Source organism: Pelophylax lessonae (genome assembly GCF_965119305.1).
Source record: "Pelophylax lessonae genome assembly, chromosome: 9".
Lineage (NCBI taxonomy): Eukaryota > Metazoa > Chordata > Amphibia > Anura > Ranidae > Pelophylax > Pelophylax lessonae.
In genome coordinates, this window is record NC_138776.1 from 21,599,029 (window position 1) to 21,887,386 (window position 288,358).

Sequence of the window (288,358 nt, forward strand, 5' to 3'; positions counted from 1 at the left end):
TCTGAGCCTAGCACTTCCTGTTCTCATCTTCAGGGGTGCTTAGCACTTAACTGCAAGAGAAGCCCTCTCGTCAAACTGACCACAGACCAGGTTTGTGACACACAGGCTGTATGCTGCACCTTGGTGGATGAGCAATGACTGGAATATAACTGAATGGATGTAGCTGGCCTGTGTGCAGGAGCCCTATATGTGCATCCAGTTCCATTTTAACCACTTGCCGACCGCGCTATAGCTGAATGACTGCTAGAGCGCGGTCATCCAGTTCTGGGAGGGCATCTCTTGATGTCTTCTCAGAATCACGTGCCCACTGCAGCGCGCAGCTGGCGCGCTCTGTGATCGGGGTAAAGAGCTAGTCACAGCGGCTTTTTACCATGTGATCAGTTGTGTCTCATCACAGCTGATCACAATGTAAACACACTTCACGGTTATTGGCATTCCTTTCCTCATGCTGTCACAGGGCAAGGAACGAAGAGAGCCTGTAACCGACAAGTGTGAAAGGGGACATCTACACTGATCATCCGTGTCCTGATTATCGGTCCCGCATATCCGTGCCGCCTCATCAGCGCCCATCAGTGCAGCCTCATTAGCGCCTATTAGTGCAGCCTCATCAGCGCCCATTAGTGCAGCCTCCTCCACGCACATCAGTGCTGACTCATCAGTGCAGCCTCATCAGCGCCCATTAGTGCAGCCTCCTCCACGCACATCAGTGCTGACTCATCAGTGCAGCCTCATCAGCGCCCATTAGTGCAGCCTCCTCCACGCACATCAGTGCTGACTCATCAGTGCAGCCTCATCAGCGCCCATGAGTGCAGCCCCATTAGTGCAGCCTCATCAGCGCACATCAGTGCTGACTCATGAGTGCAGCCTCATCAGCGCACATCAGTGAAGGAGAAATATTACCCGTTTGCAAAATTTTATAACAGAAACTAAGACTTTTTTATTTCAAATTGTTCGCTCTTTTTTTTTTTTTCATTTATTTAGCAAAAAACAATGGTAATTTAAATGCCACTAAAATAAAGCTGTATTTGTGTGAAAAAAATTATAAAAAATTCACATAGGTACAACATTGCATGACCGGGCAATGGTCATTTAAAGTGTAACGGCACTGAAAGCTGAAAATCGGCCTGGGCAGGAAGGGGGTGAAAGTACCTGGTAGGCAAATGGTTAAGAAAAACTGAAATCCAGTTGGAAAGGGAACTGTATTCCCAGTAAGCGGATTATTGTATTTCGAGTCATTATTGTAAATGTAAAGCCATCCAATATTACTTTCCTGCCCTTTTATATTTCTGTTACCGCACCATATGTGAATATTTGTAGATTTGCCATCACAGGGCATTGCATTTACAAATTCTATGAATAACTGAGGTTGAAAAACCTAGAAAACGCATTGCATTGAATTATTTACAAGAAGCTGAGGTTTAAATACAGGGAATAGCACTGAGCAAAGAGAAATCTCACATTTTTGTACCTACCTTAAATTAATTTCATTATACTCCCAACAAAAATATGTACAGTATCTCACTAAAGTGAGTACACCCCTCACATTTTTGTAAATATTTTATTCTATCTTTTCATGTGACAACACTGAAGAAATGACACTTCGCTGCAATGTAAAGTAGTGAGTGCACAGCTTGTATAACAGTGTAAATTTGCTGTCCCCTCAAAATAACTCAACACACAGCCATTAATGTCTAAACCGCTGGCAACAAAAATGGGTACACCCCTAAGTGAAAATATCCAAATTGGGCCCAATTAGCCACTATCCCCGGTGTCATGTGACTCGTTAGTGTTACATGGTCTCAGGTGTGAATGGGGAGCAGGTGTGTTAAATTTGGTTGTTATCGCTCTCACTCTCTCATACTGGTCACTGTAAATTCAACATGGCACCTCGTGGCAAAGAACTCTCTGAGGATCTGAAAAAAAAACTGTTGCTCCACATAAATATGGCCTAAGCTATAAGAAGATTGCCAAGACCCCGAAACTGAGCTGCAGTACGGTGGCCATGAACAGGACTCGCCATGATCGACCAATGAAGTTGAGTGCACGTGCTCAGCGTCATATCCAGAGGTTGTCTTTGGGAAGTAGACATATGAGTGCTGTCAGCATTGCTGCAGAGGTTGAAGGGGTGGGGGGTCAGCCTGTCAGTGCTCAGACCATACGCCGCACACTGCATCAAATTGGCCTGCATAGCTGTCGTCCCAGAAGGAAGCCTCTTCTAAAGTTAATGCACAAGAAAGCCAGCAAACAGCTTGCTCATGACAAGCAAACTAAGGACTTGGATTACTGGAACCATGTCCTGTGGTCTGAGGAGACCGAGATAAATTTATTTGGCTCAGATAGTGTCAAGCGCTTGTGGCTGCAACCAGGTGAGGAGTACAAAGACAAGTGTGTCTTGCCTACAGTCAAGCATGGTGGTGGGAGTGTCATGGTCTGGGGCTGCATGAGTGCTGCCGGCACTGGGGAGCTACAGTTCATTGAGGGAACCATGAATGCCAACATGTACTGTGACATACTGAAGCAGAGCATGAACCCCTCCTTTTGGAGACTGGGCGGCAGGGCAGTATTCCAACATAACGACCCCAAACACACCTCCAAGACAACCACTGCCTTGCTAAAGAAGCTGAGGGTAAAGGTGATGGACTGGCCAAGCATGTCTCCAGACCTAAACCCTATTGAGCATCTTGAAACAGAAGGTGGAGGAGCGCAAGGTGTCTAACAACCACCAGCTCTGTGATGTCATCATGGAGGAGTGGAAGAGGACTCCAGTGGCAACCTGTGAAGCACTGGTGAACTCCATGCCCAAGAGAGTTAAGGCAGTGCTGGAAAACAATGGTAACCACTCAAAATATTGACACTTTGGGCCCAATTTGGACATTTTCACTTGTTGCCAGCGGTTTAGACATTAATGGCTGTGTGTTGAGTTATTTTGAGGGGACAGCAAATCTACACTGTTATACAAGCTGTACACTCACTACTTTACATAGTAGCAAAGTGTCATTTCTTCAGTGTTGTCACATGAAAAGATAGAATAAAATATTTACAAAAAATGTGAGGGGTGTACTCGCTTTTGTGAAATGTATATTTGGTAATGAAGAACTTCTACACAGCCTCCAACTAAAGATCTCTCCGATCAACCTTTTCCTGTATACCTCAGCGCCCACTGACGGAGAACATGCATTTGTGTGGCTAATCCTGACATGAGTACTTCTTGGTTCCCCAAGCCCTGAGGAAGCAACGTTAAGCGAAATGCATTGGCTTTTGAGGCGTCACTACTATAATACTTGCTATATAACCACAAACTATGCAATTTTATGTAATTGTGGATATGCTATGTGTATGGGAGAAGCATTAGCATCTATAATTTTACGTGAGTATAATCAATTTGGAATTTTATGCAATTTCTTGTATGCTCCTCTCTGGCCTATAAAATCTGAGATAAAAATGTTTTTCTTCTCAAGTAATAGTAAAGTTTATCCTTCACTGATGTGTGCTGATGAGGCTGCACTGATGGGCACTAATAGGCTGTGGTGGAAGGGCAGTGATGGGGTGGCTGGCACTGATGAGGAGGCACCTATATGCAGCACTGATGGGCACTAATAGGCAGCACTGAAGGGCAGTGATGGGGTGGCTGGCACTGATGAGGAGGCACCTATATGTAGCACTGATGGGCATTGATATGTGGCTCTGATATGCAGCACTGATAGGCGGCACTGAATGGCCTAATGGATGGGCACAGACTGGCGTCACCGATGGGCACTGTTGGGGCTGCATTGTAATGAAGAAACTAATTACCTTTACATGTAGTCCCTGTGAGGAGATGCCGCTTATCAGCCCTCCGCACCGTGTGCGAGAGGAAAAGCAGATAAAAGGTACTTCCTTGTTTACATGTGATTGGACACAGCCGATCACATGGGTAAAGAGCCACAGCTCTTTGCCGAGATTAGGGTCACGCCATGGCCCAAGGACACAGCACACCCCCGATCACGGCCTAACTGTGCACTGTCATATGACGACGTCCTAGAACGAAAGCCACATCGCTCTGCCGTTATTTCACAGCAGGCGGGCAGCAAGTGGTTGTAAAGGAACAAGGTTTTTTTTTTTTTTTTTTTTCAACCTTCATGCATTCTTTGAAGAAAGAAATGCTTGAAATAAATCACATATGAATTTCACTTTTTGAGTTGAATTACTGAAAAAAATTAACTTTTTGATGATATTCTAATTTTTTGAGATGCACCTGTACGCAAAGCCACATTCACAGCCGGCAATACAGGCGGTCCCCGGGTTACAAACACCCGACTTACAAACAACTCCTACTTACAAACGGAGGGAGACAACAGGAAGTGAGAAGAAATCTACCCCTAGGAAGGGAAAGTCACTCCTGGAAGAGTTATGGGGGAAAAGGTGTCTCCACTGAAGCTTTACCACCAATCCTTGTTTACACAACAACCCAAAATGTTCAAAATCCAATTGTCATAGGGACAGAAAGTGAGGGGAAATCTTCTGAACAGAGAGGGTACAGACAGCAAAACAAATGTTACAGGGGTGTTAACCCTTCCCTATGCTATCCAAAAAAACGTGAAAATTATTTTTTGGGCTGAAGCTACACTTAAAAAATGTACCTGTTCCTACTTCCAAACAAATTCAGCTTAAAGCGGAGTTCCACCCTAAAAAAAAAAAAAAAAAAAACTTTGCAGCATCAGGTAGAGTAAAAAAACCTGAAAAAGAATTGGATAATATATATTTTTTATTGTTTCACTTACCTGGTATTTAATGAAAATTAACTTCCCTTCCTTCCTCTTCCTCCTTATGAGGCTGCGGCCCCCGATGTCACTTCCTCCTTTGCATTGTGTCTTGGGAGATGTGCGTCATCAATCCCAGGATGCAATGGGAATGGCCGACCGCTACTCTGATTGCCGATCGCAATCTACAGCGCATGCGCGAGATTGCGATCGGCATTCATGGTAGCCAGAAATCCGGAAGAAGGACACAGCAGCTTCAGACGCCCACACCGGAGATGGCTCTGCAATCAATTTTAAAGGTAAGATTTTATCTATATTCATTTTTTCTACACTACTGTAATGTGGGGTTAGTGTTAGTGTAATTGGGGATAGCTTAGGATTAGGGGGTATTTTTAGGTTAAAAAAATGCTTTAAGAACAAACCTACAGTCCCTATCTTGTTTGTAACCCAAGTACCAAAGACAACAGAGGGGTGCAGCGCCAAAGACAAACGACAGTCATTCAATCATGCTGTCCTTAAAAATGCAGATGGTGATATGATCCGATTAAAGAATCCCTTAGAGAGATGGAAAAGTTCCCACGCCAGGCAGGGTGATGGTTTACGGAAAACACTTCACCACTGTGCTCCAGACAGATGAGCAGCTTACCAGAAGCATTTGACCTTCAAACTATAGAGTGGTCAAAAGCGTGTGTGATGTAAAATTCTATCATGAATCGGCAGCTGCAGGGACGATGATTAGGCCGGGTCACCCCCTTCTCCCAATGCCACGATCCAAAGAACATGAATGAATGAGCAAACCTTCAAAGAGAAAAGGCTCCAATCGCGTAGTATATCAAAACTTTTATTGCAGATAAAAACAAAGTGACACTCATATGCTAGTAGATCAAACCAGGCAGGGGTGTACCAAGATGGTCGCGGCGTGGCGTGCGTACTTGCGTCGTATCCTATGCGACTGACGCGTTTCGTCATCAAAAGGACATCAAAGTAACCCAAGGACCGCCTGTATGCCAGGACTTCTGCTTCCATTTGATAGAAAGGAGTTCACTGTCCTCAACCTGTACATAGTTTCTGTGTTTTGGAGTATCCCACTCAATTCCCTCAACCCTATCCAAGTTCACCAACAATAAAAACAACAAAAACTCCCCTTGACTGGTTATTGAGGAGAAGTGTGGCTGAGATCGTGTGCCTGGCTGTTGGGAGGTCCACAGCTGAAGAACCTGGGCAAAATCTCTAGTGGCTCCTACGGGAGTACGCGCTACACAAGGAACCCAGGTTAATCAATAACCAGATATGTTGTGCCATTGTAACGATAGGAGAGGGGACAATCCCCCCACCGGGGGCAGAGACATGATAGGGGGGTGACACCATGGAAGACGCCTCCCAGAATGGAGAAATCTGTTACTATTTAGTGCCACACATTCAGCTCAACGTTCAAAAGAAAATCCAATCTTGAAGATCCTGCGTTCGGTTTCTTACATTTCTGAACATTGATGGTAATAAAGCCCCCCCATTGCATTTAGAGGAGGGAGGGGGGAGCACAGACGATCTGCCAAATTCACAGAAGTCACATTAGAGGAGATGATTGTTGGGGGTGAACATAAACCGATTCTGATGAAGGATTACTTCAATAACAATGAATATTATATGTTATAGTGGGAATGGAGATACAGAAAGGCACAATAAATGTACAATTATATCACTTAACATAAATGAACTGTAATGAGATAATTGCAGAAAATCATGTCTTATTAGTTGGTGTATGGGGGGGGGGGGGGGAATTAGGGGCTCATTAACACCCACATTGCAATACACGGCTTTTCCCAAAATCTACTCATGATAAATAACATCACATTTCTGTTTTTTTCAAAGTAAATTGTTATTGCCTCATTTATTCAATAAAGGATATCTTCACTTATCTTTGTGCCCCCCCCCAACACCACCTTTTAGATGTTTCTTAACTTGATTTGGCAGCTGCCACCTGATCATTTATTGTGTACTGCACAGGAGCTTTCTATAGACCTCTTTAGCACCATCTCCAGCCTTGAGACACAGCCCTTTAGAAGTCTATGAGGAACTGTTCTAAAATTTTCTAAACATTGTAAACAAATGCAGGAGGGCACAGACCCCAAACTGAGAAAAATACACCCCTATGGATGGGGACAGTGGGGTAATATACACCGATCAGCCATAACTTTATGACCACCCACCCACCTTTTTTTTCTCGAAAAACTACTCGGAACCCCAAAACATTATAAATGTTTTTTTTTTTTGAAGAGACCCTAGGTAATAAAATGGCGGTTGTTGCGACTTTTTATGTCACACAGTATTTGGGCAGCAATCATTCAAATGGGGTATTTTGGGGGGGGAAACTGTTTCATGAATATAAAAATAAAAAATAGTTAGCCTGATTTTTTTTATATAATGTGAAAGATGATGTTACGCCGAGCAAATAGATACAGAACATGTCCTGCTTAAAAATTGCGTAAATTATGTAATTTACTGGCCCCTTCATTTTCTGAATGAGACAGTAAGTGAGTGGTACTGATTACTAACTGCGCTCATTTATACTGAAGCTTAGTAAACTGTGTTTGTGAATGAACAGGAAGCTGCTCAGTACAGAGCGCTTCCCGTTCATTCACTGTCCAGTGCAGCTGAGGCTGCAGAGAAAAGGACTGGGGAATCTCTGTCCTCAGTTCCTTTCTCTGTCTCCAAAGTGAGACATAATTTTGCACCAAAGCCCCCCAGCAGGGCTTCTAAAAAAAAAAAAAAAATGTGAAACAAAAACAACATTGAAAAAGCTAATAAAAAAAATAATAAAACTGTAAAAAAAAAAAAAACCTTTGACACTGTCCACTGCTCTATTGGCACCAACCTCTGCCCTAGTGACACCATCTGTTTGTGTGTGTGTGTGTGTGTATACAGTGCATTGCGAAAGTATTCGGCCCCCTTCAACTTTTCCACCTTTTGCCACATTTCAGGCTTCAAACATAAAGATATAAAGCTGTAATTTTTTTTTTTTTGAAGAATCAACAACAAGTGGGACACAATCATGAAGTGGAACGACATTTATTGAATATTTCAAACTTTGTTAACAAATAAAAAACTGAAAAATTGGGCGTGCAAAATTATTCAGCCCCTTTACTTTCAGTGCAGCAAACTCTCTCCAGAAGTTCAGTGAGGATCTCTGAATGATCCAATGTTGACCTAAATGACTAATGATGATAAATAGAATCCACCTGTGTGTAATCAAGTCTCTGTATAAATGCACCTGCACTGTGATAGTCTCAGAGGTCCGTTTAAAGCGCAGAGAGCATCATGAAGAACAAGGAACACACCAGGCAGATCCGAGATACTGTTGTGGAGAAGTTTAACCACTTAAGCCCCGGAGGATTTGGCTGCTAAACGACCAGGGGGTATTTTGCGATTCGGCACTGCGTGACTTTAACGGACAATTGCGCGGTCGTGCGACGCTGTACCTAAACGAATTTGGCGTCCTTTTTTTCCCACAAACAGAGCTTTCTTTTGGTGGTATTTGATCACCTGTGCGATTTTTTGATCACGCGCTATAAACAAAAAAAGAGCGTAAACTTTGCAAAAATAGCAATATTTTTCCCTTTTTTTTATATGAAATTCCCCCCAAAAAAAATGTAAAAATCAAAATTTTTTAACATTTTCGGCCAATTTGTTTTATGCTACCTATGTTTGGTAAAAAAAATCGCAAAAAGCGTATTTTGATTGGTTTGCGCAAAAGTTATTGCGTTTACTAACTAAGGGAAAGATTTTTGTCATTTTTGTTGGTATTTTTTTAACGCGTAATGGCGGCGATCTGCAATTTTTTTTGCGGTACTGTGACATTGTGGCGGACAGATCGGACCCTTGACTGACATTTTTGACACTTTTGGGGTTACCAGTGACATTTCAACAGTAATCAGTGCTATACATATGCACTGTTACTGTAACAATACACTGGTAGTGAAGGGGTTAACTTTATTTGAGAGGGAGGGGCTGTGTGTGTCCCTAGGGGCGTGATTCTAACTGTGATTGGCTGTGGCTTCAGCTGTATGCAGAGTGATCAATGGATCTACATAGTAGATCCATATGATCATCTCTCATACAGAGGGGAGAATGACTTTCTCCCTCTCCCCCGCCGATCGCACGCTGTCCGCCGGTCACACGCGCGGGGGGGTCCGTGACCACGCGGGAGCGGGAGCGTGCCTCCGGCGGCGCGCGCTCGCTCCCTAGACCCTCACAAGCTAGTGACGTAGCCCTACGTCACTTTGCCTGTGAGGGGCTGACCGCCGCCGTAGATAGTCGTGCGGCGGTCGGCAAGTGGTTAAAGCCAGATTTGGATACAAAAATATTTCCCAAGCTTTAAACATCCCAAGGAGCACTGTGCAAGCGATACTATTGAAATGGAAGGAGTATCAGACCACTGCAAATCTACGAAGACCTGGCCGTCCCTCTAAACTTTCAGCTCATACAAGGAGAAGACTGATCAGAGATGCAGCCAAGAGGCCCATGATCACTCTGGATGAACTGCAGAGATCTACAGCTGAGGTGGGAGACTCTGTCCATAGGACAACAATCAGTCGTATACTGCACAAATCTGGCCTTTATGGAAGAGTGGCAAGAAGAAAGCCATTTCTTAAAGATATCCATAAAAAGTGTTGTTTAAAGTTTGCCACAAGCCACCTGGGAGACACCAAACATGTGGAAGAAGGTGCTCCAGATGAAACCAAAATTGAACTTTTTGGCAACAATGCAAAACGTTATGTTTGGCGTAAAAGCAACACAGCTCATCGCCCTGAACACACCATCCCCACTGTCAAACATGGTGGTGGCAGCATCATGGTTTGGGCCTGCTTTTCTTCAGCAGGGACAGGGAAGATGGTTAAAATTGATGGGAAGATGGATGGAGCCAAATACAGGACCATTCTGGAAGAAAACCTGATGGAGTCTGCAAAATACCTGAGACTGGGATGGAGATTTGTCTTCCAACAAGACAATGATCCCAAACATAAAGAAAAATCTACAATGGAATGGTTCACAAATAAACATATCCAGGTGTTAGAATGGCCAAGTCAACGTCCAGACCTGAATCCAATCGAGAATCTGTAGAAAGAACTGAAAACTGCTGTTCACAAACGCTCTCCATCCAACCTCACTGAGCTCGAGCTGTTTTGCAAGGGGAAATGGGCAAAAATTTCAGTCTCTCGATGTGCAAAACTGATAGAGACATACCCCAAGTGACTTACAGCTGTAATCGCAGCAAAAGGTGGTGCTACAAAGTATTAACTTAAGGGGGCTGAATAATTTTCCACGCCCAATTTTTCTGTTTTTTATTTGTTAAAAAAGTTTGAAATATCCAATAAATTTCGTTCCACTTCATGATTGTGTCCCACTTGTTGATTCTTCACAAAAAATTACAGTTTTATATCTTTATGTTTGAAGCCTGAAATGTGGCAAAAGGTTGCAAAGTTCAAGGGGGCCGAATACTTTCTCAAGGCACTGTATGTCCTGGAAGAGGTTCTGATTCATCTCTAGCGTGTATTGTATTTTATAAGTGAAAAAAGGAGCCAAAAAGCTGGTTTTATCCAGTTCTAACAAAAGAATGGCTAGAAGACTATGAGACAATGTGACCATCTGTGAGGTCAGAAGGATCAGTGTATGCAGGAATGGCAGAGCCATTCAATATACAGAAATGTGTGTGTGTGTGTGTAGATAGATATAGATAGATATCGATAGATAGATATAGATAGATAGATAGATAGATAGATAGATAGATAGATAGATAGATAGATAGATAGATAGATAGATAGATAGATAGATAGATAGATAGATAGATAGATAGATAGATAGATAGATAGATAGATAGATAGATAGATAGATAGATAGATAGATAGATAGATAGATAGATAGATAGATAGATAGATAGATAGATAGATAAATACACGGAAGTGATGACCTTATTAACTATCATAGTTAATAACAACTAATACCAAGTTCTTTGTAAATCAAATATGAATACAGATCCGTACTACAGTGGTGAATTATCTAACAGAACTGCAGGGTTGCCATTATTTTTGGCCATGGCTGTATATATATACACACATAATTGTGTTTGAGCTTTGGGGTGCACGCCCTCATGCAATATGCTGAGCACACCTATGATAATAATGTTTTGCTTCAGGCTTGGAATGTGGGACCTTCTCTGTGAAGAGGACTTCTGTGTCATGCTGGCACCTGGTCCTGTTTGGTTATTTCAGGAATGAAGATCATCTCAAACATTTCATGAAATGTTTACATCTTGTCTGGGTCGCTGTGGTTTACCTTCTTCTCCAGTTGGGACTTTTCTGCCAGTAAATTCATTGGCCTTTCCTACGATGTTCTGAGTGAGGTCCTGCCTAAAGCAACATTTCCCCGCACAGCCTCATGGCCAGGAATGTCTTTGCCCATGGTGAATGGAACACATTCATAGGACTCTACGGAAAACACAACTCCACCTTTTACACCTCCAGAAAAAAAAAAAAAAGAAATTAGATGCTTCTCAAATGTTCACAACTTTTATTTGGCTTCATACCACTGCAGGCATCTAAAATGTTATTTCAGGATGTTTCTGCATCCACAGTTTCCCTTTTTCTTCATAATTCTCGGCATGCTCTGCTTTTCTCCTGAGACTGCTGTAAGCTGCACTGGGTGAGATGGAGCAAATTGTAATTCCAGAAACCCATCTTTGTACACCTGGGGCTTGTTTTTCAAAGTTTGGAACAGTGGAGGTTGCAGAAGGATACGCAGGACTGTGTCCACTGTTTCTACAACAGCAATGCTAGTCAGAGGGGTTACGGGAAGATGATATTAAGGCAATGTTTCTCAACCTTTTTTCAGTCAAGGCACCCTTTAACATTATGGATAGTCTCGAGGAACCCCATTCTAAAACGTAAAAAACTATTCTAATAATTTTACATATTGCAGCAACATCCACAAATAGGACACCCAATGTTAGAGGAAATGTATTCTTCCAAGTCCAATACACTTTTGCACATCAGTACTGACTAATATTCCAATGTTTCTCTTCTCCTTCAGTGTTTCTCCATCACTCAGCTTATGTGACCCTAGTGCTGACAGAGAGGGGTAGAGGAGAGTCAATGGTTGCTAGGACGCCCGCGGCTAGAAGGTCGTAATGGTGCACAATGAAAACCTGTGAGTTTGTGTAACTTATAGGCAGGCTTGATTCACTCGCTGGCTTGTATACAATTTGGGGGCAGTTTTTAGACATTTTGCCAAGGCACCCCTAAAGAAGCCTCAAGGCACCCCAGGGTGACTGGGCACCCCGGTTGAAAAAGGCTGTATTAAGGTATATTCATGCATTTTACTTCTTTTGTTACCTATGCTTTCTGTATGGGTTACCATACTTTAAAGCCTAAGTTTAGGGAAAAAAAGTTTTGAAAAAATCACCACAAGGAACATTACAACGAATCCCCTGTGTTCCTTGTGCTGCACTTGTAAGGGCTTTGTGGTTGGCTGGTTTTGGCCCCAAGAGTGTCAGGTCACCTGTGGCCAGGTGACAACTGCACCCTGTTGGAGGCAGGGGTGCACCGCAAGGTAGTGAACCCAATAGCAGACTGCTGAGGATGGACAGAAACGTGAGTCCAAGATTCCCCAGGGCGTGGAGTCTAAGACCCAGCAGGTGTTCACCAGAGCCTCTAGTGGTGAGGATGGACTTGGCTGCAGCTGGGCCCAGGTCGTGGCCCCTGGGGTCCCCCGGGTCACGCTCGGTAGGGAGAGAGGGGAAGCAGCCACTTAGGACACACGGAATGGTAAAGGAGTAAGCCGAGGTCAGGGTAACAGGCAGATGAGGGAAACCAAGGGACAGGCCAAAGATCAGGGTCACAGGCAAACAGGAGTAGTCAGAGACGAGCCAAAGTCGGTACACAGAAAGGTAGATCAAGCACACGGCAGACAGGAACACAACTAACAAACACTGTTGAACAGCATAGCAGACCTGCAGTGCACTGGTTAATATAGACTTCCTGGAATGGCCTGGGGTGGAGCCAAACAGGGAAGAGAGATGATAAAAGCAGCCAGAAGGAACAGTCTGGCCTCTAATGCAGATATGAGGAAAAGGTAAGCTACCAGACACTATTGCATGTCCATGACAAAGAGCACAAGTCCCTCCCCCCTGCTCCAGCCCTGCTAGAACACTGTCCTTCCTGCTGAGGACGAACCCTCCGCCATCTTGAGCCCTGCTCCTTGTCATAGGCCTCCACACGACATTCTCGGCCATAGATCTTTGGGTCTCCAAGGAATAAATGTCCACACAAGAAACTTTTTCGCTGCACTCACTTGGTGCATCTCAAAAATGTAAAATGTCACAAAAAGGTAATTTATTTCAGTGATTCTCATACTGTATATTTTATATAGATGGGTTACACACAGAGTGATATATTTCGAGCATTTCTTACTTTTTATTTTGATGATTATGGCTTACAGCTAGTGACACCCCAAATTTCAGTATCTCTGAAAATTAGAATATCACATAAGACCAATAAAAAAGGATTTTTAATACAGAAATGTTGTCTTAGTGAAAAGTCTGTCCATGTACAGTATAGCATGCACTCAATACTTGGTCGGGGCTCCTTTTGCATGAATTACTGCATCAATGCGGCGTGGCATGGAGGCAATCAGCCTGTGGCACTGCTGAGGTGTTATGGAAGCTCAGGTTGCTTTGATAGTGTGTGATAAAATTACTCGCGCCAAGATGTAAAAAGGTCAGATGTGGGAAAGCTGCAAGTATTCAAAGACACTAACTGAACAGGTAGTGATCTCAAAGTTGATAGGTGAATGGGTGTATATACTGCGCTAACCTTATGAAATTAAACCCAAAAAGTGCACGTGCTATGATGTGATTAACCTTCAGTGATAAATAAATATTAAATATTAAATAAATTATTAAATATAAACATTAGACTCCAAATATGATGTGTCTTCCACTAAATTACAAGTGCAAACTTGAGAAATAGTGCAAACATATGACTTAAAAATGAATGAAAAATAGACATAAAAAATTCCATGAAATTTTCAATAAATATACATCAGAGGATAGTCCGTGGAAAGTTCTTTAAAGTGCAATAAACGTGCTCAAAAACAGTCTCTATTGTGCTGGATGGGATCGTGCGTGCCGGTGATTCTTACAGGTTCTACCACTCTGTGCCGGGTGAAGTAAGGTATCGCATTTACCGGACGGTGTGGATTCCAATGGCGTACGCCTAATGGAATCTAATGCGCTTAATTGCTGCTGCTCCTCTATATGGATACCAAGGTGGACGTTCTCTTTATGGATGAAGGATGAAGGATGGATGCTCAGCATGGAAGAAAGAAAGATATGCAGCTCGCCTAGCCAGCCAATCAGAACATATACGGCAGCGAACTATACAGCGCTGCCGTATATGTTCTGATTGGCTGGCTAGGCGAGCTGCATATCTTTCTTTCTTCCATGCTGAGCATCCATCCTTCATCCATAAAGAGAACGTCCACCTTGGTATCCATATAGAGGAGCAGCAGCAATTAAGCGCATTAGATTCCATTAGGCGTACGCCATTGGAATCCACACCGTCCGGTAAGTGCGATACCTTACTTCACCCGGCACAGAGTGGTAGAACCTGTAAGAATCACCGGCACGCACGATCCCATCCAGCACAATAGAGACTGTTTTTGAGCACGTTTATTGCACTTTAAAGAACTTTCCACGGACTATCCTCTGATGTATATTTATTGAAAATTTCATGGAATTTTTTATGTCTATTTTTCATTCATTTTTAAGTCATATGTTTGCACTATTTCTCAAGTTTGCACTTGCTTTGATAGTGGCCTTCAGCTCATCTGCATTGTTGGGTCTGGTGTCTCATCTTCCTCTTGACAATACCCCACAGATTCTCTATGGGGTGTAGGTCAGGCGAGTTTGCTGTCCAATCAAGCACAGTGATACCATGATCATTAAACCAGGTTTTGGTAATTTTGGCAGTGCGGGCAGGTGCCAAGTCCTGCTGGAAAATAAAATCAGCATCTCCATAAAGCTGGTCAGCTAAGGGAAGCATGAAGTGCTGTAGAATTTCCTGGTAGAGGGCTCGACTTTGGACTTGATAAAACACAGTGGACCAACACCAGCCGATGACATTGTTCCCCAAATCATCACTGACTGTGGAAACTTTGCACTGGATCTCATGCAACTTGGATTCTGTGCCTCTCCACTCTTCCTCCAGACCCTGGGACCTTGATTTTCAAATGAAATGTAAAATTTACTTTCATCCAAAAAAAGGTCTGGACTGTTGCTCAGTGGTCCAAATTCCTCTTTTCAACTTAGCCCAGGTAAGACACTTATGACGTTGTCACTGGTACAGGAATGGCTTGACACAAGGAATGCGACAGTTGTAGCCTATGTCCTAGATACATATGTGTGTGGTGGCTCTTCAAGCACTGACACCAGCCGTAGTCCACTCCTTTGCTTGACAATCCTTTCAAGGCTGTGGTTATCCCTGTTGCTTGTGCACCTTTTTCTACCACACTTTTTCCTTCGACTCAACTTTCCATTTATATGCTTGGATACAGCACTCTGTGAACAGCCAGCTTCTTTAGCATTGACCTTTTGTAACTTACCCTCCTTGTGGAGGGTGTCAATGATTGTCTTCTGGACAACTGTCAAATCAGCAGTCTTTCTCATGATTGTGTAACCTACTGAACCAGACTCAGAGACCATTTATAGGCTCAGGAAACCTTTACAGGTATTTTGAGTTAATTAGCTGAGTAGAGTGTGACACCGTGAGTCTACAATATTGAACTTTTTCACAATATTCAAATTTTCTAAGATACTGAATTTTGGGTTTTCACTAGTTGTAAGTGATAATCATCAAAATTAAAAGAAATAAATGCTTGAATTATATCACTCTGTGTGTAATGAGTCTATATAATATGAACTTCACTTTTTACATTGAATTACTGAAATAAATAAACTTGTTGATGATATTCTCATTTTTTTGAGATGCACCTATAGTCACATCACTAGTATATACAATCCAGAGTCACTTGGATTTTCTGGTAGAGCGCAGAATTATTGGTTCCATCAATTATGGTAAGTCGTCTAATGCCCCGTACACACACGTCGAAAATTGTCAGGGAATTTTCGGCCAATGTCCGATCTGCCGATTTTCGGCTTGTTAGTATGATGCTTCCGACAACCAACTCCGACTTTTCGGCCGAAAAAAAATCTGGTGTGCAGGCTATAAAATTTTTGTTGGCCGTCAACACAACGGCCTTATTTTCGTGCAGTCAGTACAGATTTCGACAGGGAAAAATCTGATGAGCAAGTCTGGGCATGCTCAGAGAAGAAAGAACACAAGGAAAGAAAACCAACACATGACATCACTTCTGAAGTAGAATTTTGTTGGCCGAGAAAATTTGTGTGCAGTCTAGGCACATTCCAACCAACAAAACACAACTTGGACAAAAGTCGGACGATCGGTCGGCCGATAATCATTGCGTGTGTACGAGGCTTAAGTCCTGAAGCTGCAAAACAGCCCCAGACCATCACACTACCAACATCATGTGTGATTGTTGGTATGATGTTCTTTTTATAAAATGCTGTGTTAGTTTTTTTTAGTTTCAATGGTTTTTATTGAAAATTTTTAAGAAGGAACATCAAAGGTACAAAAATATAAACTGTATACATAGGCACATCAGTCCCAATTGTCCGCTGCATGCCAAAAAATAAAGAGAAAAAACAAGCATAATAAATGATCATGGTGCACTAACGTGTTGTGCATTTGGATCTGTTGCCCTGAGAAAATGGACAGTGTAACATTAATCAAGATCAAGTATTGGTTGATACAAGCAACAGGCTACAATGAGCTTTAATAGCGAGAAAGGAAGGGTGTAACAAGGATCCTCAGTATCAGCCATTTATTCAACTTACCCCCGTGTTACAGCTCCGGGGTAGCTAATGCAAGCACACATAGGCCCTGCAATTGGGAGTACCTAATTGGGCGCATGTTAGATAGCGATGACGCCAAAGAGATAGGAGTAAAGAAGAGTAATAGGAGAAAGGAAAGAAGTAGAAAAAAAGAGAAGGACCCGCCCCCTACCCCGCGCCCCACATCCCCGGAACCCAGGCGACTAGAGATCTCTTAATCACCACCAGTAAGGTAGCGGAGCCATGGATCCCACACTTTATCAAACTGTTTCATTCTATCGTTTAGCATAGCTGACATACGTTCATTGAGCATTATCCATGAAAGCTTTTGTCGGAGCTGCTCGAATGGCAGGATAGGGGACCTCCAAGACCGTGTGATCGTAATTTTCGCACCCGTGAAAATAAATGTAATGAGTCTTCTCTGGGCCCTCGTGGCTGTCTCCACCTTCAGGCCCAATAAGGCCTGTTGTGGGGATTTAGTCAGGTCAATTTGCATAAGAGTGTATATAAAATTGTATACCCGTATCCAAAAGCGGCGTACCTTGTGGCATTGCCACCAGATATGGAACATTGTTCCTTCCTGACCGCAGCCCCGGAAGCAGAAAGAAGACGCCCCAGGTACATATTTCGATATCCGCACTGGTACCATATACCAGCGCAGTAGTACTTTGTAGTTTGCTTCTATAATTGAAGTATTAATTAACGATCTGGAGGCATCCTGAGCCATGAGTCGCCAGTCAGCTTCCCACTGAACCATAGAAGACAACTTTACAGAAGAATCGGACAGCATATTATATAATGCGGATATATATCCATGCAGCTTGTCGTATTTCTGACACAAATATTCCATAGGGGTCATGGTTGTGATGTCTGAGAGCTGGGATAAAGTGCGTAGATAATGTGCAATTTTAGTAAATCGATAGTATTCTGACACAGGCAAGGTGTATTTCTCAATCAATTTCTGCTTCGTCAGAATACCCCTATGGTCACAAAAATCTGCTATGCGTATGAGCCCTTTATTTGTCCACCACATGAAAGTTCTGGGGGAGAGACCAGGGGGGTAACCTGCTATTATTGAGCACAGGAGCCAAGGGGGTGTGGAGTGATTTAAAGTTATGAGCTTTAGACAGTCTGTCCCAAATGGCCATTGAATGGGACAGGGCCGGGCATAATATGGGGGGGCGTTCCTTAGGTGGTTGCCACATAATATGAGAAATCGGCTTGTCCGGAACAGAGCGCGCCTCCAGCTGCATCCAGATGGTAGGGGAGCAGGTCGAGTGAAACTTCCCTAGTTGGGCCAGTTGTGCAGCATAATAATACTTCATCAAATCTGGCACCGCCAGGCCGCCTCTGCTTCTAGGAGTAAATAGCGTCCGTCTGTTTACCCTAGGTCTCTTGTTCCCCCAGATAAAGGACAACACTTTACCCTGAAACTTCTGTAAATCAGTTCTATGCAAAGCAATAGGCAATGTGCGAAAAACAAATATAACACTCTTGGTAGGATATTCATCTTTACTGAGTGTAGTCTGCCAAACCACGACGGGGGGGGGGGGGGGGGGGGTGGATCAGCCACCGGCCCATGTCAGCCAGTAGACGAGTAAAGAGGGGTGGATAATTGCTAGCATATAGCGTATGTAAGGAAATGCTGTGTTAGTTTTAAACTGACAGGGCGCATACCTTCCAAAAAGTTTTGTTTGTCTGATCAGTCTCCAGAATATTTGCCCAAAAGTCTTGGGGAAAATCAAGATGTTTTTTGGCAAATGTTAGACGAGTCTGTGTGTTGGTCAGCAATGGCTTTCGCCTTGGAACTCTCCCATGGACGCCATTTTTGCCCAGTCTTTCTTATTGTTGAATCATAAACAGTGACCTTACCTGAGGCAAGTGAGGCCTGCAATTCTTTAGATGCACTTCTGGGTTTTTGATGACCTCCTGAATCAGTTGTTGTGCTCTTGGAGTAATTTTGGCGGCCTGCCACTCCTGGGAAGGTTCATCACTGGTCCAAGTTTTCTGCATTTGCGGATAATGACTCTCACTGTAGTTCACTGGACTCCCGAAGCCTTAGAGCTGGATTTGTAGCCCTTTCCAGACTGATTCCAATGGCAATGCTGCAATTGTTGCCTGACGAATCACTGTAAAATCGCGGGATGCCTGTCGCCCAAAAGAAGTAAAGAACTTACCGGGGACGCCAATATGTGGACGGAGCCTTAGATTGCAGCATTATGTATTACTATTTGAGATCTGTTAGCATGCTTTACTTTGTCAGGCAGCTTCTATTTAAGTGATTTCTTGATTCAACAGGTCTGGCAATAAGCAGGCCTGGGCATGGCAAGTTTTTTAACTCTGCTTTCCAAAAGAAAGTGGTTAATCACAGTTCAATCATGGTCTAGCAAGGAGGGGGGGGGGGGGGTGTCAGCAATTATTTTTTCACACAGGGCTAGGCAGGTTTGGACAGATTTTTTTTTCCCTTAATAAATTAAATCATCATTTAACCACTTACATACCACCCACTGTACAGTCACTGCGGCAGGGCAGCCGCTGTGTGCCAGGTCATGTACCCAGTACATGACCTGACATTTCCGGGTCTGGGGCATGTGTGCATGCCGCCGGGGACCTGCTCCCACTGTGATCACACACAGCAGGAGCCCAGCGGCAGGTACTGTGCACTTGATGTCCGCTGGCACCCTCTGATTACACAGGCAGAACAACAATCTGCCTATGTAAACAAGGCAGATTGTCATTCTGTCAAAAGGGAAGGCATTGATCCTGTGTTTCTTCAAAGCAGGAACACGGATCTTTGCCTTCCCCACAGTAAGTAAGCACAGGCTAGGCACACAATTAACCCTTTGATCGACCCTTATGTTAACCCCTTCCCAGTCATTATCATTAATACAATGACAGTGCATATTTTTAGCAATGATCACTGAATTTGTATCATTGGTCCCCAAAAAGTGTTGAAAGTGTCAGTCAGGTGTACGATATATTCACCGCAATATCGCAGTTCCGCTATGAGTTGCTAATCGCTGCCATTACTAGTAAAAAAAAATGTAACAAATAAAAATATCCCATAGTCTGTAGATGTTATATCCAAAGAGTGAACAAGTACACAGTACATACGGCGCTCCTAGGAAAAGTGCATAGTCCCTTGGTCCACTGGAACTTTCATCTGTATCTTTAGACCAGGGATATGCAAACTGTGGCCCTCCAGCTGTTGTAAAACTACAAGTCCCATCATGCCTCTGCCTCTGGGTGTTATGCTTGTGGCTGTCAGAGTCTTACAATGCCTCATGGGACTTGTAGTTCTGCAACATCTGGAGGGCCACAGTTTGCATATCCCTGCTGTAGACCATCAACAGGGTAGAGGTATGGATGAGGTAACTGGATGGATGGATGAAAAGGAGAAGGGACCAAGACTGGAACCTCTGCAGCTCTCGCAGAAGATCTGGGTAGGATCACCTCATTGTGAAAGAAAACGAATAGCAGGGCGCTGAGGTCAATATCAAAATAAAAACACTTTATTAAAATAAGCAGTACACTTACATAGAAGTTAGCATGGATAGGGAATGCCTGGGACCAAGCAGCTATAATCAGTGTGAGGCTGTAGACATCACTGTGCAAAACAGAGACTGAGGATGACAGTCAGCCAGCTCCAAGTATGGGTATTGGCAGCGGCATTTTGGCTGCACACAAAGATGACAGCTGTCAAAATGCCTGGTGGATGTCGGGAGAGGGGGTGTGCATGACGCATTTCCAGGGACTTGCCCTCTTCTTCAAATGCATGGCTTTGCATTTGAAGAAGAGGGCAAGTCCCTGGAAATGCCTCATGCACATCCCCTCTCCCGACATCCACCAAGCATTTTGACAGCTGTCATCCTCGTTTGCATCCAAGAACGCCGCTGCCAAAACCCATACTTAGAGCTGGCTGACTGCCTGTCATCCTCAGTCTCTGTTTTGCTCAGTGATGTCTACAGCCTCACACTGATTATAGCTGCTTGGTCCCAGGTGTTCCTTATCCATGTTGTTTCATGCTAACTTCTATGTAAGTGTGCTGCTTATTTTAATAAAGTGTTTTTGTAGATGTTATAACTTTTGCGCAAAGCATTCGATTTACGCTTATTGGGATTTTTGTTACCAAAAATATGTAGCAGAATACATATTGGCCTAAATTGATGAAGAAATAAATTTTTTAAAATGTTTTTATTGGGTTTGTTTTTTAGCAGAAAATAAAAAAATATTTATTTTTTTCAAAATTGTCTGTGGTTTTTTTTTTGTTTAGAGCGCAAAAAATAAAAACCGCAGCTGGGATCAAATATCACCAAAAGAAAGCTCTATTTGTGGAGAAAAAAAAAATGACAAACTTTTTTGGGGTACAGCTTTACATGACCGTGCAATTGTTGAGATAAAGGTGATTGAATTCCGGTACGTGCCACATCCCTAAAATTCGACACACAGAAAAAACGAGGGTTCCCCTATTTGTGGGACTTTCAAGGCACTGATTTGGTATCAGGTGAAAACATAATAGTGAATTTCATAAAAACATTGATTTTATCAATACATCACTGAATAAAAAACACAAGAGCAACATGGTATGAACAGCCTTTTGAATACACCAACTGTGAGAGTGATATTGATGCAGTATGACTTCCTCACCCGACGCGTTTCAGAGATTGAATATCTCCTTCATCAGGGGTGCGAGATGTATATTTCATATCCAAACAAAAGGTGCTATAGATGAACATTCCGTGTTTCGATAAAAACACAGTCTTATAGTTCTGCGGGTCCGCTCAATCATCCAGGTAATACATGTCAATGGAAGGCCAAAGGTGGAGCAAGAAAGCGACAGAGAGCACTGTACCCAAAAGAGGCAAATAAGAAGCACTGAGGCCTGAACGACTCGATCCAGATTTTGAATGGCCGAAAAGAGATGCTGTGTCACTTATGGGTGTACAGCAGATTGTCAGTTAAAGTAACGCAGTGCCCTATTGCAAAAAATGGCCTGGTCATGAAGGGGGTAAATCTTCTGGAGGTCAAGTGGTTAAAAACTGCATTGTTTTTATTTACTTGGGTAATCTTTGTGTATAGTTTGATGATCTGAATCATATAAAGTTTTTGTAAAGTCAGAAGGTTTTTTTTTTTTATCTTTAAAGTGGAAGTAAACCCTCCTATGGTTATCAGCCAAGGAAGCTGCCATCCTGGCCTCTGTTTAATCTTTAGCTGCCATGATGCTGCACATGTGATCAGTTTTGAAGCCAGTCATTGGATGGTTTGACAGTTTGGTTGACAGCACTACCAATGTGACAGTTAGCATGTAACTGTTTTTTGAAACTGTTAAATCGATGGGTTCCGATTTAATGAATTCTATGCATTAGGATAAAAAGCCTTCTGTCTGCAGAAGCTCCCCTCAGCGCCCCTAATACTTAGCTGAGGTCCCTCTCGATCCAGCGATGTCCACAAGTGCCTTAGCCGTCTGGTGTTGAGACGCAGCAGCGGCGCAATTGGCTCCCGCTCCTGTCAATCGAAGCCAGTTAGCCAATCAGGAGAGGGAGGGGGCAGGGCCAAACAGCAGCTCAGTGTCTGAATGGACACATGGAGCTGGGGCTCGGCTCGGGTGCCCCCATAGCAAGTCACTTGCTGTGGGGGAAACTCAACAGGAGGGAGGGGCTAGGAGCTCCAGCCAGGAACCCGAGAAGAGGAGGATCCAGGCTGCCCTATGCAAAACCAACTGCACAGAGGAGGTAAGTATAACATGTTTGGTATTTTATTAGGAAAATAATGAGACTTTACAATCACTTTAAGTTTGACAAATATGCAAAATAAATAAATCAGGAAGGGGCCAATACTTTTTCACAACACTGTAGTTAGCAGAAATCTAGAGTCTATGAAGGCTTCACTCAGAGACGTTCACTTTGTCCACCTTTGATAGGAGTCAGACAATGCGTAAAACTAATCCTGAGCCCATTACCAGTTTTCCAATCTTTCCTGTATTCGTAGGTCAGTTTCTCCAAACTGCTTCATTACTTTGGATTCAGCAATCCTACATTCCTGTCGTCTGGCCCAAGGTGTACAGATCCAGAGTTCTGTTTGCTTTGCTTGTTTATATTGAATTACACAGCCAACACCGACCCTGCAGAAGGTAAAATATTCAGACTGTAAACTAACTCTAGAGCTAGTAGGGAAAGGTTTTTATAGTTATTGTGACCACAAATGTACATATCATAAAACTATAAAATGTCAGTTTAGCTTGCGCTTGTTTTTATCTGATGTTATTAAAGGAGAACTCACCTATTTATTGTGCAAACAGCATCATCAATACACCATCTAAACTGCTGCTCTCCTTTTTGTCTGTACACCACCGCAATGCACCTGCTTCAACTTCCTGATCACATGACGTAATACCCTGATCAGGGTAAAAATGCCCAAAAAAAACGCCTGCTGCAAAAACACACCTGGACGTTTTTATAGCTGGCGTTTTTTTGGGCATTTTTTTGGGGTCTTTGGAGGCAGGCAGGCAAAACATCTGAACTTCTGTATAGGGGTATATATACACACACACTTATATGTATTTATACACATACACACATATAGGTGTTATAGGAGCGGAGACATATGCCTGTTAATTATTTCATTAGCGCAAGCATAGTGTTCTGCTATTTTCACACCTATATATGTGTATATATACATATAAGTGTGTGTGTATATATACCCCTACACAGAAGTTCTGATGTTATGCCTGCCTCCAAAGACCCCCAAAAAATGCCCAAAAAAACGCTTGCTACAAAACCGGCAAGGTGTGAAAATAGCGGAGCCATATCCCTGTTCTATATTAATTCTAAGACAAACAATCTTTTTTTTTTCTGGACATGCTACAGAGCTGAAACTTCACAGGTACACTTTTTAGACCCCCCCATACACTAAATCCAAAGAAATCTCTTTTTTTTTTTTTTTTTCAATAATTTTTTCAATAATTGGCTCTCTATCAAAAATGACAATTTTTAAGAACTTTTTTTTGTGTGATTCATAGTTAATGGGGCATGACCCAGAACCCTAGGCACTTTTTAGGGGCATTTATTGGGTTTTAGGACTTCAAAATTGTGTTTTTTGATTCCAGAAGTTCGGGTCCCATTGATTTAATAGGGTTCTGAAATCTGAACCGAACTTTCAGGAAATTCGGGTGTTCTGGTCGAACCGAACTTTTCAAAAGTTCGATCATCCCTAACCATAACCAAGGATTGGGATCAAAGTCTGAGCAACGCCTTAGGAAATGTTTTATGTGACTATACCTTTCCAAGAAAGACAGCTATCCCCTATAAACATCTAAAAAAGTGCAGTGCATGTACAGTATCTCACAAAAGTGAGTACGCCCCTCACATTTTTGTAAATATTTTATTATATCTTTTCATGTGACAACACTGAAGAAATTACACTTTGCTACAATGTAAAGTAGTGAGTGTACAGCTTGTATAACAGTGTAAATTTGCTGTCCCCTCAACATAACTCAACACACAGACATTAATGTCTAAACCGCTGGCAACAAAAGTGAGTACACCCTTAAGTGAAAATGTCCAAATTGGGCCCAAAGTGTCACTATTTTTTGTGGCCACCATTATTTTCCAGCACTGCCTTAACCCTCTTGGGCATGGAGTTCACCAGAGCTTCACAGGTTGCCACTGGAGTCCTCTTCCACTCCTCCATGATGACATCACAGAGCTGGTGGATTTTAGAGACCTTGCGCTCCTCCACCTTCCATTTGAGGATGCCCCACAGATGCTCAATAGGGTTTAGGTCTGGAGACATGCTTGGCCAGTCCATCACCTTTACCCTCAGCTTCTTTAGCAAGGCAATGGTCGTCTTGGAGGTGTGTTTGGGGTCATTATCATGTTAGAATACTGCCCTGAGGCCCAGTCTCCGAAGGGAGGGGATCATGCTCTGCTTCAGTATGTCACAGTAAATGTTGGCATTCATGGTTCCCTCAATGAACTGTAGCTCCCCAGTGCGGACAGCACTCATTCAGTCCCAGAACATGACACTCCCACTGCCATGTTTGACTGTAGGCAAGACACACTTGTCTTTGTACTCCTCACCTGGTTGCCGCCACACACGATTGACACCATCTGAACCAAATACGTTTATCTTGGTCTCATCAGACCACAGGAGATGGTTGCAGTAATTAGTGTCCTTAGTCTGCTTGCCTTCAGCAAACTGTTTGCGGGCTTGTGCATCATCTTTAGAAGAGGCTTCCTTCTGGGCTGACAGCCATGCAGACCAATTTGATGCAGTGTGCAGTGTATAGTCTGAGCACTGACAAGCTGACACCCCAGCTCTTCAACCTCTGCAGCAATGCTGGCAGCACTCATATGTCTAAAGCTCTGGATATGATGCTGAGCATGTTTATTTAACTTCCTTGGTCAACCATGGCGAGGCCTGTTCTGAGTGGAACCTGTCCTGTTAAACTGCTGTATGGTCTTGACCACCGTGCTGCAGCTCAGTTTCAGGGACTTGGCAATATTCTTATAGCCTAGGCCATCTTTATAGAGGAGCAACAATTCTTTTTTTCAGATCCTCAGAGAGTTCTTTGCCATGAGGTGTCATGTTGAACTTCCAGTGACCAGTATGAGAGAGTGAGAGCGATATCACCAATCTTAACACATCTGCTCCCTATTCACACCTGAGACCTTGTAACACTAACAAGTCACATGACACTGGGGAGGGAAAATGGCAAATCGGGCCCAATTTGGACTCTTTCACTTAGGGGTGTACTCACTTTTGTGGCCAGCGGTTTAGACATTAATGGCTGTGTATTGAGTTATTTTGAGGGGACAGCAAATTTACACTGTTATACAAGCTGTACACTCACTACTTTACATTGTAGCAAAGTGTCATTTCTTCAGTGTTGTCACATGAAAAGATATAATAATATATTTATTAAAATGTGAGGGGTGTTCTTACATTTGTGAGATACTGTATACTAAAAGCAGAGTACCACCCAAAAGTGGAAGCTGCGCTTATCTGTCTCCTCCCCCCTCCGATGCCACATTTGGCACCTTTCGGGGGGTGGAGTGGGTACCTGTTTTTGACAGGTACCCGTCCCAATTTCTGAAGGACCTCGCAGCAGTGAGGTCGTCAGAAGTTCAGCCCCCTCTTCCTTCCTCGCTGCTGGGCCATCCAGAAAGCGCAGTGCACTTTGCGCATGCGCAGTAGGGAATTGGCTGTGAGGCCACAAGGCTTAACTGCCGGTCTCCCTTAAAGGCTATGGCGGCGGAAGCACCCAAAGGCCGATGAAAACATCCGCCGGGGTGCCAACGTCTCTGGATTCCAGGACAGGTAAGTGTCCTAATATTAAAAGTCAGCAGCTACAGTATGTGTAGCTGCTGACTTTAACTTTTTCCGTGGGGGGGAAGGAGCATTGCTTCAACTCAGGGGTGGGGAACCTGCGGCCCGCATGATCGTTACGTCCGGCCTGCACAATCGTTGCATTCGCCTCGAGCCCGCCCATTTGTGTGACAATAGCGAATGAAAATTCGCTATTGTCTCACAGATCCTCCTCCTCCTTGGCCAATTTGGCCGAGGAGGAGGCGGGACGCGGGAGGACTTGAAGAGACGCGGGGACTGAAGAGAGGAAGCCACCGCTACAACAGGTAAGTCAAGTGCACTGGTCTGGGGGGCTTGGCATGCTGTTCACTCTGCATTGAAGGGAGCACGATGATCTCTGCATTGTGGTCAGTCTGCATTGAAGGGGGCACGATGATCTCTGCATTGTGGTCAGTCTGCATTGAAGGGGGCACGATGGTCTCTGCATTGTGGTTAGTCTGCATTGTAAGGGGGCACAATGATCTCTGTATTGTGGTCAGTCTGCATTGAAGGGGGCACAATGATCTCTGCATTGTGGTCAGTCTGCCTTGTAAGGGGGCACGCTGTTATCAGTCTGCCTTGTAAGGGGGCACGCTGTGGTCAGTCTGCATTGAAAGGGGGCACGCTGTGGTCTCTGCATTTAAAGGGGGCACGCTGTGGTCAGTGTGCATTTAAAGGGGGCATGCTGTGGTCAGTCTGCATTAAACTGGGGCACGCCGTGGTCAGTCTGCATTGAAAGGGGGCACGCTGTGGTCAGTCTGCATTAAAAGTGGGCACGCTGTGGTCAGTCTGCATTGAAAGGGGGCACACTGTGGTCTCTCTGCAATGAAAGGGGGCACGCTGTGGTCAGTCTGCATTAAAAGGGGGCACGCTGTGGTCAGTCTGCATTGAAAGGGGGCACGCTGTGGTCAGTCTGCATTGAAAGGGGGCACACTGTGGTCTCTCTGCATTGAAAGGGGGCACGCTGTGGTCTCTCTGCATTGAAAGGGGGCACGCTGTGGTCAGTCTGCATTGAAAGGGGGCATGCCGTGGTCAGTCTGCATTAAAATTGGGCACGCTGTGGTCAGTCTGCATTGAAAGGGGGCACGCTGTGGTCAGTCTGCATTGAAAGGGGGCACGCTGTGGTCAGTCTGCATTGAAAGGGGGCATGCCGTGGTCAGTCTGCATTAAAATTGGGCACGCTGTGGTCAGTCTGCATTGAAAGGGGGCACGCTGTGGTCAGTCTGCATTGAAAGGGGGCATGCTGTGGTCAGTCTGCATTGATGGGGGCACGCTGTGGTCACTCTGCATTGAAAGGGGGCACGCTGTGGTCAGTCTGCATTGAAAGGGGGCACGCTGTGGTCACTCTGCATTGAAAAGGGGCACGCTGGGATCAGTCTGCATTGAAAGGGGGGCACGCTGTGGTCAGTCTGTATTGAAAGGGGGCACACTATATCTTGATTACTGAAGGCCCCTTTCACACTTTTGTGACCTCAAAGTCACGCAATTTTTTACAGAGTTTTTTGCTGCAAAGCAATGCCTATTACATTTATGCATACATTTTGTACGGCCCCCGAATGATGTTACAAAAATCCAAATGGCCCTTGGCAGAAAAAGGTTCCCCATCCCTGCTTTAACTGCACCCAGTGGCGTAGCGTGGGGGGTGCAGGGGGGGCCGGCGGCACCGGGCGCAACATTTAGGGGGGCGAAATCTCACGCCCGTGTGTCACTCCTGCCTATTCTCTTAATTTTATTACAGTGTCCCCAGACAGCCATGTTACGTTGCGCCCTGTTATTGGGCGAATAGGGTCATGTGCAGCAGGGGGGGGAGGGGGGGGCTGGCCTGTCAGTGATCAGGTGGCACATGCGCACGGGAGTCCTGCCTCGGCGCCTCTAGCATCTTCTCCCTCTCCTCTCCTCCTCTCCTCCGGGTGGCACATATGGCGCGCATAGGAGTCCCGCTTCCGGCTTACTGTGAACTTCCACCACACAATCTTCTCCTCCTCCTCTGCTGGATCTCAGGTACGTCCCGTTTATAGTCTAGCAGTGTGTCAGAGCCAGAGGCAGCAGCCAGAGAGATAGACAGACAGAGTGAGTTAGGGTCAGAGTTAAGGTGAGTTAGGACAGAGCAGTTGGGGTCACGATGTGTAGTCATTAGTATAGGAATACGGTAGGTAGGACAGTGTAGTGTAGTTGTTAGTGTACTGGACAGTGTATTGGGTAGTGTAGCGTAGTGTGTAGTGTAGTGGGTAGTGTAGTGTAGCGTAGTGGGTAGTGTAGCATAGTGGGTAGTGTAGTGTGGCGTAGTGGGTAGTGTAGTGTAGTGGATAGTGTAGTGAGTAGTGTAGCGTAGTGGGTAGTGTAGTGAGAAGTGTAGTGTAGTGGGTAGTGTAGTGTAGTGAGTAGTGTAATATACTGGGTAGTGTAGTTTAGTGAGTAGTATAGTGTAGTAGGTAGTGTAGTGTAGTGGTTAGTGTAGTGTAGTGACCAGTGTAGTGGTCAGGGTAGTGTAGTGGACAGTGTAGTGTAGTGGGTAGTGTAGTGTAGTGGTCAGTGAAGTGTAGTGTAGTGTAGTGTAGTGGACAGTGTAGTGGTCAGTGTAGTGTAGTACTACACTGACCACTACACTACACTGTCCACTACGCTACACTGACCCCTACACTACACTGATCACTACACTACACTCACCACTACACTACATTGATCACTACACTGTCCACTACACTACACTGACCCCTACACTACACTGATCACTACACTACACTCACCACTACACTACACTGATCACTACACTACACTGATCACTACACTACACCGTCCACTACGCTACACTGATCACTACGCTACACTGACCACTACACTACACTGACCCCTACACTACACTGACCCCTACACTACACTGACCCCTACACTACACTGACCACTACACTACACTGACCACTACACTACACTGATCACTACACTACACTACACCGTCCACTACACTACACTGATCACTACGCTACACTGACCCCTACACTACACTCACCACTGCCCTACACTGACCACTGCACTACACTGACCACTATACTACACTGTCCACTACACTACACTGACCACTACACAACACTGACCAGCCTGGACAGTGTAGTGTAGTGGTCAGTGTAGTGTAGTGGACAGGTAGGTCAGTTTAGAAATCAGGTAGGTTCCTGTTGTGGCCAGTTTAGGAATCAGGTAGGTCAGTGCAGTGGTCAGTGTAGTGGACAGAGTAGGAATCTGGTAGATTAGTGTAGTGGACAGGTTGGTCAGTGCAGTGGACAGGTAGGTCAGTGCAGTGGTCATTGTAGTGGACAGTGTAGAAATCAGGTAGGTCAGTCAGTGTAGAGGTCAGTGCAGTTGCCAGTATAGGAATCCGGTAGGTTAGTGAAGTGGACAGGTAGGTCAGTGTAGGAATCAGGTAGGTTAGTGTAGTGGTCAGTGTAGGAATCAGGTAGGTTAGTGTAGTGGTCAGTGTAGGAATCAGGTAGGTTAGTGTAGTGGTCAGTGTAGGAATCGGGCTGGTCATTACTATTGTAGGAAGCGACTCAGGGAATGCTAAAAGTCCACAGGTTAGGGGGCGCAAATTACTTGCCTTGCCCTGGGCGCTGACAACCCACGCTACGCCACTGACTGCACCTTTAAATAATACACAAAATAAATGAAATAAATTGTGACAAAAAAAAAGTAGTGATGAATACACAATAAATAATGTCCATAAATAGTCCAAAGACAAAAATGTGAAAAATTATTATGAACTTCCAAAATAAAATAGGAAAAATAAAAGTCCCAAAAACTCTGTGATGAGACTGGAAACTCTGTGATTAGACTGGAAAGGAATCCAGGGATAGACAAGATGACACCAAAAGATGCCCTCAGTAGAGGCTTACCAGAATGCCAGTGACCCCCTTACCTTGAGTAGGGTAAGTATGCGCTCAACTAAGCAGTAGAGATGGACCCCATGGCAGGAAAAGAGACATCAGCATAGATCACGATAGATTGTGGAATATGCAAAGTAAAAGGCTCCACATAGTGTCATAATGTAAACATACGTGATATAATAAAACAAATGACACTTACAATTGGGTAGATACTGTAATGAACAACATGTAAAAAACACCATGGACAGGAAACAGGTCTTCCTCCAGTAACAAAGATGACTGACACTCGGCTGAGCATGCGTGGTAGCGTGTGTGCGTGTCTCCTCCCTACGCGTTTCATCAGATGAGTAAATGGAGGAGCACTGAGAAGAGTTTCTGAGTGGATTGATGGACTTTACATACAGTATTTACTTGCTCTGAAGCCACTTAATTAGGTACACCTTTTCAATTGTTTGGTAACATAAATTGTTAATCAGCCAATCACATGGCAGCATCTCCATACATTTAAGCATCTAGACGGGGTGAAGATGACTTTCTGAGGTTCAAACCGAGCATCAGAATGGGGAAGAAAGGAGATTTAAGTGACTTTGAACGTGGCACGGTTGTTGGTGCCAGATGGGCTGGCCTGAGTATTTCAAAAACTTCTGATCTACTGGGATTTTCACGCACAACCATCTCCTGGGTTTACAGAGAATGGTCCGAGAACATTTCCAGTAAGCGACAAGTTGCGTGAACAAAAATGCCTTGTTAATGTCAGGGGAGAATAGACAGACTGGTTCGAGATGATAGAAAGGTGACAGTAACTCAAATAACCACTCCTAACAACTAATATATGCAGAATACCATCTCTGAATGCACGACACATCAAACATTAAAGCAGTTGGGCTACAGCAGCAGAAGACCACACAGGGTGGCACTCCTGTCAGCTAAGAACAGGAAACTAAAGGCTACAATTCACACAGGCTCACCAAAATTGGACAATAGAAGATTGGAAAAACGTTGCCTGGTCTGATGAGTCCCGATTTCAGCTGCGACATTCAAATGGTAGGGTCAGAATTTGGTGTAAACAACATGAAAGCATGGATCCATCCTGCCTTGTATCAACGGTTTAGACTGGTGGTGGTGGTGTAATGGTGTGGAGGATATTTTCTTGGCACACTTTGGGCCCCTTAGTACCAATTGAGCATCGTTCATACGTCACGGCCTACCTGAGTATTGTTGCTGACCATGTCCATCCCTTTATGACTGTGGCAAACACAGCCACTGTATATTGTCCTTTGTGTATGCATTATGTGTATTGCATGTGTATACCTTTAAGAACCAAGTGTTTGTAGTGTGGGTTGTGTGGAGAGAGTGAGAACTCTCTCACTTGGGACTATCATATGTCTGAGCAGTGTCCCTCAGGAGATGAGTAGGGGTTTGTTAGTGTTAAATACCTGCCTCCTATTGTCCTATTGTTTCTGTCTGGCAGAGTAAGGTATTATGGGATGTTCAGCTGTGTGTGTGGAATGTCTCGAAGAGGGAGGGGTTTTGGCTGAGTGTAGATCCCTGTGTTTTTCAATAAAAAAAGCAGTCTAGTTTTGACCTTCAAGCCATGTGTCGTCTGGTTATTGGAGGGTTGGGAATATTATACGCTACCAGGATTATTGTATGCTGTGCATGACTACCAGTGGAGATATCGTGGATCATACTGCTACTCCGCTACAATGACTACAGTGTCCCCATCTTCTGATGGCTCCTTCCAGCAGGATAATGCACCATGTCACAAAGCCCCAATCATCTCACCACTGGTTTCTTCACCATGACAATGAGGTCACTGTCCTCCAATGGCCTACACACTCACCACATCTCATCCAATAGAGCACCTTTGAGGTGTTGTGGAACGGGATCATGGCTGTGCAGCCGACAAATCTGCAGCAACTGTGTGACGCTATCATGTCACTAAGGAGCAAAATCTCTGAGGAATGTTTCCAACACCTTGTTGAATCTATGCCACGAAGAATGAAGGCAGTTCTGAAGGCAAAAGGGGGTAAAACCCGGTACTAGCAAGGTGTATCTAATAAAGTGGCCGGTGAGTGTATAGACTGTGGTTTGTCACATATATGTGGTGAGGGGTTGTAAAGTGTTCAGTGTTACACTGAGAATAATATTTGTTATAGACTGACAGACTGCATATAGGCTGCGGAGATCCTGTAGCAAATCCTGCCCATGCCCGTTCGTCGTGTGCCCGGCCGTTCACACAAGCTTTAGCTGCAATGCCTCTAGAATTCGAGCTGTGTCCTGGCCGCAAGGTGGGGGGAGATGAGCCATGCTTTATCATAGCCGAGATCGGGCAGAATCACCAGGGAGACCTGGAGATCGCCAAGAAGATCATTCGCATGGCAAAGGATTGTGGTGCAGACTGTGCAAAGTTCCAGAAAAGTGAACTAGAGCACAAATTCAACAAAAAAGCCTTGGAAAGGGCATACATGTCTCCACACTCCTGGGGAAAGACATACGGAGAACACAAGCGTCACCTGGAGTTCAGCCATGATCAATATCAGGAACTACAAAAGTTTGCAAAGGAGGTAGGCATTTATTTCACAGCCTCTGGAATGGATGAGATGGCAGTGGAATTTCTACACGAACTGGGAGTTCCATTCTTTAAAGTTGGATCAGGGGACACAAATAATCTGATCTATTTAAAAAAGACAGCCCAGAAAGGTTGACCTATGGTAATTTCAAGTGGCATGCAGTCAATGGATACCATGCGCCGAGTTTATGAACTTGTAAAACCAATCAATCCAAACTTCTGTATACTCCAGTGTACTAGTGCATATCCCCTTCTTCCAGAGGATGTCAATCTACGTGTAATACAGGGGTACCAGAAAGCCTTCCCAGATATCCCTATTGGATACTCCAGTCATGAAACTGATATTGCCATTACAGTTGCAGCTGTTGCCATGGGTGCCAAAGTAGTTGAACGCCATGTAACTCTAGATAAGACCTGGAAAGGAAATGACCATCAGGCTTCATTGGAGCCAAGTGAACTGGCTGAGCTGGTCAGAGCTATTAGGACTGTGGAGAAAGCCATGGGGTCTGTTGACAAACGGCTTTTGCCTTGTGAAATGGCTTGTCAGGACAAGCTTGGTAAATCTGTTGTGGCAAAGACCAAAATTCCCGCAGGGTCTGTGATCACTCTCAACATGTTGACGGTAAAGGTAGCGGATCCACGTGGCTTCCCCCCAGAGGAGATTCTTAACCTTGAAGGCAAGACTGTTCAGAGAGATATAGAGGAAGATGAATCTCTCACAGAAGAGGCAATTGAGAACTACAACACAAGAACTAAATGTTAACTAAACAGAGTGACACCCATCAGAATTTTATTCTCCTGTACTCGCTTACCTTACCAATACATGTTATAAGGATATGTTTTATAACAAAGTTGGAAATATTGGGTTTTTGTTCAAAATTTTTCAGTCTTGTTTATATTGCAAAAAAAAAAAAAAAAAAAAATTAAACCAGTGCTGATCAAAAAAAAAAAATATTTGTTATAAACTAGAATTTGCTATCAGGTGGATCTGATTTGTATTATGATTATTATTAGTATGAATATTGGTGTTATCATCAGTAGTGGGTGCGGTGGGAGTTTAGTTGCGGCCCAGACATTTTTTCTGTTACTGGTATTTCCTGTTAAGTTTTAAAATCTTCATTCACCTACTATCTTATCACACTTGTCTGTTAGCTACCTGTTAACCATCTTCTCACATGCAACCCCTCAGTTTACTTTTTGCTGCAGACATCATCTTAGCTGTACAGGACGCCGGGGTTGGGTCCAGGATGGGAGATCTCTGTCTCCGTTGTTTGCGTTGTGGTCCCTCTAGGAGTGTGGAATACTCAGGGATTCTCAGCTGTGTGGGTATGGGTTTTTGGAGTATTCAGTTGAGAAAGGAGAAGGCTGATTCACAGTCTTCCCAGGAAAGTCCTGCTATGGGTCCCAGAATTCAAAGGCTCAGAGAGATCTTGAGTGGGAAACAGCCTCTGACCCTGGCTACAAGTAATTTGGCCCTGAAAGGGTTAACCCACCCGTGGGAGAGGGCTGGAAAGGGCAGGTAGCAGCCAGCAAGTGTCCATGAGGTTTTGAATGGAACAACAGGATTGTGAGAGGGCTGTGAGTTGTATGCTGCTGGGTTCTTGTGACTTTTGTGGACTCTTGCAGCAGATGGGGACTTTAAACCCCGTAGTGGGGCACGATTATGCTGAAGGTGAGCCAAAGTTTTGTTTTTTATGTACCAAAGTTATGGACTATTTTATTTCATATAGAAAAGAAGCTGTTTTCATTTGCCCTTTTACCTATATGCAGCTGGCTAGTGAGCCAAACCCCCAAATAAATTATCATGCGTAGCCAATTAGTTGTAGCTTGTTCATACCAGCTCATTGTGGTAACTTTCCCTGCCTGTATTAGTGCATTCTGATTCCCTTCTTCAATAACGCATTCCAGTGGCGGCTTGTGCTCGGTAATTTGGGGGGGGGGGGTTGTGGGCGCAAACCAATGCCCACCCCATCCCCCTCCCATTTGGTCGGGTCAGTCAGTCAGGTGACACATTTCCCCCCGTCTGCCTCCTTACCTCCTCCTTACCTCCTGTCCGAGCCGGGGAGTGCTGGATGGCTGAGCCGCTGTCCTCCTCCAGCCGTGTCTCTTCTGCCTGTTCCTGGCCACTGGCCAGTAAGATTGCTGCTCCTTTTCAGCCAATTGGGAAAGGGGACTCACGACCTGCTTCCTGATTGGCTGGGAGGAGAGTCAGTGTGATAATAGCGAATATTCATTTGCTATTGTCACACAACTGGGTGGGCTCAGGGCGCAGTGCTCTGCGCCCCGAGCCCACCCTCTTTTGAAACATATCAGAGTCTCTGGCTCTAATCACGTGTTTTAAAAAAAAAAAATCTCCCATTGGAATCTATGCGTCCAGCACCCTGCATGTAGATTAGGGGGCCGGGCGCATGGATGGGGGGGGGGGGGCGGCGCCCCTGCGCCCCCAATGGACGGGGCTGTGTCTGACGCATTCTATGTGATGCACTACCATGTGCTGCGGCATATTACCAAGAATGCTGAAAGTCCAACTATTACTCCATTGGGATATGGGCTTCACCAACCTTTGCTGCCATTGATTTTGGTGTCGGTGGACAACTTGTTGAAGTCGGTGTAACTGAGATATAACTGGTCATGGAACTCTTTTTTTCTAGTGTGGAATCTTTAGACCGGGGCTGCAGCAGTAATGATAATTGTACACACTGCCCACCCCCAGTCAAGAAACATGAGATTCCTATTTTGTAGTGGATGACTTTTTAAAATAATATTAAAGTATAACCAAAGGAAAAAGCTTTTTTAGTTTTGAATAGAGTGGAGAGGGATTAGACCCCCTATCAAGTTTTTTTGCTGTCCGTGGAAGATTGACCCTCTTGTCCTGTTTGCTATTATCACAAAGAAAGTCCCAAATTTTGTGTTGTTACCATGTAGGCAAGTGCAATCTACTTTCTCCACTGCAGGTGGTCACTTTACTGCTGGGGCATTGCAGAGGGAGAGGAAGTTAAGAGGGAACCTGGTTCCTCTATGGTTTCCTGGGTCACAAGGGGCAGCTAATCGATTAGATGCTGGTTGCCCATGTGACTCTGGAAGCCATCTTGGGCCAGGCAGAGCCTTTTAAGAGGTGTGGCGTGCATTTTGCATGTGAATAGAGTAGGGACAGGTTTCCCGTCTGTCAGGGACAGTGTTTAGCGTCAGGTAAGGGTTCCATCCTTCCTGGAAGCCTCCCCACAGGCCAAACAAGCCGCATTTCGCCCCCTCAAGACAGATGCTGTCGGGACACCCAAGACTTACTGCTAATTCTCTTCACCGTGGCATCCTGTGAGTGTTCTCGGTCGAGTTGCTTTCCTGACAGGTTTGTTGTGTATTTCTGAACTTTAAATTCAATACAGTTCTGCTTCCTGCATCTGGTCTCCAAGTGTTCTCTTCCACCACACCACACTGCACCTCTCCACAACCAGAACAGAGTGGGGTGCCTTGAGACTTCCATAATTTTAAAGGGTGCCTTGAGATTGTCTATAATTTTAAAGGGTGCTCTAACTAAAATAAAGTTGAGAAACACTGGAATAGAACATGGCCAAAAAATTCCCTTTTAAATGGCTTTATTGCTCCACAGTGTCTGCAGCTACAGAGGTAAGTGGGGGCTTCTTTTAAATCGTATTTATTGCTTTTTAAGAATATGTGAATAGGTGAATGAGCACAGCCATTCCTAGAGTTTTAAACTCCAAACATGTCCTCAGATATCAGTCTTGGTGAACTTACTTAATATAGGGGGTCCTCAAGAACAGCTTCTGACCTCACTGAATGGCTACACATATTATTCTATAAATGTGATACTTCCTTGAACTGTCAGACTGCAGTAATGCAATACTAAATATTCAAAGATTACAAACACGCTAAAGAAGTTGTTGGAAACTGGGGACAATATTTAGCAGACAGTCATGGACTGGAGGCCTGTAACATGAGACCGCTAGAGATCACGGCTATTACAGCCCCTGTGGAAGTCCATGCTTACATAATTGTGTTCCCTATTGCCCATTTAAAAATGACTTGTGCTACAGCAAGATCCATTAAAGGGCCTCATGCACACAGAGTGTTTGCCCAGCTCTCCTAAACGCCTTTGCTCCTGGCAGCAGCGTTTTGGTGCGTCAAGTGCTTGGGTGTTTAATTTCATAATAATTTATTCTGAGCATTGAAATTAATTCATGTTCTAGTCAGTGGAGTAACTAGAACCTTTAGGGCCCCAGTGCAAGAAACCTTTAAGTGACCCCTGGCCAGGGCCCTTCCCCATGAGCTCGGTGGCGGAACACCAGGGCCTGTCGCAAGTGTGATCTTTGTGACCCTGGTAGTTCTGCCACTGGTATCAGTAGTTTTTCTATTTTTGTTATTTTATTTTTTTATTATTATTATTATTTTTATTTTGTACAATTATTTCTAGGAGCCCCGTTGGGGGGTTTGGTGAGATATTAGGTTTCTAAACAGACCTCTGATTTTCCACCTTTGAGACTGAGAAAGGAGATTGAGGCCCTCCCTTTGAGTAGCCTCCAGGTCATTCACAAACTGAAGTATAGGAAACACAATTTACAATGTTTCAGTTATGAATGGACAGTCAGTAATCAGTATAGATCACTGACTCTCCATTCAGAAAAGGAAGAGGCTGGTAAATGACACATTTACCGCCTCCTTTCCCGCTCTCCAGTGGCGGCTGGTGCTCACTATTTTTGGGGGAGGGGGGCGGCAGACCAACGACAAACACCTCTCCCCCCACGGGAGACGGACAGGACGACGAAGTTCAGAGGCATCTTTACCTTAGGAGGCTGATGACAAGGATCTGGTGTACGGCTGCTGCTCCGTGCTCCAGATACTCCTTTTCCTGTGGCCGTTGCTTTTCCTCTCTGCCGAATAGGAAATGGTTCCTGAGACCTGATTGACCGAGAGTCCTAAGACTCCCTGGCCAATCAGGTCTCAGGACCCGCTTCCTGATTGGCCAGGAGGAGAATCAGGAAGACAGTAGCGAATATTAATTCGCTATTGTCACACAACTGGGTGGGTTCAGGGCGCAGTGCTCTGCACCCTGAGCCCACCCTTTTTTTAAGCCAATTAGAGCCTCAGGCTCTAATCATGTGCCTAAAAAAAAAAAAAAAACATTAAAATCCATGCGTCCAGCATACTGCATGTAGATTAGGGGCTAGGTGCAGTGATTTAGGGGGCGGTGCCCCTCAAGCCAATATGGACGGGCTGCCAATGCCACTCTCTATCCCGCCAGACCCCCTGCAGCAGTCAGCTGAAGAGGGGAAGGGGGGGGCAGGAGGGAGCACAGGGGGGCTGGGAAAGAGCACAGGGGGCTGGAGAACACACGGGACAGCAGAAAAAAGCTGAATAGGAGGAGCGACAGGGGTGGCTGCATATAGAGGAACTAATCTCTCCATTTTCCTCCTGCAACCGCTGAAAGCCTGTTTCCCCTCTTCCCCCTCCCAAAGACATTCAGTGGCTGCAAGAGAAAAATTGATAGATCAGTTCCTCTATAATATGCTGCCGCTCCTCCTATCCAGGAATACACGCCCCTGGTTCAAGTACTTGACGCACCTAGCCTTAACACACATTTAAACTGGCCAAGTGTTTCTTCTGCCAAAACACTGCTGCTCCTGGACATACTGGCAGTGCATTTTTCTGGCTCTAATTGCCTATGTGTGCATGGAAGCGTAGGCTAACATAGAGCGGCATTTATAGGGCATGCCAGGCACCCCCAAAAGATCAGAGGAAAAAAATATAGAAAAAGAAGAGGGGTGGGCAGTGCAGAAAAAGGTTAGATACTGTGAAAAAACAAATTTAAATGCTGGACCCCAGTCATAGGACCTGGGTTACCTGCTAGTGGCACCGTGGTTTCTGGAGTAGAAGGTTTTAGTTCTGGTGTTCACCAGCAAGTGTCTCCCAGCAGCCAGTAGATCTCAGCAATCAGATGCTGATTGCTGGGAAGGTATTCAGTCCCTTCTCTACTATTGCACGTTGCTTCAGTGTTTTGCCTGATAGCCCGATATTGCGGGCTAACTTATCCTGACTTTCCGTGCTAACTTATAATGATGATGAAATGTCTAACTAACAAATAAACTATATACAATATATATAAAATGGGGAACACAGAAAAGCAGGGAAAAGGGGTGCAAATAACATTTGGGAAGGGGGAACCAAGACTGTGATCAGGAGCAAATGTAAGCAGGTAAGAGGCAGCAGGGTACAGGATGCAGGGCAGAAGCAAGATCAGGAACTAGGTTTAGGATAAGTTAGCACGCAAAATTGGGCTATCAGGCAAAACACTGAAGCAAAGTGTAATAGTAGAGGAGGGACTGAATACCCTTTCCAGCAGTCAGCATCTGATTGCTGAGATCTGCTGGCTGCTGGGAGAGTATTCAGTCCCTCCTCTACTATTACAGTTTGCTTCAGTGTTTTGCCTGATAGCCCAATTTTGCATGCTAACTTATCCTGAACCTAGCTCCTGATCTTGCTTCTGCCCTGCATCCTGTACACTGCTGCCTCTTACCTGCTTCCCCTTGTTCCTGATCACAGTCTTGGTTCCCCCTTCCCAAATGTTCTTTGCACCCCCAGCTTTTCCCTGCTTTTCTGTGTTCCCCATTTTGTATATATTGTATATAGTTTATTTGTTAGTTAGACATTTCGTCATTTGGTTTGGGTTCACTTATATCTTCCCGTTTGCTGTTTGCTGGTGTTGGATGGATGTAAATAAATCCTAATACTTAAAGCATATATAGTCTGGTCCCAGTTTCCTGAATGTAGCCACACAGATCTGGCCATCCCTGCTGCTGATTACTGACACTTGGTCTACAGAACAATTGTCCTTCGCTGAGGGAGCACCTAGGTATGGCTGCCTCCTGTCTGCTACACAATAAGTGCCAAAGGAGCACAAGCTGAGCACCATCTTGTAAAACCAGTTATAACAGAGAAATATGAGACAGCACAGATGACATCATGAAACCGTGTCTTATTCACTTTAACTTAATTATATTTGTAAATATCACTTTCAGAGCAGATTTCCCAATCAAATGTCCAATCCTGTGTGTGGGTGGTTTTCTCCTCCTTTAGAAGAGCTGCCATGTAAACAAAGTCAGTTTATATTCCATGTGTTGGCTGAAGACCTGAGATTGACGTTTTTCCAGTTGTGACTTGTTTGAACCTCATCTGAACCTGGGCTGGAGTCTGGAGCAGTATCTGGCATGAATAAGTCCATGAGATGTCCCGGAAGCACCAGAGGGCTACACCAGGTTGTTGGAGAGTCTTTGCTGATTCTCAAACTCTTCTTCCAGATCTGCGCTGTATGCATCACCTGAGGAGAGACAGAGACTGCCTTAAATGGGGAGACCTTCACTGGGGTGATAATCTCACATTATGTAACATTATGATACAACTTATAAATTGATACGATACATTATTAGTATTAAATGAGACACATATCACTAATTAAAGCAACCTTAAAATGCATCTGAGCACCACAAACTGAAAATGCATTTTTAATTCTCAAAGCAAACTTCTTCATCCATCCATGTCTTCATCCAAGTCCATGTCTCCATGCTTTATTTTGCTGAAAAATCAATTTCAACCCCCCCCCCCCCTCTAGCATTTCTAGCCTTGGCCATCTTGAGTAAGGGCAGATGATTCATGTAGCTCTAGCACCCTCTAGCTAGTGTGCTAGTGTATATAGTTAGCTGTTAGTGTAGGTAAATTGGCCTGGGTTGAATCTGGGTCAGGGTTAAGTGAGTCATGGAGGCTGGATGACTCAGCAAACAGCATCTCTGGTGCCTCCCTCTGTTTGAGAAGTTTCCAGATGTAGTGGGTGGAGTCTAGGAGAAGGAGCTGCTTGGCATATTTATGAGGGCCCCAGCCAATGCCCAGCAAAAAGGGGCTGGAAAAGGGTAAACACCTCATAAATAGGCATGGGTCAGGCCAGCAGGGGCAGACGGGTGGAAGATGGAGTGCTTAGGAGGCTGTCGGTGGCAATTTAGGGCCCCCCTAGTCTGGGGGGGGGGGGTGACTTTGGGCCTGGGGCTCGGGTGCTTGAAGGGCCCTCTACAACACATGAAGGAATCCTTTCCTGGAGGCACAGGAGCAAGGAGAGGACAGCAGAAGCAAGTCAGCATATCCAGGAGATCTCCTGAGAAGTCAGCCAGATGGGCTGGTGAGTGTCAGTCTGGAGGACTGTGGAGAAGTTAACCAGGAGGGCTAGTGAAAGGGACAGCTGCAGCCAGGCGGGTTGGCAGGGCCTGAAGAGGTGGTGCTGGGCTCAATGACCATGGGAGGAAGTGCTGGAAATGTGTTAGCTGTGTCACTCCAACGTTCTACAAGTATAGGGGTTGCGAGTCCCTGCCTGTTATGGGCCATTGCTACAAATCATTTTAGAGTGACACAGCTGGGAGTTCTGCATTGAGTTCTGGAGGAAGCAGAAGAGTGTACTGTACATAGCCTTTACTTTAATGGAATCCATCTGCCCTTAGCTTAGGCACGCAGACAGGAAGGTGTGTGTAGCTGAGTAAGCCCCTCTACCCACAAAGACTGCTGGGATGTACAACATCATTTTAGCCTAGGCCAGAAACCAGGAAAAACGAAAGAAATGAAAAAAAAAAAAAAAAGTGTAAAACACCTTCTTTTCTATTTAACCACTTGCCGACCGTCGCAAGACTATTTACTGCGGCTAGATCTACGTTGCTCGCCCAGGAACCTGTGGGTGGCAAGCGTGCGCCTCCGCCCCCGCTCGTTCATGGACATCCCCGCGCGTGTGATCGGCGGCTCCGATATCCGCCGGTCACTCGCGATCTCCCGCAGGAGAGGGAGAAGGACGGACGGCTGATGTAAACACAGCTGTCTGTCATTCTCCCTGATGTAAGTGCAGAGGCTATGCGATCCTGCTATGTAGGATCGTACGTCTCTGTAGTTACATCACAAGCCACGCCCCCCAGTTAGAATCACGCCCCTAGGGATACATTTAACCCACTGATCACCAATAAAGTTAACCCCTTCCCTGCCAGTGTCATTTTTACTGTAACAGTGCATATTTATAGTACTGATTACTGTAGTAATGTCACTGGTCCCCTCAAAAGTGTCAAAAATGTCAGTCAGGGGTCCGATCTGTCCGCAGCAATGTCACAGTCCCGCAAAAAAAAAAAAAAAAACACAGATCGCCGCCATTACTAGTTAAAAAAAAAACAATAAAAATGACAAAAATCTTTTCCTTAGTTAGTAAACGCGATAACTTTTGCGCAAACGCTTATTGTGATTTTTTTTTTTTTACCTAAAATATGTAGCAGAAAACAAATTGGCCTAAAATGTTAAAAAATTTGGATTTTTACTGTTTTTTTTGAGAATTTCATATAAAAAAAATGTGAAAAATATCTTTTTTTGTTTATAGCGCAAAAAATAAAAATCACACAGGTGATCAAATACCACCAAAAGAAAGCTCTGTTTGTGGGGAAAAAAAGGATGTCAATTTCATTTGGGTACAGCTTTGCACCACCGCGCAATTGTCCGTTAAAGTCATGCAGTGCAGAATCGCAAAATAGAGCCTGGTCTTTGAGCAGCCAAATCCTCTGGGGCTTAAGTGGGTAACAATACTAGCAGCATAAGGATTAAACCTAGTTCATGGTAATTGAGAGAGTTTATTTTGGTTTTGTAGACAGGTAGATAAATCTGGGGCATGCAGTGAGTGTGGAGTTGCACTGAGACCAGAACTTACCTACATACCTACACCCCACCCTTCGTACCCGGGGGGGAAGGGGTCCTGATGGGGATTTTAACAGATACTAGTCCCAAACACAAACACTATAACTTTTGTGCAAACTAATCAATATATATTTATTGGGTGTTTAGGTTGGCAGCACTGGATGTAAGTGTTTTTTTTATGCACTACAAGTTGCACTTTATTGGACCTTTGTTCTTAATCTTATCGCCAGTTTTTTTTCCTGCACAAGGTTTCTGGCATTTGGTGATTGAAACTATGTTTCTTTTATCTCTTTCAATTTTGTTTTTACTTTTAATAAATGCTACACTATGAATATTTTTTTTTTGGCATTTGATGATTTACCCGGGGCGGCTGGCTGAGACATCCCTTTTTTTATCCCCATTTTGATGTTTGAGAGATCCATCACAGTCTGACAGTGGCATTCAGAGAGGAAAGATATCACTGTAAGCCATAATTGCTGTCCTATAATTTGGACAGCAATTCGTTTTGGGGAGTTTGCATTTCAGCTATCCAATGGAGTCTAATATTGCACGACTGATATATGACATTTTCTACACTTGGCAACAGAGCACTTTCCTCCTTTGCACTTGGATTTTTCTGGACACCTTCATATGATCAAGGACACCTTTGTATGACCAAGGCCTCCTGCGCACATGTGTGGGAGTGACGTCACTGAGGCCCCGGCCATTCACACAGCCAGAGCCCGCGAATCCTGAAGGAACTCCTGGTGAAGATGGCAGCGCCGGGGATCCGCTTTAACGTTTTGCGATGCAAACTAGTACATTATGACTTAACCCCTGCAAGGGAGCCCACTTTATTTTTATTTCAATGGCACTTTCCTACAGTTTTAACAACCAATGACAGGGAAATAAGGCAGCAAATATGTTGTTCTGCTACTCTGCATACAGGGACGGGCACTCTGTCTGTCTCTGTACTCCACCTTACACTTTGTCTTAAGCACTTGCCAACCGCCCACCTAAGATATACTCAGTGGCGGCTGGTGCCCATGGGCCGGGGGGGGGGGGGTATAGACGGGCCACACCAGCTTCAGCTCCAGCCCGCACACCATACCCCCCCAGGACCGCACCAGCTCCAGTCCGCACACCATACCAGCCCCCCGGACCACACCAGCTCCAGCCCACACACCATACCCCCCCCCCGGTTGCCGGCGGCTCACTCACCTTGGACTGACATGTGGAGGACAGGCAGTGGCGGCAGCGGCGGCTTCCCCCTCAGTCTCCTCCGTGGGTCGGGCTTCCCCTGCGTATCCTCCCTCCTCCTTCACCAATAGGATGGCTTCTCCTTTCGGCCATTTGGGAAACGGGTCTCAGGACCCGTTTCCTGATTGGCCAGGAGGAGAATCAGTGTGATAAAAGTGAATATTCATTTACTATTGTCACACAACTGGGTGGGCTCAGGGCGTAGTGCTCTGCGCCCCGAGCCCTCCCTTTTTTGAAGCCTATTAGAGCCTTTGGCTCATTTTATTTGGGTACAGCATCACACGGCCGCGCAATTGTCAGTTAAAGTAACGCAGTGCCGAATCGCAAAAAATGGCCTGGTTATTAAGGGGAAAATCTTCCGGTCCAGAAGTGGTTAACTACCTCCAGTTTTGTTATCTATGAACTGGAGGTATTTTATTTTTATTTAATTTGGTGCATTATTAGCAGCATTTAGAAAAAAAAACAAACGGCACTATTAGGAACTATCTGAATCTGCGCCACCAAAACGGGCGATGGGAATTCTTTGTGCCATTTTAAAGGGCCATACCCCCAACAAACTGTTGGTAGTTCTTTATTGAATTCCTTTGATTGTTGGTGCCTCTTGTTCTGAGAGCAGACGCAATCAGCTAAGACACAGGTTGTATCCCTTCCTCTAATAGCAAGTTATCAGGGGGTGGCAGTGCATTGCCATCCATCGAACAAAAGATGAAACACGGCATTGATGATCCGGTATCAAGAGTGTCGCTGTGATGTCAATGTGCCAAAAAGTGATTACAGGGAACCCGCCATGGGAGAAATACTTCAGCTGTCACTGTAAAGCTCCTGGGGTTGGAAAACATTTCCAGTCTATGTACAGCCTATAATTTTCACAAGGGTCGGTACAAAGTGAACGTCACATTTAAAATTGGCTTCAGTTTTATACAGAATAATCTGAAATTACAGCTGAATGCAAGCAAAAAAAATAAATAAATACATAATTGTAAGCTGTTTTACCAGCCAAAGAATTTGTATTTTTGTCTGACTTTGATACAGATCAGGAGAGGAGACCGGATTACTCTCTGCTGCAGTTCAGTAACACTTACAAGTTTGTCCCTCCCCCAGCCTGTGATTGGACAGTGAAAGGAGAAGCAGCAGACTGATGAGCCCATCTCTCTGTTAGTCTATGTTCACACTGAGGCCGCTTTGAATTCCTGCAAGTTCAGCTGAATTCACACGATTTCAAGCCAGCATTTCAGTCCAACTTCTTGGGCGATTTCACAGACATCTGTGTGGGTTCCTGCACACATGTCTATTAAAATCGCCCCCCGAAGTCACCAAAAGTAGAACAGAAACTACTTTTGGGAATGCCGTATCGGACGGTGCAATTGCCGGCAATTGGCTCCGCCAAAGCGCATGTCAAATAGGACCAATGTGAACGTGGACTTACTCTATTTTCTACTCCGATCAGCAGGGGCAGACTGACCGGTCGGGCCCGCCAGTGCCACCTGCTGGAACTCTTGGGGGTCGGTCCAGGGAGTGGGACAAAAAACTTGCGGCCTGCAACAATCTTTTTCGGGCCCGGCTCGGCTAGAAGAAGCCAGCGGAGGAGCACTGGGCCTGCAAACCTTCGGACTCCTCCTGAGCTAGTGGGCTGGCTTCTTCTAGTTCTACCCGAATATCAGTAGGGCAAAGCCTACTGCCCCTCACATTGGGAAACCGTGCAATGGAACGGCGAGGTCGAGGACACAGCCACAGCAGGGCCAGGGACCAGGGTGCCAGCCAGCCACCCACAGCAGGGCCAGGGACCAGGGTGCCAGCCAGCCACCCACAGCAGGACCAGGGTGCCAGCAAGCCAGCCACCCATGATGAGTCAGTGACCCACCTACAGCAAAGCCAGGTTGCCAGCTAATCACAGTGACCCACCCACAGCAGGGCAAGGGTGCCAGCCAGCTACCCACGGTGACCCACCCACAGCAGAGCCAGGATGCTAGCCAGCCAACCATGGTCATCCACCTACAGCAGAGCCAGGATGCTAGCCAGCCACCCATGGTGACCCACCCACAGCAGAGCCAGGGTGCCAGCCAGCCACCCACAGCAGGGCCAGGGTGCCAGCCAGCCACCTACGGTGACCCACCCATAGCAGATCCAAGGTGCCAGCCAGCCACCCACGGTGAGTCAGTGACCCACCCACAGAAGAGCCAGGGTACCAGCCAGCCAGCCACTCATGGTCACCCACCCACAGCAGGGCCAGACACATTTTAACAGATTCTCTATTGTACTTTGTGCAAAATGTAGGGGTGGGGTCAGAGGCAGGTCAAGGGTGGGACCAGGGGTGGGTCATGGGCGGAGCCTTACAGAGGGCCTTTATTTTTTGGTCCGGGGGCCCTGAGTGTTGTCAGTCTGCCCCTGTCAATCAGCATATCTGTTATTAGCACATGAGCACCGCTCATGTTCCAGCTGATTGGCTTCCTGTGCTGCTTTTCTTCTCTCATTCTGAGGTCTGGTGTTGAGAGGATTGCATGAGGCCGATACTAAGTCACATTTAGGTACTTACACTTCTTGCATTTAAAACAGCATACATTTACACCACCAAGTATTAGAAGTTGAACAAGGCCCGCACACTGTTAACCACCATAAGCGAAATCCACACACTGGCTTTAGCTCAATCTCCTTCCTATGAATACACCCCTCTAATGGACTTTTTTTGAAAGGGCTTAGTCATGGACCTCTATGACTAAGCCATTTCAGGTGAATCTCTATGACTAAGCCCTTTCGGGTGTCTCTTGGGGGAAGATTGAGCTGAAGCCAGTCTGTGGCTTTCCCTTACGGTGGTTCCAGTGTCCCTGCCGGTAAGTATCTCCGTTCCAGGCTGGTTGGCCATCAGTTGGAGGATCCTCCACACCCCTTCCCCCTGTGACTTCTGATCTTGTAGTCAGATCTCTGACACAAAGACAGACTCTGCATCATCTCCAGGAGCCCTACAACCTGCTCCTGCGTTTTTTGTTAGTGAATGGATTTGCAGCTGCAGAATTATTGCACTCAGTAGTCATGTAGAGAATGTGTTGAACAACATATCCAACTCTCAGGACTTCATCACTGTGTACAGCCTGTTATGCAAATATACATACACTCAATATGATGATCCTGGAGTGATAGAATGTATATGATATTATAGAGGTGAGAGACAGGCAATAGAATGGTGAGCACTTAGTAGTAGTATTCAGGAGAGTGGTAGGTGATGATAGTATGCAGATAGGTTTTAGCAATCATGTATAGTAACAGGTGGTAGGGGACAGCAGATGAAGTATGCAAGAGAGAGTAACCTAGTGCAATGATAGATGATGGTAGTCCCAAGAGCTGGCAATCTATGCAGATGATAGAAATAGCTTAGATAGTAATAGTCCCTTTAGTATGCACTAATAGATAGTGAAGGTTAGGTTTAGTAAGAAATCCCCTGCGGGGTACTTATCACTAGATGGGTTAGTAGTAGCAAGGTCCAAGACTCAGAGTAATGGAGTAATCCGGTAGCGAGATACGGGATCGGTAGCGAGGTTCCGGTCTTGTTCAGGCAAGGGGAATAGCTTGAAGCTCCGGCAGCATTGGACAAGACAAGGCAACATGCGGTTTGAACGAGCAATGAGTGAGAGAAAGCCGGCGATTGAAATAGCCGCTCATAGCGGCGCCCGGCGATGACGTCATTGCCCTTAAAGGTGTATGCGTTCCATTTGGATAGCAAGATGGGACGCAATATTAAGAGAGAAATGTGGAAATAAGGGTACCAGAGGTACCAGAACATTACACAACTGGACTTTGCTACAAAATTCATCTGGAGGTAGCTCTATTAATAACTATATATATACCCGGATATATGTGCACCATTCCACCAGGACTTCTATCCGGTATTTTGCTGATAATATCTGTTTGAACATTGGATGTATGTTCTGTTATTAATCTCTTCTTATATAAAGCTTGTATTATTTATATACTGGTGTACATCTATATGCTTATGATAATGTTATCTGCTGGTTGTCGTAGATGTTCTGCTCCCAATGACTTTGATTTCATTGATGTCAGTGGGAGGAATAGTAACCCATCATTGGTATTAGTGGGAGAAATAGTACCCCATCATTGGTGTCGATGGGAGGAATAGTTCCCCAGCATTTGTATCAGTGGAAGGAATAGTCCCCCATCATTGGTATTAGTGGTAGGAATAGTGCCCCATCATTCATGTCAGTGGTATGAATAGTGCCCCATCATTGGTATTAGTGGGAGGAATAGTGCCCCATCATTGATGTCAGTGGGAGGATTTGTACCCCATCATTGGTATCAGTGGGAGGAATAGTTCCCCACCATTGGTATCAGTGGGAGGAATAGTGCCCCACCATTGGTGTCATTGGGAGGAATCATACCCTATCATTGGTATCAGTGGGAGGAATAGTACCCCATCATTGGTATTAGTGGGAGGAATAGTGCCCCATCATTGGTGTCAGTGGAAGGAATAGTGCCCCATCATTGGTATTAGTCGGAGGAATAGTGCCCCATCATTGGTATTAGTGGGAGGAATAGTGCCCCATCAACTGTTATTTCTCTTCCAATCACATTCCTAGCTGGGAGTTGTCCTCACCTGTGTGACAGCTGTGCATCCAGATCTTCTTCCCGTCATACTTACACCGACACCTCATCACATTGTTCCTGAAATCCGATTCTGCCACTTCAAATTTTGGGTTCAGAATGACCTATATATATAATATAAGGAATAGATAGGAGAAATACATTATTCATTTTACAACTTCTGAAAGCTGCCAGAACATAAAATTCCAAAAGTCTAATAGACTCTATAGAGCTTTCATTCACACAATCTGCTGGATGCACCGAATGAGCTAATAAGACTGTAAACCTTCGACCCAAGGTCAGCGTGTACAGCATTCCGCTAATGTGGCAGTTATATATCAAACAGCCGCGCCATGAATTGTATCTTTACCCCGGTGACATTGCAGGTAATGACTATAGATTTATGAAGAGTTATGTGCTGCTGGGGACTCGGCCGGTAAAATAAGGTTTTGGTCATATTTATTTGATCTAACTTGCAAACTAACAGAAAAAAAAAACGCTACATCGTCATAAAATTGGATGATTTATCGGTGTATTGGGAAATAGGTAAAATGTTGGATCTGGACTCCGAGTCCAGATGTGCAGAATGGATTTTACAAAATGCGTCCTATATATTAATACTTGACTTGTATTCTCTCTTTTTTTTATATATAATTTATTGCAAAGGTCTCCCAATCGTCCTCCAATAAAATTGTCCTTTTTTTTTTTTAAAGTCAAGTTTGTAAAGCAAACGGCGATTGTGCTGAAAAAGCTTGGACTGTTGTCTGATTATTTGTGCATATGTACAGTATATGAATGGAACACTTCAAACTATGGCCCTCCAGCTCTTCAGGAACTACAATTCCCATTATGCCTAGTCATGTCTGTGAAGGTCAGAGTTTTACAATGCCTCATGGGATGTGTAGTTCCACAACAGCTGGAGGGCCGTAGTTTGAGGATCCCTGCTCTAGATCAAAGATGTCAAACACAATGTCTGGGGGCTAATTCTGGCTTGTCAGGCATTGTCCTGTGGTGCAAGATGCAAGGAAGCTTTGGGAGGGGAAGAAGGGGTTGCACACAGCTCACCCCTGAACCCTGCACTCTGTACACAGCCTACCTCTGGACCCTGCACTCTCTACGAAGAACACCCCTGGACCCAGAACTCTGTATGTAGCACACTCCTGGACCCTGCACTCTGTACGTAGCGTTCCCCTGAACCCTGGACTCTGCAATTTTAACACGGCACACCCCTAAACCCTGCACTCTGTACGTAGCGCACCCCTGGACATTGCCCTTTGTAGATAGCACACCCCTGGGCCCTGCATTCTGTACGTAGCACACCCCTGGATCCAGCACTCCGTACCTAGCGCACACCTGGACCCAGCACTCTGTACATAGCGCACCTCTGGACCCAGCACTCTGTATGTAGCACACTCCTGGACTCTGAACTCTGTATGTAGCACACTCCTGGACCCTGAACTCTGTATGTAGCACACTCCTGGACCCTGCACTCTGTATGTAGCACACTCCTGGACCCAGCACTCTGTACCCAGTGAACCCCTGGACCCAGCACTCTGTATGTAGCGCACCCCTGGACCCAGCACTCTTTACGTAGCACACATCTGGACCTAGCACTCTGTACATAGCACACCCCTGAACCCAGCACTCTGTATGTAGCACACCCCTGGACCCTGCACTCTGTACATAGCACACCCCTGGACCCTCTACTTTGTACGTAGCGCACCCCTTGGCTCTGCACTCTGTACGTAGCACACCCCTGGACCCAGAACTCTGTACGTAGCACACCTCTGGACCCTTGCACTCTGTACATAGCGCACACCTGGACCCAGAACTCTGTACGTAGCACACCTCTGTACCCTGCACTCTGTACATAGCGCACCCCTGGACCCAGCACTCTGTACATAGCGCACCTCTGGACCCAGCACTCTGTATGTAGCACACTCCTGGACCCTGCACTCTGTATGTAGCACACTCCTGGACCCAGCACTCTATAGGTAGCACACTCCTGAACCCTGAACTCTGTACGTAGCACACTCCTGGACCCTGCACTCTGTACCTAGTGAACCCCTGGACCCAGCACTCTGTATGTAGCGCACCCCTGGACCTAGCACTCTTTACTTAGCACACTTTTGGACCTAGCACTCGGTACTTAGCACACCCCTGAACCCAGCACTCTGTACGTAGCGCACCCCTTGGCTCTGCACTGTGTACGTAGCACACCTCTGGACCCTGCACTCTGTATGTAGTGCACCCCTGTACCCTGCACTCTGTACGTAGCGCACCCCTGGACCCTGCACTCTGTATGTAGCACACCCGTGGACCCTGCACTCTGTACGTAGCGCACCCCTGGACCCTGCACTCTGTACGTAGTGCACCCCTGGACCCTGCACTCCGTACGTAGCGCACCCCTAGACCCTGCACTCTGTACGTAGCGTACCCCTGAACCCTTCACTCTGTATGTAGCGCACCCCTTGACTCTGCACTCTGTATGTAGCGCACCTCTTGACTCTGAACTCTGCATGTAGCGCACCCCTGGGCCCTGCACTCTGTACATAGTGTATCCCTGGACCCTGCACTCTGTAGCACACCCCTGAACCCAGCCCTTTGTACGTAGTGCACCCCTGGGCCTGGCTCACAGACTCCCCTTTAATTCATCCCAAAGGTGTTCTATCGGGTTGAGGTCAGGAATGAGTTTGGGGTACACTGTACCCCTACTCGTTTACTAAAATAGTGTTACATTGAAAAAAAACAAAGACAGTTTTTGACAATTCCTTTATTAAAAATAAAAAAGCAATGTCCCCTGATGTAGATCCATTGTCAATCAAGAGGCCCACCACACCACCGGACCCGAAAAATAATTAATAGAAAGCTCTGCACTCGTCGAAAGGCTAACCGCCGTCTGCCCGCTCCTCTGTCTTAAGTTCTTAAGTAGGTAAGGGGCAGGGCCAGCCAGTGGTGACACCTGATGGCCTCCCTCCATGTGACATCACCGACTGGTGCATGCTGGGTCGGTGATGCCACAAGGGGGCGGGGTCACCAAGTGATGTCACTGGTTGGCCCTGCCCCTTACCTATTTAAAAACTGTCAGACAGAGGAGCGGGCAGACGGCGGTTAGCCTTCAATGTCTGCAACAGCTGGAGGGCCACTAGTTTGAGACCTCTGGTCTATGGGAAAGTTTAACCCTTCTTCCACTAGCGCATTTGTGAGGTCAGGCACTGATGTGGACGAGAAGGCCTGCCTTGCAGTCTCTGCTCTCATTCATCCCAAAGGTGTTCTATCGGGTTGAGGTCAGGACTTGAGTTCCTCCACCCCAAAATTGTTCATCCACGTCTTTATGGACCTTGCTTTGTGCGCTGGTCCAAATCATTTGGTGGAGGGGGGATTATGGTGTGGGGTTGTTTTTCAGGGGTTTGGCTTGGCCCCTTAGTTCCAGTGAAGGGAACTCTTAAAGCGGAGTTCCACCCTGTATTCTTTTTTTTTTTTTAATACCCCCGGGACAATCAGGGCTAGTGCATTCCACAATGGCTAGCCTCTGATCTGTCCCGGGTTGCACTTACCTGTTAGGACAAATACTTACCTTGCAAACGTCTTGTCCAGCGCTGCCATCTCAGATGTGGGCAGCTTGAAGCCAGCGAGATCCCCTTCGGCGTCTTCTTCCGCCTTCTTTGGTCCCACGATGCTCTGCGCCGGCCCTGACGTCACTTCCGGGTCGCGCGCGTCATCCCTCTACAGCTTCTGGGCATGCCCAGAAGCTGTTTAGAAGGGGATGACGCGCGCGACCCGGAACTGACGTCGGGGCCGGTGCAGGCGCAATGATTCCTGGGAGCTATGACGTTCAGCTCCCAGGAATCATTGCAGAGCCAGGAAGTGACGATGGGCCGTGGCCGAGGAAGGAGGAAGAAGGAAGTAAGGTAAGTATTTTTTCTTCGCTACGAGGTAAGTAAAAAAAAAAAAATATGCGATTATCCATTTCTTTTTCAGGTGACCCGGAGCGAGAAGATGGAGGTAAGTATTAAATTAGGGTGGAACTCCACTTTAAGGCGTCAGCATACCAAGACATTTTGGACAATATAATGCTCCCATCTTTGTGGGAACAGTTAGGGGATGGCCCTTAGTGCCAGGACAAGGTCATCCAGCACTCAGGGCAAAGATGCCAAACTGCTTTGCCCCTCATTTACGGTTAGGGTCAGGGCGTCCTTATCCCTGCAATAAACAATTGTGCCCAGGGCAGCCGCCCTTCCTGCCCACCCCCGACCCAGGCCTAATGGTCCCTTTCTGTTCCAACATGACTGCTCACCATTGCCTACAGCCCCCCCCCCCCCCCCACACACACACACACACACACACATTCCATGTATCCATGTTCTGCTACAATATTGAAACAAAAGAAAACATTTCTGGGGGCCCAAAACACTTCTAGCCCTGCACATTCACCATAAACTCATGCAGCATTCTCTTTGGTAGAAGTTCTTTAGGCTTTTTCCCACCTGGAAAATATAGTCCCCGGGACCGACGTCTGTGATATCTATCCACTGGCAGTCGATGTCATGGCGGTAGGTGTCCCAGCAGCCAACTGTTATTCCTTGTTCCCCAAAGTTGGCGCACTCATAGCGCTTCTGGATTCCTGCACATTGAACATCGTTACTTGGAAACATAATTTAAAAAGGGTACAATCACTTTTTTAGTTACACTGCATTGTATTATGACATATTGTATACATATGATGACATTTGTTACATCTTTACATTGTATGATGACATATTGACGGGGATTTACTAAAACTGCAGCACATAGAATCTGGTGCAGCTGTGCATAGTAGGAACCAATCAACTTCCAGGTTTTATTGTCAAAGCTTAACCACTTCCGCCTCGGACGATTTACCCCCCTTAATGACCATGCGATACAGCACTGCGTTATTTTAACTGACAATTGCGCCGTCGTGCGACGGTGTACCCATATAAAATATTTGTCTTTTTTACCCTACAAACAGTGCTTTCATTTGGTGGTATTTGATGTACTTTTTTTTTGCGCTATAACCAAAAAAAGACTGACAATGTTGAAAAAACAAAACAAAAAAAAAAAAAAACAATAGTTTTTACTTTCTGCTTTAAAACCACTAAGCCCCCGTTCACACTAAGGCGACCTGTGAGGTGACCTGGTCGCCTCACAGGTCGCTGTAGGTCGCCTCCCATAGGGAAGCTGCGGACCCGTTCTAATAGGAGCGACACAAGTCGCTCCGACTTAAAAAAAGGGTCCGGAGCTTCTTTGGGGCGACCCGGAGCGACCTGCATAGACTTCAATGTTATGAAGTCCATGGCGGCCGCTCCGAGGTCACGGTGCGCTGCTCGCACCGCGACCTCGGAGGTCGCCCCGGCAAGTAGCGTCGCCTGCATGTGAACGGGGGCTTAAGCCTCAGCCCTATTTCGGACACTTTCTGTTTACAAGTTAAAATCAGTATTTTTTTCCTGGAAAACTACTTAGAACCCCCAAACATTATATATATTTTTTTAGCAAAGACTCTGGAGAATAAAATGGCGGTTATTGCAATATCTTTTGTCACGCGGTATTTGTGCAGCGGTCTTTAAAACGCCATTTTTTTGGAAAAATCACATTTCCCTACATTTAAAAATACTAAACAGTAAGGTTAGCCCATTTTTTTGTATATTGTGAAAGATGATGTCATGCCAAGTAAATAGATACCCAACATGTTATGGTTTAAAATCCCCCGTGGGATGGCGACAAACTACGGTCAATAGAGATCTCAATAGGCGACGCTTTAAATTTTTTTAACGGTTACCAGTTTAGAGTTGGAGTGTAGCTCTTTTTCTTAATTATTGATCATGCTCTGGCGATCGCGGCGATACCTCACATGTGTGGTTTTAACAGCGATTTAATTCGCGGCTCGACTTCCGTATACGTATTTTTTTTGTGCGCGAGCTAACGGTGACGGGAATTTTTTTTTTTTTTCCTATTTATTTTATTTTTTTTAACTTTATTACAGGTTTTTAAAAAAAAAATAAAAATCTGATCACTTTTATTGCTGTCACAAGCAATGTAAACATCCCTTGTGACACCAATATGCAGTGACAGGTACTCTTTATGGAGGGATCGAGGGTCTAAAAGACCCCAAACCCCTCTACTGCACTTCCCTGTATGCAAAACGCCGAAAACAACGTTTTTGCATACAGCCGTTTTTTAAATCTGCCGCCTTTTGCAGCACAGTAACCTGGAAGTGACGTCATGGACGCCGCCTCCGGGTTACGTCATCAGAGACCCGATCAAAGCCATTTCCGGCATTCATCGGGACTCCATCCAGCCGACGGGCGTGCCGCATCGGTCATTCCTGATAGAAAGCCGACCTTCGGCTGTAAACCACGGTACCGGGATGGTGCCTCTAGCTAAAGGCATCACCCCGGTATACTACCGCAAAGTTTGCCGACGTACCCCTACATCACTTTGCGGTAAGTGGTTAACCACTTCAGCCCCAGAAGGATTTGCCCCCTTAATGACCAGGCCATTTTTTGCAATTTGGTACTGTGTTATTTTTAACTGACAATTGCGCGGTAGTGCAACGATGTACCCAAACAAAATAAAGCTTTCTTTTGGTGGTATTTGATCACCTCTGCGATTTTTATTTATTGCGCTATAAACAAAAACAGCGACAATTCTGAAAAAAAAAAAAAAAACAATATTTTTCACTTTCTGCTATATAACATTCCCAATATAAAAAAAAAAAAATGTAAAAATCTAATTTTTTCATCCTTTTAGGTCAATTTGTTTTCTGCTACATATTTTTGGTAAAAAAAAAATCACAATAAGCGTATTTTTATTGGCTTGCACAAAAGTTATTGCGTCTACAAACTAGGGGAAATATGTCTTTTTTTTTTTTTACTAGTAACGGCGGAAATCAGCGATTTTTAACGGGATTGCGGCAGACAGATCGGACCCCTAACTGACATTTTTTACACTTTTGGGGGGGACCAGTGACATTACTACAGTAATCATTCATAAACATATGCACTGTTACTGTACTAATGACACTGGCAGGGAAGTGGTTAACCCAGGAGCAATCAAAGGGTTAAGTGTAAGCCTAGGGGGTGTTTTCTAACTGTATGGGACTTGTGGAATCAACACAGAGACCTGTGATCCTAAATAGGAGGATCACAGGCGTTCTGTGTTCATTCCAGAGAGAACAACAGTCTGCTGTGTTTGGGGGGAGGACTCTGTGCAGGCCAGTGAAGTTCCTCCACCCCAAACTCGCTCATCCACATTATCTTGCCAAAGTATTGGGCCACCCCTCCAAATCATTTGGTGGAGGGGGGAGGGGGGGGGGGATTATGGTGTGGGGTTGTTTTTCAGGGTTTAGGTTTGGCCCTTCTTACCAGTGAAGGGAACTCTTAAGGCGTCAGAATACCAAGACATTTTGGACAATTTCATGCTCCCAACTTTGTGGAAACAGTTTGGGGATGGCCCCTTCCTGTTCCAATATGACTGCTAACCAGTGCACAAACCAAGGTCTAGTTAGGGTGGAGGGACTTGGCTGGCTTGCACAGAGTTCTGACCTCAACCCGATGAATTAGAGCAGAGACTGAGAGCCAGGCCTTCTCCTCCAACATCAGTGCCTGACCTCACAAATGGCTCTATTGGAAGAATGGTCAAACATTCCCATAGACACTCCTAAACCTTGTGGACAGCCTTCCCAGAAGAGCTGAAGCTGTTATAGCTGCAAAGGGTGGGCCAACTCAATATTGGCCCTTCCGGACTAAGACTAAGAAGAGTCGAATCACCGCAGAGGTGATCAAATACCACCAAAAGAAAGCTCTATTTGTGGATGAAAACAGGAATTCCCAAATGATCCAATCAGAGAACGGAAGGGCACCGTGGTGACCCTGTATGATCATTCCCTTCCGTTCTCTGATTGATCATTTGGGAATTTTTGGACTTACTATGAAATGGATATATGAATGGTTCACACCCAACGCATATTAATTTATTGAGGACATTATTCTAATATATTTATTAATTCTATCCTTCCTTATATATGAATTGGTTGATTGTAACACTCTAGTATAATTGTATGTAGTTGATTGTTTGTAACATCCCTTGATATATTATCTCAACATATATCTACATCACAATCTATATTGATTATTGCAAGAGCAAAAAACGTGGGAGGTTATATACAGAGTTGTATAAAGTACTCGAAACCCATACTTGAGTAAAAGTACAAGTGCTCGATCAAAAAGTGACTTGAGTAGAAGTGGAAGTGCTCGATCAAAAAGTGACTTGAGTAGAAGTACTGAAGTATTCAACATTTTTTGTATTTAAAGCGGAGTTCCGGGCACAAAAACGAGATTTTGTTTTTGTGCCCCTCCGCTAGGTATGCCTCCCCTGAAAAGGAATTGGATAGTTATTTTTTTTTTGTTTACTTACCTTGCAATTGAAGATCGAAGATACTCACCTCAGAGTACTTCCTCCCTCGGAGCCGCGGCTCACCCCGTCACTTCCTGCCTCGCTATGATTCCTGGGAGCTGAACGTCACAGCTCCCAGGAATCAATGCGACGGCACCGGCCCCGCTCGTCATTTCCGGGCGACGCCGCATTCCCCTGCTAAACAGCTTCTGGGCATGCCCAGAAGCTGTGGAGGAATGCGGCGTCGCGCCGGAAGTGACGAGAGGGGCCGGTGCGGCGCATTCTGGGACAAGAAGACACAGAAGAGGACCGCACCGGCTTCAGCTGCCCACAAGAGAGATGGAAACGCTGTGGAAGAAATTTTATAAGTAAGTATTTCTTCTAAAAGGTAAGTGCGAACCGGGACAGATCAGAGGCTAGCCATTGTGGAATGTGCTAGCCCTGACTGTCCCGGGGGTATGTTTATTAAAAAATGACATCTGTGCCCGGAACTCCGCTTTAAGTATTGCAAGTCGTTTTTTAAAAAATGTTGCTACTCAAGTACTGAAAGTAAAAGTACAAGTACTGTGTTATGTAGTTATTAAAGAAAGAAGTCAAAAGTTTGAACATCATATTGTTTTTTATTATTTCAAATACAGCTTTTATTTATACATACAGTAGCATTTATTTCCGTATGCGCTGATAATACACATGTTTTGAGCTTCATGAAACCTCCCATCTACTGTTCTGGCAGTGGTAATTTTTATAATTGTAACGAGTAACTATGCAGCACAAAAAAAAAATATCGGAGTAGAAGTATTGAAATCATTGAAAAAATGTAGTGAAGTAAAAGTGGAAGTAGGAGAAAAAAATTCTACTCCAGGAAAGTACAGATACCGTCTTTCCGTACTTAACCACTTTACGTCTGCTCACAGTAATACTACTGCGGCAGAGTGGTTCGTTATCGTCTGACGACGTAGTATTAACGTCGTCACACACTCCCCCTTCTGGGCGGCGCTTGCGCGCCGCCGGAGGCTCGCTCCCGCTGTTTTCATTCACAGCGGGAGTCGGGCCAGGGGAGGAGCAGCGGCTATCGCTATCGTCATAGTGACAGGGAGTGACAGATCGGACTGTTCAGCATAGCTGGACATCCGATCTGTCCATGACTCGCTCAGTCACCTCCCCCCCTACACGTCAGTAAGCACCAGGCATACATTAACCCCTCCCTCTCCAATAAAATTAACCCCTTCCCTGCCAGTGTAATTTTTACAGTAACAGTGCATATATATAGCACTGATTACTGCAGTAATGTCACTGGTACCCCCAAAAGTGTCAAAAATGTCAGTCAAGGGTCCGATCTGTCCGCTGCAATGTCGCAGTCCCGCAAAAAAAATTGCGGATCGCCGCCATTACTCGTTAAAAAAAAAAACACCAAAAATGACAGAAATCTTTCCCTTTGTTAGTAAACGCGATAACTTTTGCGCAAACCAATCAAAATACGCTTATTGCGATTTTTTTTTACCAAACATAGGTAGCAGAAAACAAATTGGCCAAAAAATTTTTAAAAAATTGGTTTTTACATCTTTTTTGGGGGGAATTTCATATAAAAAAATGTTAAAAATATTGTTATTTTTTCAAAATAAACGCTCTTTTTTTGTTTATAGCGCAAAAAGTAAAAATCGCACAGGTGATCAAATACCACCAAAAGAAAGCTCTGTTTGTGGGAAAAAAAGGACGTAAATTTCGTTTGGGTATGGCATCGCACGACCGCGCAATTGTCAGTTGAAGTCGCACAGCGCCGAATCGCAAAAAGTGGCCTGGACAGAAGACAGCAAAATCCTCCGGTGGTAAAGTGGTTAAGTACAGTAGTGAAGTAGCTCTACTTAGTTATTATACATCTCTGGTTATATATACCCCCCTCTTTCTTTCTATTTGTGGGAAAAAAAGGACGTCAATTTTATTTGGGTACAGCGTCACACGACTGCGCAATTGTCAGTTAAAATAACGCAGTGCCGTATTGCAAAAAATGGCCTGGTCATTAAGGGGGTAAATCCTTCCCGTCTAGAAGTGGTTAAATCACATTGCTAATTGAATATTGTACTTGTTTTGTAGCCTAAATACTGAAATTTGCACCTAAAACTGTAATTTTCTAACTTTTGGAAATGCCAGCAAAAGCTTGGCTATGCCAGTAAATGTTGGGTGTTGTGTCAGTAAATTCCAATCTGGTAGGTTGGCAACACTGCTTCCTTTACTTCAATTTTCCGTGTAATGGGCATGATGTGCATTGTAAACCTTTTACAGGTTCAGGGACATTCATTTACCTTTTCCGCAACGTGTGTCTTCCAGGCAGAAGCTGGCTTTGTGTCCTTCAGCAACTTTGGAGCCGTTCATATTGAGGAGGTCATAGTGGGTGAAGACTTCAATGCTGTGGTAATGTCTGAGCAGGGAAAGAATAGAACAAAATGATAACTTACAAGGACCATGATGATGGTGGCTTCACGTAGTCATGTATGGAAAGAGACACTGCGGTGAGCCTATAAGAGGGACGAAAAAACACATAATTGAAGCTCTTCTTCTGCAATGTATGTGCTAATTACTGGGCGATTCCAGGATATCACTTTACAAGGATCTGTGCTGGGGGGGGGGTTTAAAGGAACAACCAAGGAAATGTAAAGACACCACCCCATAGCTCTGAAATATTTCATCATGTCTATCTATTCCTACTCTCTATACCAGGGATCCTCAAACTTCGGCCCTCCAGCTGTTGTGGAGCTACACAACCCATGAGGCATTGTAAAACTCTGAACTGACATGACTAAGCATGATGGGAATTGTAGTTCCTGAACAACTGGAGGGCCATAGTTTGAAGACCCCTGTTCTATACATTCATTCCGCTCATGCAAAATACCACAAGAAACCAGCAGCAGTAGAAACGTTAACAACCCTTAAAGTTATACTAAACACAATTTTGATAGGACTTTTTAGGTGCAAAAAAATTTCAAGAAAACATTTTTACAAAAAAATATACAAATAATTTTATTTAACTATTACAAAGTTAGAAATACATTAAAATCATTTGAGATGTTCAAATGCCACTTATATGGGTATCTGCTCTACATGTTTCGCCATTTGTCGTGGCTTCTTCAGGAGGTTATGAATCCTTGTGCCCAGGGGCAGACTGGCAACCTTCGGCCCAGGAGGCAAGTACAAACCAGAGGCCCATGGTGGACTGGCCCCACTCCCACTCTCCCTCTTCCTGTCCTCCTTCTGACCCCCAATCCAGGCTGAAGCCCTGCTCCAAGTACTCTCCACTCACTGGCTGAATCCGGGTTCCCGACCTGGCAAGCAGGGGGCTGTTGGGGGGAGCTGGGACAGCTTGGTTGGGGCTGGCCAGGGAAAGAGTCTCCAGTGGGGCATTAAACTGGCCACTGCTCAGACACAGTTTACTTTACACCATCCATGCTGGGGGGGGGGGTTCATGCGCTCTGTCCTTGTCTTCAACCCGCACTCAGTAGGTCAGTGGTGGAGACTTTTTACTTCTCTTCACCAGGAATCCTTTAGGCATGTCTGTGGCAGAAGCGGTGCAGTCTTTTTATGGGGCATCAGAGCGACCCAGGGGGCAATTGCTCTCCTGCCCCCTAGCCCAGTTCTTCCCTGCTTGTGCCCAAGGGTTTTCTACATAAAGAAAAATACAGTAATGTACATAAATATATATATATGGACATTATGAAAGTACATACAATATTAAAGTGCAACATATGCACAACTATATATGCAGCAAAAAATTGCTTCCACCCATACATGTAGATATTCACAATCCCTCATCATTAATTAATACAAGTAATCACATAAATGGACATAAATGTATTCATACCCATAGAAACCCCCCCTACATTTATGTCCATTTATGTGATTACTTGTATTCATTTATGATGAGGGATTGTGAATATCTACATGTATGGGTGGAAGCAATTTTTTGCTGCATATATAGTTGTGTATATGTGACACTTTAATATTTTATGTACTTTCATAATGTCTATATAATTACTGTATATACATTACTGTCTTTTTCTTTACGTAGAAAACCCTTAGGCACAAGGATTCATAATTCTCCTGAAGAAGCCACGACAAGGGGCGAAACATGTAGAGCAGATACCCATATAAGTGCCATTTGAACATTTCAAATGATTTTAATGTATTTCTAACTTTGTAATAGTTAAATAAAAATTATTGGTATATATATATTTTTTTTTTGAAAATGTTTTCTTGAAATTCTTTTTTTGGACCTAAAAAGTCCCATCAAAATTCTCTATTCAAATATTGTATTTTTTATACAGGATGCGGTGCTATTCAAATTGACCCTCTATCCTCCAGCAAAGCCCCCCTTTTTGTATTATCCTAAACACACACTGTGTCATTTACATTGTCCCTTCTTTAGGGTTTTTTTTTTTTTTTTTAGCGGGAAAAAAGGGGAAGGCAGCTCCGGCAACTCCAGCACTGAATGTATGTAATGGCAAGGGGTGCTGGGGTGTGCTGAAGGGTCTATTGATCACCAGTGCTGCCAGCATTGCTGCAGAGGTTGAAGGGGTGGGGGGTCAGCCTGCCAGTGCTCACACCATACGCCGCACACTGCATCAAATTGGTCTGCATGGCTGTCGTCCCAGAAGGAAGCTTCTTCTAAAGATGATGCACAAGAAAGCCCACAAACAGTTTGCTGAAGACAAGCAGACTAAGGACATGGATTACTGGAACCATGTCCTGTGGTCTGATGAGACCAAGATAAACTTATTTGGTTCAGATGGTGTCAAGCGTGTGTGGCAGCAACCAGGTGAGAAGTGCAAAGACAAGTGTGTCTTGCCTACAGTCAAGCATGGTGGTGGGAGTGTCATGGTCTGGGGGTGCATGAGTGCTGCCGGCACTGGGGAGCTACAGTTCATTGAGGGAACCATGAATGCCAACATGTACTGTGACATACTGAAGCAGAGCATGATCCGCTCCCTTCAGAGACTGGGCCACAGGCCAACATAACGACCCCAAACACTCCTCCAAGAAGACCACTGCCTTGCTAAAGAAGCTGAGGGTAAAGGTGATGGACTGGCCAAGCATGTCTCCAGACCTAAACCCTATTGAGCATCTGTGGGGAGCACAGAAGGTGGAGGAGTGCAAGGTCTCTAACATCCACCAGCTCCATGATGTCGTCATGGAGGAGTGGAAGAGGATTCCAGTGGCAACCTGTGAAGCTCCGGTGAACTCCATGCCCAAGAGGGTTAAGGCAGTGCTGGAAAATAAATGGTGACCATCAAAAATATTGACACTTTTTTTTTTATCAAAGGCATGTAACAGAATTCAAGCAAACAATTCAGCCAATTCAGAGAGCGTGCCGCTCTCCTCAGGCAGGGAACTCCAACATAAGCACATAAAAGGAAAGAAAAGGAGGCGCAAACACCTAATGCATTACCCGTGGTCACCATAAAAAATATTTTATTAAAATGCCAAAAACATACTCACAGACATGAAGAGTAAAATTGCATTACAAGACTCCACCACACATGGAATGGAACATGTCCCTGTAGATAGGACCGCTAACGCATTTCGGGAGTCAAGCTCCCTTCATCAGAGCTTTTTTAATATTTGGTCTTTTTTGGTTTATATTGCAAAAAAAAAAAAAAAAAACGCTTTGTGTGAAAAAAAAAAAATATAAATTGAATTGTCATCTTTCAGGTTGTCAGTAAAAAATGTGTTTTGTCACTAAATTTCCCATGTTTTGCCAGTAAAAAATGCCAGGGGAGCTTGGCAACCCTGCTTTCATGCAAACCAATCAATATACAATGATTGGGAATTTTTTTTTTTTTTTTTTTTTATCATAGGCATGTAACAGAATTATTTAAGCCAAAATGTTTGTTTTTATGTTTTCATTTTTTATTGGATATGTTTTATAGTAGAAAGTAAAAATGATCTAAAATTGAATTGTAATGTTTCAGGTTGTCAGTAAAAAATGTGTTCCTGATAGAACTCCATGGCAGCACACGTATGGGTAGGCTCCGCCTCCTCTCCTACCCTATAGGACCCCACTCCCATAAATTTTTGCTCCAAGCCAGGAGCCGTGTTCCTTTTTTGTCCTCCTTCCGCAAGAGAAGTCTTACCTTATAGGATGCGTTTTCTTACATACCTGGTGGCGTGTGGCTTTCCTGGATGATGCCTTTCTACCTTAGTCCAGCAATCTCAGTACTACTGGGTGGACCCGGGCAATTTGAAATGATGCCGGAAGATGCCATAAATCCTGAATGAGAGGTGGGCTGCATCGCTTGGCCAAACGTCCTTGCTACTAGCGGGAGGCCCTTATGCCCTGACGCACACGCTAGTCTCCGGTTGAGGAGCGTTCCAGGTCCTTCTGTCGGTATTGGTGGTAATGTATTGCTTACTTTATACTTTATATCGTTTTGCTTCCTGGCTAGTATGGCGGCTGGAGCGCTCCTGCGTTCCAGGCCGTCGCTCTCGGCTCCTCCCCCTGCCTCCTGATTCCCAGTTGGGTGTTCATTGCGAGGCTTGGTTCCTAAGTGGTCTGCGCATGTGCGCACGCCACTTCCGGTCCTCCATGACGCGGTGGCGTCGGGGGGGGCGTGGCTTTACGGCTCCCGGGAAATTTAAACAGCTGATGGAGCTGTCATTCTTGGGATGTCTGTGGGCTTTTGCGGCGGCCTCCCCACGCTGTGTCTCTGCCTGTGTTTGGTAAGTCCTGTGCTGGGTCAGTCCTGCTTGAATGGGGGAGGGGAAAGGCGGCTATGGGAAGGTAAGATTGAGTTCTTACATCCTTCCTATTGCAGGTTATCTCGCTGTGATTTGCAATGGATGCCTCACCGCCCCCCGGTGGCCAGTCCCTGCGCAACAGGTGAGCTTTAGCTTTTAACTCTCGCTTGTCTGCCAGCTGGCTTACTGTAGCCTGAGCTTTTCTTTCCTTTGTTTTCAGCCCTTTTAGGTCTGACCAACGTCCTGCATCGGGATCAAAGGATAGATCACCTTCAGGCCATCACCATGCATCATCCAAATCCAGGCACCATAGATCCAGGTCTAGGTCTCGGCGCCATGATGATTGTCCAAGCCGGTCTTCCCGACATGCTGACCGCCCCGCACACAAATCTTGCTGGGGTTGTAGGGCTGTAGTCCCTGAGGATAGATCCTTGTGTGATGCCTGCTATTCTCGGGCAATCAAGGAAAAACAAGTCCCAGATCCACCAGTGGAAACCCTGGTCAGGCGGATCGTGCAAGAATCCTTAAGGGATTGGGATTCCAACCGGCTGTCTGGTCATACAACTGATACTCCAGTTCTCCCTCAGAGGGAAGACGTAGAGCCAGGCACTTCCCAGCCGAGTCGCTTCTCGGATTCCTCTGAAAGTGAGGATGACCTAGAAGACCAAAGTTCAGGTTTTGATTTTGCCATGATCTCTCCGCTAGTAAGAGCGGTAAAAGAGGCGTTAAAATGGGAAGAGCCAGCAGACTCCCCAGCAAAACAGAAGAAATACTTTAAACATCTCAAGAAAGAACGGGATCATTTCCCTTTTCTGAATGAGCTGGGGGAAATCATTACAGACGAATGGCATGGAGTTGAAAGAAAGAATTCCTTATCGTCCAAATTTTCCAGGTTATATCCTTTTAAGACCGACAAAGTGAAGCATCTTGATTCTGCACCTACAATAGACGCAGCCTTGATGAGGCTAGTCAAACACGTTACCCTACCTTTGGAAGATTCCGTCTCATTTAAAGATGGTCTGGATAGACGAATTGATACGGATCTCAAAAAGATCTATCTGTTAGCTGGTATGACCTGCAAGCCAGCCCTAGCCCTTGCAGCCACATCCAAAGCTATGGAGGCTTGGGTAGATAACGTGGAGACCACACTGAAAGGTGTCTCAGAAGAAGCAGCCAGAAGCTCGGCTGTGTATGAACTAAGGTTAGCAACGGCCTTTTTGGGAGAGGCTTCCATTGATATCATTCGCCTGGTGGCGCGGGTCATGCTCTCTTCTGTCACGGCCAAACGTGCTTTATGGTTACGTCCCTGGCTGGCCGATCCTGCTTCCAAACAAGCCTGGTGCAGGATTCCGTTTGAGGGTGCGTCCCTTTTTGGCAACAAGCTGGACAGTGCCATTACCCGTGCCACTGGTGGTAAATCAGGTTTCCTCCCTCAGGATCGCCGTTTGTTTGACCGCAGAAGATTTCAGCACAAACCAAGTTCGGATCGATCCAGAGAAGCTCGATCTTACAGGCCTGGACGTGAGTTCAGAAAGAATTGGAAAAGATCTCAACCTACAGGTCAGAAGTTCAACAAGGGAACACCTTCTAGTGGTCGGGAGACCACAAAGTCTTTTTGATATCAGGCCTGCTCAAGCGTTGCGAGTAGGCGCTCGTCTACGTCAGTTTGCGCACGTTTGGGCAGCCTCGATTACGGACCAGTGGACCGTCAAGACTGTGTCTCATGGTCACGTTTGGTCTTTCGAAGAAACTCCAATTCTGCGGTTCATTCCTACGGCTCTACCTCGCGTGGAAGAAAAGAAGTCAATTCTTCTGTCATACGTAGATTCCCTGATCTCTCAAGGTGCTGTCATCCCAGTTCCGGCCGAAGAAAGGTTTCAAGGCCTTTATTCACCTCTATTCATGGTGCTAAAGAAAAACGGTTCTTGGAGACCGGTCATAGACCTGACTCATCTGAACTCTTTCATAAAGAAAGAGAGGTTCAGGATGGAGACACTCTTCACTATCCGCCAAGTGGTGCAACCAGAAGATTGGATGATCTCCATAGATCTAAAAGATGCCTATTTCCATGTCCCAGTGGCAGCAGAACTACAAAAGTTTCTTCGCTTTGCCGTGGGTCAAGTGCATCTCCAGTTTACCTGTCTCCCTTTCGGGCTTACCACCTCACCTTGAGTCTTTTCAAAGATCTTACTGGCTATTGTAGCTCTGATCAGATCGAAAGGGATCCGACTGTTTCACTACTTAGACGATCTGCTTCTTCTTTCTCAAGACCAAGCACAGATTCTGCAACACAGATCTCAGGTAATCTCCACCCTTCAAGAATTCGGGTGGCTCTTGAATCTGGAGAAAAGCCATCTGGATCCGTCAAAATCCTTGATCTTCCTGGGGGCACTCTTCAACACCTCCAGAGGCACCATCTCTCTTCCAGTGGAGAAGATTCCGGTGATCCGCAGCAGAATACAACCGGCAATGTCAACTCCTTATCTTCGGGCATCACAGTGTCTGAAAATAATAGGGACCATGGTCTCCACGGCCCCCATGGTCAAGTGGGCACAGTGGAGGATGAGGCCCTTTCAAATCGGTTTCCTCCGCCAATGGAGCTCTGGGAATCCAGACACTCCTGTACGGATAACATCCTCTACGAGGGCGAGTCTGTCTTGGTGGCTACAACGGGAAAATCTCCTGAATTGTCATTCGATCGTTCCCGTTCCTTGGATCGTTGTGACATCGGATGCCAGCCAGACGGGCTGGGGTGCGCACTGCCTGTCAGAGGTGGCCCAGGGCAGGTGGGACTTTCCCACCCTCGGGTTGGTCTCAAATGTCCTGGAGCTTCGGGCAGCTTTTCGTGCCATCATGGCTTTCCGTCACTTGGTGAAAGGGTCCTCGGTCCTTCTACGGCTAGACAATACGACGGCAGTCGCATATATCAAGAGGCAAGGGGGCACCCGCAGTTCCTCCCTTCTGGAAGAAGTGAAACCGATCATGGCATGGGCCCAACGGAATCTTGCCAATCTATCAGCTGCTTATCTTCCAGGAGTCCAGAACGTTCAGGCAGATTTTCTGTCAAGAACCAATCTAGACAACAACGAATGGTCTCTTCATCCAGAAACCTTCAAGTGGGTCATCTCTCTGGGGATTCTTCCGGAAGTAGACCTGTTTGCCTCTCCAAACAATGCCAAACTGACGAAATTCTACTCGAGATGGCGTTACCCCCAAGCCTACGGGGTAGATGCTCTGACGGACCACTGGAAGTTCCACAAAGCATATGCTTTTCCCCCGGTCCCAGTGATATTCAAGTTCCTGCAGAGACTCAGGAGAGAGAGGGTAGAAATCATAGCAATTCTTCCGTTTTGGCCAAGGAGGCCCTGGTTTCCTCTGCTGCTCCAACTGAGCTTTCGGGATCCTGTTCCCCTGCCATTCAGGTCGGACCTTCTATCTCAGGGTCCAGTGCTGCATCCATGCCCAGCGCAGTTACATCTCATGGCATGGTCCTTGAGAGGGAAAGACTAAAAGCTCTTGGCTGTCCAAGTGCGGCAATGTCCACAATGATGAGTGCCAGGAGACCGGGCACCAACAAAGTCTACGAGAGGATCTGGTCTAAGTTTGAGGATTACATGTCTAATGAGTCCGATTTCATCACTAATCCTAAGATCCATCACATTCTGGGGTTCCTCCAGACAGGCTTAGACCTATCTCTGGCTGTTGGCTCTCTCAGAGTACAGATCTCAGCAATCTCTGCCTTCACGGGGACCTCATGGGCAAAACATCCTCTGGTCCGGCAGTTTTTCAGAGGTGCGTCAAGAATGAGACCTCCCAGGAAACCCAGGTTCCCCAAATGGGACCTTCCACTAGTCCTTGAGTTTCTCTCAACAACAGTTTTGGAACATGGAGATTCCTTCTTCCTTAAGAATCTGTCTATGAAGACGGCCTTTTTAGTAGCCATCACATCGGCTAAACGTGTCTCTGAAATTAGTGACCTAGGTTGCAAAGAACCTTTTCTGACATTTTTTCCTGATCGGGTTGTCCTGGTCCCTATGCTAGGGTCCAATCCGAAGGTAAATTCAGTTTTTCATGTCAACCAAGAGATTGTTTTACCTACATTCAAGTCTCAAGATGACCAGAGTACCCATCCGTTGGATGTGGGCGAAGTCCTTCAAACATACTTGAAGTTCACAGCTTCCTTTCGCAAGTCAGACTATCTATTTGTTCTCTTTTATGGAAAGAACAGAGGCAAGAGGGCTTCTTCCAGAACAATTTCTAGCTGGATAGTTCAGACCATCCAGTGGGCATATAGAGCCAAGGGACTGGCTCCTCCGGAAGTGGTGACGGCTCATTCCACCAGAGGGATTTCTACGTCTTGGGCGGCTTCCCTTCATGTTGCACCAGATGTCATTTGCAGAGCGGCCTCATGGTCCTCAATTAACACTTTCATGTCACACTATTGTGTTGAACCTGCTTCTTTATCCTCAGTTGATTTTGGTTCAAAAATTTTGTCTGTTGACGGTGCAAATTAAACCTATTTCTGTTTGACCAGCAGTTGCCCACCCGGGTGTGTATGGCTAGTTATTTCCCATACGTGTGCTGCCATGGAGTCTGTCAGGAAAACGGAAAATTTATATCAATACTTACCGTAATTTTCCTTTCCTGATAGAACTCCATGGCAGCAGGAGTTCCCTCCCATCTGCTGGAGTAGTCTATATATGGAACACGGCTCCTGGCTTGGAGCAAAAAATTATGGGAGTGGGGTCCTATAGGGTAGGAGAGGAGGCGGAGCCTACCCATACGTGTGCTGCCATGGAGTTCTATCAGGAAAGGAAAATTACGGTAAGTATTGATATAAATTTTCCGTTTTTTGTCAGTAAATTTCAGTAATATACACTAATTGAGATTTTTTTTTTTTTTTTTTATCAAAGGCATGTAACAGAATGACAGTAAACAGGGCCCTCTAATTCCTCCTGTATTGAATTGTACTGTAACTGTATTGTCTTCCCTCACATTGTAAAGCACTGCACAAACTGTTGGCACTATATAAATCCTGTATAATAATAATAATAATAATAATAACTTTAGCCAAAATTTAATGTGTGATCTGATGGGTGTCGTGGCTTATTTCGTAAATGTTAGAAATCATGATTTTGATGCGTTTCTCTAACTCTAACCCCCAACTCTAACCCTAACTCTAACCCTAACCCCCAACTCAAACCCTAACTCTAACCCCAACTCTAACCCTAACCCCCAACTCTAACTCTAACCCTAACCCCCAACTCTAACCCAAACTCTAAACCTAACCCCCAACTCTAACCCTAACTCTAACCCTAACCCCAACTCTAACCCTAACTCTAACCCCAACTCTAACCCTAACCCCCAACTCTAACCCTAACCCCCAACTCTAACTCTAACCCCCAACTCTAACCCTAGCCCCCAACTCTAACCCTAACCCTAACCCCCATCTCTAACCCCAACTCTAACCCTAACCCCCAACTCTAACCCCAACTCTAACCCTAACCCCCAACTCTAACTCTAACCCCCAACTCTAACCCTAACTCCAACCCTAACCCCCAACTCTAACTCTAACCCTAACCCCTAACTCTAACCCTAACTCTAACCCCCAACTCTAACTCTAACCCCAACTCTAATCCTAACTCTAACTGTAACCCTAACCCCCAACTCTAACCCTAACTCCAACGCTAACCCCCAACTCTAACTCTAACCCTAACCCCTAACTCTAACCCTAACTCTAACCCCCAACTCTAACCCCAACTCTAATCCTAACTCTAACCCTAACCCCCACCTCTAACTCTAACCCTAACCCCCAACTCTAACCCTAACTCTAACCCTAACCCCCGACTCTAACCCTAGCCCCCAACTCTAACTCTAACCCTAGCCCCCAACTCTAACCCTAACTCTAACCCTAACCCCCAACTCTAACCCTAACTCTAACCCTAACCCCCAACTCTAACCCTAACCCCCAACCCTAACTCTAACCCCCAACTCTAACTCTAACCCCAACTCTAATCCTAACTCTAACTGTAACCCTAACCCCCAACTCTAACCTCCAACTCTAACTCTGACCCCCAACTCTAACCCTAACTATAACTCTCAACTCTAACCCTAACTGTAACCCCAACCCCCAACTCTAACCCTAACCCCCAACTCTAACCCCCAACTCCAACCTTAACTCTAACTCCCAACTCTAACCCCAACTCTAACCCTAGCCCCCAACTCTAACCCTAACTCTACCCCCGACTCTAACCCCCCAACTGTAACCCTAACCCCAACACTAACCCTAACCCCCAACTCCAACACTAACCCTAACCCCCAACTCTAACCCTAACTCTAACCCCAACTCTAACCCTAAATCTAACTTTAACCCCAACTCTAACCCTAAATCTAACCCTAACCCCAACTCTAACCCCCAACTCTAACCCCCAACTCTTTCCCTAACACTTACTCTAACTTTAACCTTAACTTTAACCCTAACTCTAACCCTAACTCTGACTCTAACCCTAACAATTACCGCTAACCCTTACTGTAATGCTAACTCTAAACATAACACCTAACCCTAACATGCAACTTTGGACACATGAAGGTTCCTGCACTACTTTGATGCAACTTGAGTGCCAGAGAGTGCAAAGTCCCATTAAAGTTGCACTCCATTAACAGAATTGTCATACTTTCCTATTAGGAAAAAAAATTGAGATGAGTTTTTTTTTTTTTGGCTAATAGGAAAGTATTACAGTTCTGTTCATGAGTGCGACTTTGAGGCAACTTTACACTCTCACTCAACTCATATCAAAGTCAATTTAAAGTTGTCTAAAGTTGCATTTTAGGGTTAGAAAGAAGGGCGAGGGTTAGGGTTAAATGTTAGGGATAAATTCTAAGCCCAACCCTAACTCTAAAATGTAACCATAACCCTAACATTTATCCCTAGCTCTAATCCTAACTCTAACATTTACCCTAACTCTAACATTTAGCCCTAACCCTAACATTTAACCCTAACCCTAACATTTAACCCTAACCCTAACTGTAACTCTAACATTTAACCCTAACCCTAATATGTAACCCTAACTCTAACATTTAACCCTAACCCTAATATGTAACCCTAACCCTAACATTAAACCCTAACTCTAACATTTAACCCTAACGCTAATATTTAACCCTAACGCTAACTCAAACATTTACCCTACCTCTAGCAGGTAACCCTAACTCAAACGTTTAACCCTAACCCTAACATTTACACTAACTCTAACATGCAAAGCTAACCCTAACTCTAACATTTAACCCTAACACTAACTCTAACTCTTACCAAAGATCTAACCCTAACTCTAATCCCAACTCTAACACTAATTCTAACCCTAATTCTAAATCTAACTGTAACCCTAACTCTAACCCTAACATTTAACCATAACCCTAACTCTAACCCTAACCCTTACCCTAACTCTTATCCTACTTTTAACTCTAACCCTAAGTCTAACCCTAACTCTTACCCGAAATCTTACTCTAACCCTAACCTTAACTCTTACTCTAACTCTAACCCTAACTCTAACCTTAACTCTAACCCTAACCTTAACTCTAACCTTAACCTTAACTCAAACCATAACCCTAACCTTAACCCTAACTCTAACCCTAACTCAAACTCTAACTCTAATTCTAACTTTAACCCTTACCCTAACTAACCCTACCTCAAACTCTAACCCTAACTGTAACCCTAACCCTAATTCTAACCCTAACTCTAATCCCATCTCTAACACTAACCCTATCTCTAACTCTAACCCTAACCTTAACTCTGACACTAGCCCTACGTTGACATGTATGACAAGGGTCTTCTGTCTTTGAGAACGCTCCTTGTGGGAGATGTAGATTACGTTTCCTCAGTGACGTCACGTCCGGCTGACTTGGGAACGCAGGTTGGAACGCACGCGGAGAGCGGAAACCACGCCGGTCCCCAGACTAGTTGAACACCCGGGATCCCCACTGGACCAATAACAATGGCTGTGATCACTATAAGAATAGAAGAGCCTTTAGCCTGGTGTTCTGCCAAAAACTCCAACTTGCCGAGAAGTCCAACAACATTACTTCCGGTGACCACTTATTCATAGAATGGCGGCAGCCTTTACACTCCGGTACACGCTATAATGAGTGGATATTGTTAGTCGGAGTTGGAGTTTTCGGCACAACACTGGCTAATGAACACTGTCACCTTCAGGCTGCAATGGCATCTACAACGTGACATGTTTTATCATTGTAATTGTCAGCTGCAATTACAGTACTAATATGTAAAAATAAAAGAAAAAGGAAAACCGTTTTTAAATCAGTTTTTACATTTTTGTGCTTTTGTCAGTCAGTTTTTTTTTTTTTTTCTTTAACAGTGCATTAAATAAAAAGCCGTGTATGTTCTTATAAGGAAAGGGGGAGCGGGGGGAGGGGGGGGGGGCTCAAAGGAATAAGTCAGCGGAATCACACTAGGGAAGAATGTTCATTATTCTCACAGAGAAAAAAAAAACAAGACGAGGACTTCTTTTTATTTCTAAAGCTCAAATTGGAGACATGGAATTATCTGCCGAGGGGCTCGGTCTAATCAGCTTCCTATTCATGATCTATTTTTAAAAGAAAATCGCAGGTATTGTAATAGATCCACAAACATCCTATTGAATGGGTTGTGAATATCTCCGGCCGTACAACCGATGAGACCAGAACCCGACTCTCTGTATTCTTGTCTGTCCAGCAAGGACAGACGGGGGACAATCCAGCAGAGATCCGGAGTTCCCATTTTCCAGCTGTATATGGATGATGTTCATGGAGAACAATGGCGGACATGTTTGACACTGAGCACTTCTACGCGGTGCCGGGAGAAAATCATCCAATGCCCAGGGCTAAGATAGGAACCTGCACACCCCCCCCCCCTGCACCCCCACAACCTCCCGCCGATTGGACACCCCAAACCCCCTTCCACCGATAGGTGGAGGAGGGGCAGGGCCAATTGCAGCGCATGCCAGAATGTTGATGATGTTTGAGGTACACTGCAGCAAACTGAAACATTTAAGATCAGTGCACAAATATTGGGCTACCAGCGGGGAAGGAAAAAAATATCCCTGGGTCTTTGGTGTCAGGAAAAAAAATGCCCCTGCATCGATGGTGTCACAAAAAGGAAAAATGCCCGAGTCAGTGGTGTCACCAGAAGGAAAAATAATCCCTGGGTCTGTGGAATCATAATAAGAAAAAAATGTCCCTGAAAAGGAAAAAAATGCCATATTCAGTGGTGTCGCCAGAAGAAACAATGTCCCTGGGTCTGTGGTGTCACAGACAAAATGTCCCTGCATTGGTTGTGTCACCGGAAGGAAAAAATGCCTGACTTCCTGAGTCAGTGGTATCACCAGAAGAAAAATGTCTATGGGTCTGGTGTCACCGTAGGAAAAATTGTCCCAACATTGGTGATGTCACTGAAAGGAAAAAATGTCTAAGTCAGGGGTGTCACCTAAAGAAACAATGTCCCGGGGTCTGTGGTGTAACTGTTAGACAAAATGTCACTGCATTGGTGGTTTCACAAAAAGGAAAATAATGCCTGAGTCAATGGTGTCACCGGAAGGAAAATAATCCCTGGGTCTGTGGAATCATCATAAGAAAAAAAAAGTCCCTTAAAAATAAAAAATGCCTTAGTCAGTGGTGTCTACTAAAGAAACAATGTCCCTGGGTCTGTGGTGTCACTGTTAGACAAAATGTCCCTGTATCAGTGGTGTCACTGAAAGGAAAAAACACCTAAGTCAGTGGTGTCACCAGAAAGAAAAATATCCCTGGGTCGGTGGTGTCACTAAAAGAAAAAAATGTCCTTGAAAAGAAAAAAAGCCAGAGTTAGTGGTGACACCAGAAGAAACAATGTCCCTGGGTCTGTGGTGTCACTGTAAGACAAAATGCCACTGCATTAGTGGTGTCACAATAAGGAAAAAAATGCCCGAGTCAGTGGTGTCTCCAGAAGGAAAAATATCCCTGGGTCTGTGGAATCATCAGAAGAAAAAAAAAAGTCCCTTAAAAAGAAAAAATGCCTAAGTCAGTGGTGTCACCTAAAGAAACAATGTCCCTGGATCTGTGGTGTCACTGTAAGACAAAATGTCCCTGCATTGATGCTGTCACTGAAAGATCAAAATGTCAGAGTCAGTGGTGTCATAGTAAGAAAATATGTCCCTGTATCAGTGGTGTCACTGAAAGGAAAAAACGCCTACGTCAGTGGTGTCACCAGAAAGAAAAATATCCCTGGGTCGGTGGTGTCACTGAGAGAAAAAAATGTCCTTGAAAAGAAAAAAAGCCAGAGTCAGTGGTGTCACCAGAAGAAACAATGTCCCTGGGTCTGTGGTGTCACCATAGGGAAAATATCCCTAGGTCTGTGGTGTCACTGTAGGACAAAATGTCCCTGCATCAGTGGTGTCACAAAAAGAAAAAAATGCCCGAGTCAGTGGAGTCTCCAGAAGAAAAAATGTCCCTGGGTCTGTGGAATCATCATAAGAAAAAAATGTCCCTAAAAAGAAAAAATGCCCAAGTCAGTGGTGTCACCAGAAGAAACAATGTCCCTGGGTCTGTGGTGTCACCAGAAGAAACAATGTCCCTGGGTCTGTGGTGTCACCAGAAGAAAAAATGTCCCTGGGTCTGTGGTGTCACCAGAAGAAAAAATGTCCCTGGGTCTGTGGTGTCACCAGAAGAAAAAATGTCCCTGGGTCTGTGGAATCATCATAAGAAAAAAATGTCCCTAAAAAGAAAAAATGCCCAAGTCAGTGGTGTCACCAGAAGAAACAATGTCCCTGGGTCTGTGGTGTCACCAGAAGAAACAATGTCCCTGGGTCTGTGGTGTCACCAGAAGAAACAATGTCCCTGGGTCTGTGGTGTCACCAGAAGAAAAAATGTCCCTGGGTCTGTGGTGTCACCAGAAGAAAAAATGTCCCTGGGTCTGTGGTGTCACCAGAAGAAAAAATGTCCCTGGGTCTGTGGTGTCACCATAGGGAAATGTCCCTGCATTGGTGGTGTCACTGTAAGACAAAATGTCCCTGCATCAGTGGTGTCACAAAAAGGAAAAAAATGCCCGAGTCAGTGGTGTCTCCAGAAGAAAAAATGTCCCTGGGTCTGTGGTGTCACCAGAAGAAAAAATGTCCCTGGGTCTGTGGAATCATCACAAGAAAAAAATAACCCTCAAAAGAAAAAATGCCCAAGTCAGTGGTGTCACCAGAAGAAATGTCCCTAGGTCTGTGGTGTCACCAGAAGAAACAATGCCCCTGGGTCTGTGGTGTCACCAGAAGAAACAATGTCCCTGGGTCTGTGGTGTCACCAGAAGAAATGTCCTTGGGTCTGTGGTGTCACCAGAAGAAACAATGTCCCTGGGTCTGTGGTGTCACCAGAAGAAACAATGTCCTTGGGTCTGTGGTGTCACCAGAAGAAACAATGTCCCTGGGTCTGTGGTGTCACCAGAAGAAACAATGCCCCTGGGTCTGTGGTGTCACCAGAAGAAACAATGCCCCTGGGTCTGTGGTGTCACCAGAAGAAACAATGTCCTTGGGTCTGTGGTGTCACCAGAAGAAACAATGTCCTTGGGTCTGTGGTGTCACCAGAAGAAACAATGTCCTTGGGTCTGTGGTGTCACCAGAAGAAATGTCCTTGGGTCTGTGGTGTCACCAGAAGAAACAATGTCCTTGGGTCTGTGGTGTCACCAGAAGAAACAATGTCCCTGGGTCTGTGGTGTCACCATAGGGAAAATGTCCCTAGGTCTGTGGTGTCACTGTAAGACAAAATGTCCCTCTATCAGTGGTGTCACAAAAAGGAAAAAATGCCAGAGTCAGTGGTGTCTCCAGAAGAAAAAATGTCCCTGGGTTTGCGGTGTCACCAAAATAATAAAATGTCCCTGCGTCGGTGGTGTCACTGTCGTGCTCCCCCCTGTGAACAGGCTCTCGGGGTTTACATCCACTTTGCAGCTAAACTTCCAGAGTTGTGCGTTTAGAAGAGATTGGCTTTTGTACAATGAAAATGAAAGAAATAAATAAAATCGAAGTAAAATAAATAAATAAAAAAAATGTTTTCCTTCGCTGCCCTAACTGTACTGAGCCAATCAGGATCCGGCGCTAGGATCAGCGCTGTCTCCCCTAACGCAGATTCCTCCTCGCCGGCAGTTGTGTTTGTTCAGTAATTAGCGCATATTTTATGGCGCCCCTCCGGGAATACGCGATTCTCCCATTCTGTTATTTATGAGATTACGGCTTTATTATATTTTTTAGATTTTTTTTTTTTTTTTGTAGAGAAATATCTCTTGGATTAACCCTTTATAGGTTTATTTGGGTTCAATAGAACATACAAAGAATGAAGATTTATGACTCGCGGATGTCTAATACCAGCAGGGATGAAGGAACCGAATTGGATCCCAATTGTGGGTCAGCAAATCTGAACAAATTGCCGCAATTTCTATACTGCGGCAGGTCGGCTCTGTCCCGCGAAACAGCATAACTGTGTGTCACTTCGCAGGACTGTGAGCGGGGGCGCGTGTGCCCTGTGCCTCCGGAAGCGCACGTGGGCACCCATTCGCCACAGGGATAGCTGATCTGCGGGTCCAGCCGGCACCGGCGATCTCTCCCCGTGGAGACAGAACGGCGATCTACCGTTGTAAACACGGCAGACCGCTGTTCTGTCAGTGCTGAACACAGGGATCCTGTTTTCCTCTTATTTAGGAACACAGGTCCCTGTGTTCATTCCAGAAGCCCATCCCCCCACACAGTTAAAAAACACTCCCCTAGGCTCACATTTAACCCTTTGATAACAACCAATGACTGTGTGGCCTCTAACGTCCTAGCAACCAGTTATGTAATCGGTTGCTAGCCTGCACAGTGTCCTTGGTTGCTAGGTATCTGGTGGCTGCTAGCATCCTAGCAACCCACAAGGAGGGGGGTGAAGTCCCTGAGCAGGAAACTGTCACTGTTACCAGTGGTAGTAATGCTGAATGCATGATGACTTCCTGCACCAACAGAGGTTCGCTTCTGCGGGCGAACAGATTATTTGTTTCAGCAAACAGCGACGATCCAGAGTTCATGGTCATCACAATCTACAACCCATCCCTAGCTGTTAGGAGGAAGCAGTAGTTCCATCCATCATTATGTTGATGGTAGTCTTCCATACATGAAGTATTGCACATCTGTAGCCAGGTCCTACCTGTGACATTCATGCCAGACCCAGGTGTGCCTCCCGTTTCTTGGGGTGAAGTCAGACCTCCCAATATTGTGTATCTCTGATGAGAAGCGGAGCAGTCTCCGATGTCCGTACGGCCACTGCATGTCATCTGCTGATTTGGACAGACACTCCTCTTCATGGGCACATTCCAGCATGTGAAGGGGACGGTCCTCCAGGTAGGCTGACTCCTGAGCAAGCTGTGCATTCAGTATGAGGTCTGGAGCATCTAGAACAGGACAGGACCCAGTTAGGTATGAAATTGGTATTAAAGACATGAGCACGTGTCCACCAATCACCTGTTTTTGCACAATTACACCCTAAATAAAGAGCCATTTATACAAACATGTGTAGCACCCTCCTAGGTAGGTGCTAGGAAAAAGCATCTAATTGCTCCTTCTGCTTATCAGGGGAGCTGATCTGTTAGGTTGCCTGTTACATGTTTCCAGGTGTGATTCACTGGGTCTGAGGGAGTGTCCCCACTGCATCCAATGAGGGAGCTTGTTGGACAGTGGAGGAAACCCGGCCAGTGGCACACCAGGTTTTATGGCAGTCCAAGTGGGAAGGCACCACCTGGGATTGACCATAAGTACTGAGGGGACATATGACAGGGCGTCTTTGGCGGGAAGCAGAGTCCCAGGAGGAGGTGGATGGTTGTCTCTCCTCCTGCAGAGTGTGAGGAAGGTGGTCTTAGGCGGTCGGCCTAGTGAACCAGGTGTGGAGCTGAGCTGCAGAGGATCCAGTGAAGCTGACAGCGGAGCTGCTGGAAGAGTCACTCGGGAAAAACAGTGTCCGTGAGTACCAGAAGATTTGCCAAAGGGTCTGCCCAGGAAGGGGACCACTCCAGTCAGGGCGGTCTTTAATATTGATTGGACCCTGGGCAAACATTTTCTTGGGTTCACTTATAAACTATTTGCAGACAGTGCGGGCTCAAGGGGCAGCTGCTTCTGGCCCCACAACATTGACTGGGCCCGGGGCAGCTGCCCCTTTTGCCCTGTGTTAAAGACAGCCCTGACTCCAGTGAAGTCAGGGGATCAAGGAGCTAGCTCACACAGAGAGTGTTACAGTAAAGGGGGTGCCGTGTAGAGAACCCTGAAGCATAGGAACAAAGGGGGTGCCAGGAAGGGCCCTGAAGAGTGTTCTGCAGTACAGTACAGCTTATCTAAAACAGTTCATTAATTACTTCTTCACTGCTAGTGACAAGGTGAAGCAGCGGCCTTGCCGCACTCAGCAGTATCTAGTCGTCCCAGCAAATTGTGCATAGTACATTCAAGTTGGAGTGTCCCACTTATCCCCTTCTCCTATCCAAGTTCTCAATAAAACCAAAACTCCTAGACTGTTTCCTGACTGAGCCAAAGCACTTTGAAAATGTTGAACTGTCATTTTGTTGCTAAGGGTAACCCAGGGGAACCTGTATCCAGCAGCTCCCAAGGGAGTAGTGCTACACATGGCTACAGCTGTGTCAGCTTCATAGTGAAGGATGAGGAACCCAAACCCCGGCCATGATGGGTTAGGGTTGGTATTCAGGACTTACGGTCTGTACAGCTAACACCTGCCGATCGATGACCCCCTCCTCGAGGACAATGAACAACACTGTGGTGACGACACTGCTGAATCGACAGCTCTGTGCCAGAGCAACGCACGCCACTCATGACCACATCCTCTGCGCCCTGAGTACCCCGCCAATACCACGTCTCCTGCAGAACAGAAATAATGTGATGCAGTTTGGATTCTTTATTGGTAGTCATACAGATTCAGAATATATTATTTAATTAAATAATCAACAACGTAGAAGTAGGGGGCTAATAATTGGCTGATAATTGCTACTAGAACAACAACCCTCCTGCTCAAGGTTTGAACCCTCCGCCATCTTGTGCCCATCTCCATGCCAGAGGCCTCCTCACGACATTTGTGGCCATATCCAGGGAAAGGAATGTCCACACAGAAAGTTAGGATTGCTGCACTTTACTGATATTATTTAAGATGGAATTACGGTCACATCACTTTGACATACTAACGGGGTCACTTAACAACATTTTATCAATCAGATATAGCGGACAAACTGCAGCTGTCACATGTGAAAGCAGCACACGGTACATTTTAGTATGCCATCTTCCCTACTGTCTCTCTCTATTCCCGGGGTCATCAGGTAAAAAAACAAGAAAAGAAGCTTGACTATAGAAAATGAATGCAGCCACCAGACCAAGGACCAGGGAGTACCTACAGGGGTCGCAATTGTGACCCAGCCCCATGCTGCAGGGAGCCGCTGCAGCCCCCCTATACACCCGGACAGGAGGACAATGGGGGCAGCTCTATATAGAGGAACTGATCTCTCTATTTTCCTCCTGCTGAATACCCGCTTCTCCTCCTTTCCCTTCCGCAGGCATTCAGCCTGGAGGAAAATGGAGAGAATGGTTCCTCTATATGCAGCCACCCCCTATGCTCCTCCTATCCAGGTTCTTTCTGCTGCACCCCCTCCCCCCGTCCCCATACTCCGCAGCACTGCCGGGTTCCCCCCTCCCATCTCCCGCCGGCTGCTGCCATACCGATCACTGACTATGTCCATTCATAACTGCAGCGTAATAAACTGTTTCCTATGCTTCAGTTTGTGAATGAACAGGAAGCCTCTGTACAGAACTATTCCTGTACATCCCTTCTGTGCAGCTGAAGCTGCAGAGAAGGAAACCGAGGGCTGTGTCCTCAATCACCTTTAAAAGGTAAGATGTTAGGGGTCTGTTTAGACCCCGATATTTCACCAAAGCCCCCCAACGGAGCTCCTAAAAAAAAAATTGTAAAAAAATAAAATGGTAAATATAATGGTAAAAAATTGAAAAAATAAAATAACAAAAATAAAAAACCACTGACACCAGTAGCGGAACTACCAGGATCATAAAGGTTGCACGTGCTCACAGGGAAGGGCCCTGGCCGGAGGTCAAGGGGGCCCTTCATGGTTTCTTGCGCTGGAGCTCTGAAGGTTCCAGTGACGCCACTGCCAAGGACTAAGTATTCTGCATTACAGGCCGTTTTTGGTTTGGGTTTAGATAAACTTTAATACCTGTATCGCATGATTGGCAAAGCCGAGCCCCAGCTGTCGACAAGCGACCATGGCTTCATTCATACCCCAGAGCTCTCCGCACACCGCTCCCCACTTCTTCACACCTTTAATGACCATCTGTACTTCCACCTTCCCCTCTTCACTTGACCTTCCTCCAACCAGCCGAATCTGAAACAGAAGAAGGACAAAGCCCGTCTTACACAGGAGTTCTCATTTTAGCCAAAAGCTAATTATTCTCTTGTGTGAGCTCTTCTCCTGATCACCGCCAATCATTATCGCATTATTCAAGCAATCAGAGAAGGTTGAGGCCGACCGGCTATCACTTTCTGATTAAATACATTCTCATATACTGTATGCTGTATCGTGTTTCATCATTACTTGCTGAATATCATCATCATCTGTAGAATTCTGCGCCATTACTTTAATTATCAGTGATATATATATATATATACTGTATATATGGAACTGTACTCAATACCTTGGCTTTCTGTGAAATTTGACAGGGGTTATAATTATAACATATAATAATATATTTAAAAAATATAATGTAATAAAATATAATACACTTTATGTTTTTATTTACATATTAACATCATTTCAATTATTACAAGCATTATCGTGGTTATTTGTCTTCCTTTATTACTGTAGAATTAAAAGCAAAGGTTTTTTTTTTTTTGTTTTTTTTTTTTTGTTTTTTTTTTTTTTTTTGGTGTTTTTTGTTAGAGTAAGGAAGAGTTATAAGTATACTATATAAAAAAAAATTATTCCATTTATATAAAAAATATATAATAATAAAATTATAATATACAATATAATATAATATACTATAATATAATACATTTTATGTTTTTATTTACATATTAACTTCATCTCAATTAAAAGCATTATCATAGTCATTTGTCTTCCTTTATTACTGTAGAATTAAAATCAAAGGTTTTTTTTTTTTTTTTTTTTTTTTTTTTTAGAGTAAGGGAGAGTTATAAGTATACCATATAAAAAAAAATAATAATAATTATACAATATTTTAAAATAATATATGTATATTTAAATTATATAATATAATACATTTTATGTTTTTATTTACGTATTAACCTCATTTCAATTGTTAAAAGCATTATTATGGTTATTTTTCTTCCTTTATTACTGTAGAGTTAAAAAGCAAAGGTTTTGCTTTTTTTTTTTTTTTTTTTTTGTTAGAGTAAGGGAGAGTTATAAGTATACCATCTAAAAAAAAAAAATTATACCGCATATAAAAAAAATATAATATTAAAATTATAATATATAATTTCAATTGTTAAAAGCATTATTATGGTTATTTTTCTTCCTTTATTACTGTAGAGTTAAAAAGCAAAGGTTTTGCTTTTTTTTTTTGTTAAGAGTAAGGGAGAGTAATAAGTATACCATCTAAAAAAAAAAAATAATTATACCGCATATAAAAAAAATATAATATTAAAATTATAATATATAATATAATATCATATAATACACTTTATGTTTTTATTTACATATTAACCTAATTTCAATTATTAAAAGAATTATCATGGTCATTTGTCTTCCTTTATTACTGTAGAATTAAAAGCAAAGGTTTTTTTTTTTTTGTTAGAGTAAGAGAGAGTTATAAGTATACCATATAAAAAAAAATATACCATATATAAAAAAAATAATATTAAAATTATAATATATAATATAATATAATATAATATAATATAATATAATATAATACATTTTCCTTTTATATACACAATAACAGCATTTCAATTACTATTATATTGCAGGGGTTAAAATGGCCTATTGTCATCCTTTCCTAAATTTGAACAAAAGACAAAACTTTTTACCATTTTGGATGCATAGAAAAGAGAAGCAAGCAGGTGTTGGGAATAATTGCACTTAGCCACATCCGCATCCCAGTAACAGAGAACACTACTAAAATGAGGGGGGGGGGGGGGGGGATTATTCCAAGAGTCCAACCGGGCTATATGGAAATTAACCCCACTCAATAAAAAGAGGGACTTTTGAGGGTGTGGACTGTGCAATGGTGAGCATAAATTAGAAAAAAGAAGAAAAATAAATTTTAAAATTCAATTTATTGTATATACTACATTAAAACAACATAGAACATCAATTGCATATATATAGCATTGCAATTACATATCCGCCAAAGAGAGGACATCTGGCCAGTAGATGTAAATTGCCTGCTGGTGATCCAAACGAAGATGATATGGGACTAACGCGTTTCGCTGAACTATATCTTTAAAAAGTGCTTCATCAGAGACCCTTACAGTTCTTGGCAGACACATAACATGCACATATGAGACCAGATATGTCTTCAATGGCTAGGGTAGAGGGTGCCCCATAGGTACACCGAGGACATTCGGCAGTGGCAGCTTGAGAGTAGACCCCCAGCAACAAACCGGGCTACCTCTCCTGGGAAGTACTGAGCCCTGCAGCCCCGGGCAAAAAAACAGATGGTTCAAATATAAAGGGAACCGCCAAATCAGGAGGCCAGACGAGGTAAGCATAAAATCTCTGTCTGTTAGTATCGCCAGTAACGCCAGTAGTGGCGGCCGCTCTCCACCCTGGAGACACCACTACTGGCCTAATTTATACTCCCCATTGCGCAACCCACATCCTCAAAAGTCCCTCTTTTTATTGAGTGGGGTTGATTTCCATATAGCCCAGTTGGACTCTTGGAAAAATCTCCCCCCCCCCCCCTTCATTTTAGTAGTGTCCATTTTGGATGCAGTAAGGGAGGGTTATAGCCCTGGTCAGGTGTCCGTTAGGGAGAATTCCCTTCACTTCCAGTCCCATAGCCACAACAGGAAGTGAGAAGAAATCCTTCCAAAGTGAGGGAATCCCTGGTTGCCACCAGAACTAGTGTCCCCTCTATTCTTGTTCTGGTATCAGCTCAATTTTTTTTTTCTTATTCTTTTCAGTGATAAGGGTAATCAGGACAAATAGAGAGGGGGGGATCTCCCTAAGAGGGGGACAGAGAAAGGAATAAAAACCTGACAGTGGTTCTAATCCCTCTCCACTTAATCTGAAACAGAAAAAATAATGTTTGCCTCCCTTGTTTAAGTGAATCTTAAAGTGAAAGTTCCTCCTGCCCACCCCTCCGTTCCTCTGCTACATGTATAGCGTATTTTTTTTTTTTATTGTTTTTTTTTATTTACCCTTTTTATTTTATTTTTTTAAGAAAAAGGGTTTAGAGTCACCCCTTATACACATCATTTGCCTAGGTGTGTCTTGTGCCTCCTGGTAAATTTACATCACATATCCCAGGAGGTCTTACTGTGTAATTCACAGAGTAGGAGAGGGGCGGGCCTAGGGGTGCGTCATCGGGAGGCCCACCGCCTGAACCCAAAAGAGCCAGCAGGCCTCTCAATGACATCAGAGATAAGATGGTGGTGCGGGACCAAGGCAGGGCATGATAGGATCTCAGAGAGACAATGCTGGATCCGCTGAATGGGTGAGTATCTGAAATGTGCAGGTATGTGGTACAAACTGGAATCACCATTGGAGGAGAGCACATACTAAGATCACAGTGGGAGGAGAGTACATACAGGGATCACCATGGGAGGGGAGCACATATTGGGATCACTATGGCAGGGGAGCACATACAAGGATCACCATGGGAGGAGAGCATATACTGGGATCACCATGGGAGAAGAGCACACACAGCACTATTGGAGGAGAGCACATACTGGGATCACTATGGGAGGGGAGCACATATTGGAATCACCATGGGAGGGGAGCACATACTGGGATCACTATGGGAGCAGAGCACATACTGGGAATAATATGGAAAGGGAACACATACTGGGATCACTATGGGAGGGGAGCAGGTACTGGGATCCCTATGGGAGGGGAGCAGATACTGGGATCCCTATGGGAGGGGAGCAGATACTGGGATCACTATGGGAAGGGAACGCATACTGGGATCGCTATGGGAGGCGAGCACATACTGGAATCACCATGCGAGGGGAGCACATATTGGGATCACCATGGGAGGGGAGCGCATACAGGGATCACTATGGGAGGGGAGCATATAATGGAATCACTATGGGAGAGGAGCACATAATGGGATTACTATGGGAGAGGAGCACATAATGCTCCATGGGAGGGGAGCACATATTGGGATCACCATGGGAGGGGAGCGCATACAGGGGTTACTATGGGCGGGGAGCATATAATGGGATCACTATGGGAGAGGAGCACATAATGGGATTACTATGGGAGAGGAGCACATAATGGGATCACTATGGGAAGGGAACACATACTGGGATCACCATGGGAGGGGAGAACATATTGGGACCACCATGGGAGGGGAGCACATAATTGGATCACTATGGGCAGGGAACACATACTGGGATCATCATGAGAGGGAAGCACATATTGGGATCACCATGGGAGGGGAGCGCATACAGGGATCACTATGAGAGGAGAGCAAATATTAGGATTACTATAGGAGGGGAGCACATAATGGGATCACTATGGAAAGGGAACACAAACTGGGATCACCATGGGAGGGGAGCGCATACAGGGATCACTGTGGGAGGGGAGCATATAATGGGATCACTATGGGGGTCATAGTGATCACTCACATAGTAGAGTATCCAGGAGCATGTACTGGGATCACCATGGGAGGGGAGCACATACTGGGATCACCATGGGAGGGGAGCGCATACTGGGATCACCATGGGCAGGGAACACATACTGGGATCACCATGAGAGGGAAGCACATATTGGGATCACCATGGGAGGGGAGCGCATACAGGGATCACTATGGAAAGGGAACACATACTGGGATCACCATGGGAGGGGAGCACATACTGGGACCACCATGGGAGGGGAGCGCATACTGGGATCACTATAGGAGGGGAGCATGTACTGGTATCACCATGGTAGAAGAGCACATACTGGGATCTATGGGTTTATTCCTAGACTCACATTAATATTAACACTGCTTTGCAGATCTCTAACTAGGAAATGTATTCTTGTTTTGGCATTCTGCAGATAAAGCCATTGCTCAGCGTATTTTATGGTCTGTTAAGTTTACAGAAAGATGCGTTCAGCGAACAGCCAATTTATTTAATGTTCTCAATGTATTCGGTTGCTAAATGTCGTTCACTGTCATTCATATCACAAGTTTCTGTGTTTTATAAGAAATCTGCTTCACAAGACGATTCTGTTTCTGCATAAAATCAAAGTGAAAAATAACGACATTGTCTGCAGTAAGAACTGAGACTAGCCCATACATCATTCTAATGTACATCGTACTCGCATTACAGTTCATCAACTGCCAGTGAGGATGGAATGAATGGGACTCCAAGGTGTCTGAACGTTCCTTCATAGGGCAAGTCTAAAATTCCCAGAAGCAAGAGCCTAGGGGGGGGGGGGGGGGGGGGATCCTGTAGTCAGAGAATATAGAGGTCTCTGCGCCTGAAAACACCAATTACTTGGCTGTCATGGGGCTCCCGTGGCTTCAATACTTTCTGAGGCACTGGTCTGGTATATGCATAATCAGATATTTCTGAGCTCACTCCTATCTTTCTAATCTAAATGGTTTACAATGGCAGCCTCCATATAGCCCTTCATTCAGAGAGGAGGAGGGGGGGCATGTCTAGCACCGTGTCATCAGGAGGCATGCCGGCTGAACCTGGAAGAGCCAGCGGGCCTGTCATTGACATCACAAACAACATGGCGACAGAGGACCAAGCGGTGGCAGAGGGCAAGAGGATCTCAGCAGGTCAACGCTGGATCTTCTGGGTGGGTGAGTATCTGAAATGTGCACAACAAACTACCTGATAAGCTGGTAAGGTATGCTGATGCCTTAAGAGTTCCCTTCACTGGATCCAAGGGGCCGACAAAAAAAAAAAAAAAAAAAAAAACACGCAAAAATCCCCCCTCCACCAAATGATTTGGACCAGTGCACAAAGCAAGGTCCATAAAGACATGGATGAGTGAGTTTGGGGTGGAGGAACTTGACTGGACTGCAGAGAATCCTGACCTCAACCAGAAAGAACACACTTTGTCCTGGAAGAATGGTCAAACATTTCCATAGACACACTTCTAAACCTTGTGGACAGCCTTCCCAGAAGAGTTGAAGCTGTTATAGCTGCAGAGGGTGGGCCAACTCAACATTGAACCCTACGGACTAAGACTGGGAAGCCATTAAAGTTCATGTGTGTGTAAAGGCAGGCGTCCCAAAACACCCCTCCTAGCACAAGTCTTCTACCCCTCAAATTTTCCATTGGAGCACAAAATGTCTCTCCCCCGCACTCCAAATCCACCCTCCCAGCATAAATTCCCCCCAATCCCCCCTTCTAGCACAAATTTTCCCCATCCCAAATTTTCTCTCCTAGCACAAATGCCCCCACCCTCCCTATCATCCTTACTAGCACAAATCCCCCCCCCCCCAAAAAAAAAAAGAATGTAAACTGTGTTCAAACCACACATGCGAGGTATCATCGTGATCGCTAGAGAGTGATAATTCTGGTCCTAGACCTCCTCTGTAACTCTAAACTGGTAACCTGTAGACATTTTTAAAGCATTGCCTATGGAGATTTTTAAGCTCCAAAGTTTGTCGCCATTCCATGAGCGTGCGCAATTTTCAAGCATGACATGTTAGGTATCAATTTACTTGGTGTAAGATTCTCTATCACATTCTAGAAACAAATTGGGCTAACTTTAGTTTTCCTTTTTTGAAATTCAAAAAAGTGTATTTTTTTTCCAAAAAAAATTGTGTTTGTAAGGTCACACAAATACGGTGTGAGATAAAGTATTGCAAGAATCTCCATTTTATTCTCTAGGGTCTCTGCTAAAAAATATATATATAATGTTTGGGGGATTCCAAGTCATTTTCTAGCAAAAAATACTGACTTTAATAATTTGTAAACAACATGTGTCAGAAAAAGGCCTGGTCGTTAAGTGGTTAAGGCAGGGGTCTTCAAACTATGGCCCTCCAGTTATTCAGGAACTACAATTCCCATCATGCCTAGTCATGTCTGTGAATGTCAGAGTTTTAAAATGCCTCATGGGACGTGTAGTTCCGCAACAGCTGGAGGGCCGTAGTTTGAGGAACCCTGGGTTAAGGTATCATTCTTTAGATCAGGCAGTGAAAGTGATCTGAGTGACTACAGCCACCTGATCCCTTTTAGGCAGCAGAAGGGAGTACCCCTCCCCCCCACCACTGCAGCTTGTCAGCTTACTGGGCTCTCTTGTCCCACTGGGGAGCCCAGTACTAACTTGAGCGGTCACATTGAATGCCCTAGTGCCCACATTGAATGCCCATTGAATGCCCTAGTGCCCACATTGAATTCCCATTGAAAGCCCTAGTGAGAGAAACTTCTGTTGTTCCTCCCCCCTCAATGTTGAGTGATCTCTTTATATATATTCCTGGCATTACATGTACATATTGTATAGATACACATATACTGTAGATGATAAGTCGGCACATCTCCTCACCTGGCTGTTGTACCCCATTTCCGGGACATGACATCTGACGCCGACATCTTCTTCGTGTTGGCACCCCGCTATACTGGCTTCTTTGAACTTACATTCAATGATGGACTTCTCCTGTCCCGTGCAGAGCACTTCATTCATATGGATTGGACCCATCCCTGGAATGGGAAGAAATCAAGCCTTGGGTGAAACAAATATGTTAGTCTCCCCACCTAAGCCTGAAGATGAACGTTCCACATGTGTCCCGAGGATCACATGAATCATTTAATGTCTGTAGCACCCTCCTAGGATGCCAGGCAAATTTAGTTTTTGGCTTCATTTTTAGTCAAGGGAGCAGTGATTGATTGATTGTTTTGGTCTGGTCAGGGCTTCCTGTGCTGAGAGTTTGATTGCTACCCCCTGCATCTGGAAGATGCTTCCAGAGCATAGGGAGGGAGATTTAAATGATCAGCTGGTCAGGCCCCAGTCAGTCCATGGGAAGATGCATCCAGAAGGTGGCTGAGGAGGTTATAAATGTGCAGGTGGCCTGATCAGCAAACATGTGCAATTCATTTCGTTCCGAATTCGTTTTCGGACGAAATTCAGCATCTTCGCTCATTTGTTGGCATCCAAATGAACAAAAGACTCTTTTGACGAATGCATATGAAAACAAATTGTCAGAAAGAACAAAAATCTGAAAGAACGGAAACCTGAAAGAACAAAAATTTAAAAGATCGAAAAACCGAAAATACAAAAATCGGAAAGAGCGAAAAAAGATTCAACCTCCAAGTTTAACGAATCAATTGCATTCAGATCATTTTCTTTTTCGTAATTTCATTCTTTCCGACTATTTGTTATCGCTGAATGTAAAGAAATAATTGATGAATGCGTATTTCTTTTAGATATATTCGGATTAATTTGATTTTTGGATGAGCGAGCAGTGTAAGGCTTCTTTCACACGGCCGCTCAGTTTATTTCCTCCGTTCAGTTTTTTTTTTTTTTACAGACACGGATGACACTTGTGTCATCCGCTCCGTATGTCCGCATATCATTCCATCCGTTTGCGGATGATATACGGAATGTATGTCTATGGGGATTGTGGATGTCAGCGGATGACACCGCTGACATCCGATTTTGCGTCCTTTCCGTTTTTTAAACGGAAGAAAAATTGGGTTCTGTTCCGTTGTGTATATATATATATATATATATATATATATATATATATATATATATACACACACACAATATATATATATTATTATTTATTTTACCTTTACAATCACTTTAATTGACCAAGCTTAAGTTAGCAGCTGATTGGTTTCTTTGCACAGCGGCACCAGATTTTATTCTCTCCGGTTTTAGGAAATCAACCCTCAAGAGTCCAAATAACTAAAACAGACTTGTGTAGACAGATCTTGTAAGGCAGTAAATAAAATCCCCAACCATATAGAGATGTTCTCAGTGTCAGGATAAGTATGGAGCTGTGCACGATTTTCCAGGACTGACAGCCTAACCAATTGTTTAGGGAGTTAGTTGCAAAATAAGCTTTATTCCAGTCACTTTCATGGGATACGATGACAAAAATTAAAGGCGATCCATTCCGTTGAATAATTTGCTGCTATTTCTAATTCACTCCCGGCTGAAATAAATAGCGGGCCTTTCTTGCAACACGAGGATAATGAGGAAAAATGGCAACCACCAAACAGATAATAAACTCTGTGTTAAGATAAAAGCATTGTGCGTGAGAAAGCATTTCCAAGTAGAAAGAAAAATTAATGGCTAAAATGTGATTTGATAAATAAATAAAAAAATGTGTATCCTCGGGGATCTCAGTGCCCAGAGAAACAAATATTAACAGCGTTACTCCTCCCTAACATTTACATAGCGCAATCTAACAAACGGAGATATTTCTGCATCTCAGCTGCTGCCAAGACTAATAGTTTACTGCTGGCCTAATTACAGGCTCACTAACAAGTATGATGTTGGCGTTGTAATTATATTCTCGTAAAATGTTTATGTTAATTCATAACGTTTTATCGGCCATATTAATAAACTGTGTTTGGAAGTCTGTTATTAGGAGGAATAGTTTTTATTAGGAAGTTGTTTTCTTACCTTGACCCAATTGGGCACCTAAAATGGCTTCTTTGGCAGATCCGTAACCAAGCTCCCGGCAGACCACGCTGGCCGAAACGAGGTTCCACTTGTCGTCACATATGGTTCCCCACTTCCCATTCCTTAACACCTCTACTCTTCCTTCTCCGGCATGGGGGCCAGACCTCAGTCGTACCAGGGGCTCCTGAAAAATACAACGTTTTTCCATATTTCTTTCCTTACAGGAATTCATATACACAAGTCCATAATAGATAATGATATACAATGTGTAGCGCTAACATCAAAACACAATATATAAATGATGTGAGACATGAATCAATAAAATAAATAAGGCAAACATTTGTGACTCTGAAATCAAACAAATAATGTCAATGAAATCACCACAAAATGTAAAATTAAGTGGTGACTAAATTAGTCCATATATCAAACACATGCAACACTTGGTGAAATGAACCACAAGTCCCAGTAGAGATATAATGGATAGGAGGCCTTATCCCAGCGTGGATGGAAATCAGAAAAAACACCCGTGGGTAAGATGTACAAAAAATGGCTGCTTACCAGAAGCAAGGGGCCCCCAAACTAATGGGTAGACCATATGCACAATAGATACACTGATGATGCAATCGGCAATGATCGATCCTCACATCGAACACCAATGGGGGGGGGGGCAGGCCATATGCAGAGTTGTATAAAGTACTCGAAACCCATACTTGAGTAAAAGTACAAGTGCTCGATCAAAAAGTGACTTGAGTAGAAGTGGAAGTGCTTGATCAAAAAGTGACTTGAGTAGAAGTACTAAAGTATTCAACATTTTTTGTACTTAAGTATTGCAAGTTGTTTTTTTAAACATTTTGCTACTCAAGTACTGAAAGTAAAAGTACCAGTAGTTTTTTAAAAAAATTGCTACTCAAGTACTGAAAGTAAAAGTACAAGTACTGTGTTATGTAGTTATTAAAGAAAGAAGTCAAAAGTTTATTAAAGTTAAAGTTATTAAAGTTAAAGTTATTAAAGAAAGAAGTCAAAAGAAGTCAAAAGTACACATGACATTATACACATTTTTTTGAGATTCATGAAACCTGCCATCTACTGTTCTGGCAGTGGTTAATTTTTATAATTGTAACGAGTAACTATGCAGCACCAAAAAAAAAATATCGGAGTAGAAGTATTGAAATCATCGAAAAAATGTAGTGAAGTAAAAGTGGAAGTAGGAGAAAAAAATTCTACTCCAGGAAAGTACAGATACCGCCTTTCGGTACTTAAGTACAGTAGTGAAGTAGTTCTACTTAGTTACTATACATCTCTGGCCATATGTGCAACAGAAGATGAAGGTACAAGGCAACAGGATGCACCAATAATAACTAAAAGTCCGGATGAGATAGGCATGTCATACACAATGAACGAGAAGCAGACCGTGGCGTCCCGCGTTCACAATACAAAGCCGGCGTCCAAGGTGGCGTGGTGACGTCACGTCTGGTATCGCCCGACGCGTTTGGCCAAAAACAGTTCTTTTGTTATTCTGAAGGTATCTCTTTTTTTTCCTCTGTGCCTCTGTTCTGAGTGGGTATTAGATGGTGTCTGCCAGACACTAGGGATCTGCACTTGTAAAGGCTTATCCACTGTTCGGATTGTTTACAAGCAGGGATACAACGTAGCAGTGTGTTTGAAAAACCAAGTGGTGCTGTCTCAGCATCCTATCGCCACGCCCTACCGCCCCGAGAAGAAGTCATAATAGATAATGGTGGGTCTTGCAACCTCTGCGGGTCAAAGATCTGCTCTTCGATAATTTAGGAAGGAATATTTTAGAAGGTTCCATATTCTGAACCGGTTTGGTTTCCCATCGTGAATATGGATATGTGTGGGTGAATTATTAGTTAATTATAGCACCACATCCGTTAGTATTTGAAAAAATGGAAAACAAGGATTCACAGGACTTTTCAGGTGCGACAATAACAAGTAACAAAGATTCATTAAAAATTCTGTACTTATTAGAGAATTCAGTTATAATATCCATTATGTATCCATATAAATCTATATAGAGTGCCTTGAAAACGTATTCACACCCCTTGAAATTTTCCACATTTTGTCGTGTTACAACCAAAAACATAAATCTATTTTATTGGGATTTTATGTGATAGACCGACAGAAATGGCGCTTTTCCACTGCATGGAACCGAATAGTTCGGCTCGCTTTTGCGCTTTTCCACTGCATGGTACCGCATGGTACAGTGTAGGAACGGTTCGGTACGGTACGGCAGCGCTTTTCCACTACATGGAACCGAACGGTACGGCTCGCTTAAACAGTACCACCTCGGTCGTGGTTCCAAGAGGGCCGTACCGGTACCATATCCCACAATCCTTTGCATGCAGCCTTGACTGTTTGTCACTACTAGCCACTGATTGGTCGGAGAATCTTTATCCCACCTACTTACTATTAATGGAAAAGCAAACCGTACCAAACCGTACCGAACCGTCCCAACACCGTACCATGCGGTACCATGCAGTGGAAAACCAAACCGAGCCAAGCAGGGCCGAGTGGAGCCGAGTCGGTACTTGCAGTGGAAAAGTGCCAAAAGTGGCACATAATTGTGAAGCGGGAGGAAAATGATAAATGGTTTTTACATTTTTTACAAATACAAATCTAAAAGGTGTGGCGTGCATTTGTATACATTCCCCTGAGTCAATACTTTGTAGTGTAGATTGGAGTAACACCGCTCAGGTGAGTCTGTGTCCACAATCCAAGGAGGGTGCTGGACCTCGGCTCGCCACCGCAAACAGCATATATGAAGAAATTGGTCACACACCACCAGGAGATTCAGTGAAGAAGAAGATCTTTATTGTACATGCAAAGTACAAGGTACAGCAGGATGGATATTGTAGACGTGTTTCACACGAATTCCACGTGCTTGTTTTCTACCTCACTACCCCAGTGAACAAACACATGGAATATGTGTGAAACACATCTACCATATCCATCCTGCTGTACCTTGTACCTTTGCATGTACAATAAAGATCTTCTTCTTCACTGAATCTCCCGGTGGTGTGCGACCAATTTCTTCATCAATACTTTGTAGAACCTCTTTTCGCTGCAATTACAGCTACAAGTCTTTTTGGGGATGCCTCTACCAGCTTTGCACATCTAGAGAGTGACATTTGTGCCCGTTCTTCTTTGCAAAATCGCTCAAGCTCTGTCAGATGGGATGGAGAGCATCCGTGAACAGCAATTTTCAAGAGTTGCCACAGATTCTCAATTGGATTTAGGGCTGGACTCATTCTAACATATGAATATGCATTGATATTATCCAGTGATGGCGAACCTTGGGACCCCAGATGTTTTGGAACTACATTTCCCATGATGCTCATGCACTGTGCAATGTAGTTCAGCATCATGGGAAATGTAGTTCCAAAACATCTGGGTGCCAAGGTTCACCATTACTAATCTAAACCATTCCATTGTGGCTTTGACTGTATGTTTAGAGTCGTTGTCCTGCTGGAAGGTGAACCTCCGCTCCAGTCTTTTTCAGGTTTTCTGCTAAGATTGCCCTGTATTTGGCTCCATCCATCTTCCATCAACTCTGACCAGCTTCCCTGTCCCTGCTGAAGAAAGGCATCCCCACAACATGATGCTGCCACCACCATGTTTCGAGGTGGGGATGGTGTGTTCAGGGTGATGTGCAGAGTTAGTTTTCCGCCACACATAGCGTTTTGCTTTTGAGCCAAAAGGTTAAATTTTGGTCTCACGTTACCAGAGCACCTTCTTCCACATGTTTGCTGTGTCCCCCACATGGCTTCTCCCAAACAGCAAACAGGACTTCTTATGGCTTTCTTTCAACAATGGCTTTTTTCTTGCCACTCTTCCATAAAGGCCAGATTTGTGAAGTGCTCGACTAAGGGTGGGTTCACACTGGTACGAATTGGTTATGGGTTTGTTTCCCCACATCTAATTCGCATGTCAGGAGACTGTGACCAGCTCTCAATGGAGGCAGTTTACACAGTTCCGGGAAGGCTGTGGCATGGTTTGCAGAAGGATCCTGTGTACCTGAAACAGTGAACAGGGACACACCGGACCCCTTGCTGCAAGTTGCTCTGCACACAATGTAAACCAAGCCTAATAGCTGTCCTGTGGACAGATTCTCCCACCTGAGCTGTGGATCTCTGCAGCTCCTCCAGAGTTCCCATGGGCCTCTTGGCTGCTTCTCTGATGAATGCTCTCCTTGCCCGGCCGGTCAGTTTAGGTGGACAGCCATGTCTTGGTAGGTTTACAGTTGTGCCATACTCTTTCCATTTTCAGATGATGGATTGAACAGCGCTCCCTGAGATGTTCAAAGCTTGGGATATTTTTTGATAACCCAACCCTGCTTTAAACTTCGCCACAACTTTATCCCTGACCTGTCTGGTGTCTTCCTTGGCCTTCATGTTGCTGTTTGTTCACCAAGGTTCTCTAACAAACCTCTGAGGGCTTCACAGAACAGCTGTATTTATACTGAGTATAAATTGCACAGATGGACACTATTTACTACTTACAGTATCTCACAAAAGTGAGTACACCCCTAACATTTTTGTAAATATTTTATTCTATCGTTTCATGTGACAACACTGAAGAAATGACACTTTGCTACAATGTAAAGTAGTGAGTGTACAGCTTGTATAACGGTGTAAATTTGCTGTCCCCTCAAAATAACTCAACACACAGCTATTAATGTCTAAACCACTGGCAACAAAAGTGAGTACATCCCTAAGTGAAATGTCCAAATTGAGCCCAAAGTGTCAATATTTTGTGTGGCCACCATTATTTTCCAGCACTGCCTTAACCCTCTTGTTCATGGAGTTCACCAGAGCTTCACAGGTTGCCACTGGAGTCCTCTTCCACTCCTCCATGACGACATCACAGAGCCAGAGGATGTTAGAGAACTTGGGCTCCTCCACCTTCCGTTTGAGGATGCCCCACAGATGCTCAATAGGGTTTAGGTCTGGAGACATGCTTGGCCAGTCCATCACCTTTACCCTCAGCTTCTTTAGCAAGGCAGTGGTCCTCTTGCAGCTCAGTTTCAGGGTCTTGGCAATCTTTCTATAGCCTAGGCCATCCTTATGTAGAGCAACAATTCTTTTTTCAGATCCTCAGAGAGTTATTTGCCATGAGGTGCCATGTTGAGCTTCCAGTGACCAGTATGAGTGAGAGTGATAACACCAAATTTATCACACCTGCTCCCTGTTGTCTCCTGGGACCTTGTAACACTAACAAGTCACATAACACGGGGAGGGAAAATGGCTAATTGGCCCCAATTTGGACATGTTCACTTAGGGGTGTACTCACTTTTGTTGCCAGCGGTTTAGACATTAATGGCTGTGTGCTGAGTTATTTTGAGGGGACAGCAAATTTACACTGTTATACAAGCTGTACACTCACTACTTTACATTGTAGCCAAGTGTCATTTCTTCAGTGTTGTCACATGAAAAGATAGAATAAAATATTTACAAAAATGTGAGGGGTGTGCTGTACTCACTTTTGTGAAATACTATATTTTTATATATATATATATATATATATATATATATATATATATATATTTCTAGATATAGTGGTCATACCCTCTAATACTATGAGAGAAAGGTCACTTATTGCTAAATAAACAGAGATTAAGGGCATCAATAAGTCAATAAAAGAACATTCCATCAGGAATCTGTGCAGTGGCTAGTTCTTTAGGCCAAATAGTTTATTCAGGTTGCATAGAAAATACTAAATTAAAAAAGTAATAAATATATAAATACACCTAATAATAATTGATATAAAATAAAACAAAATAATAAATAAATATTATTACCATATAAACTAAATAAAATCATAGAATAAAAGAATACAAAAACTAAAAATAAAATAGACAAATTATTCATAACAAATAATAAATAACAGATAATAGCAAAAATAAATAAAAATAAAAAATAGAATCATTTTATAAAATAAATAAACGAATTGAAATAAAAATGTGAAAGAGAAGTAGAAAAATGAGAGAAGCAGGAAGAAAGTAGCCAGGAGATTGGAGTAGAGAGTTCAGGACTGGGAGATGTTATTGAAAAGTACTAGGGGGGAGGGGTTCCACCAGAACAGGAAGGGTCATATCAGATATGCAGTAGAGTGTGATCAAACCCATCAAGTTGAATATATTGTACCCAAGGAGACCATTTTTGTGATTTTTTTCACTTCCCCAAAGTTTCAAGTGAGTTGCTGCCAGGATTTAGCAATTGTCCCTCTCATGGCCAAATGTTTCAATCCTTTCTTCCTAAGATGTGCATCAACAGTTTGCTATGTGTGCATAGCCAGGTGCAGTTAGCTTTCCCACCTGTAGGAGGCTTAGTGCCAATGTTGCAGAGGAAGGGGATTCTCATAAGTATATTGGTCCCTTAGTCATTCCGTCCATTGCCTTGGGAGAAGAAAGTAGTCTGAATGGACAAAAAACTCTCAAGAGGCTTTGGCGGCCATCCTGGGTGAGGGAACCTTTTAAATAGCGGGACCCACTTAATTTTGACATGCTTCTGGTGAGTGAATGATCAAAGACAGGAACTCGCTTTTAAGGGAGAGGTTCCAGGTGGGAAGGGATAGCTCAGGGCCGGCTCCTTTCAATGACCAGTACAGAGGTGAGTACCCAATGCACATTCCAGCAAGGCACGCAAGCTCACTAACTGAAGCCTTCCTCTGGTAACGCATCGGTTTTATATACTGAGACTATATTTCCTCTGTTATGCTGTGTATCAATGCAAAGAACAGTTTGTTACTAGGGATGATCGAACGGTTCGGGTCGACCATGGGTTCGACCCAAACATTGACTGTTCGAGGTTTGGCCGAATTCCGAACTTTTTGCTGAAAAAATTCGGAATTCGGCAACCAGAACCGACCAAAATGCAATGGGACAGGAAATGGGCTTTAAAAGCCCGTGATTGGACCAGAACCATCAGTAAAAGCCAATTGAGGGGGCAGGAGAATGCTAGGAATGTGATTGGAGTCACTAGGGGGTCCAGAGGCCAATCATTAGTGAATACGCCCACCAGTATATAAGATAGCCCCGCCAAATTCCTAGCATTGTAATACAGGGACGTGGAAGAGAGTGGAAGCAGTTCTGTTACTTCTGCTTCAAAGTGTCATTTAGCAATTATTAGTGTGAGGAAAGGGATATCTAGTGTAGTTAGGGTACTATTTTCCACTATAGTTAGATTTAATAATCTAGTTTCTGTAGGGAAAGTGTTAAGTTTAAGGGGACCGTAGTGTAGTGTAGGGTTAACTGACTCTGACTGCTATGGCAGGGTGACAAAACCCTTCCATTTCAGGGTGACCGCTATAGAGAAAAGATTGTTTCTCTTAGAACACTTATAGAACTGGATAGTGGCTTCGCCCCTGTCACCCGGCTTTTTGCTGCAGGCGTTTATTGGGCTTTTTTGAGGACATGTTTGGAGTCAGGCATGACATCTGAACTTCTGTGTAGGGCTATATATATATATATATATATACACACACACATGTATGTATATATACACATACACATATATAGGTGTGAAAGTAGCAGAACCCTATGTTTGCGCTAATGAAATAATTAACAGGCATATGGCTTCTCTGCTATAACATCTATATGTGTGTATGTGTATAAATACATATAAGTGTGTGTGTATATATACCCCTATACAGAATTTCAGATGTTTTGCCTGCCTCCAAAGACCCCAAAAAAATGCCCAAAAAAAACACCTGCTGCAAAAACACACCTGGGCGTTTTTGCAGCTGGTGTTTTTTTGGGCATTTTTTGGGCATCTTCGGAGGCAGGCATAACATCAGAACTTCTGTGTAGGGGTATATATACACACACACACATGTATGTATATATACACATACACATATATAGGTGTGAAAGTAGCAGAACACTATGCTTGCGCTAATGAAATAATTAACACCCATATGGCTTCTCTGCTATAACACCTATATGTGTGTATGTGTATAAATACATACAGTATAAGTGTGTGCGTATATATACCCCTATACAGAAGTTCAGATGTTTTGCCTGCCTCCAAAGACCCCAAAAAAATGCCCCAAAAAAACGCCTGCTGCAAAAACACACCTGGGCGGTTTGCTTTGTAAAAGGGCAACATCTTGTTCTCAAGAGACTTCCACTACTCTATCCATGGCGCCTCAGCTTTCCTCCAATGCAGAAGAATAGCCTTACACGCATAGAACAGAGTAACTGACAACAAAGTTATTCATGCTCTCAGGGGTGCCAGTTCATCCACCAAACCCAACATACATACATTCAGTGTCAACGGCACCCTCAAAGTGGTGACATCTTTGAGAGTCCCGACCACCCCAGCTACTGAGCTGTTTAACCAGAACAACTCCATTACCCATACAAGCACATCACATTTTTACGCCAGCACTTGAACCCCTAATTAATGGAGACTGTTGACTTCCCTGATGCCGGTGTATTTTCGCTCTTACCATAGTCCTAAAAGCTTTTTTGAAGTTATTTCCATTTCCATTTCCATTGGTAGAGGTAGGTGGAGCGACGCATTTCGCTATGGCGTGCATCCCATTCCTGCACGGATGTTTGGGGGTCTTGGGGGAAATCTGCACATTGCAGTTAGCCAGATGGGGTTCAGTTCCTGAGCAGCTCACTTTGTGGATCCAGAACATTTTTTTCTGACTCAGCATTTTCAACCTACAAGACAGATCACACATCCATCATAGTTATATCCAATAACTGATAACCGACAATGAGCTGGAAACTTGTTTATGAAAAACCGAAAAAAAAAAAGACAGGACATTTTCAGAGTCGAGCCAAGTCAAGTCGGGGGGTTCTGCTTTCTCCTTCTAAACGGCATTGAAATATAAAACATAGAGTACAGTATGGACAGAAATCCTCTACATCTCACTAACCACCAAACCATGGATGAACAATGCAGCCTGGTCCCTCTTCCTGTATAATCATTTTTGGTTACATTTAACTTTTGAAAATACAAAAATAATACATTGTCCACTTACCTGGATTTTGGAACTTTCATTTTCATATTCCAAAGTTTTCTGTAATAATACAAATAAAAAAAAAAACATGTTAATGGCCAGAAGTATAAGATAGGAATCAAGTGGGAATATTTATTTTAGAACCAATAACCCAGAGCAGAGGAGGAAATTCTTTCTGGACTCTGCACAGTACCACTTCCGATGGTGTGGATCTGTCCCCTAAGAAAACCCTTCTGGGAGGGAGTGTTTAACGCTAATATGCTAATAATGAAGTGTGTGACTTGACCCTGGGTCTAGACCTAGCAGACCCAGCAGTGCCATTGTTGGGTCTCATTGATGCCATGGAAATGGGTCACCTTTAAAATTATTTGTCTTTTATGCAAACTTTTTCATGCAAAAAGAGAAATTCTTCTAAAATGGAACCTCCAACGTTGTCCACCTGATAAATGTCTACAAACAATGTCTTGTTCCTGGATATCCTTACATACAACATTCTTACAACCTTTTTTTTTCCTTCTTTTGGTTGAACTGGTGATGGGGTACTGTTTATTTCCGTATTATTAAAGTGGCTCACTAATGTATTCTAGGCCTCCAAATCCTGGTCAAGGAGCCATATAAGGACATTAACATAGCTCTACCGTATACCAAAAGAATGGTATTGTTAACTGGTCAAGTCCTTGAGGGGTCATATTGCAAAGAGAGTTGGCTTGGGGGGGTTGTCTTTTCTTTACATTTAAGACCCATATACAACAGCCAAAGGTAATTCTTTGTCTCACATCAGAGCTGCCTCCATGAGGCATACGTCTGTGGTCATCTGTGTGCCATGCCATATAGTGGAGGGACCCATGGCGGAAACAGCATCTTTAGTTAAGTATTCTTGTTATATTTTCTAATATTATCTTTATCTGTCACTACTTTTAATAAATGTTATACTTTTAAGTATTTGCGTGATCTCTCTATGCACATATCGAACACAGCCTTAAAAACGTGACAAAACAACTGGATGGACTTGTGTCTTTTTTCGGCCAGAATAATTATGTAACTATGTAACAAATGAACAACTTTTTTTTTTTTTTTAAATCAAGAAAAAGCTTTATTGAGAAAAATTCACACCATTACATTCAATAAAAGAAACACTGTCGGATGGCAGCATCAAACCATAAACATTACATAGTCCACACCATGCCACAGTCCCCCCAAGTTTATCACGTAAAAGTACAGTTCGATCCACATAAAAGAGAACAAAGTGTATGGAAATGCAGGAAACTCCCCTACCTCATTCATTTGAACCAAAAATTAACAGGAGTGCCACCCAAGGAATTACAATAACAAACGGTCCAGAACGAGATCATCAGGGGCCATGCCCGGACTTTTCAACCATACACCCCATACCTTCGAGAATTTCTGAGGCACCCCCCTATGCTGGTATATAACCTTCTCCATACGTAAAGTAGAAGCCATCTGTTCCAGCCACATCCTATACGTAGGTGCTTCCTGTGCTATCCAGTGTCTCAGGATAATAAACGGGCCTGAAAGAGCGCCCGAGTGGCGGCCTCTCTCAGAAACCTATCTTCAACCATTGACTCCAGTATCCCAAGAATACAGTGTCTGGGATCCCTCTGGATATCCACCCCCAGAGCCCCATTAATGAACAACTTCAAAGGCCGATTCCCTCAGTTCTTTGAATGGACTCTACACCCCCCCCCCCCACCCCCCACTCTTCCCCTACATATATCCACCAAAGGAAACATTTTTTTTCCACAATTTTTTGTATTTTTCCTTTATATAGTAAAAAAAAAAAAAAAAAGGCAACGCTTATTAAATGTCTCAAAATGATGGTATAAAATGTATATAGGTACAGTGTTGCATGGTGGAGTAATTGTCCCTCAAACTTTTAGAGCATTGGAAACTGAAAACATGGCCTGGACAGGAAGGAGAATTACTGGCTGGTACTTAAGTGGTTAAAGATATTTCCAGGAAACAACAGTCACTTTATGACAACTAGTCCGTATGGATGGCAACAAGAAGTTGACATGCTGATGGAGTTTTATATCATTTGGTGTAAATTGTCAAAGTTTGTGACATGCACCTATACAAAATTTTATCAGAACATATTTTTTCCATTTGAGAATCATTGCTGGGCTGGTCCTATGTTATCATACACTGGAGCTGAAAAGCTGATCCATACATGTGTGTTCCCTCAACTCGACTACTGCAATGCTCTACACTCTGGTATACTTAAATCCATTATTATTCAATATGTACAAAATTCTGCAGCCAGAATCCTGACCGGGTCTGGTACAATTGATCATATTTCCCTTATCCTAGAGTCCTTACACTGGCTACCCTTCAGGTTTCCCATATACTTTAATATCCTCTTTCTCACCTATAAGGCTCTTCATGGCTTGGCACCCCATTATCTCCTTTAGTTTTTATCAACTTACTCCTTCCCTCGTAACCTCCGCTCCTCAAATTGTAGTCTTCTGTGTGTCCCCCCCTACTCACCTACATTAGATGGGGGACAGAGCGTTCTCCTGCTACACCCCAAAACTCTGCAATTCACTTCCAAAGAACATCAGAGAGTTGTCTTCTCTAAACTCATTCACATCAAATTGAAAAACATTGTTTTTTAGACAAGATTTCCCGTAATCACCCCCCTTTTTCCTCTGTTTTATCCTGTGTATTTTCTGTGGAAAGCTCTTTGAGAAGCTACCTTTAAAGGTGCTATGTAACATTTTAGTATTATTATTATTATTACGTTATCCTTATACTAACCTCTCCCTAACACTGAGGTGTCAGTGTGATTGGAAGGGGGTAGTCATAAGTGGAAGGTGCTTATTATGCCTAAAAACTCATCTTTTGCTGACATCAGAATTTCAGAATCAGATCCTCCCCTCTGTGATCTGTGTAAGCCCGGCTCTGACATTATAACATTCCATTGACAGATCTCAAACTTCCAGTCCAGCCGTGTCCAACCGCACAGCATAATAAAGGCTCTGATCATTTCACCCTTCCTAAAACCACAAGACAACTTTCTTGACACATTTTCGTTTTTCGAGAGAACGTTCAAATAAAAAAATATATATTTATGCCGTCATCCTTCTGACCTCCCTTCTGATATTCTGAATATTTTAGAGGTGTACCTTTTTGGCCTCACTTCAGACATAGTGTATATTGTAGACTTAAACTCTTCTGGCTTTTCCGTTGACATTGTGTATACTGTAGACATATACCCTTCTGGCCTTTCTTCTGATGCTTTGTATACTGTAGACTTGTACTCTTCTAGCCTCCTTTCAGACATGGAGTATATTGTAGACTTGTACTTTTCTGGCCTCCCTTCAGACATGATGTTTATTGTAGACTTGTACTCTCCTGGCCTCCCTTCAGACACGGTGTATATTGCAGACTTCTACTCTTCTGGCCTCCCTTCAGACACAGTGTTTATTGTAGACTTGTACTCTTCTGGCCTTCCTTCCGACATGGTGTATATTGCAGACTTCTACTCTTCTGGCCTCCCTTCAGACACGGTGTATATTGTAGACATGTACTCTTCTGGCCTTCCTTCAGACATGGTGTATATTGCAGACTTCTACTCTTCTGACCTTTCTTCAGACATGGTGTAAATCATAGACTTGTACTCTTCTGGCCTCCATCAGACACAGTGTTTATTGTAGACTTCTACTCTTCTGGCCTTTCTTCAGACATGGTGTAAATCGTAGACTTGTACTCTTCTGGCCTCCCTTCAGACACAGTGTTTATTGCAGACTTCTACTCTTCTGGCCTTTCTTCAGACATGGTGTAAATCGTAGACTTGTACTCTTCTGGCCTCCATCAGACACTGTGTTTATTGTAGACTTCTACTCATCTGGCCTCCCTTCAGACACGGTGTATATTGTAGACATGTACTCTTCTGGCCTCCCTTCAGACATGGTGTAAATTGTAGACTTGTACTCTTCTGGCCTCCCTACAGACACTGTGTATATTGCAGACTTCTACTCTTCTGGCCTTTCTTCAGACATGGTTTAAATTGTAGACTTGTACTCTTCTGGCCTTTCTTCAGACATGGTGTAAATTGTAGACTTGTACTCTTCTGGCCTCCCTTCAGATATGGTGTATATTGTAGACTTGTACCCTTCTGGCCTCCCTTCAGACACGGTGTATGTTGCAGACTTTTACACTGATGGCCTTTCTTCAGACCCGGTGTATATTGTAGACATGTACTCTTCTGGCCTTCCTTCAGACATGGTGTAAATTGTAGACTTCGCCTGTTCTGGCGTCCTTCAGACACAGTGTATATTGTAGCCTTGTACTCTTCTGGCCTCCCTACAGACACTGTGTATATTGCAGACTTCTACTCTTCTGGCCTTTCTTCAGACATGGTTTAAATTGTAGACTTGTACTCTTCTGGCCTCTCTTCAGACATGGTGTAAATTGTAGACTTGTACTCTTCTGGCCTCCCTTCAGACATGGTGTATATTGAAGATTTCTACTCTTCTTGCTTTTCTTCAGACATGGTGTAAATTATAGACTTGTACTCTTCTGGCCTCCCTTCAGATATGGTGTATATTGTAGACTTGTACCCTTCTGGCCTCCCTTCAGACACGGTGTATATTGTAGACTTGTACTCTTCTGGCCTTTCTTCAGACATGGTGTAAATTGTAGACTTGTACTCTTCTGGCCTCCCTTTAGACACTGTGTTTATTGTAGACTTGTACCCTTCTGGCCTCCCTTCAGACACTGTGTTTATTGTAGACTTGTACTCTTCTGGCCTCCCTTCAGACATGGTGTATATTGCAGACTTCTACTCGTCTGGCCTTTCTTCAGACATGGTGTAAATCATAGACTTGTACTCTTCTGGCCTCCCTTCAGATATGGTGTATATTGTAGACTTGTACCCTTCTGGCCTCCCTTCAGACACGGTGTATATTGTAGACTTGTACTCTTCTGGCCTTTCTTCAGACATGGTGTAAATTGTAGACTTGTACTCTTCTGGCCTCCCTTTAGATACGGTGTATTTTGTAGACTTCTACTCTTCTGGCCTCCCTTCAGACACGGTGTGTATATTGCAGACTTCTACTCTTCTGGCCTCCCTTCAGACAAAGTGTTTATTGTAGACTTGAACTCTTCTAGCCTCCCTGCAGACACAGTGTATGATTCAGACATTTACACTTCTGGCCTCCCTTCAGACATGGTGTAAATTGAAGACTTGTACTCTTCTGGCCTTCCTTCAGACATGGTATATAATGTAGACTTGTACTCTTTTTGCCTCCTTGTTGACACTGTATATTGTAGACTTGTACCCTTCTGGCCTCCCTTCAGACATGGTGTATAATGCAGACTTGTACTCTTCTGGCCTCCCTTCAGACATAGTGTAGATTGGGGACTTCTACTCTTCTGGTCTTTCTTCAGACGTGGTATAAATTGTAGACTTGTACTCTTCTGGCCTCCCTTCAGACATGGTGTAGATTGTAGACTTGTACTCTTCTGACCTCCCCTCAGACATGGTGTATATTGAAGACTTCTACTCTTCTGGCTTTTCTTCAGACATGGTGTAAATTGTAGACTTGTACTCTTCTGGCCTCCCTTCAGACACTGTGTTTATTGCAGACTTCTACTCTTCTGGACTTTCTTCAGACATGGTGTAAATCGTAGACTTGTACTCTTCTGGCCTCCATCAGACACGGTGTTTATTGTAGACTTGTACTCTTCTGGCCTCCCTTCAGACACAGTGTATATTGTAGAACTTTATCCTTCCCGGCTCTCTTCTGATGCTGTACATATTGTAGATGTGTACTCTTCTGCATGCACACTCCATGTTTATTTATTCACTATGTCAACACTTTGTAAGTCTTTGGAGTGAAAATGACAAACCTGGAAATCCATCACTCGTGCAGCATAACCGGATTACTTACAGCCGGAGAACATTCACACCAAGCGGGGAACTATCTGTTAATTAAAGGCGTTGATAAACATTTTGCTGTCCCGAAATTTTAATTAAATGTGTATTAATATTTAAGACATGTAATATTTAATTTACTTTCCATGATGAGCATGTTAAATGTTAATTGTTCCTCAAGAATCCCATCTTGAAAGACACTGGAAGCATGGAAAATTGGAAAGAAGGATTACAGGATTGCTCTTACAAATCTACATGTAATAAAAGGAGGAAATCCCCAACATGTGATCATCAGACAAGATCTGATATTTGTAGATGATGGAAGGTCAGACACCTAGTGGCTTTTGCAAGAAATGACGTACAGGTATGGGATTTCTTGTGATATAGCCACTTTGCCGCAGTAAATGTAAGTTAGGCGGTCGGCAAGTGGTTAAGCACTGTTTGCACCTTAAACGACATAAAATAAAAAATCTCAATCTCCTTTCCATCAATTAGAAGAAGAAGAATAATGAAAGCCTCTTCATGCGATGACTTTGGTCCAGGACGCGATGGAGGCGTTGGGTGTCTTGCTCTTTGCAGCCGGTGATATCAGCTTGATGTAGGGAATGGGGGAGGGGTAAAACTGCAAATTAGCTGTTCTTCCATTGCAAGCAAAGTGCGGAAAAGTGTTAATTGGTTGTATTTAGTGATTTCAACAGCTCCTAGCTTGTTTTTAATTAGTCTGGAGTGTTACATGGTTACCTACATCACTACAAAGTGTTTAGAAGAGTCCAATTAAGTTCAAATTCCGCCACGTGCAGTCAGCGCACTCAGAACTTTCAACTCAGTTTTTGTTTTTATTTTTTTGGTAAACGACGGCATGCTGAACTGTCCAGCTGAATTTTTTTCCTTTCCTTTTTTTATTTTTTATTTTTGGAGACTCTGGTAGATAGACCTGCGCTCCCCTATTGGTGTCCCATTTTTTAAATTTTTCACCTATTTTATTTATGGGAAATTCAGCTGACAGAAGACAATGAAGGTGATTAACCACTTCTGGACCGGAAGGTTTACCCCCCTTAATGACAAGGCCATTTTTTGCGATACGGCACTGCGTTATTTTAACTGACAATTGCGCGGTCGTGCAACGCTGTACCCAAATAAAATATAAGTATATTTTTCCTACAAATAGAATTTTCTTATGGTGGTATTTGATCACCTCTGCGGTTTTTATTTTTTGCACTATACACAAAAAAAGAGCGACAAATTTTGAAAAAAAAAACTATAATTTTTACTTTCTGCTATAAAACATTTCCAATGAAAATAATTAAAAAATTATATTTTTTCCCTCAATTTATGCCAATATGTATTCTAATAAATATTTTTGGTAAAAAAAATCCCAATAAGTGTATATTGGTTTGTACAAAAGTTACCGTATCTACATACGTTGCGAGATTTTTATGAAATTTTTATTTATTAATTTTTTTAACTAGTAATGATGGCAATCAGCGATTTTTAGCAGGACTGCAACATTGTGGCAGGCAAATCGGACACCTAACTGACACTTTTGACACTTTTTGGGGACCAGTGACACTGATACAGTGATCAGTGCTAAAAAAAAAAAATGCACTGTTACTGTACTAATGACACTGGAAAGGAAGGGGTTAACATCAGGGGCAATCAAAGGGTTAAGTGTGTCCCTAGGGGGTGCTTACTATCTGTGGGGGAAGACAGAGAACCGGGTTCCACAAGATCTCCATGTTCTCCCCTTGCAGAATGGCGATCTGCCTTGCTTACATAGGCAGAGCGCCATTCTGCCTCTCCCGGGGATGATTGTGGGTCGCCGGTGGATATCGGGTCCACTGGTCCCGCTGATTGATACCCCTGCTAGCCGCACCTCCGGCGGCACGACGGTGCCATCTAGTGGCTATTGAACGAAAAGACGTACAGGTACGTCGTTTCGCGCAATAGCGCCACACTGCGCAGTAAATACACGGCGGCCGGTCAGCAAGTGGTTAAACTGGTTTTGTTCCACCCAGGGCCGGGATAAGGGGTTGGCAGGAGGGGGCGGCTGCCCTGGACATCGGGGTATCATGTGAAGTGGGGCACCACAAGGAGGTTGGGGAAAGGGATTTGTTTTGGGAGAGGGAGTTTGGGGGGGGGGGGGCGGCAGGGGATAAGAATTATTCTAGGAGGGGACATTTGGGGAGGTGTGCTAGGAGTGGTGATTGTTTGTGGATACGTAATGCTGCTCATACATCTTGAGGGGGGGGGCACAATATGGAATGTTCGCCCTGGGCTCTAGATGACCTTGTCCCGACACTGGTTCCACCTACATGGCCGGCAAGATAGACGCCGGCCTAGAGCGCATATCAGTCGGGGCGCCGCCTAGGGATGCAACCTGTACAGGAATTCCTCCTGAAACCCAGACACAGCAGTATACATCCAGCTCCCGCCAGCACTGCCTTAAAGGATATCTAAATCCAAGAATGTACATATATTGCAGCCATAAGTGTGCACAGCCTACTGCATTAGGGTTTGCGCCCTAAAGCTCAAACACACATGCACAGTAGAGCAGTGGATGGTGTCAGCTGAGCTGTGGACATGTCGGGTAGACAGTAGGGCAGGGGCTAGTGTCAGTAGGACAGTGGATGGTGTCAGTCAATAGTGCAGTGTCACTAGGGCATTGGACTTTGTCAGTAGGGTATAGATTGGTGTCAGTAGGGCAGTGGACGGTGTCAGTAGGACAGTGGATGGTGTCAGTGGGGCATTGGATGGTGTCAGCAGGACAGTAAATGGTGTCAGTAGAGCAGTGGATGGGGTCAGTAGGGCAGAGGATGATGTCAGTAGGGCAGTGGATGGTGTCAGTAGGGCAGTGGATGGTGTCAGTGGGGCATTGGATAGTGTCAGCAGGACAGTAAATGCTGTCAGTAGGGCAGAGGACAGTGTCAGTAGGACAGTAGTAGATGGTGTCAGTAGGGCAGAGGATGGTGTCAGTAGAGCAGGGGATGGTGTCAGTAGGACAGTGGATGGTGTCAGTAGGGCAGAGGATGGTGTCAGTAGGGCACAGGACGGTGTCAGTAGCGCAGTGGATGGGGTCAGTAGGGCAGAGAATGGTGTCAGTAGAGCAGTGGACAGTGTCAGTAGAGCAGGGGATGGTGTCAGTAGGACAGTGGATGGTGTCAGTAGGGCAGAGGATGGTGTCAGTAGGGCACAGGACGGTGTCAGTAGAGCAGTGGATGGGGTCAGTAGGGCAGAGAATGGTGTCAGTAGAGCAGTGGATAGGGTCGGTGGGGCAGTGGATAGTGTCAGTAGGGCAGTGGTTGGTGTCACTAGTAGGGCAGTGGATGGTGTCAGTAGAGCAGTGGATGGGGGTCAGTAGGGCAGTGAATGGTGTCAGTAGGGCAGAGGATGGTGTCAGTAGAGCAGTGGACAGTGTCAGTAGAGCAGGGGATGGTGTCAGTAGGACAGTGGATGGTGTCAGTAGGGCAGAGGATGGTGTCAGTAGGGCACAGGACGGTGTCAGTAGAGCAGTGGATGGGGTCAGTAGGGCAGAGAATGGTGTCAGTAGAGCAGTGGATAGGGTCAGTGGGGCAGTGGATGGTGTCAGTAGGGCAGTGGTTGGTGTCACTAGTAGGGCAGTGGATGGTGTCAGTAGAGCAGTGGATGGGGGTCAGTAGAGCAGTGGATGGGGTCAGTAGGGCAGAGGATGGTGTCAGTAGAGCAGTGGATGGTGTCAGTAGGGCAGTGGGCGGTGTCAGTAGGGCAGTGAATGGTGTCAGTAGGGCAGAGGATGATGTCAGTAGGGCAGTGGATGATGTCAGTAGGGCAGTGGATGGAGTCAGCAGGACAGTAAATGGTGTTAGTAGAGCAGTAGACTGGGTCAGTAGGGTAGAGGACGATGGAAGTAGTTTTTTTTTTTATTATTTTATTTATTTATTTTTTTACAATTTTATTTTAATTACTTTTTACAATGTTTTATTATTTTTTTTCCAAATTTGTTAGGCACCCCATTGGGAGCTTTGATTAAATAGCAGGGATCTAAACATACCCCTGATGTCTCACTTTTAAAACAGAGAATGGGATTGTGGACAGAGATTCCCCTGTCCCTTTCTCTGTAGCCTCAGCTGCCACAGGGGATGGGAAACGGTAGTCAGAAGGGGGAATCTGCATCGCACGGTGATTAGGGTGTGCCCAGGCAAACCTGGCACACCCCATGCTTACGCCTATGATTGCAGCTTACAATCATTAGATGGCTGTATTCCTTTGATACCCATTGATCCTGCCAGAAATGCAACGTCCTTGTCACTTCCTGTCATCTTCCTTCCTAGCTATCATCTGTAAACTACCAACTGCCCTGCCCCCCATGTAAAGGAGAAGAAGAAATATGGATAGGCCTAGGGCAGTGATGGTGAACCTTGGCACCTCAGATTTTTTGGAACTACATTTCCCATGATGCTCAACTACACTGCAGAGTGCATGAGCTTAATGGGAAATGTAGTTCCAAAACATCTGGGGTGCCAAAGTTCGCCCATCACTGGCCTAGGGTGACAACCATGGCTCCCTCCATAGATACAGTGAAGGAGCACCATAGCCACCCAGAGACAGGAAGTGTGTTATTTGCAGCTTTGCCCCAGGACGACGTAAGTGTGTGACGAATCACGTCAGGTGGAGCGACGTGATGACGTTACCGCGCTTTTCCCAGAGGGACGGGCGTTTAGGTATTAGCCGGTTGTCTTGTGTTTTTTGCCAATGCAATTTTTAAAATTACTTTAATGTAAGTGCAACTTTTTATGTTAGATTCCAATTTTTTAAAGTTTTTTGGGAGCTTCTATGAGTGTGATATCCTGAGGGGGGACCCCTGCGTCTAATGAGTTCTTTGGAGGACCTCAGCTGGAATTGAGCCGTGATTGTCGGTGACCTTCTGTAGTGGGAGGTCCGTGCATGGTGGGATTTGCCATTTCCATATTCTTTGAACCCTCTTGGTGAAGCCACAAGCGTCACTAACCTCCCGTAATAGGAGGTCCGTGCAAGCTGGTAAGTGAGCACTCTGTATGGCGGAGGTCACATTTTATTGCAGGATTACCAGGTTAAAAAAAAAGCAAAAGAAGCTTGAAAAGGAGAAAACGAATGCAGCAACCACGCCAATGACTAGTAAGCTGCAATATATTGCATTTTTGGTTTTAGGTTTAGATACACTTTATTGGAAATACCTTACACATGACATTGGGTGACATTCATTATACTAATTTAATAATAAACATTATAAATAACAAAATAAAAAATAAAATACTTTCCATATGTAAATAGTGCACCACATCCCAAATAAGTAGAACTCCAAACACCAATGTGGTCCTATATTTTTCTTTTATTGGTTTATGGAGTTCTAGAAATCAATAAATCTCATAATTGCACCTGATTTAAGGCAAAATATTAAAATTACATAGCGAAAAATTAAAAACACATTTTTGCTGTTAAACAATAATAATTACCTCTAATTATCATGTATTCTGTCACGGATAAACATATTAGTTTCATTCATTAAAAACACATTTATGCTGTGGAAAAAAAAGGATTTTTCACTTTCAACAAGATATTTTCTGTTAGCGTGAGATCATCGAGGAGAGCATGAAGCACGGGTGTTACATTGGATTGGTTCCTCGAGTATTATAGCGGTTCTGTTCCTCCTGTATTACATTAGATTGGTTCCTCTGGTGTTATGTCAGTTCTGTTCCTCTGGTGTTACATTGGATTGGTTCCTCCGGTGTTATGTCGTTTCTGTTCCTCTGGTGTTACATTGGATTGGTTCCTCCTGTATTACATTGGATTGGTTCCTCTGGTGTTTTGTTGGTTCTGTTCCTCTGGTGTTACATTGGCTTAGTTCCTCCGGTTGTTTGTCAGTTCTGTTCCTCTGGTGTTACATTGGATTGGTTCCTCTGGTGTTATGTTGGTTCTGTTCCTCTGGTGTTACATTGGATTGGTTCCTCTGGTGTTATGTTGGTTCTGTTCCTCTGGCGTTACATTGGATTGGTTCCTCCGGTGTTATGTTGGTTCTGTTCCTCTGGTGTTACATTGGATTGGTTCCTCTGGTGTTATGTTGGTTCTGTTCCTCTGGTGTTATACTGGATTGGTTCCTCCAGTGTTATGTTGGTTCTGTTCCTCTGGTGTTACATTGGATTGGTTCCTCTTGTGTTATGTTGGTTCTGTTCCTCTGCTGTTACACTGGATTGGTTTCTCCAGTGTTATGTTGGTTCTGTTCCTCTGGTGTTACATTGGATTGGTTCCTCCTGTACTGTTGGTTCTGTTCCTCTGGCATTACATTGGATTGGTTCCTCTGGTGTTATGTTGGTTCTGTTCCTCTGGCGTTACATTGGATTGGTTCCTCTGGTGTTATGTTGGTTCTGTTCCTCTAGCGTTACATTGGATTGGTTCCTCTGGTGTTATGTTGGTTCTTTTCCTCTGGTGTTACATTGGATTGGTTCCTCCGGTGTTATGTTGGTTCTGTTCCTCTGGCGTTACATTGGATTGATTCCTCTGGTGTTATGTTGGTTCTGTTCCTCTGGCGTTACATTGGATAGGTTCCTCTGGTGTTATGTTGGTTCTGTTCCTCTGGCGTTACATTGGATTGGTTCCTCCGGTGTTATGTTGGTTCTTTTCCTCTGGTGTTACATGGGATTGGTTCTTCTGGTGTTATGTCGGTTCTGTTCCTTCTGTGTTACTTTGGATTGTTCCTCCGGTGTTACATTGGATTGGTTCCTCTGGTGTTATGTCAGTTCTATTCCTCTGATGTTCCGTCGGCTCGGTTCCTCCTGTGTAATGTTGGCTCTCTTCCTCCATTGTTACGTCAGGTCTGTTCCTACTTTGTTACATTAGTTCTGTCCTTCTATGTTACATTAACTCCATTTCTCCAGTAATACAGCAGATCTGTGCCTTTTATGTTACAATGGCTCTATTTCTCCAGTGTTCTATCAGATCTGTTTCTCCGGTCTTATGTTGGTTCTGTTCCTCCGGTGTTACATTGAATCCGTTCCTTCAATGGTATGCAGCCTCTGTTTCTCCAGTGTTACGTCAGGCCTGTTCCTCCTGTGTTACCTTGGGTCTGTTTCTTTAATGTTACGTTGGATTTGTTACTCGTTACAAAGATTACAGGTAAAAATACAAGGGCTGACAGATAGACTCGACTTCTTCCCATATTGTCCATCTGATCTGGTACAAGTCAAGTCTAAAAAATCTGAACTGCTGTTCTGAATGCTTGTCATAGATGTGACCTACTATGTAGTGAAGGCTGAAGATGACAACTCCAATGTTCATTGAAAGCAAGCCAGTGATGACTGTTCATATATTTCAGTCCCGACGGGTTCTTATTATCCAAGCTGTCATGTACTCCTTGGACTATACATCATTAATGCAACCTTGTCAGGAAACGAAAATAAGCCAAAAAGTTCTTCTGTAAAAGTAGAGAGTAAATAATCTCTCCTATTGCCCATGTCACTGGACCACGCTGAAGAGAAAGTTTCCCCTGGTAAGAAACCGACACTTCAGATACTATTGATCTTCTGATGTTCTCCATCCATGGTTCCTTCCCCTGACATATTAATGACATGGTGGTTGGTGGAGGGGACCACTGAGCACAGGGGAGACCAGGAGATTGACACTTTAGGAAGTGTCAGTTTCTCAGTGAAATATATCTTCAATGGAGCAGAATTCGGCACCCCTCAAAGCACCTTTGTAAAGTGCGGTCCCTAGCTAAAACAATTTGTTCCCAATGATAAAACATATATACAGGCTTTTTCTTCTCAGAGGATAGGTACAGGAACTCCCCCTTTCCAAGTCACCCCTTGTCTCTGCCCCTACCCACCTCCGAGCACTGTTCCTTGGTTTCACCCCCTACCCACCTCCTAAGACCACCCCTTTTATGAGAATACAAAAGCATGTAACATTTGTGGTACTAACTAATTTTTGTTTACAAACGTGGTACTAACTAATTTTTATTAAATTTGTTAATGGTAACAAGAAAAGCAGTAAAATAGATCCCCTGCAGCCAGCAAAGATGGACTGCCCACAACAAAATACCCTCCTCCCCAGCAACAATAGATCCCCTGCAGCAACAACAGATCTCCCCCCCGTAGCCAGCATCAATAGACCCCCAGCAACAATGGACCACCTAAAACAAATTACCAACCCCTCCCTCAGCAACAATAGATCACTCAATCCCCTCATCAGTAGATCCCTTTCAGCAACAAATGACTCCCCAGCAACATAAGACCAACCCCTAGCAACAATAGATCCCCTGCCAGCAACAATGGACCTCCCCAGCAACAATAGGCCCCCCCCCTGCAAAAAATAGATCCCTTTCAGTGACAATAGGTCCCCCAGAAGCCAGCATCAACATACCCTGTAGCACACCCCAGCACCTCTAGCCAATACATACATTCAGTCCTGGAAGTGCCGGAACTGAGTTCTCCCACGTTCCTGCTGAAAAAAAAGACCTGCATATATAGCAATGAATATATTGAGAGTAGACTTACCAGGAGGTAGCCCCATTCTCCTTTTGTTTTGTTTAATGTGCTTCCCTGTTGGATTTGGTGCAGACACAGTTTGGGGGTCTTAAGCTACCAAAATAAGGTCAGGGTTTCTGTTATGTTTAAGAAGAATGAGGCTACTTCCAGGTAAGTGCTCCCTCATTGTATGGATATATATATATATATATATATATACATACACAGTGCTAAGCATAAATGAGTACACCCCAACAGATTTGTCAGAAAACCTTTACTTTTCTTTCAGAATCAACATTTTCTATGGGACACAATGCTACAAATGTGGGCCATTGATTGCAACCAAGATTTTTTAAATTGCACACAAAAAAGTATTTTTCCTAACAAATTCATTCAAGACCATGTTGCAAAAATAAATACACCCAAATGAAAGCCTAAAGAACAAAGCTAAATTTTAGACAATGGTCCAGACCATTCACGGAAGTTAACACCGCGACAGGAGTGTCTTCTGATGAGAAGGGTTAAAGAAAATCACCATGCAAGTTCACTGAAGTTGGTTAAAGAAGTAGAAAGCCAAAATATCATGATTGTTTCCTGTGATACAATACAGTGTACACTGCAGAAGAATGGCATGCATGGGTGTCGTCCAAGAAGAAAGCCTCTCCTAAAGCCAATGCACAAAAAATCCCACGTAGAATTTGCCAGGCCCCATGCTACAAAAGAAGACTACTGGGACTCTGTACTCTGGAGAAATAAGACCAAGAAAAATGTTTTTGGAACTGATGGCTTCAAAACTGTATGGTGTTGCAAAGATGAGGAGTACAAAGAAAAATGCATGGCGCCTACTGTGAAACATGATGATGGCAGTGTCCTTCTGTGGGGCTGCATGAGTGTTGCTGTTGTTGTGAAGCTGCATTTCATTGATGCTATCATGAATTTACAGATATCCTGCTCTATATTGAAGGAGAAGATGCAACCATCACTTTGTGCCCTTGGTTGTCGTGCACTTTTCCAACATGACGATGATCAAAAACACACATCTAAGGCCACTGTTGCATTTCTGAAGAAGAAAAGGGTGAAAGTGATTCAGTGGCCAAGTATGTCTTCGGATCTGAACCCAATCGGGGAACACCTTAGGGGAATTCTGAAGAGACGAACATCACTCTCCATCCAGCATCCAGACTCTTAGGCTGCATTCACATGTCAGCTTATAATCGCGGGCAGAACCGCCGCAATACGCTCCAAAAAAGTACAAGAGCTTCTTTGGAGCGTATTGTGTCCCGCGATTTTGTTTGCGCGATGTTGCCGCGATTCGGCGGGCGTAAATCGCGGCAACATCGCTCTGCGTTTGGGGGGCTATTGCAAATCAACGGGCAACGCTAGGCGTCCCGCGATTTGCAATAAATCTCTGAATCGCGGGCGGAACCGCGGCGGTTCTGCCCGCGATTATAAGCTGACATGTGAATGCAGCCTTAGGCTCCGTTCACATCTAGGCGTTTTTGGGGAGTTTTTCTGCTCTAGGATCAGCTCTCAAAACGCCCAACAAGACAAATCCTATTCATTTCATTGGCCCCTGTTCACATCTGAGCGTTTTGACGCTGTTTACAAAACGCCCAACGCTCAAAAAAGTACATGAGCTTCTTTTTGGGCAGATTACAGGCGTTTTCCATTGGTATCTATTCAATCAAAAAACGCCTGCACAAAAAACGCCTGTAAATCGCGGTAAAAATTGCGGTAAAATCACGGTAAAAAACGTGCGAAAACGCTACGCTCGGGTGTGAATGTAGCCTAAAAGAGGTCATTCTTGAAGAATGGAAAAAGATAGATGTTGCAATATGTTGCCATTCATTCCATGCCAAGAAGACTTGGTGTTCTCCTTACAAATCATGGAAGTCATACAAAATAATAGATGGAGTAGTTTTTGTTGTGGTGTGTATTCATTTTTGCATCAACAAATTTGTGTAAAACTGAAGATTTTGTAATCTAAGTTATATTATGAACCCTACTTTCATGGAATGGAGCTAAACAAATGTTCTATAAGCCCCCGTTCACACTGGGGCGACCTGTCAGGCGACCTGGTCGCCTGACAGGTCACCGTAGGTCGCCTTCCATACAGAAGCTATGGACCCGTTCTAATAGGAGCGACACAAGTCGCTCCGACTTAGAAAAAAGGTCCGGAGCTTCTTTGGGGCGACCCGGCGCGACCTGCATAGACTTCAATGTTATGAAGTCCATGCCGGCCGCTCCGAGGTCGCGGTGCGAGCAGCGCGCCGCGACCTCGGTGGTCGCCCCGGGAAGTCGGATCGCCCCAGTGTGAACGGGACCTAAAACTCAGTTTTGTCAATATTTTGGAAATCGTTCTGGTGTTAATTGAGATATTTTAAAAAATCTTACTTTTCAAAATGGGTGTACTTATTTATGCTGAGCAATCAAGCAGGAGTGTGCCTAGGCTATTTTCTGCCTGAGGTGGCTATTTCCACTATCACCCTGGTAACACCAAACCCCTACCCCCCCCAGATTACACCCCATTTTTGCCACACACTTGGGTTGATAAGATACTGGCACACCAACCAATAATGTTTTTGCCCATCCACCAGTGTCCTAGCAATCAATTACATTGTATAGCTGTGTGTCTTAGGTTGCTAGGATGCAGTCAACCGAGTTGTAGAGCGTCAATGGTTGTCATTGTAACAACAAATAACATTGTGTGGCCCAACCATCAATGTCCTAGCAAACAACTTGTGCATACAGTGCAACATTATTGAACTGCAGTGAGAATGGACCACCAGAAGTCCTTCTAATTGTCATATACAAACCACCTGTAAAATCTCAGCACCAAAATCAAAGCACTAGAGTGTTTTTTATTGGAACAGGGAGTTCAGGTGCCTAATAAAGTAGTTATGGTCTTTTGGGAGTTAGTGTTAGCGATTAGGTTATGGTAGAGGCGTAACTAGAACCTTCAGGGTCCCAATGCAAAAAAACATTAAGGGCCCCCTAAGCCAAGCCCGGGGGCCCTTCCCTTCTTTGCCCAGGGACCTTTACTCCCATTGTGGGGCCCTTTATTTCTGTCCTGCAATGGGACCCTTTTGCATGTTCTCCATCGGGCCCATTTCCTGCCCTTACAATAGAATCCCCCCTTACATCTGCGTTCCCAGAGCCACTTTTCTAATCGAGTTCACCTCTACAGTACATCATAGTCCACAGGGTTTGCCTTACAAGGGGAACTCTGTGGACCCTGATGCAAAGGGGAACTCTGCGGACCCTAATGCAAAGGGTAACTCTGCTAACCCTGATGTAAAGGGGAACTCTGCTAACCCTGATGTAAAGGGGAACTCTGCTAACCCTGATGTAAAGGGGAACTCTGCTAGCCCTGATGTAAAAGGGAACTCTGCTGACCCCGATGTAAAAGGGAACTCTGCTGACCCTGATGTAAAGGGCAACACTGCTGACACTGATGTAAAGGGCAACTCTCCAGATCCTGATGTAAGGGGGGATGCGGCGGACTCTGGTGTAAAGTGAAAATCTCATGTAAGAAGTTCTCGGTCACCAGAGCCCCCCCCCCCCCTTATATCAGAGTTTGCAGAGCTTCTCCTTACCTCAGAGCTTTCAAAATTTCCTCTTACACTGTAAAGGTGAACTCTGCTGACTCTGATGTAAGGGGAAATGCTGGGAACTCTGATGTAAGGGGACTCTTATATCAGAGTTCCTCTGTACACCAGAGTCTGCAGAGTAAGGAAAGGGGTTACTGATGTAAGAGGGGAGTGAGGATGCCTATATGAGGGGGGGAGACCTTTATATCAGTGTCCCCCCCTTACCTTAGGGGTGCCTCTGTGATAGATGGGCCTCTGATATGATGGGGGGGGGGCTTTGATGTGAAGAAGGGACTCTAATGTGATGAGGGGATCACTACCATGATAGGGGACCTCTGGTATGATGGGGTCTCTGATTCATGGGGGGTTCTGGCACAATGGGGGCTCTCTGATATGATGGAGGACTTCTGAAGTGACGGGAGAACCTCTGATGTACAGGGAGGCTCTGATTTGATGGGGGAACATTTGATAAGGTGAGAACTCTAATGTAAAGAGGTAGGTATCTGATGTAAAGTTTATTTCATCAAGGTGGTTGTATGCATCATCCCAGACTCAGGTTTTCCATTAATAGGTAACATTTAAGTTTTTAAATAGAGATTGACCGATTTTCGGCAAAGCCGATATATCAAGGGCCGATGTGCACTTTCCCCGATGTATCGGAATCGGCCCCGGAGGTTACTGAAAAAAAATATATAAAAAACAAAACACAGAGCGCTACGAAGACCTCCAGCATATGAAGGGTGGATGAACAGAACTAATAAGCAGCTGAATCCAGGGAGGGGGGGGGGGAGGGGAGGGAAGGGAAAAAAAAAAAAAAAAAAAAAAAAAAAAAAAAAAAGAAAAAAAAAAAAAAACACAGGCAATAAAAAAGGTTGTAGCTGCAAATAGACATAGGCATAAAATGGTACCATACAATAGGGGACAATGGGATAGCATAAATAGGTTGATGATCCTAAAAGGGATAAAGTCCGTGGGCACTGAGCTGCTCTTCCACAGATGAGGAAGAATCTGTATAGACAAAAAGAAGAGGGGAGAAGCGCTCTAAGTGCAGACAATTTATTGCAGATAACAAGGCAGGTGATATACACTCACTAGACATGAAGACTGAAAAGCTGTATGTGTCAAAGCAATCCTGCAGCCATCCTCTGGAGGGTGTCCTCTGGTCACAGGAAGCCGTATGCAGTACTGTCACTGGCGGTGGGAGGGAAGAAAGCCGGCTGTCTCCCACAACATCAGCGGTGAGCGGTCAAGCGGCTCGGATCTGCGGTTCCGTGTTGCGAGTGATGGATGGAGGCACTCTCACCCACAGGGATGGTGGGATCTGTCCGATGTGTTACGGCATGCACGACGCGTTTCTGAGCATGCGCGGGGTCCTCTGCACCCGGCGCGCTCTTTCATCAGGTGCTAGGACCTAGCACCTGATGAAAGAGCGCGCCGGGTGCAGAGGACCCCGCGCATGCTCAGAAACGCGTCGTGCATGCCGTAACACATCGGACAGATCCCACCATCCCTGTGGGTGAGAGTGCCTCCATCCATCACTCGCAACACGGAACCGCAGATCCGAGCCGCTTGACCGCTCACCGCTGATGTTGTGGGAGACAGCCGGCTTTCTTCCCTCCCACCGCCAGTGACAGTACTGCATACGGCTTCCTGTGACCAGAGGACACCCTCCAGAGGATGGCTGCAGGATTGCTTTGACACATACAGCTTTTCAGTCTTCATGTCTAGTGAGTGTATATCACCTGCCTTGTTATCTGCAATAAATTGTCTGCACTTAGAGCGCTTCTCCCCTCTTCTTTTTTTTCTTCCGGAGGTTACTGATATTGCTGATATTTTGGGAAAGTGCTGTACCGGAGTATCCTACCTGCACCGCCGCCGAAGACCTGATCAAACCTGCATTTGGCTATGATCGGGTGTCCATGTAAAAACCCGGAAGGGATGTCATGACATCCCCTCCGGGTACTCGGCGCCAAATTAACTTGGCATTTTGAATGCTTTTAAGTGCAGAGGAGGGGTTTGGGGGTCTTTTAGACCCCCAGATCCCTCCACAAAAGTAAGGGCTCTTTCACACGGGCGATCCGATCAGATCCGCCTGTCAGTTTTTTAGGCGGATCTGATCGGATCCTCCATGCAGCTCTATGGGGCAGCGGGTGTCAGCGGAGACACCTCCGCTGACACCCGCTGCCATCCGTATCCGATCCTGTCTGTGAAATCTGGACGGATGGAAACCCTATTTTTCCATCCGTTCAGTAATCGGATCTGATCTGATGAGTGCGGACAGGCGGTCCGCTCTCATCCAATCCCCCATAGAGGGCAGCGGGGGCTGAGACACCTCCCTCTCCGCTCTGCAAGCGGAGACGGAGTTGTCATCCGCCGGCTCAGTGGGGATCGTGGATTGATCCCCGCTGAGCAACACGGATCCACCTACGGAGGCGGACCGTGTGAAAGAGCCCTACCTGTAAAAAAATAAAATAAAAAATAAAATTTTTTTAAATGTCCGAAAATATCGGCAGATATCGGCCGATACCGATATGCGATGACCAAAATATCGCTATCAGCAATAAAAAAACAACACTTTTTTTAACAATTCAGATTTTGGGGCTTTTGCATGTTTTTAAAGGGTGCCACCACTGAAAAAAAAGGGTAATAAACTCTGTTTCTAAAGAGCCAAACCAAAAAGAATCTCTTAAAAAGTAACCATCTGCATACCAAGATGACTTGGAGGCAATTTTTAGGCGTATAGAAGCCACAAACCTGTGAAAGGAAGTCTTTCAGGTCATTTCAAATCTGGCACAAATCTCAGATACCTCTTACAAAAAAAGTTATCCACAAAAACTCCTGAAGTTTTTCAAACCCATTTAGGAGCATTGTTGTCCTGTCTGTTTGAGGAACATGAAGATTGTGGTGTATCCCGTACATGCTGTTATAGTAAACCATACACTGTACATTGCCTTTGCCAAGTGCACTCCAAATTACATGCTAGTTGTATTTTTCCCTTGCTAATAACATACTTCGGCGTTTGGTCACAAGGCCCATTAACTTACTTATACTATTGAATGTAAAAGGTCATGGAACGTCCACTATGTTCTACACATTCCATTCCATCAACGTGAGGAACAAGGCTAATTGAATGTGATTCCATGCTACGGGAGCCGCATTACTCTCTCATGTTATTATGCATTGATATTTTGTTGCACTTTTATATGTGTTATTAAGTCATCTGAAAATGCCAGAGCTGTTCCTGGTGCTACTGTAAAGGGTATAACATGTCCCATGCCGCTATAAGAGAGTTCTCCGTATCCAAACAATTATTAGCCCTAAAGGGCAATCTAATTTCACATCAATGAGATCAGAACACTTTTCGACTTAAAAGGAATAATAACAGGGCAGAGGGCTGGAAACATTTTGAAAAAAAAAAAAAAAAAGGGTTTCTGTAAAATCTTTTGGTCAAAACATCTATGGACCTCTAAAGGGTAATTGTGTTGAGGTCACGTTGCCCTCTGGAGAAATATTATGTTCCAAAGTATTGGTACAGCTTTTGTGAAGGACACAATGGATTGTACAGCACCCATATTTGAAACAAATGGAACAATTCTGACCCAATTATGTGATATTTGACTATAGGCTCAATTCATAGAGCTGAACATGCTACAATAAGAATACTTATTTTCAAAAAGTGTCCATTGTTTTCAGTGGCTTTTCATTTTTTTTCTCCCCAGGCTGGAACTCAGCTTTAAAGAGAGGTCTACATGTTTTGTGGATGTTCCGCTTCTTTAGGACCCATAAGGATTTGCATATTCAGAAAGCTTATTCACAAATCATTTCTCATGGCTGGCAGGCATGAGAAATCAGTGATTCCCCCTTGTACAACACCATAACTCACCCTGTTTGTTTATGGGGTAAGAGTTTGATACCATTTACCATTTTTGAATGTAAACAATGTCATATATAAGGAGTGTATAACATATATATATATGGATTCAAAACCTGAACCTATGGATTATTTAATGTTTGTTCATTATCAAGACTATTGCTTCATTGTTTATTTTGTTTTCTCTTTTTGTAGAATTGCTTTTATGATTGTGAATAAGCTTTCTGAATATGCAAATCCTTATGGGTCCTGAAGAAGCGGAACATCTGTGAAACGCGTAGACCTCTCTTTAACCACTTTACCGCTAAGTACTGTAATAGTACTGCGGCAAAGTGGCTCGTTCCCATCTGACGACATAGACCTACGTCGCCAGACTCCTCCCCTGTAGGCGGCGCTCGCGCGCCGCCGGAGGCGCGCTCCCGCTGTTTTCATTCACAGCGGGAGTCGGGCCAGGGGAGGAGCAGCGGTGATCGCCGCTGCTCTGCCCCGATCGTCGGGGATCTAGTGTGGAGATCCGCCCGCCTGTGTAAACACAAGCGGGTGGATCTCCTCAGTGACAGGGAGTGACAGATCGGAGTGTTCAGCATAGCTGGACATCCGATCTGTCCCTGTCTCACACAGTCACCTCCCCCCCCACACGTCAGTAAGCACCAGGCATACATTAACCCCTCCCTCTCCAATAAAGTTAACCCCTTCCCTGCCAGTGTCATTTTTACAGTAACAGTGCATATTTATAGCACTGATTACTGCAGTAATGTCACTGGTACCCCCAAAAGTGTCAAAAATGTCAGTCAAGGGTCCGATCTTTCCGCCGCAATGTCGCAGTCCCGCAAAAAAAATCGCAGATCGCCGCCATTACTCGTTAAAAAAAAAAACACCAAAAATGACATAAATCTTTCCCTCTGTTAGTAAACGCAATAACTTTTGCGCAAACCAATCAAAATACGCTTATTGCGATTTTTTTTTTACCAAACATGGGTAGCAGAAAACAAATTGGCCAAAAATTTAAAAAAAAATTGTTTTTTACAGCTTTTTTGGGGGGAATTTCATATAAAAAATGTGAAAAATATTGTTATTTTCTCAAAATAAACGCTATTTTTTTGTTTATAGCGCAAAAAGTAAAAATCGCACAGGTGATCAAATACCACCAAAAGAAAGCTCTGTTTGTGGGAAAAAAAGGACGTCAATTTTGTTTGGGTACGGTGTCGAATGACCGTGCAATTGTCAGTTAAAGTCGCACAGCGCCGAATCGCAAAAAGTGGCCCAGACGTAAGACAGCAAAATGCTCTAGTGGTAAAGTGGTTAAGGATACAGATTGCTTTTTTGTAATGTACTAAACATACATATCATTTTGATGACATTGATGGTTGTAATGTATTTTTTAATATTGTATTAAATAAAACTACAGTCAGTTTCTAAATACAACCTATATTTTTCTTATTGGGTATAACATTAAGTGACATTTAGTGGTATATTTAAAGTCCCAATTCCTTTCCAAACTGCTTTTGCTATTCATATCGGGATGATACCCTGAGTCACTATATTGATTAGTGGGTTTAAAATGTTTATATTCCATCCCATACACATTCTCCCTATAAATATGTTAAATGCTATTGCTGCTGTCATAAAACACTGTGTAAGCAGGCAGCTCTGGGCCCCATAGCAGTCAAATGGTTTGCTATGGCTATAGTTATGCCCTTGATTGGGGTAATTTCTATCGTTCATTGCTGATTGATTTATATTGACTGATGGATGAACCACAATTACTGATGTCAAATTTCAGTAAGTACGTACATAAATTGGTGCAGACTGCTCATTGGGGAGTCCCATAACATGTGCTATCCACTGGATACAAAAGTAAAGATAAAATGATTACTGGAAATTCTTATTATTCTCTTATTTTAATCATAAACCCTCAGGTATTGTTAACTGGCCATACATGTATCGAAATCTGGCCAGTTGAGCAGGGACTGCCTGAATTTCGATCCATGTATGGGTACCTTGCCTGAATTTCGATCCATGTATGGGTACTCTGCCTAAAATTTGATCCATGTATGGGTACCCTGCCTGAATTTCGATCCATGTATGGGTACCCTGCCTGAATTTCGATCCATGTATGGGTACCCTGCTTGAATTTTGATCCATGTATGGGTACCCTGCCTGAATTTCGATCCATGTATGGGCACCTTGCCTGAATTTTGATTCATGTATCGGTACTCTGCCTGATATTTGATACATGTATGGGTACCCTGCCTGAATTTGGATCCATGTATGGGTACCCCACCTGAATTTTGATCCATGTATGGGTACCCTGCCTGATATTTGTTCCATGTATGGGTACCCTTCCTGAAATTTGACCCATGTATGGGTACCCTGGTACCCTGCCTGAATTTTGATCCATGTATGGGTACCCTGCCTGATATTTGATCCATGTATGGGTACCTTGCCTGAATTTTGATCCGTGTATGGGTACCCTGTCTGATATTTGATCCATGTATGGGTACCCTGCCTGATATTTGATCCATGTATGGGTACCCTGCCTGAATTTCGATCCATGTATGGGTACCTTGGTTGTACAGAAGTCAATCTACGTATTGTGACAGCGGGAAAGGTTCCCAGCCATCAAAACACAATAGCACAGTGGGAGAGATTCCCCCATTTACACCGAATGTGTGGATGGAGAAGTCAGATCATTTGTTTTTGTTTAACCCGCTGGTTAAAAAAAAAAAAAAAATGAATGTGCAAGGCTACCTTAGTTGACTGCTACACAAATGTTTGAGGGGAGCAAGATAGAGCTTGTCCATTACTCTTCATGACCCTGATTAGTGGATTTCCTTCATTCTCTTTCCCATTATGGCCACCACAGCTCTACTGGATGAGAACATCTTACACTTATTCCCAAGAGAGAATCCATTAGGAGGCCAATGACATGCAAACCAACCAGCACCCTAGAGGAGTTCCACTTGGTTATGAATCAGGTTATGACTGAAATGCCAAGACTTTTTTTTACAGTTCCTTTACAGCTGCTATTGGGCTGGGCCCGTTTAATTAATAGGAACAGTATAGTTTCCTTTTTTCTATTTTTAACAATCGATGATGGGATCATGTTAAGCTGGTTTTACACAAAATTCAATCCAGGAGCTCCAAAACCTGGAGAAAATTAAAGTAGAACTGTGACGGACCGCCTGGCACCCGTCTGGGTGCCTCCGCCAAGATACAGCTTTATCTATTCTGGAACCAGGTATTATAGCTGAGAATTGCACCCAAAAACTAGACGACACTAGCTTAAGCGCAAACTGGAACTGACCCTTTATTGTAAATTCACACAGAATATATACCACACAAAATTAGATAAGAGCTTAATCACATTATCCTAAACAATGCAAATTCTAAACAGTAATATCATCAGTACATCTAATGAACATCTACCACTAAGTCTCATGAACAGCCAACAGCTAACAGTAATCTAATTAACAGCAAGCTAATCAACAGCCATACATATTTTGATTAATCCAGAAGTGTCCACCCCAGACAATCCAGCACCAAGCCCACAGATACACAAAGTACATTACATAGTCTTTCTGTCAGGTGTTTGGCTTTTACTTGTGTAATCTGTCCACTACAAAAGTGATCATAAGACAAAACTCATACAATGTTCCGGCAGTCTGAAAAAATGGAATTAAATTATCTTCATAGATTTCTTGAGGGATATTGTTGATAAATGTTTCTGTCCCAAGTGGAGGATCTTCCCCAACTCAGTCTTCAGGAGGACCACCATATTTCATCTGAACATTAACCTGTACAAGAATAATAGTACACCTTTCCACCCACTCCAGAAGGGAAGCCTTATTGTCCTTATTCAGAGATTTAATCCAAGCCTTGCTCTCAGTGTTCATCACATTGTTGTCCATCATTAGAGAATGATCTGCTCTCTCCGTGGGATCAGAGGCTGAAGTGAGCTTTATTCCGTGCTCTGAGAAGCAGACAAAATCCCTGGTCTCCTCAATGGGCCAAATTCAGTGAGTATAAGGCTAGCCCATAGTCCCCTCCAAAAGCCCCTGTCCTGGTTGGGTCTGTCACAAGAACTAAAGGCAATTTTTTATTTTTTTTTTTTTATTTTGGCTAGAGCAAGGGAGGGTTATAACCCGTTAGATTTTTTCTTTTTTTCACCATCTGTGTCCCATTGCAGAGATTCTCCTTCATTTCCTGTCCTATAGCCAAACAGGAAGTTAGTGGAAATTCCTGCAAATGAAGGGAATTCATGGGGACCCCTAGATCATCAATACTAGTGTCCCCATTGGAAGATTTCCCCTCTATCACTTTTCTGGAGACAACCCATATTGTAGGGTTTTCTTTTACTTTAACGTTCAATGATAATGGTAAACAGGACACATAGAGGTTGATTTACTAAAACCTCAGGGTGCAAAATCTGGTGCAGCTGTGCATGGGAGCCAATCAGCTTCTAACTTCAACTTCTTCTGTTAAGCTTTAACAATAAAATCTGGAAGCTGATTGGTTTCTATGCAGAGATGCACCTGATTTTGCGCTTTCCAGTTTTAGTAAATCAACCCCATAGAGAGGGTGAATCTCCTTAATGGGGGCACAGACTGTAATAAAAACCAGACAGCTGTTCTAATTAGGGATCGACCGATTATTGGCAAAGCCGATATGCACTTTTCCCGATGTATCGGAATCGGCCCCGGAGGTTACCGATATTACCAATATTTTGGGAAAGTGCTGTACCGGAGTGATGTCTGCAGCTAGAGGCATCACCCTGGTACCGGCGTCCATAGCCGACGGTCGGCTGTCTTGTAATGACAACCAATGTGGCTGAGAAACCGCTCGGCTGTCATTACAAGGAGTGGGAGGGGACGTTCCCTCCCCCTCTCGTCGCCTTCCACAGCTCGCCCGGCTCTCCCATCTCACCAGGAGACCCGGGCAACCAGCCTGCACGGCCGCCGATGACCCGATCAAACCCGCATTCGGCTCTGATCAGGTCTCCATGCAAAAACCCGGAAGTGATGTCATGAGTGACATCACTTCCGGGTACTGTCTGGCACCAGATTAAAAAAAATGACCATTCGAAACAGCCAAACTTGGCGTTTTGAATGCTTTTAAGTGAAGATGAGGGGTTTGGGGTATTTTAGACCCCCAGATCCCTCCACAAAAAGTACCTGTCAATAAAAAAAATAAAAAAAATGTACAAAAATATCGGCCAATATCGGCCGATACCGATATGCATTGGGCAAAATATCGGTATCAGCAACGAAAAACCGATATCGGTCGATCACTAGTTCTAATCCATCCCCACTATCCAAAACCCCCCAAAAAAGTTTTGCCTTTAGCTATACTTTAAAAGCCAATTTTCTCTGCTCAGAACCATTACCCTGGAGCCCATGAACCTGCGTCCATGAGAACCCCGTGTGATATTCAATCCCACTAACATAGTGGCAGGGTCTAACCTTGTCACACCATGTTAATTATTTTAAGGGGTCGTAGAAGGGCCGAGGTTGACATTATTCTTTAGTCAACTCATATTCTCCCCATTCCCAAAATGGCTGAGGTTCACTGTTAATCCACCCTTGACCACAAAACAAGCAGCACTGCAAAGTCTTGAGCGCAAGACTCATTTCTATAAGGAAAACATCATTTCAGAGACGCTAGCGTTGTCAATGTCCCCCCTCTGAACTCCCGCTCATCCAGCCAAGCTCTAAATTACATTATAAGAGAGCAACATAATCAAATAAATCCATTTTTTTCATTGGCAAATATGCCGAGGCCAGCACATATTTTCTTTCAGAATACATCCCCTTGCAACTGATATATTAATGTAGCAAAAAAATATCATGTTGCCTTCTCAGTTTTAATTTCCATGTGCCTCAAAGCTAAAATGATTTGAGTTTTGCGAATGCTGGTAATGTGACTATTTGATAAGCAAGACTAGCTGTGTGCATGTAAAAGGGAAAACTTTTTACAGCATATTCTAGTTTCGTAAAAGAAAAGTTTGTGGTCACAGCGGAGAGAGAAGCGCGGTGCTAAGTTGCAATTATCGGATATTTTTTCTCTTTTTCTTCTTTCGCAAACAAGAAGTCACGCCAACCTATTTCTGAAAGTATACCATCACCAGTGTCCGCTGTAATTGTGCCAGAACTCTGCCTACTGAGAAGTCATTCAATAGAGTGCTAAAAGGCCAATAAACCTTAAAATAAAATAAAAAATGTATTTTTGGGTCAGCTATATGCTCACTACTTGCAAGCATTCGGGAACTGTATGCTGATAATTTACAATTTACAGTATATGTAGCCAGGTGCTGGGCCACAGCAATATGGAGATGGAGACATAGCACTTTATTCTTCTCTCCCCCTACTGACATTCTGATGTTATGCTACACCAGTGGCGGCTGGTACTCCATGAGCCGGGGGGGGGGGGGGGGGCGTCAGAAGGACCGCACCATACCCCCCGGACCACACCAGGCCGCCGCACACCGTACCCCCGCCCCCCCGACCACAGCGAGACAGGAGAGACAGGACAAGAGAGACAGAACAGGACAGGACCCCCCTCTCACTCACTCTGCAGGGGCAGACTGGCAACTTTCAGCCCAGGGGGCAAGTACAATCCAGAGGCCCATGGTGCAGTGACTGGGCCTCCCTCCCTCTTCCCCTCTTCCTGTCCTCCCCCTGCCCCCCATTCCAGGCTGAAGCTCCACTCCAGATACTCTCTACTTACTGCCTGAATCTTGGTACCCAACCTGGCCAGCAGGTGGCAGTTGAGGGGAGCTGGGACAGCTCGGTTGGGACTGCCCGGGGGAATGGAACCGGCCTCTGCTCAGACACAGTTTACACCATCCATGCTGGGGGGGGGGGGGGGTTGAAGGCAGCGCTCTGTCCTTGGCTTCATCCCGCACTCAGTAGGTCAGTGGCAGAGACATTTTACTTCTCTTTACCAGGAATCCTTTAGGCATGTCATGTGTGCAGCCTTTTTATGGGCCATCAGGGTGGCCCAGGGGGCAATTGCCCCCCTGCCTCCTGGCCCAGTCCTCCCCTGCCTGCCTGGATGCAGCAGCAGGCGGCAGCTTCAGCTTTTTCCTCGTCTTCTGCGTCTCCTCCCTCCTCCTCCATGCCCAATGGCATGGCTTCTCCTTTTGGCCAATTGGGAAACGGGTCTCAAAACCTGCTTCCTAATTGGCCAGGAGGAGGATCTGTGTGACAATAGCAAATTTACATTCGCTATTGTCACACAAATGGGTGGGCTTGGGGCTGCTCTGCGCCCCGAGCCCACCCTTTTTTTAGCCTGTGAGAGCTTCTGGCTCTAATCACATGGTTAAAAAAAAAAAAAGCCCCATTGAACTTCATGCGTCCGGCGCCCCGCATGTAGATTAGGGGGCCGGAGGCATGGATAGAGGAGGCGGCGCCCCTGCGCCCCATATACACCAGCTGCCACTGTGCTACACTATCCTCCTCTGGCCAGCAGGGGGAGAGTAAAAGCCAAGCAAGTCGCTAGAATTCTATACAGAGCACTGAGAATCCTGGAAGTTGTAGTTTGAGATGGCAGCCATATAATGGCTACACTAGAATGGTTACGCTACATATCCCAATATGATTTTAATTAAACTGTGAGGGAAAGTTCCTCCTCTTGGCACAGAGCACATCCCTGTCTGGATATTCGCCTACCAGCTGGGGATCATATCAGCAAGCTGGAACCTGGGGTGAAACTGGGGTGAGTTGGTGATTTCCTTTGATACTGTATGTTTCTACACTCAAAATAAGAAAAGAAAATAAGGAGTTTGGGACTTTAGATGAGGCACGTGGGGCACAACTTAATGATAAGTTTCCTTAAACAAATAAATACCATAGCACATTTGTAATTTGTATATATACAGCAATAACATATTGCAACTCATATGTAAATGTAATAAACATCATAGCACACGGCATCATAAGACGATGTAAGCCAGCTATACTCCATGTCATAAAATCAAAGTAAAAATTGTTTAAACCGTATGTTGAAAACATGACTGCATCCAACAATGCTCGACGCGTTTCATGGATTGACTACTTCCTCAGGAGCAGATGCAAAACATATATATTGGCTAGAGTATAACTATGCTGTATTGCAGACTGGGGGCTGCTAATAAATGTCTATCCCGGGAGCTGTGGTGATAGAGACCCGCAGGGAGACCCAACCGCACACAGAGATCCCCAGGGAGATAAGGGTCTCCACAAAGTGGTCTGTGATGATGTAAGGTGGTGACTCCATTTTCTTGTCATTCCCCATAGAACCATAATCTAAGAGGTTGTGTGCAATGTGCACTGAATGTGCTGGTGAAAAGGCACTGATTACTGTAGTAATGTCACTGGTCCCCCCCCCGAAAGTGTCAAAAATGTCAGTTAGGTGTCTGATCTGTCTGCCGCAATGTCGCAGTCCCGCTAAAAATCGCTGATCACCGCCATTACTGGTTTGTGTATCGCAAAAAATGGCCTGGTCATTAAGGGAGTAAATCCTTCCAGTCCAGAAGTGGTTAAATGCTTATTCAAGTCACATTGTGTGTGGCTCTACGTATAAGAGAGAGATATAAATTTGCCCCTGTACAAATCATTAGTAAGACCTCATCTGGAATATGCCGTTCAGTTTTGGGCTCCAGTTCTCAAAAAGGATATGGGGGAACTGGAGAAAGTGCAGAGAAGGGCAACCAAACTGATAAGAGGCATGGAGGAGCTCAGCTATGAGGAAAGATTAGAGGAACTGAATCTATTCTCTCTAGAGAAGAGGAGATTAAGGGGGGATATGATCACCATGTATAACTACATAAGGGGGAATATGATCACCATGTATAAATATATAAGGGGGGATATGATCACCATGAATAACTACATAAGGGGGGATATGATCACCATGTATAAATACATAAGGGGGGATATGATCACCATGTATAAATACATAAGGGGGGATATGATCACCATGTATAAATACATAAGGGGGATATGATCACCATGTATAAATACATAAGGGGGGATATGATCTCCATGTATAAATACATAAGGAGGGATATGATCACCATGTATAAATACATAAGGGGGATATGATCTCCATGTATAAATACATAAGGGGGATATGATCTCCATGTATAAATACATAAGGAGGGATATGATCTTCATGTATAAATACATAAGGGGGATATGATCACCATGTATAAATACATAAGGGGGATATGATCTCCATGTATAAATACATAAGGAGGGATATGATCTCCATGTATAAATATATAAGGGGGGATATTATCACCATGTATACATACATAAGGGGGGATATGATCACCATGTATAAATACATAAGGGGGGATATGATCACCATGTATAAATACATAAGGGATCCATATGGTGAATTTGTTATTAAGCGTAGGTGTGCGCAGTCTATTGCATTAGGTTTGTGCACCCGAAGGTTCAAACACACATGCCTTTCTCTGCAGCCTCAGCTGCACAGGGCAGTAAATAAATAGGAAGTGCTCTGTGCTGAGCGGCTTCCTGTTTATTCACAAACTGAAGCATAGTAAATACAGTTTGCTATGTTTCACTTAAGATTGAACACAGTGAGAGTGTTCACTGTGTTCATTTAGAGAAAAAAGGGGCTGGTAAATGGCATACTGATTAGCCCCTTTCCCCACTCTTCATCCTGAAACATCCCCAGCAGCAGCCAGGGGGAGAGGTGGGAAGCCAACAGCACTGCAGTGGGGGTGGGGGAGGGGGGGCCACAACTGGGGAAGCCCGAGCAATATGGGCAAATCGGCACTGCACAGAGTGATTTGGGTGTGCCCAGGCACAATCGGCGTACCCCCTGCACATGCCTATGGCGTTAATTTATTCACTTTAAGGTCATCACAGAGGACAAGGGGGCACCTTTATGTCTAGAGGAAAAGAGATTTCATCTCCAAATACAGAAAGGTTTCTTCACAGTAAGAGATGTGAAAATGTGGAATACACTCCCTCCAGAGGTGATTCTGGCCAACTTGGTAGATTGCTTTAAAAAGGCCTGGACTCTTTTCTAAATAAACAAAATATAAATGGGTACTAATATTTATAGGTAAAGTTGATCCAGAGAAAATCTGAATATCTCTCGGGGGATCAGGAAGGAATATATTCCCTTGCTGTATAAAATTGTATAATTCTTTGCTGGGGGTTTTTCACTTTCCTCAGAATCAACTGTGGATATAGGATCCTGTATGTAGCATTGTCCCCGTAGGGCCTGCTGTAAGATGACTTCTCGGGCCTCCTCCGATTACCAGCCCACAGTTACTTAAGGAATAGTACATTTATCCCTCCTTATTGCCGATGGCTCGTCAAACAGTAAACAGCCCTGGGGTATTGGTTTTTAGTGTTTATTTTGGAACTTGGATGGGAGAAGGGAATAGTGGGATACTCCAATTGTAACTATTCACAATGGATAAGGACAACTCTCACTTGCTTCAATGGGTTGTTTGTGGAAACAGCAGCGCTGTTTATTCCATACTGCCACATGTATTAAGTCTTCTTGCTCATTTCTCCCCAGCAACAGAGTTGGTGAACATACATTATCTTCGGGACACTCACTTTCATCCCCTTTAATGACACCCGTTCACTGACTCTTCTAGCTGCAGGGGTGCCCCCCCCCCCCTCAGGTCTATACTCACTGTATGCAGAATCAGATCCTCCAGTACCTTCCCTCTCAGTCAGCTTTCCGGGACCTCTGGGTTCAGCTCCTCACTAGCACTCTCTAGGCCCTCTGGTCGACCACCTGGGGCCTCACAATCCCTCTACAGAGGAGGAGGCAGCCGCCCCCCTCCTTCTGGGACTCTGCTATCCATCCGAAACATGTGCTCCTGACTTTTATACAGTATCCCAGCATGCACCGAGGCACTTTCCTCTGTCAAACCACCAATAGCTGTACCAAAAGCCTGTGCATTAATTTGTCAGGTTTCCTCCCACTGTCCAATATCCCTCCCTATTAGACCAGTGTGAAACACTGCAGACAGAATGAGTTGCACCTGAGCACCATGAGCAGACCTCACTAACTGTCACGGTTCTCGCCATGCCTTACAGACAGCCAGGCGTGGCTGTCGTTAAGTGCTTGACATGGGATTTGAACCTGGGTACTTTGATGTTTTGTCCTGTTGTCCTGCCTCTGAGCAACAATTCAGCTCATATGGATCCAGTCTTGTTATCTGGTATTGCCTGCAACACTAGGGGGCTGGACTTCACCTGAGTATACTCCTGTCTCTCATTGTCCACCTGAAGCTAATTGCTCATTTAAGCAAGCTATATAACACTGCCTCTCGCTCAGTTCATTACTGATCTTTGTTCCAGATTGTTCCTGTTAGACAGACTTTGTTCCTGTGTTCCTGTTTCCTGAGCGTGTGTTCCAGACTGACTCCGGCTTCCATCCTTACCTTCGCTCCTTTTTGTTCCTGCGACCTTATCTTCCTCCCATCTCCTGATCCTTATCCGGACTTGTGTCATCCAGTGACTACAGTTATTCCTGGACTTCCCTTCCCATTGTATTCCTGCGGGTCCTGCTTATTGGAACACCTTCCCTGCCAAGCCCCCGTGCACAGATTCACAGCCCAGGTGGCTTTCTTACCTGGTCACCTTGGACTGTGGATATCTGCAAGGGTGAGCGTACATCTCTGCGTTACAGACTCCAACAAGGTAAGCACCGTGACACTAACAGATCCTATTCTCTGATAAGCAGTCCTTCTGGGAGGCAGACAAGACCCAAAACTATACTTTCTCTCTAGCACCTACCTAGGAGGGTGCTACATGTATATGGGATTGTATGGTTGGTTATTTTTTTCTTTTATTGGTTGAACTAGATGGACTTGTGTCTTTTTTTTAACCTAACTATGTAACTATGTATAAGAACAAGTCACTGAGCAGGAACATGCTTGGAGCCAGTAAAGTCCGAACTCTTCACCTTCTTTTTCTCTCCTGATTCCTGACAGCTTTTAAGTGGCTCTTTAATTTTGAACAAAGAATTTTCATAAGGTGTAATAAATGACTGATCGACCTTGCCAATGCCGACATCCAGCATGCAGCTCCCTCTACAAAGATCAATGTAAAGCCATTTCTGCGATTAGGAGAAAACAAGGCAAGGAGACAAACAGAAAATAAAGTATAAAAGGAGGATGCTGTAATGAAGGATATTGGTGTTCCATTTATACCTACACAACACTATTTTACTGCTTTTAGTCTTTGGCTGTGCGCTTTATTGTGGATTCTCTATGCAGATGGCAATGAATCGAAGATGAGAGACCTCTGATGTAGCCAAATCTATTTGTCGAGAGAACAATTCTGAGGTTTGCTCAGATAATTAATGTTCTAGTCTTGCTTAGAGTTATCTCCTGCTAGACAGAAATTGACCTGTCTCCTGCTACAGTATTGAGAATGTACATCCTCTTGGTTCTGCTTACTCAGTCTTTGGCAACTATTTCAACTTCGACTGCAGAAAAATCTGTTTCACTTTTTTCTGTAATTGCACAATGTCTGTTTGCTGTACATGCAAGCAACATATAATTCAGCTCCATACAATGGCACATGTATTGAAAGCCTGGTTTATATAAAGTGAAACTCTGCATTTGTTGGGAATAAACCCCAATCTCTTCCCAGGGAACTCAATACAAGTCAAATGTTTGTGGGAACCCATTTTTTGCAGATCACAACTTTCTCTGGGTCTTTCCTAATTTCTGAATGGGAGGTCTGGGTTTATTATCACCACCTGGTGCAGTCTATATTTGGTTTGCTTTTTTAAATAAATGATTTGGTTTCAAAAGAGATTCCAAAGGGAGTACAAATATCATCTGAACCCACAACCTCTGATGCATCTGATGAAGCATAGTTGAGGAACAAGCCAAAGATCAGTACTGAGTGGTAGTGGAGATAAGGGTATGCAAAGCATGCAAAGGAGCAAGATATTGGCTGGAGACAGCACAATAATCTGGCAAACGGGAAGTGCAGAGACATGGCTTAAACCCGGACGTTCATGGGAGGAGCAAAGTGGTCAAGGCTCACTAGAAACAAGAGACAAGGCCAAAGAATCAGGCAGGGAGCTGTCCAGCATCTCAGGTGGCTCAGCCAGAATAATAACTATCGGATGCATGATTGTGAACACCGATGTAGGTCAGTCGGTCAATAAAATCACCATTATTTTAGCATATTAATGAAAACAATATCAAAACATAAATAGAGGAAAACAGCAATCACCAGCTGGATTCCCTTTGGAATCCAGCACCTGGTTAGTGTGTTAGTGAAGGTGGAGATGGGAGACTGACCTACAGCGGTGTTCACAATCATGCATCCGATAGTAATTATTCTGGCTGAGCCACCTGAAATGCTTGAAAGCTCCCTGTCTGATGCTTTGGCCTTGTCCCTTGTTTCTAGTGAGCCTTGACCACTTTGCTCCTCCCATGAATTTCCTGATTTAAGCCATGTCTCTGCACTTCCTGTTTGCCAGATTATTGTGCTCTCTCCAGCCAATAGCTTGCTCCTTTGCATACTTTACGTACCCTTATCTCCACTACCACTCAGTACTGATCTTTGGCTTGTTCCTCAATTATGCTTCTGCTTCATCTCAACCTGCAACCACTTGTTACAGACATTTGGCTTGTTTACTGACTACGCTTCTGTTTATCTCTACCTGCTATATCTACTACTGGACCCCGTTTGCTCACCTCCTGGTGGGGCAATCCTGAGGGCCAAGACTTAGTACTAACATGCAGCAAAATCCATCTCCACCATCAGGAGCTCTAGTGAATAGTTACTCCGATCCCACACCTCGGATGAGCCCACGTCACCTGCCAGGCTGACCTGCTTGTATACCTACCCTGCTGATTGGCAGGAGCCTCTCTACTGCTATAGCTACTGGTCTTGGAGCCTGAATCCTGACTGTGACAAATAAAATGCTGTGATTGTTTCCAATACATAAAGTAATAATGTATTTTGCCTCTCTTATTTTCATCAGAGGGAACGGTACAACCTTTAAAGTTGCAGTGGGGTGGTAAAAAAGGAAAAAAGATCCTACTTCTAAAGTGCTGTGTTATTCAGTATTTTTACCTTCCTATAACAAAGTATTTACATGTCTTAACTTCCAGCACAAAACCAAGAAATAAAGTCTCAATCTCTGCTTATGAGTAAGTAGGGAATCTTTTTTTAAATTTTATCCCTTTGGCCACCTGTGCATCTAGAACTGCTGGTGTTTAGCACAGACATAGCCATAATTTTACAGTATTAATAACTTCCATACAGCTGTTTCAGTCTTTTTAACCCTCATCAGTGAAAGATATAGCTTTACTGGCTCCATGGCGAAGGGTTTGTGGGGCCCTGGGAGCAAGATTTGACCAGTAAGGCCATATTAATATTATTATACAGGATGTATTCTATATAGTGGCAACAGTTTGTGCAGCACTTTACAATATAAAGATTAACAGTACCTTTACAATTAAATTCAGTACAAGTGGGTAAGGAGGGCCCTGCTCATGAGAGCTTACAATCTAATAGAGAGGGGTAAGTGATACAAAAGGTCATTACTGTAGGGAAAGGAGTTGATGGAGAAAGTAAAAGCATGGAGTTCAATGGGGCTTTTCTTTTTTTTTTTTGCATGTGATTAGAGCCAGAGGCTCTAATAGGCTAAAAAAAAAAGGGTGGGATTGAGGCGCAGAGCACTGCGCACCAAGCCCACCCAGTTGTGTGCCAATAGCTAATGAATATTTGCTATTGTCACACGGATCCTCCTCCTGGCCAATCAGTAAGTAAGTCCTGAGACCCGTTTACCGATTGGCCAAAAGGAGAAGCCATGCCATTGGCCATGGAGGAGGAGTGAGGAGATGCAAAACACAGGGGGAAGAAGCTGAAGCCGCCACCGCCGTGTGCTGCTGCTGCCTGCCCTCCCTCCTTCCACATATCCAGGCAAGGTGAGTGAGCCGGCGGGTATGTTGCGGTCCGTCTAATGCCCCCCCCCCCGTCCCATGGAGCACCAGCCACCACTGTTCAGTTCTTAGGTGGAGGTGTGATGGGTTTCCCTTCAAAAGATGGGTATTTAGGGATCACTCAACAGGAAATTGCTGGATAGATTGGGGAAGGAAATTCCAGAGGATAGGAGAGGCTCTGAGAAGTCCTGGAGGTGAGCATTGGAGGAGGGCTATAGAGAGCAGGAGGTATCTGGAGGAACAGAGAAGGTGGTATGGGTGATATTTTGAGATGAGGTTGGTGATGTAGCTTATGGCAGAGATGTGGATGGTTTTGTATGTTGTAGTTAGTATTTTGAAATACATTTGTTGGGTGAGTGGAACCCAGTAGAGGGATTGGCAGAGATGGGTGGACACTGAATGAAGCCAGTGTAGGGATTGGCAATGAAGGATTGAGGACACTGAATGAAGCCATTGGGGGAATTGACAGAGATGGGTGGAAGACACTGAGTGAACTGAGTGGAGGGATTGGCGGAGAGGGGTGGAGGACACTGAATGAAGCCATTGGGGGGATTGGCAGAGAGGGATGGAGGGCATTGAATGAAGCCAGTGGGGGGATTGGCAGACAGGGGTGGAGGACAGTGAATGAAGCCAGTGGAGAGATTGGTTAAGAGGGGTGAAGGACACTGAATGAAGCTAATTAGAGAGATTGGCAGAGAGGTGGGGAACACCAAATGAAGCCAGTGGAGCAATTGGCTGAGAGGGGTGGAGGACAGTCAATGAAGCCAGTGGATGAATTGGCTGGGAGGGGTGGAGGGCACTGAATGAAGCCAGTTGGGGATTGGTATAGAGGGGTAGAGGACACTGAATGAAGCCAGTAGAGGGATTAGTAGAGAGGGATGGAGGACACTGAGCAGAAGCCTGTGAAGGGATTGGCAGAGAAGGGTGGAGGACAGTAAATGAAGCCAGTAGAGGGATTGGCAGAGAAGTATGGGGAACACTGAATGAAGCCAGTGGGGGGATTGGCTGAGAGGAGTGGAGGACAATGAATGAAGCCAGTGGAAGGATTAGCTGATGAAGACAGCAGACAAATAATGGATGAGTCTAGCAGTAGCATTCATGGTGGACAGAAAGGGAGGGAGAGTTGCAGTAGTCGAGGCGAAATATAACCAGGGAGTGAATTAGTAACTTTGTGGTGTCATTGGTTGGAAAGAGATGTTTTTGGAAATGCTATGGACGTGAAGGCAGCAAGATTTGGACAGTATTTGAATGTGGGGCTGAATTGACAGGTTTAAGTCTAGAATTACGCCTAGTACCCTGGCATGTGGGGTGGGACTGAATGGTGTGCCATTGGTTTCAATGGAGAAGTAAGGGGAGGCGGCATTGGCGAAGGGAATATTACGCGCCCAATTTTAAAAAGATTGAGTTTAAGGAAGTAGTGAGACATCCATACTGATATGTCAGTTAGTGAATTAGTGATGCACATGGAGCAACAGGGTGAGTAGAGGAGTAGAGAGAGAGATTTTGGTGTTATTAGCCTAGAAATAGTATTGGAGGCCATTGAGGTTATCAGTTGACCCAGGAAGGAGAAGTCTTGCACTGCTGAGGGCTAAGAAGGCTGAAATAGCTGAAAACGACTTTGGCGGTGAAGGGGTTAAAGAAAGTTTCCTTTATACATGTAATAAAAGCTGCACATGAATAAAACTCAAAGAAGCAGAAAAAACCAGAGCAAAGTGAAAAGTAGGGTGAAGGAGATGAAAACGGCTCAGGAGGACTCCAAAGGGTTTCTAGAATTCTGCGTTCCTTAACAATGTAAGGTCAGTTCAGGGAATTTTTTTTCTTACTTATGTTTTTGTCATGAGGTTCTCCTTCCACAGGCTGGAGAAATGAGCGTGCTGTGAGCTCCGTCTGGCTGTATTCATATCACAAGACTGTACAAACTGCAGAAAGAAGTTTAATTAACATTACGAGATTAAAGCCTTTGAATCAACCTCCAGCAGATCTCAGAGCTTTGCCATTTCCTGTATTGCCTGTTCCAAGGTACCTCATTATAAATTGATTTCTTTAGATTTGTTTTTTATCTGAAAAACCTTTATAATGTGTAGTAACATTAATATCAGCCCAGCAGAGTTCACACAGATAGGTTCCTACCATAATGGTACAAATCATACCCATTTCAGAGCCAGTTTAATTATGAGCCAGTCAACCTATCTGGTTTGGGTTGCAGAAAGAAATCCCAGAGAAGAACATGCAAACACAGAGAGAATGTATCAACAAGACGCAGAGAGTGTCCCTTTTCAGAATGGAACTGCAGAACTGAATCTGGAAGCTGCAGATCATAGGTCTTATTAGCAGGGGAATATGGATGGCACAGATACAATGATAATGTCTTCCATTGCATTTTCTTAGCAAGTAGACTGAAGTTTGATCACCAGTCACATATTATTTAGCAAGTTACATGTTGCTTTCTTAAAGTGGAACTATACCATTCTCAACTGGAGTTCCATGGATACCTAGGGATCCTCCAGAAATTGTTAGGGGTTCCCTGAGCTGTGGCTGATTGACCTCCTATCTGATGGTGCCTGCATAGTTCCTGATCCAACATCAGGAGAGCTGGCTTTAGACTTCCTGACCCTTATGGAGGGGGGGGGGGGGGGATAGAGCAGGTTGCAAAACGCCTATTAGGCTGGCCAAAAGTTTACACACAAACACAAGCATAGGAAGAAGTCACACCAGCCTAGTGCATTACTGTAAAACCATTATAAATTACAAATATGTAGCACCCTACAGGTAGGTGCTAGGTAAATGCATAGTGGGCCTTGTCTGCCTAACAGCAGGGCTGTGATTTATTTGGCTAGGGTGTCAGGACTTCTAGGTGTGCCTGCTGAGGGGAGAAGTATCCCCACTGGCTCCTGTTAGAGGATTCTCATAGGGCAGTGTGGGAAGCCCAATCAGGGGACACATTAGCTTGTAACTACCCCAGAAGGCAGATTAGGCTGCAAAGGATTCTGGGAGTGGGCATAAGTTTGGGGAAGTGCGTGGCACGGTGTCTTTGGCGGGAGCAGAGTCCCAGGAGGGAGAGTACGGCTGTCTCTCCTCTGTCTGAAGAAGAGGATATCTCGGGGTGTCACCTGAGTATTCAGAGAGTGCTGAGTTGAGCTGAGGGGATCCGGTGTGCTGAGAGCCTGTGGAGAGCGAGAGAGGGGTCCAGTCCCAGGAAAGCCTACACAGGTCGTGAGGACTGAGGATTGCCCCTGGGGGTCTGCCTAGAGTCAGAAGAGTCAGGTACTGGGATCCAGTGTCAGCTAGATGCAAAGGGGGTACCTAGGTTGAGGACCCTGAAGTTACCAAAGGGGGTACATATTCAGTAGACCCTGAAGAGTTACAGTCAAGGAGGCACCTGCATCCGGGCCCTGAATTGTATAGAGTGTGTCAGTTGCAAGTACAGATTTGCAGAGTTCTACTTCATACTACCTCAAGCTGGCCTAAGCGGGGGACAGTATTCAGTGAATTGTACAGCCTAACAGTGTCAGGACTTCTACAGTTTCACAGTCCTGGATCTTCTGGACTTTCATCCAAGGATTCAGCACTTCTATCAAGTTGCAGTGTGTACTCAGTATTAGTGAGCGTTGGCGGGCGCCGGCTGGCGTCAAGGAAGCGCCTACGGGCATTTTTCAGGATCCAAGTCCCAATTGTAATTAGTTCGAGCCTAAAGGAGTATCCCACTCATTCCCTTCTACAATCCCCTTTAACTTATAATAAAAACCACATACGGAGTTGTCGCTGCTTCAGTTGTCACACCCAGGGACTCAGCTGACATGGGCTGGAGAGGATTCCGGTACTAATGGCAGACCCACATCAGGCCGCAGGCCTGGAAACCTTGCTACAAATAAAAATAAAAAAATCTATTATACTCACAAAGGAGATAAAACTCAGGCGTTACAATGCGTAAGACACCACCAAACGCATATTCATCAGGTAGAGCGCCTCTAATTCATTTTGAGGGCTCTGTGTTTTATCTTAGGGGTCTCCTCCTGCAGGACTGGACCCAAGAAAACTGTCCCTTGCTGCTCAGGCCTCGGACTATGTTTATAGGCTGTTTCACCACCTACTGAGCCCACCTCCCCAGGGATTGGCTAGAATCTCATAAATATTTAGGCAGTGGCCTGGGAGACAATGAGAAAGCTTAAATGAATCAACCACTTGCTCCTCTGATTACAGTCAAGCTAGCTAAATTTACCTTTCATCCTACTCTACACTAGGAAGGTGCTACACACAGGTTAGTCAGCAAAGGGATTAGGATGGGGGGGGGGGGGGATTTTAGGACCGCTAAGGCCGGCCCAACACGGTTTTAATCTCAGCCGGTTCCTGCTGAACCGGTAATGGGAAGGCTAAATGTATATTTTTGATTGATCGATCAACTTGGGTACAACCAGCCAACCAGATTCTCTTGTGATTATTGCTAGTGGATAATCACTGTCTTCTCCCAGCGCTATCTGTGTTGAGGGGGGAATCAAGCAAATTTCTTTCTTGCAATCCGTGGTTGCAGGAAAGAAATTTGCTCCATGTATGAACAGCCTTAGGTTTAGGCTGGAATTCTGCGTTAACCTTATCTGTGGGTTTCTGCTTCTTAACCACTTGCCGACCGCCGCAAGTACATATACTGTGGCGGTCAGCCCCTCACAGGCAACGTGATGTACCGGTACATCACTAGCCTGTGAGGCTCTGGGGAGCGAGCGCGCGCCGCCGGAGGCACGCTCCCGCGCAGTCACGGACCCCCCTGCACGTGTGAGCGGCGGACCCGATATCCGCCGGTCACTAGCGATCGTCGGGTGGAGAGGGAGAAAGGCAGGCGGCTGATGTAAACAAGCCGCCTGTCATTCTCCCCTGTGTAGAAACAGTGATCATACGGTTCTACTATGTAGGACCGTTGATTACTGTTCCTACAGCTCAAGCCACAGCCAATCACAGTTAGAATCACACCCCTAGGGACACACATAGCCCCTCCCTCTCAAAAAAAGTTAACCCCTTCACTACCAGTGTCATTTTACAGTAACAGTGCATATGTATAGCACTGATTACTGTAGAAATGTCACTGGTAACCCCAAAAGTGTCAAAAATGTCAGTCAAGGGTCCGATCTGTCCGCCGCAACGTCGCAGTACCGCAAAAAAAATCGCAGATCGCCGCCATTATGCGTTAAAAAAAAAAAACAACAAAAATTACAAAAATCTTTCCCTTTGTTAGTAAACGCGATAACTTTTGCGCAAACCAATCAAAATACACTTTTTGCGATTTTTTTTTAACCAAACATATGTAGCATAAAACAAATTGGCCGAAAATGTTAAAAAATTTTGATTTTTACATTTTTTTGGGGGGGAATTTCATATAAAAAAATGTGAAAAATATTGTTATTTTTGCAAAATTGTCGCTCTTTTTTTGTTTATAGCGCATGATTAAAAAATCGCACAGGTGATCAAATACCACCAAAAGAAAGCTCTGTTTGTGGGAAAAAAAGGACGTCAAATTCGTTTAGGTACAGCGTCGCACGACCGCGCAATTGTCCGTTAAATTAACGCAGTGCCGAATCGCAAAATAGGCCCTGGTCGGAATGGGGGTAAAATCTTCCGGGGCTTAAGTGGTTAACTATCCCAGGTTGGGTGGCCTTTGACCAAGTTTTGATTTCAGGCAGTCTTCATATCTCTCAGTACTTTAAATGAAAACCAAAAGAACTATCAGTGCTATCCTCAGCTAACAACCAGATCCCCCTTCTATGGGATCAGTTCTATCAGTCATGTGCTATGAATGAATCATTCATGAGCCATCATTGGTCTTAAGAGCCTGGTTGGCTAGCTGTAGGTGGTTTACTTTTCATGAGCGAGTTGTAATGTCTACATTCTATTACACAATGGGGCCCTATTTAAAAAAATAAAAGTGTGCGCAAAGGAGCATTTAACCTTCAAGTGACCTCAAAGTCTATGACGGTTCCAGTGATCCTATGTTCATATGGGGCACACAAGAAGGAAACAGAAAAGTCCTCACATACCAGGCATGGGTTTAACTCTACGCACCATTACATTCCATCCTGATGATTGTGCTGTGTTCCACATATTCCATCCTATTACAATTGGAACATTATTTTACCCACGAGATTGCATGAACCAAATACTGTAAATTAAATTAGAAAACTCTGTAACGAGCTGCCAAACTTATTGTGTCTCCCAGTGGCTAAATAAACCCTACAAAGCTGCTGCAAACACATCAAATGACAACATAAATAGTGAATAAATAGAACTCTTTAATTTACCTGATAATCAGCCAAATATATAGAACAAATATAATAAATAAAAAAATATAACAAATTCAAAATTGATAATAATACTCAAATTGTGCAAATAATATTACAGTATTCAAATTTAGTTCAAAATAGTAAATTTCAACGTAACCACTTCTGGACCGGAAGGATTTACCCCCTTAACCACTTAAGCCCCGGAAGATTTTACCCCCTTCCTGACCAGGGTTTTTTTTTGCGATTTTTTTACTGCGTAACTTTAACGGACAATTGCGCGGTCGTGCGACGCTTTATCTAAACAAATTTGACGTCCTTTTTTTCCTACAAACAGAGCTTTCTTTTGGTGGCATTTGATCACCTGTGCGATTTTTTGATCATGCGCTATAAACAAAAAAAGAGCGTAAATTTTGCAAAAATAGCAATATTTTTCACATTTTTTATATGAAATTCCCCCCCAAAAAAATGTAAAAATCTAAATTTTTTAACATTTTCGGCCAATTTGTTTTATGCTACATATGTTTGGTAAAAAAAATCGCAAAAAGCGTATTTTGATTGGTTTGCGCAAAAGTTATCACGTTTACTAACAAAGGGAAAGATTTTTGTCATTTTTGTTGTCTTTTTTTTTAACGCCTAATGGCGGCGATCTGCGATTTCTTTTGCGGTACTGCGACATTGCGGCGGACAGATCGGACCCTTGACTGACATTTTTGACACTTTTGGGGTTACCAGTGACATTTCTACAGTAATCAGTGCTATACATATGCACTGTTACTGTAAAAATACACTGGCAGGGAAGGGGTTAACTTTTTTTGAGAGGGCGGGGCTATGTGTGTCCCTAGGGGCGTGCTTTCTACTGTGATTGGCTGTGGCTACTAGTGTATGAACAGTGATCAACGGTTCTACATAGTAGAACCGTATGATCATCTGTCATACACAGGGGAGAATGACAATCAGCTTGTTTACACTAGCCGCCTGACTTTCTCCCTCTCCCCCGACGATCGCAGAGTGACCGGCGGACATCGGGTCCGCCGGTCACACGCGCGGGGGGGGGGTTCGTGACCGCGTGGGAGCGGGAGTGCGCCTCCGGGGGCGCGCGCTCGCAACCTAAACCCTCACAGGCTAGCGACGTAGACCTACGTCACTTTGCCTGTGAGAGGCTGACTGCCAATGTAGATCGGCGTTAGGCAGTCGGCAAGTGGTTAATCCTCCTAAGATGGCACTGATGGTCTGCTGTGTTTCCAACAGCCGACCACCATTCTCTCTTCACGGGGAGCGATTGCGGGAGCCCAGCGCCAATCCCATCCGCCGGCCCCCGTGAATCGGCTTCCCCGCTGGTAAATGGGGGTGCGGCCCCCAGGATCATTCCTGGGGATCGCCGTACAGGTACGGCGATTCGTGCAGCCGAGCCACCCTGCCGCAGTATATATGCGGCGGGCAGTCAGCAAGCGGTTAATCATGCAATAGTGATCCACACTGCAACTTGATGTGCCAGTATTTTCTTCTCAATCATATGTGCTCTTGCCCGTGATCCACTAATATATTACCCCAGTGCCCCCATCACTGCATAGCATGCTCGCTCACCTCCAAATTGGACCTATATAAATATGCAGGTCTAAATACACTTGTTCCAACGAATCAGGTGTTCTCTCCACAGCTCCAAGCACTCCTATGCCAAATGTGGAAAAAAAGGCTGTGGGCCCTTTTAACTCCCAACAATACAGCTGTCCCTGATCAAAGATGACCTTACTGGACCCCACCAATCTAAACAAACTAAGACCCATCTCCTTACTCCCTTTTATCTCCAAACTCCTTGAACGTCTAGTCAACAACTGGCTGAGCTGCCACCTCATTAAGAATAACCTTCTTGATCCCCTTCAGTCTGGATTTCGCTTGCAACACTCCACAGAAACCGTTCTCCTAAAACTCACAAACGACTTACTAACAGCTAAAACCAACAGTCACTATTCCATACTCCTACTCTAGGAACTATCGGCTTACTTTTATACAGTTGACTACCCCCTTCTCCTCAAGAAACTCTATTTCCTTGGTCTCTGTGACTGTTCTCTCTGTTGATTCGCATCTTACCGATCTCAACGCACCTTCAGTATCACGTAAAACTCTACTTCCTCCTCTCCTATTCCTCTTACTGTCGGGTCCCCCAAGCATCTCCTATTCTCGACTTACACCTATTCCCTGGGTCAGCTGATAGCCCCCCATGGTTTCCAATACCGTTTCTATGCTGATGACACCCAAATCTATCTCTCTACCCCTCAGCTCACTCCATCAGTCTTCCCCTGACTTCTCTGTCAAGATCAATGGCACAACTTTCAGTCCGTCCACGCACATCCCAGGGTGCTGGGGGTAACCCTGGACTCTGAGCTGTCCTTTCAGACCCACTTCCAATCCCTGTCCAAATCATACTGCCTCAACCGCCACAATATCCAGAACACACTCCTTTTTAATCAATGACACCACAAAGCTTCTAATTCGATCCCTGGTTATCTCTTGTTTCGACAACTTCCTCCTCATTGGATTACCTTTACATAGGCTATCCTTCCTTCTGTCCATCATGAATGCTGCTACCAGACTCATTCACCTTACCAACCGCTCAGTGTCTAGTTCCCCTTTCTGCTAATCCCCTTATTAGCTTCTGCTCACCCAACAAAAAAAATCCAAAGTACTAACAACAACTTACAAAGCCATCCACAACTCTGCCCCCAGCTACATCACTAACCTTTACTCTAAATATCATCCAAACCACTCTCTTTGGTCATCCGAAGACCTCCTGCTCTCTAGCTTCCTTGTCACCTCCTCCCATGCTCGCCTCTGGGACTTCTCCCGAGCTTCTCCCATCCTTTGGAACTCCCCACCCCAACCTGTCTAACTGTCTCCTAATCTATCCATCTTTAGGTGATCCCTGAAAACCCTTCTATTAACAGAAGCCTATCCTGCTTCTAACTAATACACTGAGTTTTTACTTTCTCCATCAGCTCATCCCGCACAGTTATTACCTTTTGTATCACTGGACCCTCCCTTTTAGATTGTAAGCTCTAACAAGCAGGGCCCTCTGATTCCTCTTGTACCAAATTGTATTGTAACTGTACTGTCTGCCTTCATTTTGTAAAGCGCTGGGCAGACTGATGGTGCTATATAAATTCTTTATAATAATAATAATAATAGATGGTACTCGAAAGAACTGGACAAAAATTGCAGAAAGAAAAATTCATTAAACTATTAAAATATAATCCCTGAAGAAATCACATGAACAAGTGATGCAACGCGTTTGGCGGAACCAGATGACATCACTTCCCCTTCATTTTGTAAAGTGCTGGGCAAACTGTTGGTGCTATATAAATTCTTTATAATAATAATAATAATAATAATAGATGGTACTCGAAAGAAGAAGACAAAAATCGCAGAAAGAGAAATTCACTAAACTATTAAAATATAATCCCTGATGAAATCACATGAACAAGTGACGCAACGCGTTTAGCAGGACCAGATGACATCACTTCCCCTTCATTTTGTAAAGCACTGGGCAAACTGTTGGTGCTATATAAATTCTTTATAATAATAATAATAAATGGTACTCGAAAGAAAAGGACAAAAATCGCAGAAAGAGAAATTCCCTAAACTATTAAAATATAATCCCTGAAGAAATCACATGAACAAGTGACGCAACGCGTTTGGTGGAACCAGATGACATCACTTCCCCTTCATTTTGTAAAGCGCTGGGCAAACTGTTGGTTCTATATAAATTCTTTATAATAATAACAATAATAATAATAAATGTTACTCGAAAGAAAAGGACAAAAATCGCAGAAAGAGAAATTCACTAAACTATTAAAATATAATCCCTGATGAAATCACATGAACAAGTGACGCAACGCGTTTGGCGGGACCAGATGACATCACTTCCCCTTCATTTTGTAAAGCACTGGGCAAACTGTTGGTTCTATATAAATTCTTTATAATAACAATAATAATAATAAATGGTACTCGAAAGAAAAGGACAAAAATCGCAGAAAGAGAAATTCCCTAAACTATTAAAATATAATCCCTGAAGAAATCACATTAACAAGTGACGCAACGCGTTTGGCAGAAGCAGATGACATCACTTCCAGTAAAGAGCTGAAACTGGAAGTATGGTTCTAGCGGTAAAATTTAACACTCCTTTTTAATGTGTGAGTGCATTTTTTATAATATTTTACTGAATAAATACATGGAGCTAAATGCACTATAGAGCAATTTTCCTCCTGTTCTTTCAAGTACCATCTTTGATTAGGGACAGCTGTATTATTAGAAGTTTAATGGACCTGCAGCCTTTTTTCCTATATCTGGCACAGGAGTTCTGGTTGCTGTGGAGAGAACACCTGATTCGTGGGAACAAGTGTATTTAGAACCTGTATATTCATATAAGTTTAATTTGGAGATGGCCTGAATACAGAGATCATCAATTATAATTGTTCTATAAAGTACAATAGCAGTGCAAAAGAATGAGGAGACAATGAAATGAACTCTTAAATAAGGATAAAAGAAGACAAGGTTGTCCAGAAGTGACTTTAAATTGGCTGAGGACGATTTCTCCTTCACTACAACAGCAAAAAAACATTTTATGAAAACGCGCGCTGTGCTAAATCCCTAATCGGTTAAATAAATCTCACCACTCGCTCTGCAATATTGATTGCTCCAGCGTTACCTATACATGCACAAATGCCGAGGTTCTTGTATTTCTGTGACATAGAGCTCTGGTTACCTAAGTACTTTTCTCATGTCATATATTGCTTGGAATTATTTACTTTGCATACGGTGATGTTAGCTCATTTGTCTGAAAAATGACAAGTTTTCGCGGTTTAAAATCATGATTGAATTACAGTTACCATGACAACAGTCAAGAGTCATTTCAATGAAAAGGCTTTAAAATAGTTAGATCGCATAAGAAGAGTTTATTTCAGTGGAAAGCAAAGATATATGGCGTCTTCATACCTCCAACTGACATCCACACATGAAGGAAACCAAATCTTTATCTGTACAATCTCCTTTAGGTCAACCAACAACCATGTACTACAAGAGCCTGCTTGAATAGATAGTTTAGGTAGATCCCCATAGGACTTAGTTTGGGTAAATCTAAAGTTGATTTGTACAGTTAGATTGCAATGTGTATGGTGAGCCATCAACAATGACATATTGGAGGAGGTCGGCACAGACTCTAACCCTAGGTCAGTGATGGCAAACCTTGGCACCCCAGATGTTTTGAAACTACATTTCCCATGATGCTCAACTATACTGGAGAGTGCATGAGCATCATGGGAAATGTAGTTCCAAAACATCTGGGGTGCCAAGGTTCACCATCACTGCCCTAGGTATTCAATGTTATCCAGATGTTGGCATAAAAAAGGCTAAGTTCTAGACCCTTGGTTCTCAATCATCAGACAGAGGCTCGGTACCGGCCTGCATCCTTCCTTCTCTTGGTCCCTGGGTTCCCGTCTGCTCTGACAGGTAGACTTTAGCCTATGGAGCAGACGGGTGCTCCGACAGTAGTGTGTGCCTTGCAAGCTCATGGTTAAAAAACTAGCATTAATGGTAACTTTTCATGTACATCTTAGAGTTCAAGAAAGGCCCTTCAAACGAATACACTATATGGCCCAACCTACTGTATGTGGATACCTCCCCAGATCATTGAGTTCAGATGTCTCCAGTGAAGGGTCCTGGTAATGCTCCATCATATAAGGACATTGTAGACAATTGTGTTCTTCCAACCTTGTGGTAATAGTTTGGTGAAGACCCTTTTCTGTTCCAGCATGACTGTGCCCCTGTGTACAAAGCCAGCTCCATAAAGACATGGTGTGACCAGTTTGGTGTGGAGGAACTTGAGTGTCGTGCACAGAGCCTTGATCTCAACCCTACTAAACACCTTTAGGAAGAATTGGAACACAAATTGCAAGTTTTTTTTTTTGGCACCCAATGTGCGGCTTAATATGTGAGCCAGATCTTCTCACTCAAGAAGAGCGGAGCCAGCTCCATAAACACATGGTTTGACCAAGTTAATGTGGAGGAACTCAAATGTCCTGCACAGAGCCTTGATCTCAACCTTACTAAACACCTTTAAGAAGAATTGGAACACAAATTACGAGGGGTTTTTTTGGCATCCAATGTGAAGCCCGATATGTGAGCCAGATCTTCTCACCCAAGAAGAGCGGAGCCAGCTCCATAAACACATGGTTTGACCAAGTTAATGTGGAGGAACTCAAATGTCCTGCACAGAGCCTTGATCTCAACCCTACTAAACACCTTTAAGAAGAATTGGAACACAAATTAAGAGGTTTTTTTTTTGGCATCCAATGTGCGGCCCAATATGTGAGCCAGATCTTCTCACCCAAGAAGAGTGGAGCCAGCTCCATAAAAAAATGGTTTGACTAAGTTAGTGTGGAGGAACTCAAGTGTCCTGCACAGAGCCCTGACCTTAACCCTATTGAGCACCTTTAGGATATATTGGAACAGTGTTTGCGAGGCAGTCTTTTTTTTTTTTTTGGCACCCAACATGGGGTATGATGTATCAGCCAGGTTTTCTCATCCAACATTAGTACCTGACCTCACAAATGGGCACAAATTCCCACAGACACCTTCCAAAACCTCTTTAAAGTCTTCCTATAAGAGAAAAGGATGGTATAGCCATAAAGGGGACAACTCTGTATTAATACTAGGGGGGGAAACTATTTTAATGGCCATGGGTAGGAGGCAAGTCCATATTAATTGCCATGGGGGGGGGGGGGACAACTACTGTCCTGTTTTTAATGCACACTTTTCTGTAAATGTATTGGAGTGTACAAAAGTGTGGAGAGGATTACTACCTATAATAATCAGATCTAATTTTTCTGTAGAGATATGTTAAAAAACTGTTGCAGCACTACCCCCATAGGGGTTGCAGATGACAGGGTTTACCATCCCTGCACAGCCAGGCAAACAGCATTTTTCAGCTTTCACCTGGACACAAATGAACAGTCTATGAGTTTGTTTTTTATGTTTTATTAGTGAGTAATAACTTGGATAGGTAAGGGAATTATGGGATGTCCAACCTGGTAGCAACAAACCTAGGGACAACTTCCTCCCTTTGTACAGATTCAACTCCGATTCTTCACTCCTCAGTGCTGGCAGTCTCTTAAAAGATGCAAAAGCCCCCTTACAGGCTAGGAACAGAATATAGAATACAGAATACTTTATTAATTCCAAAGGGAAATTAGGAAGTGGTGCGACGCAGACACACTTAACAAAGACAACACAAGATCACAACAACAAACTGAACAAGATACAAAAGACAACAAAATTAAAAATAACTGCAATTAGCACCAAATAAAACAAATTAAAACAATACTACAATTAAAACATCCATAAAATTAAAATACAACATAAGAATAAATAACACTGACTAAAATAACAGAAAAACTACCAAATGCAAATAATACACTACTTTCTCTAACACCACCCCACATAATAGCCAACACAATACCAACATACTATAAAAACAACACAAAATTCTGATCATAAACTAGAATTAAATCTTCACCCCCAGCCCTCACAGAGAAGAATTATATAACCTAATCGCCACAGGCAAAAATGGTTTCCTGTGTGGCTCTGTGGTGCATCGTGGTTATAACAATCCGTCACTGATGGTACTCCGCAGACTGACCAGCGTATTGTGGAGTGGGTGGGAAGAGTTGTCCAAGATTGAACGTAACTTGAACAACATTCTCTTCTCCAACACTGTGTCAAAAGACTTTGAATTCTAAACCAACAACATCACTGGCCTTGGGAATATGTTTGTTGAGTCTGTTGGTGTCGGACACCCTAAGCCTGCTTCCCCAGCATGCCGCTGCCACCAAAGACTCATAAAACACCTTCAGCATTGTCTGAAATATGTTAAAGGACCTCTGCCTCCTCAAAAAGTAGAGACAGATCTGGCCCTTCCTATAGAGCACCCCAGTGTTCTTATTCCAGTCCAGCTTATTATCTATGTGCACCCCCAGATACTTGTAACTCTCTATTACCTCCACATCCACTCCTCAGATAGAGATTGGGGTCACTAGTGGCTTCCTCTTTCTGAAATCCACAACCAGCTCCTTTGTCTTTGTCACATTTAGATACAGATGATTATCCTCACACCGTGTGACAAAGTTCTCCACCACAGTCCTATACTCAGTCTCTTCCCCATCCCTGATACATCCTATAGTCCCTTGTAGACAAATTTGGTTGTGGACTGCCTCCTGAAGTACCTCCAGCTCCCTTGTAGACACTGATCCTAGCTCTACCTTCTGCAGAAAATGATAGCCCATCTGGCTGCTTCTCTTTACCAGTCTACCCGACTGACCTACTTCACCAGTCTACCTGAATGACCCTCTGGAGATCTCTCAGGGCAAGGTAGTGTAGATTTAAGCACACCACTATCTTCCAGAGAAACCTGCTACCTTTGGCAGTCTCTTCCCTTGTATGTCCCTTGTCCCGTGCTGCAGTATTCACACTGTCCTCTCCTGGTTCCTGCTGCCTCTCAGGAAAGCCTTCTCCTACTTCTCCTGTGGTAGGATCCTTCTGGGCCAACCACCTGAACCCCAGCCTGCGGTAGAGCTCCTTGCCCGGCAGGGGTCCTCGAGGGCCACGACAGTCCCCTTCAGCACTCCATCTCCATCTTGCATTCAACTCCCCTGTTGGCATGACTCAAGCATATTTAAGGGCTTACTTAGTCCCCTGCCAGGCCCACCACCTGGGGATTGGCTAAGCTCCCCTAATTATGCAGGTCAACCCTCCTATCCTCCGCCCTCTAGTTTCTAGAACATTCTCCAACATTCCAGAACCAGGGGGAGGCACCAGTTATCCAGACCTAAACTTTAGTAAACCCTGACCCAGATTCCATGACATGAATCCATGGCTTCGTTTACCTACTCTCACACAATAGCACACTAGAGGGTGCTATAATGTCATCACACCAAAGCCACAGGCAACATAAATGGAAAGACGCTACCTAGAGGTGGCTACAGATAGTTTTTAAGATTTGGCCTGCCCTTTTCTGGTTCCTGCACCATCTATTGTTGAACCCTGCTGCCAATCATGGTCATGCAATGACAGTGAGGGCCAGAAAAGTGGAAAGAAGTCGGCATTTGACTAATAGAGCACCCTGTGTTTCCAAGCTCAAGAGGTGCTTTAAACCAATGTAAAACTACCTTCTTTCACTTACATGCTGCAGTTGCTCATTTTGACCTGATCACAGGTTAATTTGAAAGCTGAACTGAACAAAAATATCCCTTCTGTGGGTTACCCCTACTCTGTAAAGGTTAAATGCTTGTTATTTCTAGGGGCGTAGAGCAAGAGGCTGTATTACTTACCATATTTGCCATCCAAGCAGACTCCAGTACTGTCCTCTGCTCCCTGAAGCTCCAGCCTGGTCTCTTGGTGTCATAATGTAAAATGCAGGGCTAGTAATCTTGCATAGTATGTGAAGGTTGTGAGCATGTAACTGAAGCACCTCAGAGAGGAGGATGCAGTGACCTGGTCCTACAAATAGAGGGAGCCTGTTGGAGCACAGAATAAGGTATGTAATTATTCCCTAGATGTAAAGATCATTTTAACCTTGCAGTTGTAGCCCCCTTGTTCTTAACAGGCACTACTATGTCAATTTAGTTTTTAGCTGGGCTGTAGTTAGCTCAGACTGATTGTATAGTTTTTCAGCTGGTTTTTCCCTCTGTCGCCAGTAGATGTCACTGGTATAACTGGCCATAGTATCAGATTTCACAAAAAAGACAATGTTATGAATACTGTATATACATATTATATATATATATATATATATATTTCCTTCAGCCAATCCAGCAGGAGGTGTATGCCATGGTGCATGCTAAGGGAGGGTATAAATATTTGAGACAGGTCATGTACTCTCTCTCTTCCTCTGGGTGGAGGCCTAGGGAGGAGATGCTGGATGGAGCTCTGCTGTTAGGCCCAATAGCCTATTTTGGGGCCTAATGTGTGCTGAAATGATCCAAGGAGGAGGTTGAGGGGAGGCCCCTTGCTGGAGAGAGCCAGGAAGAAGGCTGGTTTCTCAGAAGGGTCTGGTGACTCAATTGTTTGACACACTGAAAATTTGGGAACCTGCTTAGTGTTGCCAGATTGGCCTTAAAGGTTCTGACACTGTGAAGCTGCACATTGATCTGGATTTGGTCTGTACATAATCTGCTACAGTATCTGGAACCCCTAAACTTCACCTCCTGAATCATTCTTCAATAAAACTTTAAAAAGACAAAAAGTAACTGGCGCCCAATATCCTTTCTCGGCCCCCATATTTTAGCCATGGACTCAGCCCTGGGGAGAAATGCTTGCCCACCCCTAGCCTCTGGAGGTGCTATCCTGCCGTGGAGTGTCAGAGAGATGCTACACAGTTCATGAGGGCCCCACTGTAAGGATAGTGTTTTCAAGCCAAGAGTTCGGCTTTAAAGTGGTTGTAAACCTCCGAAATAAAAAATAAATAAAAAAAAAGAACAAAGCATATCCTTTCATAGTGTGTACTTTCCTCAATCCAAAGCGAGTGAGGTTTATATCTAATCTCTCCTCCCTCTGCTATGTGCATTAATTCACCTGACAGTCTATGCCGACACAAGACAACCCCAGCTTCCCCTCCACACAGCAGGTGATTGACAGCCTTAGCTCTAGATGTTTCCCTATGAGACCGTGTGGGAGATGTGTACATTCCCTCCCCTCAGAACTCAGATTATACTCAGCTCTATGCTGTGATGTGTGTGACATCAGGTTCCCACTCCCTGTCTTATGGCGCTCAGAAAAGCTGTGTAAATTCTGGAGTTTGAATGGCTGTAGAGGTGAGATGGCTGGAGATAAACAGGTACAACTTATGTAGGACAACTTGTTTAATCTCTGTGTATCACCCGAGGATAGTCCCTTCTCTGGGTACTGGAAGTATATACAACCACTATAAGAAAGCCTGGTCCTGTACAGTGCCATCTTAAGAGCATTATAGGCCCCCGGGCAATGCAGTGCACTGGGGCCCCGCCTACACAATCACCCACGATAATAAAAATGCAAATTATCGATAAGGCGATATTTATTGGTACAGCAGTGCCAGGCTAATGACAGCTTCCAAGTTGGGCGGCTGGGTCCGGTGAACACACACATGGACAGGAGCCAGACTCGACTATCCTGTGTGTGCCTATTCCCGTGGAGGCGGACCGGCATTCCTGCAGTTGTGGGCTCCCCCACCACTGCCCAAGTGGCCTGACAACAGTGCAAGGCCAACATGTGCTTGCCACCTGCTAAGTTCGGCAGCGGGATGCACACGGGAATCAAGAGTAATGCTTGACTGGAGCTGCAGCGCTGGGCAGGTGGGGCCTCCCAGGCAAGTGGGGCCCCCCGGGTAACTGCCCGGCGTGCCCATTCGGTAAGATGGCCCTGGTCCTGTATAGAACATGATATCTGCTAAGAGTAGCTCTCAATGTCAGCCGATCTGTCTCCACACATTTGGTTCCCAGTGTTTAGCAGGTGAAAGGAACAGAAAGGCGAGAACGGTGTTCCAACAAAACACGCAGCTTTCCAGAAAAAGGTTTTGTTGTTGAAGTGTTACCAGGAGAAGAGTAAATTACATAGGAGTGCCCATAAGAATAGCACATTGATCTCATCTGAGCATTAAACATATTCTTTTCACCCATCCAACTTCCCAACCACAGGCTTTTCCTGGGAGGTAGACTGTGTAATTAGGCTTTGCTGTTGATGGCGGTTTTCTAAATTGTGGACAATGAACGTGGCATTCAATATGGCTGTGCAATCTTAAGGTAGTAATAAACTGTCCTCATAAAACATCTGACCTGCAGAAGAAATCTACAGAGCGGAGCCTCGCGTCTACTGTAAATTTCCTCCTGTCATCCTCCAAAGTCAGAGAAGGCCTAATAGGTTGTACCGGGGACCTTGGGGAGAAAGTCTAAACTTCTCAGATCCTTTGATGCCATCTTGAACTGTCTCTATGAGTAATGAACGGGAGAGGAAGGTCTAGGTGACTGGGCTGATAATATAGAGAAGTAAATAAACATTCATTCAACGTATGGATCTGAAAACTGAACAGGAACAACTCATAATTGTACCGGACAAGCATAAAAATTTGTATTTAAACCAACTTCAGAGGAACGGCCTACGTGCTAAATGGCTGTAACTTTCATCCTGACTTATCTTCTACTCAGGGCTTTTTTCACAGAGAATAGGTGGTGGAACTCCCCCTTTTCAAGTCACCCCTTGTCTCCTCCCCTACCCACCTCTGAGCACCGTATCTTGGTTCCACCCATTACCCACCTCCCAAGACCACCCTTTTAGATAATACAGTAACATTTGTGGAACTAACCAATTTGTATTGAGCTTGTTAATGATAAGAAGAAAAGCAGTAGAATAGATCCCCTGCAGCCAGCAACAATGGACCACTCACAACAAAACACCCCCTCCTTAGCAGCAACAACAGATCTCCTCGCAGCCAGCATCAGCAGACCCTCTGGAAGAATAGATCCCCCCCCCCAGCAACAATGGACCACCTACAAGAAAATACCACCCCCTTCCTCAGCAACAATAGACCCCTGGAAGCAACAACAGATCTTCCAGCAGCCAGCAACAATAGACCTCTTCCTCAACAGTAGATCCCTCCCAGAAACAACTGAACCCCCAGCAACATAAGACCCACCCTTAGCAACAATAGATCCCCTGCCAGCAACAACAGATCTCCCCAGCAACAGACCCCCCTGCTATAATGACATTAGATCCCCAGCAACCAGCATCAACAGACCCTGCCTCACACCTCCAGCACCCCTTGCAATTACATACATTCAGTCCTAGAGGTGCCAGAACTGCGTTCCCGCTGAAAAAATGCCCTGCTTCTACTACCTATTAATCAACCCATATAGTACATATGTCACATACAAAGCTTGCCAGGCCTTGTCATGTAGCCCTAGCACCCAACTCTATTCTGCCACGTCCGGCCTCCACTCCCGTTCCCCGCTGTCACTTGTAAAAACAGAAGACTTCTGTGTTCCCAAATACATGGGAAGTAGGGCCACCTACACAGGAAGGAACTAGAGCCAAATATTTGGGTAGTAGAGCTGCCTACACAGGGAGGTACTAGGGCCAAATATTTGGGTAGCAGAGCCGCCTACACAGGAAGGTACTAGAGCTAAATATTTGGGTAGTAGAGCTGCCTACACAGGGAAGAACTAGAGCCAAATACATGATTAGTGGAGCTGTCTACACAGGAAGGAACTAGGGCCAAATATTTGGGTAGTAGAGCCGCCTACACAGGAAGGAACTAGAGCCAAATATTTGGGTAGTAGAGCTGCCTACACAGGGAGGAACTAGAGCCAAATACATGGGTAGTGGAGCTGCCTACATAGGAAGGTACTAGGGCCAAATATTTGGGTAGTAGAGCCGCCTACACAGGAAGGAACTAGAGCCAAATATTTGGGTAGTAGAGCCGCCCACACAGGGAGGTACTAGGGCCAAATATTTGGGTAGTAGAGCCGCCTACACAGGGAGGTACTAGGGCCAAATATTTGGGTAGTAGAGCCACCTACACAGGGAGGTACTAGAACCAAATACATGGGTAGTGGAGCTGCCTACACAGGAAGGAACTAGAGACAAATATTTGGGTAGTAGAGCCGCCCACACAGGGAGGTACTAGGGCCAAATATTTGGGTAGTAGAGCCGCCTACACAGGGAGGTACTAGGGCCAAATATTTGGGTAGTAGAGCCGCCTACACAGGGAGGTACTAGAACCAAATAGATGGGTAGTAGAGCCGCCTACACAGGGAGGTACTAGAACCAAATACATGGGTAGTGGAGCTGCCTACACAGGTAGGTACTAGAACCAAATACATGGGTGGTAGAGCCGCCTACACAGGGAGGTACTAGAACCAAATACATGGGTGGTAGAGCCGCCTACACAGGGAGGTACTAAGGCCAAATATATGGGTAGCAGAGCTGTCTACACGGGGAAGTACTAAGAGCCGGAAAAGGGTTGAAGAAAGAGATGCGTGGAAGCTTTGGGGGGGGGGGGGGGGTAAGTGGTTGCAACACATCCTCATTCACAAAAAGTGTTGAAGAAACCACTAATATTTTCATTGATATTTGTCTATCTATGAACAATATCGCCAACGCATCCTACAATGTATCTTTGCATATAACCATACAAACAAGTTTTCTAAGGTGTGTTGATGATGCCAACCATATATCTCTCTTTGCATATGACATTTCTTCAATACCCACACCTGTAATATACGCTCAACATGCCGAATCCCATTGTTTATACTCGTCCTGTTCACATTTCACCTCTCAATCACTTGTAGCTCGATGTCCTATGCTCAGAGAAATACAGGAGATATCCATGGTCGGGTGGTTTGGCTCCATAGACATCAATGGAAGCCCTTGTAAACCCACCACACATACGTTTTCTCATGTCTTTGAAGTTGAGGAATTCTTCTCTTCTTCTAGAACTCCTCTTCTCCTCTAGAGCTGCTCTCCTTTTCTAGAACTGCTCTCCTGTAGAAAAGCTCTCCTTCCCCAGAACTCCTCTCCTCCCCTAGAACTTCTCCCCCTCCTCTATAACTCCTCTTCTTCTCTAAAACTGGTTTCCTCCTCTAAAACCCCTCACCTTCTCTAGAACTGTTCTCCTCCTCTAGAACTCCTCTCCTCCTCAAGAATTTATCTCCTTCTCTAGAACTTCTTCCCTCCTCTAAAACTCTGCACCTTTATTAGAGCTGCTCTCCTCCTCTAGAACTCTGCTCATCTCCTAAAACTTTTCTTCACCCTAAAACTTCTCTCCTTCACTAGAACTCTTCTCCTCCCCTAGACCTCCTCTCCTCCCCTAGATTTTCTCTCCTCCTCTAGAACATCTCTTCTCTATAACTCCTCACCTTCACTAGAACTGCTCTCCTCCCCTAGAACTCTTCTCCTCCCCTGGAACTACTATCCCCCACTAGAACTCTTCTCCTCCCTAGAACTGCTCTCCCCAGTGCCATCTTAAGAGCATTAAAGGGCCCCGGGCAATGCAGTGCACTGGGGCCCTGCCTACACAGTCACCCACGTGAATAAAAATGCAAATTATCGATAAGGTGATATTTATTGGTACAGCAGTGCCAGGCTAATGACACCTTCCAAGTTTGGCGGCTGGGTTCAGGGAACACACACATGGACAGGAGTCAGACTCGACTGTGCTCTGTGTGCCTGTTCCTGTGGAGGCGGACAGGCATTCCTGCGATTGTTGGCTCCCCCTCCATGGCCCAAGTGGCCTGACAGCAGCGCTTGCCACCTGCTAAGTTTGGCGGCAGAATGCACACGGGAATCAGGACTAATGCTTGGCTGGGGCTGGGTAGGTGGGGCCCCCCGGGGAAGTGGGGCCCCTGGGCAACTGTCCAGTATGCCCATTCAGTAAGATGGCCCTGGCTCTCCCCCTATAAAACTTCTCTCCTCCTCTAGAACTGATCTCCTTTTCTACTACTCCTCTCCTCCCCTCGCCCAGCTCAGGAAACAAACACCTCAAGCTTGATAAACATGAAAACGCTTGTACATATTTTGTGAAACACAGTTTTTTTTTTCATGCTTAGTCCTTCATATCAACAGATGCTGAGGCTGCAGCTTTCTTTATAACACTGAACCTGACCAGGTGGAGTGGAATACTTCATAGTACCTTCAAAATGCACAATGGCTGGGCCTACATTAGTAGTATCACAAAACAGAAGCCATACCTCCTATTAGCAAAGGTATGTAGGCATAGGACACACACCCTGCCACGCCCCTTTAAAGGAAAATTATATAAAAAAAATAAAAATAAAAAAAAAGGTTAGTTAAACCCACAAGTGCTTTTTTGCCACTACTATTCCTTTCTACTGGTTATTGAACTATAAAATTGCACTAGTTTAGAAATCGGATGAAAGGTTTAGCACTGGGAAACACTTTTTGAAAGATAAAAAGTGTATTTTATATACAACTATATAGATCAGACCAAAATGAGGGACAAATGATGGAGAAAATAGGGACAGAGGGACTTTGTTCCAAATCAGGGACAGTCCCTCTAAATCAGTGGCAGTTGGGAGCTATGCAGAAGCGGATATAACTGTATGTATATACCTGACCTGCAGTGTCATTTTAATGATTGCAGAGCTTTAGCAGGGATCGGTGGAAATATATCAGAGGCATGCAGAATTATTACCTGTAAAACTTTTCATTGGGTTGAATCTCTCCAGGAAAGCCCAACATTCCACAGATGACTCTGCTGTTTTCCAGAGTCCAGCCTTGATCACAAATCTGCCTCCACCGGCCATGATGCTTCACCTCCACTATGCCTTCTGTAACAGGGAGGCTGGCCTTGGCGCGGGCCGAAATCGGCCTAATTCGAACTTCTTCAATCTTTTTCGTATGCTGGGGAAAAAAAAAATTAAATGTTGGTTCTACATTAACACTTGCAGCACTGACCCCTGTGTATAACTCCCAGCTGGGACACAACCCAGAATTCATAGTTATCATTTAATTGCTTTTAGAAAAAACAATGGAAAAGTGTCTTTTTTCAACCTGATTAACCATGGACAGTATCTCACAAAAGTGAGTACACCCCTCACATTTCTGTAAATATTTTATTATATCTTTTTATGGGACAACACTGAAGAAATGTATGTAGTGCAATGTACAACAAGCTGTACACTCACTACTACAATGTAAAGTAGTGAGTGTACAGCTTGTATAACAGTGTACATTTGCTGTCCCCTCAAAATAACTCAACACACAGCCATTAATGTCTAAACCGCTGGCAACAAAAGCAAGTAGACCCTTAATAAACACCTCCAAATTGGGCCCAAAGTGTCAATATTTTGGGTGGCCACCATTATTTTCCAGCACTGCCTTAACCCTCTTGGGCACGGAGTTCACCAGAGCTTCACAGGTTGCCACTGGAGTCCTCTTCCACTCCTCCATGATGACATCACAGAGCTGGTGGATGTTAGAGACCTTGCGCTCCTCCACCTTCTGTTTGAGGATGCACCACAGATGCTCAATAGGGTTTAGGTCTGGAGACATGCTTGGCCAGTCCATCACCTTTACCCTCAGCTTCTTTAGCAAGGCAGTGGTCATCTTGAAGGTGTGTTTGGGGTCGTTATGTTGGAATACTGCCCTGCGGCCCAGTCTCCGATGATAGGGGAGCATGCTCTGCTTCAGTATGTCACAGTACATGTTGGCATTCATGGTTCCCTCAATGAACTGTAGCTCCCCAGTGCTGGCAGCACTCATGCAGTCCCAGACCATGACACCCCCACCACCATGCTTGACAGCAGGCAAGACACACTTGTCTTTGTACTCCTCACTTGGTTGCCGCCACACACACTTGACACCATCGGAACCAAATAAGTTTATCTTGGTCTCATCAGACCACAGGACATGGTTCCAATAATTCATGTCCTTAGTCTGTTTGTCTTCAGCAAACTGTTTGCAGGCTTTCTTGTGCATCATCTTTAGAAGAGGCTTCCTTCTGGGATGACAGCCATGCAGACCAATTTGATGCAGTGTGCGGCGTATGGTCTGAGCACTGACAGGCTGACCCCTAACCCTCACCTTCTTACCCTTTCTGCACTAAAGCTTCAAGAAGACAAACGTGACTGGCGCCCAATATCCTTTCTCGGTCCACACATTTTAGCCATGGACTAAGCCCAGGAGTGAAATGCTAGCCGGCCCGTGCCTCTGGAGGTGTAATACTGCCTTTGGGGTGTCAGAAAGGTGCTATATCATTGAATTTGTTTTTAAACAAAGCTAGTATAAGGGCTTGAATCTCTCTTTATATCAGCTTCCAGTGATCCCATACAAAAATCAGGCTGTCAGTCTAACGCCTGGAGCTCACTGACAGAAGAAGAAAGCAGAGTGATCAGCTCATCAGAATGGTCCAATTACACTGTTGTATTGCAATAAACCACAACATAGGGTAATTCACTACCATGTGGTGTGCCACATCAATAAAAATGCTGCAGGTTTTAACTGTTTTTGTGTGTGCACAGCCATAGGCATGCGCAGGGGTGTGCCGGATGTGCCTGGGCACACCCAGGGCCGGTGCTAGACTATACTGCGCCCTAGGCAACACCAGCTATTTGCACCCTCCCTTCTCCACCCAAAAAAAAAAAGGCTCCAAATGCAGCCTGTACAGGAATGCTTTCTCCCCTCCTGGCCAACATTAGCTCTGTGTGCAGACTGACTGGGGGGCTGGGAGGAAGTGATATTGCGCACAGCACGGCTTGCGTGGTTCCTCATTGGCTGGATATGTCATGTTCATGGATTGGCTGGAGTTTGCAGGAGGAACTTTGTCTCCAGCTAACATTATCGAATCCTGCAGCGGTTTGCGGAACGTCGGCACAGTTTGTAGGAAACAGAGCAACCATCAGAAATTTTGGGGCCCCTACACAGCTTTAGGCCTGGGCCCCGCCGGGCCTCACCCCTTGCACCCATTTCATTAGGGTCCCCATAGCCCCCCACCTTAAATCATGGTCCCAAGAGTCCCCTCTTCTTAAATCAGGGTCCTCAGAGTTCCCCCCCTCCTTACATCATAGTCCCCAGAGTTCACCCTTACAACATAGACTCCGATTTCAGTAGGATCTCCAAAGTCTTCCCTTACATTAGAATCCTAAAGTCCCCCTTACATCAGGGTCCCTACAGCCCCCCTTACATCAGGGTCCCTACAGCCCCCCTTACACCAGGGTCCCCAGAGTCCCTCTGGCCATTGCTGCTCCCTAGGCAGCAGTGCGCCCTAGGCGGCTCCCTAGTTCACCTAGTAGTAGCACCGGCCCTGGACAAACCCTAATTACCGTATGCGATGCATCCCTCATATACCCCCTCCTGCCCCCTGCAGCACTGCTGGCTTCCTCCCTCTCTGCTCTCACCAGGGATGTTTCAGGATGCAGAGCAGGAGAAGGGACAGTAAATATGTCATTTACTGGCCCCTTCCTTTGGCGAATGAACACAGTGAGTGATTGGTATTGATTGCTCCTGTGTCCATTCATAACTAAAGCATAGTAAACTGTGTTTATTATGCTTCAGTTTGTGAATGAAGAGGAAGCCGCTCAGCACAGAGTATTTCCTATTCATTCACTGTCCAGTGCTGAGGCTGCGGAGAAAGGGACTCTGTCCTCATTCCCTTTCTCTGTCTCAAAAGTGAGATATCACAGCTAATTCAAAATCAATAGGCTGCCTCACTGAAATGCACGATCAATCAATACGATCAATCAATGAAATGCACACAATAACGCATGAGAGCCACAAGGTATGAATGGGCCCTTATTGTCCAATCAGCAGGCTGGGGACAGATTAGTGACCAAACGGCATTGTTTCAATGCAGTGGCACAAAGGGAGGTAGTCAACCTGGCTGTGCTATCGGGCAGAGGTAGATGGACCATAAAACTTACTGAACAGCTTTACAAATCTTATAGGATGTGGAACATTTTACAAATAATGTGATACAGCAGTGAACGTCACGGTTTGCCTGCAGTTCAGCCTGAATTAATATTTTAAAAGGGTGTCAGGAGAAGTGACAGCCGTGAATGACAAAAGACAACAGTGCGGCTTTTACACGTCTGCCGGGAGAAGATGACGATCTGAAAGAAGATTTACATTAGACAATCAAATTTATAGTAAAAAAAAAAAAAGATTTTTTTCTAGTACAGGATTTATAATACAATGTAATGAGAGATAGTACATATTAAATACAATTTAATATGAGAGGGTTAGGAGGGCCCTGATCACAAGAGCTTACAATCTAAGAATAGAAAAATAAATAGAAAGTTACAAAGAATAATGAGTGATGATTATAATAATGATAATAGAATGGACCAGTGGTCTCCAAACTGCCCTTTACTGCACTTTATCTGGCCCCGGAACACTCTTCCTCCCACTGACACCAAAAATTAAGCTCCATTCCTTGCACTGACACCAACAATGGAGCACTATTCCTCCTACTGACACCAATGATGAAGCACTATTCCTTCCATTGATTCCAATGATGGGACACTATTCCTCCCACTGACACCAATGATGGGGCACTATTCCTCCTACTGACACCAATGATGGGGCACTATTCCTCCCACTGACACCAATGATGGGGCACTATTCCTCCTACTGACACCAATGATGGGTAACTATTCCTCCTACTGACACCAATGATGGGGCACTATTCCTCCCAATGACACTAATGATGGGGCACTATTCCTCCTACTTACACCAATGATGGGGCACTATTCCTCCTACTGACACCAATGATGGGGCACTATTCCTCCAACTGACACTAATGATGGGGCACTATTCCTCCTACTGACTCCAATGATGAGGCTCTATTCCTCCTACTGACACCAATGATGGGGCACTATTCCTCCCACTGACACCAATGATGGGGCACTATTCCTCCCACTGACACCAATGATGGGGCACTATTCCTCCTACTGACACCAATGATGAGGCTCTATTCCTCCTACTGACACCAATGATGGGGCACTATTCCTCCTACTGACTCCAATGATGAGGCTCTATTCCTCCTACTGACACCAATGATGGGGCACTGTTCCTCCCACTGACACCAATGATGGGACACTATTCCTCCCACTGATACCAATGATGGGGCACTATTCCTCCTACTGACACCAATGATGGGGCACTATTCCTCCTACTGACACCAATGATGGGGCACTATTCCTCCTACTGACACCAATGATGGGGCACTATTCCTCCCACTAAGATCAAGGACGTGACACAATGCTGGCATCACTCATACGTCTATGTCCCAAAGACAACCTCTGGATATGACGCTGAGCACGTGCACTCAACTTCTTTGGTGGACCATGGCAAGGCCTGTTCTGAGTGGAACCTGTCCTGTTAAACTGCTGTATGGCCTTGGCCACCGTGTTGCAACTCAGTTTCAGGGTCTTGGCAATCTTCTTATAGCCTAGGCCATCTTTATGTAGAGTAACAATTCTTTTTTTTTAGATCCTCAGAGAGTTCTTTGCCATGAGGTGCCATGTTGAACTTCCAGTGACCAGTATGAGTGTGTAAGAGAGATAACACCAAATATAACACACCTGCTCCCCATTCACACCTGAGACCTTGTAACACTAACGAGTCACATGACACTGGGGAGGGAAAATGGCTAATTGGGCCCAATTTGGACATTTTCACTTAGGGGGTGTACTCACTTTTGTTGCCAGCGGTTTAGACATTAATGGCTGTGTGTTGAGTTATTTTGAGGGGACAGCAAATTTACACTGTTATACAAGCTGTACACTCACTACTTTACATTGTAGCAAAGTGTCATTTATTCAGTGTTGTCACATGAAAAGATAGAATAAAATATTTACAAAAATGTGAGGGGTGTACTTACTTTTGTGAGACACTGTAGACCTATACATCTATAGTATATCCCCTGCTGATTTCGTACGTTTGCCCACTGACAAAGAAATGATCACCCATTTCAAAAAAATTATGAATTGATTTGCGGTTTAATGAGTGAAATAAGTATTTTACTCCTTCACAAAACCTGACTTAGTAGTTGGTGGAGAAACCCTTGTTGGCAATCACAGAGGTCAGACGTTTCTCGTAGTTGGCCACCAGGTTTGCACACATCTCAGGAGGGATTTTTTCCCACTCCTCTTTGCAGATCCTCTCCAAGTCATTAGGGTTTAGAGGTTGACGTTTGGTGACTCGAACCTTCAGCTCCCTCCACATATTTTCTATGGGATTAAGGTCGGGGGACTGGCTAGGCCACTCCAGTACCTTAATGTACTTCTTCATGAGGCACTCCCTTGTTGCCTTGGCCATGTGTTTTGGGTCAATGTCATGCTGGAATACCCATCAACGACCCATTTTCAATGCCCTGGCTGAAGGAAGGAGGTTCTCACCCAAGATTTGACGGTGACGTCCTTTTAATAAAGATAAATATCCCATAGTTTGTAGATGCGATAACTTTTGTGCAAACCAATCAATATACACTTATTGGGATTTTATTTCACCAAAAACATCAGTGTTCATTTCGTCAACTAAAATATTTAATATTATTTTAGTCGACTAAAATATGACTAAAACTAAAATGGCATTTTAGTCATAAGAGAAATAGAGAAATGTTTAAATAATGCATTACAATTTTCTTAAACCCATTCGATTTGTAGTTGACTAAAATTTATGAGATTTTAGTCGACTTAAATGTACTGGAGATTTTAGTCCACTAAAATCAGGGCCGGCCCTACCATGCATCCCGCTGGGTCCATTGGACCCAGGCAACACTTGGAGAGGGGCAGCAAATTGACTCCAAAGATTATTTTTCCAGTAGTTTTGTGTGTCATCAGTTTGCGGTGTGTTGTGGGTGGCATTTCCCCATCTCATACTGCCACCCGTAGTCCAAACTGATGAGTATGAAGAGGCAGAGCGTCTCCTCCGAGGAACGTCCCTCATGTGATGGTGGTGTGCGCAAAGACGTCAGACATCAGCGCATCCCACGGCTGGATCTTCTAGGGCGGTGGGCGCAGCAGACACAGGAGTGACAGGAGGACTGAGGACAGACAGCGGGTGTTTGGTGCACCGGTCCAGTGGTAAGTTATGAAAGAAGATAACAGTATACATAATTATTTTCTACATTTTATATTTATATAAAATAAGGGATGTGGGGGCCTTTTGTTGGGTTTTTATTTTATTTATTTATTTATTTTAAGGGGGAGCATCATTTTATTCTTGGATCCAGGCAGCACAATGTCTTGGGCCAGCCCTGCCTAAAACTAAAACAATTCAGGTGACTAAAATACGACTAAAACTAAAATGGCAAAAGACTATAACTAAAACTAAATCTAAAACTAAATTTGTTGCCAAAATTAACACTAAAAAAACATGTCGGGGGGCGTGGCCGAACCGGGCATGTGAGAGGACTCAACTCACGGAGCTCCCGCACTTGATCCTACAATCTCATCCTTTTCCCCGGCCGGATTAACCTATATTGCAGGACGTTCGCCATCCGGGGGTCCCCGTGATCATCCTGGTGCCTCTTGCTCCCCGCTGCGTGCCCAGATACCGGAGATCCCGGAGGACTACGGGGTGAGCCCCGCTGGCGCGGCCGACCATCTCCTGCCATCCTCCTTGCCCGGTCCATCCACGGGCTCCATCCCACCCCCAAGTGTCTCCCCCGCACCCCGGGTACAGCCTCCTGCCTGTATTTTTCGAGAGAGGCTTGGATTTGTGGAGATCCGTTTTGCGGCCTAGTCGCGGGCCGAAGCCGCGGACTTTCCTGAGGCCGGCGGGCCGATCGCGGAGGCGCCTGGACGTCTGTGGACCGGGTGAGCTGCCGATCCTGTCCTCTTTGTCTCCTCTGCCTCCTGATTGCTCCGGACTACCTCCTGCTGCTCCCTCCACCATTGGAACTCTGAAGTAATATCCCAGCTCTGCGCTGCTCCTTGCCTGGGATTACAAGTGCAGCCACCCCTCCATACATCAGGCTGCGTCTCCCTCTCCTCTCCTGCATTTCTAGCCTGACCTGCCTTGCTCGGGAGAGCCCGTGCTGTCTCACCCCCTCCTCCCCTCTGCAGAAATACCGCCATGACTCGCGGCAGCAAACCTAAAGAGGACAACACAATCTCAGCGGCCCTTCAAGATGGCGCTGGCCCATCAACCCCACAGCGTGTCCTGCGTGGCCCTGACAGACAGAAGGAGGCTGCGGTGAAGCCCGAAAAGGACCCGTCCCGCAGGTAAGGACGCTGCTGGGGATATCTTACTTTATGCTAAGAAGCTGTCGGAACTCAGGGATCAGGAGGCTGGGGACTGTGCTCAGGCTGACAATGGGGGGCGCCCCGATGCAGTCTCACAGGGCCTGGGGGCTGCTCCGCAGCCAATGCTGGCTGACTGGGACCTGGACGCAGATGAGGGGGTGACGGAGGAGGAACAACAACCTACGCTTAGCCAAATACTTCGTGCGGTGCACAAATGTACTGCCTCTGTGAATAATGTTCAGGAGCGGTTGGGGGGTCTCACTGAAGAAGTGGCTCTCCTTCGCCAAGACCTACAAAAGATCCGTGAGCGCACTACTGCTGCGGAAAGCCGTATTAGTGACCTGGAGGACCAGCTGCCAGCGCTGCTCACTGAATCCAGAACAACTGCGAGGCAGGTCCAGATCAATAAAGACAAGACGGATGATATAGAAAATCGTTTGCGGCGCAACAATGTGCGCATTGTGGGACTCCCGGAGAAGGTGGAGGGCAGAGAACCCACTGAGTTTGTTGAAACCTGGCTCTGTGACATCTTTGGCAGGCAATCCTTCTCGCCTATGTTTGCGGTGGAAAGGGCCCATCGGGTCCCCACCAGAGCATTGCCGGGCAACGCCCCCAAGCCCATGCTGGCCAAGCTGCTGCACTACAGGGACAGGGAGAAGGTGCTGAGGCTGGCCAGGGAAAAGGCAGAGGTCAAGTTCAATGGGGTACGGGTGTCTTTCTACCCGGACTTCTCTGCAGAAGTCCAAAAGCAGCGAGCAAGATTCACCGATGTTAAGCAACGTCTCCGTCGCCTTGGACTCACATATGCTATGCTATACCCAGCCCGTTTGCGGGTCACCGCGGAAGGTAGAGGGCACTTTTTTGATACTGCTGCAGACGCGGCGAGTTGGCTCGACATTAATGAACCCGCCCTCCGTCAACGCCAGCGAGCTGCTCCTGATGAGTAAGGGGCGCCACGATGTGGACTTTGCATCTCTACGTGTTTGGACCCTCTGAAAGATTGCCCCGGCCGGGGTGCGTATCCTTTTTGTGATGGCACAGCTGTACTTCAACCAGCGAATACCTCTTCTAGTTCCGGTGTTCTGGTAAATGCATCTTCCCTGGATTACAAACTGCACGGTGCGCGGTTGTGCACATCAGGTTGGCGGGCCACTACTGGTTTGTGGGGCTGTTGTCCACGGAAAGCAGACTGGTTCTCCTGCCCGCCTCCTGTGGTTTGATGGGGCACCGTTGTGCCTTGTCCCGTTGGACTGTGGTCCTTTCTTCTTTCTTTTTGTTTTTGAGGAATCGCACATACCATTGATTTTGACAGCAACTTGGCTACGGACCTTTGGGGTGACTCCGAGCACCCTGCTTCTGCTACTTTCCGGACCCCTACCCAGGGCATCTGTTTTGGTGGCAGGGGACGGACACATGCTACCCTTCACTACATGGCTGGACTACCTATAGTTTCATGGAACGTGAGGGGTCTTGGATGCCCTCAAAAGAGGGCCATGATAGCTGCTCAATTACGCAAGTACCACCCAGCGATTATAGGACTGCAGGAGACTCACCTGGTAGAGGACTCTGTAGGCTGTTTGAGATATTCCTGGGTGGGGCGGGGCTACCACTCCACTCACTCTTCTTATTCCAGGGGGGTGAGTGTTCTGGTGCATAGGGCCATTGCCTTCCAGGAGTTGGGGGTGAGGGTGGATCCTGAGGGTCGCTTTGTATTTCTGCATTGTAAAATATTTCAGGTCACCTGTGTTTTAGCGGTGGTATATATTCCTCCTCCATTCTCTTCCCGGGTGCTTCGCGAATTTCTAGAGTTTACAACGGGTGTGGCGGATGTACCCCTTTTTGTAATTGGTGACTTTAACGGGATCTTGGACCCTGTCAGAGATAGGCACCCGCCTGCTGTTCCCCCGGTTTCCGTGAGGGGTACTGCTCTCTCGCGCTTTCTGGGGGAGCTGGGTTGGGTGGATGTTTGGCGCTCCCGGCATCCTGGCGTGGTCCAATTTTCCTGCTTCTCTAAGACCCATTCCTCCTTATCCCGTATCGACCTGTGCGTGGGCACTGGTGCTGCGCTCGCGCTGGTGGAACGGGTGGAGTACGCTCTGAGGGGGATTTCGGACCACTCCCCGTTGGTGGTCTGGATAACAGTGCAGCCCCAGACCGGTCTGCGAAGGGCCCCTTGGCGCCTGAATGCTTTCTGGCTGAAGCTTTTTCCCCCAGATACTGATATTTCCGCTGAGGTCACTCGTTTTTTTCTGCATAATGACCGGTTCCCTGACGCCCTTGTACGGTGGGATGCATTTAAATGTTTCCTCCGGGGTATCCTGATTACCAATATTAAGAAAGTGCAAAATGCCTCTAAAGATTTTGAAGAGCACTTGGCTCAGCGAACCCGTGATTTGGAGGAGGAGTATATTGTCAACCCTTCGGATGTAACGCGAGATGCATGGTTGTCTGCACAGAGGGTGTGGGTGGGAGAGGTGCAGTCTAAGGCAGATAAGAAACGTTTCTTTGCTAAAACTACCTTCTATGAGGAGGGGGAGCGGACGGGCCGCCTGCTGTCACGCATCGTGGGAGTGCGCCCCTCAGCCCCCCCCATTGGTGCCCTCAAGTTGTTGGGTGGTCGGATAGCCAACACACCTGAAACCATTATGTCTGAACTGGTGCGCTTTTATTCTGATTTGTATTCCTCTAGGGTGTCTTATGCACCGGCAGACCTTCGGCGGTATTTGGACGCAATCTCCCTCCCGCGGCTGACGGAGCATCAGTGTGCAGATCTGGAGGCTCCCATCACTGTGGATGAGCTGAGAGAGGCGGCTGCTCTCTTCCCGAGTTCTAAGGCTCCCGGTGATGATGGCCTCCCGGTCGAAATCTATCAGCAATATTCTGAGGTGCTTGCTCCTGAGCTGCTGAAGGTCTTTAATGCGGCTAGGGAGGCGGGTGCTCTGCCAGACTCCATGACCAGGGCTAGTATTGTCTTACTGCTTAAGCCGGGTAAACCTGCATCAGACCCGGGCTCCTATAGGCCCATTTCTCTACTCCAGACTGATGTGAAAATACTGGCAAAGGTTTTAGCTAGGAGGGTTAATACTATTATTGCACATGTTGTCCATGAGGATCAGGCGGGCTTTATGCCCAATAGGTCCACTGCGATTAATCTTCGCCGTCTGTATGTAGCCATGCAGACACCGGCAGATAATGAGGGGGATAGGGTGCTGTTATCGCTGGACGCCAACAAAGCGTTCGACAGCGTAGAATGGGACTACTTATGGGCAGTGTTGGAAAAGTTTGGGTTTGGCCCTATATTTATCTCCTGGGTGAGATTGCTTTACTATCATCCGCAGGCTTCCATTAGGGATGGTGGCAGGATGTCGGAGCACTTCTGTCTGGGGAGAGGCACTAGGCAGGGATGCCCACTGTCCCCGCTTCTATTCGCACTGGCTATCGAGCCGCTGGCGGCTACCATTAGAAATCAGGACTCCATAGTTGGGTTTCACTATGGCCCCCTTCGGGAGAAGATTCTGCTATATGCGGATGATATGCTCCTGATGCTTGGGGACACTGGTGCCTCTTTACAAGCCACTATGGCCACCATACAGGATTTTGGCCGATACTCTGGCCTCACTATCAATTGGTCCAAGTCGGCCTTGTTGCCGCTGGATAAACCTGGGGATCCTCTCCTGGGAACGCTCTGTCCAGTACCTGTGGTAACTAGTTTTAAATACTTGGGGATAGTGGTTTCCGCAGATCTGCTTCAATATTGTCATCTAAATGTCCACCCACTCCTGGCTCGGTTTCGCGACACAATTAAGGTCTGGAACAAGCTATGGTTATCGGTTGCCGGTAGGGTGAACCTGATAAAGATGGTTCTGATGCCGCAACTCCTGTACTTCTTACACAACTCCCCCGTAGTCATTACGCTGAAAATCTTCCGGGTAGTCAATACGTTGTTTAGGTCCCTTATCTGGCAAGGGCGGGCGGCGCGGATCCGGATTGAGCAATTGCAGAAACCCAGGGACATGGGGGGCCTTTCTCTCCCCAATCCTTGGATTTATTATCTAGCCTCTCAGCTGCAGCACTTGGTTGGGGCTGTGGCTGGAACGGGGGGTGGCCCTGCTCTGACACTGATGGGGCATTTCACAGGTGCCCACGGCATTCCTGAGGGGTTGGAGGCTCAACTCTTTGCTAAATCTAACAAACTCCACCCTACCTATAGACTTCTTCAGAAGGTCTGGGATAAGGCCAGACAGTTACAACAGGTTACCGGCTACACTTCTTATAGTCCCATATGGCATAATCGCACATACCCTGAGCTGGACAAGCTGGATCAGGCTGGAAGGTGGCTGCAGTTTGGGGTTTCCCACATTAAACACATTCTGCTCAATGGGGCGCTCATACCCTTTGAGCAACTGCAACTTCGGTTCTCCTTGCCAAATACTATGAGGTTCTATTACCTGCAACTTCAGCATGCATTCCGGGCACAGCCTTCCTTGTCCCACTCCAGCTTGTCCTCCACACCGGTATTTTTCCTCATGGAGCAGTATACTTCTACTAAGGGTTTTATATCAGCCTGCTATGCAGCCTTATTGGCTCTATATCTGGACAGATATCCCTGTAAGGCGTGTGACCAGTGGGGTGGGGATGTGGGGGAGATACCTGCTGAGCAGTGGGAGGAGGCCTTGGAGTCAGTTAAAAAGTGCTCGCTTAATGTTTCCCATCAAGTGTCCCAGCTGTATATCCTTCTACGGGTACATCATACCCCGGCGAAGTTGTTTGCTATGGGTATCCGATCGGACAATATGTGCAATAGATGTGAGAGAGAGGTGGGGGACCTAATTCACCTGTTATGGAGATGCCCAAAACTGCATCGGTACTGGACCTCAGTGACCTCCACTATTAACAAAGTTCTAGGCTTGGCGATCCCTGTGGATCCCAAGCACTGCCTCTTGGGTATATTGGATCACATTATAGATGATAGATATTTGCGAGAGGCGGCTGCGCGAGCTCTGTTTCAGGCTCGACTGCTTATTCTCCGACATTGGGTTGATCGGGATCCTCCTACATTTCGGATATGGCTGGAGCGACTGGGCGCCACCCTTCGCATTGAAAAGTTTATTTACCTGCATAGAGGTGCCCCGGCTAAGTTCCAGAAAATCTGGGGAGTCTGGCTGGGTTCTCCGGAGATGGCTCCTACCGACCTGGTCCTCGACCGTCTGCTGCTTTAGGTGATTGGGGGGGGGGGGGGGCCTCTGGTGGTATGTGTTGTGAGAGCTGCTTTGATTTTGATGCATGACTGTTTTTTTTTTTTTTTTTTTTGGCTACGAATTTTTTTTTTTTGGTTCAGGCTGCTCTCTGATTTCTGATGTATACTGGTTCTGTGGCTGAGATCTGTAGCACATTATGTGCCTTATCTTGTGGCTGTTTTTACTTGTTTCTTCTGTTGCATTGTTTGTATTTGCTTGCGATTTCTCAATAAAATTTTTTTTCTTGATTTAAAAAAAAAAAACATGTCGCAGAATACATATTGGCCTACATTTATGAAGACATTTGTTTTGTCCACTTTTTTTATTGGATGTGTTTTATAGCAGAAAGTAAAAAAAATATAATTTTTTTCTTTTTTTTAATGTCTATCTTTTTTTTCGTTTAAAAAAAAAAAAAAAAAATATATATATATATATATATATACAATATATATATATACACAGTGCCTTGCGAAAGTATTCAGCCCCCTTGAACTTTTCGACCTTTTACCACATTTCAGGCTTCATACATAAAGATATTAAAACTGTAATTTTTTTGTGAAGAATCAACAAGTGGGACACAATCATGAAGTGGAACGAAATTTTTTGGATATTTCAAACTTTGTTAACAAAAAAAAAACTGAAAAATTGGGCGTGCAAAACTTTTCAGCCCCTTTACTTTCAGTGCAGCAAACTCTCTCCAGAAGTTCAGTGAGGATCTCTGAATGATCCAATGTTGACCTAAATGACTAATGATGATAAATAGAATCCACCTGTGTGTAATCAAGTCTCCGTATAAATGCACCTGCACTGTGATAGTCTCAGAGGTCCGTTTAAAGAGCAGAGAGCATCATGAAGAACAAGGAACACACCAGGCAGGTCCGAGATACTGTTGTGGAGAAGTTTAAAGCCGGATTTGGATACAAAAAGATTTCCCAAGCTTTAAACATCCCAAGGAGCACTGTGCAAGCGATAATATTGAAATGGAAGGAGTATCAGACCACTGCAAATCTACGAAGACCTGGCCGTCCCTCTAAACTTTCAGCTCATACAAGGAGAAGACTGATCACAGATGCAGCCAAGAGGCCCATGATCACTCTGGAGGAACTGCAGAGATCTACAGCTGAGGTGGGAGACTCTGTCCATAGGACAACAATCAGTCGTATACTGCACAAATCTGGCCTTTATGGAAGAGTGGCAAGAAGAAAGCCATTTCTTAAAGATATCCATAAAAAGTTTTGTTTAAAGTTTGCCACAAGCCACCTGGGAGACACCAAACATGTGGAAGAAGGAGCTCTGCTCAGATGAAACCAAAATCAAACTTTTTGGCAACAATGCAAAACGTTATGTTTGCCGTAAAAGCAACACAGCTCATCACCCTGAACACACCATCCCCACTGTCAAACATGGTGGTGGCAGCATCATGGTTTGGGCCTGCTTTTCTTCAGCAGGGACAGGGAAGATGGTTAAAATGGATGGGAAGATGGATGGAGCCAAATACAGGACCATTCTGGAAGAAAACCTGATGGAGTCTGCAAAAGACCTGAGACTGGGACGGAGATTTTTCTTCCAACAAGACAATGATCCAAAACATAAAGCAAAATCTACAATGGAATGGTTCACAAATAAACATATCCAGGTGTTAGAATGGCCAAGTCAAAGTCCAGACCTGAATCCAATCGAGAATCTGTGGAAAGAACTGAAAACTGCTGTTCACAAACGCTCTCCATCCAACCTCACTGAGCTCGAGCTGTTTTGCAAGGAGGAATGGCCAAAAAGTTCAGTCTCTCGATGTGCAAAACTGATAGAGACATACCCCAAGCGACTTACAGCTGTAATCGCAGCAAAAGGTGGCGCTACAAAGTATTAACTTAAGGGGGCTGAATCATTTTGCACGCCCAATTTTTCAGTTTTTTATTTGTTAAAAAAGTTTGAAATATCCAATAAATTTCGTTCCACTTCATGATTGTGTCCCACTTGTTGTTGATTCTTCACAAAAAATTACAGTTTTATATCTTTATGTTTGAAGCCTGAAATGTGGCAAAAGGTCGAAAAGTTCAAGGGGGTCGAATACTTTTGCAAGGCACTGTATATATATATATATATATATATATATATATATATATATATATATATATATATATATATACTGTATATGTGTGTGTATATATATTTTTTATATAAATAAAAAAAAAATATATATATATAAAATATAAATATATATATAAATATATATATATATATATATATATATATATATATATATGTATATATAAAATGCAGAGTTGATCAATACCACCAAAAATCAGCTGCAGTGTGCATGAGGCCTCAGCTTTTTGATTTTGCATCCAAAAAGGAAAAGTCACCTTTACCAGAATTTAAAATGCATACAAAAATGTAATAAATGAAAGGACTGGGGTAGCTTAGAGGCAGACGTAAGCTGACCCTCACCACTTCCTTCCTGTACAGCGGGCATGGCAGCGGGTGCCACCATCTCTGTGGTTTTATTCTGGGGAATTAATTTACTAGGGGAACAACTCCCCACCCTGACACACTACTGACCCTCATTAGCGGCAGGCTGGATCTGGCAGGTTGCCCCATGTGGGATCAAGCATGTCTACGTGTGGCCTGCTAACAAGGGACAGAACTGTTCTCTGCCCGCCCTCACACTGGCAGTTGTGTGCTCATTGCTCGCCCTCCAACAAATCAGTTTAATTACTTTGCAGGATGAGATGTTTTTTCCTTCCATATACCATTTAAGCCCATAAATCCCTAACATTTACAGAACAATATTCCTCCACACATATGGAGGCCTTGCAGCAGAAAGATGTAATGTACAGTCGGTGGAACGGTCACAAATGGTCTGGGTAGAAATATTGGTTTTATATTTTTTTACTAGGGATTATTATTATGCAGGATTTTTATAGCGCCAACAGTTTGCGCAGCGCTTTACAACATAAGAGCAGACAGCACAGTTACAAAAAAATTCATAGGGACCTGCTCATTAGAGCTTACAATCCAGGAGGGAGAGTCAAGAGCTGATGGAGAAAACTAAAGTTCAGCTGTTAGGTGAAGGCAGGATAGGCTTCTATGAACAGAAAAGTTTTCATGGATAGAGTAGGAGGTAGTCAGACAGATTGGGGTAGGGAGTTGCAAAGGATTGGAGAGGCTCAGGAGAAGTCCTTGGACAGGGCTGCTGATAAAGCAGTACAGCCAGCCCTCCTGTACTTGGCCCGGGCCCCATCAGTTCAAAAGGGGGGCCCAGGAACCTGCTGAACAAGAAGTCAGGCTGTGCTGTCTTATTGCAGACACCAATCCGCTTCTACCTCCTCCTGTAGAGTTGCCGGATTCTCCTCCTCTTTCTCCCTCCGGCTTCGCTGCAGGGGGATTGGTTCTAGCACATGGGTCCCTTCCATCTGCTGTCCCCCCCTGTGTGCTCCTTTCCCCCCCACCGCTGCCCGCTTCCCTCCTCTCCTGCCGGCAGCTGCTGCGGGCACACAGGGGGATGTTTCAGGATGGAGAGTGGGGGAAGGGGCCAGTACATTTATAATTTATTGGCCCCTTCCTTTTCTGAATGAACCTAGTGAGTGATCAATACCAATCACTCCTGTGTCCATTCATCACAGAAGCATAGTAAACATGGTTTACTATGCTTCAGTTTGTGAATGAGCATGAAGCCTCAGAGCACTTCCAAGTCATTCATCTGTGCAGCTGAGGCTGCAGAGAAAGAGACTGGTAAATGTATGTCCTCTGTCACTTCTGGCTGAGCGTGGGGCCTGTCAAGTAGGCTGTATGGGGCCCTGTGATTTCTAACAGCAGCCCTGTCCTTGGAGGTGAGCATGGGAGGAGGTGACAAGGGAGCTAGAAAGTAGGAGGTATTGGGAAGAATAAAGAGAATGAGTTGGTTGATATGCTGAGATCAGGTTAGTGATGTAGCTGGGGGCAGAGTTGTGGATGGCTTTGTAAGATATTGTAAGTATTTTGAATTTAATTAGTTGAGTGAGTGGCAGCCAATGGAGGGCTTGACAGAGAGGGGTGGAGGCCAATGAGTGAAGACCAATGGAGGGATTGGCAGAGAGGGGTGGAGGACAATGAGTTGAGGCCAGTGGAGGGATTGACAGAGAGAGGTGGAGGACAATGAGTTGAGGCCAGTGGAGGGATTGGCAGAGAGGGGTGGAGGACAATGAGTTGAGGCCAGTGGAGGGATTGGCAGAGAGGGGTGGAGGACAATGAGTTGAGGCCAGTGGAGGGATTGGCAGAGAGGGGTGGAGGACAATGAATGGAGGCCAGTGGAGGGATTGACAGAGAGAGGTGGAGGACAATGAGTGGAGGCCAGTGGAGGGATTGGCAGAGAGGGGTGGAGGACAATAAGTGAAGGCCAGTGGAGGGATTGGCAGAGAGGGGTGGAGGACAATGAGTGGAGGCCAGTGGAGGGATTGGCAGAGAGAGAGTAGAGGCCAGTGGAGGGATTGGCAGAGAGGGGTGGAGGACAATGGGTGGAGGCCAGTGGAGGGATTGGCAGAAAGAGGTGGAGGACAATGAGTGGAAGCCAGTGGAGGAATTGGCAGAGAGATGTGGAGGACAATGAATGGAGACCAGTGGAGAGATTGGCAGAGAGACGTGGAGGACAATGAATGGAGGCCAGTGGAGGGACTGGCAGAGAGGGGTGGAGGACAATGAGTGGAGGCCAGTGGAGGGATTGGCAGAGAGAGGTGGAGGACAATGAATGGAGGCCAGTGGAGGAATTGGCAGAGAGATGTGGAGGACAATGAATGGAGGCCAGTGGAGGGATTGGCAGAGAGATGTGGAGGACAATGAATGGAGACCAGTGGAGAGATTGGCAGAGAGACGTGGAGGACAATGAATGGAGGCCAGTGGAGGGACTGGCAGAGAGGGGTGGAGGACAATGAGTGGAGGCCAGTGGAGGGATTGGCAGAGAGAGGTGGAGGACAATGAATGGAGGCCAGTGGAGGGATTGGCAGAGAGAGGTGGAGGACAATGAATGGAGGCCAGTGGAGGAATTGGCAGAGAGATGTGGAGGACAATGAATGGAGGCCAGTGGAGGGATTGGCAGAGAGATGTGGAGGACAATGAATGGAGGCCAGTGGAGGGATTGGCAGAGAGATGTGGAGGACAATGAATGGAGGCCAGTGGAGGGATTGGCAGAGAGGAGTAGCAGACACTGGTTGGTAAGGTGGATGAGCCTGGCATCAGCATTCGTGATGGACTGAAAGCAGTTGTATACCCCACTTCGTGATTTTTACCCATAGGTAAGCCTATAATAAGGCTTACCTGTGGGTAAAATGAACATCTCCTAAACCTGCACTGTTTAGGATGTATTCATCCTGCATGCAGCTGCTGACATCAGTGGCGCATGTGCTCTATCATTCCGGAACTTCAGAGCTTCTTGCTGTAACGGAGGGCTCCTGTGCGCATGCGTGGGAGTGAGTGGGAGTGACGTCATCGTGGCTCCGGCAACTCACAGCGTCAGAGCCTGCGAACCTGGAAAAAAACACAGAGGGAACATGTCAGCCCCCTCAGCGTTGACTAGGCGTCGCTGCGTGGGCTTCGTTCTAAGGTAAGTATTTCATACTGCCACTTGAAGGGGGAGGAGCCTATGTAAAGGTAATCCAATGAGGAGGGAGTTGTAGTAGTCGAGACGAGAGATGCCCAGGGAGTGAACCAGGAGCTTTGTGGTATCATTGGTAAGGAAGGGGCGCATTTCGGAAGATGTTGTGGAGGTTGAGGAAGCAAGATTTGAAAAGTGATTGGAGTGATTAGTGTTAAATTGCAATTTGGGTAAAATGTGACAAATGTAACAAATATCCACTTTTTTGCCAACCAATTTCAACAATCTTTCAAAGCAAACAAATGATAAGAGGTGTGGAGGAGCTCAGCTCAGTGTTCATTTTGTGGCTGATAATATTTTTGTCAAAATTTTAGTCAGCTACAAGTCAATTGACCAAAAGTTTGTCAAGAAACAAATACAGAACGAAAATGCGAGGAAGAGACTTTTACCCATCTGAACTTCCGCTTTCCTCAGAGCTCCGCCTGTCTGGTAAAGCCCCAGCCCCTTGACAACCTGTATTGGCTGAGAGACGCAGGCTCCTCCTGTCTGTCTGCTGCCTGGGAGTTCTGCAGGTCACCGCTCCATCCCTAAAGTATAATTCACCCTGCCCTGTGCACATCCTCACTCCCGTTTACTTCCCCCAACCACAGTTGCAGGTCACCTCCCCATCCCCAAAGTATAAATACATAAGGGGGGGGGGTATGATCTCCATGTATAAATACATAAGGGGGGATATGATCACCATGTATAAATACATAAGGGGGGATATGATCACCATGTATAAATACATAAGAGGAGGATATGATCACCATGTATAAATACATAAGGGGGGGATATGATCACCATGTATAAATACATAAGGGGGGATATGATCTCCATGTATATATACATAAGGGGGGGATATGATCACCATATATAAATACATAAGAGGAGGATATGATCACCATGTATAAATACATAAGGGGGGGGATATGATCACCATGTATAAATACATAAGGGGGGGGGGATATGATCACCATGTATAAATACATAAGGGGGGATATGATCACCATGTATAAATACATGAGGGGGGGATATGATCACCATTTATAAATACATAAGGGGGGGGATATGATCACCATGTATAAATACATAAGGGGGGTATGATCACCATGTATAAAATACATAAGGGGGGATATGATCACCATGTATAAATACATAAGGGGGGATATGATCTCCATGTATAAATACATAAGGGGGGATATGATCACCATGTATAAATACATAAGGGGGGGGATATGATCACCATGTATAAATACATAAGGGGGGATATGATCACCATGTATAAATACATGAGGGGGGGATATGATCACCATTTATAAATACATAAGGGGGGGGATATGATCACCATGTATAAATACATAAGGGGGGTATGATCACCATGTATAAAATACATAAGGGGTCCATATAGTGAACTTGGTGTTGAGTTATTCAATTTAAGGTCAACACAGAGGACAAGGGGACACTCTTTACATCTAGAGAAAAAGAGATTTCATCTATAAATACAGAAAGGTTTCTTCACAGTAAGAGCTGTGAAAATGTGGAATAGACTCCCTCCAGAGGTGGTTCTGGCCAGCTCAGTAGGTTGCTATAAGAAAGTCCTGCATTCTTTCCTAAATGTACATAATATAACTGGGTACTAATATTTATAGGTAAAGTTGATCCAGAGAATATCCGATTGTCTGTCGGGGGATCAGGAAGAATTTTTTTTTTCCAAATTGGGTAATGCTTTATTGGGTTTTTTTTTTTTTTTTTTGCCTTCCTCTGGATCAACTGTGGGTATAGGATTGTGTATATGGAGGTTTTCTATTTGAGTGTTTTGGTTTCATTTCTTTTCTTTTTTTACTCTGTTGGTTGAACTAGATGGACTTGAGTCTTTTTTCAAGCAGATTAACTATATAACTATGTAACAACAGATTGTAAACATGTGTATATTCCTGAAAGCTTCTTTATCTCTTGGAAGACAGGCGACGTTGTTTAGATCACGTTTCTCTGTTTGTGCTTTCGCAAATACACAGCGAGGGATTTGTGGTTGGAGGAAGAGGGTGACCGAGGCTACAATTTACACAAACCTCCATTTCATGATATAATGATGTTTGTGCAGGTAAGAACTCGTATAATTTACCCGTTCTTGTCTGCTATACGGTTTCGGCAGATTTAGGTCATTTCTAGAATGCTGACAAACAGGGCTGCTGTTAGAAATCGCGGGGCCCCATACAGACTACCTGGCAGGGCCCCCCCAAGAAAATATTAAAGATATATTTAGCTAAAATTGCAACAAAATCACTATTATCAGACACGAGTATAACATAACTCGCATAATCCCTGCTAAATCTAAAAAAAAAAAAACGATGTTAAATAAAAAAGAAGACGAGATGAGAAAAATATACAGGCTGGGCAGTTGGAGCTCAGTGATCAGAGAGACAGAGGAAGAGAAACAAAGTTACAAATAAACTCCTGAGCAGAGATAAGTGCTGGGAGGGGGGCCCACACAAGGGAGGGGGATTAATGAGGGACAACTGTCTCTTTGTCAACAGATAAAAGCTGATAGCAGGGAGAGGGACAGATCTGATTCAGGTGCTGGAGGAAGATTTCTGTATTTGTTGTCCATCACTAATCCCCCTCTCTGTGTGGGCCCCCCTGTGTGCTAGGGCGCCCTACAGGAGGGCTGGTGGTCCCCCCCTATCAGCGGCCCTGCTGACAAAGTCCAAAATCCTATTACCATCCATCCCTTCCTCATACCACCACCATGGTGATACCAACACACAGGGCCACTGATGGGGGGGGGGGGGGGGAACAACCAGTCCGAGATGCAATGGAGAGACAGCCACTCAGGTGAAGATAATAAAACAATCAGAGGTCGGGTGCACGTCAGATCCGCAGTCCAGGCAATGTAGAATCACAAAGGAAAATAGACCGCACTCCGACATTAAAGAATCAATTGATTTATTAACATAAAGAACATTCCAACGTGACAGTCATAGGACATCATGGACAGGTCGACAAGCAAAGAAGCAGTTGACGCATTTCACTAATTACATTCACTTAATCATAACTAAGTAAAGACATACACATGGATAGACTGCATAAATAGGGACAGAACAGCTGAATGTCCTCAATATCATTGAAAAGAAGACCAATTAATGCCTTGTCCCCTTCATGCAGTTAAATCCATTGAAGCTCCCTTCTCTATCTACTTAGAAACACAAAATATTAGTAAAAAAATATATTAAGGCGGTTGTATCCTCAAAAAATAAAAAAACCTAACGAGTCACATGACACCGGGGAGGGAAAATGGCTAATTGGGCTCAATTTGGACATTGTCACTTAGGGGTGTACTCACTTTTGTTGCCAGCAGGTTTTTTTTTTTTTTTTTAGCAGAGACCCTTGAGAATAAAATGGCGGTCATTGCAATTTTTTAATGTCACATGGTTTTTGCGCAGCTTTTTTTTTTATTCAGGTCAGTCAAGTTCCTTCACCCCAAACTTTCTCATCCATGTCTTTATAGATCTTGCTTTGTGCACTGGTACAACTTATTTGGTGGAAGGGGGATTATGGTGCGGGGGTGGGTTTTCAGGGGTTGGGCTTGGCCCCTTAGTTCCAGTGAAGGGAACTCTTAGTGCGTCAGCATACCAAGACATTTTGGACAATTTCATGCTCCCAACTTTGTGGGAACAGTTTGGGGATGGCCCCTTCCTTTTCCAGTGCACAAAGAAAGGTCCATTAAGACATGGGTGAGCGAGTTTGGGGTGGAGCAACTTGACTGGTCTGACCTCAACTCGATAGAACACCTTTGGGAATGAATTAGAGTAAAGAGAGTGAGCCAGGCCTTCTTGTCCAACATCAGTGCCTGACCTCACAAATTGGCATCTGGAAGAATGGTCAAACATTCCCATAGACACACTCCTAAACCTTGTGGACAGCCTTCCCAAAAGAGTTGAAGCTGTTATAGCTGCAAAGTGTGGGCCAACTCAGTATTGAACCCTACGGACTAAGACTGGGATGCCATTAAATTTCATGTGTGTGTATAGGCAGGCGTCCCAATACTTTTGGCAATTTAGTATGTATGTATGTGTGTATATATATATATATATATATACATATATATATAGTATGTACACATTTTACTTAGGATCTTTTGGTCTACAAGCCAAGAAAAGTGTAAAGGCAGACGTCCCGTACTTTTGGTAATAAAGTGTAGCCATGGAATATGTTGGCGCACTCTCCAGCGAGGAAGCACCTCTGGAATCTTCGCATGTCAGGCCGAGGTGGGGTGAGGTGATGCAGGCAGACATACTAAGGCACATTCATACAATAATCCTCAGAATTTATAAGTCAGTATAACGTTCGGTGTGGTTATTCTCGTCTGGGAACAGGGCCAAGCTGGTGGTTTCTAAACATGAAATACAAACAACTGGCTGAAGTCATACTTCTAGCAGTGCGGGGAGTGGGGACTCCACATTTTTTGCAGCACTGAAACTTTTAATTGCTACTAAGATTGTTTGTTTAAACTTGGCAGTGAGGAATGGGAGGGGGGAGGGGGGGGGCTGTACACATCACCGTACCCCATAAAATGGGCCATTTATTCAGAAATACTCATATGTATCCCTCTCCACCCTGATGAGTGCTCACAAAATCAAACAACACAATGAAATAAAAAGGATACATGCAAAAACAAATCCAACCCTATTAATACAACTTAGTGAGTATACATTTGTCATCCAGGAAAGATATTCTATGATAATTACTTTGATTATGTAATACTGTTAATTGATTACTGACGTTTATGTCATATGTTTTTTTTCATGTGCATTTTCTTCAATATGATTTCAGTGTCCAGTGTTCAGTTTGTATATATCTGAGATCTAAGGTCCTGATGAAGCGGGCGATCCCATGAAACATGTCGACCTTCAGAGAATGACCTCATTAGACCTTTATATTAGGGATCGACCGATTATCGGCAACAGCGATAAATCGGGGGCCGATATGCACTTTCCCCGATATATCGGAGTCGGCCCCTGAGGTTACCGATATTGCCGATATTTAGGGAAAGTGCTTGTACCGTGGTGATGCCTGCAGCTAGAGGCATCACCCCGGTACCGGTGTCCATAGCCAATGGTCGGCTGACTTGTAATGACAACCGATGCGGCTGAGAAGCCGCTCGGCTGTCATTACAAGGAGTGGGAGGGGACGTCCCCCTCTCCCACTGCCTTCCGCAGCTCGGCCGGGTCTCCCGTCCCACCAGGAGACCTGGGCATCCTACCTTCACCGCCGCCGCCAAAGAAAAGACTCGGGTCTCCATGTAAAAAACCCGGAAGTGATGTCATGACATCACTTCTGGGAACTCAGCGCCAAATAAAAAAAACGGACAGCATTCAAAACAGCCAAACTTGGCGTTTTGAATGCTTTTCGGTGCCGAGGAGGGGTTTGGGGTCTTTTAGACCCCCAGATCCCTCCACAAGGAGTACCTTTACAAAAATGTAAAAAAAAACCTTTTTTTTACATGTCCGAAAATATCGGCAGATATCGGCCGATACCGATATCCGATGACCAAAAACGATATCGGTCGATCACTACTTTATATACTCACTTTCCTGCCAATTTCTGCTTGTGGGTACGTGGTATACTTGGCATCTGATTTTATATCATGATATTAAGAACTCACTTTTAAGATTTTCAAACTTGTATGTTTTAGTGTTGTTATAATAAATTTGATATTCTTCACTCATTTGGTGTCTTTACATTTTACTTTTTGAGGTGTGACAAACTCACTCAAGACAGGGGCTTTAGGAGGGGACTGCAGGCTAGCTTCTTGCCTATTTACTATGGGCCCTGGCTTGTGAGGGAACACATCTCTTTGTGGGGTGTATGCTGGGGGGACCCTTGGAGTAATGTTACTTTGGATTCAAGTCCACATCTCCCCAAGACACACAGACTCTGGGACTCTAGGCCTGGGATCCATGTTAAAGGCCTAGCTGCCTATTGCCAATAGGGGACTGCTCCACACATTCAGACTCATGGCAGATGCTAATGTCATCAGCTCAACCACCTGTCTTCCACACATTATTGATTGTTGTGATTAACTCACCTATTGTCTACAGTGGGGATGTGTTTACACTTATATTAATGCGTATTGTACTGCATGAGCTCGATGACAGCAAGTCTGCTAGTTAATTAACTCAAGTTAATTAAGTCACTGTCATCTATTAGTTGCTAGTGGGAAAGTAGAATACTGTTTGTGCTGGTTGTTCCTTAGATATGTTAATTATATTTCTGTACACAATTTCATCTGCATATGATAATGTAATCAGGCACCTGATCTGGTGGGGTATATATACGTTGTAAGTTTGTTCAATAAATTTTCCATATCTTATAAAAGCTAATCTCGGCTAGTTTTGTATGGGGGTGGCTAAAATATCTGATATCTATGTTCAAGACTGAAGGAAGCGGTATTCTGATGGAAGCCCACAAGCACATTGTGGGGTCACGGTTCTGTTACAGGAGGTATACTCAATATATTATTTTTTCTTTTGTCATGTTAGTAAGAGGGTGATACCTTCCAATGGCGTGATGTTTCTATAAACACCTCTCCCCTAAAATAGAGTTTACATTCCCCAATCTTGGAGACAGAACTGCCTACTAGTTCTCCACCCTTAATGCTGCATTCAGATTGCCACTGAGAGAATGCTGAAAGCTTCAGACCAGTCCAACACCAGTATGGAACTGTCACATACCTGTTCTGAGGCTGATTCGATGAGAGGTCTTCCCTTGTGACTAAGTGCCAAGAACCCTTAAAGGTGGGAACAGGTAGTGCTAGGCTCAAAGAATCACGGGTGATGTTAAGTCAGATCTGCTGAAAGCTGCTTGCAGCACAGCAGAAGTGGATAGCTGTCGGCTGGTCTGGCAGGACCTTCGTAGCCCCTGGAGATGTAGCAGAACCAGGGCACAGACCACAGGCAAGGTGGCACCTGAAGAAGAAGTAGGGTCAAGCTGACAGGACCGGCCTGAAGAAGCATAGTCAGGATGGGAGCCAGAGTTATACACAGGAAGGCAGGCCATGGAGTAGGCAGGTGCGTCGTCAAGAAGAGAGCCAAGGTCATTCACAGGGATCCAGTGGAGCAAGCAGAAGGATAGTAAAGAGCAAGCCAGGGTAATGCAAGGTAGAGCAAGAGAAGCAGATTCCTTAGAGCAAGCTGGGGTCAAAACCAGGGATTAGGCAGCAGGGAAGTCCAGAGGCAAGTCGGGTCGGTAACAGGTAATTTAAAGAGTACAGGAAACACAGGAACAAGAAATCCTGGTAGCTCAGGGGCTCTCAACTCCGGTCCTCAGGACCTACTAACCGGCCAGGTTTGCAAGATAACTGAAATACATCCAAGGTGATATAATTTGCTGCTCAGTGATTGCAGTACTCTAGTCTGCATCTCCCCAAGTTAATACTTAAAATCTGGCCTGTTAGTGGGTCCTGAGGACTGGAGTTGAGAACCACTGTGGTAGCTGAAGATCATCCAGCAAAGTGCAGCCACTGACCTTACACTGTATAAGGTGTTAGGCGCTAGTTCTGGCAGCAGACGTGTGTAAACGTGAGCCAGTGCAAACGTTCACGCTCATGCACACATTTCTGCACTAACGAGGAAGACCATGTAAAGTACTGGCAACTATGCCAGGTTTTTTCCTTAGCACATGCATATTTTTATAATTCTTTCTCCCTTTCAGGACATGCTTATGTTCATTCTTTTTAGCACCCTGGCAGGAACCCTCAGCCTAGATGTGATAAACAATGCAAACCGGGGAGGCGTATGGCTGGACTATGTCTGCTGCCCGAAACAATTTGATTCTCTTTAGTTAAACTAAAACAAATACAGCTGCCATCTGATTGGTTGATAATTCATACAATATAATTTTTTGGGGTCTTTAAAAACCAGTCCAGTGTCTAAAAGGAAATTGTTTTTTGCCCAAAACTACCAAGCAAATCCAGCAGCATTGGAATTTAGAATATTACTCTCAGTAGTTGCTACAGACATGTTTTTTTTTTTTTTTTTTATTGAAAAACTCTTTGAACATGCGGTCTAATAGACCTCCGCAAAACATTATGTAGCACCCTCACTGTTGCTAGTGTAGGTAACTTTAGTTTAGCTCCTCTGTAGGTAGAGGATCTGGGGTTCTTTTGTTTATGAGGCTGGGCAGTGCTTCAGAGGCTGTGGCTCTGTTACCTCCCCCTCTGGAATTCCCTGGATATTGTCAGAACATAGTGGGTAGGGGGACAGAGGCTGCAGTCTGAATATTTATGGAGTTCCCACCATTTCCTGGGGAGGCAAGCCCAGAAGGTGGGGAGACAACCCATAAATACCCAGAAGCCTGGCAGTCTGAGAGCAGAGTCCAGGGTCCAGCCATCTGGAGGTGATCCCTGTGCTGGGGGCTCTTACCCCCTGGGGCAAGAAGATAAAGAGAGAAGGAAAGGAAGCATCAGGACTTGACCCAATCTCAGTCACAGCTAAGCTTAGCTGTAGACCGCAAGCGAAGCCCCAATACAGCTTGTTCAGCAGAAAGCCCAGGGCAGCAGCCACTCTGGATCTTGGTAGGCCTTCAAAAAAAGGGACTGAGCGAGTACAAGCCAGCCATGCACCCAAGGAAGAGAGGACAGTGAAGTGCAATATGGCATATGTCTGGGACCAAGGGGAAGCTTAAGCGCAGAGAAAGTCACCCAGGAGCACCCTATCATATCTCTACTTTGGGCCTGGAGCAGTCAGGTGCCGTGCAATACAGCCAGGTGCTGTGTCTTGAATGTACTTTTGTTGCTTTGTTATTGCTGCACTACCACTCTCACCGTTGCAGCTCAGTTCTATAGTTTGGATTAGAGTGGACAGAGACATTAGCAGGTGCTCATTTGCTGTTCGGAGTTTACAATTCTTCATTTGTGGGTATGCCATGTATCCCAACCCTTATTCAAGTTCATCGTCCTCACAATAAATACCCTAAACTAAAAACCCTAGACTTTCTTCTTGAGCCATTTGCTGTGTGGAGAATTCCTTTTACCCTGCTGTGGGTGCTGTGTGTGTGGGGAGGGGGGAGGCCTGAATACCAGCAGCTCCTATGAGGGTAACACTACATGTACTACAACTATTATGACCTGAGTGATCCCAGGGGGGGCTTTCCTTTATTTTATATAATGAAGTAGTATCTGTGGATTGAATGCTTTATCTGTGTTTGTAGTAGGGATAGACTGATTATCGGTAATGCCGATATATCGGGGGCCGATATGCACTTTCCCCGATAAATCGGAATCAGCCCCTGAGGTTACCAATATTGCCGATATTTTGGGAAAGTGCTTGTACCGGAGTGATCCCTGCAGCTAGAGGCATCACCCCGGTACTGACGTCCATAAGTGATGGTCGGCTGTCTTCTAATGACAACCAATGGAGCTGAGAAGCCGCTCGGCTGTCATTACAAGGTGCAGGAGGGGACGTCTCCCCCCTCCCCCCCGCCTTCCGCAGCTCGCCCGGGTCTCCCATCCCACCAGGAGACCTGGGCATCCTACCTGCACGGCGGCCAAAGAGAAGACCCGTTTAAAGCTGCATTCGGCTCTGATCGGGTCTCCATGTAAAAAACCCGGACATCACTGTCATGACATCACTTCCGGGTACTCTGCGCCAATTAAAAAAAAAATGCGAGCATTCAAAACAAACTTGACATTTTGAATGCTTTTAAGTGCAGAGGACAGGTTTGAGGTCTTTTAGACTCCCCAGATCACTCCACCAGATTACCTGTGAAAAATAAAAAAAACTTAAAAATTTTTTTTTCAAATGTCCAAAAATATCGGCCAATATCGGCCGATACAGATATCTGATGACCAAAATGTCAGTATCGATATCGGCAATAAAAAAAACGATATTGGTCGATCACTAGTTTGCAGTGTTATGAGTTCATCAATAATGTTGAATATTGTGAAGTAGAATGCTGTGACTACCTGGGCGGTGATAGTCTGGGGCGGTGGAGCTCCCTGCAGCCGGCTTGTTGAACACAGTACGCCGACATCCTCCGAATGCTTGCAGTCGGTGACTCCCCAGCCATTGAACTCACATTCTACCAAAGAGGTCTCGACACCCGAGCAGCGGACGTTATCCATCCAGATGGGACCTACAAAACCCAAAAAAACACATTGCTTTAGAAATTGAAGCTTGTGCAACATGTTCAGACGTGACATTACTGAACCAACTGTAGATTTAGAAACAAAGAGATCACTGAATACTTTCTTAGTAATTATACAAATATTGTCCAAATTGGATTTCAGGTCTTATGAACACTTGAGTCTGCACCCAGGTCTGTCTGAATATGGTGATTAAGGGGTCCAACGTAGAGAAAGTCATCGGTGGAGTAAAAATATGACCAATCACTATTTGCTCAGCGCTGTACCCTTTGTACTTTAGACACATTCTGGTCTAAGTGCTACATATTGGCACCCATTTACGACACCATTAAGGATATGAGTCTCTTTACTGCACGGCATCCAGAGCCTACTAAAGGCAGAAGCATTCACATTTTAGAGCATAAGCCCTGAGGATCATGTAGCACCCACCTAGTCGGGATGCTAAATAAATTTAGTTTTTGGCTTCTGCTGTAATCAGAGGAGCAGTGATTGTTTGGTCTGGTCTGTTCAGGGCTTCACAGGCTGAGAGTTTGATTGCTTCCCCCTGTCCCTTAGGAAAGGAGAATTAAAATGACAAGCCTGAATATTGATCAGAGCCTAGAAAATCCCTGGGGAGGTGTTCCCAGTTGGGGGCTGGATGCCGTAAAATAGTCTGGAGCCCTGAAGAGATTGTCTTTCTTCCCCCTGTGAGGATGTATCTGTGAGCTAAGAGGAGGGGGGCTGCTTGCCCCTGGAGCCCTTTGGACTGGATGCAAGACCACTCTACAAGGGGCTGCACCTATGGATTGATATTGTGCCAAGATCCTATGAGTAGAGCCTCCTTTCTGTGCTAAAGTTACTTCATGGTCCCCAGAAGTGAACCTGTGGATTGTTCCACTCTATCTATATATGTGCTAAAGCCACTTCATGGTCCTCAGCTGTGAACCTATAGACTGTTCCACTCAATCTATACTTGTGCAAAAGCTACTTCATGGTCCCCAGCTGTGAACCCTATAGACTTCCACTCTATCTATACCCATTTTAAAGCTACTTCAAGGTCATCAGCTGTGAACCTATAGACTGTTCCACTCTATCTATACCTGTGCTAAAGCTACTCCATGGTCTCCAGCTGTGAACCTGTAGACTGTTTCATTCTACCTATACCTGTGCTAGAGATACTTCATGGTCCCCAGATATGAACCTATAGACTGTTCCATTCAACCTATACCTGCGCTAAAGCTACTTTCTGGTCCCCAGCTGTGAACCTATAGGCTGTTCCACTCTATCTATACATGTGTTGAAGCTACTTCATGGTCTCCAGCTGTGAGCCTACAGACTGTTCCACTTTACCTATACCTGTGCTAAAGCTACTTCATGGTCCCCAGTTTTGAACCTATAGACTGTTCCACTCTATCTATACCTGTGCTAAGCTACTTCATGGTCCCCAGCTGAGAACCTATAGACTGTTCCACTCTATCTATACATGTGTTAATGCTACTTCATGGTCCCCAGTTGTGAGCCTACAGACTGTTCCACTTTATCTATACCTGTGCTAAAGCTACTTCATGGTCCCCATCTGTGAACCTATAGACTGTTGCACTCTATCTATACCTGTGCTAAAGCTACTTTCTGGTCCCCAGCTATGAATCTATAGACCAGGGATCTTCAAACTACGGCCCTCCAGCTGTTGCAGAATTACACGTCCCATGTGGCATTGTAAAAATCTGACATTCACAGACATGACTAGGCATGATGGGAATTGTAGTTCCTGAACAACTGGAAGGCCATAGTTCAAAGACCCCTGCTATAGACTGTTCCACTCTATTGATACATATGTGAAAGCTACTTCATGGTCCCCAGCTGTGAACCTATAGACTGTTGCACTCTATGTATGCCTGTGCTAAAGCTTCTTCCTGGTCCCCAGCTGTTCACCTATAGACTTCCACTCTATCTATACTCATGCTAAAGATACCTCCTGGTCCCCAGCTGTGCGCCTTTAGACTTCCACTCTATCTATACCCGTGCTAAAGCTACTTCCTGGTCCCCAGCTGTGCACCTATAGACTGTTTCACTCTATCTTTGCCTGTTTCTAAAGCTACTTCCTGGTCCCCAGCTGTGTACCCATAGACTGTTCCACTCTATCTATACCTGTGCTAAAGCTACTTCATGGTGCCCAGTTGTGAACCCATAGACTGTTTCACTCTATCTATACCTGTGCTAAAGCTACTTCATGGTCCCCAGCTGTGAACCCATAGACTGTTCCACTCTATCTATACCTGTGCTAAATCTACTTCATGGTCCCCAGCTGTGAACCCATAGTTTGCTCTATTCTATCTATACCTGTGCTAAAGCTACTTCATGGTCCCCAGCTGTGAACCCATAGACTGTTCCACTCTATCTATACCTGTGCTAAAGCTACTTCATGGTCCCCAGCTGTGCACCTATAGACTTTCACTCTATCTATACCCGTGCTAAAGCTACTTCATGGTCCCCAGCTGTGTACCTATAGACTGTTCCACTCTTTCTATACCTGTGCTAAAGTTACTTCATGGTCCCGAGCTGTGAACCCATAGACTGCTCTACTCTATCTATATCTGGTCTCAACGCTACTTCATTGTTCCCAGCCCTCTAGCATAGCACAACATTCTAATCATCCTAACAAAATCATCTTCGCTGTAGAAAATCCAGCAGCTTTAGTTATATCAATTATTGTAGCCAGGCCTTGTCAATGGGCAATCAAACCAATCAGGAATTGAAAATTTGCCACAAAGTATCCTGCTGCCAACGACTGGAACCCGTCTACCGTATCTGTCACAGCGAATTCCGCTCACAGCCCAGCTGACATAACAGTAAACATTGGATGAGCGTCAAGTCTTCATAATTAGAGCCGAGCTTTGTTTGCAGCATTGATGAGGATAACCTTTTACCTTTAATTATCCTCCAATAAACACAAATCATGATCAGTTCCAGAAACATTTTGCACAATGTTGGTTCTTCTACAATTTACAATGACATATTTATATACAATCTTCATCAACTAATGAAGCTTGTGTGTAGAATGCTGGATGATTATGGCACGTGTTAGAAGTCAACATCCGCTACATGTGATATTAACGGAGAAAAGTGTAAGCATACAAAGGAGATAACACCTCTATGTACATTCCGTACCAAACACCTCCAACTGCCCGTACATTGCTTCCTAAAGTGGACCTATACTCTCTCATGCTACATGAACTCTGTTTAACCACTTGCCCGACCGCCAGCAGTACATATAATGCGGCAAGTCGACTCTGTCTCGCGAAACTACGTAACTGTACGTCGTATCGCGGAACCGCGCAGCCGGAGACGCGCACACGCGCCAACTGGCTACAGGTGCAGCCATTTAGCGGGACCAGCAGCCGCGATTGCCGCCAGGCACCTACGCTCACTCCCCATGGAGACACGGCACCCGTTGTAAACACGGCAGACCGCTGTTCTGTCAGTAATGAACACAGGGATCCTTTGTTCCTCCTATTTAGGACATCCCCCACACAATTAGAAAGCACCCCCTAGGGACACATTTAACCCTTTGATCGCTCCCGGTGTTAACCCCTTCCCTGCCAGTGTCATTATTACAGTAACAGTGCATATTTTTAGCACTGATTACTGTAGTAATGTCACTGGTCTCCCCAAATGTGTCAAAAATGTCAGTTAGGGGTCCGATCTGTCCGCCGCAATGTCACAGTCCCGCTAAAAATCGCTGATCGCCGCCATTACTAGTAAATAAAATTAAAAAATAAATAAAAATGACATAAATCTTTCCCCTAGTTTGTAGACGCGATAACTTTTGCGCAAACCAATCAATATACGCTTATTGGGATTTTTTTTTTACCAAAAATATGTAGCAGAATACAAATTGACCTAAAATGATAAAAACTATTTTATTTTTTTTTATTGGAAATGTTTTATAGCAGAAAGTGAAACGTTTTTTTTTTTTTTTTCAGAATTGTCGCTCATTTTTTATTTATAGCGCAAAAAATAAAAATCGCACAGGTGATCAAATACCACCAAAAGAAAGCTCTGTTTGTGGGGAAAAAAAGAACATCAATTTTATTTAGGTACAGCATTGCAGGACCACGCAATTGTCCGTTAACCGTTACCCCCTTTCTAACCAGGGCCTATTTTGCGATTCGGCACTGCGTGAATTCAACGGACAATTGCGCGGTCGTGCAATGCTGTACCCAAATTAAATTGATGTCCTTTTTTTTCCCACAAACAGAGCTTTCTTTTGGTGGTATTTGATCACCTGTGTGACTTTTACTTTTTGCGCTATAAACAAAAAAAGAGCGTAAATTTTGAAAAAATAACAATATTTTTCACATTTTTTTATATGAAATTCCCCAAAAAAATGTAAAAATCAAATTTTTTTAACTTTTTTGGCCAATTTGTTTTCTGCTACGTATGTTTGGTAAAAAAAGAAAATCGCAATAAGCGTATTTTGATTGGTTTGCGCAAAAGTTATTGCGTTTACTAACTAAGGGAAAGATTTATGTAATTTTTGGTGTTTTTTTTTTCTAACGAGTAATGGCGTCGATCTGCGATTTTTTTTGCGGGACTGCGACATTGCGGCGGACAGATCGGACCCTTGACTGACATTTTTGGGGTTACCGGTGACATTACTACAGTAATCAGTGCTATACATATGCACTGTTACTGTAAAAAATGACACTGGCAGGGAAGGGGTTAACTTTATTAGAGAGCAAGGGGTTAAGTGTGTCCCCGGAGGCGTGCTTCTAACTGTAAAGGGGTGTGGCTAGTGGTGTAAGAACAGAGACATACGATCCTACATAGCAGGACCGTGTGATCTCTGGTATTACACAGGGGAGAATGACAGGCGGCTGTGTTTACATTAGCCGCCTGCCTTTCTCCCTCTCCACGGGGAGATTGCGAGTGACCGGGGGACATCGGGTCCGCCGGTCACTCACGCGGACTGCTTAGGGAACGAGCGGGGGCGGGAGCACGCCTCCAACGGCGCACGCTCGCCCCCTAGAGCCTCACAGGCGAGCGACTTAGTACTACGTCACTTTGCCTGTGAGGGGCTGACCGCCGCAGTAAATAGTCGTGCGGCGGTCGGCAAGCGGTTAAAGTAACGCAGTGCCATATCACAAAGAATGGCCTGGTCATTAAGGGGGAAAGCCTCCCGATCCAGAAGTTGGGGGAGCGACTTGTGCTTTGGCACCAAAACCAGACCCTCTTTACCAACATGTCCATAGTGGAGAGGGATGCATTTTGAAGAATATTGTTACAATAATACCTTAGACTGCTTACTTGTGAAAGAGAGAAAGGAAATCAGTTTGTTTGTGGAGGATGCTTTTGCTTTCTAGATTACTTGTAACAGTCCAAGTGGTTTGCATTGCTCATATTTTATCACAAGAATAAATCTATATCAATAGTACGAAAAACAATTCTTTGCATTACCTTCCCCTTGTCCATACTTTGCACTGTGGGCCCAGTTCATGGCCATCTCAAAGCCCAGTTGCCTGCAGACCACATTTGCCACTTCCAGGTTGAAGTCATCATCGCACACAGTGCCCCATTTACCATTATACAGAACCTCCAGGCGACCTTCGTTGGGAACTCTCGATGTTCCAACCAATCGAAGCTGGATCTGAGGCGCTCCTGCTTGGAGTTGTTGGCAGCAGAAGTCTATTAGACATGATAGTGATCCAACAAATAAACACACAGCACGCTGGAAGATCTTCATGACTTTGTCCCACAGGGATTAATTGGCGGCTTATTTCTGTAAATATTCCTGATAAAAAAAAACAAAGAAAATAAATGGCTAGATGGGCAGGAGAAGTGCAATACATAGAGCTACAAGGTGACTATGCATGTTGTCATGGCCATCAAATAACTATAGTGATTACAGTGATCAGGGAAGTAAAAAACAGAGTTAGGGGCGCAATGCACAATGGTAAATGGTAAACTATCAGCAATATTGAAGGACCCCGACAGTAAGTTCCTGAGAACCTGACAACCCTGGTGACCTACAACAAAAATGACAGGTAGCACTCAGTGCCATCTTAAGAGCCTTATAGTCCCCCGGGCAATGCAGTGCACTGGGGCCCAGAGAGAGAGAGAGTAGGATGGCACACACAGAGGATATATAGGGCAGGAAAAGGATGGCACAGACAGTCGATGGAGAGAGTGTGAGAAAAAAAAATCAAGCAGCTGCAGCAGTCTGCTTACCTTCCACAACGGCTGCACAGCACATGAAGGGAGGAGGTGGGTGGAGCCCATCTTTTAGGCGCGGAGAGAGGAGGACTAGCCGACGAGGAGGATCCTCCTCCGCTGTGCATGACGGGTCCTTTCAGAACGTCACTGGTTGCTAGATGCCAATCTAGCAACCAGTGTGCAGGGAGACTCAGAGCCACCGGCAGACAGCGGGGGGGGGGGGGGCCCTAGACCACCAGGTAAACTAATCTGGAGACTGGCCTGGGGGGGACAGTGTAATTGCCACCCTGTGTGTGGGGCCCCTTGGCAAGTGGGGCCCCCGGGCACCCGCCGGGCGTGCAAATGGAAAAGATGGCCCTGGACTGGCACTCAAGGCTCCACCAGGTCTTCTTGCATGAGTGCCGACAAGGACAGAGCTCGTCTCAGCTCAAAACATCTAGTAAGGAAAGGAAGACCTAAAAGTCGCACATCACAGCAAAACTCTACCCAGTACCCACAGCGCTTTTCGAGCTCCAGGGAGCCAGGGCAGGCGGTCCTTCTCCCAGCAACAGGCCGATGCAGAGAAGCTCAAACTCCCAACTGAAGCGCTGGCAACCAGGCAGAGGTTCCAAGACCTCTGCCCCACACCCCAAGTGGCTCCTGGGGCCCAGGGTGGGAAGGTGGAGGTTCTTCTTTCCCAGTGGCAGATCAAAGTTCCAGGAGAGAAGGAGGGGGAGGAATCCAGCCCCCCCTCCCCAGCGGCAGGCCAAGAACCAGGGAGAGGAGGTGGTCATCCTCCCTCCCCAAAAGCAGATCCAAAGTCTGTGATCAAAGGAAGCCATCCCTCTATGGGCCATAATTAGTGGGTAGAGGGCTAGCCCCTAGTACCCTCCAAAAGCCCCTATCCCGGTTGGGTCTGTCACTGAGGTGTAGGACAGCCTCAGCCCAGGCTCCATCCAGGCCACTTTTTCCAACGCGTTTCACTCAGCCCCGGAGCATAAAGTGGTTCTAAAGGATCATCTTTTTTTACATATTATACTTCCACACTGCACATAAAGCCAAAATCCTTGTTTACTTTCATATACTGACCGTTGGTTTGCCCTGCTTTTTTTGTTGCACAGCAACTCCACAGAACATGCCCCCAGATTCTCCCTCACAGAGCTTTCAGAACAACATGTCCCGAAACTTCTAGCGCTGTTGCGCATGCGCATTCTCCAGCGTCAGAGCTGCTTGCTCGATGATGTGCGGAGTTCTTGGCAGCAGCTCCTCCCACAGGCACGCCCATTCCCCCAACAAGCCCATCTTCTTCTGGACTGTAGACAAGGGGCAAAGCAGAAGCTGGGCTGGAGTTCAGAGCTTCGGTTACCCATGGTAAACAAAGGACATGGGAGGCGGAGCTGCAACATCCTCCATGGCCGGGCGCAGCTAGCGTGCCTCCGCAGGGATGTAGTTCCACAGATGGGAGCACCCATGCTCGGGTGCCCCAAATAGATTGGCGCTGCAAAGGGGGAACCCATCAAGGGGGGCAACAGGAAATTGGGAAAGCAGACAAAAAAAAATAAAAATATAGACGTGAAAATGGACAAAAAGATTCGACCCTTTATGCATAAATAATCCTCAGGAACAGAAATAGGGGAAAAATTTGAGGGTTTAATATCACTTTAATCATGGAGATCACCTGACCTACTGTGGCCCTACTGTGGACCTACTGTGGCCCGCGGATCCTCAAACTACTGCCCGCCAGTTGTGGCAGAACTACACGTCCCTTGAGGCATTGTAAAACTCTGACATTCACAGCATGATGGGAATCGCAGTTCCTAAACAACTGGAGGGCCGTAGTTTGAAGACCCCTAGTGTAGAGGTTCTGATGAATAAGTGGGCACATAAGCTCAGGAGAAGACCACCCAAGGTTCACAAGTATGAAAGGCTGATGGGCCATTAAAAAACAGTTCCAGGCTACAAGTAAAAGCATTAAACGTGGGGCGAATGCTATTTGTCAAACAGTAAAACTGTGCCAAGGTCATAAAGTTTACTCAATTTACAGTTATGTTATTTCTACGTAATTCCTGACAGAATAAACATACGGAATCCGTAGAAGTGTGCCTCTCGAAGCCGGGGCAATTTCCTCTCTGCTTTCTGAATCATTGATGTCATTTCATTTTCCAAGACAGGTCGGAATTCGAATTGAGAACTTTAAAAGTTTATTAGTACTGGCATTGGGTTTTCTGTGTGGGAGAAGTAGAGAGGATGTTGATCCAGCATCACAAGCAGGTGCGGTCCTGGATCATCAAATGAACAAGTAACGGGTGATGGGCCGACTCGGTGGACTACAGTGAGGCTCGGATGAAGAACTGAATTAAAGCATAGTTCTACCTAAAAGTGGAACTTCCGCTTTAAAAACTGCTGACCCCCTGAAATGCCACATATAATATGACGTCTTCTGTGACGTGAGGGGGCGGGGCCTCCCGATGACGTCATCGTGGCCACGCCCCTAATGGCTATATAACAAGCCGCAGAGACCGGAGATCGTCATAATCAAGGAGACGTCGTCGGAGGAGGACCGGAGGAAGAAGAGCCATCAGCCGACAGCAAAAGAGCACCCCGGAGAGGAGAAGACCCCGGAGAGGAGAAGACAAGAAGAGCTGGATGAAGATTTTTAATAAAACTTTCCAAAACGTCTCCTGTCCTTATTTCCATACACTGCCTTTTATGTGGTGAATGAGTAGGGGTACAGTGTAACCCATACCCATTCACATAGGGAGGGGGTCCAGGATCTGGGGGGCCCCCTGTTAAAGGGGGCTTCCAGATTCTGATGAGCCCCCTGCCCGCAGACCCCCACAACCACCGGCCAGGGTTGTGGGGATGAGGCCCTTGTCCTCATCAACATGGGGGCAAGGTGCTTTGAGGTGGGGGGTGCAGAGCTCCCCCTGCCCCAAAGCACCAACACCCCCCCATGTTGAGGGCATGTGGCCTGGTGTGGTCCAGGGGGGGTGGGGCCACTCGCTCGTCCCCTCCCCTTTCCTGGCCTGCCGGGCTGCGTGCTCGGATAAGGGTCTGGTATGGATTTTGGGGGGGACCCCACGCCGTTTTTTCGGCGTGGGGCTACCCTCAAATTCCATGCCGGACCCGAAGGGCCTGGTTTGGAACCTGGGGGGGAACCCCACGCAGTTTTTTACCCATTTTTGGCGTGGAGTTCCCCCTCAAGATTCTCACAGTGCAGGTCGCGCCGCAAGTCGGATCCACACCCATAGGGAACCATTGATTTTGAATGGAGGCAGAAAAACGCTGCTAAAAGCAACGTGGCCAAACGTGCAATAACGCAAATGGAAAAAGCTACTGAAAGCACGTTTAACAGCTGCTTTTTCCCGGTGTCAGAAATAGCTTTGCAGGACGTTTTTTCTAACGTCCCGTGTACATGGAGCCTTAGTCAGTTGAGTTCCCTGTATGCATCTCAAGTTTAAAGCCAAAACATATTATTTAATATTGGAGTGAGGGAATATTCACGAGCACAGTAAATAGGGGTTTTTAAGGTGCCAACAAATTAATATAACAACATTTAATTTAAAAAAATCACACATTTTTTTTATATACATTATAAAGTTAACACTATAAGTAAAAGTCATACTATATGTACAGTGTTTTCAGCTCAACATGTTTCACCTTTCAAAAGCTTCCTCAGGAGGCTTGTGAAGCACTGCACAAAGTAATTCTACAAATGAGTAGAAAAATTAGTGTAATAGTGTTTATATACCCCCACCCTTTAACCTCTGCAGCAATGCTGGCAGCACTCATACCTCTATTTCCCAAAGACAACCTCTGGATATGACGCTGAGCACGTGCACTCACCTTCTTTGGTCGACCATGGCGAGGCCTGTTCTGAGTGGAACTTGTCCTGTTAAACTGCTGTGTGGTCTTGGCCACCGTGCTGCACCTCAGTTTCAGGGTCTTGGCAATTTTCTTATAGCCTAGGCCATCTTTATGTAGAGCAACAATTCTTTTTTTCAGATCATTAGAGATTTCTTTGCCATGAGGGGCAATGTTGAACTTCCAGTGACCAGTATGAGAGAGTGAGAGCGATAACACCAATGAACGCTGATCACGTGATGTAAACAGTAGCCAGCAATCGGCTTTTTTTTTCTCCTCACGCTGTCAGCGTGAGAAGAAAATCAGCTGCTGTCAGAGGGACATCAGTCCCAAAGAGGAAGAGCAACTGTGCCCACCAGTGCCACCTACCAGTGCAGATCAGTGCCACATATCAGTGCCCACCAGTGGCACCTATCAGTGCCCCATCATTAGTGCTGCATATCAGTGTCATCTACCAGTGCCCATCAGTGCCACCTATTAGTGCCCATAAGTGCCCATAAGTGCCACCTATCAGTGCCACCTATTAGTGCCCTTCAGTGCCATCTATCAGTGCGCTTCAGTGCCGCCCATCAGTGCGCTTCAGTGCTACCCATCAGTGCCACACATCAGTGCCGCCTTATCAGTGCCCATCAGTGCCGCCTATCAGTGGGCATCAGTGCTGCCTATCAGTGCCTATCAGTGCAGCCTCATCAGCGCACATCAATGAAGAAGAAAAATTACCTGTTTGCAAAATTTTATAATAAACTATAAAAACTGTTTTGTTTTTCAAAATGTTCGGTCTTTTTTTGTCAGCAAAAAATAAAAACCCCAGTAGTGATGAAATACCACCAAAAAAAAGCTCTATTTGTTTGAAAAAAAATGATAAAAATGTAATTTTGGTACAGTGTAGCATGACCGCGCAATTGTCATTCAAAGTGCGACAGCGATGAAAGTTGAAAATTGGCCTGGGCAGGAAGGGGGTTTTAGTGCCCGGTAAGCAAATGGTTAAACAAATTTACCTAAATGAATTTATGTATAAACGAATCAAAACTAAACACATTTTTGCGTTCTGCCCATGTCTAGTTCTTAAAGCGGAGTTCCACCCTGAAAATAATTTTTTACCTAAAAATACCCCCGGGACAGTCCGGACTAGTGCATTTAAGCAACGATACTCTGAACTGTCCCCTGTTTCACTTACCTTTTAGAAGAAATACTTGGTGTGGGCAGCTGAAGCCGGAGCGTCCTCTTCCGTGTCCTCTTCCGTGACGTCGGAGTCCCAGAATGCCCTGCACCGGCCCTGCTCATCACTTCCGCTGCAGGCGCCTCATCCCTGCACAGCTTCTGGGCATGCCCAGAAGCTGTTCAGCAGGGAATGACGCGTCTGCACTGGAAGTGACGAACAGGGCCGGTGCAGGCACATTGACTCCTGGGATCGATGACGCTCATCTCATCTCCCAGGAGTCAATGCAAGGAGGAAGTGACGGCGCGGGCCGCGGCCGCAGAGGGAGGAAGAAGAAGGAAGGTAAGTATATTTTCATAAAAACAAGGTAAGTGAAAAAAAATAAAAAATATTAATTATCCAATTCTTTTTCAGGTTCATCTAAGCTAACGGACGGTGAAAAAATAATTTTTATGGTGGAACTCCGCTTTAAAACAAAAATTTATACATGAATGGCTAGCATTTCTCTTTGCTATAAAACCATGAAGCGATGATTCTGCATTAGCAATGCTCATGCTTTGTATCGCCTCCATGATGCTGCTTTTACTTTCTTCCTTTTCTTAGAGCCTTTTCGTCTCAGGAAATGTATTTCCTCTCGCCGGCTTTATTAAGAAACTCCCACCCCAAGCACTTTGCCATTGGCAACAGAAATCCTTCACATGGGATACGGCCCATCTGTGGGAATCATGGCGGTAATCACTCCAGGTCTATTAACTCCCCATAGAAGAGTGGATTTGTCAGGACCGGAGATCAGAACGCTTTATTTCTTCAAATCTCCATTGTCTTAAAAGCTGAAAGGTCACTAAATGAAGCGTGGAAAGGATTTGCTCTTCTTCTATCTACAACCCGGAGCAATACAACCCGTGATGAATGGACAGTGGATCTAAGTGGCTCTGGAGATCTGCCCTGGGGGGGGATTGTAATTAGGGGTGAAGGAAGACGGTAATGACAGCGTTTTCCTCCCAGAAGTGTAGCGATGATGAAGATGAGGTAGTAATGGTTTTGGATGGGCAGGAAACCCGATACAAGTCATTATTAAATAGCCGGCCAGACAGCTTATCACAAGACCACTAATTGTCATTTAGCTCCATAATAACGCATTCAATGCACATACAATACAATTTGTCAACAACAATAACAGAAGTTATTATTTTTTTTAAATTACCCCATAGCATAATTTTATTTTATTTTTTATCCAGCCAGTAAATTAATTATTCTTCCACTTCCTTTACCAGACAAAGCTGTCCAGCAGAACTGGCAATTAGACATGTGCAGAACATTTGTTTTGTTTTGTTTCAGATAGACACGTTATGTTACAAATTTTGTTTTTTCTGAATGCTTTTAGTTTATTCATTTTCTAACGAATTTCAAATTTTTGGAAAGATCTGCATTTGGATTGATCGAAAAATCAGGGGACCCTCCCCCAAAATCCATTCCAGTCCTTTAGGCTAGGTTTCCCATCCATCAATTTTCCCAATTTTTTTCTCAATTTTTAGTTTATTCCTTTTTAACAAATTCCAAATTTTCGGAACCATCAAAACTTGGATTGATCGAAAAATGATCAACCAATTGGAATTCTGTATAAAGAATAGCTGAGAAGCCGGCAGCCGCATCCTTAACAACTGATTATGAATGTAAATAGAATTGCCAGCAAATAAAAATTCTGAAAAAAACAGCATGGGGGTCCCTTCCCTATCCGTACCAGGCCCTTAGGCTAGGTTTCCCATCCATCAATTTTCCCAATTTTTTCTAAATTTTTAGTTTATTCCTTTTCTAACAAATTTCAAATTTTCGGAACCATCAGAACTTGGATTGATCGAAAAATGATCAACCGATTGGAATTGTGTATAAAGAATAGCTGAGAAGCCGGCCGCCGCGTCGTTAACAACCGATTATGAATGTAAATAGAATTGCCAGCAAATAAAAATTCTGAAAAAAACAGCACGGGGGTCCCTCCCCTATCCGTACCAGGCTCTTTGGGTCTGGTATGGAATTCTGTGTACGGAATAGCTGGGAAGCCGGCCGTCGCGTCCTTAACAACCGGTCATGATGAATGCAAACAGAGTTGCCAGAAAATAAATATTATTAAAAAAACAGTGCGGGGGTCCCTCCCCCTATCTGTACCAGGCATTTTGGGTCTGGTATAGATTTTAAGGGGAACCCCATGCCAATTTTTTTTTTTTTAAATGGCGTGGGGACCCCTCCAAAATCCATACCAGTCCCTTAGGCTAGGTTTCCCATCCATCAATTTTCCTAATTTTTTTCTAATTTTTTAGTTTATTCATTTTCTAATGAATTTTCGGAAAGATCCACATATGGATTGATCAAAAAATGATCAACCTATTGGAATTCTGTGTACAGAATAGCTGGGAAGCCGGCCGTCGCGTCCTTAACAACCGAGCATGAATGCAAACAGAGTTGCCAGAAAATAAATATTCCGAAAAAAAACTGTGTGGGGGTCTCTCCCCTATCTAAACCAGGCCCTTAGGCTAGGTTTCCCATTCACCGATTTTCCCATTTTTTTTTCTAATTTCTTAGTTTATTCATTTTCTACCAAATTCCAAATTTTCGGAATGATCCGCATATGAATTGATCAAAAAATTATCAACCTATTGGAATTCTGTGTACAGAATAGCTGGGAAGCCAGCCGCTGCATCCTTAACAATTATGAATGTAGACAGAGTTGCCAGTAAATAAAAATTTAGAAGAAAACAGCGTGGGGGTCCCTCCCCTATTCGTACCAGGCTCTTTGGGTCTGGTATGGATTTTAACAGGAACTCCATGCCAATTTTGTTTTAAAAAATGTGGTGGGGACCCCCCCAAAATCCATACTGGTCCCTTAGGATAGGTTTCCCATCTATCAATTTTCCCATTTTTTTTCAAATTTTTTAGTTTATTCATTTCCTAACAAATTCCAAATTTTTGGAAAGATCCGCATTTGGATCGATGGAAAAGTGATCAACCGATTGGAATTCTGTGTACAGAATAGCTGGGAAGCCGGCCGCTGCATCCTTAACAACAGATTATGCATGTAAACAGAATTGCCAGAAAATAAAAATTCTGAAAAAAACAGTGTGGGGGTCCCTCCCGTATCCGTACCAGGCCTTTTGGGTCTGGTATGGAATTCTGCGTACAGAATATCTGGGAAGCCGGCCGCTGTGTCCTTAACAATTATGAATGTAAACAGAATTGCCAGAAAATAAAAAATTCTGAAAAAAAAACAGCGTGGGGGTCCCTCCCCTATCGGCACCAGGCCCTTAGGCTTGGTTTCCCATCAATCAATTTCCCAATTTCCCAATTTTTTCTCAATTTTTAGTTTATTCCTTTTCTAACAAATTCTAAATTTTCGGAACCATCGGAACTTGGATTGATCAAAAAATGATCAACCGATTGGACTTCTGTATAAAGAATAGCCGAGAAGGCGGCCGCCGCATCCTTAACAACCGATTATGAATGTAAACAGAGTTGCCAGCAAATAAAAATTCTGAAAAAAACAGTGTGGGGGTTCCTCCCCTATCCGTACCAAGCCTTTTGGAAGGCAAAAAAGAATTGGCATGGGGTTCCTCTTAATATCCATACCAGACCCAAAGTGCCTGATACAGATAGGTATGTTTTTTGATCAATTCATATGCGGATCATTCCGAAAATTTGGAATTTGGTAGAAAATGAATAAACTAAGAAATGAGAAAAAAAAAAGGGAAAATTGGTGAATGGGAAACCTAGCCTAAGGGCCTGGTTCAGATAGGGGAGAGACCCCCACACAGTTTTTTTTGTAATATTTATTTTCTGGCAGCTCTGTTTACATTCATAATCGGTTGTTAAGGACACGGCGGCCAGCTTCCCAGATATTCTGTACACAGAATTCTATATTAGACCCAAAAGGCCTGGTACGGATACTGGAAGGTCGGTAAGGGGGGACCAAGGGACAGTGCTAAGAGGCGGGTGGGGGGTGGGGAGACAAGGGAGGACTCAAAAGGGGGGAGTTCCTACACCTATTCCCTGAGAAAAAAAGCCCTGTATATATATATATATATATATACTGTATATATATATTTATACACAGTATATATGTGTTTTTATAGTATTGTGTTGTCACGGATGGCACATACACAGCGTTGATGACAGTAGAGTGTTGGCTTTACGTTCGGGAACAATGTTTGTCATCAGCATCAAATAACAATGTTCATTATATGACATGAAGTGGAAAGTTTTGACGCCCCCAAATTGTCATCACTATGAAAGTGAAAAAAACATCTACGTTCTTCGTTCATTCATCTATGTGTGTGGTCACAGCAAGGGAAAGAAAGAAAGAAAACAGAGCAAACTGCTGAAGACTGGTATTAGAAAATGAATCTTCTTGTACAAAGACAACCAACAATATCAACAACCTAGACTTCTTCATCTCTAAAATACAATGTGACAGATTCAGACATAAGAGGATCTAAGAGCAGGGAGGCAGCAAATTAGAAGTCTAAAGACCAGGAGCTCCAGAAAGCTTTTGCGAAGGAAAAGGTCAAAGACGGGGCAGCAGATTGACGAGAAGATGGATGAATGGATGGTTTCTTTCAGATTTAAGTCAACACTACATTGTTATGAGAAGATCGGCATCCTGAGTGACTGTAGGAAACAGTAAAGTTGAGCATACATTTCCAGATTGTCTCAACAAAGTATTAGTCCTAAGAGGACCACCACACAGGCTTTTATTGGAGCATCTGACCTTTGGGCAAAGTGACCTCAGCCTTACAATGGATAATAATAAGAAGAACGTTTACACGGAATAAAGTGTTTTGGGTCTCGCTTCAAAAAAATGTTTATTGTGTATCTACGGCCAAAACCTTTTTTGGTTTTGGATAAAATGTGGAAAAACTAAATCCTCGGCCTGATTTTTATGAGTAAGTCTTCCCATATGAGTGGAAACCTCCCATTAAATCGTTGACACCAGGACAGATATCTCCACTGGGGAGACTTTTTTGTTTTCAATCTTTATTAAAAATTCCACAACCAGCACTACGAGCATTCCCCATCATCTTCTATCCTGGTGAAAATTTTAAAATGTAGAATGACAATGGCAGCTATGATTAAGCTCAGGTTTGGGTGAAACACAGCCCCTATGAAAATGCACCCGAATCGAGACCAAATATATCATCCCCATATGTACACTATATTGTCAAAAGTATTGGGACGCCTGCCTTTACACGCACAGGAACTTTAACCACTTTACCACCGGAGGATTTTGCTGTCTTACGTCTGGGCCAATTTTTGCGATTCGGCGCTGTGCGACTTTAACGGACAATTGCGCGGTCGTGCGACACCATACCCAAACAAAATTTACGTCCTTTTTTTCCCACAAACAGAGCTTTCTTTTGGTGGTATTTGATCACCTGTGCGATTTTTACTTTTTGCGCTATAAACAAAAAAAGAGCGTTTATTTTGAAAAAATAACAATATTTTTAACATTTTTTTTATATGAAATTCCCCCCAAAAAATGTAAAAATCTAATTTTTTAAATTTTCAGGCCAATTTGTATTCTGCTACATATGTTTGGTAAAAAAAAAAATCACAATAAGCGTGTTTTGATTGGTTTGCTCAAAAGTTATTGCGTTTACTAACTAAGGGAAAGATTTTTGTCATTTTTGGTGTTTTTTTTTTTTTTAACGAGTAATGGCGGCGATCTGCGATTTTTTTTGCGGGACTGCGACATTGCGGCGGACAGATCGGACCCCTGACTGACATTTTTGACACTTTTGGGGTTACCAGTGACATTACTACAGTTATCAGTGCTATACATATGCACTGTTACTGTAAAAATGACACTGGCAGGGAAGAGGTTAATTTTGCTGAACCCTGCAATCTGTCACTGTCTGTCACTTAGGAGATCCGCCCGCTTTGTTTACACAAGCGGGCGATTCTCCAAACTAGATTCCAGACGATCGGGGAAGAGCAGCGGCGATCGCCGCCGCTCTTCCCCTGGCCCAACTCCCGCTGTGACTGAAAACAGCGGGAGCGCGCCTCCGGCGGCGCGCGAGCGCCGCCTACAGGGGGAGGAGTCTAGCGACGTAGTACTACGTTGCTAGACGATAACGAGCCACATTGCTGCAGTAGCAGCAACGTGAGCAGATGTTATGTGGTTAATGGCATCCCAGTCTTAGTCCGTAGGGTTCAATATTGAGTTGGCCCACCCTTTGCAGCTATAACAGCTTCAACTCTTCTGGGAAGGCTGTCTACAAGGTTTAGGAGTGTGTCTGTGGGAATGTTTGACCATTCTTCCAGAAGTGCATTTGTGAGGTCAGGCACTGATGTTGGACAAGAAGGTCTGGCTTGCAGTGTCTGCTCTCTAATTCATCCCAAAGGTGTTCTATCGGGTTGAGGACAGGATTCTGTGCAAGCCAGTCAGTTTCCTCCACCCCAAACTCGCTGATCGATGTCTTTATGGACCATGTTGTCCCCTCAAATTAACTCAACACACAGCCATTAATGTCTAAACCGCTGGCAACAAAAGTGAGTACATCCCTAAGTTAAAATGCCCAAATTGGGCCCAAAGTGTCAATACTTTGTGTGGCCACCATTATTTTCCAGCATTGCCTTAACCCTCTTGGGCATGGAGTTCACCAGAGCTTCACAGGTTGCCACTGGAGTCCTCTTCCACTCCTCCATGGTGACATCACAGAGCTGGTGGATGTTAGAGACCTTGCAGTCCTCCATCTTCTGTTTGAGGATGCCCCACAGATACTCAACAGGGTTTAGGTCTGGAGACATGCTTGGCCAGTCCATCACCTTTACCATCAGCTTCTTTACCAAGGCAGTGGTCATCTTGGAGGTGTGTTTGGGGTCATTATGTTGGAATACTGCCCTGCGGCCCAGTCTCCCAAGGGAGGGGATCATGCTCTGCTTCAGTATGTCACAGTAGATGTTGGCATTCATTGTTCCCTCAATGAACTGTAGCTCCCCAGTGTCAGCAACACTCATGCAGCCCCAGACCATGACACTCCCACCACCATGCTTGACTGTAGGCAAGACACACTTGTCTTTGTACTCCTTACCTGGTTGCCGCCACACACGCTTGACACCATCTGAACCAAAAAAATTATATTGGTCTCATGAGACCACAGGACATGGTTCCAGTAATCCATGTCCTTAGTCTGCTTGTCTTCAGCAAATTATTTGCTGGCTTTCTTGTGCATCATCTTTAGAAGAAGCTTCCTTCTGGGATGACAGCTATGCAGACCGATTTGATGCAGTGCGCGGCGTATTGCAGTGCGCGACGTATGGTCTGAGCACTGACAGGTTGTCCCCCCCCCCCCACCTCTTCAACCTCTGCAGCAATGCTGGCAGCACTCATACGTCTATTTCCCAAAGACAACCTCTGGATATGACGCTGAGCACGTGCACTCAACTTCTTTGGTGGACCATGGCGAGGCCTGTTCTGAGTGGAACCTGTCCTGTTAAACCGCTGTATGGTCTTGGCCACCATGCTGCAGCTCAGTTTCAGGGTCTTGGCAATCTTCTTATAGCCTAGGCCATCTTTATGTAGAGCAACAATTCTTTTTTTCAGATCCTCAGAGAGATCTTTGCCATGAGGTGCCATCTTAAAGTTCCAGTGACCAGTATGAGAGAGTGAGAGCGATAACACCAAATTTAACACACCTGCTCCCCATTCACATCTGAGACCTTGTAACACTAACGAGTCACATGACATCGGGGAGGGAAAATGGCTAATTGGCACCAATTTGGACGTTTTAACTTAGGGGTGTACTCACTTTTGTTGCCAGTGGTTTAGACATTAATGGCTGTGTGTTGAGTTATTTTGAGGGAACAGCAAATTTACACTGTTATACAAGCTGTACACTCACTACTTTACATTGTAGCAAAGTGTCATTTCTTCAGTGTTGTCACATGAAAAGATAGAATAAAATATTTACAAAAATGTGAGGGGTGTATTGACTTTTGTGAGGCACTGTGTATATATATATATATATATATATATATATATATATATATATACACTGTATATGTATATGTATATGTATATGTATATATATATATATATATATATATATATATATATATATATATATATATATATATATACAGTGGGTACAGAAAGTATTCAGACCCCCTTAAATGTTTTACTCTTTGTTATATTGCAGGCATTTGCTAAAATATTTAAGTTCATTCTTCTTCCTCATGAATGTACACATAGCACCCCATACTGACAGAAAAACACAGAATTGTTGACATTGTTGCAGATTTATTAAAAAAGAAAAACTGAAATATCACATGGTCCTAAGTATTCAGACCCTTTGCTCAGTATTTAGTAGAAGCCCCCTTTTGATCTAATACAGCCAGGAGTCTTTTTGGGAAAGATGCAACAAGTCTTTCACACCTGGATTTGGGGATCCTCTGCCATTCCTCCTTGCAGATCCTCTCCAGTTCTGTCAGGTTGGATGGTAAACGTTGGTGGACAGCCATTTTTAGGTCTCTCCAGAGATGCTCAATTGGGTTTAAGTCAGGGCCCTTGCTGGGCCATTGAAGAACAGTCACCGAGTTGTTGTGAAGCCACTCCTTCGTTATTTTAGCTGTGTGCTTAGGGTCATTGTCTTGTTGGAAGGTAAACCTTCGGCCCAGTCTGAGGTCCAGAGCACTCTGGAGAAGGTTTTTGTCCAGGATATCCCTGTACTTGGCCGCATTCATCTTTCCCTCGATTGCAACCAGTCGTCCTGTCCCTGCAGCTGAAAAACACCCCCACAGCATGATGCTGCCACCACCATGCTTCACTGTTGGGACTGTATTGGACAGGTGATGAGCAGTGCCTGGTTTTCTCCACACATACTGCTTAGAATTAAGACTAAAAAGTTCTATTTTGGTCTCATCAGACCAGAGAATCTTATTTCTCACCATCTTGAAGTCCTTCAGGTGTTTTTTAGCAAACTCCATGCGGGCTTTCATGTGTCTTACACTGAGGAGAGGCTTCCGTCGGGCCACTCTGCCATAAAGCCCCGACTGGTGGAGGGCTGCAGTGATGGTTGACTTTCTACAACTTTCTCCCATCTCCTGACTGCATCTCTGGAGCTCAGCCACAGTGATCTTTGGGCTCTTCTTTACCTCTCTCACCAAGGCTCTTCTCCCCCGATAGCTCAGTTTGGCCGGACGGCCAGCTCTAGGAAGGGTTCTGGTCGTCCCAAACGTCTTCCATTTGAGGATTATGGAGTGCCACTGTGATCTGAGGAACCTTAAGTGCAGCAGAAATCTTTTTGTAACCTTGACCAGATCTGTGCCTTGCCACAATTCTGTCTCTGAGCTCTTCAGGCAGTTCCTTTGACCTCATGATTCTCATTTGCTCTGACATGCATTGTGATCTGGAAGGTCTTATATAGACAGGTGTGTGGCTTTCCTAATCAAGTCCAATCAGTATAATCAAACAGAGCTGGACTCAAATGAAGGTGTAGAACCATCTCAAGGATGATCAGAAGAAATGGAAAGCACCTGAGTTAAATATATGAGTGTCACAGCAAAGGGTCTGAATACTTAGGACCATGTGATATTTCAGTTTTTCTTTTTTAATAAATCTGCAACAATGTCAACAATTCTGTGTTTTTCTGTCAGTATGGGGTGCTATGTGTACATTCATGAGGAAGAAGAATGAACTTAAATGATTTTAGCAAATGGCTGCAATATAACAAAGAGTGAAAAATTTAAGGGGGTCTGAATTTCTACATTTCCAAGTACGGTCATCTCTTTCCTCTTACATTTTTACATGACAATGGTCACCAGAAATAAAAAAACAATAGATGCTAATCTTTTCCTGCACTATCAATCAAAAAACAGTCTTGGATTTAGATACACTTCTTTAGGTACCATCACAATATGGATACAAAACTGTACAAACAATTGGATACACTTCACAAATGCCCACCTGCTCAGTGTTTTTCGGTTATTTCTGTATTTAAAACAGCTTAAAGTGTTTCTTGGTGTCAAAAACGGTTACATTCACCAGAATGAGTAGGGGTGACCGCCGGAGAATCCCCGACTGCTGCGGTTTTATGAGGAAAAGGTAGAAATAGAAGTCTTCAATACATTGCATAGACACGGCCCTGTAATCAAGATAATAAGACGTTTACTCGCATAAAATAGACATCTACACAAGGAAAAACGCAGAATGTATCGGCAGACATATCAATGCTAAACAACTAATTATTCTATATATACCAACAACATGAAACTGCATACAGAATAAAAACCACTTCCTATAGGATCCAACAATCTAATGTTTCTGGTAGAGGAAAATATATGGACTATAGTGCTGTCTGTGGCCTCGGATGTGGGGGATGGGTAGGTGTAAAGCCCCGTACACACGTACCGATCGTCGGCATACAAACGTTCGTCTTTTCTCCCCGGGATGTCGGTGTCTGTTGAAAAGTGCAAAGACTGCCCAAGAATTTTGTCTGCCGACTACAGCCGACTGCAGAAGTGATGTCATGTAATGGTTAACTTTCCCTGTGTTTTTTCTTTTCTGAGCATGCCCAGTCTTGCAAATCTGCGGTCTGTCGGCAGAATTCTGTACTGACTGGCGAACAATCGTCCGTTCTGGTGTCGGCATACAAAAATTTAAATGCTTGCAAGAAAGACTCTTGTCCGCGGATTGTGCGCAGACAGCTGTCGGAGGCACCATACTAACAAGCGTACAATCGGCAGATCTTTCGTCCGCCGACGTTTGTATGCCGACGATCGGTACGTGTGTACGGGCCTTAAGAGTGAGGTAAAGATGGTGCTGCTTCTTCACCACTTAAGGTTTTACCCCCTTAATGACCAGGCCATTTTTTTGCGATACGGCACTGCGTTCGTGGAATGGCGAAAAACTTTGGTACTTAACCACTTCTGGACAAGGCCTTTTACTGACACTTGTTGTTTACAAGTTAAAATCAGTTTTTTTTTTGCTAGAAAAGTACTTAGAATCCCCAAACATTATATATTGGCGGGACCCTAGAGAATAAAATGGAGATCGTTGTAATTTTTTTTATCGCACCGTATTTGCGCAGCGGTCTTACAAACGCAATTGTTTTGGAAAAAAATGTTTTTCTATAATGTGAAAGATAATGTTACACAGAGTAAATAGATAGCCAACATGTCATGCTTCAAAAATTGAGCACGCTCGTGGAATGGTGACATACATTGGTACTTAAAAATCTCCATAGGCGACGCTTTAAAAATGTATACAGGTTACCAGTTTTGAGTTACAGAGGAGGTCTAGGGCTAAAATTATTGCTCTCGATCTAACGATTGCGGTGATACCTCACATGTGTGGTTTGAACACCGTTTACATATGTGGGTGCAACTTGCGTATGTATTCGCTTCTGTGCGCAAGCTCAGAGGGACGGTGAACTTAAAATATTTTTTTTTCTTATTTTACTTTATTTTTTACACTATCCCTTTAAAAAAAATTTTTTTGACCACTTTTATTCCTATTACATAGAATGCAAACATTCCTTGTAATAAAATCAGTAGATTCATTTGCACTGTTTGCACTTTCCAATTTATCTATTTATTGATATGTATTTATTATATTTATTATATTTTATTGTGGTGTTAGAGACAGCAGTACGATCACATGTGTTTTGGATTACCCTACCTATTACGTTTGTATTAGTGCCCTTATTTATCTATTGAAAGGCAGCGCCATTCACCTCACTATTCCTTTATCCATCCCTTGTAATAGAAATAGGCAGGACAGGTCCTCTTTAATGTGAGGTCTGGGGTCAAAAAGACCTCACATCTCTCATTTTCAATTAAAAGCAATAAAAAAATAAAAATAAATAAATAATAAAAAAAAAAGTGTTTTTTTTTTATTAAAAAAAAAAATGTTGGCCCGTTAAGGGAGCTGGGCGGAAGTGACATGTGATGTCGCTCCGGTCCTCCAAGGGCATAGAGTTGAGTGGGGGGCCATCTTGCCCTCACACGACTTCCTGCCCATCAGGCATAAGGATCAAATCGTGCAGGGTGTACCAAGATGGCCGTCACCACCTTCTGCCTGCAGGTTTCGGGCTATTTTTACTATAATACAATAATAATGCAAAGTCATACTGTGATTCACTGTCAGGGCCGGACTGGGAATAAAATTCAGCCCTGGAAATAATTTCATACCAGCCACATAGAATTATTATACCGGCCCAACAGCATAGCGCCATTATTTTCTTGTTCATAAAAGGGAAAACCATGCATTTTAAAGCACATTTGAAGAGTGTAATATACATAGATAAGACAGATATGAAATTGCATAGGGCTTTATATATATATATGAGCAAATTCGGGTTAAAAGTGGTAAAAGTGCGGACATGGTACAGGAGGTGGTCATAGGCTGTGTGGGCATGGCACAAGAGATGTCAGAGGCTGCAAACATGGTACAGGAGATGCAGGGGCTGTCAGGGCCGGCCTTAGGTGTTCAGGCGCCCTGTGCGAGCTAATCCTGTGGCGCCCCCCCGCGCGCATTTTCTTGCACTTTATTTGACTTTTCTTTTTTATGATCACTAATAACTTAGCCCCCCTTACATCAGAGACCCCCCACACATCAGAGACCCCCCACACAAAGTCCCCCTTAATTTAGAGCCCCCACACAGAGCCCCCCTCACATCAGAGACCCCCCTCACATCAGAGACCCACCTCACATCAGAGACCCACCTCACATCAGAGACCCCCTCACATCAGAGACCCCCCACACAAAGCTCCCCTCACATCAGAGACCCACCTCACATCAGAGACCCCCACACAAAGCCCCCCTCACATCAGAGACCCCCACACAGAGCCCCCCTCACATCAGTGACCCCACACACAGAGCCCCCTTACATCAGAGACCCCCCACACAAATCCCCCCTCACATCAGAGACCCCCACACAAAGCCCCCCTCACATCAGAGACCCCCCACACAAAACCCCCCTTATATCAGAGACCCCCCACACAAAGCCCCCCTCACATCAGAGACCCCCCACACAAAACCCCCCTCACATCAGAGACCCCCACACAAAGCCCCCTTACATCAGAGATCCCCACATCAGAGAACCCCCACACATCAGCGACCCCCCCACACCAAGCCCCACTGACATCAGAGACCCCACACACAGAGCCCCCTTACATCAGAGACCCCCCACACAAAGCCCCCCCTAACATTAGAGACCCCCCACACAGAGCCCCCCTCACATCAGAGACCCCACACAAAGAGCCCCCCTTACACCAGAGACCCCCCCACACAGAGCCCCCTTACATCAGAGACTCCCCCCACACAGAGCCCCCTTACATCATAGACCCCCATACAAAGCCCCCCTAACATCAGAGACCCCCTACACACACACACACACACACAAAGCCCCCCTTACATCAGAGACCCCCCACACAAAGCCCCCTTTACATCAGAGCCCCCCACATCAGAGAGCCCCCCTTACATCACAGAACCCCACACAAAGCCCCCTTACATCAGAGCCCCCCCACACAAAGCCCCCTTTACATCAGAGCCCCCCACATCAGAGAGCCCCCTTACATCACAGAACCCCACACAAAGCCCCCTTACATCAGAGCCCCCCACATCAGAGAGCCCCCCTTACATCACAGACCCCCCACAAAAAGCCCCCATACATCAGAGCCCCCCCCCACATCAGAGAGCCCCCCTTACATCACAGACCCCCCACAAAAAGCCCCCTTACATCAGAGCCCCCCACATCAGAGAGCCCCACTTACATCACAGACCCCCCACAAAAAGCCCCCTTACATCAGCGCCCCCCCCCCCACACAGAGCCCCCCACATCAGAGACAGCCCCCCCACATCAGAGACAGCCCCCCACATCAGAGACCCCCCTTACATTTTTTGAAGGAGACCTCACTTACCTCACGCTGTCTGCTCTGCAGCTTTTTTTTTTTTTCTTTAAACTTCCCACCCACACATCCCCTGGGAGTGTGGGCGGGGTAGGAGGAGGAGGAGCTGACGATCCTTGCAGGGAGGAGGGAATCTGTCACCGTGGTGGATCGGAGGCTGAGCTGTGTGTGATACACAGCTCGCCTCAGACTGTCAGCACAGCACTGCAGTAGGTGAGGTGACCGAGGCACAGCGGGAGGTAAGTGGCGGCCACGGCCTGTGATAACCCTGTCCAGGCAGCGGTCGCCGCTTACCTCCCGCTGTGCCTGATCTTCTGCGAGCTGTGATGGCCGCACGGCGCCCTTGTTACCCACGGCGCCCTGTGCGGCTGCACGGCTCGCACACCCCTAAGGCCGGCCCTGGGGGCTGTGGGCATGGTGCAGGAGATGCAGGGACTGCAGACATGGTACAGGAGATGCAGGGCTGTGGGCATGGTACAGCAAATTCAGGCTTGCCGGCATTGTGCAGGGGCTGCAGGCATGGTACAGGAGATGCAGGGCTGTGGGCATAGTACAGGAGATACAGGCTTGCCGGCATTGTGCAGGGGCTGCAGGCATGGTACAGGAGATGCAGTGCTGTGGTCATAGTACAGGAGATGCAGTGCTGAGGGCATGGTACAGGACAATCTCCTGTACCATGCCCGCAGCACTGCATCTCTTGAGGAGATTCAGGCTTGCCGGCATTGTGCAGGGGCTGCAGGCATGGTACAAGAGATGCAGGGCTGTGGACATGGTACAGGAGATGCAGGGCTGCGGGCAAAGTGCAGGAGATGCAGTGCTGCGGGCATGGTACAGGACAATCTCCTGTACCATGCCCGCAGCACTGCATCTCCTAAAGGAGTCTCACTTACCTTTTGGTGAGGCGCCTTACATTTAAAAATGGTGCCGCTCGGCGCCAACACGTCACTGCGCATGCGCCGTCTGCCCGGGAATAGCTGAACATGTACGGGCTTTCCCAAGCGGCGGCAGCGCATGCGCAGTGCGCACGTCGGGCCGGCCGCGGACATTTTTTTTACAGGTCCTCAGCAGCCCCAGGGTAGGGGGAACTTGCCGGCCTACCGGGACATCTCCCAGTATCCCGGTAGGCCAGTCCGGCCCTGTTCACTGCTAAAATAAGTTTGGAGACTTGTGTGGGTGTAAGAAGATGTCCGCCGCTTCTTCATGTTGTGTCCGATTAGGAAACCTATTGGAACGCATAGCGGCCATGTTGGAATGCATGGCGCATGAGAACTAAGGATATTTTGCTCAGAACGTCACTTCTGTTACATCTTCTGATAGCGCTATTCTGACAGGACACCGGCCGTGTAAGAAAATACTGAGGTTATGGCAACTATCTGCTGCCATAACTTCGGTATTTAACGATTGCCGACCGCCAGCATTTCATATACTGCGAAACTGTACGTTGTTATGCGGGAAAGCCCGCTGGGGGGGCCAATCAATGGGTCTGGTGGCCGCGATTGCCACCGGGCACCCGCGATCGCTCCCCGTGGAGATAGAACAGCGGTCTGACATTGTAAACACAGCAGACCGCTGTTCTGTCAGTTATGAACATAGGAATCCTGTGTTCCTCCTATTTTGGAACATTGATCTCTGTGTTCATCTTGTGAGTCCATTCCCCACACAGTTAGAAAATACCCCCTAGGGACACATTTAACCCTTTGATCGCCCCCCTGGTATTAACCCCTTCCCTGCCAGTGTCATTATTACAGTAACAGTGCATATTTTTAGCACTGATTACTGTAGCAATGTCACTGGTCCCCCCAAAAGTGTCAAAAATGTCAGTTAGGTTGCCAAATCAGTCCCGCTAAAAATCGCTGATCGCCTTTTATTACTAGTTAAAGAAATAAAAATGACATAAATGTATCCCCTAGTTTGTAGACGCGATAAATTTTGCGCAAACTAATCAATTTACGCTGATTGGGATTTTGTTTACCAAAAATATGTAGCAGAATACAAATTGGCCTAAAATGATGAAAAAATTAGTTTTTACATTTTTTTTATTGGGAATGTTATATAGCAGAAAGTAAAAAATATATATATTTTTTTTCAGAATTGTCGCTCTTTTTTTGTTTATAACGTAAAAAAAAAAAAAAAACGCAGAGATTATCAAATACCACCAAAAGAAAGCTCTATTTGTGGGGAAAAAAGGACATCAATTATTATTTGGGTACAGCGTCACACGACCGCGCAATTGTCAGTTAAAGTAACGCAGTGCCGTATTGCAAAAAATGGCCTGCTCATTAACCACTTAAGCTCCGGAGGATTTGGCTGCTAAAGGACCAGGGTTTTTTTTGCGATTTTTTACTGCGTGACTTTAACGGACAATTGCGCAGTCGTGCGACACTGTACCTAAACGAATTTGACGTCCTTTTTTTCCCACAAACAGAGCTTTCTTTTGGTGGTATTTGATCACCTGTGTGATTTTTTGATCACGCGCTATAAACAAAAAAAGAGCGTAAATTTTGCAAAAATAACAATATTTTTCACTTTTTTTATATGAAATTCCCCCAAAAAAATGTAAAAATCAAAATTTTTTAACATTTTTCGGCCAATTTGTTTTATGCTACATATGTTTGGTAAAAAAAATCGCAAAAAGCGTATTTTGATTGGTTTGCGCAAAAGTTATCGCGTTTACTAACAAAGGGAAAGATTTTTGTCATTTTTGGTGTTTTTTTTTAACGCGTAATGGCGGCGATCTGCGATTTTTTTTTCGGTACTGCGACATTGCGGCAGACAGATCGGACCCTTGACTGACATTTTTGACACTTTTGGGGGTACCAGTGACATTACTGCAGTAATCAGTGCTATACATATGCACTGTTACTGCAAAAATGACACTGGCAGGGAAGGGGTTAACTTTATTGGACAGGGAGGGGTTAAGTGTGTCCTAGGGGCGTGATTCTAACTGTGCAGGGACATTGCTATTGGTGTAAAAGCAAAGATCAACAGTTCTACATAGTAGAACGGTCAGATCTTCACTTTTACACAGGGAGAACTGACAGGCAGCTTGTTTACACAAGCCGCTCTGTCTTTCTCCCTTCACAGGAGCGATCGTAGTGTGACTGGCGGACATCGAGTCCGCCGGTCACACGCACTGATTTGTCTGTGAACGAGCCGCGGCGGGCGCGCGCCTCGGCGGGCGCGCGCCCGCCCGCAATAGGCTCGCAAGTCAGTGACAGGCGAGTGACGTATCGATACGTCACTCTGCCTGGCCGGGGCTGACCGCCGCAGTATATAGTCGTGCGGCGGTCGGCAACCGGTTAAGGGGGGAAATCCTTCCGGTCCAGAAGTGGTTAAAGTAGCGGTAGAAATACATCCCCATATGGAAGAAAAATATATTTCCAATATATTTAGGGAAACATTTTTAGAAATATATTGAACATGGCCAAAATTGTAGCATTTCAAATATATTTTGGAAAAATAAATTAAGAATGTTTTTTTAAAATATATTTTTCTTCCATGTGGGCGGTGGGCGGTCCAGAAGTGGATATACAAAAGAATTCAGAAAACGAATCATTCTAACATTACAAATGTGACAAAACTAAATGATTAACCCAACAAATGAACTTGAAACTAAATGATACAAATGTTTCTGTTGTGCACATCTTCTCTCCTTCTGGATTCACTTCCCAGGAGTCACATCTGCTCCGTTTGCCATTGATGGAAGCACTAGAAAAGGTTGTCCATTGTCCTCTTGTTTATTTACCATGGCCATTAAACCCTTAGCACACTTGATCAGAAACAATCGGAGGCATTCCAAGGCATACACATAACTAAACCTCCCAAATTTCTAAGATGGGAAAGGGGGACACCTAATACCAAAAGTATATAGTAGTGATCGGCCGATGACGGTTTTTCGTTGCCGATACCGATACCGATATTTAGGCCAATGCATATCGGTATCGGCCGATATGTGCCGATATTTTCGTACATTTACATTTTTTTTTTTTCGACAGGTACTCTTGAGGAGGGATCTGGGGGACCCCAAACCCCTCCTCTGCACTTAAAAGCATTCAAAACGCCAAGTTTGGCTGTTTTGAATGTTGTAATTTTTTTGAATCTGGCGCTGAGTACCCGGAAGTGATGTCATGACATCACTTCCGGGTTTTTGCATGGAGACCCGATCAGAGCCGAATGCGGCTTTTATCGGGTCTTCAGCGGCCGTGCAGGCTGGTTGCCCCGGTCTCCCAGGGGGATGGGAGACTCGGGTGAGCTGCGGGAGGGGAGGGACGTCCCCTCCCGCTCCTTGTAATGACAGCCGAGCGGCTTCTCAGCCGCATCGGTTGACATTACAAGACAGCCGACCGTCGGCTATGGACGCCGATACCAGGGTGATGCCTCTAGCTGCAGGCATCACTCCAGTACAGCACTTTCCCGAAATATCGGCAATATTGGTAACCTCAGGGGCCGATTCCGATATATCGGGGAAAGTGCATATCGGCCCCCGATATATCGGCTTTGCCGATAATCGGTCGATCCCTAGTATAGAGGCATAGGACACATCCCATGCGATACCCCCTTAACCACTTCAGCTCCGGAAGGTTTTCCCCCCTTAATGACCGGGCGATTTTTTGCAATTTGGCACTGCGTTACTTTAACTGACATTTGCACAGTCGTGCGACGCTGTACCCAAATATAATTAATGTCCTTTTTTTTCCCACAAATAGAGCTTTCTTTTGGTGGTATTTCATCACCTCCTGTGGTTTTTAGATTTTGCGCTATAAACAAAAAAAAAAGAGCGACGATTTTGAAAAAAAAACACCATATTTTTTTACTTTCTGCTATAAAACATTTTCAATAAAAAAATGTAAAAAAACGAATTTTTTTTATCAGTTTAGGCCAATTTGTATTCTGCTACATATTTTTGGTAAAAAAAAAAAAATCCCAAAAAATGTATTTCAATTGGTTTGCGCAAAAGTTATTTTGTTTACAATATAAGGGATAGATTTTTGGATTTTTTTTTTGTTCTAATTAGTAATGGTGCCGATCAGCGATTTTTATCAGGACTGCGACATTGCGGTCGAAAGATCGGACACCTAACTGACATTTTTGACACTTTTTGGGGACCAGTGACATTAATACAGTAATCAGTGCTAAATAATATGCACTGTTACTGTATAAATGACACTGACAGGGAAGGGGTTGATACTGAGGGTGATCAAGGGGTTAAATGGAAGCCTACTTGTGCTTGATAACTGTGGGGGAGGGGCTCTGTTACAGGCACACAGAGATCGGTGATTCAGCTGAGCTGAGACACACAATCTCACTGTGCCTGGGTGACAGGAGAGCCGCCTGCTTTGTTTACATAGACAGGTGGCTCTCCTGTCAAATTCTCTGAAGATCGCGGGAGGGCGGCGGCGAACGAGCCCGCTCCTCCCGCACCACTGAGACCACGTGTACATAATCACGTATGTGTACGTGATTATGCGCAGCCGAGCCAGTTAAAAGAGAATTGTACAATAAAATGATTGGTTAAACCTACTTTTTTCCCACTACTATTCCTTTATACTGGGTGAGTTGTGGGACAATAGCAAATTAATATTTGCTATTGTCACACCATTCTCCTCCTGGCCAATCAGGAAGTGGGTCCTGAGACCCATTTCCCAATTGGCCGAAAGGAGCGGCCATCCTATTGGCAAAGGAGGAGGAGGGAGGAGATGCAGGGGAAGCCCGACCAATGAAGGGGGAAGCCACCGCCGCCTCCAAAGGGGCAGCACAGGGTGAGTGAGTCGGCAACCGGGGGGGGTATGGTGTGCGGTTCGGGCTGGAGCTGGTGTGGTCCGTGGTCAGGTCCGTCTGCCGTCCCCCCCTCCCGACCCATGGAGTACCAGCAGCCACTGTCCTCAACTAATCTACAACATATCCTCTTGGATGCACTCCATAGCTACTTGAAGCTGTAATTATGTGAATTCTAACACTATAATGTAGCACTCCCTTGCTTGGCGTACTGTAACCCTGTTAATGATACTTTTCCAATGTTGGGCTGTATATCAAATGTCTACAAAACGAATAAAATGATTAAATAGAAACCATTCCTGCAGATATGCCTTCAGGCCCCATTCACACTAGGTGATTTGGAAACGCGGGCGGAATCGGCACGCGTTAAAGTCGCCCACACAAAATCACGAGCCGAGACACAAGTTCCATCTATGCAAATACTGAATGGGTCCTTAGTGGGAAATTAACTCAGGATGACTGTACATTCATAGAACTGACTACTTCTGGCAGCGACCCATGATGGCCAATCAGCTGCCTTCTTTCACCTCATGTGACCACGGTGAAACATCATTTCTACAGGGAAGCCCTTGTTAAATAAAGCTGTAGTCACAGTCGCCCAAAGTCATCAAATGACAGAATTTAAAAACAACTTTTCTTATTTTTCGTACGAACTTCGGAAACTGGACGACGCGCCAACATTCACCAATGGAAAACATCCCCAGAAAAGCTGCAATTAGGAAAATGGAAACTCCAAACTTCTCCACTATTTATTCTACGTCTCAACAAGCTTTAGGAATTCTAAATGGAATGCTTACTCATTACACATGATGAGCTTTCTAGGAAAAGATTGAGAGAAATGAGAGGAGGCGCCATTGTGGAGGGTACAACGTCTCAATTCTCAGCATTCCTGGAACTAGGCGATCACAACTCTGAGGGAATCCTTTGAAGATCTGGTGAATGGCCGGTTGGGGTAAATAAATTATATAAGTTATCGACCTACACTAAGCAGTCTTTGGCCAAAAATGGATAAAATGTTGCCAATGATTATCTTCTAGAGCCAATAAACAAGGGCATCAAAAACGAGACTCCCAATAAGAATTCCAAATGCCCAACTTGGTGCTATTCAGACGTTGGTGGCCAACAGCAGGGATGGGAAGGATGGGCGGCTGCCCTGGGCACTGTGGTAGGTGAGGTGCGGGGGGCCACAAGGATATTGGGGGAGGGAATTTGTGTTGGAAGGGGGAATTTGGGCAGGGGGGCAGGGGGTAAGTATTGTTCTAGGACTGTAAATTTGGGGGGGGAGGGTGTGCTATGAGAGGTGATTTAGGGGGATTTGTGTTGTAAGGGGGGGAAGATTTGTGCTAGGAGGGAGATTTGGAGGAATTTGTGCTAGGCGGGAAACTTGGGGGGAATTTATGTTTGGAGGGGGGGTTTGGTGGAATTTATGCTGGGAGGGGGGCATTTGAAGTGGGGAGTAGAGGGAATTTGTGTTGGAAGGGGGAATTTGGGGAGGGGGGGGCAGAGGGTAAGTATTGTTCTAGGAATGTGGATTTTGGGGGGTGCTATGAGTGGTGATTTAGGGGGATTTGTGTTGTAAGGGGGGATGGGGGGGGGAAGATTTTTGCTAGTAAGGAGATTCCTGGGGGAATTTATGTTTGGAGGGGTGATTTGGTGGGGGAAGGCTGGGACAAGGGGTGGGCAGGAGGGCGGCTGCCATGGGCACTGTGGTATGTGAGGTGGGGGGCATCACAAGGATATTTGGAAGGGGATTTGTGTTGGAAGGGGGAATTTTGGGGTGGCAGGGGGTTATTATTGTTCTAGTAAATAGTGGAAATTTAGGGGGGTGCTAAGAGGGGTGATTTAGGGTGATTTGTGTTGGGAAGGGGGGGGGGGTGGGGGAAGAAGATTTGTGCTATGAGGGGGGATTTGGGGGAATTTATGTGGGAGGGGGAATTTGGAGAATTTATGTCGGGATTGTACACAGCGGGAGTCTGTCAGCAATTACCGGCCAATGAATCACGGCCGAGATTTTGTTGATTGGCTGTGTCCAATCACAGACCAGAGCCCTGAGTTGACATTCAACATAGATCTCTGTACAGAGGGAGTGATCCCTGTTTCTTATCCCTTCTTAATAAGAAGTTCCTGCACTATTTTTGGCGATTTCAGGTGCGACTTGCATAGACATGTGGTCATGAAGTTGCACAGATGTCAAAGAGGATGTTTAATAGGAGCCAAAATTTTAGGGGTAGATGATTTTTGCTAGGAGGGGTGATTTTTTTTGGGGGGGAAGGGCCAGGACAAGGTGTGAGCAGGAGGGGGGGCTGCCCAGGGCACTGTGGTATGTGGGGTGGGGGGCATCACAAGGATATTGGGGAGGGGATTTGTGTTGGAAGGGGGAATTTGGGGGCGGCAGGGAGTAAGTCATGTTTTAGTAATGGAAATGGGGGGGGGGTGCTAAGAGTGGTGATTTAGGGGGATTTGTGTTGGGAGGGGGGATTCATGTTCTTCATTCGATGCATTTCACCTTCTTACTAGAGTTTAAAGTGGTTGTGAATCCAAATATAAAGCCCATCTTGGAAGGATAGGGCACACCAGGGCCGGATTAAGAGCATCATGGGCTTGGTGCTGAGGATTTTGAAGGGCCTTAAGGGCCGTGCCTTGGCATGCACCCAGAGGAGGAAGGGTGCAGCCATGCATGCCTAATTCAACATGGGATGCTGTCTCTGAAGCCCATAAACACATCCATGCATCGGCAACTGTCCCTCCTTGTCCGGCCTTCGTGCTGTGTGGGGAGGTTCTGAGGGAGCTGCCTGGGGAAGCGAGCATAGAAGCCAGACTTCTGTGTTTACAAGTAACAGAAGAGCGGTAACAGTGAATATGGCCAACCCGGGGCCTATATAAAGGTAGGGGCCTGGAGCTGCAGCTCCAATAGCCCCTATGTTAATCTGGCCCTGGGGCACACTAATAGAGATTCATTCAAAGAGTAAGGCTCCTTTCACACAGGGAGTCCGTCAGGCAGACTCCGTTTTTCTCAGTGGGGGAATCGATCCGTCAATCCCCCGCTGAGCAGGCAGATGGCAGCTCTGTCTATGTGCTGTGTGCAAAGATGGAGTTGTCAGATCCCCGCTGTCCTCTATGGGAGAATTGGATGGGAACGGACCGTCTGTCCATTCTCATCCAAACCCATCCGATCCGCTGGACGGATAGAAAATAGCCAGCAGTACCAGCCAGCAGTACCCACCAGCAATATTCACCAGCAGTAACCACCAGCAGTACCCGCCAGTAGCACCAGTCAGCAGAACTCACCAGCAGTACTCACCAGCAGTACCAGCCAGCAGTACCCACCAGCAGTACTCACCAGCAGTACCAGCCAGCAGTACCCATCAGCAATACTCACCAGTAGTAACCACCAGCAATACCCGCCAGCAGTACCAGCCAGCAGTACTCACCAGCAGTACTCACCAGCAGTAACAGCCAGCAGTACCCGCCAGCAGTACTCACCAGCAGTACCCGCCAGCAGTAACCAGCCAGCAGTACCAACCAGGAGTACCCACCAGCAATGCCAGCCAGAAGTAACCACCAGCAGTACGAGCCAGCAGTAACCACCAGCAGTACCAGCCAGCAGTACCCACTAGCAGTATCCGCCAGCAGTACCAGCCAGTAGTACCCACCAGCAGTACTCAACAGCAGTACCCACCAGCAGTACTCACCAGCAGTACCCACCAGCAGTACCAGCCAGCAGTACCAGCCAGTAGTACCCACCAGCAGTACCCACAGCAGTACTCACCAGCAGTACCCACCAGCAGTACTCACCAGTAGTACCCATCAGCAGTACCCACACCAGCACTACTCACCAGCAGTACCCACCAGCAGTACCCACCAACAGTAACCACCAGCAGTACCTAGCAGCACTACTCACCAGCAGTACCTACCAGCACTACTCACCAGCAGTACCCACCAGCAGTACCCACCAGCAGTACCCACAGCAGTACTCACCAGCAGTACCCATCAGCAGTATCCACCAGCAGTACTCACCAGCAGTACCCACCAGCAGTACCAGCAAGCAGTACCAGCCAGTAGTACCCACCAGCAGTACACACAGCAGTACTTATCAGCAGTACCCATCAGCAGTACCCACACCAGGACTACTCACCAGCAGTACCCACCAGCAGTACTTATCAGCAGTACCCACCAGCAGTACCCACCAGCAGTACTCACCAGCAGTACCCATCAGCAGTAACCACCAGCAGTACCCACCAGCACTACTCACCAGCAGCACCCACCAGCAGTACCAGCCAGCAGTACCCACCAGCAGTACCCACAGCAGTACCCACCAGCAGTACTTACCAGCAGTACCCACCAGCAGTATCCACCAGCAGTACTCACAACCAGTACAACTCACCCATGTGTTATTTTTCTAGGTTCTGCAATGGCTCAGATTTGGGGACAGATGTGGACAATCCCAAAGTTGCAGAGAATAACAATCCAGGTCTATTCATTTTATATATTAAATTCATTCATCTTACAACTTTATTTGCTTAAAATGGCTGTATTAGGGTAAAAAAGAACCTTTTGCTAGTTGTTTGCCCCCCCCCCCCCATAATGTGTCCATCAGCAGCTCTGGAATGATTGAAGCGGGAGCCAAAAATACATTAAAAATGCAAATACAGAAGCACATCCGGAACGGATCCGAAATGCATTTTTGTGGTGTAAACCGGCCCTCACAGTAAATAATAGAGTGCACAGCACAGCTATATATAATGCTCATTGCAAAGGCAAAACTTTTTTTAGTTCTCTATAGAGTATGAAATCATTCAGACCTCTGTCAGTGTTTCTTTGATGCTGCCAGTGTCTCCTATGGGAGATTTTCCATCACTTTCTGTCCCCAGGATACAGCAGGAAGTAAAAAGGAGATTTCTTCAAAGCAAGGGTACAGTAAGGGGAAAAAAGTACTTGATCCCCTGCTGATTTCGTACGTTTGCCCACTGACAAAGAAATGATCAGTCTATAATTGTATTGGTAGGTTTATTTTAACAGTGAGGGACAGAATAACAACAAAAATATCCAGAAAAACGCATTTCAAAAAAGTTATAAATTGATTTGCATTTTAATGAATGAAACAAGTATTTGATCCCCCATCAATCAGCAAGATTTCCAGCTTCCAAGTGTCTTCTATACAGGTAACAAGCTGAGATTATGAGCACTCTCTTAAAAGGAGTGCTCCTAATCTCAGCTTGTTACCTGTATAAAAGACATCTGTCCACAGAAGCAATCAATCAGATTCCCATCTCTCCACCATGGCCAAGACCAAAGAGCTGTCCAAGGATATCAGGGACAAGATTGTAGACCTACACAAGGCTGGAAAGGGCTAAAAGATAATCGCCAAGCAGCTTGGTTAGTGCGATTATTCGCAAATGGAAGAAACACAAAATAACTGCCAATCTCTCTCGGTCTGGAGCTCCATGCAAGCTCTCACCCGGTGGAGTTTCAATGATCATGAGAATGGTGAGGAATCAGCCCAGAACAACTACACGGGAGAATCTTGTCAATGATCTCAAGGCAGCTGGGACCATAGTCACCAAGAAAACAATTGGTAACAAACTACACCATGAAGGAGTAAAATCCTGCAAGGTCCCCCTGCTCAAGAAGGCACATGTACAGGGGTGTCTGAAATTTGCTAATGAACATCTGAATGATTCAGAGGAGAACTGGGTGAAAGTGTTGTGGGCAGATGAGACCAAAATCGAGCTCTTTGGCATCAACTCAACTCGACGTGTTTGGAGGAGGAGGAGGAATGCTGCCTATAACCCCATGAACACCATCCCCACCATCAAACATGGAGGTGGAAACGTTATGATTTGGGAGTGTTTTTCTGCTAAGGGGATAGGACAACTTCATCACATCACAGGGACGATGGACGGGGCCATTTGCGGTCAAATCTTGGGTGAGAACCTCCTTCCCTCAGCCAGGGCATTAAAAATGGGTCATAGATGGGTATTCCAGCATGCCAATGTCCCAAAACACACGTCCAAAGGCAACAAAGGAGTGTCTCAAAAAGAAGCAGACCTTAATCCCATAGAAAATACGTGGAGGGAACTGAAGGTTTGAGTTACCAAACGTCAGCCTTGAAACCTTACTGACTTGGAGAGGATCTGCAAAGAGGAGTGGAACAAAATCCCTCCTGAGATGTGTGCAAACCTGGTGGCCAACAACAAGAAACGTCTGACCTCTGTGACTGCCAACAAGAGTTTTTTTCACCAAATACTAAGACCCCGTTCACACTATGTCGGATCCGACTTCGGGGCGACCTGTGAAGTCGCGTGCAGCGCGACTTCGTTGCGACATGCACGGACTTTATAAAATGAATGTCTATGCAAGTCGCTCCAGGTCGCCCCGAAGTAGTACAGGACCCTTTTTCTAAGTCGGAGCGACTTGTGTCTCTCCTATTAGAACCGTTCCTGTACTACACTATGGGATGCGACGGACCGCGACTTGTCAGGCTGACAAGTCGCGGTCCAAGTCGGATCAGTGTGAATGGGCTGTTAGTCATGTTCTGGTTATTTTTGTTGTTATTCTGTCTCTCACTGTTAAACTAAACCCACCATTAAAATTATAAACTGATCATTTCTTTGTCAGTGGGCAAATGTACAAAATCAGCAGGGGATCAAATACTTTTTCCCCTCACTGTACTGTATATCCTCTTTGTCAGCAGCCCAGGTTTCCCCATCGGAAGATTTCCCCTCACCTCCCATTCCTGTGACGGCTCAAAATATTCCACCACTTTTTCTGAGTGAAAGTGAATTTCTTCAAAGAGGACACCGACAGCAATAAATGCCTAACAGGGGGCAGTGGTGTATTTGGGTTTTGTGCTGCCCTAGGCAAGACTAAAATTGGGCGCCCCCCCCTCCTATGTAACTTTGCCCCACTCCTTTTTTAACAGATGTGACTCCCTCCAAAATTGAAGGACTACAAGTCCCAGCATGAGCCCCTGAGATCTCACGAGAGGGGGGGGGGAGGGGGTGGATGAGGGAGAGAGAGAGAGAGGGGGTGAGGGAGGGAGAGAGAGAGAGGGGGGGATGAGAGAGAAAGAGAGAGAGGGGGGGGATGAGAGAGAAAGAGAGAGGTGAGAGAGACGGGGGGATGAGAGAGAGAGAGGGAGGGGGGAGAGAGAGGGGGTGGGTGAGAGGGGGTGAGTGAGAGAGAGAGGGCGATGAGAGAGGTGGCTCTAGCAACCAGTGGCCAATAGAGTCTCAGGCGGAGGGAGGGGCGGCTTTTTTGCTGCCCCCCTGCAAAGTGCCGCCCTAGGCCTGGGCCTTGTTGGCCTAGGCCAAAATACAGCACTGACAGGGGGTCTAACCCTTCCCTACACTTTCCAATAATAATAAAAAAAAAAAAAAAAGTTTGTCAAATTTGAAAACTTTCCTATACATATGTTATATATTACCAGCAGCCCAGATAAAAGAACCTATTTACATGGACGGGGGTGGACTTACTAAAACTTGAGAGTGTAAAATCTGGTGCTCTGAAAGGCCCCTTTCCCATGGACGATCCGATCCAATCTGATCCGCCTGTCAGTTTTCCAGGCAGACCTGATCGGTTGCTCCATGCATACATATGGGGCAGCAGGTGTCAGCGGAGACATCTCTGCTATCCGATTCCGATCCTGTCCATGAAATCCGGACGGATGGAAACCCTAATTTCCATCCGTCTGGAGGATCGGATCGGATGGGATCGGATGAGAACGGACAGGCGGTCCGTTCTCATCCAATCTCCCCATAGAGGACAGCGGGGATCTGACAGCTCCGTCTCTGCACACAGAGCGGAGACAGAGCTGCCATCCACCTGCTCAGCGGGGACCGGCGGATCGATCCCCCGCTGAGCAGAACGGACTCCGTCGGCGGTTGCGCTCGTGTGAAAGGGGCCTAAAGAAACCAATCAGCTTCTAACGTAAGCTTGTTCAATTAAGCTTTGAGAGTAATTCCTCGTTTACACTTAAGCGATTTGTTATGTCTTTTGACAGGTCAAATCGCGTGACAAATCGCAGCCTATGGCACCGTCGCACTTTGTCGTGCAGCACCGATTTGCAAAAGTAGTTCCTGCACTTTCGGGTGCGACTCCAACAGACAACTGTGCATGAAGCCGCACCGATGTTTTTCAAGTCGCACCCGAAGTTGTGGCTTTTAAATCATGCGATTTTAAGATGAAGTTGCACGATTTCAAAGCCGTTTTAAGTGTAAATGAGGGTTAAATCCTGGAAGTTGATTGGTTACCATGCACAGCTGCACCAGATTCTGCACTCTCCAGTTTTGGTAAACCAACCCCTGTGTGTTTAACTGGTTCTGGACCGCCCACCGGATATATACTGCGACAGGGCGGCCCTTTCTGCGCAAACCGACGTAGGGTTACGTTGGTCGTGCCCTGGCTGCTATGTGAGCGCGCGCCGCGGGTAGCACACTCCCGCCCCCCACTCAGCAGCGGGGACTCCAATGCACGGGGCAGGTGGCTCTGATTGCCGCCTGACACCCGCGATCGCTCCCCGCTGAGGGAGAAGGCGGTCAGCTGTTGTAAACACAGCCGACCATTCTTCTCCCTGGAATGATCACAGAGCTCCTTCTATATAGTATCACAGGTCTCTATGCTCATTTCATAAGCCCCGCCCCCTTTACAGTTAGAATCACTCCCCTAGGCTAACATTTAACCCCTTGATCACCCACAGTGTTAACCCCTTCCCTGCCAGTGTCATTATTACAGTAACAGTGCATATTTTTAGCAATGATTACTGTACTGATGTCAATGGTCCCCCAAAAGTGTCAAAAATGTCAGACAGGGGTCCGATCTGTCCGCCGCAATGTCGCAGTCCCGCTACAAATCGCAGCTCGCCGCCATTACTAGTAAAAAAAAACAATAAAAATGACATAAATCTTTCCCGTAGTTAGTAGACGCAATAACTTTTGCGCAAACCAATCAAAATACGCTTATTGCGATTTTTTTTTTTTTATCAAAAATATGTAGCAGACAACATATTGGCTTTAAATGTTAAAAAATTTAGATTTTTAATTTTTTTTTTTTTGGGAATTTCATATAAAAAAATGTGAAAAATATTGTTATTTTTGCAAAATTTACGCTCTTTTTTTGTTTATAGCGCATGATCAAAAAATCGCACAGTTGATCAAATACCACCAAAAGAAAGCTCTGTTTGTGGGAAAAAAAGGACGTCAAATTCGTTTAGGTACAGCGTCGCACGACCGCGCAATTGTCCGTTAAAGTCACGCATTAAAAAATCGCAAAAAAAACCCCTGGTTAGGAAGGGGGTAAAATCTTCCGGGGCTTAAGTGGTTAAAGTAACGCGGTGCCGAATCGCAAAATATGGCCTGGTCATTAAGGGGGTAAATCCTTCCCATCCAGAAGTTGTTAATCTGGGAATAATCATTCTAAAACCTAAAAAAGTGTATTTAGCAGGTATAAACTTTATAAATTCTCATCCTTTCAATTCTTCTTTCTCCCACAAATATTTTCCATATTATATATAATGAAAGGAATATGAAGTTTTCGATAATAAGATGCGGTCTTGTGTAGGATGAGCACGGCGATCACTTTTGTATCTTCTTCTTCTAAGTTTTAAAAAGAATCCAAAATCTGAAACTTTGTTACTAATTTGGAGACAGCAAAGTGACTGTCAATCATCCAATGCAACAACCTCCAACAATTCAACATGAAAATCATTTTTCTCTATCCAATCAGCATACATATATGAACCTCATCCAGATATCTGATAAGTAGCAGATTGGGATCTATTGATCCAATAAACCATCATTGATCAATGTGAGAAGGAATAGAAGTGGGAACTCACCAGGAGTGGTTTAGCAGCAGCTGGTTGCGGAGTGAAATTCTTCATGTAAGCCAAAATTCCAGCTCCGTCCCTCTTCCCAAATCTGCACTCTTCAGGCGGAGAGGACTGGCTGCTTCTCACAGGGATGTTTGTTCATACAGGCAGAGCGGATTTCTCTACCCCTCCCACTTAATTCAAGGTAGACCGTCATCCCTTCCATAGAAAGGTATTCCGCAGTCACCAAACCCCTCCAGGCCCAACACCAGGGACGCCCCCCCCCCCCCCATGCCAACAGACCATTATTCGCTCAACTCACTGATTTCCATGTCCCCGGGGTCATAGGTCCTTATTAACTATCTGCAGTATATATATATACACACACACAGAATCTCACAAAAGGGAGTACACATTTTTGTAAATATTTTATTCTATCTTTTCATGTGACAACACTGAAGAAATGACACTTTGCTACAATGTAAAGTAGCGAGTGTACAGCTTGTATTAAAGTCGGTTCACACTATGGCGACACGACTTCGGGGGGCGACTAGTGAAGTCACCGAGCACGGCGACTTCGGCACGGACTTCACATAATGGAAGTCAATGCAAGTCGCTCCGACTTCGGTCAAAAGTAGTGCAGGAACTATTTTCTAAGTCGAAGCGACTTGAGTCGCTCCTATTAGAGCGGTTCCCATAGCACAGAATGGAGCACGACTTGTCAGGCGACCAAGTCGCCTGACAAGTCGCGGTAGTGTGAACCGGGACTAACAGTGTAAATTTGCTGTCCCCTCAAAATAACTCAACACACAGCCATTAAAGTGGAGTTCCGGGCACAAAAACATTTTTTCAATGAGCATACCCCCGGGACAGTCAGGGCTAGTACATTCCACAATGGTAGCCTCTGATCTGTCCCGGTTCGCACTTACCTGCAAGAAAAAATACTCACTTATAAAATTTCTTCTACAGCGTTGCCATCTCTGTTGTGGGCAGCTGAAGCCGGCGCGATCCTCTTCTGCATCCTCTTCCGCGTCTTCTTCTCCCAGAATGCGCCTTCACTGGCCCCTCTCGTCACTTCCGGTGCGGCGCCGCATTCCTCCACAGCTTCTGGACATGCCCAGAAGCTGTTTAGCAAGGAATGCGGCGTCGCACCGGAAGTGACGAGCGGGGCCGGTGCCGTCGCATTGATTCCTGGGAGCGATGACGTTCAGCTCCCAGGAATAATAGCAAACCGGAAGTGATGGCGCGGGCCGTGGCCACAGAGGGAGGGAGTGGAAAATAGGTGAGTATTTCTTTCTACAATTACAAGGTAAGTAAAAAAAAAAAAATAATCCTAACTATCCGATTCCTTTTCAGGTGAAGAAGAGCAAGTGGATGGCACAAAATCGATTAGGTCGATTTTGTGCCCGGAACTCCGCTTTAATGTCTAAACCGCTGGCAACAAAAGTGAGTACACCCCTAAGTTAAAATCTCCAAATTGGACCCAAAGTGTCAATCTTTTGTGTGGCCACCGTTATTTCCCAGCACTGCCTTAACCCTCTTGAGTTCACCAGAGCTTCTCAGGTTGCCACTGGAGTCCTCTTCCACTCCTCTATGACGACATCACAGAGTTGGTGGATGTTAGAGATCTTCGGTTTGAGGATGCCCCACAGATGCTCAATTGGGTTTAGGTCTGGAGACATGCCTGGCCAGTCCATCACCTTTACCCTCAGCTTCTTTAGCAAGGCAGTGGTGTCTTGGAGGTGTGTTTGTGGTCGTTATCATGTTGGAATACTGCCCTGTGGTCCAGTCTCCGATGGGAGGGGATCATGCTCTGCTTCAGTATGTCACAGTACATGTTGGCATTCATGGTTCCCTCAATGAACTGTAGCTCCCCAATGTCGGGAGCACTCATGCAGCCCCAGACCATGACACCCCCACCACCATGCTTGACTGTAGGCAAGACACAATTGTCTTAGTACTCCTCAGCTGGTTGCCATCACACACGCTTGATACCATCTGAACCAAATAAGTTGATCTTGGTCTCATCAGACCACAGGACATGATTCCAGTAATCCATGTCCTTGGTCTGCTTGTCTTCAGCAAACTGTTTGCAGGCTATTTTGAGCATCATCTTTAGAAGAGGCTTCCTTCTGGGACGACAGCCATGCAGACCAATTTGATGCAGTGTGCGGCGTATGGTCTGAGCACTGACAGGTTGACCCTCCTTCAACCTCTGCAGCAATGCTGGCAGCACTCATACGTCTATTTCCCAAAGACAACCTCTGAATATGATGCTGAGCACGTGCACTCAACATCTTTGGTCAACCATGGCGAGGCCTGTTCTGAGTGGAACCTGTCCTGTTAAACTGTTGTATGGTCTTGGCCACCATGCTGCAGCTCAGTTTCAGGGTCTTGCCAATCTTCTTATAGCCTAGACCAGTGATGGCAAACCTTGGCACCCCAGATGTTTTGGAACTACATTTCCCATAATGCTCATGCACTCTGCAGTGTAGTTGAGCATCATGGGAAATGTAGTTCCAAAACATCTGGGGTGCCAAGGTTTGCCATCACTGGCCTAGACCATCGATATGTAGAGCAGGATTTTTTCAGATCCTCAGAGAGTTCTTTGCCATGAGGTGCCATGTTGAACTTCCAGTGACCAGTATGAGAGAGTGAGAGCGATAACACCAAATTTAACACACCTGCTCCCCATTCACACCTGAGACCTTGTAACACTAACGAGTCACATGACACCGGGGAGGGAAAATGGCTAATTGGGCCCAATTTGGACATTGTCTTTTAGGGGTGTACTCACTTTTGTTGCCAGCGGTTTAGGCATTAATGGCTGTGTGTTGAGTTATTTTGAGGGGACAGCAAATTTACACTGTTATACAAGCTGTACACTCACTACTTTACATTGTAGCAAAGTGTCATTTCTTCAGTGTTGTCACATGAAAAGATATAATCAAATATTTACAAAAATGTGAGGGGTGTACTCACTTTTGTGAGATACTGTTTAATGGTGGCCTGAATTTATGGGAGGAGCCCGGGGGGGGGGGTATTTAAGCAGCCCACTCACCTTTGTTCCTTGTCAGTTCCAGTGTACGATACTTCCAGTGTTCATTTTGACATCAAATTTCAATTAAGTTTTGACTAAAATGCCATTTTAGTTTTAGTCATATTTTAGTCGTCTGAATTGTTTTAGTCGTATTTTAGTCGACTAAAATCTCCAGTTTATTTTAGTCGTCTAAACTTCAATGGGTTTAGTTCAATTTTAATGCATTATTTAAGCATTTCTTTGGAAATGCCAAACTCATTATACAGTATACTCCTGGAGTAAAAATCCAATAATATGTTATTATTTCTGGTATTAAGGTTTTAACACGCACTACAGACACAGATTTAGCCATTGTGATTTATAACGTCTTTATAAATAAAACCAAGTTTCATAAACAAATATATTGCTTTTTGACAGGCAGAAGTACAACTTAAAAATAAAAAAAAAACAAAAAAAAAAAACTGTAAGCTCTATTGGCTGTAATGCCATTGCACATATTACCTGAATATATTACCAATATTAAATGTTAACAAAGAGAAATAAGCAAAGCCTTTTTCTTACATTTCTTTTCTTTTAGCAGCTTAGTAGATGCCCCCTCCCCCCCTACATATTCTTATGTGGTAGTGCAGTGTTAATTTTGATGTCAAATTTAACCACTTCTGGACCGGAAGATTTTCCCCCTTAATAACCAGGCCATATTTTGCAATTCGACACTGCATTAATTTAAGGGACAATTGCACGATCGTGCAAAGCTGTACCCAAATATAATTGATGTCCTTTTTTCCCCCATAAAAAGAGCTTTCTTTTGATGGTATTTGATCACCTCTGCGTTTTTTATTTTTTGCGCTATAAACAAAAAAAGAGCCACAATTCTGAAAAAAAATATATATATATATATATATATATATATATATATATATATTTTTTTTTTTTTTTTTTCACTTTCTGCTATATAACATCCCCCCAAAAAAAAAAAAAAAATCAAAATTTTTTAACATTTTAGGCCAATTTGTTTTCTGCTACATTGGTAAAAAAAAATCGCAATAAGTGATATTTTGATTGGTTTGCACAAAAGTTATCGCGTCTACTATATATGGGAAAGATTTATGTAATTTTTATTGTTTTTTTTTTTTTTTTTGCGGGACTGCGACATTGCGGCGAACAGATCGGACCCCTAACTGACATTTTTGACACTTTTCGGGGGTACCAGTGACATTACTACAGTAATCAGTGCTAAAAATATGCACTGTTACTGTAATAATGACACTGGCAAGGAAGGGGTTAACACAGTAAGTGATCAAGGCTTTAAATGTGTACCTAGGGGCATGTTTCTAACTGTGGGGAGGCGTGGCTTGTGAAATGATCACAGAGACCTGTGTTCCTATATAGATGGATCACAGGCGCTCTATGATCATTCCAGGGAGAAGAACGGTCAGCTGTGTTTACAACAGCCTACCGTTCTCTCTCAGCGGGGAACGATCGCTGGTGTCAGGCTGCAATCAGAGCTGCCTGCTCCATGCATCGGAGTCCCCACTGCAAGGTGGGGGCGGGGAGCGTGCCTTCGGGGGCGGGAGCGCTCCGGCTGAGGCACACGCTTGGCCCCTAGCTGCAGGCACGCGACCTATGTATACCTACATCGGTTCGGGCAGGAGGGCCTCCCTGCCGCAGTATAACTGCGGCGGGCGGTCGGGAAGTGGTTAAATTTCGTTTTAGTCATAGTCTTTTGACTAAAATGCTATTTTAGTTTTAGTTGTATTTTAGTCATCTTTATTCTTTTAGTTTTAGTTGTATTTTAGTCTACTAAAATAGTATTAATATAGTCGACAAAATGAACACTGGATACTACACGTCACTAGGCCGACTCTCCCCAGCCCACTCCGTGTTCGTGAGTCTGTGCGTTCGATTACAAAGGTGTTGCAGCTTCTCGCGGTCTTCGTCGGTGGTTCGCGCTCGCTGTTGCAGGTAGGATTCGTACCTTTTTCGTTTCATACACAATATTACGATTTGTTATGTTTCCTTTCCGGCATTACTTTCGTACTTAGCTGCCTCCAAGTTGTTGTCGGTCGTGTCCCAACATCATTCGGCACAGGCATAGTAGATATGTAGGTTCCCTCTGCCTTTCTTGTCATCCCATCCACAAACCTACAATTCTTTCGTAGATCCAAGCCTCCGAGCCGCTGTCGGTCATTGTCTGATATCACTGGACATAGGCTTCACTGGTTATAGGATTCTATAACCAGGTCTATGGGGTTGCCACCTCATCCATTTGGAGATCAGTATATATTGTTTTGCATGGGTTCTGTGGCTGATTGAGATGGTAATTAGACCCTCCTGGTGCCTTGTCTGCACTTTGATTAGCCTGGGGGGCTGGCTGGTTGGTATGTTCAGTTTTGGAGGATGGGTGGCACCCTAACACTCTATGATGGCCCGATTCGAATGCAGGTTGCGTTGGCGACATAGTGTTTTTTATCCTCGGCACGACACAAGTTGATTCCAGTTGTCACACACATCACATCTTCTTGCAGCTTGGTCTCTCTCGTGAGGGTCCTGCCACAAGCAACCAGTCGTTACTCAGACGTACTTACTCAAACAGACGATCCTTTAACTTCATAACTCCGACCCGAGTCGACACGATTTGTCCTTGTTTTCGCCTTTCTGTTGAGGCTACTTTCTTGCAATCGTTGCATGTCTCCAGTGGCACGTGATCCGACCACTCATTGTCTCCAGTGGCACGTGATCCGACCACTCATTGTCTCCAGTGGCGCATGATTCGACCACTTATTGTCTCCAGTGGCACATGATCCGACCACTCATTGTCTCCAGTGGCGCATGATCCAACCACTCATTGTCTCCAGTGGCGCATGATCCAACCACTCATTGTCTCCAGTGGCACATGATCCAAACCACTCATTGTCTTCAGTGGCACATGATCCAACCACTCATTGTCTCCAGTGGCACATGATCCGACCACTCATTGTCTCCAGAGGCACATGATCCGACCACTCATTGTCTCCAGTGGCACATGATCCGACCATTCATTGTCTCCAGTGGCACATGATCCGACCACTCATTGTCTTCAGTGGCACATGATCTGACCACTCATTCTCTCCAGAGGCACATGATCCAACCATTCATTGTCTCTAGTGGCACATGATCCAACCACTCATTGTTTTCAATGGCACATGATCCGACCACTCATTGTCTCCAGTGGCACATGATCCGACCACTCATTGTCTCCAGTGGCACATGATCCAACCACTCATTGTCTCCAGTGGAACATGATCTGACCACTCATTGTCTACAGTGGCACATGATCCAACCATCCATTGTCTCCAGTGGCACATGATCCGACCACTCATTGTCTCCAGTGGCACATGATCCGACCACTCATTGTCTCCAGTGGCACATGATCCGACCACTCATTGTCTCCAGTGGCACATGATCCCACCACTCATTGTCTCCAGTGGCACATGATCCGACCACTCACTGTCTCCAGTGGCACATGATCTGACCACTCATTCTCTCCAGAGGCACATGATCCAACCATTCATTGTCTCCAGTGGCACATGATCCAACCACTCATTGTTTTCAATGGCACATGATCCGACCACTCATTGTCTCCAGTGGCACATGATCCGACCACTCATTGTCTCCAGTGGCACATGATCCAACCACTCATTGTCTCCAGTGGAACATGATCTGACCACTCATTGTCTACAGTGGCACATGATCCAACCATCCATTGTCTCCAGTGGCACATGATCCGACCACTCATTGTCTCCAGTGGCACATGATCCGACCACTCATTGTCTCCAGTGGCACATGATCCGACCACTCATTGTCTCCAGTGGCACATGATCCGACCACTCATTGTCTCCAGTGGCACATGATCCGACCACTCATTTTCTCCAGTGGCACATGATCCAACCACTCATTGTCTCCTGTGGCACATGATCCAACCACTCATTGTCTCCAGTGGTACATGATCCTACCACTCATTGTCTCCAGTGGCACATGATCCGACCACTCATTGTCTCCAGAGGCACATGATCCGACCACTCATTGTCTCCAGTGGCACATGATCCAACCACTCATTGTCTCCAATGGCACATGATCCGACCACTCATTGTCTCCAGAGGCACATGATCCGACCACTCATTGTCTCCAGTGGCACATGATCCAACCACTCATTGTCTCCAATGGCACATGATCCGACCACTCATTGTCCCCATTGGCACATGATCCGACCACTCATTGTCTCCAGTGGCACATGGTCCAACCACTCATTGTCTCCAGTGGCACATGATCTGACCACTCATTGTCTCCAGTGGCACATGATCCGACCACTCATTGTCTCCAGTGGCACATGATCCAACCACTCATTGTCTCCAGTGGCACATGATCCAACCACCCATTGTCTCCAGTGGCACATGATCCGACCACTCATTGTCTCCAGTGGCACATGATCCGACCACTCATTGTCTCCAGTGGCACATGATCCGACCACTCATTGTCTCCAGTGGCACATGATCCAACCACTCATTGTCTCCAGTGGCACATGATCCAACCACCCATTGTCTCCAGTGGCACATGATCCGACCATTCATTGTCTCCAGTGGCACATGAGCCGACCACTCATTGTCTCCAGTGGCACATGGTCCAACCACTCATTGTCTCCAGTGGCACATGAGCCAAGCACTCATTGTCTTCAGGGGCACATGATCCGACCACTCATTGTCTCCAGTGGCACATGATCCGACCACTCATTGTCTCCAGTGGCACATGATCCGACCACTCATTGTCTCCAGTGGCACATGATCCAACCACCCATTGTCTCCAGTGGCACATGATCCAACCACCCATTGTCTCCAGTGGCACATGATCTGACCATTCATTGTCTCCAGTGGCACATGAACCGACCACTCATTGTCTCCAGTGGCACATGGTCCAACCACTCATTGTCTCCAGTGGCACATGAGCCAAGCACTCATTGTCTTCAGTGGCACATGATCCGACCACTCATTGTCTCCAGTGGAACATGATCTGACCACTCATTGTCTCCAGTGGCACATGATCCGACCACTCATTGTCTCCAGTGGCATATGATCCGACCACTCATTGTCACCAGTGGCACATGATCCGACCACTCATTGTCTCCAGTGGCACATGATCCGACCACTCATTGTCTCTAGTGGCACATGATCCGACCACTCATTGTCTCCATTGGCACATGATCCGACCACTCATTGTCTCCAGTGGCACATGATCCGACCACTCATTGTCTCCAGTGGCACATGATCCGACCACTCATTGTCACCAGTGGCACATGATCCGACCACTCATTGTCTCCAGTGGCACATGATCCGACCACTACTAATTGTCTCCAGTGGCACATGATCCGACCACTCATTGTCTCCTGTGGCACACATTTTGGCCACTCACGTTTTCTTGTCTGTCGTTTCTCCCTTAGGTCAGTTTAGGTTGTTCCATCCTGCAAAAAAGACTAACAAAAAAAAAAAAAAAAATTAAGAATACAGATATTATTTTATATATATATATATATATAAATAAATATACACAGTGTAACGGATCACCTGGCACCCAGACTGGGTATCTCCATTGACGGATGCTCCTAGTGCTTCGGGAGGGCTCCAAGCACTCCACCAGACACCATAACCACCTCAGACCCCACCAACCGTGGCAGCTTGGTTGGGGTCTCGCCATCTCCTACCCACCCTGGACCTACGACAAGGTTCCAGGTTCCAGTGGGTGAACCTCTCTTTCCCTATAGAGTGAAGCAGGAACAGGAACAAGCTCTTACAAGAGCTTAGTGATTATTCAAGGGAGTATGAAGAGCATAGCAATCCCTTGTAGCAGATTCCCCCAATAAGAGACAGGACTCTAGATTGAGGGTGAAGTAGAACTGTTTATTGAACCCACTCACACACATTATATACACTATCAGGTCAGGTGAGTCTGATTACATTAGCATATGCAGATGGGATTGTATACAGAAAATGAATTAACCTGAACTAATTATCTAGCCATCTGGAAAGAACAATGTGGGCTGATTAACATTTAACAATGGGACAGGCAGACCTAACACAATCCACATCCCACCTCAAAACAGACAATAATGCAAGACTGCCGATAACAGTCTGTCTGTCTCCTACATTGAAGTACATGAAATACACATCTACATATTGCTATGATTATTTAGGAGTCAGACTCCATGGCAGCAGGCTATAGGTCTCACAATGTAAAGTGCTGGGATTAAATCTTCATATTTCTTGAGAGATATTGCTGAAAAATATTACTGTCCCATTTGAAGCAATCCAAACCATTATGTATCTGTCTTTCACTCAAAGTGACGGCGAGTACCGTCACACACGGTATATATATATACATATATAATCACCGGACACTTTATTAGGTACACCTTGCTAGTACCGGGTTGGACTGGGAAGTGCGATTTCAGAAGGGGGGGGGCATATTTGTATTTGTACTGGGGGAATTTATGCTTAGAGGTAAGCATGCAGATTCATACTCAATTTTTTTTGGGGGGGGTTGGGGGGATGTTTGTTGACAAATAATACTCATACATCCTGAGGGGAACGCAGTTTGGCATGTTCGCACTGGGCTCCGGATGGCCTTGTCCCAGCATTGGTCCGGGTTAAAGGCCTTTTCCCACCCAAGTTCACTCTGAGTCTCCTAATTCCAGGACCCATATCAGGATTTAATACATAGAATGACTACTGTGTATATTTGACGGGTCACCTGTAAAGTGGGTAAAAACATACACTTCCTGGCTACTTTATTAGGTACACCTTGCTAGTACCGGGTTGGACCCCCTTTTGCCTTCAGAACTAACTTCCTTCTTCGTTGCATAGATTCAACAAGGTGCTGGAAACATTATTCAGAGATTTTGCTCCATAGTGACATGATAGCATCACACAGTTGCTGCAGATTTGTCAGCTGCACATCCATGATGCCAATCTCCCGTTCCACCACATCCCGAAGGTGCTCTATTGGATGAGATGTGGTGAGTGTGGAGGCCATTGGAGTACAGTGACCTCATTGTCATGTTGAAGAAACCAGTTATGAGATGATTGGAGCTTTGTGACATGGTGCATTATCCTGCTGGAAGGAGCCATCAGAAGATGGGGACACTGTAGTCATAAAGGGGTGGACATGGTCACCAACAATACTCAGGTAGGCCATGGTGTTTCAACCATGCTCAATTGGTACTAAGGGGCCTAAAGTGTGCCAAGAAAATATCCCCCCACACCATTACACCACCAGCCTGAACCGGTGATACAAGGCAGGATGGATCCATGTGCCAAATTCTGACCCTACCATCTGAATGTCACAGCTGAAATTGAGACTCATCAGACCAGGCAATCTTCTATTGTCCAATTTTAGTGAGCCTGTGAGAATTGTAGCCTCCGTTTCCTGTTATTAGCTGACAGGAGTGGCACCCGGTATGGTCTTCTGCTGCTGTAGCCCATCTGCTTCAAGTTTCATTGTGTTGTGCATTCAGAGATGGTATTCTGCATACGTTGGTTGTAATGAGTGGGTATTTGAGTTACTGTTGCCTTTCTTTCATCTGGAACTAGTCTGCCCATTCTCCTCTGACCTCTGACATCAACAAGGCATTTTCCTCCACACAACTGCCACTCACTGGATATTTTCCCTTTTTCCCACCATTCTCTGTAAACCTGAGAGATGGTTGTGTGTGAAAATCTCAGTAGATTATCAGTTTTTTACATTTTCAGATTCCCATCTGGCACCAACAACCATGCCACGTTCAAAGTCACCTAAATCCCCTTTCTTCCCCATTCTGATGCTCGGTTTGAACTTTAGCAAGTCGTCTTTACCACATCTAGATGCCTAAATGCATTGAGTTGCTGCCATGTGATTGGCTGATTAGCAATTTTTATTACCAAACAATTGAACAGGTGTACCTAATAAAGTGTCCGGTGAGTGTATATTATAGTCATTTTGTGTTGGAGGAGTTCTGCTTTGACCTTATGATTCATCTCTGAAAGGAGCTCTAGTTTATACAACATGCATGTGCAGACTATTTATATCATTTACAGCGTATTTTAACCAATTGCTGGCCGTGCTATAGCAAAATGACAGCTATAGCGTGGTCAGCCAGTTCTTGGAGGTCGTCATATGACGTCCTTCCATGATCGCGCCCGCTGCATCGCGCGGGTGCTGCGCTCTGTGATTGCTGTGTCCTTCAGACATAGGTGATCGCAGATCTGGGGGGGGGGGGGGAGCCAATCACAGCTCCTCTGTACCATGTGATCAGCTGCGTCAATTACAGCTGTTTACTATGTAAACACGCTTACCGGTTTTCGGCATTCCTTTCCTCACTCTGTGACAATGTGAGGAGAGGAGCGAGATGGTAACCGGCGATTGTGAAGGGGACATCTGCACTGATAATAATCAGGGAACTGATCATCAGTGTCCTGATGTTTAGTGCAGCCCCAACAGTGCCCATCAGTGCTGCAAATCAGTTCTGCCAATCAGTGCCCGATAGTGCCACCTATTAGTGCCCTTTAGAGCCACCTATCAGTGTTCATCAATGCCGCCTATCAGTGCTCATCAGTGCTGCCCATCAGTGCCCATCAGTACCACTTATCAGTGCCCATCAGTGCTGCCAATCAGTATCTATAGTGCCATCTATCAGTGCCCATCAGTGCTGTCCATCAGTGCTCATCAGTGCCACCTATCAGTGCCCATGAGTGCTGTTCATCAGTGCCCATCAGTACCACCTATCAGTGCCAATCAGTGCTGCCTATCAGTGCCATCAGTTCCGCCTATCAGTGCCCTTCAGTGCTGCCATCAGTGCCCAATAGTGCCATCTATCAGTGTTCATCAGTACCACCTATCAGTGCCGGGTATTGGTGCCCCGGGCCCTCAGCGCCGCCAATCAGTGCCCATCAGTGCCACATATAAGTGCAGCCTCATCAGTGCCTCCTCATCAGTGCCCACCAGTGCTGCCTCATTAGCGCATATCAGTGAAGGAGAAAAATTACCTGTTTGTAAAATTTTATAACAGAAACTATGAAAAAATGTTGTTGTTTTTTTTGTTTTTTTTTTATTTTTGGTCTGTTTTTGTTTGTTTAGCAAAAAAAAAAAAAAAACCCCAGTGGTGTTAAAATACCAACAAAAGAAAACTCTATTGGTGTCAAAATTTTTTAAAAATTTTATGAGTGCACTGTTGCATGACCCCGCAATTTGTCATTTACACTGCAACAGAGCTGAAAGCTGAAAATTGGCATGGGCAGGAAGGGGGTGAAAGTGCCCGGTAGGTAAGTAGTTAAAGCAGCATAAAAAAAAAAATGTCATAAACCTGCATTCATCGAGGAGTTTTTTTTGCGTAATTTACATCCATAAGCGCATGAATGCACGTATATGTGTGCGCATGTGTGCATGAATTCTTTCCAGTGGTTAGATGGATAGGATATTCTAGCCAATAGAATGTGCTTGCACCCTTACGCTTCTAAACGCCATAGGCATGTAAATGCGCATCAGCACGTGTACATACAGGACATTAGACACAAGTTTTCTACTATTATCTGGCAACATATTTGGGGCAAAAATTCATACAGCAGTGTGCATGTAGCCTCAGTGGCGTCACCGGGTGACGCCTCAGTGGCGTCACCCGGTGCAGTGAAATATGGAGCCCCCACCCCCCTTTATTGGGCTCTCTCCTGTCTAGCCTGCCACAGTGCCCTGCGCGGTGCTGGGCAGGCTAGTTTCAGGCCGGCAGCGCACGCTCATGCTGCGTACTGCAATCTGGTCCCTGTAAATGATGCGTTTAGAGCCGGCATGCCGATCCATTCAAAATTAAACCAAGATGAAGAACGCAGGGATATGACCTCAAACCAGCAGGAGGAAATTTCAATACTAATCTCAGAAAGTATTATTTTACTTAAAGAGTAGTTGATGCTTAGAGCAAACTTCCAGCAGAGGTAGTGAGCCAGTCAACAGTGATTTCCGGTTCACACATATGTGATGTCAGACCTCGCATGTGATTCGCGCACACTGCTCTGCGAATCACATGCGATGTCTGTGTGTTGCGAACTCAGCCATGTGATGGGACTCACCGTCACTGGGAGTAAAAGACAGGTACTTAATGGACACTGAGAATATGGCTTGGATTGCTTCAAGTGGGACAGTAATATTTGCCAGCCATGTATCTCAAGAAATATGTAAGGACTATCCCTGGCCTGTTTGATTCTGAACATGTTCATTGAAAGAGCTATTCACATTGGCCTCTGTTCCATGTTCTTCAGTGTCAGAGATGGACAGTCTGTTACTGGTGGTCTCTTCCTATTGTCTGTGTATTAAGGTGTGATGTGGATTCTGTTAAGCCTGTCTGTCCTATTGTTAATGAACTCACATATTGTTTCTGTCCAGATGGCTAGAGAATTAGTTCAGGTTAATTCTATTTCTGTATACAATTTCATCTGCATATGATAATGTAATCAGGCAACCCCTGACCTGATGGGGTAATCTGATCAGGAGGGGGATGTCCATGATGTATATAAATTCTGTGTGACTGTTCAATAAAGGAGAAGGTTCCATTACAAGCTAAGTTGTCAGCTAGCTTTGTATGGGGGCAGCTGGAATATTTGATATCTATGTTCAAGACTGAAGGAAGCCGTATACTGATGGAAGCCCACAAGCACAGCTGAATTCACATCGCATTCTGACCAAAAGTCGCACAGCACCAGAATGGGATCACATGGGTGTTCACAGCTATGCGATCTGATTCATATCCGAACTGACAGTTCACACTGCGATATGCAAACTGATCTGGGGGTGTCGTTAACTTTGTATTGACACCCCCGGTGATTCACTTATGGCAGTGTGAACTGCCTGTGAGTCGAGTGCGATGCGGGAATCCGCAGTGGATTCTCAGGGTTCTCGCATCCCATATGTGTGAACCGGCACTAAATGGCTTCAAACATGCTTGGGACAAACATAAATCTAGAGTCAGACAATAAAGTTAACGTAAACAAAAGAAAATACAAAACATGTAGAAAAAAAGACTTGTTCGACCCCTTGGTCTTTTTCTGCCATCATTTTCTATGTTTCTGTGCCCCCCCCCCCCCCCCCCGCCCCATGACATGCATGTGCCATACCCCCGTCATCAGTGATGCTCATTCTGTGTGCTCTACATGTAATGTGAAGGGAAAAGCAAAACATTGTTTTTCTTAGGAGTCAGGACCTAACCATGCCAAGCTGGCATACAGCCAGACAGAGTGATCTCCTACCAGGGGAGGACTGGGCCAGGGGACAATTTCCCCCTGGGCCACTCTGATGCCCCATAAAAAGGCTGCACTGCTTCTACCACAGACATGCCTAAAGGATTCCTGGTGAAGAGAAGTAAAAAGTCCCCACTGCTGACCTACTGAGTGCGGGATGAAGACAAGGACAGAGTGCAGGTCTCCCCCCCCCCCCCAGCATGGATGGTGTAAACTGTGTCTGAGCAGAGGTCGGTCCCATGACCCACTGAAGACTCTTCTCCGCCGGCCAGCCCTGACCGAGCTGTCCCAGCTCCCCCCAACCGCCCCCCCGGTGGCCAGGTTGGGATCCTGGATTCAGCCAGTAAGTGGAGAGTATCTGAAGCAGGGCTTCAGCTTGGAATGGGGGTCAGGAGGAGGACGGGAAGAGGGAGAGTTGGAGGGGGGCCGAGTCGCTGCACCATGGGCCTCTGGTTTGTACTTGCCCCCTGGGCTGAAAGGTGCCAGTCTGCCCCTGTCTCCTACCAAACAGAGTGATCTCCCGTCTCCTGCCAGACAGAGTGATCTCCTACCACACAGAGTAATCTTCCACCAGACAGAGTGATCTCCTGCCAGACAGAGTAATCTTCCACCAGACAATGTTTTTTCACACCAGACAGAGTGATCTTCTACCAGACAGACTGGTCTTCTGCCAGACAGAGTGATCTCCTGCCTAACTGAGTGATCTCCTACCAGACAGAGTGATCTCCTACCAGACAGAGTGATCTCCTGCCTAACTGAGTGATCTCCTACCAGACAGAGTGATCTCCTGCCAGCCAGAGTAATCTACCAGAAAGAGTGATCTCCTGCCAGACATAGTGATCCTCCACCAGAAAAAGTGATCTTCTACCACACAGCCTGATCTCCTGCCAGATTGATCTCCTGTCAGAGTGATCTCTTACCATACAGAGTGATCTCTCACTAGATAGAATTATCTCCTGACAGATAGAGTGATCTTCCACCAGACAGAGTGATTTCCATTTCGATAGAGGGGTCTCCCACCAGCCAGAGTGATCTATTGCCAGCCAGAGTGATCTACTGCTAGACAAAGTGCTCTCCTGCTAGACAGAGTGCTCTCCTGTTAGACAGAGTGCTCTCCTGCCAGACAGAGTGATTTCCTACCAGACAGAGTGATCTTCTACCAGACTAAGTGATCTCCTGCCAGACAGAATGATCTCCCGCCAGACAGAGTGATCTCCTGCTGGACAGAGTGATCATCTGCTGCACAGAGTGATCTCCTGCCAGGCAGCATGATCTCCTGACAGACAGAGTGATCTCATTCCAGACCTAGTAATCTCCTGCTAGACAAAGCGATCTCCTGCCAGACAGAGTGATCTCCTAACTTTCCTGACAGATATAGTGATCTCCCACCAGACAGTGTGATCTCATGCCAGAATGAGTAATCTATTGCCAGACAGAATGATCTCCTGACAGACAGAGTGATCTTCTACCAGACAGAGGGATCTTCCACTAGAGTGATCTTCCACCTGGCAGAGTGATCTCCCACCAGACAGAGTGATCTACCAGATAGAGTGATCTTCCACCAGGCAGAGTGATCTCCTGCCAAACATTGTGCTCTCCTGCCAGATAAAGTTGTCCCCCACCAGAGTGATCCCTTGCTGGACAGAATTATCTTCTGCCAGAGTGATCTTCCACCAGACAGTGATTTCCTACCAGAGAAGAGAACAGTGATCTCCCACCAGACAGAGTGATCTCCTACCTTTCCTGGCAGATATAGTGATCTCCCACCAGACAGTGTGATCTCCAGCCAGAATGAGTGATCTATTGCCAGACAGAGTGATCTCCTGATGGACAGAGTGATCTTCTTCCGGACAGAGTGATCTTCCACTAGAGTGATCCTCCATCTGGCAGATTGTTATAAAAGAAGTGTGAAGATTGGTGGTGGCGCTACCTCTGAAATAAAATAAAAAATGCCCCTTGTGAAGTGTAAGGGGAAGTATACTGGTAAACAATAACCCACAAATGGTGCAATATCTAAAAATAATAATAAATGGATAACAAAGATATATTCAAATCAAACAATACATGCGAAGAAAATGTATATATATATATATAAACCGATGTTGTGACAAAGGACCCACAACCGAAGATATGTGAGTGATTTCCAAATTAATGTGCCACTTGATCTGTATCAGCGTGAGTGAAAAAAAATATAAAATAAAATAAAAAAAGTGGATAAGTGAAATTCCACAAGTGGCCACTAGGTGGCGCAAATAGCTTGGTACAACCTGTATGTTGATGTATGGAGATGTTCCTTTTCGAGATGAACGAGCAGTCAGAGAAGTCAGCGGCGGGTGCCCTGAGTGCTCACATGAAAGGAAAAATACCCCATGGTGAATAATAGTAACATACAGTTGTAAATAAGCGGCGTAGTAGACTCACTCGTACAGTAGATCAGGATCAGAATAGTCGTGTTCGCCGGGAGGCTTCCGCGTTCCACGGCCGACAACCGGAAGTGACGTTTGACGTCGGAGACTCCGCCCTACGCGTTTCGTCACAATGACGTCAACTGGAGCGGCGTCAACATAGCGTACTCCCGGAATATTTATAGCCGCCCGTATCCAGGTAACGGAGGGGACGGAACAAACACCGCCATCTTGCTACTCCCTCTCCGGAAGCCATATTACTCAGCCACTAGCTTCATTATGGATGTGCAGGGGAACGGCCATACTTCATCATATCTGATCTCATTAATTTGTCCGAGTGTGCTACGAGCCTTTAGCTTTCTAAAAACATAACTTTATTGTGATCATATAAAACATGCTAAAAAAGCCCGGATTATAAAAAATAAGTGAAGAATAGATAAAAGAATATACATAAAAAAGAGGGCCATATCTACGTATATATCATACAAAGAATAAAAATATATATAAGTGTGAAGAAAAATTGTGAGATATATATACATAAATAAAACTAAAAAATACAAAATATAAAATATAAGAGAGTGTGTATACAGAAATCCTCGAACTATACAGGACAGGTCTTATGCAGTCTATGTAAACACGCAAGGGGCATCAAAAGTGAGGATGGTTCAGTGCGGATAAAAACTATATCATTTTGTGATACCTGTGCAGAGGATTCAGGACATGGAAAAGTATGTGCATATATATGTGTCAATGTTACTAGGTGAGGAGGAAAAACAAAAGAGGGTGGTACACACCAATGTGTCAGCGATCAATGATGCTGGATGAGAAGGTCAGGTGCCATGAAAAAAGGAAAAAAAGCAAAAAAAAAGGACGGAAAGTCCACATGTATATCCAAAGGTGGATACTGATGTGAAAGGAAATTGTAATAGATACATGAAAAAGAATACGTACAGTGCGGAGCAAAAAAAAATTTTTTTTAAAAAAATATAAACTTATTTTGATGAGACTGATAAGCTACAAGAAGTAAAAAATATATATAGTGTAAAATTAAATATAAAAAGGTAATTCATACAACTGTATCAAGGAGGGCATGGGAGGAAAAACAGAAATGTATTTGAAAAAAATTCAAAAAATATATATTCAAAAAAAAAATATTCAGAAAAATGCTATATTCAAAAGAATGTGAGGATGGAGCACTAAATTGTGTACTTTTGGATTGCAAAAAAAGGGATTCCATAGATGCTGGATGAGAAGGGTAGTTAAAAACATACCTGTGTGTAAAAAATTCTTAAACCGGTATGCTTTACGGTTAAGGTAAACAACTGATAGAAAGCCACAAATCATTGGTAAAAACGTCTAATGGTAATAAAGACTGGTTTTTAAGAGCTTTCTAAATAAGACTTATATAAAAGGACTGGTTATATATAAAAAAGTAAAAAAATATATTTTTATAAAATATCCTTTTAAATGTTTAAAAAGTATATAAAAATTGTATAAAAAAGGGAGGATAAAAGAGTTGGATGTTTATGTATCCGTAATAAAGCAGTTCAGGTCTATGTCAGTATTTAGTCCTTCGGGCCGGAGAGATCTCATCAAGTAAATCCACTTGGTTTCATTGCGTGAAACCATTCTGCGTTTATTACTACCTCTCCAATCGTCTTTGATCTTGTCTATCCCATAGAATATAAGGCCCGAGGGATCTTGACCATGTGCCTCTTTAAAGTGCCTGGAAAGGGTGTGTTTCTCAAACCCCTTTCTAATGTTTTTGACATGTTCGCGTATCCTGACGTACAACTGTCGGGTAGTTCTTCCGATGTACTGTAAGTGACATGGGCACTCAATGACATATGTCACATAGGAGCTGGTGCACGTGATGGTATCTTTTATCCTGAACAACTCTCCTGTGGTGCTAGAAGTAAAGTTGGTGATCTTTCTCGGCTGTTTTTTATTCGTTTTACACGGTAGGCATTTCTTGCATCTAAAAAAGCCATTAAGGCTAGTCGGAAGAGTGATCCGTTTTGGAGGGTTAATCACATTTTTCACCAGTTTGTCTCTTAGAGTTGGGGCTCTTCTGTATATAAAGGTAGGTTTCTTTGGTAGAATTTTCTTAAGTGTCTTGTCTGCTGCAAGGATGGGCCAATGTTTTTTAATTATTCTCTCCACATCTTTATGCTGTCTGTTAAAACCGGTGATGAAGGCAAATTCATAGTCGTTCTTTTTTTCTTTTTTATCTTTATCCCTAATGAGTTCCTCCCTATTCATATCTCTCACTATTTCCTTAAGGTTTCTCATTTCCTTCTTGTTGTATCCCTTCTCAATAAATCTCTCTATAAGGAGATCTGCTTGTATGTCATAATCCCGGGCATTACTACAGTTCCTACGTATACGTAACAACTGTCCTTTGGGGATATTCCCCAGCCATTTAGGATGGTGGCAGCTCCTCTTTGGTATGTAGCCGTTCTTATCGGTCTTTTTAAAAAATGTCTTACTGAAAATACTTCCATCCTGTTTGAACAGCTCTAGGTCCAGATAGGATATTGTTTGTTTGTCCCAGTTGCCTGTGAACGATAATCCATATCTGTTTCCACTAATTTCGTCAAAGAAAGTCTGTAAACTTTCAGCATCCCCTCGCCAAATCAGGATAATATCATCTATATATCTCTTATAGTATTGCAAGTTGGGTCTTTCTACACTAAAAATCTGTTCTTCCTCCCATTTCTGCATAAAAATATTTGCAACACTAGGTGCATATTTGGCTCCCATCGCGACGCCCTTGGTTTGTTCGTAATACTTCCCCTTATACCAAAAATAATTGGAATTCATGGCCATTTGCAGGCCCTCAAGAATAAAGTGCATCTGTGCTTGTCTGAGGTCAGTGTATTTGTGCAGCGCCCATTCAACACTGTCTAACCCATCACTCTGTATGATGTTAGTATATAGGGAATTTACATCAATAGTTACCAGAAGGTCTTCTTCTGTGACAGTTAAATTTTTAATTTCATTTAATAATTGTTTACTATCCCTAAGATATGATCTCCCCTTGGGGACCAGGGGCTGCAAGAATTTATCTAAATACTCCCCTAGACGTGAGTGCACTGAATTAATGCCACTCACTATGGGGCGTCCTGGGGGCTTTTTTTCATCTTTGTGAATCTTGGGTAAAAAATATATAACAGGAGTTCTTGCTTCTTCCAACTGGAGATATTCCGCTTCCTTACTGTTTAAAATGCCCATCCTCTTTCCTTTTTCAATAAAATCCTTTAAAACTTTTTGTAGTCTCATCTTAGGGTTTCCACGAAGTTTCTTGTACGTGTCTTCTGCGCTTAATAGCCTTTCCAACTCCTCCTCATATTCTTTTTGGTTTAAAATGACTAAACCACCCCCTTTGTCAGCGGGTCTGATGACAATCCCCTTCTTTTTTTCAAGTTTTCTTATTGTGTCCCAAATATTCTTCTCTTTCCTCCTCTCAATTTTCAAGTTCCTAATTTCATCCTCTACCATTCGTTTGAACACTTCCAGATTTTCGTTTTGTGGATTTTTGGGATTGAAGGTCGATTTATTTTTTAAAATAGTGTGTTTAAATTTGGTGGGTGCTGGGGGGGTGGTTTTGTTTTTCTTGATCTCAAAGAATTTCTTTATGTTAATCTTTCTGATATATTTTTGAAGATCGATATAGGCTTCAAACTTGTCCAAATTCTTATCAGGGGCATATTTTAGGCCTAAATCCAAGATTTTTAATTCCTCCTCATCAAACGTTATTCCACTGAGATTGAATATTCCTTTTCCTAGTAAACCCTTCTTCTTTTTCTTTGTCCCTCCTCGTTTTCCCCTTGGTTTTCGTTTCTTCCGTATTCGAAGTACCTCGGTGGTTCTTCCCTCCTGTTGGAATTGAACCCTTCTGGTCTCCATGTTTCTCCTTGATATCCTTGGGGTCTTGGACCTCTCTGTTCCCCCCTCCATGGAGTGTGTCGGCCATTGGGTGGCCCCTGGTATCCTCTTTGTGCTCCCCATTGTCCTTCTCGTCTCCAAGGTTGTTGCCACCCATGGTTCCTCCCACGGTCCTGTTGCCATCCATTTTGTCTTCCTTGTTCCTGTTGCCATCCGTGGTTCCTCCAGTCGTTGTAATGTCTTGGGCCCCTCCTCTCGGGGGCCTTCCCCGGTTGCCCCTTGGAAAAAAATTCCCATCTCTGGGGGGGCCTTGATCCTCGTATCGGACTTCTGGACGGTAACTTAGCGGGGCAAATCTATTGGATGTGCTAACACGGGCTTGGTTTGTTCCTGGAGTTCTATTTGCTCTGGTATTGGTGTGTGTGTTGGACCTAGAGTTAGACGTTGATGGTTCTGGTTCCCAGTCTGTATCCATATTATCTTCAATTTCGGTTCCTGGAGTCCTGGGTGTCCTGGGGGTGCCTATTTCCAACCAGGGATCGTTCTCATCATCTCCTATTTCAGAGGGGTCCCTGGATGTTAAATCAATGGGATCCACACTGCTGCCTTGTCCATTATAGAGTTCATCCAATTGCCATTTATAAACGTTTTGGTTTCTATAATCCAAAATATCTCTTTTGTATTTCTTTTGCTTCTTAGCCTGTATCGTTTTATCATATTTTAATATAGATTCTTGTAAGCTCTTCTCCTTATTTTTGTACTCCGTTGTTTCTGCGTGGGGGGCTAGTTGTTCCTTCAATTGGACAATTGTGGCTTCTATTTTCTTTAATTTGTATTGTCTCCTCTTAATAATGATACCTAACAGTTCCTTTTCACATTTGTTGAAGAAGTGATACCATTCCTCCAGCAAAGCGGTGTCTGTAATGTGGTCATTAGGAGATATATCCCACCTTAGTCTCCTAGGTGTTATGCCCTCTCGGCTGTATTTTTCTAGGGTGGCGATATCCCACCAGACCCTTAATTGCTTCTCCATGTTTTGTTTTAGTTGTTTGAAGGAGCCCTCCATATCTTGTCTTTGAATTATCGTGACTTGGTCAAAAATCTCTTCCACATTAACATTTCTCCCAGTCATATATTTAAATATATCCATTGCTGCTAGGTCTGGTTGTATACCCCCAAAGGTGGTAGACACAGATAGTAATAAAGAAATATGACCAGCGCTACGGACTAGATGTTTGGGAGAGAAATATATTAGATAGAGGTGTAAGCTGCCCCAATCAGACCTTGGGTGTAAGGTGCAAGTGTTATAAAAGAAGTGTGAAGATTGGTGGTGGCGCTACCTCTGAAATAAAATAAAAAATGCCCCTTGTGAAGTGTAAGGGGAAGTATACTGGTAAACAATAACCCACAAATGGTGCAATATCTAAAAATAATAATAAATGGATAACAAAGATATATTCAAATCAAACAATACATGCGAAGAAAATGTATATATATATATATAAACCGATGTTGTGACAAAGGACCCACAACCGAAGATATGTGAGTGATTTCCAAATTAATGTGCCACTTGATCTGTATCAGCGTGAGTGAAAAAAAATATAAAATAAAATAAAAAAAGTGGATAAGTGAAATTCCACAAGTGGCCACTAGGTGGCGCAAATAGCTTGGTACAACCTGTATGTTGATGTATGGAGATGTTCCTTTTCGAGATGAACGAGCAGTCAGAGAAGTCAGCGGCGGGTGCCCTGAGTGCTCACATGAAAGGAAAAATACCCCATGGTGAATAATAGTAACATACAGTTGTAAATAAGCGGCGTAGTAGACTCACTCGTACAGTAGATCAGGATCAGAATAGTCGTGTTCGCCGGGAGGCTTCCGCGTTCCACGGCCGACAACCGGAAGTGACGTTTGACGTCGGAGACTCCGCCCTACGCGTTTCGTCACAATGACGTCAACTGGAGCGGCGTCAACATAGCGTACTCCCGGAATATTTATAGCCGCCCGTATCCAGGTAACGGAGGGGACGGAACAAACACCGCCATCTTGCTACTCCCTCTCCGGAAGCCATATTACTCAGCCACTAGCTTCATTATGGATGTGCAGGGGAACGGCCATACTTCATCATATCTGATCTCATTAATTTGTCCGAGTGTGCTACGAGCCTTTAGCTTTCTAAAAACATAACTTTATTGTGATCATATAAAACATGCTAAAAAAGCCCGGATTATAAAAAATAAGTGAAGAATAGATAAAAGAATATACATAAAAAAGAGGGCCATATCTACGTATATATCATACAAAGAATAAAAATATATATAAGTGTGAAGAAAAATTGTGAGATATATATACATAAATAAAACTAAAAAATACAAAATATAAAATATAAAAGAGTGTGTATACAGAAATCCTCGAACTATACAGGACAGGTCTTATGCAGTCTATGTAAACACGCAAGGGGCATCAAAAGTGAGGATGGTTCAGTGCGGATAAAAACTATATCATTTTGTGATACCTGTGCAGAGGATTCAGGACATGGAAAAGTATGTGCATATATATGTGTCAATGTTACTAGGTGAGGAGGAAAAACAAAAGAGGGTGGTACACACCAATGTGTCAGCGATCAATGATGCTGGATGAGAAGGTCAGGTGCCATGAAAAAAGGAAAAAAAGCAAAAAAAAGGACGGAAAGTCCACATGTATATCCAAAGGTGGATACTGATGTGAAAGGAAATTGTAATAGATACATGAAAAAGAATACGTACAGTGCGGAGCAAAAAAAAATTTTTTTAAAAAAAATATAAACTTATTTTGATGAGACTGATAAGCTACAAGAAGTAAAAAATATATATAGTGTAAAATTAAATATAAAAAGGTAATTCATACAACTGTATCAAGGAGGGCATGGGAGGAAAAACAGAAATGTATTTGAAAAAAATTCAAAAAATATATATTCAAAAAAAATATTCAGAAAAATGCTATATTCAAAAGAATGTGAGGATGGAGCACTAAATTGTGTACTTTTGGATTGCAAAAAAAGGGATTCCATAGATGCTGGATGAGAAGGGTAGTTAAAAACATACCTGTGTGTAAAAAATTCTTAAACCGGTATGCTTTACGGTTAAGGTAAACAACTGATAGAAAGCCACAAATCATTGGTAAAAACGTCTAATGGTAATAAAGACTGGTTTTTAAGAGCTTTCTAAATAAGACTTATATAAAAGGACTGGTTATATATAAAAAAGTAAAAAAATATATTTTTATAAAATATCCTTTTAAATGTTTAAAAAGTATATAAAAATTGTATAAAAAAGGGAGGATAAAAGAGTTGGATGTTTATGTATCCGTAATAAAGCAGTTCAGGTCTATGTCAGTATTTAGTCCTTCGGGCCGGAGAGATCTCATCAAGTAAATCCACTTGGTTTCATTGCGTGAAACCATTCTGCGTTTATTACTACCTCTCCAATCGTCTTTGATCTTGTCTATCCCATAGAATATAAGGCCCGAGGGATCTTGACCATGTGCCTCTTTAAAGTGCCTGGAAAGGGTGTGTTTCTCAAACCCCTTTCTAATGTTTTTGACATGTTCGCGTATCCTGACGTACAACTGTCGGGTAGTTCTTCCGATGTACTGTAAGTGACATGGGCACTCAATGACATATGTCACATAGGAGAGATATGAATAGGGAGGAACTCATTAGGGATAAAGATAAAAAAGAAAAAAAGAACGACTATGAATTTGCCTTCATCACCGGTTTTAACAGACAGCATAAAGATGTGGAGAGAATAATTAAAAAACATTGGCCCATCCTTGCAGCAGACAAGACACTTAAGAAAATTCTACCAAAGAAACCTACCTTTATATACAGAAGAGCCCCAACTCTAAGAGACAAACTGGTGAAAAATGTGATTAACCCTCCAAAACGGATCACTCTTCCGACTAGCCTTAATGGCTTTTTTAGATGCAAGAAATGCCTACCGTGTAAAACGAATAAAAAACAGCCGAGAAAGATCACCAACTTTACTTCTAGCACCACAGGAGAGTTGTTCAGGATAAAAGATACCATCACGTGCACCAGCTCCTATGTGACATATGTCATTGAGTGCCCATGTCACTTACAGTACATCGGAAGAACTACCCGACAGTTGTACGTCAGGATACGCGAACATGTCAAAAACATTAGAAAGGGGTTTGAGAAACACACCCTTTCCAGGCACTTTAAAGAGGCACATGGTCAAGATCCCTCGGGCCTTATATTCTATGGGATAGACAAGATCAAAGACGATTGGAGAGGTAGTAATAAACGCAGAATGGTTTCACGCAATGAAACCAAGTGGATTTACTTGATGAGATCTCTCCGGCCCGAAGGACTAAATACTGACATAGACCTGAACTGCTTTATTACGGATACATAAACATCCAACTCTTTTATCCTCCCTTTTTTATACAATTTTTATATACTTTTTAAACATTTAAAAGGATATTTTATAAAAATATATTTTTTTACTTTTTTATATATAACCAGTCCTTTTATATAAGTCTTATTTAGAAAGCTCTTAAAAACCAGTCTTTATTACTATTAGACGTTTTTACCAATGATTTGTGGCTTTCTATCAGTTGTTTACCTTAACCGTAAAGCATACCGGTTTAAGAATTTTTTACACACAGGTATGTTTTTAACTACCCTTCTCATCCAGCATCTATGGAATCCCTTTTTTTGCAATCCAAAAGTACACAATTTAGTGCTCCATCCTCACATTCTTTTGAATATAGCATTTTTCTGAATATTTTTTTTGAATATATATTTTTTGAATTTTTTTCAAATACATTTCTGTTTTTCCTCCCATGCCCTCCTTGATACAGTTGTATGAATTACCTTTTTATATTTAATTTTACACTATATATATTTTTTACTTCTTGTAGCTTATCAGTCTCATCAAAATAAGTTTATATTTTTTTAAAAAAAATTTTTTTTTGCTCCGCACTGTACGTATTCTTTTTCATGTATCTATTACAATTTCCTTTCACATCAGTATCCACCTTTGGATATACATGTGGACTTTCCGTCCTTTTTTTTGCTTTTTTTCCTTTTTTCATGGCACCTGACCTTCTCATCCAGCATCATTGATCGCTGACACATTGGTGTGTACCACCCTCTTTTGTTTTTCCTCCTCACCTAGTAACATTGACACATATATATGCACATACTTTTCCATGTCCTGAATCCTCTGCACAGGTATCACAAAATGATATAGTTTTTATCCGCACTGAACCATCCTCACTTTTGATGCCCCTTGCGTGTTTACATAGACTGCATAAGACCTGTCCTGTATAGTTCGAGGATTTCTGTATACACACTCTCTTATATTTTATATTTTGTATTTTTTAGTTTTATTTATGTATATATATCTCACAATTTTTCTTCACACTTATATATATTTTTATTCTTTGTATGATATATACGTAGATATGGCCCTCTTTTTTATGTATATTCTTTTATCTATTCTTCACTTATTTTTTATAATCCGGGCTTTTTTAGCATGTTTTATATGATCACAATAAAGTTATGTTTTTAGAAAGCTAAAGGCTCGTAGCACACTCGGACAAATTAATGAGATCAGATATGATGAAGTATGGCCGTTCCCCTGCACATCCATAATGAAGCTAGTGGCTGAGTAATATGGCTTCCGGAGAGGGAGTAGCAAGATGGCGGTGTTTGTTCCGTCCCCTCCGTTACCTGGATACGGGCGGCTATAAATATTCCGGGAGTACGCTATGTTGACGCCGCTCCAGTTGACGTCATTGTGACGAAACGCGTAGGGCGGAGTCTCCGACGTCAAACGTCACTTCCGGTTGTCGGCCGTGGAACGCGGAAGCCTCCCGGCGAACACGACTATTCTGATCCTGATCTACTGTACGAGTGAGTCTACTACGCCGCTTATTTACAACTGTATGTTACTATTATTCACCATGGGGTATTTTTCCTTTCATGTGAGCACTCAGGGCACCCGCCGCTGACTTCTCTGACTGCTCGTTCATCTCGAAAAGGAACATCTCCATACATCAACATACAGGTTGTACCAAGCTATTTGCGCCACCTAGTGGCCACTTGTGGAATTTCACTTATCCACTTTTTTTATTTTATTTTATATTTTTTTTCACTCACGCTGATACAGATCAAGTGGCACATTAATTTGGAAATCACTCACATATCTTCGGTTGTGGGTCCTTTGTCACAACATCGGTTTATATATATATATATACATTTTCTTCGCATGTATTGTTTGATTTGAATATATCTTTGTTATCCATTTATTATTATTTTTAGATATTGCACCATTTGTGGGTTATTGTTTACCAGTATACTTCCCCTTACACTTCACAAGGGGCATTTTTTATTTTATTTCAGAGGTAGCGCCACCACCAATCTTCACACTTCTTTTATAACACTTGCACCTTACACCCAAGGTCTGATTGGGGCAGCTTACACCTCTATCTAATATATTTCTCTCCCAAACATCTAGTCCGTAGCGCTGGTCATATTTCTTTATTACCATCTGGCAGATTGATCTCCCACCAGACAGAGTGATCTACTAGATAGAGTGATCTTCCACCAGACAGAGCGATCTCCTGCCGAACATTGCGATCTCCTGCCAGATAAAGTGATCCCCCACCAGAGCGATCCCTTGCTGGACAGAATTATCTTCTGTCAAACAGGGTGATCTTCCAAACAAAGTGATCTTCCACCAGACAGTGATCTTCTGCCAGACAGAGTGACCTCCTAGCACACCGTGTGATCTCCTGTTAGATAGAGTGATCTCCTGACGGACACAGTAATCTCCGACCAAACAGATTGATCTCCTACCAAACAAATGGATTTTCTGCCTGACTGAGCGATCTCCTGCCAGAGTGCGTGATCTTCTGCTGAACAGAGTGATCTTCTTCATAGAAGAATATGTCCCCCTCAACATGGTGTGTACCATCCTTATTAAGGTATATGCCCCTTATCATGATATGTGCCCCCCTCACTGAGGTATGTGTCTCCTTCAGCATGGTATATGCCCCCCTCATCAAAATGTAGCACTGCCCCCTTGAGAGCTGCTGGATTTCACTGCCGGGTCCCCCTGGGTTACCATTAACAAATCCCACATTCACAGTCTATCACTTTACTTCTTGGCTCAGTCAATAATCAGTCCAGGGGTATGTAGTTGTTTGGTGTTTTATTTTATAAATTAGGGATGGGAGAAGGGAATAGTGGGATACTCCAGATTTCCATGACTTTCCTACTCGGGGTGGCCCCCCTCAGGTCAGGCCCCTTGACACGATCCCCTGTACTCACAATACTGTTTTTCTATGGTCTCCAGTGTCTCCCCCTCAGTCAGCTTTCCTGGACCTCTGGGTTCAGCTCCATTCCTCTGGTCCTCAGAACGACCTCCTGATGCTATGTGCCGCTGCTACAGAGGAGCAGGCAGCCGCCACCCTCCCTCCAGGACTCCACTCTCCAGCCAAAGACCCCACAGCACATGTGCTCCTGGATTTTATACAGTACCCCAGAATGCACAGAGACAGCCTGTCTCTACCAATCACCAGGACTGTATCAAAGCCTATGTGTCCATTGGTCAGGTTGCCTCCCACTGTCCAACGTACCTCCCCATTGGACCAGTGTGAAACACTCTCTAGACTCAATGAATCGCATACTGAGCAGACCTCACTAACAGATCCTGCTCTCTAGTAGGCAGAAAGCAATATAGATTTGCCTGCTGCTCTTCTGATAGGCAGACAGAGCCAAAAACTATACTCTCTCAATAGCACCTACCTAGGAGGGTGCTACAAAAGTATTTGCCCCCCTCATCATGGTATGTGCCCCCCTCATCGTGAAATGTGCCCCCCTCATATGTGCCCCCTTACTGAGGTATGTTTCCCCTCAACATTGTATTTGCCCTGATAATTGTGGTATGTGCCCCCTCATCATGATATGTGCCCCCCTAATTGTGGTATGTGCCCCCTCATCATGATATGTGCCCCCCTAATTGTGGTATGTGCCCCCTCATCATGATATGTGCCCCCCTAATTGTGGTATGTGCCCCCTCATCATGATATGTGCCCCCCTAATTGTGGTATGTGCCCCCTCATCATGATATGTGACCCCCTAATTGTGGTATGCCATCTTTAGGAATTAACAAACAGTATAAGGTGGTCCCTCTTTAGTATTACACAACCAACATAAAACTTTTCTCTGTTGTATATACAACAGTCTACCCAGGAATCAAACATACAAATCACTATTATCTGTATTAATGTCACAAAGTGATACAAAATATGAATATTTTATAAAGATAAAATAAATCAATTCTGGATAAAACCATCCTGTGTGTGCAAATGATTTGAAACTGTGCATAAAATACCACAATTGTGCAAACATACCTATGCTGTATATATGTCTCCAATAAAAAAATGTCATAGCATGGACCAATTGATGTTTGTAATAAATGTATTTGTATTTTCAGACACAATCAATAATTTCAGATGGAGTTTTATTTGTAGAGATCTCCAGGACACGATGCAGAACATCCGATATGTTCCAGACATCAACCCAGACTAAATCTGTACATTGTCAGACTAAGCGCTGGGAGTCCTTGTGCTGAATGCAGCCCTCCACCCGCTACGTGCAGCACATGGCTCTTCTCCATGGATGGGGAGGGAGGCCAGACGCAGCCTCCACCCTGAGCTCGGCTGTAATAACTGTGCAGGACAGAAGTCTTCCTAAATTGACTTCATAAAATAATCAACCATCCGCCTTCCCCATACAAAGACACAGGGAAGATGTTTTCTAAATTTTAATTAAATCTTTTCCCTGTATCTGGGAAGAACACAATAAGACTACCTTCCACTAGGAAAAGAAAGAATACCTTGCACTTGGAAAAGAAAGAATACCTTCCAATATCCAGGAGAAATGACAATAGGAATCAGTCCATCTATGAAAGCTCACTTCAAGTAGAACTAAAGGCAAACTGTTTACATTTTAGATAGTGGAAAGGGATTAGACCCCTGTCAGGTTTTTACTCTTGTCTTCATCCTTATTAGGATGTAGACATCTTTGTCCTCCTAGTGTTGTTATTACCAAAAGTTAAAGTGGAAATAAACTGCGTCTGAGCACCACAAACTATTGACTTCATTTTTAATATTCACAGCAACCTCCCCCATCCATCCATGTCTCCATCCATGCCTTCATCCATCCATACATCCATGTCTTCATCCATTCATCCATCCATCCATGCCTTCATCCATCCATCCATGTCTCCATCCATGTCTTCATCCATCCATACATCCATGTCTTCATCCATCCATCCATCCATCCATCCATCCATCCATGCCTTCATCCACCCATCCATGTCTCCATCCATGTCTTCATCCATCCATACATCCATGTCTTCATCCATCCATCCATGTCTTCATCCATCCATCCATGTCTGCATCCATACATCCATGTCTTCATCCATCCATCCATGTCTTCATCTATCCATCCATGTCTGCATCCATGTCTTTATCTATCCATCCATGTCTCTATGCATGTCTTCATCTATCCATCCATGTCTCCATCCATGCCTTCATCCATACATACATCCATGTCTTCATCCATCCATCCATGTCTTCATCTATCCATCCATGTCTCTATCCATGTCTTCATCCATCCATACATCCATGTCTTCATCCACCCATCCATGTCTTCATCCATCCATACATCCATGTCTTCATCCATCCATCCATCCATGTCTTCATCCATCCATACATCCATGTCTTCATCCACCCATCCATGTCTTCATCCATCCATACATCCATGTCTTCATCCATCCATCCATCCATGTCTTCATCCATCCATCCATCCATGTCTTCATCCATCCATCCATGTCTGCATCCATACATCCATGTCTTCATCCATCCATCCATGTCTTCATCTATCCATCCATGTCTGCATCCATGTCTTTATCTATCCATCCATGTCTCTATGCATGTCTTCATCTATCCATCCATGTCTCCATCCATGCCTTCATCCATCCATACATCCATGTCTTCATCCACCCATCCATGTCTTCATCTATCCATCCATGTCTCCATCCATGTCTTCATCCATCCATACATCCATGTCTCCATCCATGTCTTCATCTATCCATCCATGTCTCCATCCATGTCTTCATCTATCCATCCATGTCTCCATCCATGTCTTCATCCATCCATACATCCATGTCTTCATCTATCCATCCATGTCTCCATCCATGTCTTCATCTATCCATCCATGTCTCCATCCATGTCTTCATCCATCCATACATCCATGTCTTCATCCATACATCCATATCTTCATCTATCCATCCATGTCTCCATCCATGTCTTCATCCATCCATACATCCATGTCTTCATCCATACATCCATATCTTCATCTATCCATCCATGGCTGCATCCATGTCTCCATCCATCCATGTCTCTATGCATGTCTTCATCTATCCATCCATGTCTGCATTCATGTCTTAATCTACACAGGGCCGTCCTAATAGCATCACGGGCCCTGCCCAAAGAAATCCACTGGGGCCCCTACCTGCCCCAATTCACGCACCTACTCGCAAGGATCAAAGTATAAATAGTTGCTAGAAATAAACATATATTTATTAGTACTTTCAATAAAATTGATTTTAAACAATAAAAAAATGCCATAAAGCAAAGACTAATCCACACAAATTGCACAGTACAGGGGGGGAGGGAAAGGAGTATAGTACAGGGGGAGGGCACTGTACATGGGGGATCAGGAGGACACGATACTGGGATCAGAAGGGCACGGTACGGGGGGGGGGGGAAAGGGGCATAGTACGGGGGGAGAGCACATTACATTTGGGATCAGGAGGGCATGATACTGGGTTCAGAAGGGCACAGAACGGGAAGGGGGGGGGGGGCAAAAGGGCAAAGTACAGTGGGAGGGCACAGTACATGGGGGATCAGGAGGACACAATAGTGGGATCAGAAGGGCACAGTACAGGGGGGAGGCAAAGGAGCATAGTACGGGGAAGGGCATAGTACATGGGGGATCAGGAGGACACGATACTGGGATCAGAAGGGCACAGTATGGGGGGGGGGCAAAGGGGCATAGTAGGGGGGGAGGGCACAGTACATGTGAGATCAGGAGGATACGATACTGGGATCAGAAGGGCACAGTACAGGGGGGGGGAGGCAAAGGGGCATAGTAGGGGGGGAGGGCACAGTACATGGGGGATCAGGAGGACACAATACTGGGATCAAAAGGGCACAGTACAGGGGGGGGAGGCAAAGGGGCATAGTAGGGGGGGAGGGCACAGTACATGGGGGATCAGGAGGATACGATACTGGGATCAGAAGGGCACAGTACAGGGGGAGGAGGCAAAGGGGCACAGTATGGGGGGGAGGGCACAGTACATGGGGGATCAAGAGGACATGATACTGGGATCAGAAGGGCACAGTACAGGGGGGGCAAAGGGGCATAGCACGGGGGAGTGCACAGTAAATGGGGGATCAGGAGGACACGATACTGGGATCAGAAGGGCACAGTACAGGTTCCAGGATGCTGCCCGTGACACGGCCATCCTGAGACAGTTTAGCTGGGACAGTTGGCCAGTATGATGTAACGCAAGATTATCATGGGGCCCCCATACACCTGGGGCCTCTGGGCACTGCATTAAGAAGGCCCTGCATCTACATGAAGTTATTCTAAAAGAAAGAAAATCAGTTTTTTAACTTTTTGATCTGCAGCAAGTTTTGGCAAAGCTCCTCCATCATATTATCATAAAAGGAGAACTTCTCACTTTCTGTGTTGACTTTGCAGATTTTCAAGGTGGTCTAATATGGGAGAACGAAGAATTCCTAAAGGCTTCAGGGACATGACCCGCTCCACATACCAGACGCACATCATGCATGTCACATTCTCCACAATTAGGATTTGTTTAACGTGTTGAGGACAGACTTCACCAACCATGATAGATAGTAAATCACAGCTCTGAGAGCTTTCCATATCATGTGCTGATGACTGCCACTACTTTCCTGCTGTTATTTTTGCAGTAAAGGATAGAAAGGGGAAAGTGGGAGCGAGTGACTTCATACATTTCAGAAAAAAAGCCATTTCTAATACTGTACATAGGAACCAATAGGTATTTTTTTCAGAGAATAGGCGCAGGTACTCCCCTTTTCCCCTTTCCGAGTCACCTCGTGTCTCTTTCCCCTACCCACCTCTGAGCACCTTACCTTGGTTCCACCCTTTATCTAGAGAATACAGAAAAGTATCATTATTTGGTGGTAAGTACTATGGAATTTGCTAATGAAAATAGTAAAATAGTAAAATAGGTCCCCTGCAGCCAGCAATAAAAGACCCCCCGCAACAATAGATCTACGCAGCAAAATAGACCCCCTCAGCCATGGCTGGCTCAAGACATTGTGCTGCCTGGGACCAAGAATGAAATGCTGCCCCCCCCCCCAAAAAAAAAAGTGTCACACCCAACAAAAGGCCCCCACATTCATTATTTTATATAAATATAACATTTACAAGCCTGATTCCAAAAAAGTTGGGACATTGTACAAATTGTGAATAAAACAGAATGCAATGATGTGGAAGTTTCAAATTTCAATATTTTATTCAGAATACAACACAGATGACATATCAAGTGTTTAAACTGAGAAAATGTATAATTTTAAGGGAAAAATAAGTTGATTTTAAATTTCATGGCATCAACACATCTCAAAAAAGTTGGGACAAGGCCATGTTTACCACTGTGTGGCCTCCCCTCTTCTTTTTATAACAGTCTGCAAACATCTGGGGACTGAGGAGAGAAGTTGCTGAAGTTTAGGAATAGGAATGTTGTCCTATTCTTGTCTAATACAGGCTTCTAGTTGCTCAACTGTCTTAAGTCTTCTTTGTTGCATCTTCCTCTTTATGATGCACCAAATGTTTTCTATGGGTGAAAGGTCTGGACTGCAGGCTGGCCATTTCAGTACCCGGATCCTTCTTCTACGCAGCCATGATGTTGTAATTGATGCAGTATGTGGTCTGGCATTGTCATGTTGGAAAATGCAAGGTCTTCCCTGAAAGAGACGACGTCTGGATGGGAGCATATGTTGTTCTAGAACTTGGATATACCTTTCAGCATTGATGGTGCCTTTCCAGATGTGTAAGCTGCCCATGCCACACGTACTCATGCAACCCCATACCATCAGAGATGCAGGCTTCTGAACTGAGCGCTGATAACAACTTGGGTTGTCCTTGTCCTCTTTAGTCCGGATGACATGACGTCCCAGTTTTCCAAAAAGAAATTCAAATTTTGATTTGTCTGACCACAGAACAGTTTTCCACTTTGCCACAGTCCATTTTAAATGAGCCTTGGCCCAGAGAAAACGCCTGCGCTTCTGGATCATGTTTAGATGTGGCTTCTTTTTTGGCCTATAGAGTTTTAGCCGGCAACGGTGAATGGCACGGTGGATTGTGTTCACCGGCAATGTTTTCTGGAAGTATTCCTGAGCCCATGTTGTGATTTCCATTACAGTAGCATTCCTGTATGTGATGCAGTGCCGTCTATGGGCCCGAAGATCACCGCCATCCAGTATGGTTTTCCGGCCTTGACCCTTACACACAGAGATTGTTCCAGATTCTCTGAATCTTTGGATGATATTATGCTCTGTAGATGATGAGAACTTCAAACTCTTTGCAATTTTGCTCTGAGAAACTCCTTTCTGATATTGTTCCACTATTTTTCGCCACAGCATTGGGGGAATTGGTGATCCTCTGCCCATCTTGACTTCTGAGAGACACTGCCACACTGAGAGGCTCTTTTTATACCCAATCATGTTGCCAATTGACCTAATGAATTGCATATTGGTCCTCCAGCTGTTCCTGATATGTACATTTACCTATTGCGGCCTCTTATTGCTACCTATCCCAACTTTTTTGGAATGTGTAGCTAGCATGAAATCCAAAATGAGCCAATATTTGGCATGACATTTCAAAATGTCTCACTTTCAACATTTGATGTGTTATCTATATTATATTGTGAATAAAGTATAAGTTTATGAGATTTGTAAATTAGTCCATTCCTTTTTTACTCACAATTAGTACAGTGTCCCAACTTTTTTGGAATTGAGTTATATACACTGATCAAAAAAATTAAAGGAACACTTTTTATCAGAGTATAGCATCAAAACGGCAAAAGGTTATGCTGCCTGTAACATTGTTCAACATGACCAGTTTGGTGGTGGGTCAGTGATGGTCTGGGGAGGCATATCCATGGAGGAACGCACAGACCTCTACAGGCTAGACAATGGCACCATGACTGCCATTAGGTATCAGGATGAAATCCTTGAACCCATTGTCAGACCCTACGCTGGAGAAGTGGGTCCTCCTGGGTTCCCCCTGGTGCACGACAATGCCCGGCCTCATGTGGCGAGAGTATGCAGCCAGTTCCTGGAGGATGAAGGAATTGATACCATTGAATGGCCCCCACGCTCGCCTGACCTAAATCCAATAGAATACCTCTGGGACATTATGTTTCAGTCCATCTGACCCACACCAGGTTGCACCTCAGTCTGTTCAGGAGCTCAGTGATGCCCCTGTCCAGATCCGGGAGGAAATACCCCAGGACATCATCCATCGTCTCATTAGGAGCATCCCCCGATGTTGTCAGGCATGCATACGAGCACGTGGGGGCCATACAAGTTACTGAGTACCATTTTGAATTGCTACAATTAAATTTCAGCAAAAAACTAACTATCCTGCGGTATAATTTTTTCACTTTGATTTTTGGGGTGTCTTTGAATTCAGCCCTCTGTAGGGTGATCATTTCCATTTCTATTAAATGATGTGGACTTCTTAGGATTTTAAGGATGGACTCCTTTAGGATAAAAAAACCTTCTGTCTTTACAATCCCTTTAAGCACAAAGGGGTTAAGGGATCACCTAAAGATGGACAGAGTAGGAGATATCTGGATAGATTGGGATAAGGAGTTCCAGATGATGGGAGAGGTGTTGGGCTGTTATCAGGGGTGCCATCACTTGATGAGGACCCCTGAGGAACCAAGATGGAACACCAGTTGAGAAAGGCTGACCTATCATGTATAAGGCTCCCCTATCAGTATGTTTTTTAGGAACATTAACCACTTGCCGACCAGTCACTGGGACTGTACTGCGGCAAAGTGGCTCGATTCCGTCCAGCGACGTAGACCTACGTCGCTGGACTCCTCAGCTTCTGGGCGGCGCTCGCCCGCCGCCGGAGGCTCACGCACCGCCGGAGGCTCGCTCCCGCTGTTTTCAGTCAAAGCGGGGGTCAGGCCAGGGCACCGCCGCTCTTCCCCGATCGTTGGGGAATCGAGTCTGGAGATCCACCCGCTTGTGTAAACGAAGCGGGCGGATCTCCTAAGTGGCAAACAGTGACAGATTGCAGGGTTCAGCATAGCTGAACATGCGATCTGTCCCTGTGTCACTCAGTCACCTCCCCCCACACACGTCAGTAAGCACCAGGCATATATTAACCCCTCCCTCTCCAATAAAATTAACTCCTTCCCTGCCAGTGTCATTTTTACAGTAACAGTGCATATTTATAGCACTGATTACTATAGAAATGTCACTGGTAACCCCAAAAGTGTCAAAAATGTCAGTCAAGGGTCTGATCTGTCCGCCGCAATGTCGCAGTCCCGCAAAAAAAATCGCAGATCGCCGCCATTACTCGTTAAAAAAAAAAACACCAAAAATGACAGAAATCTTTCCCTTAGTTAGTAAACGCAATAAGTTTTGCGCAAACCAATCAAAATACACTTATTGTGATTTTTTTTTACCAAACATAGGTAGCAGAAAACAAATTGGCCAAAAATGTAAAAAAATTTGATTTTTACATTTTTTTGGGGGGGAATTTCATATAAAAAAATTTGAAAAATATTGTTATTTTTTCAACATTTACGCTCTTTTTTTGTTTATAGAGCAAAAAGTAAAAATCGCACAGGGGATCAAATACCACCAAAAGAAAGCTCTGTTTGTGGGAAAAAAAGGACGTAAATTTCGTTTGGGTACAGCGTCGCACAACCGCGCAATTGTCAGTTAAAGTCGCACAGTGCCGTATCCCAAAAAGTGGCCTGGACGTAAGACAGCAAAATCCTCCGGTGGTAAAGTGGTTAAGAGGCCCACTATAACACGTGGAGATCATACAAACTCCAACCTGCAGAAGACTGATCCCACCACAGAAATCACTAACAGCTGGTTTCGCAAAATAACCGAAAGTTGCTCGAAACTTGTAAATGTATTCTTCCAATCTGCTGGCACAATTACGATATCTTTGTAAACATGCTGCATTTCATTGAAAGGAGATTAGCATCCTATGGAGGAAAAAAAAATTATTTTCCTGTCAATAATTAGAGTGATGAGAGCTCTTTACAGAAGTACATGAATCACGTCTTCTCCGTCCGCACACCTACCGTAGCAACGAAAGTACAACCCGCACCAATTTCAAGGACAGGATTTGAGTTAGGGGGAATGATCAGCTTCCACTTCTCTTCATTATAACAATCTGCGGCTTAGTAAATGAATATCGAATGTAAGGATATGACAAGTTATTAAATTGTAATGGCACCAACAATGCAAACAATTTCGAATTACCTCCTGATAAACAGCGTTATGAGAACGCCAGATGGCATAAATAAGAGACGTTGGTTAAGCTGAACTGCTAACTGGCAAGTAATTTCAATATGAACATTGGAAGACAGCGCCAAGTAATTACGTTACTATCGAGAACGCAGCGGTTGGCTGTATGAAGTCATGTAAACAAAGAATTTGTTTCATTGTGAGTCTTTGGAAATCAATTCCTGTATAGAGTACACTGTAAAAAAATAAAAATAAAACCCTTCCGTGATATTTGGAGGTCCGGATCACTAGCTGTATGGGTAAGGCTGCATTCACATGTCAGCGTATGGATCGCGGGCAGAATCGCCGCGATTCCGCCCGCGATCCGGAAATCATTGCAAATCGCGGGACGCCTGTGCGTTGCCCGTGATTTGCAATAGCACCCCAAACGCTGAGGGATGTTGCCGCGATTTCCGCCTGCCGAATCGCGGTAACATCGCGCAAAAAAAAATCGCGGGGCGCATTACGCCCAAAAAAGGACAAGAGCATCTTTGGAGCGTAATGCGTCCCACGTTTTTTTTGCGCGATTTTACCGCGATTTGGCAGGCGGAAATCGCGGCAACATCGCTCAGCGTTTGGGGTGCTATTGCAAATCACGGGCAACGCACAGGCGTCCCGCGATTTGCAATGATTTCCGTACTGCGGGCGAAATCGCTGCGATTCTGCCCGCGATCCATACGCTGACATGTGAATGCAGCCTAAAACAAACAGTCTTTAGTTTTCAAAAAAGAAAATAGAAAACAGCTTATTCTCAGCGTAAACAAAAATAAAAAAATAGTCAGCACATAATCCACATAAACAAAAGTTTGGCTCACCGCCAGCATACACTTGTCCCACAATAGGATTCAAAGTCCCCATCTTCTCCAGTTGCCCCTTTATGGATCGCTGCCTTACCGTGGCGAAGGGGCTTGTGTAATTCAGTGAAGCTATGAGCCTCGCCATGTAGGCTCAGCCAAGACGGACAGGTCATGGCGGAGAATTCTAACAAAACGTGATCCACTGGAGAAGGAAATGGCAACCCACTCCAGTATCCTTGGCAAGAAAACCTGATGAATGGAATGGTTCATGAGGTCACGAAGAGTCGGACACGACTGAATGACAGAACAATAACAACCTGCTCCAGGGGTCCAGAAAAGCCATAAGGGCCCAGCAGCATTTTAATAGCCAGCCCTCTCATTCCTGTCCTGTTTCTCGCGATACCTAAGGGACAACTGCTGGCTGCTTTCTGACCTTTCCAGCATTCTCTCACAGATGGGTTAGGCGCTTTAGATCCAAATACCCAGAGTCAGGGTCAGGGCCAGGACAAGGGGTGGGCAGGAGGGACAGATGCCCTGGGCCCTGGTTTTATGTGAGGTGAGTTGGGAGGGGGGGTGTTGCTGTAAGGAGATTGAGGGGGAGGGGATTTGTGTTGGAAGGGGCAATTTGGGGGGGCATCAGGGGGTAAGAAATGCTAGTCGTGGGGATTTAGGGGGAATTTATGTTGGGAGGGGGGATTGGAGAAGAGGTGATATGGTGAAGGAGGAGGAGGATTGTGCTAGGAGGGAAATTTTCTTTGGTGGGGGGGGGGGGGGAATTTGTGGTAGGAGGGGAAATTTAGGTGGTGGATTTGTGCTAGGAACGGGGGGGGGGGGGGGTTTGGGGTGGGGGGAAGTTTGAGGGGTTGAAGATTTGTGCTAGGAGGGGTGGCATTTTTGAGGAGGGGCATTTGTGTTGGGGGGATTTGGGGTATGGGAGCAAAGATTTGTGCTGAGAGGGGCGATTTTAGAAGGGGGTCAGATTTCTACTGGGGGGATTTTTGCTTAGGGGCAATTGTTTTTTTGGGGGGGGGGGGGATTTTTGCTGACACATAATGCTCATACATCTTGAGGGGGATGCAGTTTGGCATGTTCGCCCTGGGCTCTAGATGACTTTGTCCCGGCATTGGTCTGACTTGAAGGCCTTTTCCCAACCACCTTCTCTCCGAGCTTCCTAATTCCAGGACCCATATCAGAATTGAATAATCCTGGATAAATTTCAAGTCAGTTTTCCCTGTTCACCACATCTGCACGTAAGAGAATCCATGAGAACTCCAAATGCCTTCTTGTTCTCCCCCTTAAAGTGAACACAACCCAAATAAATAGGACACATACCTCCCACACAAGATCCCATCCTTGGCATCCTGTACACTTTCCAAGCACTTAGAATGACCACTGTGTATATTTCACAGGTCATCTGTAAAGTGGGTAAAACATACACTCCCTGGCCATTTTTTTAGATACACCTTGCTAGTACCGGGTTGGACCCCCTTTTGCCTTCAGAACTGCCTTCATTCTTCATGGCATAGATTGAACAAAGTTTTGGAAACATTCCTCAGAGATTTTTCTCCATAGTGACATGATAGCATCACGCAGTTGCTGCAGATTTGTTGGCTGCACATCCATGATGCCAATCTCCCGTTTAACCACATCCCAAACTATTTGATTGAGATGTGGTGAGTGTGGAGGCCATTGGAGGACAGTGACCTCATTGTCATGGTGAAGAAACCAGTGGTGAGATGATTGGAGCTTTGTGACATGGTGCATTATCCTGCTGGAAGGAGCCATCAGAAGATGGGGACACTGTAGTCATAAAGGGATGGACATGGTCATCAACAATACTCAGGAAGGCCGTGGCATTTAAACGACTCTCAGTTGGTACTAAGGGGCCCAAGTGTGCCAAGAAAATATCCCCCACACCATTACACCACCAGCCTGAACCGCAGGATGGGTCCTTGCTTTCATGTTGTTTACGCCAAATTCTGACCCCACCATCTGAACGTTGCAGCTGAAATCAAGACTCATTAGACCAGGCAACATTTTTCCAATCTTCTATTGCCCAATTGGGAAATGTAGTCTAATGGCACTTTTCCACTGCAAGTACCGACTCAGGTCTACTTGGCCCTGCTTGGCCCTGTTTGGTTTTCCACTGCATGGTACCGCATCGTACAGTGTTGGAACGGTTCGGTACGGTTTGGTATGGTTTGCTTTTCCACTAAAGTAGTACTAAAGTAAGTGGGTGGGATAACAACGATTCTCTGACCAATCAGTGGCTAGTAGTGACTGCATGCAAAGGATTGTGGGATATGGTACCGGGTATGGTACCTCTTGGAACCACAATCGAGGTGGTACTGTTTTAGAGAGCCGTACCGTTCGGTTCCATGTAGTGGAAAAGCGCAGCCGTACCGAACCGTTCCTACACCATACCATGCGGTACCAGCAGTGGAAAAGCACAAAAGCGAGCCGAACCGTTCGGTTCCATGCAGTGGAAAAGCCCCATTAGTTTCCTGTTCTTAGCTGACAGGAGTGGCATCCAACATCCATCCAGCACTCATCTCGATCTAAGATGTGCAGAGACACTGCACTTCCGACAGCCCCACATGTCATCTAGATGGAAGATGGCCTCCTTGGCTCCTCCCAAGCCACATCGGAAGTGCACTACATTGATCCACATGCATCCTGGGTAAAAACATATGCTGAATCAAGAATCTTATTTCTGCAGCTATACAGTTGATCCTTATATTTGATGAGAAGTCCCAATGAAATCTAGGGGATCGACTACAAAGGTCGGTAACAAGTGGTTGCAGGTTGAGATCAGATCAAGCCAAAGAGTGGTGCTGAAGATATGGGTGGCAGAAGGAGAGACAAGAGAAAGATATTGGCTGGAGAGAGCACATTAATCTGGCAAACAGGAAGTGCAAAGGCATAGCTTACATAGGTAGATCTTGGGAGGAGCAAAGGGTTCAAGGTACACCAGAAACAAGGCACAAGGCAGGATTGTCCAAAGGATCAGACAGGGAGCTGTCTAGCATCTCAGGTGGCTCAACAAGGCCTACTGCTGGATGCAGCCGAGGTCGTGGGTTCAGATCCTGGTCCTGACACTTATGCACATGTGTGTGTGTTGAAGTATAAAACCAAAAATCCTCCTTAAGTGCCGGTTCACACTGACCCGACTTGGACCGCGACTTGTCAGCCTGACAAGTCGCGGCCCGTCGCGCTCCCATTGTTCGGTACAGGAACCGTTCTAAGGAACAGAGCGACACAAGTTGTTCCGACTTAGAAAAAGGGTCCTGTACTACTTCGGGGCGACCTCGGAGCGACTTGCATAGACATTCATTTTATGAAGTCCGTGCAAGTCGCGCCGAAGTCGCGGTGCACGCGACTTCACAGGTTGCCCCCCAAGTCGTGCCGCTGCAGTGTGAACCGGCACTTACTCACTGCGGTCTCTTGTAAAGTATCCTAGCACTCAGCAAATTTTCAAACATACAAATGCTAGCCTTAAAGATCATTTCTCCAAATTGCTGCTTAGGAAATGTTCCTATGTTTCACTATATTTGATATAATATTAAAAATCAATCGTCTCATACCTATTAAAATGATACCATTATATTTATTATTGACATTAATCTGCATAAATCAATCATTTGCAAAGGTTATCTTAGTCTGCAGGGTGTACTTTTGTAAAATCTAATTTTTTTTTTTTTTTAGCTTTTATACAATTTGCATTTTTAGATGGAACGTTTAGAGGGTTTTATCATTATTTATTAGGCTGAATATATTCATAAATGCCTTTTTATTGAATATTCATTCAATCTGAATGCTTCATCGTATTATTTTTAACATTTGTTTATCTATTTATTTTTATGTTTATTCATTAAAGTGTCCATTATGTAGCAGGTTTTCCAGGCCTGTGGCCTATTATGGGTCTGCCGTTGTTACCGGTCACCTTTCCTGCCCATGTGAGCTGCGGCCCTGGATGTAGAGACTGAGACATGGAAATCTCCGGCATCTTGGTTTTTTGTTTTATTGTAGATAAAGGGGATTGGAGAAGGGAATGAGTGGGATACTCCTCTAGGCTTCAACTATGTACACTTGGGACTTGGTTCCTGAAAATGCCCGTTGGCGCTTCCTTGACGCCAGCCGACGTCCAGCCAACACTACGAATACTCTGTAGCTTAATAGCAGTGCTGAATCCTTGACTCAAAGTCCAAAAGATCCAGGACTGTGAAATTGTAGAACCACCGACACTGTTACACTGCAACAAGTCACTGAATACTTCCCTCCCACCTTGCTCTGGCTTGAGGTAGCATGTTGTAGAACTGTAAATCCCAACTGGCACACTCCGTACAATTCAGGGCCCAATAGTAGGTGCCCCCTTTAACCCCCTCTCATCCGCGCTACAGCCTATATACGGCTGCAGCGCGGACTCGAATTTTCGGGAGGCCGTTTTTAAACGGCCTCCAGTGACACGCCCCCCCCCGCGCTCCCGCGAGCGCGCATGGGGGAGAATCTGTGTCGGCCGTGTCCCTTGGACACGGCCGATCACAGATCGTGGTGAATGGCCAATCACAGCGGCCATTCACCACGTGATCAAGCCGTCCAATGAGAGATGATCTCATATGTAAACATATGAGATCATCTCTCATCGCCGGCGCTCCTTCCTCACACAGACACTGCAGTGTGAGGAAGGAGGGGGAGCCGACAGCCGCTGGGGACACAGACAAATGTAATCAGGGCACTGATCACCAGTGCCCTGATTACTGAAGGTAAAAAAAACACACACATTGCCCCCCCATCAGTGCCCACAGTGCCCGCCATCAGTGCCCCCATCAATGCCCACAATCAGTGCCCATAGTGCTGCCAGTCAGTGCCCATCAGTGCCTGCTCATCTAGGCACTGATGAGCACTGACTGGCAGCACTATGGGCACTGAGTGTGGGTGCTGATGGTGCTGCCCATCAGTGCTCATCAGTGCCGCCCATCAGTGCTCATCAGTGCCACCCGTCAGTGTCCATCAGTGCCATCCGCCAGTGCCCATCAGTGCCGCCTATCAGTGCCCATCAGTGCCGCCCGTCAGTGCCACCTCTCAGTGCCCAGCAGTGCCACCTCTCAGTGCCCAGCAGTGCCGCCTATCAGTGCCGCCTATCAATGCCGCCTATCAGTGCTCATCAGTGCAGCATATTAGTACCTCCTCATCAGTGCCCATAAGTGCCACCTCATCAGTGCCCATCAGTGCAGCCTCATCAGCGCACATCAGTGAGGGAGAAAAATTTATTTTCAAAATTTACTCTCTACTCTCTACTACTTTTCTGTCTTTTTTCTTTTTTTTTGTAAAAAATAAAAAACCCGGAGGTGATTAAATACCACCAAAAGAAAGCTCTATTTATGTGATAAAAATGATAAAAATTTAATATGGGTACAGTGTAGCATGACCGCGCAATTGTCATTCAAAGTGTGACAGCGCTGAAAGCTGAAAATTGGCCTGGATGGGAAGGGTGTTTAAGTGCCCAGTAGGCAAGTGGTTAACCTTGAACCTTGACTTCTTCGGGATTCACTGTCTATGCACCCCCCCCTGTAACTTCAGGGTCCTCAACCTAGGTACCCCCTTTCCACTAGCTGGCACTGGATCCCAGAACCTCTTCCGGAGTGTTCCCCTTTAACTCAGGCAGACCCCCAGGGGCAATCCTCAGTACTTATGACCTGTGTAGGCTTTCCTGGGACTGGACCCCTCTCACGCTCCGCAGGCTCTCGGCACACCGGTTCCCCCCCAGCTCAGCACTCTCTGGACTCTCAGGCGACACCTCGAGACATCCTCTTCCTCAGACAGGAGGAGAGACAGCCGCACTCTCCTCCCTGGGACTCTGCGCCCGCCAAAAACATTGTGCCACGCACTTCCCCCAAACTTATACCCACTCCCAGAATCCTTTGCAGCAGAATCTGCCTTCAGGGGTAGTTACATGCCTGGATGAGTCCCCTGATTGGTTTTCCTCCACCGCCCTATGAGAAGCCTCTCACAGGAGCCAGTGGGGAAACTCCCCTGTCAGCAGGCACACTTGGAAGCCCTGACACCCTGACTAAATAAATCACAGCCCTGCTGTTAGGCAGACAAGGCCCACTATATCTTTACCTAGCACCTACCCGTAGGGTGCTACAATTATATTAGCCCTTTGCCTGCTGGGCACTTAAACCCTCTTCCTGCCCAGGCCAATTTTCAGCTTTTTGCACTGTCACACTTTAAATGACATTTGCGCGGTCATGCAACACCGTACCCATATGAAATTGTTAGCATTTTTTTCACACATATAGGAATTTCTTTTGGTGGTATTTAACCACTTTAACACTGCTCACATGTGGCTCGTTATCGTCCAGCGACTGTGTTTTCAGTCACAGCGGGAGTCGGCCAGGGGAGGAGCGGCGGCGATCGCTGCTGCTCTTCCCCGATCGTCGGGTAATCTACTTTGGCGTTCCGCCCGCTTGTGTAAACAGAGCGGGCGGATCTCCTCAGTGACAAGGACTGACAGATTGCAGGGTTCAGCATAGCTGAACATCCGATCTGTCCTTGTGTCACTCAGTCACCTCCCCCCACACGTTAGTAAGCACCAGGCATACATTAACCCCTCTCTCTCCAATAAAGTTAACCCCTTCCCTGCCAGTGTCATTTTTACAGTAACAGTGCATATATATAGCACTGATTACTGCAGTAATGTCACTGGTACCCCCAAAAGTGTCAAAAATGTCAGTCAAGGGTCCGATCTGTCCGCCGTAATGTCGCAGTCCCGCAAAAAAAATTGCAGATCGCCGCCATTACTCGTTAAAAAAAAACCCACCAAAAATGACAGAAATCTTTCCCTTAGTTAGTAAACGCAATAACTTTTGCGCAAACCAATCAAAATATGCTTATTGTGATTTTTTTTACCAAACATATGTAGCAGAAAACAAATTGGCCAAAAACTAAAAAAAAATTAGATTTTTACATTTTTTTTGGGGGGAATTTCATATAAAAAAATGTTTTTTGTTTATAGCGCAAAAAGTAAAAATCGCACAGGTGATCAAATACCACCAAAAGAAAGCTCTGTTTGTGGGAAAAAAATTAAATTTTGTTTGGGTACGGCGTCGCACGACCGCGCGATTGTCAGTTAAAGTCGCACAGCGCCGAAATCGCAAAATGTGGCCTGGACGTAGGACAGCAAAATCCTCCGGTGGTAAAATGGTTAATCGCCACTGGGATTTTTATCTTTTTTAATAAAAAAAACAAAAAATAGACCGAAAATTCTAAAAAAAAAAAAAAACCCAGTTTTCATAATTTGTTATACAATTTTGCAAGCAGGAAATGTTTCTCCTTCATTGATGTGTGCTCATGAGGCTGCACTGATGGACACTAATAGGCGGCACTGATGGGCACTGATAGGCAGCTCTGTTAGGCACTGATAAGGCGGCAATTGTGGGCACTGATGAGGAAGGACTGGTGGGCACTGAAGAGGCTGCACTAATAAAGCTGCACTGATAGGTGACACTGATAGGTGGCACTGATAGGGGGCACTGATAGATGGCACTGATGGGCACTGATAGGCACTGGTAGGGGATACTAATAGGCAGCACTGATATGTGGCACTGGTGGGCACTGATAGGTAGTACGGGCAGGCACTGATCAGGAGGCACTAATGAAGCTGCACAGATGAGCACTGATAGGCGGCACTGATAAATGGCACTGATAGGTGGCACTGCTAGGCACTGGTAGGGGACACTGATAGGCAGCAATGATAGGTGGCACTGATCATGAGGCACTGATTGGCAGCACTGATGGGCACTGATAGGTGACACTGATGGGCACTGATAGGCACTGGTAGGGGACACTGATAGGCAGCACTGATTGGTGGCACTGATCATGAGGCACTGATTGGTAGCACTGATGGGCACTGATAGGTGGCATTGGTGGGCACTGATAGGTGGCATTGGTGGGCACTGTTTAGCAGCAGTGGGTCTGGAGTGTGCGGGACTGATGTCCTGTTCACTCCAGACAGTAAACTGGCTTTCAGCTGCTGTAGAGAGCAGCACAGGACTTCCTTCTGTAATTGCCCCTCTGCCCGACTGCACTGATTCACCATGTTGTTGGAGCCCCCCTGTGTGCCCGGGCCCCCTACAGGAGGACTGGTGGTCCCCCCTTATTAGCGGCCCTGAATGCCCCCTAGACTTCTACCATGCTCTGTATCAGGGCTGGCCCAAGGCATTGTGCTGCTTGGGTCCAAGAATGAAATGCTGCCCCCCCCCCCCAAAAAAAAAAAAAAGAAAATCACGCCCAACAAAAGGTCCCCACATCCATTATTTTATATGAATATACCATTTAGAGATTATTATATATACTGTTATCTTCTTCCATAACTCACCACTGGACCGGTCCACCAAACACCCGCTGTCTGTCCTCAGTCCTCCTGTCACTCCTGTGTCTGCCACGGCCCTAGAAGATCCAGCCTGCCCTGCGTGAGATGGAGTGCGCTGCTGTATGATGTCATTGCGCACACCACAATCACGTAAAGGACGTCCCCCAGAGTGCAGTTTGCACTACGGCGGCAGTATAAGATGGGGAAATGCCACCCGTAATGCGCCGCAAACTGATGACACACAAAACTGCTGCAAAAAAAAAATTTGGTAGTCAATTTTCCGCCCCTCTCCAATGGACCCAGCGGGACCCATTGTAGGGCCGGCCCTGATCTGTATCTTCTGAGAGTGGCAGGATGAGTCTGACCTGAAGTCCTGGCTTGTATGAGATCATCTTCTCGGATAAAAATAACAAAAGGAAAATAAAGCTCTTCTATAAATGTATTCGGTGTCACCGATGTGTCTTTTCTGGGAGTTTCCTGCTGTTTTCTTGTTTATTTGTGTTTGAACTTGGCAAGCGTTCCTCTTCTCCTCGGCTAATTCCCATCTGGTGGAACGGAATTCTCCGTAACCTGTATTTTGGAAACATTGTTTGCTTAAATACACCTTCTACAGTATACAAAAATAAACATGTCAGCGCACCGGCTCCAACGTGGCTTCAAAGTCCTTTTCCTGACCGACTTCTTTAGTTGTTGGGCCAGCAGGTGAGGACATGACACCGGGGACTGGGTTCTATCCCCTGAACCCTCCGCCCAAAAGTATATTTTCTTTTATTTTAAATTCCTGATAGTTATAAGAATCACAAAGTCTGATGGTTCTTAACCCGTCCCTTCCGAAACACGCGCTGACCAACGTTCCGTTCTGACCATTAATGGGAGCAGAACTTCACTCTCACAATAAATATGGATTATTTGTAACCCTCATGCTTCCAGCATTAGTAAATAGATAGGAAGGGAGATTATATTCACTTGTTTTAAACTTTTTTTTTTTTCTTTTACATTTCTTCAGAGTCTTCCTGGTTTCCTGATGGCCAGAGGTCTCGAAACTTTCTAAACAAAGGGCCAGCTTATTGTCCTTCAGACTTTAGGGGGGCCAGACTGTGCCCAGTGGGAGTAAACAATGCATCTTTGGTGTTAGTGAAAGGAAAAATTGGAAGAATATTGTCCCATTATTGGTGTCAGTGGGAGGAATAGTGTCCCATCATTGGTGTCAGTGGGAGGAATAGTGTCTCATCATTAGTGTCAGTGGGAGGAATAGTGTCCCATCATTGGTGTAAGTGGGGGAATAGTACCCCATCATTGGTGTCAGTGGGAGGAATAGTACCCCATCATTGGTATCAGTGGGAGGAATAGTGCCCCATCATTGGTATCAGTGGGCGGAATAGTGCCCCATCATTGGTGTCAGTGGGAGGAATAGTGTCCCATCATTGGTGTCAGTGGGAGGAATAGTGTCCCATCATTGGTGTCAGTGGGAGGAATAGTGCCCCATCATTGGTGTCTGTGGGAGGAATAGTGCCCCATCATTGGTGTCAGTGGGAGGAATAGTGCCCCATCATTGGTGTCAGTGGGAGGAATAGTGTCCCACCATTGGTGTCAGTGGGAAGAATAGTGTCCCATCATTGGTGTCAGTGGGAAGAATAGTGTCCCATCCTTGGTGTCAGTCAGAGGAAGTGTCCCATCATTGGTGTGAGTGGGAGGAATAGTGTCCCATCATTGGTGTCAGTGGGAGGAGTAGTTTCCCATCATTCAGCTTCGGGTGTGGCAGCTGGAAGGTTCTCTGGCTGTGTGTCTGGAGCTGCTCCAGGTGATCTGTTTGAGAGGGGAGTGAGGTGAAATCCGTCCCAGCTCTCCTAGCTCCCTTCTGGGGAGGCCAGCGGGGCCTCTCCTGCTGGAGGCTCTCAGCCATCCCCTGGGCGGATGGATGGCATGCATGCTCCTTTGCAGCCTGTGGTTGGTGATCTCTCTGCACCTGGTGAGGATGAAGATGCTGGATCCATTCGGGAGCGAGTGGTGGCCGGGATCAAAGTCCTCAATAAGGAAAGAGACAAGCTCTACAAGCTTAGAGCGGATTTAAAGCGCCTGAGAAAGCAGCGTGAAGGCTTGTTCAGCAAGAACCGTGGATCCATGGATTCAGAGGTCCAATTAGCGAAAGTCCGTGTGGATCATCAAGAAACTATCGTGGCCATGATGGAAGGCAGGGATGGTCCCTTCAGGGAGAAGTTTTGCAATGAACGGAGGTTTGCAAAGATGGAGGTGGAGGAGGAGACCCCCAGTTCTGACCCCCTTCCCCCTCAAGGTGAGGTAAGCAGCCCATTGCCATCTCAGGGCTCAGGAGGCATGCTAAAGGTAATCCAGGTAATGGAGTCTCCAGTACAGGGAGATAAGCTGGTGTTTGGTGATGTGGAGGACTTGCCGGATCATGTACCTGATAAGATAAAAGCTATCAAGTCTCAGGTAATAGACAAAACTGTTTTTGTGCCTTTTAGCACCTTGCCTAATAATGAGGGTTTTCCCAGTGACACCCAGGATGATACCCCTGTGCTCAGCAATGCTTTGCCTGCTGAGAAAATGTTACGTTTAAAAAATGACATTTCTGCTCAGGAACTACAAAACCCAGAAGAGCCGATTAACCCTGCTTCTGCTGAGCCCAAAACTGTCTCAGTAATAACTAACCAGGACTCTACAGCGCAGCAGCAGGAAGCATTTGGTACTGCATTAGAAACAGTAACTACACCTAATAACATTGCAGGTGTGGTGGGACCCACCATTGTATGTTTAACTGATAATGCTGCTGATTTAGGCCAAGCTGAAAATAATAATAGAAATGTACCTGATAATGTGACATCAGTGTGGGGTCTTGGCCCTAATAAGCCTACATTTGCACAGGTGGTAAGCTGTGCTCCTGGCAATATCATCAAGCCAGGAATACAATCAAGGAGGAGCTCCGCTTCCAATCGGGGTTTTCCCTTGCAGGCTGCCACTATGAGCACCATTGGATCTGGTCTTGGGTCTATGGCTCCTGCTGGGGGTCCAAGGCGGAACGTAGTCCTCCTTAAATGGGAAGGTGGTGCAGTCCCTGTAGCACGGCGTATGGTTGTGGACCTGATCTTGGATATGGGTTTTGGGGCTAATGACCTATATGCCTTGATACATGTGGCTGGAAGCCGGGAGTACACGGTTAGTTTCACCAGGCCAGAGGGTCTTGACCTGTTCTGGGAACGATATATGGCTCGGTGCAGGTCAAGACCCGAATGGGAAGGTCTGGTGCCAGTGGCAGTTTCCCAAAGGTCAACAGTAAAGAAAATCACTATTATCCTCACAAATGAGAGTGTTCCTGCTCGGGACTTAGAGGTCTGGTTGAGAAATTATGGGGATGTTTTGACCAGGCCAGATAAAATTTATGATGAGCGTGGCATCTGGACCGGGGGTTGGTCGGTAACGGTCAGGTTGGCTAGGGATGGGAATGTTGTCCGTCACCTGCCCTCCTCTGCCTTTATAGGGAGGGATAGGATGACCATTTTTTATCCCGGTCAGCCAAAACTGTGCCACCGCTGTGGAGAAAAGGGGCATTTTAGCTCCTCTTGTTCAGCTCTGATCTGTTCAGTGTGTCGGGGGCAGGGTCATGTGGCCAGGGACTGCACCCAGGCGATAAGGTGCAACCTGTGCCTGCGCCTTGGCCACCCCTGCAGCCGATGTCCTGAAGCCTTGCATAATATGGATAGAGAGGTGATAGATGACCTCTTAAGGCTGGACAGGATGGAGGATGAGGCCCCTGTTGTACCACCCTCCTCTGCGGTGACTGACCCCCCTGGTCTTGTTCAGGATCCTTCCCCAGTCCCTGTGCCCACCCCTCCTGTATCTGTAAGTATTCCTTCTGTGTCTGTCCCTGTGTCCCCCCAGCCTACTGTCCCTGCTCCTCTTGTGTCAGAACCTTCCAAGTCTGTGCCCCCCAAGTCAGTTATTCCCGATAAATCTTCCCTTCCTAAGTGTGACCTTAAAGAAGCCCCCCACCCACCAGGAGGCACCAAAAAGGGTGCTGCTGCGGCTTCCTCTGTAAAGAAGTCTTCTGTGAATACTTCAAAGAAGAAGAAGAAAACAAGAGATGAAAGCATCTCTGAATCTGACCTGCAGTACCTGGAGGAGAGAAGGAAGGTTGTGAGGCGGAAGAGACAGACGGTGAGGACGGAACAGGGACAGGATGCCCCAGTGTCTGTCCCCAACCGTTCTAGGACTTCTGCTTGGGATATCTCCTCATCTGGGGATTCTTCTGAGCAGAATTCAGAAATTGAAATGGAGTTGGAGGAGGCTTCAAGAAAGAGAGAGGCTTCTGGTGATGAGCAGCAGAGGGGAGCTAAGAAGCAATCCACTCAATAACCCAAATGGCGGTTCCCCCTCCGTTAAAAGTGGTGACAATAAATGTCGCCAGTATTAAGTCAGTAAGAGCTCGTTCTATGGCCTTCTTTTTGTTCAGCCAATTAGATGCTGAAATTTTATTTTTGCAGGAGACTAGGCTCACCTCCTTGGCAGATATTCATATGGCCAAGAGAGAGTGGAGGTATGGTCCATCTTACTGGTCTCTTGCGGCCGAGCCTTACGGCGGGGTGGCGGTGTTGTTTAAAACCGGCATGGTAACTGTCCGGCGGGTTATTGAGGTGGAGATTGGGAGATGTATGGTCTTAGACGTTCTTGTGGGAGGGCAGGACCTGCGCCTAATTAATATTTATGGGCCGCACACAAAGTGGGACAGGAAATGCCTTTTTACAAGGATCAAGCCATTTCTTTTTACATCCCGGCAAGTGGTTTTTGGAGGTGACTTTAATACTGTGACTAGGCCCAAGGACAGGAAGGATATCAATGACCGGCTGGGATATGATAGCGTTTTTTTAAATAGTATGGTTAGGGATGCTGGTCTTGTGGATGTGCACATTAAGCACCTTCCGGATGACACAGGGTTCACCTTTCATCGAGGTAATAGTCAGAGTAGGATAGATAGGTTTTTTTTGAAGGAGGCCTCTGCTTTCTCACACCCAGTGGTGCAGGCAGTGGAGTTCTCTGATCACTGTATGCTATCTGTGGTCTTGAATGCTTCAGACTTCCCTCAGAGGGGCAAAGGCATCTGGAGATTAAATTCGACTCTCCTTGAGGAAGAACATGTTAGACAATCCTTTGAGGAATTCTTTCAGGCACAGGTGACCATCCTGGACTTTTGTAGCAGCAAGGCTGAGTGGTGGGAGCTGACCAAAAAGAGGATTGCTGGATTCTTCAGGGGCCTAGCCAATAAAAAACAGTTTAATAGATACATGACCTACCAACGTTTGCGGAGGAAGCTGGATATTCTTGTCTCGAGAGGAGGAGATCCTGGGGCAATCTCTGAAGTGAAAATCCTCCTCAGGAAGTGTCAATATGACCGGCATACCTCTTTGGTTCTGGAGCGGGACTATGGGAAATACCACTCGCCTGACCCTTACCAGAACTGCAAACAGGGTGTAGCTGTTAAGATGGTCGTTGGCCTTAAGGATAGTACAGGTTCCTTGACAAAGTCCAGGTCAGGGATCCTGGAGGTCGTGAGGTCTTTTTATGCTGAACTTCTTGGGAGGAAAGAGCTTGACCGAGACAAGATGGAAAGCTTTTTGGACTCTACTCCAGGTCTAAATGGTGGAGATGTCCCTTTGATGAATTTGACAGAAGAGATCACAGTTGAAGAGGTGACGAGGGCAATTGAACAGCTTGCCATCAAAAAGTCACCTGGACCGGATGGTCTGACGGCTGAGTTTTACAAAGCCTTTAAGTCTATTCTGGTCCCACATTTGGTAGAGGTTTTTAACAGTTGTCTTGCGGAGGGGGTGCTTCCCCCTTCCATGAGACACTCAGCTGTGATTCTTCTTTCAAAAGGTAAAGATCCTTCGATGATTGAGAATTGGCGCCCCATCAGCCTTCTCAATGTCGATAGAAAGGTGCTGGCGAAGATACTTTTCTGGCGCCTATCGGCAGTAGCAGAGTCTTTGCTTTCTCGCCATCAGCACTGTTCGATCCAGGGTAGGAGCACCTTCACAGCGGTTTTAGCTGTCCGGGAGGCCTTGGAGCAGTGCAGGGCTGCAGGCTGGGGAAAGTATCTACTGGCATTGGATCAGGCAAAGGCTTTCGATCGTGTCAACCATGAGTACCTGTGGTTGCTCTTTAGTAAGTACGGTCTGCCGGGTGGTTTTGTCGATTGGTTAAAAGTTTTGTATAAGGGGGCAGAAAGCTTCCCTCTTGTTAATGGTTGGGTTGGACAGTCCTTTGAGGTTGGTTCTGGGGTGCGCCAGGGTTGTCCGCTGAGTCCCCTGCTCTATGTGTTTGCAATCGACCCCTTCATCAGGAGGCTAGAGAGCAGCATGTTGTGTGGGGTACCAGTGGGAATCCCGGGTGAGCCGCCTTTGAGGGTTGTTGCCTATGCGGATGATGTGTCAGTGATTGTCACTGGGACAGATGAAGCGGAGGAGGTGGTCTCTCTGACATCACGGTACTCTGAAGCATCAGGCTCCAAGATCAATCAGGAAAAGAGTGAAGTTTTTTGGATGGGAAAGGAAGGTGAGGGGTTTGATCTCCCGGACACCTTTCCAGTGCCCCAGGAAAAAATTAAGATATTAGGCATTGAATTTGGACCTGGCGATTATGGCCTCAAAAACTGGGAAGGCAGGCTGGAAGTTGCCAATACTAAGGTGGTCAGCTGGAAGAGATGGAAGTTATCTCTGAGGGAAAGGGTTGATCTGATTAAGACTTACCTGATACCGATCTTCTTGTATGTCAGCCCTGTCTGCATCTTGCCAGTGTCTCTCTATGCTAGGATCTATAGTGTGTTCTTCCAGATGCTGTGGGGGAACAGACTGAACCCCATCAAGAGGAATGTCACCTATCTATCCAGGAGGGAGGGTGGCTTAGGTATGGTCAACCCCGTTCTTTTCTTTTCACTGCTATTTCTCAAGTTTAACATTGGTAGTATGCTTGCAGTGGAACCTCCTGGATGGGCAGGCATGTTTAGATCTTGGTTTAGGCCTTTTCTGCGACTTTGGGAAGAAGGTGGCCAAGTGAAGAATCTCAGGGGTCATCGTGGTCAGCTCCCAGCCTATGTCGCTCCGTGTCTGAAGTTGCTGCGGCAGTGGCGACTGTCGGCCGAAGATCTCAGATCCGCTCCGAGGAAAGTCCTTATGAGCCGAGTCTTGAGCGAAGTCTTTCATGACCCACTGACCTTAAGGGATTGCCCAGGCCCAATTTTGAGGGAAGGGTTAAGATTGATTAATTTGGCTAGAGTCCCCCTTAAATTCAGGGATCTGGCCTGGTTGTGCTTCCACGGGAGGCTCTATGTTCGGGGCAATTTGAAATTCCGCAGTGGGATGGATCGTGGTTGTCCTCGGGAGGAATGTGCAGGTGAGGAGGAGACTATGGACCATTTTCTGCTTCGTTGCCCTTTTAACATAGAGGTATACAAACAGGTGGGGCGGGCCCTCTGTGTTCCTTTCCTCTCCAGGCTGGGTTATGCTGAGTGGGTGTACGGAGCATTCAATACTGGTGGGGGCTTTTGTTTGGATACACTTTTTTTAGTTAGTTTAGTAGTCCGTTATTACACATGGAACGCACGGTGTCAGGTCACCCTTCGGCGTAAAATCCTTCCTGTTCAGGTGGTGGTGTGTGACATTCTGCATGAGGTGGGGAAGATTCGGGCGCTTGAGAGAGACAAGTGGGGTCAGAGGGCTTGGCTGAAGGCGTGAAGGGGTTTCAAGCCTCCCTGACTGCCAGGAGTCTCTTTCCCGGGTGTGGCTTTCTGTCTCTTATCACCCTAGATTTTTTCTTAATGTTCAGTTTTTGATAAATGGCTGCATACATAGGTGATGGGTTGTGCCTCTTAGGCCCTCTCTGCTGCTTTATGTAAATAGTTTTCTAAGAATGTTGGAAGTGGATTATGTATATATTGTATATATTCTGCACATGGATGTGAATTCCTTTGTTTTTTTCTGGAATATTGTACTATAGTTCTGTTTTTTACTTTTGTATAAAATATGTTGCTTGATTCTTTTCAATAAAAGATCAATAGTGTCCCACCATTGGTGTCAGTGGGAAGAATAGTGTCCCATCATTGGTGTCAGTGGGAAGAATAGTGTCCCATCCTTGGTGTCAGTCAGAGGAAGTGTCCCATCATTGGTGTGAGTGGGAGGAATAGTGTCCCATCATTGGTGTCAGTGGGAGGAGTAGTTTCCCATCATTCAGCTTCGGGTGTGGCAGCTGGAAGGTTCTCTGGCTGTGTGTCTGGAGCTGCTCCAGGTGATCTGTTTGAGAGGGGAGTGAGGTGAAATCCGTCCCAGCTCTCCTAGCTCCCTTCTGGGGAGGCCAGCGGGGCCTCTCCTGCTGGAGGCTCTCAGCCATCCCCTGGGCGGATGGATGGCATGCATGCTCCTTTGCAGCCTGTGGTTGGTGATCTCTCTGCACCTGGTGAGGATGAAGATGCTGGATCCATTCGGGAGCGAGTGGTGGCCGGGATCAAAGTCCTCAATAAGGAAAGAGACAAGCTCTACAAGCTTAGAGCGGATTTAAAGCGCCTGAGAAAGCAGCGTGAAGGCTTGTTCAGCAAGAACCGTGGATCCATGGATTCAGAGGTCCAATTAGCGAAAGTCCGTGTGGATCATCAAGAAACTATCGTGGCCATGATGGAAGGCAGGGATGGTCCCTTCAGGGAGAAGTTTTGCAATGAACGGAGGTTTGCAAAGATGGAGGTGGAGGAGGAGACCCCCAGTTCTGACCCCCTTCCCCCTCAAGGTGAGGTAAGCAGCCCATTGCCATCTCAGGGCTCAGGAGGCATGTTGAAAGTTATACAGGTAATGGAGTCTCCAATGCAGGAAGATCAGCTGGTGTTTGGTGATGTGGAGGACTTACCTGAGAGTGTGCCTGATAAAGTAAAGTATATAAAGCCCCAGCTTACAGATAAAACAGTTTTTGTGCCTTTTAGCACCTTGCCTAGTGATGGGTTTCCTAATGACACTCAGGGTGATTCCCCTATGCTCAGCAATGTTGTGCCTGCTGCTGATGTCTCTAAACAGGAAAAGTTGTGTTTAAAAAATTACATTTCTGCTGAAGAACCACAAAACCCAGAAGAGCCGATTAACCCCCCTTCTGCTGAGCTTAAAACTATTTCAGTCACTGTTGAACAGGACTCTACAGCGCAGCAGCAGGAAGCACCTGGTACTGCATCAGAAACAGTTATTCCTAATAACATTGCAGGCATGGTGGAACCCACCATTGTGTGTGGAACTGATAATGCTGCTGGTTTAGGCCAAGCTGGTAAAAATAATAATAGTAGTGTACCAGCTAACGTGACATCAGTATGGGGTCTTGGCCCTAAAAAACCTACATTTGCACAGGTGGTAAGCTGTGCTCCTGGCAATATCATCAAGCCAGTGTTACAATCAAGGAGGAGCTCTGCTTCTAATCGGGGTTTTCCCTCGCGGGCTGCCACTATGAGCACCATTGGATCTGGTCTTGGATCTATGGCTTCTGCTGGGGGTCCAAGGCAGAACAAAGTCCTCCTTAAATGGGAAGGTGGTGCAGTCCCTCTAGCAAGGCGTATGGTGGTGGACCTGATTTTAGATATGGGTTTTGGAGCTGATGACCTATATGCCCTGATACATGTTGCTGGAAGCCGGGAATACACAGTTAGTTTCACCAGACCAGAGGGTCTTGACTTGTTCTGGGAACGATATATGGCTCGGTGCAGGTCAAGACCCGAATGGGAAGGTCTGGTGCCAGTGGCAGTTTCCCAAAGGTCAACAGTAAAGAAAATTACTATTATCCTTACAAATTAGAGTGTTCCTGCTCGGGACTTAGAGGTCTGGTTGAGAAATTATGGGGATGTTTTGACCAGGCCGGATAAAATTCATGATGAACGTGGCATCTGGACTGGGGGTTGGTCGGTAACGGTCAGGTTGGCTCTGGATGGGAATGTTGTCCGTCACCTGCCCTCCTCTGCCTTTATAGGGAGGGATAGGATGACTATTTTTTTATCCCGGTCAGCCAAAACTGTGTCACCGCTGTGGAGAAAAGGGGCATTTTAGCTCCTCTTGTTCAGTACTGATCTGTTCAGTATGTCGGGGACAGGGTCATGTGGCCAGGGACTGCACCCAGGCGATAAGGTGCAACCTGTGCCTGCGCCTTGGTCACCCCTACAGCCGATGTCCTGAAGCCTGGCAAAATATGGATAGAGAGGTGATAGATGATCTGTTAAGGCTGGACAGGTTGGAGGATGAGGCCCCTGGTGCACCACCCTTCTCTGCGGGGACTGACTCCCTTGGTCTTGTTCAGGATCCCTCCCTAGTCCCTGTGCCCACCCCTCCTGTATCTGTAAGTATTCCTTCTGTGTCTGTCCCTGTGTCCCCCCAGCCTACTGCACCGGCTCCTCTTGTGTCAGCACCTTCCAAGTCTGTGCCCCCCAAGTCAGTTATTCCCAATCAGTCTTCCCTTCCTAAGTGTGACCTTAAAGAAGCCCCCCACCCACCAGGAGTGGTAGAGGGTACCAAAAAGGGTGCTGCTATGGCTTCCTCTGTAAAGAAGTCTTCTGTGAAGACCTCAAAGAAGAAGAAGAAGAAAACAAGAGATGAAAGCATCTCTGAATCTGACCTGCAGTACCTGGAGGAGAGAAGGAAGGTTGTAAGACGGAAGAGACAGACGGTGAGGACGGAACAGGGACAGGATGCCCCAGTGACTGTCTCCAACCGGTATAGGGCTTCTGCTTGGGATATCTCCTCATCTGGGGATTCTTCTGAGCAGAATTCAGAAATTGAAATGGAGTTGGAGGAGGCTTCAAGAAAGAGAGAGGCTTCTGGTGATGAGCAGCAGAGGGGAGCTAAGAAGCAATCCACCCAATAACCCAAATGGCGGTTCCCCCTCCGTTAAAAGTGGTGACAATAAATGTCGCCAGTATTAAGTCAGTAAGAGCTCGTTCTATGGCCTTCTTTTTGTTCAGCCAATTAGATGCTGAAATTTTATTTTTGCAGGAGACTAGGCTCACCTCCTTGGCAGATATTCATATGGCCAAGAGAGAGTGGAGGTATGGTCCATCTTACTGGTCTCTTGCGGCCGAGCCTTACGGCGGGGTGGCGGTGTTGTTTAAAACCGGCATGGTAACTGTCCGGCGGGTTATTGAGGTGGAGATTGGGAGATGTATGGTCTTAGACGTTCTTGTGGGAGGGCAGGACCTGCGCCTAATTAATATTTATGGGCCGCACACAAAGTAGGACAGGAAATGCCTTTTTACAAGGATCAAGCCATTTCTTTTTACATCCCGGCAAGTGGTTTTTGGAGGTGACTTTAATACTGTGACTAGGCCCAAGGACAAGAAGGACTTCAATGACAGGCTGGGATATGATAGCGTTTTTTTAAATAGTATGGTTAGGGATGCTGGTCTTGTGGATGTGCACATTAAGCACCTTCCGGATGACACAGGGTTCACCTTTCATCGAGGTAATAGTCAGAATAGGATAGATAGGTTTTTTTTGAAGGAGGCCTCTGCTTTCTCATCCCCAGTGGTGCAGGCAGTGGAGTTCTCTGATCACTGTATGCTATCTGTGGTCTTGAATCCTTCAGACTTCCCTCAGAGGGGCAAAGGCATCTGGAGTTTAAATTCGACTCTCCTTGAGGTAGAGACAATCCTTTGATGAATTCTTTCAGGCACAGGTGACCATTCTGGACTTTTGTAGCAGCAAGGCTGAGTGGTGGGAGCTGACCAAAAAGAGGATTGCTGGATTCTTCAGGGGCGTAGCCAATAAAAAACAGTTTAATAGATACATGACCTACCAACGTTTGCGGAGGAAGCTGGATATTCTTGTCCTGAGAGGAGGAGATCCTGGGGCAATCTCTGAAGTGAAAATCCTCCTCAGGAAGTGTCAATATGACCGGCATACCTCTTTGGTTCTGGAGCGGGACTATGGGAAATACCACTCGCCTGACCCTTACCAGAACTGCAAACAGGGTGTAGCTGTTAAGATGGTCGTTGGCCTTAAGGATAGTACAGGTTCCTTGACAAAGTCCAGGTCAGGGATCCTGGAGGTCGTGAGGTCTTTTTATGCTGAACTTCTTGGGAGGAAAGAGCTTGACCGAGACAAGTGGAAAGCTTTTTGGACTCTACTCCAGGTCTAAATGGTGGAGATGTCCCTTTGATGAATTTTGACGGAAGAGATCACAGTTGAAGAGGTGACGAGGGCAATTGAACAGCTTGCCATCAAAAAGTCACCTGGATCGGATGGCCTGACGGCTGAGTTTTACAAAGCCTTTAAGTCTATTCTGGCCCCACATTTGGTAGAGATTTTTAACAGTTGTCTTGCTGAGGGGGTGCTTCCCCCTTCCATGAGACTCTCAGCTGTGATTCTTCTTTCAAAAGGTAAAGATCCTTCGATGATTGAGAATTGGCGCCCCATCAGCCTTCTCAATGTCGATAGAAAGGTGCTGGCAAAGATACTTTTCTGGCGCCTATCGGCAGTAGCAGAGTCTTTGCTTTCTCGCCATCAGCACTGTTCAATCCAGGGTAGGAGCACCTTCACAGCGGTTTTAGCTGTCCGGGAGGCCTTGGAGCAGTGCAGGGCTGCAGGCTGGGGAAAGTATCTACTGGCATTGGATCAGGCAAAGGCTTTCGATCGTGTCAATCATGAGTACCTGTGGTTGCTCTTTAGTAAGTACATTCTGCCGGGTGGTTTTGTCGATTGGTTAAAAGTCTTGTATAAGGGGGCAGAAAGCTTCCCTCTTGTTAATGGTTGGGTTGGACAGTCCTTTGAGGTTGGCTCTGGGGTGCGCCAGGGTTGTCCCCTGAGTCCCCTGCTCTATGTGTTTGCAATTGACCCCTTCATCAGGAGGCTAGAGAGCAGCATGTTGTGTGGGGTACCAGTGGGAATCCTGGGTGAGCCGCCTTTGAGGGTTGTTGCCTATGCGGATGATGTGTCAGTGATTGTCACTGGGACAGATGAAGCGGAGGAGGTGGTCTCTCTGACATCACGGTACTCTGAAGCATCAGGCTCCAAGATCAATCAGGAAAAGAGTGAAGTTTTTTGGATGGGAAAGGAAGGTGAGGGGTTTGATCTCCCGGACACCTTTCCAGTGCCCCAGGAAAAAATTAAGATATTAGGCATTGAATTTGGACCTGGCGATTATGGCCTCAAAAACTGGGAAGGCAGGCTGGAAGTTGCCAATACTAAGGTGGTCAGCTGGAAGAGATGGAAGTTATCTCTGAGGGAAAGGGTTGATCTGATTAAGACTTACCTGATACCGATCTTCTTGTATGTCAGCCCTGTCTGCATCTTGCCAGTGTCTCTCTATGCTAGGATCTATAGTGTTGTCTTCCAGATGCTGTGGGGGGAACAGACTGAACCCCATCAAGAGGAATGTCACCTATCTATCCAGGAGGGAGGGTGGCTTAGGTATGGTTAACCCCGTTCTTTTCTTTTCACTGCTATTTCTCAAGTTTAACATTGGTAGTATGCTTGCAGTGGAACCTCCTGGATGGGCAGGCATGTTTAGATCTTGGTTTAGGCCTTTTCTGCGACTTTGGGAAGAAGGTGGCCAAGTGAAGAATCTCAGGGGTCATCGTGGTCAGCTTCCAGCCTATGTCACTCCATGTCTGAAGTTGCTGCGGCAGTGGCAACTGTCGGCTAAAGATCTCAGATCTGCTCCGAGGAAAGTCCTTATGAGCCGAGTCTTGAGCGAAGTCTTTCATGACCCACTGGCCTTAAGGGATTGCCCAGGCCCAATTTTGAGGGAAGGGTTAAGACTGATTAATTTGGCTAGAGTCCCCCTTAAATTCAGGGATCTGGCCTGGTTGTGCTTCCACGGGAGGCTCTATGTTCGGGGCAATTTGAAATTCCGCAGTGGAATGGATCGTGGTTGTCCTCGGAAGGAATGTACAGGTGAGGAGGAGACTATGGACCATTTTCTGCTTCGTTGCCCTTTTAACATAGAGGTATACAAACAGGTGGGGCGGGCCCTCGGTGTTCCTTTCCTCTCCAGGCTGGGTTATGCTGAGTGGGTGTACGGAGCATTCAATACTGGTGGGGGCTTTTGTTTGGATACACTTTTTTTAGTTAGTTTAGTAGTCCGCTATTACACCTGGAATGCACGGTGTCAGGTCACCCTTCGGCGTAAAATCCTTCCTGTTCAGGTGGTGGTGTGTGACATTCTGCATGAGGTGGGGAAGATTTGGGCGCTTGAGAGAGACAAGTGGGGTCAGAGGGCTTAGTTGAAGGCGTGGAGGGGTTTCAAGTCTCCCTGACTGCCAGGAGTCTCTTTCCCGGGTGTGGCTTTCTGTCTTTTATCACCCTAGATTTTTTCTTAATGCTCAGTTTTTGATAAATGGCTGCATACATAGGTGATGGGTTGTGCCTCTTAGGCCCTCTCTGCTGCTTTATGTAAATAGTTTTCTAAGAATGTTGGAAGTGGATTATGTATATATTGTATATATTCTGCACATGGATGTGAATTCCTTTGTTTTCAGTTGAAATATTGTACTATAGTTCTGTTTTTTACTTTTGTATAAAATATGTTGCTTGATTCTTTTCAATAAAAGATCAATAGTGCCTCATCATTGGTATCAGTGGGAGGAATAGTGCCTCATCCTTAGTGTCAGTGGGAGGAATAGTGCCTCATCATTGGTGTCAGTGGGAGGAATAGTGTCCCATCATTGGTATCAGTGGGAGGAATAGTGTCCCATCATTGGTATCAGTGGGAGGAATAGTGCCCCATCATTGGTGTCAGTGGAAGGAATAGTGCCCCATCATTGGTGTCAGTGGAAGGAATAGTGCCCCATCATTGGTGTCAGTGGGAGGAATAGTGCCTCGTCATTGATGTCAGTGGGAGGAATAGTACCCCATCATTGGTGTCAGTGGGAGGAATAGTGCCCCATCATTGGTGTCTGTGGCAGGAATAGTGCCCCATCATTGGTATCAGTGGGAAGAATAGTGCCTCATCATTGGAGTCAGTGGGAGGAATAGTGCCCCATCATTGGAGTCAGTGGGAGGAATAGTGCCCCATCATTGGTGTCAGTGGAAGGAATAGTGCCCCATCATTGGTGTCAGTGGGAGGAATAGTGCCCCATCATTGGGTCAGTGGAAGGAATAGTGCCCCATCATTGGTGTCAGTGGGAGGAATAGTGCCCCATCATTGGTATCAGTGGGGGGAATAGTGCCTCATCATTGGAGTCAGTGGGAGGAATAGTGCCCCATCATTGGAGTCAGTGGGAGGAATAGTGCCCCATCATTGGTGTCAGTGGAAGGAATAGTGCCCCATCATTGGTGTCAGTGGGAGGAATAGTGCCCCATCATTGGTGTCAGTGGAAGTAATAGTGCCCCATCATTGGTGTCAGTGGGAGGAATAGTGCCCCATCATTGGTGTCAGTGGAAGGAATAGTGCCCCATCATTGGTGTCAGTGGGAGGAATAG

General features: G+C 45.0%; 1 protein-coding gene and 1 pseudogene across 2 annotated transcripts; one reads left to right on the forward strand and one right to left on the reverse strand.

Annotated features, from left to right (window-relative positions):
* Positions 1 to 32,111: 32,111 nt before the first annotated feature.
* On the forward strand, positions 32,112 to 33,370 carry LOC309564488 (N-acetylneuraminate-9-phosphate synthase-like; annotated as a pseudogene). The gene has a single exon. The product of its transcript is annotated as an N-acetylneuraminate-9-phosphate synthase-like (transcript).
* Positions 33,371 to 39,550: 6,180 nt separating this feature from the next.
* Positions 39,551 to 191,507, reverse strand: LOXL4 (lysyl oxidase like 4; the record flags this gene model as incomplete). Its single annotated transcript, XM_082268366.1, has 14 exons — positions 39,551 to 39,823; positions 48,053 to 48,164; positions 52,527 to 52,663; positions 58,752 to 58,867; positions 76,354 to 76,597; positions 77,903 to 78,065; positions 79,424 to 79,591; positions 86,888 to 87,042; positions 88,976 to 89,159; positions 97,445 to 97,664; positions 97,988 to 98,026; positions 157,245 to 157,453; positions 185,606 to 185,775; positions 191,222 to 191,507. 14 exons carry the CDS (start codon positions 191,505 to 191,507, stop codon positions 39,753 to 39,755), a joined length of 2,274 nt encoding a protein of 757 aa, XP_082124492.1. The 3' UTR covers positions 39,551 to 39,752.
* Positions 191,508 to 288,358: the final 96,851 nt, after the last annotated feature.